Below are 245,243 nucleotides of genomic sequence, written 5' to 3' on the forward strand. Positions count from 1 at the left end.
CCATATCACTACGGATCTAATTACGTTAGAAATGCAGACCAAATTGTTAGGATCTGTAATAGAGATAAATAACATTTTATCACAAGAAGTTACAAAAAATATGAGTTAGAATGACCAGAAAATAATATTTTAGTTTTTCAAGCCAAAATGGACGCCATCTTGGATTTGATAGAAAATGCAATCAATCAATAAAATATTTACATGCTCCTATACCACGAAGGTTTCCAGCATGTCTATCCCAGGTTCGGCCACCGGATGCCAGTAGTCCAACCTGGGACAGAACAATTACTGGGGCAATTTTGATATTTAAACAAACAGGGAAAAAGGACTTTACAATAAATAATTTTGTGCGTTATTTTCCCAAACAATATTTAATATACAGCAAGCAACTAATAATTTGTAACGCAAATTTAGATCGGGTAGTCCTAAATATAAATATATTTTAAAATGATTTTTTAAATATATTAATTAGCCCTCAAAATAGGGGTGGCAGGTGACTAAGAGGTTAGGCTTCAGCCACAAAAAAGTTTTTTTAATAGGGAAATATGTTTTACTTAGGGGCACCCATCGTATTGGGGACTTCGGTGTGGCCGAAACCGGGGAAGGCTCCGGGTGGGGGGGGGGGGGAGGGGCAGTCCCCCGGACAAACCTAACACCCCTTACGGCCAAAACCGCCTACGCCTACCGCCCTAACCATCTTCTGGTGGAGTATCCCCCACCCACCCAGCACCCCCCCGGCCAACCCAACCGTCGTGCCCTCCAGTCTCGGTGCCCCCATCAAAAATTAGGCCCAAGGGCCAACGATTCTACCAGAGAAGGAAAAAAAAAAAAAAATAATAATAATAATAATAATAAAAAAAAAAAAAAAAAAAAAAAGTATTTAAACAGGGAAAGTTAAGCGTCTGGTGAGTCTGGCAATATAAAAACGTATCCTGGCGATTCCAAGTCCAGGGGCGCCTCTCCATAATCCTGGAGAAACAGAACGTTATGCCATTCATCAGACGCTGGCACCACTTTAATTTAGAAACCTAGCGCATACAAGTATGGTATAGAACCATGTTGCATACCCTAGGATAGGAGCAGCGCCCCGCCCTATTAAATTCCTATTTCCTATTATAAAAAGAGGTTAAAAACATAAATAACTTATCATAAAAAACACATATTTAAAAGAGCACGCTGGTAACCTATTTAATTTAAAAAATAAACACCAAAATAAAAATTGAAACGATTTATACAATATATTTGACCGGCGAGAAGGGGGGTTGTTACTGCCAGATAACGCACCCCCAACTATCAGCTCGAAGTAATAAAACATTCATCCATCACCAACCATACATAATAATATAGACATTATAAAAATAGTTATATATAAAGGTATATACAGTTTAAAATTCGGTACATGTTTAAAATAAAATGAAACGCCTACTCCAAAGCCTGCCAGGCGCGACAAAGACACGGAGGATTCCGAGAAGTGGAGAGAAGGGGCGGTCAACGTCCTTCCAAATCCCTAAGGGAGAAGAGGCAACTAAAGTTTAAAGAGCAGTACTGACACGCCCAAGAGCAACCATCGGAATGAAAAGAGCAGCACCATACACGTCCAGCATGGCGGCAGGCGGCCGTCTTCGCACCAATCTAACAATGCCTTAGCGGCGGCCGCCCCCCGCCCCTACCAACGATAGGCGCTGCCCAATCTATATTAAACATTTATATATATTTTTTAGTTTGATAAACAAAGGCGACCACTAACCTGTCGATTGTCATTTTATGTTCTTTAGATGGGTTTAATACATTAAATGCATTAAACTTTATATTGTTTACATTAAATAAATTTACCAATTTACTTCTGAATTTAGTATATTTAGTACATTCAAGAAGATAGTGGTTAACACTATCAACAACTTTACAATTAACACAGTTGGGTGAATTAATTTTCTTAATTTTAAATCTGATATCGTTTAATCCCGAAGAGACACCCATACGTAATCTTGCAATAATTTTAGTTGCCTTGACATTAAATGAAACCGGTCCAGGGGTGGTCGCCCTTGGTTTAATATAAGAATGCCACACTCTGGCTCTGTGGTTCCATTCGGTCTGCCACAGGTTACCAAAGTGTGGGTCAGCTATTGAGTTTATTTCATTAAAGTTATGTTCCACTGGTACACTGACTACTGGGTCCAGCAAACACCTTTTAGCCGTTGCATCGGCCAACTCATTACCAGTTATTCCAATATGAGCTGGGACCCATTCCATGGCTAGCTCAATTCCTTTATCCAACAATTTATTATAGCTTTTGACAATTTTAGAAATAATTTCGGGTCTGACACTATGGACGCCATTGATTGCCTGCAAGGAACTGAGACTGTCAGAGAAAAGAACATATCTGCTAGGGCCATTATAATTATGATATCTTTCAACCCACTTCAGGGAATACAGTATGGCCATGAGTTCGGTGGTATAAACTGATATATTATCCGACAGCCTAGCCCTAATAGCTATCGGATTTTTATTACTATTTTTAACAATAAAGGCCATCCCTGTTTTACAAGTGATTGGGTCCTTCGACCCGTCTGTGTATATCTGAACCACATCCGGGTAGAGTTCCCTAACCACTGCCTGAAAAATTATTTTCTTGAAATTGAGATTTTCTGTTTTAATAATATTTTCCCTGACGTGGTAATGAACCCTGGGGCAGCCCGCCTGCCACGGGAAAGTCAGGTTAATCCCCAAACTAACCAATGGAAGGCCGACTATCCCAAAGTCATTAGCAAACTTATTAAGATATGAAATAACAGATATGTCCCTATCTCTGTTAATATTTTTAATTAGTACAGGTTTAAGTTGGTTGACAGGAGAATCAGGCACCAGACTACGTATTTTGTTGATATATTTTAAACCTTGCCTGATCCTCCTAAGGGCTAATGGCATTATTCCCAGCTCAACAAGAACACTATCATATGGCGTACAGATAGCACCCCCAACTATAATTTTGAGAGCCCTACCATATACGCTATCAAGTTTCCTGAGCTGGGTCTGGCTAGCACAGCCAAAGGCCTGTGCGCCATATTGCAGTCTCGACACAATGAATGCTTCAAAGATCATAAGCAGAGTTTTTCGATCTGCGCCCCATCGTGTGCCTGATAGTACCCTTAATAAATTAAGGTATCATTAAGGATTTGAACCCATATCACTACGGATCTAATTACGTTAGAAATGCAGACCAAATTGTTAGGATCTGTAATAGAGATAAATAACATTTTATCACAAGAAGTTACAAAAAATATGAGTTAGAATGACCAGAAAATAATATTTTAGTTTTTCAAGCCAAAATGGACGCCATCTTGGATTTGATAGAAAATGCATCATCACATCAATTTTGTCCATAGACATCAGTAAAGGGTAATTACCTTCTTGCCAACTTTCATTATCACAGAAAGAACACAAGTGACTAAAACTTAAATTTGTTATCCATACCTCATATCTCAGTGAGTCTTGGCGGAGTCTGACAGATCTAATTTCATGGTACTTGGGAACAAAATTCGTCACACCCCACTTTTCTGAGACACAAAATATATCTTAGAATATTCAGAATGTAACACTGGACAGTATTCAGTACCAATTATGAAGAAGGTGCTGTCTTTTTATCCATTGCCTATAAAGCCATTTTAATTTGTTGGGTGCCCAGCCATGTTGGCACCAGTGGTCATGAAAAGGCAGACTCTGCTGTCAAGTCTGCTTTCGATTTGCCTCATGTTAGGTTTCGTGTACCTTATACTGATTTTAAACATAGCATTAACCAATTTATCTTTTCAACTTAGTAAGATGATTGGAACGGTGCGGTTGCGAACACGCTTTATTCTGTCAAGCCAGTCATTGGAGAATGGCAGTCTTCCTATAGGCGGTGCAGGAAGGATGAAATAGTATTGTGTCGTGCTTGCATCGGTCATACATACTTGATCCATTTATTTATTCTGAAGAAGGATCCTCCACCTCATTGTGAGCCACATTCCGATAGCGTGCAATCATTTTTAAGGTCAGTGCAATCATCTGAAAAGAGCTTTTGCTGAAATTTCTTCGTGATACTGAATTTTATTTTAAATTTTAATTTATTTTAATTTAATATGATATTTGTATTTTTTGCACAGTTCTTTACACTGTGTTGTAATTTACATTTAGAATTTTTATATTGATGTGGTTCATCACTTAATTTTTGCATTTACCTCAGTTTGACACCCGGTAGCCGATATATTGTTCGTGCTGGGGTGTCGTTAAACATTGAAATATTGCCAGATAACATGTTAAGAATCTATTTATATTTGTATTTGTATATTTGTATATCTGTACGATGATTGTTTTCTTTATGCAGATTTCGTCAGTTGTACCCTTGACGGTCGATGGTGTTGTTAACAGTTTGTTACAGCTTGGTCCACATACCTGGTATGTTGAATCATATTTAAAATGTGTTTTGTAATCTATTTAATGACCATGAACAATGAATGAATGAATGAATGAATGAATATTTAACGACACCCCAGCACGAAAAATACATCGGCTATTGGGTGTCAAACTATGGTAATGCAAATAAATAGTGATGATCAACATCAATATAAAAATTCAAGACTTAAACAAAAACAGTGTAAAGAACTGTGCAAAAACACAAATTTCACAGAATTTTACGGATGCTGAATTTTACTCAAAACTTCAATTTTGTGCTGTATTGGCCATTCTCTAAGAGAATGTTACACCCCTGCACCACGGTGAGGTTACAGCACACGCAGGGGACCATGAACAAGGGCTGATATTTAATATTTTGTATCTGATGTTTTGTACCTGTTACACGTATGTTTTATAAGATACGAGCCATTACAATATATATATATATATATATATATATATATATATATATATATATATATATATATATATATATATATATATATAATGATTATTACACGATATGGTGTTATTGTATGGGGCATTGTTTATATAAAATGCATTATGACTGCTGTATCTTGAATGATTGATGTGTGGTTATATGTAACGATTTACGACATATTTACTTGTGAAATGCCTTTTATTTTTGCATCCGACGCCATATAACCGTAAATAAAATGTGTTGAGTGCGTCGTTAAATAAACAATTTCCTTCCTTCTTTACTCTCGCAGGGCTCTTTTTGTTCACTGTTTATATTTCTGCATAAACTACGTCCAAATCTGCAAATAAGAGTTGTCATTTGTTCCAACCCTACAAATACTACTACTACATACAGATAGTCAGTCACAGATAGTCAGTCAGTCATTCAAATCATGTTAGTGGGGGTTGATTCTGCCACTATTTGAAGCCGGTACATGGGGCTAATGGACTGGTTACAAGCTAATTTCAAATGTTTTACGCGAATTAGAATGACATAGCAAACAACATTTTTGTTTTTCTTCTCAAAGTGGACACCATTTTATAATTAAGCCGGACATCATATCACATCAAACTGCCAGATACTTGTAATTCTCTGTAACTTTTCATTACTATAGGAAGACCAGAAGTGAAGAAAAATTAAAATGTGGTATCTCTTTATAAATGGTACATAAAAAGGTTGAAAACAATGTGAGAGCATATCGTCATCAAAAGGATTTATTTTATTACTAACATTGGTTAATGATAGAAACAGGATAATAGTGCTTTAATAGAGCATTTAAAAATAGAACACAGGGTGTTGAATTGTTATATCTTTCTTGCCAACAAGACAAAGGCTGAGTATTTATCCGTCCCTTGGTCGATATTCTTAGGTTCACATTCCCGATATTCCAGCAGTTCAAACATGGCATTACGTACGGCGTTTTTCACTGCATATCAATATGGTGGAACGTTTTGTCACCAACCATGTAAGACTTGACAAACAATTCATCGCGCATAACCAGATAGCCACCAGAAGGGAGAAGAGATGATGCGTTTTTCAGCAAACGTGTGTATTCTGTGAGACTTCTTGCAACACTGCAAAGACAAAAACTAACCAAGACGACATCGAATGCCTCTACGAAGTCTGCTCCTAAAGGGAATTCTTCACTGACGTCACAGGTGACAACTTTGTTCACCGATTTCTTGATGTGACTAATTTGTCTTTCTATCCACTCTGAGACATCTCTGAAAAACAAGACATTTCCGGTTACAAAATGTATACTCTTCCAAAAAAGTAGGGGAACTCTAATAAGAATTTACAGTTGTCAAAATTGTAAAGTAGCCTGTATTAGCTGTGGGGAATGGTTATATGATAATAGTGAATTAATTGGGCAACCATTACAACCGGTAGTTTAGTATTACAGTATCAGTAAATAGCAAATTCAAACAATACAAATGACTAAAAACAAAACAATAGCAACTGTATGATCAACAGAATGAAAAAGATTGACAGAAATAATGTTCACGGTGATTAATCGACCTTCCTGGAAATTGTCAAAATTGAGAATGACACCTCACGCATGTGTGCGGGGCAACTGCGTGCTGCACGTGCAAACTATGGAATGTGTTTCGATGTGTCGATAAACAGACTTGAAGGTTCTTTACTAGGATGTCTGTGGTCAAAATGTATGTTCTGTCTAATAGTTGATATCAACATTAATATCTCAGGTTCCCCTACTTTTTTTTTGAAGAGTATATAAACTAGCATATGCAGTTTTGTTCATCAGGTCGCTTTAGAATAACTGGATCATTCTCTGACAACTTTATTCTGACTTTAAAACTATAGGGCCTATGCAAGATACATACACGTTCCTAGGTGAACCAACTGACTTTGAAAGTTTAACTAATAATGAACTCACTTGGCATCAGCGGTTTCTGCTGCAAACCTAAACATATGCTCCCAGTTGAAATGGCCTTCATCTCCCTTGATCCAGCCTCTGATGACGTCTAGGTTTGGAGGGGCAAAGTCGGCCATCACAACACCTGTGAATCGTTCCGGTACGGTGATTAGGCCACAGATGGGCTCAGACCACAATTAATTTCGCTATATGTTTCTATATAGCCTTAGTGGCTATAACATTTTTATTAATATCAGCAGGCCCGTGGATTTTTGGGGTACACATACCCTGAAAAGGACAACCCCTGTTGTCCAGCTCTTTCTCCCAGTATATTGGTTTAAACAACAGGCCCGTACGCAGGATTTTTAATGGGTGGGTGCGAATTGTTCGTGATGGGACCAATCAACATAAAAATAACACCTCAAAACAACAACGATTACGTAACGTTATTTAAATTTAAGAGAAAAGTGGACCTTTAGTAATTTGGGGGGGGGCGTACACCCCCGTCGCACACCCCCCCCACCCCCCACCCCACCCCACCCCGCGTACGGGCCTGAACAAACACACCCTCTAAACCAGGCCAGAGTACTCCCATTTTACACAAAAAGCACTACTTTGGGTCGGAATTACCACAAACAAGTCTTCAATGTCAACAAGTTACACGTTTACAAACTACATGATCTCCCCTGTCACTTCAGTCAAATAGTTGCCACTTCATAGCTGTCTGCTATGAAATAATCACAGTCAAACAGCAGACTACTTGCGTGGTCAAATAACTGTAATCTGAGACCAGATGCTAGGTCCACAACCAAGGTCAAGGAACCGATGACCTTTCAGTCTTTCTGGAAACAAAGGACACGACACAATTAGAAGCTTGTGTAGTAGTGGTGTTGTAAAGTTCTCCTCCTGGCTGTCGTAACAGTAGGAGTTCTTTGTTAGCCTACTCGATAGAGCCTCGGTGGTGTCGTGGTTAACGCATTCGACATAATGGTGGTAGGTACTGGGTTCGCAGCCCGGTACCAGCTCCCACCCAGAGAGAGTTTTAACGACTCATTGGGTAGGTGTAAGGCCACTACACTGATTTATTATGTTCTTGGCTACTGGGTTCATTGCACATTACATTATCACTCTGGTTGGATGACTTTTTGAGAAATATGTGGAGAAGGGGAATTTTAGTAAAGAAAAGTTAGCATTTGATCTTAACTTGAGTAGAATTAGTTATTTATTTTAATGTAACTTAAGTTGATGACAATAACTGAGTCATTGTAAGTAATGTGCAGTACATACGTTTATCATTAAACACGTTGGATTGTTTAGACGTTTAGTATTTCTATGCAGTTTATTCTCAACTTATTTTGATTCCTCAGTCTGGCAGTTCAAATGTCCACAGTTCAGGAACACAGCTTCTCTTGACGAAAAGTAGTATTGGCATAAAGTGCTCCTGCTGGCGGTAGCAAGTGGGAATGTCCACTTAACTTGGTTGGCAGTTAGATCAGCGAACTCTTACGGTGTTTCAGTACAAATATTGTCTTAAACTATGTTAACCTCCCCCCCCCCCACCCCACCCAATATACATACACTCATATATGCATACATACATACATACATACATACATACATACACGCATAAATACATACATACATACATACATACATACATGTAGGCCCCGTGCATATGGTTGAGTTAAAGAGCTTCCTTTTTATGGAAGCTTCGATAGCTCAGAGCGTATCGTGGTTAGTTTTGCAATTTGCGGGCGAATCGGTGCCACAGGTTCGAGTCCCAGCAACGGCATGGGACAATTTGTGAGGCCAGAAAGGATTTAATTATCCCCTGCGCCAGTGCGTTAATATCTATGTATGTAATAGTCAACCTCGACATACATACAATATATAGATATTCATACATCAATACATACTAGCCAGTGACAGGTCTGCCCACTGTTTCATGCACGTAAGCGGGATCGACCGCGTAGACTGTAGGCCCCATGCATATGGTTGAGTTAAAGAGCTTCCTTTTTATGGAAGCTTCGATAGCTCAGAGCGTATCGTGGTTAGTCTTGCAATTTGCGGGCGAATCGGTGCCACAGGTTCGAGTCCCAGCAACGGCATGGGACAATTTGTGAGGCCAGAAAGGATTTAATTATCCCCTGCGCCAGTGCGTTAATATCTATGTATGTAATAGTCAACCTCGACATACATACAATATATAGATATTCATACATCAATGCATACATACGATGACTCAACAATGGCGACAGCTGAGAACGTGTCGTGACAAGTCTACAAGTTGCGGGCGATTCGGTGCCTCAGATTTGAGTCCCAGCAACGGTATGAGACAATTTGTGAGGCCAGACACGATTAATTATTCCCTGTGCCAGTGCGTTAATATCTATGTATTTAATAGTCAACTACAATACATGTATATAGATATTCATACATTAATATATACATATATACATTTAATACTCAACATCGTTCATCATGTGGTACGTAGTAGACACAAGAAATCAAACGTGTTCGTTAAGTGATCCCCACAAATCCTTTAGGTAGACGTCTACTGCAAAATTGTTACAGTAATCAACTCCGTACATCAGCTTCTCTCCTTCGTCCATGGCCGACTGCATTGTAAATGAGCAGTATGTCTTGTCAGAATTATTATATAGCGCAGCTCCAACACCGCCCATATACAGCGGCACGCATGTGCGTTGTCACGATGAATTAACCAGGGGCATATTATTTATGGGTGGAATATGGAATTTATTAATCACCAAGTATATTATTAAATACTTGCTACATTAACATCTACATTTGGAATACTTTTTATATATACACCAGGACATTACACAATGTCGTAAAATCTCCATGTCGATCAACCGTTTGCTCATGATTATTCAGTAGACACTCGGTAGTTGATGACTCTGGATGTCTACGATCTAGACTCTTCCAAGGGAAAAGGAAAAAGGGTATATGAATCAACTCGTGAAAAGGGCAACCTAATAAAATTTTGTAAAAAGAAGCACTCGGAAAAAATTTAAGAGGGGCGGGTACCCTGGTCGTGCCCTTCCCCCTCCGCTTGTGGATATGCCTCTGGTAACGATATTATGTTTGAATGTAATAGTTTCGAAATGAGGAAACCATAATGAAGAAAAACTAATTTTTAGTTTTCAAAACAAATTTACCCCATCAATTGGAAGGTAGCGATGTTCAGTAATTCTTAAAGGCACTGTCCTGAGTTTGTTGCCATTGCAAAATGTTTCTGACAAACCGAGTCTTTTTAACAACTATAAGTACATGTTTTATGGTGAATTTAAAACAAATTGACATGAGCAGGCTTCCATACTTGTCGTTATGATACCTGGTGGTATTGCATGTGCTAAAAGCATGTGCATACCAGCATACATTCCAGGTGAGATCCGTGCCTCGAACCGTCAGATGAAATGGGTGACATGTTCGAGAGTTCAAAGAAATGGCAGACTATTGGCATGCATAACTCTGGTATGTCTCGCAGAGATATTGGCAGACATTAGAACATTAACCATACTGTCGTCAGTCGTTTGATTCATGAGCATGTCCAAACTTATGATGTCAAGAACAGGCCAAGATCTGGAACACTGAGGAAGACCGATGAAGATGGGGTCCTAGTACGTCTTGCACGACGACCCCCACTGATAATCATCAGAGTGCTAAGAACCCAATGGGGAACACACAACAGGGTGTCCACGTCCACTGTCTGGAGGAGGCTGCATGCTGCTGGGATGAGAGCTCGGAGACCAGTCCGCTACTCATTCCACATCACAAACAGGAACACGTCTGAGCTGGTGCGACGCAAGATCCCAATGGATTCCTACTCCACACAACGGACAGTCGAACTCAAATATGGAGATCTAGAGGCATGGCTAATGACCAAGAGAACATCCTGGAAGAGGTTCGTTTTGGTGGAGGTTAAGTTATGGTCTGGAGGTGCATCTCCTTTGACTGTAAACTGATCTGGCGACTGTACCCGGAACACACAATGGGCAGAGATACCAGAATGTCATCTTGGACAGAGTTATCGTTCCTCATTTTGACAATCATGCACTTGCAAGTCGCCCGGTCTTCACGGATGACAGTGCCCGACCTCATCGTGTCATAACAGTACATGCAGTGGCATGTAATTGAAACTGTACCATGGTCTGCAAGGAGCCCTGACCTGGATCCTACAGAGCATATCTGAGATGTTTAGAATAAGATTGTCATCCCCATCAATCTCTAGTCCGTTTGTTATAGTTTCTTTTCTTTAAAGACACCATTAGAGCACATTGATTAATTAACGATCATCAGAGGAAACCCGCTACATTTTTCCTAATGCAACAAGGGACTGGGTGGAACGAGAAAAAACCCCAGTTGAATGGATCCACCAAGGTGGTTCGATCCTGTGACGCAAGCACTTCAAACGAGCATTCAACATACTAAGCTAAATCCCACCCCTAGTACTTTTGTGTCAAAAAGTTAGTTTGTTTTATTTAACGAGACCACTAGAGTACATTGATTTATTACTCATCGCCTATTGGGTGTCAGACATTTGGTAATTTTGACATATAGTATTAGATAGGAAACCCGCAAGTGCTCTTTTATATGCACCATCCGACAGACAAGATAGTACAGACCACGGCCTTTGGTATACCAGTCGTGGTACACTGGCTGGAACGAGAAATAGTACAATGGCCTCACCGGCGGGGATTGATCCCAGACCGATCGCTTTACCACTGGACGTCCCGCCCCCGTTTGTGTCAAAAGGCATGTTATAACTCACCAATGAATAATAACAACAGAAAATATGAAACATATTAAGTTTTAAATCTCTACTAACCCTCATAATCTTTTTTACAGTAAATAATTAATTATACTCAAAGGTAAAAGTTATTGTGACACACAAAAAACAAAGATAATTGATTATAAGTTTTTACTGCCTGTATGAAACGTTATAATATGGAAAGAGAAATTTCCGAAGGTATAGAAACGAGCAATAGTCGATGAAAAGGGCGCACCTGCCATATGCAAATGAGCCACGTCACTAGAGGAGGTCCAGAGCGAAGTTCACACAGTCAGTAGCGAGTGTGTCCACCTTGAACATTGATACAGGTCTGGCACCGTTGTCACATTGAGGCCACTAAACGCTGGAGAAAGTTCCTGGGAATGCCCGTTTCGCAGATGTGTGGTTAGGATCCATGTGTCTTGGCGAGGGGTTGTCACGGGTGGTCGGCCGCTACGGGGACGGCCTTGACCTCGTTGTTTTGTTAGAATCGATGCCATAAGTACCATATGGTGTTGAATTGACGTGCCACGTAACGCTGCGAGGTCCCAGATTCAAACATCCCTGTGACTCGCCATCTGTCATTTTCACTGAGGTGTGGCATGACGAAATTGTATCAAAATGGCGTTTTTCTGACTTCTGGACTTCTGAAGGCTGCACCGAGTGGCAATGATTTGCGACTGAATGTCTGGCCTTTTATGGTGAACACTAGACAGGATTTCTCCCGAATATGCCATGTTTCTTGAACAAAGCATGCACTCGCTGCAACAACTGCTTGGTTGCATTTCTTCGAGCTGTTTCATACACATTTTCTCTGGTTTACATCCATAAATCCATTCACAAATGTATTACTCCAAACAATCCATGTCACAATAACGTTTGCCTCTGAGTACATATAGGACAAAAATAAGTATAAATGAATGAATATAGAATCGCACAAAATCTGTGGTGCTTGAAAATAAAGAGATGGCCGCAATGCAGAAACATTCATGACGAGTGACTATGACGTTCTATATACTTTACCAAACAGAAATTAGCCACGTATGTAAGCCACGTATGCGGCTATTTTATTATGTGAGTGAAGTACTGTTTACCATGTAGGCTAAGTTGTTATTGGTTTCTGTAGCCTTTATCGTTTTGTATCATATAAAAAGCTTGTGCAAAAATAAGGGTACCTTACAGGTTTCATGATTAAATTACCGATATTCCCTCCGACCCCTCTTCCCCTATGTGTAAATGGCATCCAGTTATATTCAACAAATTACAGAAAAAGCAATTTAATGGCATGTGGATATTTTACATATACATGTGTATCTATTTGTGTCTCACTTCACCGAGTCATTATGCTAACTCAAAGTTTGAATTTCTCCAGACAGTGACGCACACTGCCTGTTAATTGAGCACAACTGTGTGCATAATAAGTTAAATTTATAGCAGTTACATCTGCTAGGGCAGTTAATAATTTTGCAGGCACATTTCACAAGTTTATCATCATACTGGGTATCTATGACAGCAGGCCACAATTATTTACGCTGTATGTTTTTATATAGCGTTAGTAACTAGTATTTTTATTAATATCATGGATTGTGTTATGCACCTTTGCCTGCCTGAGGGCAACATACCCTGAAAATGATAACCCTGTTGTCCAATGTACCAGTCGACCATTTGACTCGTGCAGGATAGAACGGTACCTGAATGTCTTTCAATGATAAATTCATACATCCATCGTGTAGCACTGAAAGGATTACAAAGCATGGGCCCTGTCATCACTCAAAACCGCAGTGGATAGAACGGTACCTGAATGTCTTTCAATGATAAACGTTTACTCGGATAACATTTATGTTCATGAAGAAAACATGCTATGCTCATGGTCAGAATGTCTATGCCTTTACCTTGAAAAGGGATTCTGTGGTAACTTGCATGTAATAGCATGTTCAGCAACACATTGAGCACCATGATATCTTTTACACATTTTTGATTCATTATTTACCATTTTTACCATACTTGCCATAAAGCGATATCTGTCATAATTAGCTTGACCATGTATGGGTCAGTATACCTACAGTTGTGGTCGTAAGGGCTCCTCGAGTGGTACCTCAGATTCCCTACATCCACACATAGAGAATAATACATGAGTGGCCGTTAGATACCATTTATCTTACAACGAGTTGTTTTAAAATGTATCTGACGAGCGAAAGCGAGTTTGATACTTTTTTAAACGAATTGTGAGATAAATGGTATCTAATGGACACGAATGTATTATTCTATTTCTTACATATCCTCAAAAACCAGGTTTTAAGCAAATGTTAACATCTTTTTCGACTAAAAGTTATTTACAGCCGTTGCACTTGTAGCTAACTTACGCGTCACAGACTCATAATTGTCAGGTTAACTATACGTCACAGTGTAATCGATTTCCATCGTGTAGGTTTTCATTGGATCTATGGCAGTGGTGACCTGGTCATCACCTAGGAACAGCCAGTCGTATGTTTTGAAATTGATAACACACGTACAGGTGTAAACAACCATGTGTTATCAAAAATAACACATGGTGTTCTCACCAACGGGTGTGTAAGAAATATGGTTATTCTTGGTTAGTATGTTAGAAAATATTATGGAATTTGATTTAAAATATATAGAAGAAAAATCTTTTACCAAAAATAAAAAATAATGTTTGAAGAGATACTCTTTTATCTTGGTACATCTATCTTAAAAAATGTAAAATTAAAATTGTTAGTGATAATGATGTCCAGTCTCAACATATATGGTTTAACGATGACATTAAAGTAAATAACTAATCTGTTTTTATGATAGTTGGTACAAGGTGGGTATTAGCTTTAAAAATTATTTAATAGATTACAATGGTTTATTTATTACATACCTATACAATATAAAAACATGTAACGAAATTTTGTGAAATAGTTTGTTAATGAAATCTGGTTTATACGGAAACGTATTAGTGCCAGTCCTAATTAGGACAAATAAGTCCTAATTAGAAGACTATACTAAAGAATAATAAAGAAATAATGTTTTTAAATAACAGCAAAAACGGATGTGAACTTACACAGGATGTTCGTGAAATTTAAAATATTAACAATTGAATTAAATATGTATTAAAACAAAATAAAAGTCCATAAATAAAAAGAAGCAAATATATAATTCAAAACTGTGGACTCGTCAAAAGCATAAAAACAAACTTTAACAAAATACAATTCCATAAATGTATTTGGAGTCAGTACATTTATTAAAAAGTAGTTAGTGCCTCGAAAAAAAAAAAAGGATTACGTTGATCTTAATCAGAGGCCTCAGGGGCATAGCGTTTAACGACACCCACAAAGTTACATCAATGAAAGAACCAAAGATAATTGACCAAAAAAAAAAGAGAAAGAAATATTTTTTTTCAACAAAAACATATATGGTCAAATCTTAGAAAGAGTTTATAGAGCTGCCGTGTTCAAACAATTAAGCAACGATCGAACTAAGAAAAACACAGTAGAAATATTACAGATCAGGGCTCACAGAACCCATTTAAAATTTCAACAATAATCTAGGGATTGTGTGCTGTATTCGTGACTTTCATGTGGAAAACAACCTTACACAGTGGGGCATTTAACACTCAACAAGGACTGATTTATTATATACTTTTGGTTACAAGCATGAAACTTGGCACATAGATACTTTGAACAATTTTCAGATATGGACCCAAGTCAGAAGTGCCATCTACCCCCTTTCCAAATAAGAAATTCTTAATAGGTTACAAGTATCTGCATTCAAATACATAGTTCTCACAATGTTAATGCTACATCAAATTTAATTTTGAAGAGCTAAGCTACAGACACAGATTCTGGTGATGCAGTAGTGAGCAATATTTATGTGGAGAGAATTTGTATTTTGATGCTATAAAGCAATCATTGGTAATAACATGCGTTGCATACTTAATAATAAATTACCAACTTGATACATAAATATCGTGATGCATTAACAGTGGTCATGGGAGGACGTTTTAAAATGCCCACCCCATGGAAGAAGTTCTTATTATAAAATGTGTACTAGTTTATACATGATCCTAAAGAGAGCAAGCGTGTAAGACCAATGATAAACAAAACAGGAGACAGTCGGATTGTAAATGAAAAGGCCGTTTATTCAAAACGACAGAGTTAGTTACATGACATGTAAATATGTAACACAGAGTATACAAAACGTAAATAATGGTCTTATGTGGGGTTCAGAACAAACGCCTACCCACAACTAAATTGCATATACATATTATTACATTCAGACATAATATAACATGGTTAAAACAATATTGCATACATATACATGTGTAGTTACATTCATACATAGATTAACATGTTTAAAAACAATGCATAAATGACCATCACTGTACATGTACATTACAAACTTACATCATATAAACTGCCATAGGTTAAAGGTGGTGAAGTGAGGGAAGGTGGTGGGTCAAAAATAAGAATGGTTTGAAAAATAACCAAATATACCTCGTGTAGCTTGGCTTTTCCACAGATGGTACCAGCGGGATTAATGTGCCTTAGAGGCTTTTCACCTCACAACCCCATGTCCTCTTGCGCAATAACCAGGAACATTCTTTTGTGGAAATAGTTCCCTTCTGGCCAAATTATTAAATTGCAACAAAATCGTACCTGTATAAAAGGCATTAAAACAAGTTTTAATTTAAATTTATATATAGTACCTGCATTCAAATTACTGTTGTTCAATGAGTGTTAATGCTACATCAACTCTAAATCACTGTGTAGGTTCGGCTGAGGGGTAGGTGACCATTAACTGTGGCGATACTCTGTGTTTCCATGCCACCAGACACGCATTGGTAATATTGACATCAAATCTGAACGATCAAGACCGTATCTCTACACACTGCAGAGTCGAATGGGCAATTGGCAAAATAGTGGTCGCTTCCAACAATATCTTATCTAGTGCCTCGTCTATAGGAAAACAACCACTCCCGAGGTAATCCATTACTGGACAATACATCCTTCCTACACCGCTCAAAATAAGGCTGCCACTACCAGACTAGTTTTCCAACAATGGAACTTCTTAATAGTCTTTGAAGATAAGTAAGCATGACAGTCAACGTTCCCCCACCCCATCCACGTGCTGCTTTTTGCCTTAGCTTTCAAGTAACTGAAATCTCGGTATCGGATGTAACAATGCTCACTAATTATATTAAAAGAACACGAATGCCATGAAATACCTGGATGACCCGGAGACATCGCAACAAAGGATATAAAAACTGAGTTATATGTCTTTGGTGGTTTACATGTTTGTTTTTTTCAAGTAAATGCCATGTATGTCTACATGCTGTTTAAGCTGTATTAAGGTAGTCAAGGTTTTGTTGCATTCCAAGCAGTGATAATGGTTCTGATTTTTCAAATTACAGTTGGGCATACGACAATCTAAATTGATGTGATGGAACATTTTTCTCTTCAAAGTTTTCCATCGCACATTGGGACCTTCTAGTTGAATCACCTCATACAATGGCACAGTGTTTCGTACTACCTTATGACTGAACCGTTGCTCCTTTAACCTCGACGTGTTCACTTGTCTTGCATCTATTGGCATTTGAGTAAGACCAGATTTGAAACAATGATCATTGTTAACTGATCGGTCTGAAGGCTTCATTGATACTGTAGATATCGGCTTAGTGTTTTCATTGGGTTGATCTTTGGATTTACTCAAACGACGATCTACTGAGATAGTTGCAGAATCACGTGGCCGTTTTGCTAGTTTCGATAAATACAGACTCTGGGAAGTTAGAAGTGCGTTGTTCTGCTCTTTAGAATGGCGATCCATTAGTTCATGATGTGCAGCAACTTTAGCTGCTTTTACTGTCGTGGATCCAGACTGTGAAACAATACTTGTTTGGATATGTTGACTGCCACCAGTTGATTCTGTACTAAAGGACTGGGATGAATCACTCTGTAAATACACGTATTACTAATTAGCAATGAGTATATTTAAGGACACCAAGTCTTCAGTGTAATCACCAAAACACATTGTCTCTAATCACCACGCTTCTAGAAAATACAAATTCCCCATCAACTTCACCCCAATTATCCACAACATTAAAATAACTACGAACAGAATTTTGCAAATAAAATATAATCTTGCTGCATATATAACATAGAAAGACAGAGAACATATAACACGACTTTTGACATCATTTAGTTTCATTTATAATGAAATAAATAAAAGTTACCTTCCTAAACCCTAATAGAGTAAACTGTGTTAACTAAAGTTATCGTAAAATTAGCTGTGTGGGTGGGGGAACCGTAATAGAAGCCCTTGACCAATAAATAAGAAAAATGCTCTGAGTTCTATAACGGTGGCCTTTTTCTAGGTGGAGAAGGAAGACCGTATATTACTGTGTTTTGATTTGTTTTACTGCCCCCCCCCCCCCCCCCCCAGTTACTTTTAGGTAACATGAAACATTTTGGTTTCTCGTCCCTTAATATGTAATATGTTTTTAATATCCGCTTCCTTATAGATCACCACAAAACATTAATGATTCTTGGTAAAGCTATTCCAGACATGGTGATACAAATGCAAGCAGCACTAAAATCAGTTATTGACAGGTGTATTCAATACGTGATTACATGGAGGAATATAGTATGGTAAGTGTTGAGAATTGCCAGCATCAGTACATAATTGTGATCATATAATGGTAATTAACATTTAAATAACATCATTTGAAGCCGATTTTAAAATAATATGTGTATATATAACATCCACAGTGTTTGACTGACGGAAAACTTAGAAAATAACGAATTTACAACTATTCTACAATCAACACATCCTTTGTTGTTTGTCTGGGATTATAAACCACCCAGGTGCTTACAGACACTCTCAGACATTACATGTTGCAACAACGATCCCAGATACAATGTTACATATGATTTTTTCTTTTCTTTCAGTGAAAAATTGATTTACTTGTTGTGAAATTTCCATTGTACTTATCATTTACTTATGATTATGTTTTCATTGAAATCACCTGAAACATACTTACAATTGAGCGTTTTAAGTTTGATGAAGGTGGGTTTTTTTCTGTGACAGGTTTAGCTGCAGGCTGAGCTGAAGGAAGATTTCCTTCTTTGAAGTTATCTTTAGGATGGGATGAAGACACATTTCTGTCTGTTGGTTTTTCAACTGACGGATGATGCGATATCAGATTTCTTTGTGTGGATATTTTGGTTGTTGAAGTATGTAAATGCAGATTTCCATCTCTGGATATTTTATCTGTAGCCAAATGTGAAGACATATTTTTGGTGGGTTTCATATCTGCATGCTGACCTGAATACTGATGTCCTGTAGGCGTTTTGATTGCAAGATGTGAGGGCAAATTTACGTCTGTACAGATTTTAATGGTTGAATGATGTCCTAACTTATTTCTTTCGGTGAGCATTTTAGTTGTTGAATGTGATGGCAGATTTCCTTCTGTGCAGATTTTAGTTGTTGAATGTGATGGCAGATTTCCTTCTGTGCAGATTTTAGTTGTTGAATGTGATGGCAGATTTCCTTCTGTACAGATGTTAGTTGATGAATGTGATGGTAGATTTCCTTCTATACAGATGTTAGTTGTTGAATGTGATGGCAGATTTCCTTCTGTACAGATGTTAGTTGATGAATGTGATGGTAGATTTCCTTCTGTACAGATGTTAGTTGTTGAATGTGATGGCGGATTTTCCACTGTACAGATTTTAGTTATTGAATGATGTGATGGTAGATTTCCTTCTGTACAGATGTTAGTTATTGAATGTGATGGCAGATTTCCTTCTGTACAGATGTTAGTTGCTGAATGTGAATGTGAGGGCAGATTTCCTTCTGTATAGATGTTAGTTATTGAATGTGATGGCAGATTTCCTTCTGTACAGATGTTAGTTGTTGAATGTGAGGGAAGATTTCTTTCTGTACAGATGTTAGTTATTGAACGTGACAGCAGATTTCCTTCTGTACAGATGTTAGTTATTGAATGTGACGGCAGATTTCCTTCTGTACAGATTTTAGTTATTGAATGTGACGGCAGATTTCCTTCTGTACAGATTTTAGTTATTGAATGTGACGGCAGATTTCCTTCTGTACAGATTTTAGTTATTGAATGTGATGGCAGATTTCCTTCTGTACAGATTTTAGTTATTGAATGATGTGATGGTAGATTTCCTTCTGTACTGATTTTAGTTGTTGATTGATGTGAGGACATATTTCCCTCTGTAGGCATTTTAGTTGCTGAATGGTGTGAGGGGAGACTCCCTTTTGTAGGCATTTTAGTTGTGGAAGAAAGATGTGAGGGAATATTTCCATTTGTGGGCATTTTAGTTGTTGATTGATGTGAGGACATATTTCCTTCTGTAGGCATTTTAGTTGCTGAATGGTGTGAGGGGAGAATCCCTTTTGTAGGCATTTTAGTTGTGGAAGAAAGATGTGAGGGCAGATTTCCTTCTGTACACATTTTAGTTGTTGAATGTGAGGGCAGATTTCCTTTTGTACAGATTTCAGTTGTTGAATGTGAGGGCATATTTCCTTTTGTACAGATTTCAGTTGTTGGATGTAAGGGCAGATTTCCTTCTGTACACATTTTAGTGGTTGAATGGCGTGAAAACTGATTTCCTTCTGTACTTATTTTAGTGGTTGAACTTGAAGACAGATTTCCTTCTGTACACATTTTAGTTGTTGAATGGTGTGAGGGGAGAATCCCTTTTGTAGGCATTTCAGTTGTGGAAGAAAGATGTGAGGGCATATTTCCTTTTGTGGGCATTTTAGTTGCTGATTGATGTGAGGACATATTTCCTTCTGTAGGCATTGCAGTTGTTGAATGTGAGGGCATATTTCCATTTGTACTGATTTTAGTGGTTGAATGACGTGAAAACTGATTTCCTTCTGTGGGCATTTTAGTTGTTGAACTTGAAGACAGATTTCCTTCTGTACACATTTTAGTTGTTGAATGGTGTGAGGGGAGAATCCCTTTTGTAGGCATTTCAGTTGTGGAAGAAAGATGTGAGGGCATATTTCCTTTTGTGGGCATTTTAGTTGCTGATTGATGTGAGGACATATTTCCTTCTGTAGGCATTGCAGTTGTTGAATGTGAGGGCATATTTCCATTTGTACTGATTTTAGTGGTTGAATGACGTGAAAACTGATTTCCTTCTGTGGGCATTTTAGTTGTTGAACTTGAAGACAGATTTCCTTCTGTACACATTTTAGTTGTTGAATGGTGTGAGGGGAGAATCCCTTTTGTAGGCATTTTAGTTATGGAAGAAAGATGTGAGGGCAGATTTACTTTTGTGGGCATTTTAGTTGTTGAACTTGAAGACAGATTTCCTTCTGTACACATTTTAGTGGTTGAATGGTGTGAGGGGAGAATCCCTTTTGTAGGCATTTTAGTTGTGGAAGAAAGATGTGAGGGCATATTTCCTTTTGTGGGCATTTTAGTTGCTGATTGATGTGAGGACATATTTCCTTCTGTAGGCATTGCAGTTGTTGAATGTGAGGGCATATTTCCATTTGTACTGATTTTAGTTGTTGAACTTGAAGACAGATTTCCTTTTGTACAGATTTTAGTTGTTGAATAACGTGAAAACTTATTTCCTTCCGTAGGAATTTTAGTTGTTGAACGTGAAGACAGACTTCCTTCTGTACACATTTTAGTTGCTGAATGCTGTGAGGGAAGAATCCCTTTTGTAGGCATTTTAGTTGTGGAAGAAAGATGTGAGGGCAGATTTCCTTTTGTGGGCATTTTAGTTGTTGATTGATGTGATGGCAGATTTCCTTCTGTAGGCATTGTAGTTGTTGATTGATGTGACGGCAGATTTCCTTCTGTAGGCATTTTAGTTGTTGATTGGTGTGAGGACATATTTCCTTCTGTAGGCATTTTAGTTGTTGAATGGTGTGAGGGGAGAATCCCTTTTGTAGGCATTTTAGTTGTGGAAGAAAGATGTGAGGGCAGATTTCCTTTTATGTGCATTTTAGGATGTGAACGTCGATGCCCTCTGGAGTTTGTAGATTTTGGCAGATGTGTACGTGGATTTCCGTGTCTTGGCTTTTTAGCATGATGACATGACAGTATATTTTCTACAATAAGTCTTTTAGTTGTAAGTCCAAAAGTATATTTTACACTTGGTGATGGTAGACTTCCCACTGTCTGTTTAATAGTTGAATGCAGGTTCATTGTTGATGATTGTTTAAATATGGACTCAATGTTTCTTGGGGCAATCACCTGTCCACTATTGTATTTGCATCTTGCGACATTGTCAGCGCACGTTTCTTTTCCTTTTGGTATCCGAGTTGAGTTTGTAATCTGTGTCAAGGTAGTATTAGTGACTGACTCACATGAAATATTTGTTCGCATCAGATGTTTGGGGACTTTAATCCAGCGTTTGATATCAACAGGATTTCTATCCCTTCCTTGTCCTTCTTGAAAGCAAACTGGCATTTTTGTTGCAATACACACCCTTGGTGCAGATGTGTTTACAGATACGTTTCTACTAGTCGTAAAGCCTACAGACGAATCCTCACACGAGGTTCGCGGTTCACCGGTATGTTTCTCCGGGAACGTCTGCTGCAGTGAAAACTTTACAATCAATTGCTCTCCAGGTGCTGGCTTTGGAGATGATACTTTTTGATATTTATCTTTAACAGTCGCACGCAATTTCATTTCTGTATCAATCCTCTTCCGTTTTAATGGTTTTCTACTTGAATTTCCAAACAATGCTGAATCACTCTCAATTTGCAAATTTTCACTTTCATCAAGCTCACTATGAACATTATTAGTTTCAACACCAGAAACCATGCTTCTAGAATTCCTTACTTTCAGCACAGAATGACTTGTTGTTGCAATCTGTAGTCTGTCAGTACAGATATTATTTACTTCACCATCAGTCAACATGTCACTAAAATTGGTTTTCTCCTGCATCTCGTTTTTGTTCTTGCCATGGGTGATATTGTTTGTTTTACCATCGATCACCTTGTTACCAGCACTGGTTTCTTCCTGTGTGGGTGTATCTGTTACAGGTTCCAGGGCCTCCCGCAACACCTTCTCGTGGTAGCAATAGCCGCCATCTTTAGGGTCACAGTCGCTATTCTTTGAGTCGCTATTTCCCATCTGTGTTGTTTTACTAAGGAATCATATGGTGACGGCTGCAATAAAATAAAAACAGGATACCATGAAACGTTTGATTTTCCACAGATAGCCAGGAGCGAGATGTAGCTCAGTGGTAGAGTGCTCGCTCGAGGTGTGATGGGTCGCAGGATCGATCGCTCTCTATAGCTATCCTGTCTTTGGTAATGTGGATATAAAAGATTTCTTGCTCCAGAAACTAAACAGCTCTAAACTGTGCTGATGTATCATTCAACAAATATTAATTTCATTTCCTTTCTCAGAGCACACCCTCTCCGTGTGCATGTGCTTAATAATGTTGTTGCTGCTGTAGCAACAACAAACAAGTTTTAAAGTTTTGTTTAACGACACCACTAGAGCATATTGGTATATTAATCGTAGGCTATTGGATGTCAAACATTTGATAATTCTGACAGACTTAGTGAGGTAACCCGATACATTTCATTAGTAGCAAGGGATTTTTATATGCACCATCCCACAAACAGGAGAGCACATACCACTGCCTTTGATATACCAGTTGTGGTATACTGGCTGGGACCAGAAATAGCCCAATGGCCAATTGGCCTACCTACGGGGATCGATCCTAGACCAGCCGCTCATCAAGCGTTTTACCACCGGGCTACGTCCCGCCCCTGGAGCAACGACAGCAACATTAGTTAATTTTACACTCAGTTTAATACATATCGCTGGCCAAAATGGCTTGTTTTATATACTGTGCAATGTTACATGCACAATGGTTATCTCAAAATTTAATTAATTCCCCTTATATAGTTTATATAAACTTGGTATATAGTACATTAATAATTGCTTGTGCTTTGGGGTATTTGCTATCAAAGTACTTCTAAATTCACTTCACGTATCCCCGATTACCGATATCCACAAGCGTACAAGCGTACAAGACACCCCCCCCCCCCCCCCCCCCCCCCCCCAATGCTGGAGCAAACCTCAAATTAGGGCACAAATGATACAGATATTCGAGGAAAATGTACTAACCCGAGACCTTTTTACGATGTATTTCCATCATTCTTACCTCAAAATCTAGAAATGCGTAGTGATTCGTTTCCATCCCTATATAGCCACTTGGTACCAATTATAATATGAATAAACGTTGTTATGCAGATTCAGGCTCTTGTTTTTTTAACTCGGGCAAAAATCAGCCTGCCCCATTACAAAACTGGGAGCCCGCACGCATATGCCGATATCACATACCCATATATAGGAAACAGTCCTTTGGGTGTTACATTAGACCTTTATCTATAAATAGGTGTACTAAAAAATCTAGAGCGTGACATTGAAATGTAAGCAGAACCGTATGTGAGGACAACCAAGACCCGGGCAACAAACTGAATAAGAGCCATTCAATTGGGCCTCGCAAATTTTCTAAATTTATTTGCTACTCACTTCTGTACATAAGACTGACAACAGAAGAGAGCCGTGAATAATCGGAGGCCCCTTTGAGCCAGTGCATTGGTACCAGCTCCCTAGGTATTCCTATTTGAATATCAAATATTCTAAGATGTTTTTGTGTATATTCATTCAATGGCGTAGGAAGCGGGGGGGGGGGGGGGGGGGGGGGGGCAACGGGGTATGTGCCCCCACGTTTCAAATATTTTGCTTTATATTTGCTTTGTAATAGTGTAAATATAAAAGTTTACATTACCTCACGCCCCCATTTCCAAATACAATAACTATTCAGTCAACTATGATAGTGCCTGCCTACCCAACCGCCCATCTCCCCACACATTTCACAAGTTTTAATTGGCTCTACAAATTACCACATAAACAGTTCACAAAACCTGCATTAGACATTTTAATATTTACCTTCTTTGTGTAGTGGACAAAGTGAAAGCAGACTGTGCTTCCTAGTAAAGGTCACGTGAATCCTAATCAGTGGCTTCCGGAACATTCGATACCACGAATACGAAACTGCATTTGTGTTCAAGTAGGGGCGGGTCGTAGCCCGGTGGTAAAGTGCACGCCTGATGCGCGATCGGTCTAGGATCGATCCCCGTCGATGGGCCCATTAAGCTATTTCTCGTTCCAACCTGTGCACCACGACTGGTATATCAAAGCCCGTGGTATGTGCTATCCTGTCTGTGGGATGGTGCATTGCTACTAATGGGAAAATGTAGCGGGTTTCCTCTCTATGATTGTGTCAAAATGACCATATGTTTGACATCCAATAGCCGATGATTAATAAATCAATGTGCTCTAGTGGTGTCGTTAAACAAAACAAAAACAATTGTGTTCAAGTAATAATTTGAGGATGGGGTGGAGTGTTTCGTTCAATGGGACTTGAATACAAACAGTCAATGGACGTATTCACCAAAGACCAGATAATTATACAACTGTAATAAAATGAGAACAGATGTAGTTGGGATTGGTGGGGGTAGCCGAAGAGTACAAAAATAACAGTATCCGGGGGAAACCTTCTTACAAGACCCCTACCTCAACCGTTTCTTTATTCGTTTAAACAGAACGACAACGAGCACTAGCATGGGCGAGTCAGACAGGCAAGTAAGTATACCGACGAAAAAAACAAACGCAAGTTGTTGTTTTTTCGGTGGTAAATATTTCAAATGTTTTATTGATGGTTATTTCATTGTTTGATTTTTAGGTTATGTTTCCATTACTGAATAAATTTGGACAAGTTTTGTTGTGTTATCACAGACGGCGTTTGCGTTCATGGCGTTGACGTCGCCTGGGTATAAGTTGCGAACCAAAGTAGAAACGTCGTGGCCTTAAGTTGAACTCCCACAACCGATTCCTAAGCGTTTGTGGACACATTGGGCGATCATGAGTGCCTACAACCTGTCTCGCCGTCTGAAATCGGTTACGGAGGTGTGTGAGACGCATGCCTACTTGGTGTGGCAACGTAACGCACGATGTCCGTTCCTGAGACGGTCAGCTAATCTTCCTGTGGCTCCGAGACTCCCAACTAAACGAGCTATCGTGTACCCCAAATTGCTTGGCGACGCGACGTTGCAATTGAAAAAAGATTTTTTTTTTTATTTAACGACGCACTCGAACACGTTTTATTTACGGTTATATGGCGTCGGACATATTGTTACGGACCACACGGATATTGAGAGAGAAAACCCGCTGTCGCCACTTCATGGGCTACTCTTTCGATTAGCAGCAAGGGATCTTTTATATGCACCATCCCACAGACAGAATAGTACATGCCACGGCCTTTTATATACCAGTCGTGGTGCACTGGCTGGAACGAGAAACAGTACAATGGGCCCACCGACAGGGATCGATCCCACACCGACCGCGCATCGAGCGAGCGCTGTACCACTGGGCTACGTCCCACCCCACGTTGCAATTGCCCCTGCATAATTAGAGCAATATAGCCCAACCCCTATCAACTTGTAACATTCGCGGCATTTTGCTTTTCAATCCTGTTGCAATGAAATGTGCACTCGGTGTGTACTGGATGTGCACTGTTAAAAACTTTGATTTGGTATGGCGTTCAAATCCATAGCACGTGGTAGTGGCCCGGATGTACGCTTTCTTGACAAATCGGTAAAAAGCATGCACCTTCGCACATTCTCACGGTTGACTCAATTTTAACCAAATATTCTTTCGACAGTACAATGAGGTAGCTATGTGTCAAATGTCACTACATTTGGTATACGGATAAAGATTATATATATATATATATATATATATATATATATATATATATATATATATATTACTGAAACTGATTTTGCGTTTCTTTTTTCCGTCAGTATATATTTTAAAATCGTGTATAAAAAATATTAAAATGTTTCAAACAGAAAATGCTACTCGAGTGTGCACGTGCGTGTCTTCAAAGAGGAACTCATGTGGAAATGGCACTAAGCTTAAGTCATTGTCTAAATTGACATTTTTTTCTACAGTAGGTAAAAAGCACTAAAACTATTGGCTGCTTTGATGAATGACAGTTGTACGTTTTGTGTATATGGGGTATTATACAGGCAGCCCACCCTCCTCGCACAATAGACACCAAGCACATCTAAAAAAAACCCACGATCTTTAATCATTTACTTCCATTTAAAGTAGCTTTATTACATAATTATCAATCTCGCACATTCACATCCATACACAAAATAAAAGTAAAATTAAATTAAAGCCCCTGATTAAAGTTTCTGCAGTACGTATCTTTAAAAAAAAAAACTCTGCCTCTGTCAAAAGGCCAGTTAAATTATTGATGCCTTGACCCCCCTCTTCCCCCCCCCCCCCCCCCCCCCCCCCAATGCATCTTCCGACGCCTATGCTGGATGACAAGAAATGCATCACAATAGCCTAAATTGATCATTTCAGCAAAATGTCACAAGTAATGTGTAAGCTGAAGGTGAAAAAACTGTTGTTGTAGATGAAAGTATTTAACTAGGGGCAGCTGCTAGAAGCTGCCCAAAATATTTCCGCCTATCACAGATGTTTTGCCGTTAATTTGCACATTAATAAATCCAATGTGTTTCTAGTCCTTTTATTGCTATAATTAGCTAGTATTGCGACGACCCAGGAAAACTAGGTGTCTGGTAAATGGTCAATTTACTAATGAAGGTTCTAATAGACCATATCAATTCCTATTGCCGATAATGTTAACGTTTACTAATAAAACTGATATAAGCAGCGTTTCAACACACCCAGGAAGTACAGCAATAGAAAGTGTGGCACCTCACATCTAATCTACCTGCAAGAAAATGGGGGGTCACGTATCATTTAAGATATTTAATTAATGTTTTTAATAGCAACAGTCATTTTTGCTGAAAATTGCTGCTCCATTTTTTGGAGGACCCTGCATTAGTTTCAACCTCAGGTATATGCTGCATAACAACTGTATAACAAATAAAAGTGTATTTATTTATTGTCAATGGACAATAGTATTTGCACAAATAATCAATGTCACATATTACTACCAATCACACCCACAGCTGCTTTTACTCCATAAATATTTGACGGTGCACATCAAACTTTGACACGGAACTCTCTTCTTTGGTACTATGCAACCTATTAACAAAATGTTTTTATTTTTTAAAAAGTGTCCAATTGGGTGTTTTCATGACTATCAGGATCTTCTGTGTTCTGATCTGACGTGACAACATAATTGAAAGTGTTGTTCCTACAGTGCAACCCGATTTAATTTTGTACACCTCAGAGCATCAGTGTTATGCAAAGTTGTATACAAATGCAATATATCATATTTAAAACAAATAATAAATGAAAATACTACTCTTGAAGATACATATATGGGTTGGTTGTGTATGCTTAGTTGTATATGTAGTGTGTGCATGCATAGTCAGAGTCTCTCATTTCCAATAAATAATTACCTTAAAACTCATTTATTGCAGTGACCCTGTGTTTTGAAAGACTTTAATGGGCATATTAGAACTTCACTAAAAGAAAAGCATATTACATGTGGCATCTGAAATGAACACCACTGCATCCACAAAAGTAGTAGTGAGGCCTGCATGGAGTCATGACCTACTGACCTACTAACCCGACCTACTGACCTACTAACCTGACCTACTGACCCGACCTACTGACCTACTTAGACCAGACCTGAGAGTATAAAAACACTGGGTATTTCGTTAGTAACTCCATTCACTCTCTATGAACGTGAACTGAATTCATTTGACATGGCCTGTTCGACAAGTGGAAGCAATACCGATACGAGATGCAAGACAGAACTTGGAAGTAACGTATACGTTGTGGCCAAACTGTGGAAAGGGGGCATTGCCATTCACATTAGGAAATTTGACGACGAAAATGACACTTTACCCACGAAGCGAGGTATTGCACTAACCCTTAAACACTGGGTCGAACTGTGTACGAGTAAGAGCCAGATAGACGACATCATTGCAGTCTTAAAGGAAAGGAAAGAGGACAAGTTGTTTCGTCATATTGGGTCCAACGTGTACGTGAGCTTGGACAACAACATTGTCGGTGTAGACATTCGATAGTGGTGGTGGTGCGTTGACGCGATCAAGCCATCGAAGACCAATGGGAGAAACTCAAAGACAGTTTCGCAGTCATGTGTGACTTTGTACCAGATCTGAACTCGATCGTGCCCTGCGCCATGCAAGACGACCATCAAAGTCAGATGGGATTCCTACAGTGTAACTTCTGCAACCCGAACGAGTGCCATCAGTGATAACAGGCATTTTTTGGCTATAAAAAGTGGTTTGTGGTATAAACGTCATTTGTTTTACGACTGTCCTAGGGAGCAGACGTGTTTTATGATTCTAACATTTTTGTGTCTTGTTGCACTCTATCTGGAACGAAGAAAATGGCATCGGGATATTCGAGCAGTGTTAGTAGCAGCAGCAGTAGCGACGATGACGACGTCTTGGTCTGCAAATGTTCAGAAAGATATACGATCAAAAGAGTGACTACCAAACAAGATGAAAATCTCACGGATCAAACAGATGCTGCCTGTGAAATCAGGAATGGAAATGAAGATGACGAATTGATGGATGAACCTACAGATAAAAGGATGCTGTCCATGAATACGATGATGATGATGAAGACTTATCGAGACGTTACTTGTTCTGTCATCATCCCGAAATGAGACATTTCTATGCCCGGATGCTGACGTATGCTCGATGGCTGCTACAATTACTTCCAAAACCAAAAGAACTCGCCAAGGCGGGTTTTTATTACACGGGAGACTACGATGCCGTCATGTGCTTCTGTTGTGGACTACGAGCCTACCAATGGAAGAAGACGAACGATCTGGTGATGGAACATTACAGACTCTCTCCGAGATGTCCCTATGTGAACAATGTGTTCAGACGCATTTGAAACACCTGTATGTTTTTGCTATGTTTTGTCATATATTTTGTGTATTTCTGCTGTTTAGTTATAAATTTTGTGCTGTATATTGCGAATCTGTTGTTTATAAATAGCATGTCTTTATGATCTATTGGTCAGTCGAGAATCATGTCTCCATGGGAACAGTACCTGGAATCTGTTTACTACGATGCGAAACATCCTGGTAGTTATGCAGGTCCTGTTAAACTGTACCAAGCCGTTAAAGCAGAGGATAAATTTAAAATTCCTCTAACGCAGATTAAGAAATGGTTGAAAGGTCAAGAGACCTATACCATGACACATCAAGTGAGGCAAAAGATTCTGCATAATACATATACGGTGGAAGGCTTAGACAGCCACTGGCAATCCGACCTGGTGGACATGGTCAGTTTGGCTAAATATAATGATGGGGTGAAATATCTCATGGTGATAATTGACCTGTTCTCCAGATACTTGTGGGTTCTGCCGCTCAAATCGAAAACGGGCAAACACGTGACAGACGTTTTGACAGATCTATGGAAGTCAGAGTTCAGAAAACCCAAACTGTTTCAGTCTGATTCGGGGTCGGAGTACAAGAACCATATAGTCAAAGCATTATTAAAGTCACACGGTATAACGCAGTTGTTTTCGCTCAATGAAACCAAAGCCAGTTACGCAGAACGGGTCATTAAAACCATTAAAATGCGCCTGTATCGCTATATGTTAAAAAACTTTACTTACAAGTACATGGATGTGTTAGAGAAAGTTGTCCATAGTTATAATCATACCATACATAGGATGATAGGTCAAACACCAATCAGTGTAAACAAAACGAATGAAGAAGAGGTCTGTCTGTCGCAGTATCTGATCAAATCTAAAAAGAAAATCCAGAAAAAGAAGAAAACGTTTACTTTTGACATAGGTGAAAAAGTACGAGTCAGTCATCTTTGTGGTACCTTCGATCGGGAATACCAAGAGAAATGGTCTGGGGAAATATTTACCGTCGATAAAAGATACTGGTCTCAAGGTAAAGACATGTACAAATTAAAGGATTGGAGTGGTGATGCCATCGAAGGGACATTCTATGCTGCCGAACTTCAAGAGGTGACAGAGCATCCAGAACAGTTATACCGCATCCAAGACATCGTGAAAAAGAGAACTCGTAACAAGAAAAGAGAAGTGATGGTGAAATGGCTTCACTGGCGTAAGGAGTACAATACGTGGATTCCAGAAGCAGACGTTGTTCGATATCAGATGGTATAAAAGACCTCAACACCTGTTTGACTTTCATTAGTATGGAAGAAACTGCAGAGACGCAACCTCTTTCTCGAAGTCATTCGGGTGATAATTCTGTGGAAAAAATCTATTATAAGGACACGAGACCCACATCCCAGATCACCACAGAAAACAGTCCTGTGGAGTTTAACGTTTATGGACAGGGCATCGATTACATCGACCTGAAACGCACCAAACTACATGTCAGAGCTAAAATCACCAAAGCTGATGGTAGCATCTTGACAAAAGATGAAAAGGTGGGACCCATCAATCTATGGCTCCAGAGTTTGTGGACTCAAGTGGATCTGACACTCAATGGAAAACTTATCACCACCTCGACCAATCTGTATCCTTACAAGAGTTATCTCAAAGTGTTGCTGAATGGCACGTCCACAGCCAAGGAATCGTCTCTGCAATCCCAACTGTACTACAAAGGCACGACTGATGATATAGACAGTTCAGATCCTGTAACAAGCATCAATTCGGGACTTATTAACAGAGGTGTTTTATGTGAAACCAGTCACACCTTGGATATGGAAGGACCGCTATACGAAGACTTTTTAGACATCAAACGTTATCTCATCAATGGCGTCAATCTATAGATCAAACTGTTCCGGACCAGACCTTCCTTCCATCTGATGTCAGGAGAAGATAATCCAGATTACAAAGTCAAGATCGAAGACATATACCTCAGAGTCTGCAAAGTGCGACCCAATACGGCCATCATCACGGCCCACGCCAAGACGTTGCAGGACAAGGAAGCCAAATATCCTTTCACGAGGAGTGACATCAAAGTGGCCTCCATACCCAAGGGAAAACTGAGTTTCACCTGGGATCACCTGTTTCAAAATAAATGTTCCAACAAAGTTGTGGTGTCACTGGTCTCTGCCGAAGCAGTCAATGGCAGTTATACTAAAAATCCATTCCATTTTGCCATCTGGACACGATTGCCTTGTACGTGAATGGAGAATCACTACCAGCTCAACCTCTACACGTGGGCAGCAACCAGTACATCTCGGCCTACAACAGTCTGTTCGAAGGAAGAGAATCCATAGGACTGGACGTGTCTAGAGAGGATTTCTCTAGTGGTTATGCTCTGTATCAATTCACTTTGGAACCTTACCACTTGAAGGACGGATACCTGGATCTTATAAAAAGGGGTAATCTACGATTGGACTTACAGTTTAAAAAAGCCTTACCAGAAACGGTCAACTGTTTGATCTACTCGGAAGACAACCTTCTGCTTCAAATCGACGGAGCCAGAAACATCTTGTATGCAGAACCATGAACACTTTACAGTTGGAATGTGCTCTGAACGCCGATCCGGTCACGAGACACGTCAGAGTGTATGCTGCAGATGAACTTTCACAGTACCGACTGCATAGTTTTCCACGAGGATTCATCGTGAACACAGAACCCTCGACAATGAAAGGACGACACTGGGTGGTCATATGGTTAGACAGTGCTAACCATGGAGAATTCTTTGACAGTTTTGGGAAGCCTCCAGAATATTACCAGAGACAATTTCGAGCCTTTCTGCAGAGAAACAGTGTATGCACCTATTACGACAGGGTGTTTCAAGACGCCGACAGCAACTCGTGTGGACTTTTTGCTTTGTTTTATGTGATGATGAAATCGATGGGATCCTCTCTCAGAGACATTCAAAATTATTTTTGTTCAGATACTAGAGTCAACGAAACCAACGTGTATCAGTTTGCCGTAACTTATTTTAATCATTGTGTATTATAGGTTTTGCCCTTAAGGCCTCTCGATGTAACCTAATGTGTGTCCATTTTATATATGTGTAGTTGTCTCTACAGAGACCAGAGATTGTAATTAGAAATAAATGAAAAACACACCCAAATTTCGCTAGCCCACACAAGTCCCGCTCGAATCGATGGACGGTTGGGAGGTATGGCACTGCGTTCTGTTTTTACTACAACATCAACACAACATAACAAATACATTTTTCAAATCATTTATTTGCTCCCGTTTCAAGCCAGTGGAGATAAGGGTTAAGGAGCAGACCTCTATTCCACTTTACAATGACTTCCATTTAAATCGTTTTTTGTTCTTCCGTTGTGGTATTGCCGGTGGCCGCTTCTGTCTCTGTATGGTTGGTTCCATCTTTATTGAATTATCTGGGTTCAGCATCTTGTCTGGCTTCTTTGGGTCCATTGTCTTCTTTTGCACATCAGCCACGGGTTTGGACACAATGGGAGGTGTTTTCCCTTTTCCATCTTGAATTTGTTCAGGTTGTGTGGCATCCATCACTTGTCCTTTTAATAGTCGTATATATTTTTCTTCAGCACCAGAATGTTTTATGTCACGTGTTGCATTATACTGTTTTTAATAAGGGTGCTATACTCTGTAACACGAGCACGATGATTTCAGCTCGTAACACCTTTTTCTTCTTCTTGACAGAAACCGTCTTGTCACCCAACACACGTAATACTTTTTTGTGTTTATTCAACTTTTCAAATGTCTGTTTGGAGAGTGGAACATCACCATACAATATATTGGCAATAATGAAGGTCACGGTTTTCAACTGATCCGTGGTAATGTGTTTCAAGAGTAGATTTGTCTGCTTCGTTGATTTTCCATACAACAGGAACCGAAGAAAAGACAAGTTCTCCTTGATGACTTGAGACATTTTGACGTGGCTTTGAAAATGGACTGCTATTTATACTCTTGGGACGTAAACGATGGAGTCTTCATTGGGAAATATCCGAGTTATCAGTCTCAGCTTATCATCACCAGGGGGTGACATGTCCACCACCAAATAGTTAAAAGGGGTCTTCATGGCATCCTTATAAGCTTCCACCAAAACACCTGCACATCCTGGAAACAACTGACAGCCCAGCGTCATGATCTGCGACGTATCTCTCACGTTTTTAAACAGAACGAGATACCACGTGTTGAGAGCAATGGTTCTTGCAGACTTTCCCTGTCCATAAATGTTTTGGGTAATGAATATGATGCTCAGTCTTCTGTGATGACATCCTTGTGTAAACAGCAGCTCTATGTCTTTGTGTGCCAGTACTTGGTGCATGAGATCATCCAAAATGATGAGTCCATGTTGTCCATCAGCAAAGTCTTCTATGTCCACCTGTGTAGGTAACCCCGAATGAAACGTAAGGTTAGCTACAGTCTTTTCCATATCGTCGTAAAGTGGCTGGTACACGCCATAACAATACATCATTTTCTTTGGAGGGTCTTTGACGTACATACCATTCAGGTTTTTCAGAAGTCTGTATACCCACGGAGTCTTTCCAGCACCCATGGGGCCTGATACACACATGCTCGAACAAAGTTCAAATGGCGCCAAACGCTGTTTCCCACCAAGGACGTGTGGGATCCACCACTGCTTCTGGACTCCACGAAATAGCACTTTTAGGCAACATGGGTTTCACTGATTCAAATGTTTTATTGTTCAACCACGGTACTCTGTTTTCCAAATTGTGTACTTGAGACAGATGGTTAGGAAGTCTCAACAAATTCTTGACCTGACATCCTGGAAACGGACAATCTTTTCTGACACGACCCATAGCGACAAATGTATCTGTCAAACTAAACTACTGTGCAAATCACAACTATTTTATAGTGTGGCCCTGAGTGTGGCCCTGTGTGTGTGTGTGTGTGTGTGTGTGTGTGTGTGTGTGTGTGTGTGTGTATGTGGCCCTGAATGTGTCCCCGTGTGTGGCTCCGTGTTTGGCTCCGTGTGTGGCCCTGAGAATGGTCATCTAACATATAAATGTGTTCTATGATGTTTCTCTTCTGTTTGCCAGAAATATAAAAGTCCCTGTTGCCCCTTGTTCACCACGTGGAGGTCAGAGAGATTCGAACAAGATATACCAAATTTGATGCTTTTATGGAGAATGTAGTGGAGGGAAAATACCAAGTTTGATGTTTCATACCGATTTTGATTTTAGGAGATAAATACCAAGTTTGATGTTTCATACCGAGTTTGATTTAACAGTTGTAACTGACATTAGTAGCCATAAGGAAGAGTGTCCAAGTTATCTTGAATGACACGTTTGGTGTACACGATCTTGTACTTTTTCTCTTCCACTTTGTTATAAATCTTTCTCTTTCTTTTCTCTCTTGAAATTTTAGACGGATTCGTCACGGTCAGGGTACCATCTCTACTCGGTGACAAGACCATCTCGCAGATAGCTTCAAAGTGGATAAGCTGTGCATTGGCATAGTTCAAAGAGAAACCTCGTACCTTGCACACTTCTGAACCACTACATGTTCTGTATCCGTAATTTTTTGGAGCTCCACTGACAAATTCTGTGATATACTGGCCATCCAGTTCGTCGGTCAGTTCTCCACGATAATCTCCCAGAGAGGGTTGATAGTTTCCGGGTCTGGCCACAAAGATGACAGAGTCTGTGTCGTAGTACAACACATTTTCATCCAGCTTCTCCAACACACAGTACAATTTCAATCTCGCCCAGGAGGTAGTGAACGTTGCCAGAAAAATGTTGGTTTTCAGGTCTTCTGGGATAAAGGCTACTTTGTGTTGGTATTCAAGCTGCAAAATGGACTGTCAACACGTGAAAATCGGCGATGTCTTTGGTGGGATCTGCCAACATATGGAAAAACGTTTCTGCGTTGTTTTCGTGAATGAAGGCAGACTGCTTCATATTCAGACGTTGACCGTATTTCCCCCAGAAACTGTTCAGACACAGTTTAGCCAGAGACCGAAGTCCAGGGTTCTTTACGATATTTTCTTTGTCAAGCTGTACACCCTCTTTGTCTCGATATTGTCTGATGTATTTGTCTTTGTCTTCCTCTGCGATACACCATTCAGGCCATCCACTTGCTTCTTGTTTTAATTTGAGGAAGGTATTGATATAGTTGGCAAAAAGACCACCTTCGCGTGTTGCTGGGTCGTACTGTGTTGTTTCAGGATAATGATGACCTCATAGACTCTGGTGACTCGATACCCTTGATCCGTGGCTTTAAGGATTTCGGGAATGCACCATGTTCCAATGATGTTTCTCTCTTCCTCTGAATGCCGACATGGTGTTTGTAATTCTTCGTCAGCACAGGTTCTGCACAGGGGGAACTTGAGTTTTCCCTTAGATTTATAGGGTAGCACAGGATAATAAAGTCCAAGTGGTGGTAGTATTTTTACCTTGGCGATACCAAAGTATTCATCTAATGGCTTGAAATCTGTGTGTATGATTTGAGGATGCCCCACTGGATATTTACAATACTTATTCACCCAAAGATACAGAGACGTGAAATCCACGTATTTGATTTCTTCTCCTTCTTTTGCTTTGTAATGTAGCTTGCTTGCATTGGTTCTTCCTCCAAAGAAAGAATCTCTGGGATTTAGTCGGTCTTGTAGATCCAACGAATTCACGAACTGTGACAGTTCTGGTTTGGATTTCAGAAGGTAGTGGAATTGATGTTCCCAGATCTCAGTGACACTGTATCCTTTGGCTTTGAGTATTTCTCGTTTTCTGCAGGTCAAGGCATACAGGTCTTCAATCGATTGATTGGTTCTTGGGTGGATGGTGGTAGAACGCTCGTGTGGAAAACATTGCCGACATCCATGCCATAAGCAGCCATTAAACTCGAAAGCCGTATTTGTTTTAGGACAGTACCCATCCAGTCTGTAGTGGGTTCCTGGTACCAGATGTTCCCCTCCATTGAGCGCATGCTGTATCTGGTATTTGTTTCGATTTTTATGTTGAAACCATTCTAACCACTGGATGGACACTTTGCTGAATTGGTCTTTTCTGATATAACCCTCGCTTGGTACTTGAGCAATGGGACTGGGCACGACTTCAGATTCAGCTATGGTCATCCCTCGATCTCTCAATTCTTGTTCCGTCAACCATAAATCGGGTTTCACCTTGATAGACCCGTCGTCTCTGACTGTCATCCAGTCCATGATCTTTTGTCCATCTGTGAGTTTGGCGTGCTGATGTTCTTTAAGAAATTTGCTTTGAAAGATGCCCATACATACTGAGGCGATGGTGATGTACTGAGCAAATGGGTCGATACCATTGATGTAGCTGACAGCTTTGGTGTCGATGTATATCTGCTTTTCACCTGTGGCTTCCAGCATCAGAGCTTGAAACTTAACGCAGGCTTCTCGGAGAACAGTGACATCGGAAATACAATAATCTTTCATTTCTCTCTGAAAGTCGAACATACCCTGTTGTTCAGCATGCCACTTCAGAAATTCTGTTCTCTCCTTGGACGACATGTAGTTAACACCATACATCTCAGGGTCTGGAAACGGTCTGTGGTAGTTTTGATTTCCCCTGGTGTTAAAGTAATGCGGAAAATATCCTTTCTTGAGCTCTGTTAAACCAAAGGCCTTGGGGAAAGCAGCCAGCTTCATGGGAAGAAAATTTAAAATGTCGATGATTCTGATGTTAAGTCCCCTCTCCACTTGCAAGTACATGATTTTGGAGCCATTATAGATTATTTTCTGCGGATACATGGATTGGTCGATCATGTACTCGAGGATAAAGTAGGCATCATATGCCTTGTTGTTGTGGGCGACAGCTGTAAAACCTTTGTGGTTGTCTCAAAACAACCATTGGCAAAATTGGATGTGGGCACCGTCCCCTTGAAAGATAACTTGACGGAATCCACAAGTATCGTCACATGGTTGTTTCAAGTACTGTTTCTTCTTGTCACGTTTGTTACAAGAGGGACATCTTGACCCGCATACGTGGCATTTGGATGTTTCTGAGGTAGATTGGTTTTTACACGCTTCACATGACGTCTGCGCCACCAAGTAGTTCGGTACGTGTTGATGTTTGCCACACCACGATTGCTGGCAATGCTGACACCGGGACTGATGACGGCAGTTATTTCCGGGGCAAGTGGGACACACTCCAATTGGTGAGTAACCTTCATTGCATTGCAACAGTTCATTCGAAATCATAGAAGATGAACTTGGTACGGGCGTCGTTGATTTCTTTTGGAGGCTGATAACAGAGATGGCCTTGATCCACGTAGCTGATACAGCAAGGACATTTCCATTCTTCACAAGTGTGAAGTCGAGGATCCCTCTCACTTCTGTTGATCATTTTCTTGCATGTTGTACACTTCCATAAACTCTCACATTTGGAAGGGATGGTATGTCCCTTTTTGTCTCGCTTCTGTTCCTTGTGACGTCGAAAGCATGCCCGTGATCGACAGGTCACGTGGCAATGGAGGCACGTCATCTGAGCACACGATGCAGGTTAAAGCACAGGAATGACGTAACTTGTTATTGTATGGTTTTAGACAATGGTGACAAAAATATGATGCCGAAAAGAAGCCTGTGATGTTGACAATGGCGTGGAAATGTGGTCTTGGCTGCTCCACAAAGTACAAGAACAGTTTAGGCAATTGGTCGCCAACTCTCAGAAATTTGTTTCCTAATTCAGCGCTCACGACAAGGATCTGTCACTCCAGGACTTTCTCGAAGGCAGTGATGTCATTCAGGATGGCTGGACGATCAGTGGGGATTCTTGCCAACTCACACAGTTTCAGAGCCAGGTTTTTTTTCTGTTCTCGACGTTTCTTCTGTGTATCATTTTTGTAAAATGCCTGGGCGCATTTCTTGTGTTGGGGAATCAACTCGATGCAGAGGGTCTTTGGGTAGGGACCTCCCACGAGCTCCTGCCAGTCCTTGTTTGATATACAGATGACTTTGGCCCATGCCACGCCGATCGCACGGGCCATGCATAAATCGTCGTCGTTCACGATTTCCACAAGAGACCTTTTTAGGTGGATTGAATTGTCCAGACCAGTGAGATCTGTTAGTGTGGTACCAGATCTTCCTCCTTGAGGGATTTGAATGGTGCCGATCTGAATGTTGAAAGATGTGTCTGTAGTGCTCTGTAGTACTTTTTCAATGTACCCTAGGATGATGTCAGCATTCAGTTCGGCCAAGGGTTGCAAGGGCACGACGATCGGCGAATTCAGGGTATCATGGTGGAGAATCACTCGTCCAATGTCTCTGCCTTCCAAACCGAGAGTAGCTTCTTCCAAAACGTCTTCAAACATGTCATGTAGATCGTTGTGTAAATGTTTGAGTTGTTTCCCTTTCCACTGATCGTTAAATTTAATTTCGTATGTCGTGTCGACTGCCTTTGTTTTCTTGTGAGTCCTCATACTTTTCTTTGTAAACACGTAGGGGGTGGATGAAGTAGTCGCGGTAGCAGCAGCAGCAGCAGGGCCGATCCCCCCCCCCCCCTGCCTGATTGATCGTACGCTGACGCTTGACGGGTGGTTCTGATGATGTCGATGGTGGTGACGATGGTCTGTGTTCACAATGTATTTTATGCCTCATCAGATCGGGCATTCTTCTGAACGTGGCATTGCAAAAGGCGCACGGTAGCCCTTTCCCCTTTTTAACGTCTTCTTCTTTGGAGGTAATCACAGGTTCTTCTGGTTGCCATTCCCCGTCGTTAATACAGATTTTGGCCAGATCGATTTGGGATGGATTCCAATGGTCGTCACAAAGTTTTACCATTTCTTCGTATTCATCGGGTGTTAAGGGAGACCATAAGTCTTCAATCTCGGGACCAGGAAGAGTCTGTATCCCCGTGGCTTCTTCCAATTGCTCCATCACAGATTCAGACTGCTCAATTTCCTGACACATCAGTTCTATGATTTTTAAATTCACGTATTCGTTATCCTCCAAACCATGTTGTTTGGCCCACGCAAGCAAGTCGTCACTGCTCGTGAAGGAGTCCAGCTTCGTATTCAAGACGAATCGATCCATCTAATAAAAATAAACGTTCAACCCAATAGATTTTTCTCACAACATAATACCTCATATTTTTACAGTTTTCAAAATACAATAGCTAACGACTATGTTTGGTGTATAAAAGAATTCTTATAGACACACCCACGAACGTACACCCACGCACACTCACGCACACACACACATTCCTTTCTTCGAGACAAATATATCTTTCTTTCCCTATGACTAAAATAAAATAAAATATTTGTATTCAATTAATCTTTATTTTACGAGGAAGGAAATGTTTTATTTACTCAATATATTTTATTTTACGGTTATACGGACATATGGTTAAGGACCACACACACACACACACACACACACACTGATTGAGGAAATCCGCTGTCGCCACTTCACGGGCTACTTTTTTTTTATTAGCAGCAAGGGGTTCCTACACCATCCCTCAGACAGGATAGTACATACCCGTTGTCCCTTTGTGGGGCACTGGCTAGATATAACCCAATGTGCCCCCCTCGACGGGAATCGATCCCAGACCGACCTCACATCAAGGGAACACGGAGCTACGTCCCGCCCCCACAGGGTTATTAGAGGCTGCTTGAAAAACAAACCTCGTACCATAATAAATAAATAAATAAACAAATAAATAAAAACTATAAATTATTTTTAAAAATTAAAAATAAGTGAAAACATTTAATTTCCCCACTCCAAATACGAATGGCGTACCTTCCGCGCTGGAGTCGAACTCGCTAACAAGTCACCTACTCGACACATGTAACCAAAGCCTGTCATTTAAACCACATATACATATATGCGAGACGGGCCGGGCCGGGCCGGGCTAAGTAGGTTAGGACTACCCTATGTTAGTTGTCGTCTCGATACAGAGAGGCATGTCTCCGTCAAAACGTTCAATTATTAATCTGTAACTCCTTGGCTGTCGACATTACGCTAACATCAGTTAATTAATATTTTATTAATTTACTTCTGACACGGAGAGAGATCTCCTCATAGATATTCGCGACATCTGCTGTGCCTTAGGCGTTCTAAGAGATCCAGTATGTTAAATAGTTTCAAAATGGCGGTCTCCCCCCCCCCCCCCCCCCCCCCCCGTCTATTTACTTCTTTTTTTCGGAGAACGTACTTTATGCGTTTACAATAAAACATTTAGACAGTCAACATACATTCACTTTTTTTTTTTTGGTATGCATTTACACTCCCCCCCCCCCCCCCCCCCGTATTACTGTTTGTGCGATTTATGTATTAAAATGTCGAAATATAGCGCCGTAAACATTTAATTAGTATTATCTGCATGCACAGAGATCTTCGCGACATCTTCTGGGACCCTGAGAGGTGTCTACGTCAATTATGTTCTAGAGGCCTGTCTGTTAACAAATTTATTATTAAAGTCATTATCTATATATATATATATATATATATATATATATATATATATATATATATATATATATATATACATATAGTGGACAGTGTTACAGCGTTGATAGATCAAAATCTGGCCAGTGGCGGCTTATACATTCATTGCTAAAACACCCCCTCCTAACTTTGACCACAGACATGGACGCCGTTGACACGTAAGTTTTCCATTTACGTAAATATTTAAATTGCATTCAGCTATATTGCAACGATTTTCAAATCAGTACAACTTCGGATAAGAAAACCTCAGTTGCGTTAAATGCCATTCTTTTTTTCTTAGAATCGATAAATTTGACTATTCGAGGAGTTTAGATTAGATTTTTATTTATCCAATATCCAAATAAATTGGACCGTTCGAGGAGTTTTGATTAGATTTTTATTTAGCCAATATCCATTTTCGGATTGTTATGTTCAACAGACTTTGAACAATGTTTGTTCTATTCACCGTCTACGAAATAAGTCTCTGTTGTTTCGTAGATTGTCCAAACTTTGCAACAACCAATATGTCGAGCAATTGTTTGTCAATGATTAAGTGAACAAACATGCTATTGATTGAATACGTATAGCAAACAACAACAATTAGCAATATGTAGATACCAAAAGGAGGAAAAGTACGTTTATCACTACGGAGGTCATTTAAAGTAACCAGGCAGCCGACTGGATAGAATTGGTAATGTGGTGCGCAGCAGCTGCTTCGCCGATATGTTTGAGACAACCGGAGACAGTGCGCATTGCATAACGTCAAATACATGTACATTGACATTTCTTTTCATTAGTAATAAACTGCATTGTATCTTAACAAATAAACTCTTTTTTTTTTTTTAAATGTTGGATATATGCTGATTTCGCTAAAGTTTTATGTCGCTAATATGTCCTTGGTATGTACGTCGCTAAATTTTTAAGGTCGTTAATATTTTACAGTATCACTTGTACATTTCCAGTGATGAATTTTACTATCCTCCCCCCTCACTCCCTCAATCGTCACTGCCCAAACTTTAAATAAAATAATAGTGTGTTATGATGTTTGGCCAATAATAACCTGAGACACATATATAGCTAAATCGACCGTCAGCAGATTAGGAAAAGTAGTCTGTTATAATAACCGTTTCATTCTCTCCAGTATACAGCAATTATTTTGTAGCCGTGTCGAGTGCAACAAAGCATTCCTGTGATATGCGAAAAATGGTGTTCGGTCTCCAAATAACGTACGTTTTTCGCTGGTAAAACTTTTATTTATATTAAAATGTGTTTCGGATATTTAGGGGCACATTTCTGAGTTTCATAATAAACGCATCACCTTTGCATCGTTAAATACAAATTTGTTGTATCACGTATAATTATGTAAAGAAATTTTATTTTTCTACCACCAATTCTTACTCATCTCTATAGTAGTTAAATTTATAAAAATACAATACATACTTACTTTTTTCTTTCTCGGTGAATCTTCCTCACAATCAAATAATGACAAGACGAAGTCGCAATCCGATGCAGTTATCCAACAGCTGCAATGTTTGTGTTGCAATGGTTCATGTTATGACTATGACTAAGAGATTTACGTGCATTCAGAGCAAGCTGTTGTAGCACACGCCTATCCTGGCCACAGGGACCGGCCTTGGCCGGTTCCCTCTGTCCAGGACAAGAAAGGGTTGGGGGAGGGTTGTAAAGAGGGAACGCCTGCACTGGCAAGTGCAAGGGAGCACCAGCAGTCCAATGTTGGTGACAGGCGGGAGGTATTTGGTGCTATGGAATTTTGAAAAGTCCCGTAGGATTATGCCAGAGGAAGAGGTGCGCGTTTTACATGAAGGAAATTTGGCGCAATTTTGATGGTCGTTCTAATTGAAATAGTGAAGAGAGCCAATAGGTTTTGCTTTTAGTATTCCGAATATGGCTCTTTATTATGACCGTCTTGGTGCTGTAGGGCGTCTCCCTAGGTTGCCCATAGTAAAGTAAAGTTTGTTTTATTTAACGACGCCGCTAGAGCACATTGATTTTTTATCTTATCATCGGCTATTGGACGTCAAACATATGGTCATTCTGACACTGTTTTTAGAGGAAACCCGCTGTCGCCACATGGGCTACTCTTTTTACGACAGGCAGCAAGGGATCTTTTATTTGCGCTTCCCACAGGCAGGATAGCACAAACCATGGCCTTTGTTGAACCAGTCATGGATCACTGGTCGGTGCAAGTGGTTTATACCTACCCATTGAGCCTTGCGGAGCACTCACTCAGGGTTTGGAGTCGGCATCTCGATTAAAAATCCCATGCCTCGACTGGGATCCGAACCCAGTACCTACCAGCCTGTAGACCGATGGCCTGCCACGACGCCACCGAGGCCGGTCAGGTTGCCCATAGGGCCCTTAGAAGAGGCCTGATCTCTTCTGATCGTGGCATGACAACCCATGTTAGAATGGTGCTACTTTTTATACACTCGGAGGTCTGGTCTAAGTGGGTCAGTAGGTCGGGTTAGTAGGTCAGTAGGTTATGACTCCATACAGGCCTCACTACTACTCACAACAGTAGTAAATTAATGTGGTACACACCATGGTGGGGAAAACACCCAAGGTATGGAATATGCTTAGATGTCAAGTCACTGAAAACAATATTTTCAAACCCATCAGGCTAGTTTTTTTTTATATATGCATTATTAAATCCACTGACAGCTACCAATATATCTGCTGATATTTTATTAGCAATCTCCAGTGATTGGTGTTTACAGACATGTATCATATTTAGAGTTATCACTAGGTTTACATTTTTATTTTTTATTTGTCATAAGAAAAGCGCATTCAAAGCATCAAAAGTGTGCGAAAAATCATTTTTCTTTAATTATTTTCTGTTTTAACTGAATACAATATTTATATTGCATGCATTACTACAATCTGTAATGTAACAAATCATTTACATAGTAATATGGAAAAATATAGCTTTACAAGTGTGGTAATAATGGAATATAATATACTAACACACTCCGTAGATTAGCAAATGTGTCAAAATTGCTCTTGTACTATTTATACCCCCGCCACATTCTACGTTTGCTGTAATTCTGCTATTGCTGGATTTCCAGCCGCTTGCGGAATTTACACTGTACAATTCCGCCGATCCCGCCAATGGTTGGAACGGCAGAATTATTCTGCCCTTTATTGAATAAATTGCCAATAACGCTACAATTAACTCTTTAAAGTAATAAATATATTATTTTAGCTATACTTAATATTACATATTTTATAACTTTTATAAGACATTTCTCGTTCTTTAAAAACACATAAATACATAATCAGCTAAAAATAGCACTTTACCTTTGCAAGGTGAATGTCGTCTGCAAAACAGCTGTTTATGACAGGAAGTATTTCAGAACGAGGCTCTGGCGCCATTTTCGTATAACATACATGTTATGGTTGGACTATACCAATTCAAATCCCATAGGCGACCATGTTAACGTTTGTGTTTAAAAACACTATATGCAATATATCAACCAAACTATGACCCATAAATATCAGTACTACAACCCCTACCTCGAAGTATTAACTGCAGAAAATGGTACATTTCATGGCTCATTTTCGGTATAACCAGATGTTTTTACAACACCCCTAGTTTCGCACAAAATTTTAGTACTTTTTTTTTTACATGTACCCCATACATGTTCCAAACACAAGGCTACTTGACACAGTGGTACTAGATTAATTAAAATTGTATACATTTTTAGCCGAGATGAAACTAATTTTTTTTACAACCAACACACTCACATTTATAACCAATCACAGGACTTGTGGTGTTAACTTCTCTATCAAAAGTTACGGTGCACCTTGAACTTCGACCCAGCCGGATATTAATTGGTATAGTGCTACCTTATGAACTAATCTTCAATCTTATTTCCACTTGGAAACTGATAACATCTGTCATACGGTAATAAATACCTCCATTAATGCTAAACAAATCTAATGATATGTCGTATGAATTGTGAATAATTCAACTTGCCATTAAAATAAGTGTAAACAAGAATGTAAACAAACGTTCTTCTTTGATTCTATTAAAGGTGCATCATCTATCAAGATGAACGTCAACAATAATGCAGATATTATTTATAAAATACACCACTGATAATGTCACACATTACCAAATCCTTACAGTATTAGTTGTATGTGAAATAAAAAAGGTTCGTGTGCTGTTTGAATCTGGTTACAGTCATACATTTAACAGGAAGGAAAGAAAGAAAGAAATGTTTTATTTAACGACGCACTCAACACATTTTATTTACGGTTACATGGCGCCACACAGATTTTGAGAGGAAACCCGCTGTCGCCACTTCATGGGCTACTCTTTCCGATTAGCAGCAAGGGATCTTTTATTTGCACTTCCCACAGGCAGGATAGCACAAACCATATCTGGATTAAAAATCCCATGCCTCGACTGGGATCCGAACCTAGTACCTACCAGCCTAATGACCGATGGCCTAACCACGACACCACCGAGGCCAGTTAACAGGAAGGAAGTAAACCTATATAATTTGACACAATGTATAAAATTTCTTCTTTTTTTTTAGCTTAAAAAACATATTTTAAAAGTAAACAATTCTGAAAAAGTTAAAAAAATCAGGTCTTTGGACATAACCAGTTCTGACTGACTATATATCAACTAGTAACAACAAAACAATCATTTATGTGGGGGGTTTTTGGTAACAAATACATATTATAAATATAATATACAAACAATATTATATGTACATCATATACAAGTAATAAAAAGGTTTTCTTCGTATGTACACTCACTTTGCTACAACAAAATATGAACATCAGGTGTTAAAACTTAACATTAAACTTGTCTTGACATACATTTTTAAAATTTAAAAAACTTGACAGTCATGTTTCACCAATCGTTTTCAGACATACCCCAGTTCCCAGTCCCTTGCCAATACAATGTTAACAAGCCTTTATATGTCACCTGTTAGTATATCATCTGTACTGATCGACAGGTGTCATTTCAACTGTTATAGCAGTTGGGATAGGAAAGAGAGAGAGAGAGAGATTGACAGGCGAGACAGAAATAAGGAGGGGGTGAAAGAGAGATGGGGGGTGGGGGAGAGAGACAGAGACACACACCTACATATACTCTGGAATCCAGTCTGGATGTGTGTGTGTAGGTTTGTGTGTGTTGTAATCAGGGGTTACATTGTCAGGAAAGAACTTGAATCTTGGTAGTCTTTAAGTGCATTATTTGGCATCGGCTGTTCTTTTCACAATGCCTAATTAATGTGTAGATCATTTTCAAACTGCTTGAAATGACACCAACAAGATACATTTCATTATAAAACCTTTAAACTGTTCCTGAGAGAAACTGCAGGGTTTTTTTTCACAGAACTTCCTAAGGTTATGAGATCTCTATTTGAGAAAGATGATGTCATTTAAACAGACCCATCATGGACACAACCTCTAACAAAGGTTTATGTTTCAAACAGCCATAATTTCATATTTATGTCACTGGTTTATATCAACCAAACACATATAGTCAATTTTGAGACAACCACTGTGCTTGTAACCCTGAGTTTGTAACACCATTTTTCAGTTATTCTCTTGTGAGCCGGTGTTTATCTTCTGGGCAGACTTGGTCTCAAAACCGGGTGGGTGCATCTGAGTGGCAGCGTCAGTGATAGCTTTCTGAGCATTCAGCACTTTGTCTATGAGTGCGATTTCCTCGCTGCGGGAATCAATGTCTTGCAGAGGAGTCCACGACTGGTCACACTCCAGCCGAAAGCCTCCAATGAACTCATGTGGACACGACGGACCCCATTCCTAGGATGAAAAGACATTGCTATGTTTTTTTGCATAAATATAACATACAGTGTTCTCGCTGGGTGAATATTAAAGGAGGGCGGCCGCTCAGCACCACACCCTTAACCCCCCCCCCCAAAAAAGCCACACAAAAAAAGGTGGGGCGGGGAGGAGTTTGGTTACCATATTGTTGCGTGTTGGTAGACTTGTGAAAAGACATACTCCTTATTTTGGCTACAAAAAAGTGCAAAAAGTAAATACGAAATTCAAGCAGACTCGTCTTTTAACTGAACCGAAGATGATATCGGTTTGACATTCACGGACAGTTCCAGTTTTGCTGAACTGATCAGTTTTAATATTATTATTTTTAATAAAGATTTCAAGATATACGAAAAACAATAAAGATGTTTGTAAAGTGATCCCCTAATGTTGGATACATTTTTTGTTATTTCCATCTTCATCGAATGAATCGATCGCTGTGATAAAATATTATCGCCAGCTGATAAAAAGTGTCGTTTTTGTAAAGGCGGTGTATATATTATTTGGCACTCAAGATAAATGATTTTAATGATAAACACTACCACTTCCGTTATTTTGATAAGCGTTCATATCCCCCCAAAATGAAGTTTATAATATTTTATAAAGAACTGCTGAATAAACAGAATGACAGAAATGACAAAGTAAAAATCATCAGTTACAACCAATTTACATCTGCAACAGAGGACAAAATATCAGACGATAGTTAGTGGAAACAAAAGACAGAATGACCGTTCTGATTACGTGACAAATTTGGTGCCAAATAAGTGAGGGTTTTTTCAATCAAAGATTGCCGAATCCATACAAAAAATTTCATTGCTCAATTAAAATATAACTTTTATTGTGTCTATTAAACATACAAATGGATACAGATATGGGACAAAATAGAGGCTGTTAAAAATACTGTTAAATAACGTTACGTTAACTGTCGTAAATGTTTCGTCAATTGCTTTTTCGTACACAACGCGGCTTGTTTCCTTTGATGTTCAGTGTGCAGACTGATCGTTGTTTTTTTTTTGTGTGGAAAAAAGTGTGCATTTGGAAATAGCAAAGATAGGTGCTGGAAAATAAAGAGGGGCGCACAAAAATAAAGGAGGGCGGAGAACGTGAAAGGAGGGCAGCAAAATGGAATAGCGGGACGGGGCGCCCCGCTTAAATGAAGCAGCGAGAACAATGACATAGTTACAAGTGCTGTATTTCGCTATTCTTACAGAATTACCTTCAGAACTAGATTGCAGTCTTATCATGTCATAAAAAATCCTGTGAAGTTGATGAACCCACAAAATATGGTAAAAGTGTATGTTTTCGTTGATCAAATTAAAATTGAATTTGATTATTTATGGGTAAATAATAATAAAAATCTTTCAGAACTCCATGATGTACATTCAGGGTTGTGTAATATTAGCAGCTAAATCAGGCCATCAGATAGATATGTCGCACGAAGACAACATAGCTTGGCATGTTTGTCTCAGCCCAATGAACCCAATTCTGTCAGTCATACACAAAAAATTCATCCAATAAAAAAACAATTCTACTAATAAATTAAATTATTTGTTTGTAATTTTTATGGACATATCATTAAAGGTGTAGGACCGAATTTCCGAAGCCTGTTTTTCTTAATCACAGGTGATTAAGCATTGTAAATGTATGTAGTTACACTTGTGTAAGTCTAAAACAGGCTTTGTAAATTCGACCTGTAATGTTTACATTTCAAACAATTTTAAGCCAATAAATAATTTTGGTTGGAAGATTATTATGCCACTTTTATATAGAACCTTAATATTAATAGCAATCAAGTTTTTAAACAAGGATTCTAAAAGCAATACACATTCTCTATTGGGCCCCACTAATGGTCATAACCTCCTAAGCATAAAAACCATTTTTCTGCAATTATGTCCCTGGAATAAATTCCCATGAAAACTTGATATGGCCAAAGCTCTGTGGAAAATGGGTAAATTGCCATGAAAGTCAAACTCAACAGTATACGTTAAAGTTATACACAAAAGTATAGCTTAATATCTTGAGACATTTCGAAACAAAGTTTAGAGAACCCAAAATATGTCAGTTTAGTTTGCAGTTTTGAAAGAAATTCACGGTTACACTATTGTCATTAAATGGCTCTCTCACCTAACAGTTAATCATAATCCTCACGAATTGTAATTGGATACAAGTATTACAATGAACTTGAATGAATAAACGAACATTTCATGTATTTTTGACCACCAACGTTCGTCTCACAGCAGAATTTAATGTAGTACTGTAAGTAAGTTCTTTTAAAAATTAAAAGATCCAGTATTAGCCTCGTTTCAAAACACATTCTCTGTTACAAATACTATCCGGTCTTGATCATTAATCATTTAAAATATTGCATGTGAAATATTAATTGAAAATAAAATGTACATACTTGTGGGGACAGAATAGAGAAATATTTTTGTCCCGAATCTCTTTCATATAAGTAGTAGATCTGCCCGAGTTTCTTTACCAGATTGCAAGCGGTGTGGTGGAGCATCGCATTTCTTTTAGCCTCTTCTAGAACCTACAACAATAACAGAACATGTAAAGCACACTTCCAGTATTTTCAACACTACCAATAGCTCTTCTAATTGATTAACATGAACAAATAATGAGAAATTACAACAGGATCCCGGTCAAAGATTTGATTGAGGAATATTTCAGATCTATGAAAAGCTAGGAAATTTTAAAATATTGACCAAAGTGTCACATCAGATGTTTATCAGAAATAATTGTAGACATAAAATTATATTTTATAAATTGGCCATTACATTTAAAAGCATACTAGCATGGTAGTGAAATGTTTGAAACTTATTTCATTTCACAAGGGATAGATAGTTGGTAAAATGGCCTCCCTCTTGCATCGTTACTTTGGTGTACAGCCATCTGTGAAAAAGGTTATATTATTCTACCTTCCATTAGAGTTTAAACTATTTTAATTTCAGTTATTATTTGTTACTATACAATTCTCCTGTAGTCACCTTCCTGGCCTGTTCCTGCAAGTATCGGATCTGATCGGCAATCACAGTCAGCTTGCTCCCAGCATTAGCTCGAGTGAATTCATCAGCCTATCGCAACAAAAACAAACGTGAAACTAAACATCAAAGCTGTACCATAATTTCCTGCACGTTGCCCACATGCTATATTTTTTAAACCACCTAAAAACATCTCCTGTGGACTATGTGATGCCACGGGTTATGTGAGCAGTTCTTTTTCTCAGGGCTAAACACATGCAGGAAATAAGAATTGCTTGCTTTAAACAGACTGTATAATATTAATAAAACAAAATCAAGTAAATAATGGTATGTCAACATATTTTATTTTAAAATTTTAGGTGAAAATTACAATAAAAGCAACTCATTAGCAATCAACTCACCTGGTACAGGTATGCAAACACTGTTAATGGTAGTCACATAATCAACTGTGTTTCATGCTGATAGTCTGACGACTATCCAAGTGCCAAAACATAGTTATACTTATAGCTAGTTTTGGTCTATCTAGTGAGATGGGCAATGCACATTACATTAAGGTATATAGTGTTAGTATAAAGTATTCCTTCTGACACAGCATAGAGGCAAATTCCCTATCACCTGAAATATAATCCCTTCAGTGTATGTTGATTGATTTATTACATAAATTAGAAACAGGTACAAAGTTTTAGACTTAGTAGGTATTTTCTGTTAAACCTTTCAAGATTTTAATACATGAAAGAGTTTATCCAAAATACTACAAAAATCTCAACAGCAATTTGTTGCAACACAATAAAAACCTGATGAAAATCATAAATACCTTCTGGACTTGTCGAGCCAGTTCGACTAGATCCATGGGATCAGACGTCTTATTGGTCTGATACGAGTTCACTAGCTGCACCCCCATTGGACGATGTGAACCCTCCACCAGGGAGACTGCAATCAAACATTACATGGCTGTTATTCACATATATGTCAGTTGCTATTTTTTGGGGGTTAAAATCCCCTGCTCAAAGCACATTTTTTAATTAATTTTTTTTAAATATATTTTCCTTGGGAGCATGACGTAAATACCCTAGAAACTTTTACTCACCAGTCTAGAACCCCTCCCCTCCCTGAATAATTCCCTACACTTGTGCCTATCATTCATGGTGTTTTAGGACCAAATAATTACAGCATTTACAAAATGTCTGCCAGGTTACACAAATCATTATTTTTAAGACCGTATCTAGATGTTATTACAGGTACTTGTAACCTCTTAATATAGTCCAAGTTACAAGTAGGTTTACCTTTGTTGTATTTAATTAAAGGAGGAGACAATTATGGCATTTGGCCTGGTATGCATATTCAACAATATATAATGCACATTATTGCTTAATATCAAGTATAATCATATAGTTAATTAATAAAATGGTTAAATGTGACTTGGAAATGGGTACACATCACACGTAATTGTATTAACATATATATATACTCTTCAAAAAAAGAAACGCAAAAGGGTACAAATGGGTTATAACTCCGATTTTATGTTTCCTACCGGTTCATGCTTTGTGAATATAAGGTCATTGCATGTCCCAAACACATTCCCACGGTTACATTCGATAAAACGCAGCTACTGTACAATAAAGTTCCAAAATGTGAATATTCGCAAAAACGCAGCCACGTGCAAACCATGTCACCACTGCACGTGCGTTGTCTGCACGTGCAACATGAACACCGACAGTATAAAAGTGCAGGGTGTTCGCTTGCCTGGCCTCTGTATCTGGCCGACAGTTGACAATCCAGGACATGCCACGTCTCAGTGAACCGCAGAGAAACAATGCCATCGGCCGACTAGACGCAGGCGAATCCAGAACGGCCGTTGCCAGGGCATTCCATGTGTCCCCAAGCACCATCTCCAGACTGTGGGACCATTACCAGCAACATGGATCAACACGTGACCTCCCTAGATCCGGTCGACCATGGGTCACTACCCCCGGGCAGGACCGCTACATCCGGGTACGCCACCTTCGGGAACGATTGACTACTGCCACCTCCACAGCCGCAGCAATACCAGGTTTGCTCAGGATATCCGACCAGACCGTACGGAACCGCCTACGTGAGGTAGGAATTTGTGCCAGACGTCCAGTTTGAGGTGTCATCTTAACACCACAACACCGTCGACTCCGACTGCAGTGGTGCCAGATTCATCGACAATGGCCTCAACTGCGATGGAGACAGGTGTGGTTCAGTGACGAGTCCCGATTTCTGCTCCGACGTCATGATGGAAGATGTCGCGTGTATAGGCGTCGTGGTGAACATTATGCGGCAAACTGCGTGCAGGAAGTGGACAGATTCGGCGGGGGTAGTGTCATGGTGTGGGCAGCCATCTCACACACTGGCAGAACTGACCTGGTCCACGTGCAGGGCAACCTGAATGCACAGGGCTACATTGACCAGATCCTCCGGCCACACATCGTTCCAGTTATGGCCAACGCCAACGCAGTGTTCCAACATGACAACGCCAGGCCTCACACAGCACATCTCACAACGGCTTTCCTACAGAACAACTACATTAATGTCCTTCCTTGGCCATCGATATCACCGGATTTGAACCCAATTGAGCATCTATGGGACGAGTTGGACCGACGCCTCCGACAGCGACAACCACAGCCCCAGACCCTGCCCGAGCTGGCAGCAGCCTTGCAGGCCGAGTGGGCCACCATCCCCCGGGACGTCATCCGTACTCTGGTTGCTTCAATGGGCAGGCGGTGCCAGGCAGTTGTCAACACACGCGGAGGCCACACCCGGTATTGACTCCAGATGACCTTGACCTTGGTGGTGTGTCCTATCACTTACTCACAATGGACTAGAGTGAATTGTGAACAATCCTGCAACATTTGGTAATTATCGGACTCACCATTCAATAATTAAATCAATTCTCCAAATGTTTTGCGTTTCTTCTTTTGAAGAGTATATATATCTTTCTTTACTGATTTTTTTTAAACATTGGTTTTCAAGTAATTACACTTTACTAAAAACAAATACCAGTGATATATTTCTCTAAATGTTATCAACATTTTTTGTATCTCATGACTCAGTCAGTGTAGACTAATTTACAACACCTATATTATTACACATATTTCAGTATCTCACCCTGGATGTATGCAGCAGAACAAGTAGTAAACTCTAATACAGTAATTATTTAAAGATTGTTTACTTTATGTTCTGTGGCAGCTTTGCTTTCTTTTAACTGACCAACAAACACAAACATTAAAATAATTATTTGAAGTAAAAATTATATTGGATTATACCAAGCAGACACAATTATATTATTCATAATCTCAAAGGCTTACGTAGCTCGGTTAAGCCACTAGTAAGTACTAGGTTTGAATCCTGGTACCAGCTCATACCCAGAGTGAGTTTTAACAACTCGGTGGATAGGGGTAAGTCCACTTCACCTACTTCCCTCTCACTAACCACTAACCCACTGTCCTGGACAGAGACCAAACAGCTGAGGTGTCTGCCCAGAACAGCATGCTTGAACCTTAATTGGATATAAGCACACACTATATAACACCACCACTATAGCACATTGATGTATTAATCATCGGCTATTGGATGTCAAACAATTGGCAATTTTGACAGTCTTAGTAGCAAGGGGTCTTTTATATGCACCATACCAGACAGGATAGCACATACCACGACTTTGATATACCAGTCATGGTGCACTGGCTGAAATGAGAAATAGCCCAGTGAGCCCACCAACGGGAATCAATCCAAAATTGACTGTGCATTATGTAAGCGATTTACCACTGGGCTACGTCTATAGTGGTGTAGTCAGTGCTGGATTTATAAGGGGGAAAAGGACTTCCTTTATAAAAATAATAATAATAATTATAAATTTAGTGCATTTTTTTAATTTGTTGTGTAATTTACTTTCTATGTTGAGGGGACCCCGAACCTGAAATGCCCTGGGTCCCTGCCCCCTCGTGGTCTAAATCCGGCTCTGGGTGTAAAATTACGTTTTTTGCCCAAATGCGATCTCAGCTAAGTCGATATAGGTGACATCGTTATCATCTAGTATGTGGAATCTGCGTCATTGTAAATTAATGGTTTTTTTCAAGATTTCTGTCTGGACAAAATGTGGGTAAAATCTAACAAAAAATAAAGGTAGGAGAGCACTTTATTGTAGTAACATTTTGGTTCGGACTTTATAGTTAAAACTAAAATATTTGTATTGAACTCTTTAAGTTGAAGTTTGTTTAACTATCAATTGTGACTAATCGGCTGTCATTCTCTATTTATTACATCAACCTTTGATCATCAATTACTGACATTACCTGCTGTCCGTGTTGGATCCATTGAAGGATCCATTTCTACTCGACGGTAACAGCAATGAGGTTGATAAACATTGCGAAAAAGACTTTTATACTGCAACTACGTCACAAAAGGAGCAGTTATGACTTCAGTCTTGAGATAGATCGGGGAAAAAAATCAACATGTTCACTTAAAAAGTACATTAAGATTGAAGTTAAATTATTTAATTACCATATATTCAAATATCACAAACTACAGGAATTATGTTACTGGATAACATTAATATATTTGATAAATATGACAAAAGTACGAATCGCGCATAAAGTCTCCCTACTTCCTTATTAGCGAATCACCATTACACAACCAGTTAAGTCAGTAACTCGGTAGAGGGGCGTTGATTTAAAACTGAATCAGTCTTACTTTTAAAGCTGACAATACGGATGTGTAAGACTACACCGAATTTTCAAAGCATCAGTCCACCAAGCGGAATCAACTCTGCGACCTGTCACACCTCATGTGAGATCTCTATTACTTAGTTACTGCCTGACAAAAATCGTGTGTAATATAATTTGGATTAGTTTATTTGCTTCAGTGTCACCTGCATGAACTAGACTGGTTCATTACTAATAAGGACGTGTTCAGCCAACAGCGAGTGACGTTGACGTTCGTGAACAATTTGACTGGTGACCGATGTGCTCATTTGGTTTAACGTAAAGCGCATAAACCAGTCTTGCGAACGTTTTTTTCTGATTTGTCTAGCTGAACTTGGCCCAAGATTCGTATAAGGAAACGAGAAGGGAAGTGTACGAGCCACTGATTTAAGAATGGGAAAACGTTATTATTGCGAGTTTTGTGACAAGCAGTTTGGTGATAATCCATCAAGCAGGAAAAATCATTTGACTGGCGTTTATCACCAACGAATGAGGAGGCTTTATTATGATTCATTCAAAGGTTTTAAGTCCCCTCTCTCTCTCTCTCTCTCTCTCTCTCTCTCTCTCTCTCTCTCTCTCTCTCTCTCTCTCATGATAATACAAAAAAGCAACAGCCCAACAAATTTAAGGGTTTTTTTTTAAATCAAGACAAAATATGCCAAACAAATAACTACACATATCTATGATGAAGTCTAAACTTAATAGGAAATTTTACTGAAAAAAAAAGAAAAAAGAGGTTCCTAAGCTCTTTTTTAAACTGCACATGGCTTTTAGTGGAATAAAGCCATTAAAATGTCTTTACAATAAGCTATTCCATGCCCTCATTAAACCTATCATCCTTTATAATTCTGAGGTTTGGGGTACTGAACAGCACTACTATAAAAAACCAACATGACCAACACAAATATTTTGATATACTGGAATCGGAACCATTCGAAAAACAACATACCAAATTCTGTAAGCTAAACCTTCAAGTTGGGAGAAACCATGTCAATGTTGCATGTAAAAGTGAACTCGGGCGTTACACACTTGTCAATAAATTATTATAATATACACACAAATATTTATAAATACAGGGCATACTTAGAAAATGTGCAATTAACAAGAACTGTTCTCCATGATGCAATACTGTGTAGCAAAGCACTACACATGCAACACAACATAGGGGTGGCATGCCTTGTGTGATGCATGTTTGATAAAAATGACATTGATCCACTTATTCACAAAAACGTATAAAATCAAATGCTAACAGTTTAAAGACAACCATTAACAATAATCGCAACAAATACCTAATAACCAAACTGAAAGAATCGGGGAAAACTTTAACTGTACAAACACATTAAGGACAAACGTGTAAAATTTGCATATTACCTAACATATATTACAAACGCAAATTTTGGACATGCGATTACAAAATTAAGGATTTGTGCTCACAGACTAGAAATAGAAATGGGACAATATAGAAAAGTTGAGAGAAAAGATAGATTATGCCGTCTGTGTAATCAGGGTGTAGAGGACGAAATACATTTCTTAACCTAATGCCCTTCAAACTTAGGAATATATTATACTCAAAAATAGAAATACACTGTCCAGATTTTACCAGCCTAACTGACTTGGAAAAGTGTTTTTGTCCTCCTAGATTGCCCAGCTCACATATCACCAATAGTTGGGCAGACATGTTATGAAAGGTTTTTACACGGACAAACAGAACTTTCCAGATCCTCTACCTCAATTTAAGCAGCAGCATTTTATTAATTATTATTAAACCATCTAAATTATATACATTATGTGCCATTGTTCACTTAAAATCCATCCATGACTGTATATATATATATATTTATGTTTTTACTAAATATTCTTAGTTATGTTTTAAAATGTGCCATGTTCTTTGTATTATTCATATATATAAAGAAATAAAGATTTATTGTATTGTATTGTATTGTATTGTATTGTATATTATATATATATATATATATATATATATATATATATATATATATATATATATATATATATATATATATATGCTGTGGGAAAGTGTATACAAGATTTCACTTCTGAAAGGAAGTTTTGAGATTCTCTCGTTAGTTTTGACTTTGATAATCTCTGCGAGATCTGGCTCAGTTCGTAGGTACCGGTAGCTCACTTGAGATGTGCATGTTGTAGAATCTGGACAACCTTGTAATCAGTGGCCTACGACCTGTATATACTATATAAGGCCATGGGAAAGTGTATATAAAAATAAAACAAGTTCTGTTAATTCACGCCTTTCATTGCTGTCTGGTTTCAAACTGAAATTACCTTTCTGTTGCAGATCCAGAGGTAATTCTTGCTGATGTTGAAAAGGGAATATGTCGAGCATTCCAGAACACAGGTATTCGAAATTATTACCATCGTACATAAATGTATTTACAGAAATTAGAGCTTGGGTTCAGCTTTTAGACAGACTGTGTGTGTGTTTATTTGTTAAAGTAACTGTTTTAAAACTGCCTGTGACAGAATGAAGATTATCTAGATGTCGAAAACATTTCAAAATTGGCGTAGGTAACAAATTTTTAAATTTGAGCCATGAGTTCATACAGTGTGTTGACATCAAATGGCTATAGTTTGTTTGTTTATACTTATTTTCGTGCTTATATCTTAGCTATCTGGTCTGCTTGTCCAGGACAGTGGGTTAGTGGTTAGTGAGAGGTAATGGCCATTTCACCCACCCACTGAGTTGTTAAATTCGCTATGTGTGGGAGCTGGTACTGAAATAAGAACCGAGTACCTACCAGCCTTAAGTCTAGTAGTTTAACCACTACACCACCACCAAGGCTGGTTGGTGGCTGCCATGCTGTGGTGAGATTGTCATTTAGTAAACTTTCTTTCCTCTGCTGAAGTATCCTTTCTTGTTGCAGGTGAATGTAACTATGGCGACCGGTGTCATTACACTCACATGACCAATGAGCATAGAGCTCAGTTACAGCAACAGAGTAAGTAGTCAGACTGGGAACCGGTCTAAAGTGTCTATTCCTGTGTAATATGTGTAACATTAATGTACTGTAATTATTACATCATAACTTGTAGTGGTTTTAATCATTTACAATAGCAGTTCTAGACACACATATTTCACCCTGTTTTTCATTGGCATCAAGTGTCATTTACAGCAGTAAATTATGTCATGCCAATATCTCAAAACTATTAATCTTTACAATTATATATGAGCAACAAAATGCATAACTATAATTATTATTAAAACTTTGTAGAAGCAATCTATAATTAAATATATGTAAAAAAAAAAAAAATCTCAATTTGTGTTTAAACCATGTTTATTATTTACACTATTGATGTACATATGTATCTTTTCTTCATTTTCTTTGTGGTTTCAGTTCAAAAAAAGAGAGAAGCAGAAAATGCCAAGAAGAAAAGTAAAAGTGAATTGAATCCATCGCTGGAGGCGTGGCTGTCGAAGCGTGTGAAGAAGATGAAGTCCGAGGATCCCCGACACTGCAGCCAGTCTGACGGAGACGATTCCCCGCAGTACAGCCTTCCTCCGAGCCTACTTGGTATGACCAACATCCCACCCTCCCTCCTACCCCCACCAGCCAACACGTTCAGTAGTCTGGACATTCAAGAGTGGGGGTGATGTTTGAACGATGGTGTTCCGTTACCCATCTCAGCCTTGAGAGTGAGAAGTGTGGGGGAATTGATGTTTGACTAGTACTGCCCGTCACAGCCTTGGTGAGCAGTGGAAAGCATGGAGATGACGTCTCACCATTGTCATCTGTAACAACTAGAAGTGGGGAGAATGGAGTTGACGTTTCACTGTTGTCATCTGTAACAACTAGAAGTGGGGAGAATGGGCTTCGAGTGTTCAAACAAATTTGGTTGATGTCTCGCAATTGCTGTCCTTGACATTTATAGAGATAGACAGAGTTTATTTGTGATGAAACTCTGACCGATGGCTCAGAGGTGAAACATTAATATATCGATTGTGTTGAACATGTCACAATAAGCAGTGATCACCTGTGTTTAACAGTGAGGGGACGTAATGGTGACCAATCAAGCTTAAAAATATATTTAACACTGCAGTCTTATACTGATGAAGTTAATACATGAAGCACTGAACACTTTCTGATGCCAGACATTAAAGGGGTAGCTTGGATCAAAGTGGAGAAATGCTACAGAATATGGTCAACATTAATCAAATGCCACACATTTTTTTAATACAATCACATATTTTGTGATATATAAATACATGTATTCCACAATTAATGTTTTTTCTGTTCATTAAAATTACTGTTACACTAGCTGTTCTTTTGTTTTATTAAAAGTACTACCAACTGAGAAAACATTACATTATATATTAAATAATAGTTTCCTAAAAAGATAAATACATTGTTTTCATCCAATAATTTCAGTTTCAATAATTTGGCTGTAAATGTTTTCATCTACTATTGTCTGAAATAGTTGAGTGGTTTTGTTTAAAAACATCACTAGAGCACATAGATTAATTAATCAACTATTGGATATCAAACTTTTGGTAATTTTGAGAGGAAACCTACATTTTTCGATTAGCAGCAAGGAATATTTTATATCTAATTTTTCAAACCGGACCGCAAATTCCACAGCCTTTGATATGTCATGGTGCATCGACAAGGGCTGGGTGTGTGTGTAGAAAACAGCCAGAGAATGGGTCCACTGAGGAGGTTCGATCTTTGGTCCCAAGCACTTCCAGCTAGCTCTCCAACTGAGCTGAATCTCACCCATCAAAAATAGTGTGGAGTAGGGTAGTGTGGGTGTGCAGGTTTACTGTACCGAGGACACTACACCGCTCTCCTAGCAGTCCACTTGTGACAGCTTGTTCATACAACCAGAAATGCAGTGAACTTGATAGGTTAGGCTAACAATATGGATAATCAACATTTTGTGAAAAACTGCTGACTGAATATTGGTGTGATACATGTACAATTGGAAACCGTTGTTGCAATATAAAGTTTCTCACAGGAACTCTAGTATAGTTTATCCTGTAACCACCGTTTCTATTGACAGAATATGATGGCTGGTATAAAGCTACTAGCAGGATAGGACTTTTGATGTCACTCGTGACGTTTTATTACATACCCATTAAATCTTACTATATAAATACAGCTCTGAATACAAGAATTGAATACAACTTTCCGTATTCAACTCAACTGCCGGAACTATACCGTATTCAACGCTACTATTTATAGCACATGGTTACCGGGAATGCCCTTCGCGATATGTAAACAAAGTTTGTGCTTGGTTTGTTTAAAATGTTATTTTGTGGAAAATTTGAACTGAAAACAGACGAAAACGGTGACAAATATTTACAATTTAATGAGCGCGATACCAAAACTTGAGACGGGAACACTACTAACAAACGAGCTTTTAATCCACGATGGTTAAGGTCGATGACGGTCACTATTTGGACCCTTGTTTTGGCTTCGTTACATCGTACACAATTCTTATTCTTTTTTAATAAATAAAACATCTCCAACCGTAATTTTATGATATGATATATTTGACAAAAGGTATGTTTTATTTCTTTCATCTTTCAAAACTTCAAATTAATATTTTGTCCAGAATTATGAAAAAAAGATAAAAAAGTACCGACCTGTAAACAGCGTTGTCTGCTTGTTATAGGAATTTGACAGGGGTCAAGGTTAGTAGACTAGTTTTTATTTTAATGTGGCGCAGCATTGTAATAATACAGCTAATTTTGAATTTAAATGACCTCAGTATTCCAATGATGTCACTTTGCATCTCCTTACAATAACCATAAACTGGGTACATGACGTTTCCTTTTTAGAAAACTTCCAATGTAAAATTGCTATTGAATTTTTTTTCCCTTAACATTACTAATGCACCTGGATGTCTTTGAACAAAATCTTGTGATTAAAAAATTGCACCTTTTACGAAATATGGATTTCTAGTGAAACTACGGTAAGATATGCTATATTTATTGTGTATGAAGCCAAAACAAGGGTGCGAAAAGTGACTCGTCGACTTTAGCAACAATGCCGTCTCCTCACGTAGAAAACTTGAATGAACCGTCAACCGGATTATTCAGTGGAGCGATGATTTATGGAGGCACATTTAATATAAACTTGAACTTTTCAGCAACGAATAATTCCATGAACATCAATAAAAGAAAACACACCGATGACGACTCAGACACTGAGTGAACAATTCTGGACATTTTTCTTCCAAGATAAAACTGGCACGCTGAAGGTTTTCTGACATATTACGAGCAAATTGAATATTATATTGTTCGTGAATTTTAGCTATTACATTGTCTTTAAAGGGCATTTCAAACAATATCATTAAAATTATAGGTAACTTTTCACTCGTTCTTTCTTATTTCTGTTTATTGTTTAAATAGAACTATAAACAATAGAACTATATTCCTATGTGTAATAATTGGTGGTTCTTCAGTCCGCGTAGTAACACAGCTGACCTAGTTGTGTAAATTTAGAAATCCCCGTCATTAGCGTGCAGTGTTACAATTTCTAAATTATTATTTGGAAAAAAAATTTCCAATTTAGGGTATGTAATAAATACAAAACTACATATATGTGGTTTTCTGATTTCTGTATTCCACTTGTGTATTTCCTGCCGGAAACCCCTCTGCCTACGGCATCGGGGTTTCCTGCAGGAAATACACTCATGGAATACAGAAATAGAAAACCACATATATGTAGTTTTGTTTATATACGCATAGCCTACATTACAAAATTGCTTATTTGACTAGGTCATCGTACAATGTGACTGAAATAACAGAAATAACAGCTTTCTCCTTAATATTTATGGTATGCAGGATAAAGATAATAACTATTTCTAACTTAATGATGTTAGAAATATGCTTTGATAAAGCAGATATCTGACGTCATTAACTAATTATTCTCTCTATATAAAATAAACCACCTACTCGCCAGTTTTGGTATAAATGTATTTTTAATATACAAGTGTATATATTACAATCATTGCATGATACATCTATGTTTAAATCTATGTACAATTTTAACAATGCTGTGTGTACATATTTCAAATACTTGATATAAAATATCAATACAGTAAAACAGATGAGTGTATATATAACAATGAAAACTTAAACAGAAATCTTTTAAAATTATAATACTATTGAGTAAGGATGAACACATGAGCCAGATATTGCTGTTTTGGTATGAATAGAACAAAATATTAAATAACCTCTCCACATCAGTCAAACTAAATATAACACTCCATTTGCTGTCTGTAGGACAAGATGAAAAAGCAATTGCTCAGAAAATATGTGCCATTTATATTACTTCGATTAAAACACACAAGAACTGTTTGTGCATTAGTAGTTGTTGAACATATCGGTGGTAACGGGAGACATTTTTGATTTATGAACATATTTTTCCTCATTTAATTAGTGATACATGTATTTTGTTTTCTCAAATTTAACATTACTCCATGAAAAAGTAATCGGTAATAATAAAGATATCAAATGACAAAACCTACGGTTTTATAAGTTTTTAAAATAACTGCCTATAAAAAGACATTTAGAAAGGTCATAGTCAGCATGCACACCACCATTCACTTTTGTGTGCATTGCAGTACAATTTTTCTGTCAGAATATATTCTGGAGGAAAATATAACAATATTGACAGGGCTTTGTGACTGCTATTTTTCATATGTACAGTGACTTGGTAACTACCATGAATAAAATCAATATAGGATGACCACAACCACTTTCAGTTATTCACCCTTTAGCTAGAACACCGTCTCATTTTGATGTTATGTAAGTAGTAGCATACCACATGCACAGTTGTTATCATCTAGTAATAAAATTAACAAGTAACTTCAAACCAATGTTTTATTTAAATACTACAGAGGCCAACCTACTTGTAATCGTCAAATAAAAATCTGAATAGGCAGCATTTCTTTCTTTTTTAAATTAAGACTTATTTCCTAAACTGGACTATATTAAGGTGCTAGAGAAAGTATGGCATGGTGAATGGTGGTGTCGTGACAATTACTGACCACAAACATTTAAATTAATAATTTTCAAGGTTAATATAGTTTTATTTTAATTTTAATTTTATTTCAAACTAATACAAGTTTTAGAAACTTCTTTTAAGTAACAATGGAGGCATGGCTGAATCAATCAACGTGTTCAATATTCACTGAAGCATTATTTACCAACATAAAATATGTTTTCAGTTTCAAATAAAAGGTGTAAAAAGAAAAAGAAATCTTGAAAATAATGATACAAAATTACCGTAAGAACAAAAGTTATAAAGAGAAATTGTATCAAAAATAATAGAATCCAAATATTGGAAGCTAATGATGAGCTCTAAGTGATTTTGAAAGCAGAAATGTGGGGTTTTTTTGTGTTTTTTTAAAGATAGTTTAACATTAATATGCACAAGAATGTATACATTTAGAAAAATCCACATGAAATCATGATTAAATATATAAGATTATTTATCAATAGAAGCAAACATGCACAAGTTAAGGCTATGTTAATCCGGAAAAGATTTCAAAGAAACATGCAGTATCACGGTCAGGTGCCTATCAATGTTTACTGGCAATAGTTGTATACATTGGCATGGATTAAGCAATTTTGTTATAATACATGATGACAAAATATACTACTTCAAACATGAATATTCTGTGAAATATGGCTTTTGTCCAGGCTACTAATGTCCTTTCATATACATGTAATTTAATTTGTGCCCAAACTGATGCAACCTTTGCAATGTTTCATTATCAACACTATCATGGGCGTACGACCACCTACAGTTTGGTACTGGTGTTCTCAATAAAATATGATGATGTCAGTGCTGGTTGTTTTCTTTTAAATGTACCACGATATAGCAGGTCATTTGAAAGTACTTTGTGTAGACATGTTCAGTGGGGACAAATTATTCCATCATTGTTTAGTTTTCCATGCACGATTTTTATACAACTTTTTATACACTAGGAACTAATTGTGTTTTTTCCAACTTGTCAGCAAATGTTATCCTTCATGGGCATCATGTAATACATACAATTGCTTTCCAAAGTGTATACTAAATCTTGATATAACCATTTTCTTTAACCATTCCGTATCAAGACATGGTTCGTTGTCAGTTTAATTATGTTGTGGATGCAACCTGTTAGTTTGACATCACAAAACTGCTCAGTCCATGATGTCATTCATGCACAGACATGAAAAGGTTAACACTTGTTTCATCCAATCAGCCTCTGACTTCCAGTTACATAGATCACGATGGAATAGGTTGGCTTTATTCTCCTAGTCTGACACCATCTGCATTCATAATTCAGTAAGTAGATATTCATAACATTGTGTACATTCATATTTATATAGAGAGATATTCATGTCCTTTAAGGGAGTTTTCTAAACTGTCCGTCACACAATGACAAATACAGTTTGTCACTTGTATGTGTTAGTATCCTCTTTGCAGGTTTTGTTTTAATTAGCTATCCGCTATAAAGTGGATTTAACATTAAATGGCTATATCACTTACAGTCCTTTACATATTATTGACCCTTTATGATCTGAATTAACATTTCAACCCCTGCAATTGCAATCGGCAATGCCGTGGAGTTTTTCATTCTCCCCGGGATTTGTTTTGTTGTGGACTATATTAGAATTTTTTTCCCACTGCTTGTTTTTTGCTGTGAACGTTTTCTTAACTGCAGGGGTTGCATTTTACATATGTTATTATAATATATATTATAATACTAAATAATTATATCTTATTGTAAGCATTTGAAATATATAGTAGCTATTAAGAGAATGTGCCTGGCAATGCACACATTTTGGTTTTCCATATTCATCAGGAGGTCTGTGTATAATAATTACAGTCAATTAGTGCATCTTGTTAATGAGCATCAAGACTGCGTTTGTCAATAATTTATATATCTGATTATAAAGATATTATATACCTATATAGATATTTAGTATAAACAGAAACTGAGCTATCATTATCAAATGAAGAACGAATCAATGAGCAATTTAGCACATAATTATTGTTTATAACAATGTATGTTAAAATAGTATTCATGATAATAATTGATATATGATATAAACCTCAAATTCAGATTTAACCTTTCTGACTAATTATGGTAAAATAATCATAAATTTTCTTCTTAGGAGTGACAAATAATTTGTGTTATGTCCATGTTACTACTGGTACTATTTCATGATCTTTATTTTTTCTAACCATATTGCACCCTTTTGTTGCGGTTATCATTAATAAAATGCCCTTTTTCTTTCTTTCTAAGAACGGTAATTAAAGTTGAACATTTCTGTCAGTGTCGTGTATGGATGTATACCTGTTACAGTCTTGTAATGACACAAGTCTCCATTACAAGATAAATTTACACCAATCAGATGTCATTGTTTGCACACACAGTTAAAGAACAGCTAGTCACTGTCATCAGATAAATACTGATTTTTGTGGTAAGATCAGCATTTGAAAAAACAACAATAAATGCTTAACAATTACAATTTGAAAATGCTGAAGTGAAGAACTGGCTGTTCATGTTGCACTCGGCCCATTCAGGTTTGTAGAAAATTGTTCTAAGCTTCACCTGTGAAAAAAAAAGAGTATATATATATATATTATATATATACATACTGGTTTAATATATACACACAAATAATAATCAAGAAGAAATTAAGTTTTTAATACATGTAAGCTGTAGTATTCATACAGCACATTCATGAACTAGTTATTTGTTGTCAAACATGGTTACTGTGACATGGTCTAGATAAAAAGTGAAGAAACCTACTGCCACTCACTGGTTATTCTACTGAATAGCAGCAAGCAATCTTTTATATGCACTTTTAAACAGAAAGAACATTCCTGCCCAATGGACTGTATTAGCCAGCTTTTGTACAGGCTATATTAATCTGCTAGATGATTTCTAAATAAGCTGGGTATGGGCGACTAACATCATAACTCATGTTTTACGATGACTGACGTCATAACACGTTTTAAATTTTGATTGATGGTTACATGTTTTATCTCATCTGTTAACATTTTTACTGGCATCTGGAGAGTGGACAAGTACTTTCAACAGTCCTTGGTAAAGGTAATACCTACTTGATGTGTTGTGTAGAATGCCGTCAACCTTGCCACTGGACGTTGACAATGACCGGGGACTGCTCACACTGGTCCGACCGAGAGGAGCCTGGTGATGGCTCTGAAGGAATGCGTCAATGTCGGAATCTCCATCGGATAAATCATCTAGATCATCACTATAATGATAAACATGATAAATCAATGTCGGAATCTCACCTAGATCATCACTACAATGATAAATCAATGTCAGAAACTCATCTAGATCATCACTACAATGATAAATCAATGTCGGAATCTCATCTAGATCATCACTACAATGATAAACATAATGAATTAATGTCGAAATTTCCATCAGACAAATCATCTATAGTCGTCCCACAAAGAACCTTTTTCATACTATAAAATTTACTACAAGTTTATTTTTGAGCCAACCGATTTGTAAATTTCACAACTTTGTTGTTATTTTTTTGTTATTTCCAAAACACTTATTTTTATTTTTATGTCAAACCAAACTGAAACTATTTACCCAAAAAAACATTTTCATAGAATGATGGGACAGACTACAGATCATAATTACAATGATAAATCAATGTCGGAATCTCATCTAGGTCATCACTACAATGATAAACATGATAAATGAGTAAATTTAAGGGTCATCAAGGGTGTGTGTGTATATATGTGTGTGTGTGTGGGGAGGGTCTGCTAGAAACAGCATGAACTACTTGCCTGTCCTCCAACAGACTATCATCACTGTCTATGTCGGCTTCTAATGCTGCCTGAAGGTCGGCAATCCTCTTGAAGGCTATCTTTAAGTCCGACTGCCGTTGTGAACATTCCGTTTCGAAATCCTCCACCTGCTTTTCCTGAAGTACACAACAGCTCAGTTCAAAACATTTAAAGTAAAAATAAATTCCTTCTTACTGGATGCCTAAAATATTTATATTCAACCTTCCCTACAAACCAACACAGGACCTTGCAATAAACATCTCTGTCAATTTGTTCATTATTATACTAGTATTATTGAAAACAACATTTGTAAATAACATTTTATTTAAGTTATGCATTATTTACCAATGTTTGCCCTTGGTGGTAAATATATAATTTAAACCAATTCACCTAAATGTCACTTATAACAAACAGAAATTTATGAAGTCCCCTTTGCATGTATATTATGTATCTGATAATAAATATCGGAAAGTTTTACCTTTGCCAGTGTTTCTACCAGAAAGAAATGTTTGGGTATGGCGCTATGGAATTCACTGTAACCCCAGAAAAAAATGGTTTAAGTGTAGGGTTAGGGTTAAGAAAATCATACAGTAATGATAAGAGTAATTAATTTTGTCAAAAGGTTAACTTAAACAAAAATCTGCAAAACATTTGGGTGTGGTGCAATAACCATTTTACCCTCTGGCAGAAACTCTGTTTGCCCCTATATTATATATCTGATGATAAATATCAGAAAGTTTTACCTTTGTCTGTATATTACGTATCTGATAATAAATATTAGAAAGTTTTACCAGTTCTGTATATTACGTATCTGATAATAAATATCAGAAAGTTTTACCTTTGCCTGTATATTACGTATCTGATAATAAATATGAGAAAGTTTTACCTTTGCCTGTATATTATGTATCTGAAAATAAATATCAGAAAGTTTTACCTTTGCCTGTATATTATGTATCTAATAATAAATATCAGAAAGTTTTACCAGTTCTGTTTTTTTATGGCTTGCTTCCGCCTCTTTCTTCTGCATCTCGACAAACTCTTCACGGAACTCACGCAGCTGTTTCTGAGACCTGCGGAGAGCTTCTTCGGCAGACAGTTTTGATGTATTTAGTTCTTCTTTCTCTGAATTGACTTTCTCCAACTGATCTTTAACTCTGCATGCCTGTGTCTGTACAGAAGAAATTATCAGTGATAAAGACAGAGGGCCGAATTTACAAAGTCTGTTTCTCTTAAACACAGGTGTTTAAGCACTGTAAATGTCTGTAGTTACACGTGTGTAAGACATAAACAGGTGTTTAAGCATTGTAAATGTATGTAGTTACACGTGTGTAAGACATAAACAGGTGTTTAAGCATTGTAAATGTCTGTAGTTACACGTGTGTAAGACATAAACAGGTGTTTAAGCATTGTAAATGTCTGTAGTTACACGTGTGTAAGACATAAACAGGCTTCGTAAATTCGGCCCATTGCCGTAGCTAAACCATATATGATTTACAAACTGCAATGGGATATTTTTGTAAAGGTTTTGCATCTCCTAAGGTCATCTTGAAAGTGTAGTCTGAAAACCCTTTATCTTAATGTGCAGTTTAGCAAGTATAGTAAGGTAATTAGTGTGGACTGGCATCAATCTCTTATAAATAAGCCATGCCGAGAAGAGCCCAATCTCAAAACTTTATTTAAGTCTGCAGACTTTAGCAGTTTATTCTCTGCAGACTTTAGCAGTTTATTGTCTGCAGACTTTAGCAGTTTATTGTCTGCAGACTTTAGCAGTTTATTGTCTGCATTAGAAAGACCATTAAAAGTGCAGACCCTAGTTTCAACCTAAGTTTGGTTAATTTATGAACCTGTAACACATTTGGATAACGTTACAAGAGAGTGAAACAAAGTCTGTGACATTAAAATGGTGAAATACCCTTTAAAATAGACTAAAACTCGAATCCATAACCGCTACTTCTCATGTGAGTTTTAAAAATACATTTTGTGGTATTAGAAACACCAGGATGATCAGAAACACATCGGTTGTACAGAAATGTTATCTAAACAATAAAATATAAGTAATATTTGATTTTAGTGATCATAAACTGCTCTAATAGTGAAAAATATGCCTTAGTGTTTAAAAACTAGGGTCTGTCCTTTTAAGTTTCTCAACTTAACTCTATGCTACCTGTATCTGTACAGGAATTTTTTTATTAAAGTTTTAAAACTTTAACTGTATGCTATCCGTATGGGAAAGACTCTTAAGTTCCCAACTTTAACTCTATGCTATCTGTATTGGAAAAAATGTATTTATGTTTTCAGACTTAACTGTACGCTATCTGTATGGAAAGACTGTTAAGTTTGCCAACGTTGGGAAAGACTGTTTAGTGTCCGAACTCTATGCTATCTGTGTGAAAGACTACTGAAGCCCCCAGTCAAGATACTATAATTACACGGGGCCATAACAAAACAAAACGCTCACCTCTGCCCGTTGCCGCATGGTCTGCTCAAGTTCGAGCTTGGCCTCGAGTTCCCGCACCTTGACCTCCAGTCTGCTGACCGAGTGTTTGTCAACCGAGTTCTCCTCATATGTGGCCACCTTCGACGTCAAGTCGTCCACCTACAGACACAACAACACAATAAGACCAGTCTTCTGATAATATACTCTTCAAAAAAAGAAACGCAAAAGGGTACAAATGGGTTATAACTCCGATTTTATGTTTCCTACCGGTTCATGCTTTGTGAATATAAGGTCATTGCATATCCCAAACACATTCCCACGGTTACATTCGATAAAACGCAGCTACTGTAAAATAAAGTTTCAAAATGTGAATATTCGCAAAAACGCAGCCACGTGCAAACCATGTCACCACTGCACGTGCGTTGTCTGCACGTGCAACATGAACACCGACAGTATAAAAGTGCAGGGTGTTCGCTTGCCTGGCCTCTGTATCTGGCCGACAGTTGACAATCCAGGACATGCCACGTCTCAGTGAACCGCAGAGAAACAATGCCATCGGCCGACTAGACGCAGGCGAATCCAGAACGGCCGTTGCCAGGGCATTCCATGTGTCCCCAAGCACCATCTCCAGACTGTGGGACCGTTACCAGCAACATGGATCAACACGTGACCTCCCTAGATTCGGTCGACCACAGGTCACTACCCCCGGGCAGGACCGCTACATCCGGGTACGCCACCTTCGGGAACGATTGACTACTGCCACCTCCACAGCCGCAGCAATACCAGGTTTGCGCAGGATATCCGACCAGACCGTACGGAACCGCCTACGTGAGGTAGGAATTCGTGCCAGACGTCCAGTTCGAGGTGTCATCTTAACACCACAACACCGTCGACCATCCGACTGCAGTGGTGCCAGATTCATCGACAATGGCCTCAACTGCGATGGAGACAGGTGTGGTTCAGTGACGAGTCCCGATTTCTGCTCCGACGTCATGATGGAAGATGTCGCGTGTATAGGCGTCGTGGTGAACGTTATGCGGCAAACTGCGTGCAGGAAGTGGACAGATTCGGCGGGGGTAGTGTCATGGTGTGGGCAGCCATCTCACACACTGGCAGAACTGACCTGGTCCACGTGCAGGGCAACCTGAATGCACAGGGCTACATTGACCAGATCCTCTGGCCACACATCGTTCCAGTTATGGCCAACGCCAACGCAGTGTTCCAACATGACAACGCCAGGCCTCACACAGCACGTCTCACAACGGCTTTCCTACAGAACAACAACATTAATGTCCTTCCTTGGCCATCGATATCACCGGATTTGAACCCAATTGAGCATCTATGGGACGAGTTGGACCGACGCCTCCGACAGCGACAACCACAGCCCCAGACCCTGCCCGAGCTGGCAGCAGCCTTGCAGGCCGAGTGGGCCACCATCCCCCGGGACGTCATCCGTACTCTGGTTGCTTCAATGGGCAGGCGGTGCCAGGCAGTTGTCAACACACGCGGAGGCCACACCCGGTATTGACTCCAGATGACCTTGACCTTGGTGGTGTGTCCTATCACTTACTCACAATGGACTAGAGTGAATTGTGAACAATCCTGCAACATTTGGTAATTATCGGACTCACCATTCAATAATTAAATCAATTCTCCAAATGTTACGACAATGTGGTTTTGCGTTTCTTCTTTTGAAGAGTATACTTCAATATGTACACACCCATGTATATTCCAAATTTAATCACTTTTGATCAAGTTAACTTTGAGATAAAATTGATAAATTTTTTTGCAATAATAACAAGAGAATAATAGGGCTCTGCTACTTATGCAGCTTGGAGTCCTTACAAAAACAAACCAATTAGCTATAGAAGTCTTTAAAATTGCAAAATATCTAGTTACTTCCCTTGCCATGCAATTATACTTATAAAATAAACAACAAAAACCCCCAACTAAGTTATAATAAAGACTAAACACATATGTCCAAATGTAAACAATAATGCTTTATTTTATTGTTGAAATGACTACTCTTCCATATTTCTTAATGGCAAAACAAGAATGAAATTGTTCTAGTCATATGTTCTGTATGAACATTTCTCTTGTATATTTTCAAAATAAATTAACATAATTTGTTTTAAATTTTTAAAAATTGATATGTATTTCATACTTTGAAACAAGGCAATGTTATCCAATGGAATATTTGCCATATTTTATTCTGCATCAAGTTTTTGAATCAAGTTTGCATACAAGGAATTTGAGTACATTATGAGTACATTACCGTTTGTCTGAGTTGATCTTTCTGCAAGGACAGTTCTTGAATATTCTGTATTTGATCAGAGAGGGTGATCTGGTCAACAGATTGCTGCAATATCAAACATGCTTGTTAAAGTTATAACAAAAAAACCTTCCGATTTTTGTCTAATGACACCCAGAATACCTCTCCTCAATTGCTAGTGTCAAGCATATGGTAATGACAAGTCACGGACTAGATTACTGAACATAAACACACTGGCACCACATAAGGCTAATTTATCCCCACCCCCACCCCTCCAAACAAAAAAAAGAAAAAAAAAGAAAGAAAGAAATGTTTTATTTAACGACGCACTCAACACATTTTATTTAAGTTTATATGGCGTCAGACATATGGTTAAGAACCACACAGATTTTGAGAGGAAACCTGCTGTCACCACTTCATGGGCTACTCTTTCCAATTAGCAGCAAGGGATCTTTTATTTGTGCTTCCCACAGGCAGGATAGCACAAACCATGGCCTTTGTTGAACCAGTTATGGATCACTGGTCAGTGCAAGTGGTTTACACCTACCCATTGAGCCTTGCGGAGCACTCACTCGGGGTTTGGAGTCGTTATCTGGATTAAAAATCCCATGCCTCGACTGGGATCCGAACCCAGTACCTACCAGCCCGTTGACCGATGGCCTAACCACGATGCCACCGAGGCCGGTACAAAAAAAAGAAGAAAAGATTCAACCTTTTAGTAAGTATTTTGTCCCCCGAAAGCCTGTAATATACCAGTTGTAGAACACTGGCTGTAATATACCAGTTGTAGAACACTGGCTGTAATATACCAGTTGTAGAACACTGGCTGTGATACACCAGTTTAGAACACTGGCTGTGATACACCAGTTTAGAACACTGGCTGTGATACACCAGTTTAGAACACTGGCTGTGATGTACCAGTTGTAGAACACTGGCTGTGATACACCAGTTTAGAACACTGGCTGTGATACACCAGTTTAGAACACTGGCTGTGATACACCAGTTTAGAACACTGGCTGTGATACACCAGTTTAGAACACTGGCTGTAATGTACCAGTTGTAGAACACTGGCTGTAATGTACCAGTTGTAGGACACTGGCTGTAATGTACCAGTTGTAGGACACTGGCTGTAATACACCAGTTATAGAACACTGGCTGTAATGTACCAGTTGTAGAACACTGGCTGTAATGCTGTAATATACCAGTTGTAGGACACTGGCTGTAATGTACCAGTTGTAGAACACTGGCTGTAATGTACCAGTTGTAGAACACTGGCTGTAATGCTGTAATATACCAGTTGTAGAACACTGGCTGTAATGCTGTAATATACCAGTCGTAGGACACTGGCTGTAATGTACAAGTTGTAGAACACTGGCTGTAATGCTGTAATGTACCAGTTGTAGGACACTGGCTGTAATGTACCAGTTGTAGAACACTGGCTGTAATGCTGTAATATACCAGTCGTAGGACACTGGCTGTAATATACCAGTTGTAGGACACTGGCTGTAATGTACCAGTTGTAGAACACTGGCTGTAATGCTGTAATATACCAGTCGTAGAACACTGGCTGTAATGTACCAGTTGTAGAACACTGGCTGTAATGTACCAGTTGTAGAACACTGGCTGTAATGCTGTAATATACCAGATGTAGAACACTGGCTGTAATGCTGTAATATACCAGTCGTAGGACACTGGCTGTAATGTACAAGTTGTAGAACACTGGCTGTAATGCTGTAATATACCAGTCGTAGGACACTGGCTGTAATGTACCAGTTGTAGAACACTGGCTGTAATGTACCAGTTGTAGAACACTGGCTGTAATGTACCAGTTGTAGGACACTGGCTGTAATGTACCAGTTGTAGAACACTGGCTGTAATATACCAGTTGTAGGACACTGGCTGTAATGTACCAGTTGTAGAACACTGGCTGTAATGCTGTAATATACCAGTTGTAGGACACTGGCTGTAATGTACCAGTTGTAGGACACTGGCTGTAATACACCAGTTGTAGAACACTGGCTGTAATGAGAGACTAATCCAAGGTATCCATTGAGGGAGCCTGATCCCACAAACTCCTGCATCTCAGGCAGATGTCTGGCCATGTGTCAATAGTATTTCGCAATCTAGATTTAAAATAGAAAAAGTACAGGCAAAAATAGAGGTTCTAACATGTATCGTGATATCTATTTACCTGCTGTACAACTGCCTTGTATTTCTTCATTATGTCATTGAGGACTTCTTTGTTCTAACATGTATCGTGATATCTATTTACCTGCTGTACAACTGCCTTGTATTTCTTCATTATGTCATTGAGGTCTTCTTTGTTCTAACATGTATCGTGTTATCTATTTACCTGCTGTACAACTGCCTTGTATTTCTTCATTATGTCATTGAGGACTTCTTTGTTCTAACATGTATCGTGATATCTATTTACCTGCTGTACAACTGCCTTGTATTTCTTCATTATGTCATTGAGGACTTCTTTGTTCTAACATGTATCGTGATATCTATTTACCTGCTGTACAACTGCCTTTTATTTCTTCATTATGTCATTGAGGTCTTCTTTGTTCTAACATGTATCGTGATATCTATTTACCTGCTGTACAACTGCCTTGTATTTCTTCATTATGTCATCAAGGTCTTCTTTGTTCTAACATGTATCGTGATATCTATTTACCTGCTGTACAACTGCCTTGTATTTCTTCATTATGTCATCGAGGTCTTCTTTGTTCTAACATGTATCGTGATATCTATTTACCTGCTGTACAACTGCCTTGTATTTCTTCATTATGTCATCGAGGTCTTCTTTGTTCTAACATGTATCGTGATATCTATTTACCTGCTGTACAACTGCCTTGTATTTCTTCATTATGTCATTGAGGACTTCTTTGTTCTAACATGTATCGTGATATCTATTTACCTGCTGTACAACTGCCTTGTATTTCTTCATTATGTCATTGAGGACTTCTTTGTTCTAACATGTATCGTGATATCTATTTACCTGCTGTACAACTGCCTTGTATTTCTTCATTATGTCATTGAGGTCTTCTTTGTTCTAACATGTATCGTGATATCTATTTACCTGCTGTACAACTGCCTTGTATTTCTTCATTATGTCATTGAGGACTTCTTTGTTCTAACATGTATCGTGATATCTATTTACCTGCTGTACAACTGCCTTGTATTTCTTCATTATGTCATCGAGGTCTTCTTTGTTCTAACATGTATCGTGATATCTATTTACCTGCTGTACAACTGCCTTGTATTTCTTCATTATGTCATCGAGGTCTTCTTTGTTCTAACATGTATCGTGATATCTATTTACCTGCTGTACAACTGCCTTGTATTTCTTCATTATGTCATTGAGGACTTCTTTGTTCTAACATGTATCGTGATATCTATTTACCTGCTGTACAACTGCCTTGTATTTCTTCATTATGTCATTGAGGACTTCTTTGTTCTAACATGTATCGTGATATCTATTTACCTGCTGTACAACTGCCTTGTATTTCTTCATTATTTCATTGAGGTCTTCTTCGTTCTCCTCTAGTTTTGTCTGCAGATCACTCTTCTCTCTTAGCAGGTCCATTGCCTTCTTCTCACTCTACAAAACACAGCCAAGTTTAATATAGCTTTATTTCCGTATCATTCTAGTTTAATACTTCTCTCTACTCATGTCATCAACCAAGTTTAGTACTTCTCTAAACAAACATCATCCAAGTTTAATAGTTCTCTATACTCATATCATCATCCAAGTTTAGTACACTCTCAATACAAAACACATCCAAGTTTAATACTTCTCTATACAAAACACATCCAAGTTTAATACTTCTCTATACAAAACACATACAAGTTTAATATTTCTCTATACAAAACACATCCAAGTTTAATACATCTCTATACAAAACACATTCAAGTTTAATACTTCTCTATACAAAACATATCCAAGTTTAATAAGTCTCTATATAAAACACATCCAAGGTTAATACATACACAGAACTTCACATACGTTGTTTTCGCTTCCTATTTATTGCATGAGTTTATTTTGCGAAAGAACATATACCACGAGACCGCGTAGCAATAAATAGGAAGCGATAACAACGTATGTGAAGTTCTGTATTTATTACATACCTTCTTTTATGTTTTATAATTTAACGTCATAACACTACTTTGTAAAATCTATTATCAAAACTCATTTCATGGATTTACTTAATGCTAAGAATCATACTCTGCGGCAGCCTTGTGTAATGTTTCAAATATGATATGATGTCATTTGTAAATCATATATGACGTCAGTAAATAAAAGGCGCTAACTGCAATAAAAAGTTCCGGTGCATATTGCACATATGTGTGATACAAAATAAATTTATTACACGGTTCCAAAATGTCTTTATCACTATAGTAAGATTGAATAGGTATGTAATAAATGTACTTCTTTATACTAACATCATCTAACTGTCATATTTCTCTATGCACTTATCATTCAAGTTTAATACCTTTGAAATTATTATATGTTGCTTTTCTAGAAATATCAGTACCCTTTCAATATATAAGTTTTGTGTTAGACCCATCCACCTGGTTATATCATGAATAATAACATCGGCAAGGTTACCTCTTGTTTTGACCGTGACAGGTCTTCATTTTGTTGTTGCAAATCCTCAATTTCCAGCTCCATTCTCTTTTTAGCTTTAACTGCAGCAACTAATGAAAACTGAGCATCTTCAAGCTGAATAAAAACATATACCGTATACATTAGCTGAGTTTAAAAGAAGTCAATCTGAAATATTAAAATACCTCTAACAAACACCATAGATTCTAAACTATGTGGAATTTACAAAGCCTATTTATGTTTTACACGCATGTAACTACGTACATTTACAATGCTTAAACACAAGTGTTTAATAAAAAAAGGCTTCGTAATTTGGCCCAATAATACATACAGATGTGAATTAGTGTTTTGGGGAATGCTTAGAAGACATCATGACTTTCAAAGATTATTTAATACAGGTCCACCAACAATGAATTTCAAATAATTATTAGTAACAGAATTTGTCAAGTTATACAGTTAAACAAGCTTAAAAAGAGACTAATGTTATGTATAATATGATTGATCGAGCAGAAATACCTGATTTTTCAGATTATTAATTTGTGACTTTGTTCCCTCCATTGTTTTCTGCTTATGCAAACTGTTGCCTGTATCCTTCAGTAAAGCCCTTGTTTTCCTCAAATTGTGCCGCAAGCGTCTTTCTGTATCTGTAATTGAGAGTAATCTTAAATAACACACTGGCCTACGGTTTCAAACAAAATTGCATTAATACAAAACTTGAACAACATGCGACTTACAAGACACACGGTTAATTTCATAATAAAGTAAAGTTAAAACCAGACCTCCAAAATAATGTTTTGTCAAGTTGTAGTCACATATCAAGAGAAGACTTTATGTATGTTTTAATATCCAAAAGTCTATTTCATGTTTATAAAATTCCTAAAATAAAATTACTTTTTGACTCTAAAACAGCAATGTAATTTGCATGGTTTCTCCCTCTGCAGCTGTTTAACGTACTGAAAATGCTCATGAATGATATAACTTATGAATAACAATGACATCCTTGTTTTCAAATAAAGTTTGAAATGTTTAGCATAGTTATTTTGGAAGACGATTTGTGATGCATACTAGTGAAAGGAAAAACAAGATATTGTGAATCCAAAATAATACAGGTTTCATAAACCCAGGGATAGGTATCTGTTTAATTCTGGACATTTTGTCTTGTTAAATCTTGAGGGATGGAGGCGCAGAGGTACTGTATTAAGTTACCTAGTCTCTGGTGGATACGCGTGTACTAGCTGTAGAGGTCTACGAGGGGTGCGTGGGTACTAGTTACCTACACAAATGTAGTCACTGAGGGGTGTGCATGTACTAATTAACTAGATCTGGGGGGGGGGGGCACGGGTACTGGTTATCTAGATCTCTGGGGGGCGTGCGGGTACTATTTACCTAGATCTCGGGGGCACATGCATGTACTAGTTACCTAGATCTCGGGGGGGGGGGGGGGGGAGCACAGGTTACCTGGATCTCTGGGGTGTGTGCGGGTACTATTTACCTAGATCTCGGGGGGGGGGGGGGGGTGCATGTACTAGTTACCTAGATCTCTGGGGGTCATGCGGCTACTAGTTACCTAGATTTCTGGGGGGGCACGCGCTACTAATTACTTATATCTCTGGGGGGGGCATGCATGTACTAGTTACCTAGATCTCGGGGGGGGGGGGGATGCAGGGATCAGTTACCTAAATCTCTGGGGGGCACACGGCTACTAGTTACCTAGATCTCTGCAGGGCGCGGGTACTAGTTACCTAGATCTCGTTGGGGGGGGGGGGGGGGGGGCGCTCAGGTACTAGTTACCTAGATCTCTGGAGTGGTGCATGCGTACTAGGCACGGGTACTAGTTACCTAGATCTCTGGGGGGGTACTAATTACCTAGATCTCTGGGGGGCGCGTGGGTACTGACGTCCTGCAGCTGTCTCTCCAGCTGGTTCTTCTCGTCCATCAATCTCCGCTTGTCCTCGTACTCCTCCTCCACCTGCGACTCCAGCTGCCGAACCTAGAACATCAAAAATATACATCAACAAGGTTATCCAGCTGCCGAACCTAGAACATCAAAAATATACATCAACGAGGTTATCCAGCTGTCGAACCTAGAACATCAAAAATATACATCAACGAGGTTAACTAGCTGTCGAGCCTAGAACATCAAAAATATACATCAACGAGGTTATCCAGCTGCTGAACCTAGGACATCAAAAATATACATCAATGAGGTTATCCAGCTGGCGAACCTAGGACATCAAAAAATATACATCAACGAGGTTATCCAGCTGCCGAAACTAGAACATCAAAAATATACATCAACGAGGTTATCCAGCTGCCGAACCTAGGACATCAAAAATATACATCAACGAGGTTATCCAGCTGCCGAACCTAGGACATCAAAAATATACATCAACAAGGTTATCCAGCTGTCAAACCTAGAACATCAAAAATATACATCAACGAGGTTAACTAGCTGTCGAGCCTAGAACATCAAAAATATACATCAATGAGATTATCCAACTGTTGAAACTAGAAAAAACTAAAATATACATCAGAGAGGTTATCCAGCTGTTGAACCTAGAACATCAAAAATATACATCAACGAGGTTATCCAGCTGCTGAACCTAGAACATCAAAAATATACATCAACGAGGTTATCCAGCTGCCGAACCTAAAACATCAAAAATATAAATCAACAAGGTTATCCAGCTGTTGAATCTGGAGAAAACTTGGAGTGTTTTCTCTTTTATAGATACATTACCTGTCCTCAAACAAGGGCACCTCCCCCCCACGCAAGTGGTCTGGTCCGAACATCCCAACAGCCAATGGGATGGCCTAAATTCTTCTACTGCATACTGCTCTCTAGTTCCGGTCACATGACTGTAACTTCCTTCTTTTTCCCTGAGCGCATCGCACAGAGAACAGGAAGTGGGGAGGCCCGGGCGGGATAAAATCTTGAGGACAGGTAATGTATCTATAAAAGAGAAAACACTCCAAGTTTTCTCCATTTCTATAGACATTACCTGTCCTCAAACAAGGGCAGCATTCAACAGATGGTGGTGGGTGCCGAGATCTGTAGATGCTTGTGATAACTCCCCAAACCGGAAAGAGGCTGACTAGTGGAAGAATGAGGCCAACCCTGGTAAGCCCTCCTCCTAGGGATGCCCGTCACAGACCAATGCAGGTGATGTTAGTAACAACAACCAGAATGGTGGCATCCGTCAGCAGTGGCAGGTACGGCTCCCAGAACAAAGGACCAGGAGGCGGCTGCCACATCTCATGCTGGTTCTGACAGGGTGGGAAGTCGTAGCCACCAGGGATGCAGGTGTTAGGTAACCCTCACGTATTGAAGTGTTATTTTTGTAATAACAAGCGACAACCTAATGAGGTGCATCCGTCAGAACATTGAACAGAACAAGACCCCCGAGTGTTTTCTGTCTAGTACACCAAAGAACTGTTAGTTCAATAACGACAACAAATAACCACATGCAGTGCAGGGTAAAGGTTATCGAGACAAAAGTTCCGGCACCAGTACGTGAACTGTGCAAAAGAACAAAAGTCTAAGCAATCCTCACCTGTCGATTCGATGGACATCTCGGTATGCAGCCCAGAATCAGACAGACATCAACGGCGACGAGGACGGCTTGTATTCAACAGAGTCTGTGCAGCAACAACCGGACCCAGATGATGGAACCCCTCAACGTCTTCTGTGGAGATATCCCTCAGATAATAGTTGGCGAAGAAACAACCAGTGATAATGTGCTGAATGGGTGTGTTGCAGTGCAGGGACATTGTGGCAGCCAAGGCACGGAGTTCATACGGATTAGAAGCAGATGGAGCATGTAAACCCTCCTTCTGATAGGCGGTCAGGATAGAAGACCGGATCCAGGTGGCCACCGTGTTTTTGGTAATATCCCTCAACCGACTCTGGTTACAGGAAAGGAAAAGTCTTTTGCGATGTTGTCGAAAAGATCTGGTCCTCTCGATGTACTGGTGCAGGGCTCTGACAGGGCACAACGCCAAGTCCTCAACGTCCGCTGGACCAACAATAGAGGAGAGGGCCTGCACAACGTACGAACGAGGCGCTTGGTCTGGTAACTGATTCTTTGCAACAAAGTTCATGAGTAACCCCAAGTTGACTGCACGCCGATCTCGGTGAAAACATACCAAGTCTACATCAAGAGCATGGAGTTCTGAGACACAGGCAGCCGTGGCAAAACCGAGTAAAAACACCGTCTTCCGCGTCAAGTCTTGCAGGGAAGAGGATTCGATTGGCTCATAAGGTGCGGTCGATAACGCTCGTAACACCAGATTCAGGTCCCATCTTGGTGGCCGAAACCGGTATACTTGATCATCAAGGCGAAACCCTTTGATCATCTTATGGATCTCAGGAATACCCGATAACTTCGTTCCAGTAGCGACATCACGAACAGTAGCGATGACCGAAACGTACCCAGCGATGATAGACCCCTTTAATCGTAAAGTGGTCCGCAGATACAGCAAAAAAACCCCAGCAAAACGAAGTATCTGGATCGTCTGAGGTTTGAGTTTTTGCCGGACACACCATCGGTGAAAGCAAAGCCATCTGACGTTGTAAGCCGCAGTAGTAGATGATCTGTGCGCTTTCAAAATGGCCGCCGTAGACTGTGAAGAAAAACCTTTCTTTCTCAAACTCTTGGAGATAAAGTCCACGCGTGCAGTTGGAACAACTGCGGATGTGGATGGTATAGTCTTGACGTGGGATGCAGCAACAGATGATCCCAATCTGGCAGCGGTAAAGGATGTGGATCGGCAAGATGTATTAGATCTGGATACCACATCCTGGATGGCCACATTGGAGCAATGAGTAACAGGCGACAATGGTACAGCTGAAACCTCTGAAGCACCCTTGGAAGGAGGATTGGTGGAGGAAAAGCGTACGCGTCCATCTGTTCCCAGCTGATGGCCAAGGCGTCGAGATCCAGCACCGGAGACACACGTAAACCCTCAGCTGATGGTTGAATCGTGTGGCGAAGAGATCGATGTTTGTTGTCCAAAGTCTGTCGCACACCCATCGAAACGCTTCAGGATGGAGCATCCATTCCGTCGGCTGTGGAGACGACGGCCGAGACAGTGTGTCGACTAGTACATTGGAAACCCCTGGAATATGGCGAGCCCGAAGTTGCAACGGAATCTCGTCAACCAGCTTGTAGAGACGATAAGTCAACTGCAGCAGACTGCTGGAGTGGGTTCCGCCCTGACGGTTGATATAAGCCACCGCGGTGGTACTGTCTGTGGCTACCATGAGATAGGCGCCTAACAGCATCTCTCGCCAATGAAGGATGACGTAACTGCCAACATCTCCAACAGGTTGATGTGTAGATCGGCTTCATCTGGAAACCACAGCCACCAACAGGGACTGGACTGCAAGGCGACTGGTAACCGGATCAGCAAATCTGCGTTATTGTACTGAATGCATGGATTCAGAAACAAACTGGATACCGCGACCTCTAAGCATAAAATGTTGCGCCGACGTCAAAATTACTCTTGCAATGATACTTCATGAAACAGTAATAGAGTGATTCAGGAATCAAGACATCGGAAACAGCGACCCTGTGATACAGGCAAGAGCCAAGACAGCGTAGCAACTCGCTACGCTACATGCCCGATATACCTGGAAGTGAAGCAACGCAAAACAGCAACCGGCTAAAATCCATGGCCGTCACACCACCCGGTGCGAAACAGCAGCAGAGACCATCTAGACAGCATCGGTCACGAACTCTGGCGGTAACAACAGTGAACGTCAGTGAGTTGATAAGCCGCAATGAACCATAGGAAAACGGTGACGGTAAAACCCCCATACCACGTGATGGCAACTGGATAACTTCCGGAACCAGCGGAAGTAGCGACTGTCTTGCATCGCCACCGGATATAGAGAATGATCTGCCGAATGTCGCTGAACCTTCCTCGAACAAGAGAATATCGGTGCACGGGATCTCAACACAAGTGACCAGACCAGTAGACTGTCTTTGTCACCAACCCGGAACGCTTGTAACGTCGAACCCCTTCACAGCAAAGAGCCGTATGTAGACCACAGGTCTGCCAAGATTACCGGCTTGTGCTGAAAGTCGAGAATGGATCGCTTCAGGCAAGTCGGTTGACGATAGTGTGCAATCGTAGTGCACATCGACGTCACGGAAGATATAAGGTAGACCAACATCAAAGTCGACGGCTAGAACAAGGCATATCCTCTGGCATATGGTCGCCAGGAAAACATCAAATAGGACAGCATGTACAAACATGTACGCTGAACTGAAGCCATCGACAGGACGTGCCAATCTGTAAGTTCTAGGAAGATGTCTGGTTCCGCCGGAAACAGCGTCATCCAAGGCCGGCGCCACACCGTTGAAGGATAGGTTGAAGACGGGATACGTTCGTTGTGACGAATGGGGAACGGCACAAACGAAGTCTACTCAAGTAAACCTCAACATCAGATCAGTCCTCAAACGGAAACCTTGTAGAATGGTGCCAGTGGACTGTGCAGTGACGAAAGCATATACACTGCAGCGAGACAATCAGTCACAGCTATGTGGGTCACTGCATCTGGATCTTCTATAACGGAAGGTGCCGACGCATCATCTGGAAAATCAGTCAGTAACCTGGCACAGGCACTTCAATCCAATGTACTGGCTGCAATCGGAAACACGAACGGTGAGCCGATGACGCAATTTTCCAGTTCGTTACAGGGCTCCGTCTGCTTGCTGGAACAACGATCCGCACGGGCCGGTTACTGGTAGCCGTGTAAACCGACGGGGGCCTGTGGCAGCCAACGATCGAATGCTGACATCTGCCGGTGGAACCTCCGTGGCGATCATCAAAACCGGACCCTTCTTGGCTGAAACCGGTGGATGGGCCAGCAGCGGTAGCATATCAGATATGACAGCCAGACAATCCCTCAGTGACAGGTGGTCCACCGCATCCAAATCTTCCAGCACCGCAAGAACCGATACATCATCAGAAAGTCATGTAGCACCCGTGAACAGGCCAGTCGCTCTGGTCATGGCCCGATGGAGATACCGGAGAACCGGACCGTGGGCGGTCCCGTGTGGATACCAAGGAACGGATGACCACATCGTCGTTGGATGTGGCAAGGACGGCAACATGTCGTAGACGGCCGCCAAGCAATCCCTCATAGTCATATGGTCCGTAGAGTCGGGCTCTTCAATGACAGATGCCGCAGGCGCTTCATCACCAAAGTCTCGTAGAACTTGAGCATAGGCCAATCGATGTACTGTAATGGAAGCCGCCGGTTAAACCGGACCGTGGATGGTCCCATCTAGCCCTCAGAGGCCTTGGAAGCCACATCAACTGAAGGTTGGCACTGACGATCTGTGGAACCCGTAGGGAGCCATACAGGGCATGTGGAACGGCTACGGAGAGGACTTCCCCGCCGAAGATCGGTGAGCCTTGGAATCCGTGGAGCGTCTATCTGAATGAGCCGGCTTCTTAGAGGGCTGCGTAGAGACTGCAGGCCTGTCATCCGAAGTCTTAGGTATCGGTGGAGCTGAAGAAGCCGCACCCCCTGAAGAGGGGACTGGAACCGGACCTGACGCCACTGTTTCTTCCAGCATGGTCGGTAGAATTGAACGTAACACTTCCGCCACGGAGTCAGCAATCGAAGGCGAAGATTCCACCTTCTTGGTCCTCGCTGACACCACCTTCAGGTAAGCCGCGAACTCGACATCAGACAAGCCCAAACAAAGGTCGCATCTAGAAGTGAGTGGACATAAGTCGTGTGGGTCGCCGCCGGCACTAACTTCTTGCAGCATAAACACGCTCGAACTAGTCGCTGAAGATTATCAGATATGATAATAGTAATTTTTCAATCTGTGAAAAGAAAGAAAAACCAACCATAACACAAATACAAAGCCGGTAAATAATGGCGTCCGACACGACAACCAGCGATATAACAACATTTCATGTAATTAACACTTGGCAAGTCAAGCGAAATACGCGAAAGACATACGAAAGGTAACGAAAGCTAACGAAAATTAAGGTGAAAAACATTTCACCCAAACACAAAGCCAGTCAACAAAGACGCCATTTTGCAAATGGCGTCCGACATGACAACCGGCAATATAAACAACATTTAATGTAATTAAACGCTTGGAAAGTCAAGCGAAATACGCGAAAAAAACATACGAAAGCTAACGAAAACGAGGTGAAAAACATTTCACCCAAACATGAATACAAAACCAAAGGTCTTATAAAAGTTGACTCCAAACAGAGCCAAGCAAAAGGATGTCCAGACCCTTTAGCGAAGAGAAAAAGAAGGAAGTTACAGTCATGTGACCGGAACTAGAGAGCAGTATGCAGCAGAAGAATTCAGGCCATCCCATTGGCTGTTGGGATGTTCAGACCAGACCACTTGCATGGGGGGGGGGGGTGCCCTTGTTTGAGGACAGGTAATGTCTATAGAAATAGAAAAAACTAAAATATACATCAGTGAGGTTATCCAGCTGAAAAAAACAAGAAACATCTAAAACAACCTAGAAACAACAAAAATATACATCTGAAACTGACGAACCTACAACATCAAAAATACACCTCAGTGGGCTTGTCCAGCAGACGAGTGTAAAAACTAAAATATATTAATATTTTTTAATGTTCTGGATGACTGATATTTACAAAATTAAATGCTACTCATGAATTACTTACAAAATTTTTGTGAAACTGACAATGAGATGATACAATTTGTAATTTGTGAAGTATCCAGTTTGTACAGAGCAATAACGGACGAAAAGTTAATTCAGTTTGTCCTGAAAATCAAACTTGTTTGTAATAGTACATGATAAAGCTATACACAAAATGTCAGCTCAATGGCTCTACACTTTGTGAGAAAAACATCCAGAAAACTATGTGGGACAGGCGGATGGACGGACAGACAGAGATGGATGGACAGACAGACATGAACAGAAGGATGGAGATAAAACAGACAGTCAGAAGGATGGTGATGAAACCTACAGTTTCCTGACTGGCAGGGGACTAATAAGTAACAACAGACATTACTTTTTTCTGCATCTTGAACCTGAGCTCCTCCAGCTCCTCCTCCTTCTCCTCCAGCTCCTTGGAGTGCTGCTGTTTACTCTTCTCCACATTCATCTCCAGACGCAGTTTCGCCTGCAAGTCAAAACATCAATGTGAACATCAAAACACTTACACACGATTAGTCTTTGACAAACATCAATGTGAACATTAAAACACTTTATACATGACCAGTCTTTAACAACATCAATGTCAATATCAAACCACTTTACACATGACCAGTCTTTGACAAACATCAATGTGAACATCAAAACACTTTACACATGACCAGTCTTTAACCATATCAATGTCAATATCAAACCACTTTACACATGACCAGTCTTTGACAAACATCAATGTCAACATTAAAACACTTTCCACATTACCAGTCTTTAACAACATCAATGTCAATATCAAACCACTTTACACATGACCAGTCTTTAACAACATCAATGTCAACATCAAACCACTTTACACATGACCAGTCTTTGACAAACATCAATGTGAACATTAAAACACTTTACACATGACCAGTCTTTAACAACATCAATGTCAATATCAAACCACTTTACACATGACCAGTCTTTGACAAACATCAATGTGAACATCAAAACACTTTACACATGACCAGTCTTTAACAACATCAATGTCAATATCAAACCACTTTACACATTACCAGTCTTTAACAACATCAATGTCAACATCAAAACACTTTACACATGACCAGTCTTTAACAACATCAATGTCAATATCAAACCACTTTACACATGACCAGTCTTTAACAACATCAATGTCAATATCAAACCACTTTACACATTACCAGTCTTTGACAAACATCAATGTCAACATTAAAACACTTTACACATGACCAGTCTTTAACAACATCAATGTCAATATCAAACCACTTTACACATGACCAGTCTTTAACAACATCAATGTCAACATCAAACCACTTTACACATGACCAGTCTTTAACAACATCAATGTCAATATCAAACCACTTTACACATGACCAGTCTTTAACAACATCAATGTCAATATCAAACCACTTTACACATTACCAGTCTTTGACAAACATCAATGTCAACATTAAAACACTTTACACATGACCAGTCTTTAACAACATCAATGTCAATATCAAACCACTTTACACATGACCAGTCTTTAACAACATCAATGTCAACATCAAAACACTTTACACATGACCAGTCTTTACCAATATCAATGTGAACATCAAAACACTTTCCACATGACCAGTCTTTAACAACATCAATGTCAATATCAAACCACTTTACACATGACCAGTCTTTGACAAACATCAATGTGAACATCAAAACACTTTACACATGACCAGTCTTTAACAACATCAATGTCAATATCAAACCACTTTACACATTACCAGTCTTTAACAACATCAATGTCAACATCAAAACACTTTACACATGACCAGTCTTTAACAACATCAATGTCAATATCAAACCACTTTACACATGACCAGTCTTTAACAACATCAATGTCAATATCAAACCACTTTACACATTACCAGTCTTTGACAAACATCAATGTCAACATTAAAACACTTTACACATGACCAGTCTTTAACAACATCAATGTCAATATCAAACCACTTTACACATGACCAGTCTTTAACAACATCAATGTCAACATCAAACCACTTTACACATGACCAGTCTTTAACAACATCAATGTCAATATCAAACCACTTTACACATGACCAGTCTTTAACAACATCATGACCAGTCTTTGACAAACATCAATGTCAACATTAAAACACTTTACACATGACCAGTCTTTAACAACATCAATGTTATCAAAACACTTTACACATGACCAGTCTTTAACAACATCAATGTCAACATCAAACCACTTTACACATGACCAGTCTTTAACAACATCAATGTGAACATCAAAACACTTTACACATGACCAGTCTTTAACAACATCAATGTCAATATCAAACCACTTTACACATGACCAGTCTTTGACAAACATCAATGTGAACATCAAAACACTTTACACATGACCAGTCTTTAACAACATCAATGTCAATATCAAACCACTTTACACATGACCAGTCTTTGACAAACATCAATGTCAACATTAAAACACTTTACACATGACCAGTCTTTAACAACATCAATGTCAATATCAAACCACTTTACACATGACCAGTCTTTAACAACATCAATGTCAATATCAAACCACTTTACACATGACCAGTCTTTAACAACATCAATGTCAATATCAAACCACTTTACACATGACCAGTCTTTAACAACATCAATGTGAACATCAAAACACTTTCCACATGACCAGTCTTTAACAACATCAATGTCAATATCAAACCACTTTACACATGACCAGTCTAATGAATGGCTTAGAGTTGCTGAATCAGCCACTACTAGGTGGAATATCAATAACTGTAATGCACGGTCTAGAGTTGCTGAATCAGCCACTACTAGGTGGAATATCAATAACTGTAATGCACGGCCTAGAGTTGCTGAATCAGCCACTACTAGGTGGAATATCAATAACTGTAATGCACGGTCTAGAGTTGCTGAATCAGCCACCACTAGGTGGAATATCAATAACTGTAATGCACGGTCTAGAGTTGCTGAATCAGCCACTACTACGTGGAATATCTATAACTGTAATGCACGTTCTAGAGTTGCTGAATCAGCCACTACTAGGTGGAATATCAATAACTGTAATGCACCGCCTAGAGTTGCTGAATCAGCCACTACTAGGTGGAATATCTATAATGCATTTTCGGGAGCATAAGAAAAGAAATCTGTTCCAACCAATCTCTTAACAAAAAGGGCTATAATTTTGTCTGCCATTTATTAGATACTCATTTAATTTTGCAGTAATAATGACCTAATTAAAGGTAATGTAATGTCTTCGTACCTGTTCCAGGTGTTGAATTTGCCCAGCCTGGTCATCCAATTCCTCCTCCTGTTCACGAAGCTTTGAATCCAGCTCATGCTTTGCACGTTTTAGTGTTACAACCTGTTACACAAACAAACAAATCCTTTAGCGGACCTATTGAACATAATAAACCTAGAGAGGTTACTGTCTGAATATCTCAAGTATAGATCAATAGAAAGACGCCCTAAGAATTTAATTAAATTTGTAAAGTTTTATCTTTCATCTTTGGGATATTACCAAGCCTCACGCTATCGTTTGTCAAAGTCGCCAATTGCAGGGGAAAAAAAGCAACTGCGAAATAATTTTCGGTTTGGCAAAACAATTTGGGAAAGGTTTTTTTTCATCTCGATTATAATTAATAATTGGTAATAATAATTACAAATTCCTTTATCTTTCATAACATATTGATAACAACGGCAAAATTGCATGTGATGTTTGTGGCAATTATCAATATTATCTCACCTCATTGTTATCTTTCTCAGTTGCTAGGAGATCGTTTAGTTCTTTCTCCAGCCGCTCGGTCTTATCAATCTGAGACTGAAGATCCATTCGATACCTCTGAAAGTTAAACACAATGAAAGCATTTAACAGATCAATGAAATTATAAAATGACAGAGCTATCTAACAACATTCTATACTAATAAAGTGGAACACATATTTTATGTTTCAAACATTACAACTAAAAAGGAAAATCAGTGCTGATACCTTTAAATCATTTCGAGTGTGTATTTTTCTGGAGTTTCTGTCTCAGTTGATCTTACTATTAACAAAAAAATGTTGCCTATACCTCTAGATTGTTTTTGAGGATGTATTTCTTGGACACGAGCTGGTCTCCCTCTTTCTGGAGTATCTCTCTCAGTCAACTTGTTTATAAAACCAGCATGATTAATAAAGAAAACCGTTGCCAATACCTCTAGATTGTTTTCTAGTGTGTATTTCTCCGACACGAGCTGGTCCCTCTCTTTCTGTAATTTCTCTCTCAGTCGACTTGTTTATAAAAACTTACGATTAAAAAAAAAAAAATGTCAATACCTCTAGATTGTTTTCAAGTGTGTATTTCTCCGACACGAGCTGGTCCCTCTCCTTCTGTAGTTTTTCCCTGAGGCTGTGCTCATCGCGGACGTCCTCGTGGGCCATGTTGAGCTCGGCGTCAAAGCGTCGCTGCTTGCGCTCCAGCTCATTGTTGCGCGCCATCTGCTCCTCCAGGTGGAGTCGCATGTCTTGCATCTCCTGGGTGAGGCGCTGCACCTTCTTCTTCGACAGCTGCACCAGGCGGCGCTGCTCCTCAGCCTCCTCAACCGCGTCATGCAGCTGCAAATACAGTGAAACCTCTCAAAACCAAACCAGACCATTTGTAAACCGGAATTCCTTCAAAATCAAACCAGACCATTTGTAAACCTGAATTCCCTCAATACCAGACCAGACGATTTGTAAACCTGAATTCCCTCAATACCAAACCAGACCATTTGTAAACCGGAATTCCCTCAAAACCAAACCAGACCATTTGTAAACCTGAATTCCCTCAATACCAAACCAGACCATTTGTAAACCTGAATTCCCTCAATACCAGACCAGACCATTTGTAAACCTGAATTCCCTCAATACCAAACCAGACCATTTGTAAACATGAATTCCCTCAATACCAGACCAGACCATTTGTAAACCTGAATTCCCTCAAAACCAAACCAGACCATTTGTAAACCTGAATTCCCTCAATACCAAACCAGACCATTTGTAAACCTGAATTCCCTCAATACCAAACCAGACCATTTGTAAACCTGAATTCCCTCAAAACCAAACCAGACCATTTGTAAACTGGAATTCCCTCAAAACCAAACCAGACCATTTGTAAACCTGAATTCCCTCAAAACCAAACCAGACCATTTGTAAACCTGAATTCCCTCAAAACCAAACCAGACCATTTGTAAACCTGAATTCCCTCAAAACCAGATGTTATTCATGGTCCCTTTTTAAATATCTGTGCAGAAAAGAACCTCTCTAAACTGGATACCTCTTAAAACGAGACTATTTACTTGGTCCTGAGTGTGTCCGTTTTAGAGGGGTTTCACTGTACGTGCAAGTCAATATCAGATTGAAAGTTTATTTTAAAGTTGTTGTTTTTTATTATCATCCACAAAATCAAGTTAAAAGTATGAGGGCTTGTACCGAGCCTTGTGAATATCAGGCCCAGTGCTTATAAAAGTTATTTAGAGTCTAGACTTAAATTCTCTAATAGAGTCTGAGATTTAAACGTTAACATAATCACCTACTCTGAATAAGTAGCATTCTACTTTAATACATGAACTCCATCTTGGCTAGCCTCTTTGGAAAGGTATGATAATGGTCAAAGTTTATTTTGTTTAACGACAACATAGAGCACATTGATTAATCATAGGCTACTGGATGTCGAAGATTTGGTCTTCGAGAGGAAACCTGTTAATTTTTTTTATTAGTAGCAAGGGATCTTTTATATGCACCACCCCACAGACAGTATAGCACATACCACGGCCTTTGATATACCAGTCATGGTGCACTGGCTGGAGTGATAAATAGCCCAAAGGGCCCACTGATAGGGATAGATCCTAGACTGACCAGGCATAAGTTAACGTCATGGTAATGTCATACAAAATGCATGCCTGTGAATTCATTAAAGATTAGAATTCAGACTCTAAAAGTTCATAAGCATGGGCTCAGATTGAATGTTTTTATTAAAGTTTGTTTTTCCTTATTCACAAAATGAAGTTACAAGTATGAAAGAAAGAAGAAAGAAGTGTTTTATTTAACAACGCACTCAACACATTTTATTTACGGTTATATGGCGTCAGACATATGGTTCAGGACCACACAGATTTTGAGAGGAAACCCGCTGTCGCCACTACATGGGCTACTCTTCCAATTGGCAGCAAGGGATCTTTTATTTGCGCTTCCCACAGGCAGGATAGCACAAACCATGGCCTTTGTTGAACCAGTTATGGATCACTGGTCGGTGCAAGTGGTTTACACCTACCCATTGAGCCTTGCGGAGAACTCACTCAGGGTTTAGAGTCGGTATCTGGATTAAAAATCCCATGCCTCGACTGGGATCCGAACCCAGTACCTACCAGCCTGTAGACCGATGGCCTGCCACGACACCATCGAGGCCGGTTTACAAGTATGAGGGCTTGTAACAAATTTCATCAGCTACTGTAACATCCTCACCAGCTATACATTACATTGTTTAGGACAGTGCTTGTCAAATGAAGCCGATAACCATAAAATTTTATCAGCCATTACAACTTCTGCACAGACTACATATTAACTGACATCTAATATTTAGAAATTACTTAAAGAATAAGAACGAGAACCGTTTGTGGTCAGCACTAAAATCAATATTAATCCTGATTTTTTTCTTTTTTCTCTCTCTGTACCATCCGTTTCTCTAAGATTTTATTTAAAAACTCTTCCTTTGACAGCATACACCTTACTGATTTCTCCATGACATTATTTACTCTTTTCACAGCATAAACCTTACCCATTTGTCAACAAATATTTACCTTATGGATTTCTCTATGGTATAATTTACAAACTCTATAGTTCCTAGCATGCACCTTACCTGTTTCTCAATGATTTTATTTAACGTATGGATTTCTCTGGTATTATTTACAAACTATTTCATTCTCAGCATGCACCTTACCTGTTTCTCAATTATTTTATTTAACGTATGGATTTCTCTGGTATTATTTACAAACTATTTCATTCTCAGCATGCACCTTACCTGTTTCTCAATTATTTTATTTAACGTATGGATTTCTCTGGTTTTATTTACAAACTATTTAATTTTCAGCATGCACCTTACCTGTTTCTCAATGATTTTATTTAGAAACTCTTTTACTCCCAGCATGCACCATATCCGTTTCTCAATATTATTTACAAACTCTTTGGTTTCCAGCATGTACCTTACCCATTTATTAATATTATTTACAAACTCTTTGGATCCCAGCATGCACCTTACCCGTTTCTCAATATTATTTACAAACTCTTTTATTCCCAGCATGCAGCATACCCATTTCTTGATGATTTTATTTACAAACTCTTTTGTTCCCAGCATGCACCTTACCCATTTCTCTATGATTTTATTTACAAACTCTTGTTCCCAGCATGCACCTTACCCCTTTCTCTCTGATTTTATTTAGAAACTCTTTTATTCCCAGCATGCACCTTACCCATTTTTCATTATTATTTCAAAACTCTTTGGATCCCAGCATGCATCTTACTCATTCATCAATATTACTTAGAAACTCTTTTGTTCTCAGCATGCACCTTATCCGTTTCTCTATGATTTTATTTAGAAACTCTTTAGTTCCCAGCATGCACCTTACCCCTTTCTCTTCAATTTTATTTAGAAATTCTTTTGTTCCCAGCATGCCTCTTACCCGTTTCTCATTATTATTTCAAAACTCTTTGGATCTCAGTATGCACCTTACCCATTCATCAATATTATTTAGAAACTCTTTAGTTCCCAGCATGCACCATACCCTTTTCTCTATGATTTTATTTAGAAATTCTTTTGTTCCCAGCATGCACCTTACCCGTTTCTCGATGATTTTCCTCGACTGCAGTTCCATGTCCATCTCCTCTTCGTGCTGCTGTGCCATCCGCTTCCTGGTGATCTGCAGCTCCTTGACGATTCGCTCGTACCGCTCTTTGTACACAGAGTCATTTCCTGTGATGTTTATTACACTCTGTTAATGTCTTCAATAGCAGTTCACAATGTTACCCATTATCATTAACATCTCTCTCAATGCAATCTGTATTAGTATTTTATTTTAAATTTATATTTGAAATTATATTGGCATTAAGATTCAAAGATGACCTCCTTGGCACACCCCACACTTATCTGGGCTGTCTGATATGGACAGTGGCTAGTATGAGGTAAGTCAGTACAGTGGCTCGAAACATCTCTACTGAAACTTTGGGTAAAAGCCAATATTGGGATGCTAATATAGCCCTTATCAGCTTTAACACTGATGGCTTAACCACTAAACAGACAGGGTTTTAAAAAAAACAAAAAAACTTCAGATCTCGGAACAGGAAGTAAAATATGGTCTGCATGTTATGTTTTCAAAATAGCAGGCCAACAGAAATATGTCCTGCTAAGAAAAAATATGGCCTGCTGTAAATAATACAGCATGTGGTTTGGGATAGTGCGTGAAAAATTAGGACCTTTGAGATACATTTTAGAACATTATAGAATTAAAATATATCAAAATCTTGAGCAAAATAACAGATGAGATCATCGTACGTAAATCTGTCTCATGAAAAATGACCACAGATTTAAAAAAATTGTTTTAGCAAGCTGCTATTTCGAGCTCTGGACTTGTATTTCAATGTGAAAACTCTAGCATTTTGACAGAAAATAACCTGTGTTTTAACATGCAATAGCTTATATTTTAATAGGGAACAACCTGTATACATATAGAAGAATACAGCTTGTGTTTAACGGGGATTAAACCCATGTTTCACAAGTAAACAGTCCAAGTCTCAACAGGAATATCCCAAGTTTCAATATAGTGTTTCAACTTAGAAAAAACACCCACAAAAAGAAAATCCTGTTTTAACATAGAACAACCCACATTTCAAAACAGAATAGTTCACATTGCAACATGAACGAACCCATCTTTCAACCCAGTGTACTAGCCAAAAGAAAGATCCACATAAACTGGGACTGACCGTCATCGTCATCAAGTTCTCCGTCGATGGCCTGCGAGTACCACAGCCGCGACTCCATCACCTCCATCTCCATCTTCTCATGCTGGCGCTTCAACGCACTGTACCTGGCCTGAAATATCACATTGGAAAGGTAGGTAAAAACAAGCATTGTGTGAGTGCCGTTAAAGCAAGACATGTCCACTACTGGGCCAAACATATTTTCATTTGTCAAAAGTTAAAAATAGGCAAATCCCCATGAAAGTTAAACTTGATCTGTAACAGGATAAAGCTATACACCAAATTTCAGCTCAATATATTGAGGCATTGCAAATTAAAAACAACAAGAGTCTGGCAACATAAATGTGGGATAGACAGAAGAGAGGACTTTTAAAATTTAATGTTCAGATCCTCAAATACAAGTTTCTCTAGAACAACCTGATAGCACTTAGGTATCTGCTGTACCAATGACTTTATGATTAAAACAACAAATGAACTGCTTAATGACATCCCAGTACAAATAATTAAAGTGACTCATATCTTTTCTCATCACAATACCTTCTATTCTGGTCTACCAACAGTTTGCACTAACAAGTTTTACACATTACAAATGTTGCTGGTTGTTATAAACTTTAAAATAGCTGAGAAACACTTTATATAGCTGACTAAATGTACGTTAGTACTTAGTCAATATTAGATAGTACTAACGCATGCACCACAGGATGAACCTCAGATTCGTTAACACTCCACATGGAAACAAATTTCTTTACATTTAACGCCCATCTGTAAATACTCTGTTATAAATGTTTTACACACATATGTCTAACAGCTCACACAAATACATTATGCCATTCATAGTGTGTAAAGCAGTTGTGTAGTCCATACTATTATGAACATCACAAATGATCCCATTCAGTGGTTAAATGTGTTTACCTGAATGTCTTTATTCTCCTTCTCCAGCCGCATCCTCTCCGCCGATTCGGCCTCGAGAAGTTCGGACGCATTCTGCGATGTCGTGTTCTCCTCTGCCAGGTCAGCAGTGATCTCCGAAAGCTGAGAACAGAAACAGAACACACACATATAAGGGTGAACTTAACATGATACAGGACATTTCTCTAAGAACATACTATATAACGTCATTGTGTTCTCCACATATTATTATGTCACAATTTGTATTTTGTTTATGTCGGCTATTGTGATGAGTCATCTTCTGTATAGCTCAGTACTCATCATCTTAGTAGTGTATTTGTGGATATATGTCTTGTAAAACTTTGTCTTGATAAACTTGTCACACCAGTTGTATTCTAGGACTAACCTACTCTGTTCTCCAACTTGTCACACCAGTTTGTATTGTAGGAACAACTTCTCTGTTCTCAACTTGTCACACCGCTGTCTGTATTCTGGGAACAACTTACTCTGTTCTCCAACTTGCCACACTGCTGTCTGAATTCTAGGAACAACTTACTCTGTTCTCCAACTTGTCACACTGCTGTCTGTATTCTAGGAACAACTTACTCTGTTCTCCAACTTGTCACACCAGTTTGTATTGTAGGAACAACTTACTCTGTTCTCAACTTGTCACACCGCTGTCTGTATTCTGGGAACAACTTACTCTGTTCTCCAACTTGTCACACTGCTGTCTGAATTCTAGGAACAACTTACTCTGTTCTCCAACTTGTCACACCACTGTCTGTATTCTAGGAACAACTTACTCTGTTCTCCAACTTGTCACACTGCTGTCTGTATTCTAGGAACAACTTACTCTGTTCTCCAACTTGTCACACCACCTGCTGTCTGTTCTCAACTTGTCACATTCTAGGAACAACTTACTCTGTTCTCCAACTTGTCACACTGCTGTCTGAATTCTAGGAACAACTTACTCTGTTTCCAACTCACAGGAACAACTTACTCTGTTCTCCAACTTGTCACACCACTGTCTGTATTCTAGGAACAACTTACTCTGTCCAACTTGTCACACCACAACTTACTCTGTCTTGTCACACCGCTTCTGTATTCTGGGAACAACTTACTCTGTTCTCCAACTGCCATACTGTCTGAATTCTAGGAACAACTTACTCTGTTCTCCAACTTGTCACACTGCTGTCTGTATTCTAGGAACAACTTACTCTGTTCTCCAACTTGTCACACTGCTGTCTGTATTCTAGGAACAACTTACTCTGTTCTCCAACTTGTCACACTGCTGTCTGTATTCTAGGAACAACTTACTCTGTTCTCCAACTTGTCACACCCCAGTCTGTATTCTAGGAATAACTTACTCTGTTCTCCAACTTATCACACTGCTGTTTGTACTCGTTTCTCTCCTTCTCTAGTTTCTCCACTTTGGTCTTCATTTGTTCCAGCTCAACCTGACACAGAAAAAGAAACACGGTCAGTTAAACTGTCAATTCTCACTGAAATGCATGTCATAAAAACACAGCATGTATATTGGTAAGATACAAACCTCTTGCACTGTTCATATAGTATTTGACACACTGCAAGTATAACATCATGGCCAACAATGACAACCATAAAGATGAATGTTCAGTTAATTGTTGTGAATCATAAGAAAAGATGAGGTACCAATGATCCTAACATGATCTGGTAATTATAAAAGTGAGAAAAATCAATTTATTCTAAATGAATACTTTCTACGACATTTCAATTATCTGACTTCCATATAATCTATCTTGAAGACACTGTAAAGCTAGCATTTTAGGAATTAAACACTTCTGCAATTTTCTATAAACCAGGAATGCAATTTTGTTTTCAAGTAACCCATTTCATTCTGAATAACCAGCTGCAAAATACATAGTGTGAGTACCATGTGAGCGCTGCCTCACCTCGAGATTGTGTAGTTCCTCCTCCGAGCGGTGAGACTGAAAACTGATTAAAACCTAGATTAGTGTGAGTACCATGTGAGCGCTGCCTCACCTCGAGATTGTGTAGTTCCTCCTCTGTGCGGTGAGACTGAAAACTGTGATTAAAATCTAGACTAGTGTGAGTACTATGTGTGCGCTGCCTAACCTCGAGATAGTGTAGTTCCTCCTCTGTGCGGTGAGACTGAAAACTGTGATTAAAATCTAGACTAGTGTGAGTACCATGTGAGCGCTGACTCACCCCGAGATTGTGTAGTTCCTCCTCTATGTGGGGAGACTGAAAACTGTGATTAAAATCTAGACTAGTTTGAGTACTATGTGTGTGCTGCCTCACCCCAAGATTGTGTAGTTCCTCCTCTGTGCGGTGAGACTGAAAACTGTGATTAAACTAGTGTGAGTACTATGTGTGCGCTGCCTCACCCCGAGATTGTGTAGTTCCTCCTCTGTGCGGTGAGACTGAAAACTGTGATTAAAATCTAGATTAGTGTGAGTACCATGTGTGTGCTGCCTCACCTCGAGATTGTGTAGTTCCTCCTCTGTGCAGTGAGACTGAAAACTGTGATTAAAATCTAGACTAGTGTGAGTACTATGTGTGCGCTGCCTCACCTTGAGATTGTGTAGTTCCTCCTCTGTGCGGTGAGACTGAAAACTGTGATTAAAATCTAGACTAGTGTGAGTACCATGTGAGCGCTGACTCACCCCGAGATTGTGTAGTTCCTCCTCTATGCGGGGAGACTGAAAACTGTGATTAAAATCTAGACTAGTGTGAGTACTATGTGTGCGCTGCCTCACCCCGAGATTGTGTAGTTCCTCCTCTATGTGGGGAGACTGAAAACTGTGATTAAAATCTAGACTAGTTTGAGTACTATGTGTGTGCTGCCTCACCCCAAGATTGTGTAGTTCCTCCTCTGTGCGGTGAGACTGAAAACTGTGATTAAACTAGTGTGAGTACTATGTGTGCGCTGCCTCACCCCGAGATTGTGTAGTTCCTCCTCTGTGCGGTGAGACTGAAAACTGTGATTAAAATCTAGATTAGTGTGAGTACCATGTGTGTGCTGCCTCACCTCGAGATTGTGTAGTTCCTCCTCTGTGCAGTGAGACTGAAAACTGTGATTAAAATCTAGACTAGTGTGAGTACTATGTGTGCGCTGCCTCACCTTGAGATTGTGTAGTTCCTCCTCTGTGCGGTGAGACTGAAAACTGTGATTAAAATCTAGACTAGTGTGAGTACCATGTGAGCGCTGACTCACCCCGAGATTGTGTAGTTCCTCCTCTATGCGGGGAGACTGAAAACTGTGATTAAAATCTAGACTAGTGTGAGTACTATGTGTGCGCTGCCTCACCCCGAGATTGTGTAGTTCCTCCTCTGTGCGGTGAGACTGAAAACTGTGATTAAACTAGTGTGAGTACTATGTGTGCGCTGCCTCACCCCGAGATTGTGTAGTTCCTCTTCTGTGCGGTGAGACTGAAAACTGTGATTAAAATCTAGACTAGTGTGAGTACTATGTGTGCGCGGCCTCACCTCGAGATTGTGTAGTTCCTCCTCTGTGCGGTGTACGTTGAGTAGAGGCTGAACCTTGGTGTAGAGTCGCCACCACTCCCAGTCCCGGATCGACATGTACTTCCTCACATTCTTCTGGATGCAGTTCACCGCCAGGTGCTGGACCTGTAGCAGAGACATGACAGGTATAAAACAACAGATAAATAATGATAAACAATAGGTAACAATAATAAAACAACAGATAAATAATGATAAACAACAAGTGACAATAATAAAACAAGAGATAAATAATGATAAACAACAGGTGACACAGAGTTTAAGCTGGACCCAAATAATTAATGGTAATTTGGCTGACTTGGTCAGAATATCAGTATCAAAATTAAAGTTCCATTTAACCAAGCAATCAGAATGCTAAAGGAGCACATGAATTTCAAATTAGACTTTGTCAAATTTGAATTAAATTTGGATCTGGTGAATTTAGTTTATTATCAGTTCCCCATACCAAACTTTCATTTGTATATTGACAATTTTGCGAACGACAGCTTAAACCATTGTAACAATTATAAAAGAACAGATAAACAATGATCACAACAGGTGACATTGAATAAACTACATATCTTTTATGTGCTTTTGTCCAAATTGACATATATTTAGTGGTGTTCCAATGATCAATTATAATAAACAAATCTACTGATGTAATGTTCAATTATAAAAATTCACCATGTCATGAAAACTGTTAACTCTAATCAATCCTGTAGTTTAGATGAATGAATTGATGTATATAGGATGGAGTTTTGTTTTGTTTTCATGTATACAAAAAGAAAATAACTAACTAAAGGGAAAATCAGTGGGTTTATCCTGGTGAGTACACCAATAGGTATTTTATTCTAACAATTCAAATTCTTCTCAAGTTCATATATTCTGAATATGTAATCAAACGTTGAACTGTTGGTACAAGCTGATGATAATCGTTGATGAAATTCCCAACTTTACACACACACACACACACACACACACATTACAGCCTTTAAGTTAAATCATATTAAACGGAATGGGAAAGCCAGTGGATCTACTGATGGAGCTTGATCCTATGACTTTGAGGTAGGTTTACTCAACTTAAACATAAAAGTAAATTCTAGAGCAAATACATACTATAACAATTGGAAGAGGATTTCTATTTAACAAATATCAAAATGTAACAACCACATGTAAATAATATGTGTCAACACTGTAACCAACGACAAGAAAAATAAGATGGTGAATGTATAACAGGATGTACCCGTATCTTGTCGAGAAGTTTGCGCCCCAGGTATCCTCGACAGTACGCCTGGAAGTCTGTGAAGGTTCCAGTTATCTTCTCGTCTCTCAACACCTCCAACTGCGCAAGAGCACCAGAGCGAAAGAAAACCTGAAAACAATACAACAGATTTAACACACTTTTCATAATATTAAAAAAATAGAACTTTTCTGACTGACATACCACACCATGCAATAGTCCTGAAAATGAAAACAATACAGTGAATTATCCAGGCGTTCTGCAGGTCCGAACATTGGATCCTTCTCAGAAGAAAGTGGCGCTAAAAATTCCCAATGTCTGTACTAAAAATGGTAATCTCAGACATCCAAATACAGTGTGTTCATTAACAGGTAGTCGGTGGTGATTATCTCAGACATCCAGATACAGTGTGTTCATTAACAGGTAGTCGGTGGTGATTATCTCAGACATCCAGATACAGTGTGTTCATTAACAGGTAGCCAGTGGTGATTATCTCAGACATCCAAATACAGTGTGTTCATTAACAGGTAGCCAGTGGTGATTATCTCAGACATCCAAATACAGTGTGTTCATTAACAGGTAGCCAGTGGTGATTATCTCAGACATCCAAATACAGTGTGTTCATTAACAGGTAGCCAGTGGTGATTATCTCAGACATCCAAATACAGTGTGTTCATTAACAAGTAGCCAGTGGTGATTATCTCAGACATCCAAATCCAGTGTGTTCATTAACAGGTAGCCAGTGGTGATTATCTCAGACATCCAAATCCAGTGTGTTCATTAACAGGTAGCCAGTGGTGATTATCTCAGACATCAAAATACAGTGTGTTCATTAACAAGTAGCCAGTGGTGATTATCTCAGACATCCAAATCCAGTGTGTTCATTAACAGGTAGCCAGTGGTGATTTTGGCACCCACTGCCACCATCACAGTTACCTTCTCAGCATGTTTACAATTACAAACCATGTAGCTGCTTATTTTACTCAGTCTCCTACTTTCAAAGACAATAAATACCAAGCAAATAGTATGCTTATGATAATGACAGCAGTTTATTTATCAATAAAAAGAAAATAAAAAACCCAAAATGCATTAAAATTACATCTCACAGCGCACAAAATAGAAATCAAGTACATGTGTATCCAAACTGCAGCTGTAAAATGTCTTTAATGATAAATGTATACATGCACCTCCTATAAAATGCTTACATTTAGAATTGACTACAGTAAATAAAATGACTTAATCTGCATCAACGTAACAAAAATATAACACAACTAAAACAACAGTTTACCTTCTTTCAAATATTTTAAATAAGTGAAGAAAAAATTAAACCAAACATCAACACGTGTTTTCAATACTTGTTAATGTGGAAATTACTCAAATTAAACAACATACGTCATTTACCAACAGTTCATAGAGCTACAATCCCAACACACTGGCTAAGACTGAGCCTTGAAAAACCACTCTTAACAAAGAGGACGGGCAAATTGTAGCAGACAGGTATTATTGGGAGAATTATGGGAAGTAGTGGAGACTTGGACCGCAGAAAAAAGGAATTAGCAGCAGGAAATGCCAGTAAACAGCACATGCTTTTTGTAATAAAAAATTGCAGGGAAATTACATGCTGGCCAGCTATGTTAATGTTGTATTGTACAAGGTTGGACAAGGGAATTTGGTATCTCTGTGATAAGAGGTGTTATTGTTGAAGAAAACACTCATGCTTGTAATAAAAGACAGCACATGACATATGTATCCACAGGCTAGCTAGCCAAGTGATGCTAATACTGACGTGATGATGGAAGAGTCTGGCGACTGTGCATGTGTATGACAAGAAAAAATATATACCCTGCAGCCTGTCCAAAAATGGAGTGATGGAGTGATGTAAATATACACTGAATAAGAAACCTAAGGCTGAGAGATGTAACAATGTAATCACTGTCTTGACAACAAAAACTAAATCTACTGCTGACACTTAACCCATTCATTTGCCATCAACAGGACAGCAAATACCACAACCTTTTATACATGAGTTGTAGAACTAGATAGTATGGGAAATAAATGAATGAAAAAAGCTCTACTACTGAGCTATATCAAACTGTGTAAATGAATAAACTCTACCGCTGAGACCTACCATTAAGATACATACTCCACAACATACATAGATAAAGATGATTAACTGCTTTGTAGGTGAGCTTGTCTTCTGCAATGCTTTATCTATCTTGACGAAGAAATACATGTAACCAAATAAATGAACGTAAAACCACCCTTCACGGTAGTATTGTTTGGCAGAAACAGACCACAAGACTGAGATTATCAATGAACGTAAACCCACCCTTCACGGTACTATTGTTTGGCAGAAACAGACCACAAGACTGAGATTATCAATGAACGTAAACCCACCCTTCACGGTACTATTGTTTGGCAGAAACAGACCACAAGACTGAGATTATCAGTGAACGTAAACCCACCCTTCACGGTACTATTGTTTGGCAGAAACAGACCACAAGACTGAGATTATCAGTGAACGTAAACCCACCCTTCACGGTACTATTGTTTGGCAGAAACAGACCACAAGACTGAGATTATCAGTGAACGTAAACCCACCCTTCACGGTACTATTGTTTGGCAGAAACAGACCACAAGACTGAGATTATCAGTGAACGTAAACCCACCCTTCACGGTACTATTGTTTGGCAGAAACAGACCACAAGACTGAGATTATCAGTGAACGTAAACCCACCCTTCACGGTACTATTGTTTGGCAGAAACAGACCACAAGACTGAGATTATCAGTGAACGTAAACCCACCCTTCACGGTACTATTGTTTGGCAGAAACAGACCACAAGACTGAGATTATCAGTGAACGTAAACCCACCCTTCACGGTACTATTGTTTGGCAGAAACAGACCACAAGACTGAGATTATCAGTGAACGTAAACCCACCCTTCACGGTACTATTGTTTGGCAGAAACAGACCACAAGACTGAGATTATCAGTGAACGTAAACCCACCCTTCACGGTACTATTGTTTGGCAGAAACAGACCACAAGACTGAGATTATCAGTGAACGTAAACCCACCCTTCACGGTACTATTGTTTGGCAGAAACAGACCACAAGACTGAGATTATCAGTGAACGTAAACCCACCCTTCACGGTACTATTGTTTGGCAGAAACAGACCACAAGACTGAGATTATCAGTGAACGTAAACCCACCCTTTACGGTACTATTGTTTGGCAGAAACAGACCACAAGACTGAGATTATCAGTGAACGTAAACCCACCCTTTACGGTACTATTGTTTGGCAGAAACAGACCACAAGACTGAGATTATCAGTGAACGTAAACCCACCCTTTACGGTACTATTGTTTGGCAGAAACAGACCACAAGACTGAGATTATCAGTGAACGTAAACCCACCCTTTACGGTACTATTGTTTGGCAGAAACAGACCACAAGACTGAGATTATCAATGAACGTAAACCCACCCTTTACGGTACTATTGTTTGGCAGAAACAGACCACAAGACTGAGATTATCAGTGAACGTAAACCCACCCTTTACGGTACTATTGTTTGGCAGAAACAGACCACAAGACTGAGATTATCAATGAACGTAAACCCACCCTTTACGGTACTATTGTTTGGCAGAAACAGACCACAAGACTGAGATTCTTCCCAAACTTCATCTGACTACAAGGGTCATCCTGACATAAATCTAACAACACTAACTGTATGATGCTTTAATTGCATTTTTAAACCTCCTTGGTTGTGTTTTTCCAGTCCCAACCAGTGACTAATATTTCAAAGGCTGTGGTATGTGCTATCCTGTCCGTAGGAAAGTGCATATAAAAAACATACTTGCTGCTAATGGAAAAAAGTAGCAGGTTTCCTCTGAAAGATTATGAGTCAAAATTACCAAAAGTTTGACGTCCAATAATAAATGATTAACAAATCAATGTGCTCTATACCAAAAAAGTAACCAGCAATGGCAAGATGGCAATATTAAATATGCAATATAAAAAGGTAAAGTTATTGGTCGGACATATGGTTAAGGACCACACAGATATTGAAAAAGAAAACCCGCTGTCACCACTTCGTGGACTACTCTTTTCGATTAGCAGCAAGGGATCTTTTATATGCACCATCCCACACATACACATAACACATACCACAGCCTATGATATACAAGTCATGCTGCACTGGCTGGAGCGAGAAATAGACCAATGGGCCCACCCAGACCAACCACACATCAAGAGGACGCCTTCAGGCCAGAAGAATTATGATTTCCAAAACAAATTTCTTTTTAATTTGGCCTTATTATTATATTAGTGTTTTTGCACCAAATCGGTTTAGAAAAAATCCTGGAAATGGGCTGAATTCCAAGCAAAGACTGCAGACAATCTTTTAGCTGATTACAAGTATGAACATATCTAATGGATTAGATAGGCTGGCATTTAGGTGAAAAGCTGACATTCTAAATCAGACCTGCGTGTGTGTCAGTGAAATAATTTGTGGGTGCCGTAAATCACAGCCTCGTCATGACAAGTGTTATTTTCAGTAAGACGATTATGGTGTCCACAATCAATTACCGTAGTTATTTCTGCATAAGCTGACATTTCCATCACAAAATTTCAAATAATGTCGGGTTTTTTTTTAATCATACTATATGACATTGCACAAAAATATTATTGGAGTTAATAACAATATTAAATATTGTACTATAGTTTAGAGACAATAAATTTAAAAACATGTATTCAATTATGTCTTATAAATTAAGATGGCTCTTGACAGTTTTAAAGAAGGGTCTTATACAAAAAAAAAAAAAAAGGAAGTAAAAGCCAATTGAATTAAGTGCAGGTTTGGGGATTTTTAATTATTCAATATTTTATTTATTTTGTTTAGTTCTTTTTTCATTTTTTTTCCTGTCAGTGTTCAATATTTGGTTTGGCTACTATAGTGCAAAATGTGATGACTTTATTTTAAAATATACCAATACAAAGCAGTCAAAGACAATCTACATGTCCATCTTTGTTCTTTGTTCTATGATACAGCTCCTGTGAGAGTGCATTACACCATCTGCTTGGTACATCCCGCTGGTTTGGTGCCACAGATCTGAAAGAATTCCTCCCACAGAGAGGCACTAACGAGCAGGGCAGGTATTTGTTCTGTTTTCCAAGTGTTGCAACAAACATGCAGTATTGTGTGTGAGTGCATATCTATGACGCCAGATGTCCTCTCTGCTTTACCAAAGACGCCAGATGGTTTTAACGGTCTACTGACACCCATTGCCAGTCCATCACACTGCCAAACTGGTTTCAACCAGCTGTCTTGTAAGAGAGACTCTGTATGGGCAATGTTCTGTAAGGGATACTGATGTACACATAATCATATAAACATAACAGGGAGTGGGAAGTACATCAACGATAAAAAAAAGCTTCCAACATCTTCCAACTTGAGGCATGGTAGGTTACAGGATCAATTCCAAACAGTGGATTCGAGTACAGTCAGTGCTCTGGTTGCGTGTGTGTGTATGTGTATATAACACACACACACACACACACACACACACACACACACACACATGCTGTCTTATCTATGTGAAAATGCATAATTTAAAAGAGACCTTACTAACAAGTGTTATTTCCAGTCATATAAAAGAGACCTTACTGACAGTGTTATTTCCAGTCATATAAAAGAGACCTTACTGACAGTGTTATTTCCAGTCATATAAAAGAGACCTTACTGACAGTGTTATTTCCAGTCATATAAAAGAGACCTTACTGACAGTGTTATTTCCAGTCATATAAAAGAAACCTTACTGACAGTGTTATTTCCAGTCATATAAAAGAGACCTTACTGCTTATCAGGTTCTCGTATCTGTAACTCTTTACTACTGAAATTGTCACATATGTTAGATACCTAGTGACCACTTATTAAGCATGAAGTTGAGGTGTTGCTGGGCTCACACTGGAAATAATTTTTTGTTTTAGCCAATTTTCAGATGTGTAGAATATTGTCTGAAAAATTATTTTAAAGTTTCTAATTGAAACAAAATTGTATTAGCTAAATCCTAAATGTTGTAGCCTCTTTAGATAAAAATTAGCAATTGGCTAATTTGGCAGTGGGCAAAATATTGTTTTTTTTTTTATCCTGAAGTAACACCAACCATCCATGAATCATTTTGAGTGTCTGAATGATTTTATAACAAACTGAGTCTGAAGAAACCAGTGAAGCTAATTCCAAACAACAATATCATTCCCAGATACTGGGGACAATGGTAAGAAGGGTCTGAAGTCATACTGACATCTGAATTCAGAATACAGTAGTAGTCACTGAAGGAAGGATACTTGCTACCAGAACAGATGGGTTAAACTTACAACATAATGATTAGGAGTAACTGAATTAACTGTTAACAACCCCTCCCCCCACCCCACCCCAACCCTCCAAACTTGCATGACTTCCTAAAAAAACCCATTAAAAATTCAAACTAGTTGTAAAATATCCCAACTAGTTCAAGAATTAATTATGATACAGATGCTTAAAATGCTAACATGCTTAAATGTAATAGATTCCACCCATTCTTTTCTAGAAAAGTTATCACATCCATCCCCATCTCCTTTCTTTTTCAATCCTTCCTTCCCTGCCTGCCACTCACTCACTCACTCACTCACTCACTCACTCACTCACTCACTCACTCACTCACTCACTCACTCACTCACTCACTCACTCACTCACTCTCTCTCTCTCTCTCTCTCACACAAACCCCCCACCCCACACACACCCACACCCATACCCAACCACACACCCAACACACACACACACACCCAACACACACACACGCACACACACACACACACACACACACACACACACACAATACATGTATTATGAGATTTAAAAAACAAATACAAAATTAACTTGACAGCATACTATGTATTTTTAAAAAATCACAAACCTCGTAATAGTTCTTGCTGGAACACAATCCTGTTAAATGACTCTACTGAGCAATTCAGTCTTAAAAAGAACGCTACATGTGTTTCTAGAGGCCAGAGCTTGAAATGAGGAACATTACCACAAAGGCTAACTTGATGAGATGGAGGAAATGTAATGCTCGGATTGTCTGTGGGTACCTGCATGCAGTTGTCAAATGAGCGGCTATACCGCTATACCACAGAGAACAGCTCAGATAAGTAATCCTATATCTTAGCAGCATGCATATGTTTTATTATAATGATATATATATATATCTGTATCTGGAGTAAAAGTTCAGTAATACATCTTAGAAGTTATTTTATACTAACTCGTAATATTAGAGAATTACAGTTTGAAATAATTATAATTGTTCATTTGTATTTACTTACCATTGTTTAACACTCAGTAGCTGCTGTATTTTTTGTGCTGGTGTCTCATTAAACATTCATTCATTCATTCATTCATTATTTACAAATAATTAAATTTTCAAGGACTTGTATTTTTTAATTTTACCATCTTAAAAAAACCTGTAAATAATCTTGATGGCTCACATTAGAATTAGCTACCTCAAGGTACTGCTTGATGTTAATTGTAGAACTTACTGACATACATGATAACAAATGTATTGAAAGATTTGATACTTCAATTCTGTTTTACAAACCTGTCATGTAACATCTTTCTTCACCCATACGGAATTCACATCAATTTGATGATAAAATATCCATTCTTATTACCAATATGGTTAAAAATATTTTGGTACGTATCAAAGTGATACGTCGCACTAGAACGCCAAGTGGGACGTAATACTTTTGACGTCACATGATGACGTCATTGTTTGGCGTACTACAACCTTACAGGAACGTTGATGAAACAAGATGAGTGATATAAATTAAGATTGATTATGGGTAATAAATAGGATATTAAACTTGCTACCATTTCGTATCATATTTATGTCCCTCGAGAAATAAATTTCATTGTCACTCGCTAAAGTTCGTGACAATTGAAAATTATTTCACTCGGGACATAAACATGATACGAAATGACAGTTTGTTTAATATCCTATAAATACAAAACAGAAACATATAAGCAAAGACCCCCTACACTCCCTCCCCAAATGGCAGTTATTGTTTTTACATTGATGTCAATATAAGATTTATAATTATTTTTTATATTAACTATATACAGCTAAAAAAATTTTTTTAATTCAAGACAATATTGTTATGACAAACAGAATGTATGCAGATAAGAAAAGTGAGACATGATAGGTATTGAAAAACCCCCACGTTCTGAAATATCTTATGCACAAGCTGAACTTACATGAGCAACACTGAAGATAGATAGTATCCAACTGATATATCCTTAGAAAAACAAATGAATCTAGAACTGGCACACAATGAGGAAAAAAACAGTCTTGAAAAGTCTGTAAATTTTTACCAAACCACCTTACGCAGGTAGCAAAAGACAAAGGTACCACACAGGTGTTAGTTGTTCTGCGTGAAGAATATTACGGTAAGAGGTTTGGTGCCTTTGTTCACAAAAGATGATTAATGAATTTTCACATTCCCATCCATCATGGATGAATTCCAAAATGCTTTTGTCAATAAATTCCAATCATTTGAATCAGAGCACACTAAAGACCACAAAATAAGAGAAACTTATCAGGTTACAATAGGTAAATTTTTAATCAGTCTTTGCGTTCCTGGAGCAGTGTCGGTCCTGGAAACGGCCTCAGAATCAATAAAGCTCATAGAGTTAATGGCCCAATGCATACTAGCACCCAGAGGTGTTGAGAGAGGGACAGCTCAGAGTATTAACCTCTGTCACTTGATTACGATCAACCAGATTTAAAACTCTTTGAAAATATCTTACATGACCAACAGGTCATACATGTGGATTTAAGTATTTCTGCAAATAGCAAGAAAAACTCAAATATATTTAAACTTTTACAACATCCATTCAAAAATACATTTCTAGGCCAAAATAAATTTACAGCACTTTAACAAGGGATGGGGATGGGAAAATGTGTAATTTTGGATGATAAGGTAAATATTTATTAATTTATTTTTATTTTAACATTTTAAGAAGATGAATATACATGTTATTTAAAAAAAAACCCACACTTACCCAGGGGCGGCACAGTGTATAAAATAATGGTACGGCTCGTGGTTGCCCGACTCGCCTTTCAAATTACTTGTAAGGGCATTTTCACAGATATAACAAATATAACACACACAGACACACAAAGTGGTACGGCCATGTCATACCTCTGTGAAAAGTGGTACGGCCATGGCTATACCGGTTGTACCGTCTGCACTGCCCCACCCCCCACCCCCAAAAAAAACTAATCATGGAACACTATAAAATGTGTTCTCGTATTTCAAGTTCAATATAATCTAACTTAATTCTAAGAAAGATAAGTGTGAACAAGCTTCCCACTCTCCAAAAGCAATGAAAAAAAGAAAGAAATGTTTTATTTAATGACGCACTCGACACATTTTATTTACGGTGATATGGCGTCAGACATATGGTTAAGGACCATACAGAGTTTGAGAGGAAACCCGCTGTCGCCACTACATGGGCTACTCTTTCCGATTAGCAGCAAGGGATCTTTTATTTGTGCTTCCCACAGGCAGGATAGCACAAACCATGGCCTTTGTTGAACCAGTTATGGATTACTGGTCAGTGCAAGTGGTTTACACCTACCCACTGAGCCTTGCGGAGCACTCACTCAGGGTTTGGAGTCAGTATCTGGATTAAAAATCCCATGTCTCGACTGGGATCCGAACCCAGTACCTACCAGCCTGTAGGCCGATGGCTTAACCACTGTGCCACCGAGGCCGGTCCAAAAGCAATGAAATCATTTAATTTATTATGGTCTGGAATGGCTACGAAGTTTCTTGTTTGGATGAGATAAGTTCCATATACAATGTAAACCACAAGACAGCTGGCATGTTATGCTACTACATTAGTGTTGAGTGTACGTTTATTTGTTCTGTCTGTTACTAACGATGGGCACCATGTGAGAACAGGCTACCTGCTTCCTGACCAGTGCTGCCTGTCTACTGCTAACGATGTGTGTCATGTAAATCAGGCCAACCATTACCTTGTTAGATCGGAGGTGATAGGGGAGAAAACAGGTCAGTGTTTAACTCTCACCCAGAACACTCACTGGAATGTTTCTTTTAACTCGGTTATGTAGCCTTTCAGAAACACCTCAAAACTTTCACATGACATTTTTTAAAAGTTATAAAATGAAAAAAGAAAAGAAGGAATAACAAATTACCAAAATATATTACCAAAATATATCAGGGGCAGTTCACTATGACCATGATAGAAGAGGGTAGAAGGGTAGGAGAGAGAGAGAGAGAGACAGAGACAGAGAGACAGACAAATTGAGAGAGAGAGAGAGAGAGAGAGAGAGAGAGAGAGAGAGAGAGAGAGAGAGAGAGAGAGAGACAGAGACAGAGGCAGAGACAGAGACAGAGAGAGAGAGAGAGAGAGAGAGAGAGAGAGAGAGAGACAGACAGACAGACAGACAGACAGACAGACAGACAGACAGACAGAAAGACAGACAGAGATTGAGAGAGAGAGAGAGAGAGAGAGAGAGAGAGAGAGAGAGAGAGAGAGAGAGAGAGAGAGAGAGAGAGAGAGAGAGAGAGAGAGAGAGAGAGAGAGAAAGAAAGAAAGAGAGAGAGAGAGAGACAGAGAGAGAGAGAGACAGACATACAAAGAGAGAGAGAGAGAGAGAGAGAGAGAGAGAGAGAGAGAGAGAGAGAGAGAGATAAAGAGAAACAGAGACAGAGAGGAGAATACTTTGTACACTTGAGAAACATTGATAATTGTAAATGATCCCTAAAATTTTTAAAATAATATTAAAGTGTTTTTATCTACAGCTAAGTGCATTAATTTGTTTTATTGATATGAGCAATCTGGCTACCGTTGTAACTAAATCCAACATATCAGTATTGCACTGTAGTGCAGTGAAGTGCTTCATATTTATTTTAAGTGCATGGAATCAAAGATCAAGCAAATCCTGATACAATTTTAATATTTTTTTCCATGACTGGGCTGTTGATAGCAGGAAATTTTATATCCACAAGTTATTTTTGCTGTGGAAAATATGTTCAGCTTCAGGAGGGAGGGAAGGGAAGGGGTGGGGTGGGGGGCTGTAATGGTTTATTATGCTGACTTGGGATGTAAAACAGACCAAACATATAGGGCCTGTTTGTCTTAAATGCAGGTGTTTATAAGCATTGAAAATAAGTAGTAAGTCAAAAAGACTTTGCAAATTTGTTATAGGGTAATAAAATAAACAAAATTCTTTTTATGCTTTGATACTATAAATAAAGAAGTCTTTAACAGACAAAGACAGAAGCCATGCTGTTAACTGTGCTACCATGATTAATTCATGGAAGAATGATTTTGTAATTTACAGTTTGAATCAATACAGACTTTTGGTTTCAAAAGCTGGAATCGATTCCATTTCCATAGAATCAATAGTGTGATAACCTTTCTGTCTGTTATTAGCCTTAAGATCAATAGCTGTTAGAAATGTTGATGCAATTAGTTTTTTAAAATCAGTTATTTATAAATAAAATAACATTTAAATTTTTAATTTGTCTTGTATTAACCCCCCCCCCCAAAAAAAAAAAAAAAAAAAAAAAAAACAAGAAAAAGACCCTGATTATTTATAGATAATAAAAATTTTACATTAAAAATTCTTTATGCTGAGTTTAATCCAAGTCTATTGGGGTGACTAATACATTTAAGTCTTAACACTTAAAACTGAAAAAAAAGCAACCCACAAACCCCATACCGTCTACTCCTGGGCCCGCGCTTATAAAACTTTTAGAGTCCAGACTCAATCTCAAATGATGTCACACGCATGTAATTTGTATGGGGTTGTCATGACATTACTGTCTCAGACTCTATTAGAGTCTCAGGTCTGGACTCTAAAAGTTTTATAAGCACTAGACCTGGTGTCTTTCATTTGAACTTTCTAAAACTTTAAGACAACATATACCACAGCTTGCAACGTGAAATAACCCACTGAGTATGTCCACTGATGGAATCGATCCTACAACCCATTACACTGTAACCACCTATTTCATTGTTAATTCATTTGTGTGCCTAACTTATACACCTAATTGAGGTTAAAGCATGTCTGTCCTGGGCATACACCTCAGTTATCTGGGCTGTTTGTCCAGGACAGAGGGTTAATAGCTAGCTATTAGAGAGACATAAGTTTATGCCTAACACCTTCCCACCTGCCCTGGATCAAGCCATTGGTCATACCAGAGACAGTTAAAACTTAAATTTTGTTTGGATGTCAAACATTTGGTACTTCTGACATTTAGTCTTAGAGAAGAAACCCGCTACATTTTTCCATTAGTAGAAAGGGATCTTTTATATACATCATCCCACAGACAGGATATCGCATACCACAGCCTTTGATATATCAAACGTGGTGCACTGGCTGGAATGAGAAATACATGTAGCTCAATATGTGTACCGAGGACCCAGGGTGGATATACCTGAACCTAATGAATGTGGGGATGTAACAAATGTTTCGATTTCGATACCCCTCTCCCTATTGAGCTGTTAAAACTCTCTTGATTTAGAGCTATTACTGTATCAAAAGACATACTAAATAGACCGGGAGCGGGACGTATACCAGTGGTACAGTGCTCGCTTGATGTGTGGCCAGTTTAGGATCGATCCCTGTCGGTGAGCCCATTAGGCTATTTCTCGTTCCAGCCGGTGCACCACAACTGATACATCTAAGGCCGTAGTATGTGCTATCCTGTCTGTGGGATGGTGCATATAAAAGATCCCTTGCTACTAATGAAAAAATGTAGCGGGTTTCGTCTCTAAGACTATATGTAAAAATTACCAAATGTTTGACATCCAGTAACTGATGATTAATAAATGAATGTGCTCTAGTGGTGTTGTTAAACAAAACAAACTTCTTAAATGTTTTCTTCAATAGACCGGAAATATAACCAGTGAGCCAACATGCACATCCATCATCTTTTCAGAGCCGTGACAAATCACTGCCTCTAATTCCACTTATCACAGACTGAACCAAAATAAACACTATCAGCTATCTACCATTAACAGAGTACTAATGGGCCGGGACACAAAGTTTTAAACGTGAACACACAACACTTGGAAGTCATTAAGCTGAACAAGTCCACACATGTTCTGATTCATTACTTTTAATGAGCGGGCCGTTAAGAGCAGTTTGAAAATGAATGACTCAAAGATGAAGCTGGCTGGCTGAGATCCAGATACGTGATGATACACACACCTCCTGGTTTACTCCAGGTCCCGCTCACGTATCACTGATAATTCAACAACGTGTTGATACCCTGCACCAGTAGTTACCATCATTTATCAAATCATCGTTCTCATAGTGGTCGCTTTCAAATTTACCAAATACTTATGCCTGTAGTGGTAAGTTCAAACTTTACTGTAATTTACCAAATACTTATTCCTGTAGTGGTAAGTTAAAACTTTACTGTAATTTACCAAATACTTATTCCTGTAGTGGTAAGTTAAAACTTTACTGTAATTTACCAAATACTTATTCCTGTAGTGGAAGTTAAAACTTTACTGTAATTTACCAAATACTTATTCCTGTAGCAGTAGCTTCTTCAATCTTCAGACTTTCTTTGCATAGCAGTTTTGATAGAATTTACAAAATTACTGCACTGATATTTTCCTGTCTAGCATTAATGTCTATACCTCTAATTTTATCTTCTAAATATGGTGATCCTATCAATACATACCTGTCTCTCCAATATGTTACTAAGGTGTATGACCTGCAATCTATACTGTCACTTTCCATGTTTCCAGTGTGTTCATTAGTATGCAGTGACTTTAGCTAGCTACATATATATATATATATATATCAACTTTAAATATACACATCGGATTAATCCAAATATATGCAGATCCACTCCCAGCCTGCATGTATCTGTAATTAAGTATACAATTCAGATTGATGCAAATATATGCAGATTTATTCCCGGCCTATCTCTAATTTAGTCACAACATGTTATAACTGACAAAAAGCAACATGTCTCGTCGTCTTCTTTTTTAACAGTCTGAATATCAATTTATGTCTTGAATGACATATTTACTCAGCAAAATCTGATCAAGGAAGGCACTGATGGTCTGACACAGGTATTTTTTTTATATTATCTATCAAGTGTTACAATGTATAATTACATTCAAAAGCAGAAGTAGATGAAAATGGTTATATAATTGTTTTTATCCTTAATAATAGAAGCACATATCAAAAACATGACTTCCTAACAAATAATGTTTCACATACTATAAATGTATTCATGCTCTCACAGTTGCATCCGTAAATGTTCCCAACGCTATATAACCGTAAATAAAATGTGTTGACTTGTGTCGTTAAATAAAACATTTCCTTTCTTCCTTCCATAAATGTTTATCTCAATGCATGTTTAAAAATAATTAAATTAACACTATTTTTGAACAGTTTCATAATAGAAGTAATTTGTGATGTAAAATTCATGATTGACTGAATTTTTTAAAACAGTATATAAAACTATATATATTTAAATAATAATAATAATAAATATACACATAATTTTTTTAATAATTGTTTTTTTGTTTTTTTAAAATAAATTCCTAACATGAATTGTGATGAATATTCATGGATGCAACTATAATCCAAAATCCCTTGATCTAGGACTTAATGTCGAGTTGAATGTAAATAGTAAGTGAAGTAATATTTATATCTTATAATTAACAACAAAACTTGGAAAGAACTTTTAAAAATTACAAAAATAAAACCAACTGAAAGTAAAAGGTCAACATTAAACAAATAATACATACAATAGGGGTGTAAAGATCCAGATCGGTTTGGGAGTCCTGTCAAAATTAACACACATACACATGTAGTAACTTTTAATGGTGGGAAATGAAAGGAACACCTTAGTACATGTATTTTAAACTTCGGCTATTTGTTAATGATGATTGGATGAAAGGTCAAATTTGTTTTTTAACAGCACCACTAGAACACTCTTTTTTTTTAATTAATCATCCGCTATCGGATGTCAAACATTTGGTCATTTTGACATATAATCTTAGAGAGGAAACCTATTATATATTTCCATCAGTAGCAAGGGATCGTTTATATACACCATCCCAGACAGGATAGCACTTACCACAGCCTTTGATAAACCAGTCGTGATACACCTGCTGGAATGAGAAATAGCCCAATGGCCCACTGACAAGGATCAATCCTAGACCAACCATGCATCAAGTGAATGCTTTACCACTGGGTGGTGTTGGATGATCAGTGAACAAATTAAACAAGAATTCCACAGAACTAAATGTCTTCTATAAATTGATTTTTGTGTCATAGTTGCATCCATTGATGTTCACTTCAATATGTTGAACAAAATATTTTTATTAATTTTATAAAAGAAATAATTATTTTGATATCCACCGATCTTGAACTTAGTTTGTGAGAAGTGGAGTTAAACATGAAAAACAATATCCCGCCAATACAAATAAAAGTAAACATTAATAGATTTTAAAATGTCTTTTTCCATTACTTTATTATTTTAAAACATTTATAAAAATGTGTTTGCGTTTTACTGACTTTAGCATTCAAATGAACAATAAACCAGATTTCATTGGTCTAGGTCTTATAGTTTGTGAAAAAAATCTAATTCAAAAACTTATCGATGAGCTAAACACAAAATCTAATGCCGCCGCCACCACTAGCTCTGCTGCCTGACGTGTCGCAGGATCGATCAACCTCTATGAACTCAGGGTTTTTTCACCTCCCAATCTGAGACCCAAAATTGGCACATCATAGATCGTGGCATGTACTATCCTGTCTAGGGGAAATTGCATATAAAAGGTCCCTACCCACTTTATCATTAGGAATAGCCCATGTGGTGCTTTCCTCTGTCTTTTTCTCTTGATCAAGTATGGAAATAAGCATATGTCAGACACCAAATAGCTGAAGTTTAAAATGTGCTGAGGTGTCATTAAACAAACATTTCTTTCTTTCACTACCACTGCCTCCATTGCTGTCAGGGTTAAACTTAAGGAAATGTGATGGCTTTAAAAAAAAAAAAAAGAGAGAGATTTATTAACCTTATAAAAACAAACATATACTGATGGAAAGAAATAAAGGATCAACAAGAAATAATGACTGCATCAAAAATCAATTCATATTGTCAGAAATAGACTGGGAACATATAGGCAGCACATTCAACACTACAGGCATTCAATCCCACATTACAACTTGGTATGAAATACAGACATTACTACGCTAGTTGTGATTTAAATTTAGTCTGCAATTTGATGTATTCCCTTATTTCTTTCTATCAGTATATTTCACTGAAAACTTTGTCACATTGGTTGTATCAAACATAACATGGAGACAGCAGAATCCAAAGTAGTTAGAAAAAAAACACCAAATCAATCCAAACCCCGTGTACCAAATACTGAGCTGTCAAAGTGATCTGAAACTGCTCCAAGCAATTAAACTAATGTGAAATCGGGAAGCTACTAGCTAGATGCAAGTTACGGTGCTTACTGCTATACAAATGAACTTACCAGACTGAGTCCCACTCTATAGTTAAGTTTATCGATGTCCAGGTTGTCGAGGACTTGCAGAACGGCCTGAAATGGAACAAGCACAGCTGTTATAGCCAAAGCGACATGCAAACAAAGAAACGAGATGGCAGTCTGTGGAGAGAATGTCGTTCATGCTGCAGCTGAAGCGTCTGAAACGGAATCCGACCCAGGCCCAGCAGGCAACGTCTCATGCCAGAAAATAAAAAACTAGAATTATTTGTCAAGCAATCGGTGGCATCGTTATCAGTCGCTGTATGATGTCAGTTTGGAACAAACTGAACAAGTTTAGATGGCAGAAAAAAACACTATAATTGGGACCAATCATCTGGAATAACTCGGAGTTTCTACCCCCTAAGACAGAACATTTTAGAGAAAACTTCTAAAATTGAATTTATTTGTGACATCATTTATAAAGCATGACAGGTCAAAAATGGTCTGTTAATATTGTTATTCAAATCCTGTTTTCATTGGGTAGATTGTTGCAAACAAACAATCTACTAAGATTACCTGTAAATACAAAATATACTGAATAATACTGAAAAGTCAAAAGGAAATTCACAGAGAACCACTTATAACGTTAAAATGCTTTGAAGAATTAACATTAGCACTGCTTACTTTAGGTAAAATCACTAATAAAAAGGATAATTTGAATTGTTAATTGAACTCACTTGCTTCTCATCGAGACCCTTGCCAGGTCGTGCACTTGGTGGAATTAGCACTTCAAATTTGTGACGGAACTCAGAGAAAGGCATGTAGTCGGGGAATCCTGAAGAGAAATAGCAACTAGCAACTATAGGTCTGTTCTTTCTAATGTGACTAGGCAAGCAAATCATAAAATTAAAAAAACAAAGTTAAATAGCCAAGGAATGTCTAATGATATGAATTCTATAACAAGACCAGAAAACTGTTGTATAAGAAGACTGTAAATATTCAAACATTGAATTTAAACAGGTAAAGTAATAAAATTAACTGAATTATGTAAGCTGTTCCAGAATTAATATCATTGAAAAAATGGCAAGAAGCATTTTTTAATACACCCAACTTACTGTGCATAGAGAAAAAGCTTGTTTTGTTTAACAACACCACTAGAGCACACTGATTTATTAATCATTGGCTATTGAATGTCAAACATTCAGTAATTCTGGCACAGTCTTAGAGAGAAAACCTGCTACATTTTTCCATTAGTAGCAAGGGATTTTTTTATATGCTCTATCCCACAGACAGAGTAGCACATACCCAGGCCTTTGATTTACCAGTCACGGTGCACTGGCTGGAATGAGAAATAGCCCAAAAATTATGGAGGCTCCATCTCCTGCATGTGATTAGTTCTGAAATAGCCTTCTCACGCTGGCTACAAAGGTTGGATTAAAAAAAGAAAATCTTGTTTTTGTAATAATAAACCTGAAAATAGCACTAAGCAATAAGGATCTACTGGGTTCATTTCCAAAACAATATACACCAATTTTCAGGTTTTAGAGGTAGTAGTAAAGGTATACTGACAATAAAATTTATGGCAAAACACAATCTATACCCACTGGACAGGATGTTAAATCTGTGCTTTATGTGATATAAATTACATCATGTTGCAGCAAAACGCGATCTATACCCATTAGACAGGATGTTAAATCTGTGCTTTATGTGATATACACTACATCATGTTGCAGCAAAACGCGATCTATACCCATTGGACAGGATGTTAAATCTGTGCTTTATGTGATATACACTACATCATGTTGCAGCAAAACGCGATCTATACCCATTAGACAGGATGTTAAATCTGTGCTTTATGTGATATACACTACATCATGTTGCAGCAAAACACAATCTATACCCATTGGACAGGATGTTAAATCTGTGCTTTATGTGATATACACTACATCATGTTGCAGCAAAACACAATCTATACCCATTGGACAGGATGTTAAATCTGTGCTTTATGTGATATACACTACATCATGTTGCAGCAAAACGCGATCTATACCCATTAGACAGGATGTTAAATCTGTGCTTTATGTGATATACACTACATCATGTTGCAGCAAAACGCGATCTATACCCATTAGACAGGATGTTAAATCTGTGCTTTATGTGATATACACTACATCATGTTGCAGCAAAACGCGATCTATACCCATTGGACAGGATGTTAAATCTGTGCTTTATGTGATATACACTACATCATGTTGCAGCAAAACGCGATCTATACCCATTGGACAGGATGTTAAATCTGTGCTTTATGTGATATACACTACATCATGTTGCAGCAAAACCACTTTTTTCTCAAAATAATGCAAATGGATGTAACACATTTTGGAAATGAACTGGTCATATGGTACAATGAAGGGGAAGAACAGGAAAGAGTTTATTAAACACTATTGGTTAAAACAGGGCAGGGAGTATTAAGACACATGACACCACTACTTATTTTAAGACACTTTATCTTGTCTGAAGGGGAATGAAGGGAAATGTAGGGGTAGTACAGGGCAGGGCGTATTAAAGACACCAAACACCACTACTTAGTTAAACACACCTTGTCTGAAGATCCTGACTGCATCGAGGATCTCGAAGCCACGCAGCTGTGTGCGCATGAGAGGGACGTTCATAATAACCTCCTCGGGCGACTCTGGTTTCACCGTGTGTGACTTCAGCTCACATAGACCTGTGTTGTGCTGGGGAAGCATGCAGTGAACAAAGTGGCTCTTCGTCTTGCGGATTATGTCGATTAGTGTGTCCTGAAAATAACACATGTTCAGAATATAGTTACCTCAAAGGAAGCATGAAGTTTGGTTTGTCGGAGGTCTATTTTCAAGATTCAAAAATACACATCAAGTCACAATGAAAATGACAACTCAATTTAAATCTATACTAGATGGGTCTAAATAAGCTTAACTTGATGAATTAGATTAATATGTTTAAAGTCAAAAAATCAAAAATCAAGTTATTTCTGAAAAAGATAAAAACTCAGCTTTCAATAAATTTAATATTTCAGAATAAAAGTCATTGTTACATACTGGATCAGTGTTCAGAATAAATACAGACATGTAAATTGACTTCAACTAAAAACATTGATAGACGTAAACAAAAGACTTACAACTTGGAACTTGATCTGTAAACAAATGGACTTTTTTTTAAGGCCGGCCGTCCCTGACATGAATGTGCGTCTCATACTGCCGACTCGACGCAGCGAGGCCGTACCCTCCATTCCAACAATAGAACCGCTGACCATACCCCCGACTGGAGCTTTCACAGTCGTAAACAAGGTACTGATGTTGTGTCTGAAACAAATAAATAACTATCAGGTCACATCATAAAGATATTAGGATGACAAAAATACTTGATTCAGCCATTATATCATAAAGATATTAGGATGGCAAAAATACTTGATTCAGCCATTATAGCGTAAAGATATTAGGATGGCAAAAATACTTGATTCAGCCATTATAGCGTAAAGATATTAGGATGGCAAAAATACTTGATTCAGCCATTATAGTGTAAAGATATTAGGATGGCAAAAATACTTGATTCAGCCATTATAGCATAAAGATATTAGGATGGCAAAAATACTTGATTCAGCCATTATAACCTATATTATTAAAAACATTTATTAAGTTTGTGACTGCTGCATATTGTAAGAAATCAAGCAAATTTTTTATTGTGTTAGCAGTTCAAAAGTTTCTTATTATGAAAGACAGCAATATTTTTTTTCTTCAAAGATGCCACTAACATGTACCACTGAGACAAAAACACATTTTGTTAGGAAATGACATACAAAATACTATACAGATAACGATAATGAGATGAATGGTGAAGCCACAGTATTTCCCTTTCACTATGGTACTACTTGACAGAGCTGTGCTCTATGCATGCTATCAGTCGAGATATCTCAGTATCACTTGAGCCTGGGGTACACAGAACCTGCAGTGTCTACAAGGTACCTCATTTAGGGTCATACACTTGCTGGACAAACCCATGTTTACTCTATGTATGGGGCTTTACACCTAACCATTAAGCTATAAAAAGATCAGAGTTACATCTGCATGAAACCAGCTTTTTCAGAATAATACTGAAAAGTCAAAAGGAAATTCACACAGCATCTAAACCTTGAACCAATTCACTGTGGGTGGAAGCTGATAATAGAATAGAACTTCCATCAATGCCTCAAGCGGAACACGAACCCAGTACCAGCTGGCCTTAAGTCTGATAGCTTCAGTGACTTACTTTTTTGAGTCCTGCAGGACGACAGTTGCGTTGCGCGAGATGGGACTCTCTCGACACGCCTTCAGCCAGCCGACCGCGTTATACTGCACGGGGTTTGTGCCCTGGAAGTGGTTCAGAATAAACGTGTGGCCCAGAGATCCTTTCTTCAACAGACTATCCCCTGAAACACACAAACATGAAAATATTACAGTGAGACATACACAACACTTCTGAACACCACTATTAAAATGTCTAGATAGATGCTTGAAAATTAGTCTGCAAAATTAATTTGTTTTAAATAATTTATTACTGTCATCAAAACAAACAATTAAGGGATAACCAGCAGGCTAGTCTACATTAAGATCTCTTCAAACATTTTACAATATAAATATATTCACAAACTAAATAGAATAAGTAACTTGTTCTATATTTACTAACAAAGATAGGAAACAGAAGAAAATGTAAAGAAAAAAGTATTTAAAAAAAGCTAAATTAATTTCTAAAATTGAGTGCAACTGACAGTAAAACTATGACTTATTAACATAAAAGCTTTACCAAACAATGCACATTTATCAGATGGAAAGAATTTGGTTTACTGGTAATGAAAGATAGTTTGGGCAAAAACAACAAATTAAATTGCAGACAAAATACAGAGGTACTAACATCAACAAAACCATACAACGGTATTTTTATTTTACCAATCAAGAAGAAAAATAAAAGATAAAATGTTAAGAGATTAATTACTTCTGACAGGATGCTCTCCATGATTAGAGAAAAAACGATCCATGAAAGAATCCTCGGTTGCTCCTGGAAATATGGCTTCCTCGTCCAGTATCCATAATAACCCTTTCTTCTCCAAATCTCGGAGATCTGTATTGGAAGCTCTTAACTATTGGAAGAAAACATTTATACTTCCAGTGACCACAGGTTAAACAATACCATACTAATGTCAACACTAAAAAACAAAACAAATGTAACAAAGCAGATCAATAACTGAATACAGATTTAACTGGTAACACATTTGGAAGTATTGTTATGTTCTTCTACATCATTATATTTCTTTTTTCTAACATCATAAGATTTTGTGTCCATGTGAGAAAACAAGTATGTAGGAGCTCTGTACCATCTGAACAGTTAAAAATTGTTAACAGAAATCTCACCTCATGTTGCAAGTGGGAATTCTGTCTAAATAATAAATGGATAAGGCGAAAAAACCTAAAGAATTTTATCTTTGTTTCCTAAATATTAATCTTAAACAAAACCTAAAATCCATTACAAAGACAAATGTTTTGTCATTGGTGTTTTCGAGTAATGTGCTGACATTAGACTTACCAGACCCTGCTGAGTCGGTTTATCCAGAAGGGCGACCATAGCTGCTGGGCTGTTTGTTACAAAGTCGAAATCACATTCTATATTTTCCTAAAACAAACAATAAAATACAAAACTAAAATTAACATTAAACAGTATTAAAAATGATGCAAAATACTTTTTAAAATTGCATAAATATACCCTTCATACCCAATCCATAATACACACAGACAGAGACATACAGACAGACACACACAAACACACACACACACACACGTGCATACACTGACACACACACACAAACAACACAGAGACAGAGAGAGAGAAAGAGAGAGAGACACGCACACACACTACATTATACATATAACAGAATTACATGTTACGTAAAAGTCAACAAAATTTAACATGTTGAAAGGGAAATAACTCTGTTAACCTTGATTTGAGACATTTCTTCATAGACTAAAGAGATTTTAAAAACAATGTTTGAGCTGATGTTAAATGAACAATTATGTATTTGATCTACATGCAATTAGAATGTAGTCAGACTATGAGGTAAACAATGTAAACTGAAAACAGATGTTTTAGTCTGCTCACAACCAATACTGAAAAAGGTAACTGGTTGAAAACATTCCAACTTCCAATATTTTTAACAATTATTACTTGTTGACAAATCTAGTGCTCTACATCTGTTACATCGAAGGCCATGGTATACACTGTCCTGCTATGGGAAAGTGCATTTAAAACATCCCCTGCCTCTCCCTCTCTCTATCTATCTCACTCTCTCTCTCTCTCTTAGTGTCACAACAACCACATGTTAGACTCTAAACAACCCCAATAGCTGTGCATTTTTGTGCTGGGGTGTTGCTAAACATTCATTCATTCATTCATTCATGGATTCATTCATTCATTCCTAACAACTGTGGTTTAATATGTGCAGAGGTGCCATTAAATTAACAGTCCTTTTCCTTTCCTTTGTTGACAAAATTACGATTGTGAACTATTGATAAACTGTGCAAATCCTTTCATTTTATGACTAAGTTAATGATGTGCGAAGCTGTGTGACGAACCTGGGCGTATCTGTCCTGCTGCTGTGTGAAGGTGAGGTCGTGGAAGTAGAGCTGTAGCCGCTCCTGGGTGTAGTTGTTACACAGGTCGTCAAACGATGCTCCAGACTGGCGGCCGCACGTCGACGGGTTCTGAAAGCCGGGAGTGTCCACCACCACGATGGACCGTCCAGCTCGGACATTAGATGACAGAGATCTGAGATATAATGACTAAACTTGTGAACATTGTTACATACTCAAAGTAAAACATGTTTTTTAAAAAAGAGAGAGAGAGAAAAACATGAATGCAGTGTATGTTTGACAACAAACTACTCTCTTCCACAAATAATTACCTACTACTTGTTACCGACATATTCTCCTGACAGATGTATCAGTAACGAGAAATCATACATCTACAGTTAAACTGATATATTGTCCATAACTGCATAAAATATTACAAATAAACATATAAAATGTATACAAATACAACTTATTACTCATATTACATTCTAATTTAAAATGTGCCATCTCTTTTTTCAAATGTCAGATGATTAACCTGTTAATGAGGGAGACGATCGCGTTGAAACAGTCCGAGTACAAGCCAACAATGAATCCCTCCAGATGTTCCAGGGCTGAAGCACCAGCGTCAACTCCGTAACCTTTGTCACCAGCACTTGACACTCTGAAAATAACAAACAATAATTATCCTGAAATAAGCTCTACTTGAAATATTTCAAAATATACTTGGGTTTTTTTAAAAATAAATATTAGTAACAACCGACTAGGTATTGTACTGATTTCAAGCATACAATAGTGTATGAGAGTTCTAACTACACAGTCAATTCCTATAACTTAAGATGCATCCTAACCGGCCGTGAGTGACGCAAGCGATGCGAGAGATTATTTTAGAAATCATTGATTTCAATTGCCGTATCCTAACCACACGCGTACGGCACGATGGATAAATGTGTCGAATCGGATGCGTCCAGTTAGGATACGACAATTGAAATCAATGATTTCTAAAATAATCGCTGACATCCCTCGCAGCCGGTTAGGATACAGCTTTAGTCTAATGCTTATAATCAAGAATTCTGTTCTGAGCACATACTTTAACTATGTGCCAGTTAGTGATAGACAAAATGATGTAGTGTTTTGTGCTAACTCTGGGATGCAAGCTCGGAAATTGTCATGATTACAACCAATGGCTTTACCACTGCAACATTCAACTTTATTCATTAACCAGTTCTATAGCAATATGTCAATAACCTATTTATTCTTCTACACCTGGCACAGTAAACAGTGTAAAACTGTTAACTTACTCATTATCTTAAAATAACTCTAAAATCACAATGTTAAAGAAGTAACTTCAGTATCAGAACTACATTTTAATAATATTTCTGAATGACAAAAACATATTACATTCCAATTATTTTATGTATGGTTATGTCAAATTAAAGATTCATGCACAATGTCACCTTAGGAGATATATTGTCAAACATTTCACAGATATTCATATTTCTCTTACATATGCTCGTAAAAACCACATCAATCATAATATGCATGTTTTTGATGTACATCATCAATCAATGTCAGAAACACTGACAATGCACTGAAATGCAGCATAAAATACTGTATAAAACAATCCTTCTATATACTTTGTGACCTTTTGGTAATAAAGAAAAAGAAAATGTCCCGGTGCAAAATAATTAATTTTTACAGAAGATATTTTAATCCAGGATTTGGTAATCTTCACCTATCAGCACTGAAAAGTAACCTACTATTACTCACTATTAGATGTAATATATGTCATAAATACAACACACTTTTCTGAAGATGTAAAGCACAATAAGCCTGCTTCTCTTCAGCCAGTACAGAATATATGTATGTACTTTTTCACAAAGCAAATAGCATCTAGTTCTTTCATCGCCATTCCACTTGTGACAATCTATTATACAGTGTAACCTGTCTAACTGGATCACGCTGGGGACCTAATATTTATTTCATTTAGACAGGATCTGGTCTTTAGAGGGTTGCATTTTATCATTTTAAAAATTTGGGACCATAAAACTTGGGATGTTTTGACAGGATTCCGGATTGTTCACTTCATAGTATTGGACACCATAGCTGAATATCAAATTTTCTTTGAAACATTATACATAACATTATTTTAGTTCACCAGTTATCTTCTGAACAGTATTAGGTGGTCAAGACTGCCTTAATATATATTTGTTTTTAGTCTATGATATATGTAATATCGAAATGTCTCAAAATATCAGACATTTAGATTTGTCTTTGATTGCTGTACTCTATCCTGAAGGAGAATTAAGGTACAGACCCTAGTTTCAACACTTGAAAATTAACACTAAGTTTAGTTAATCTACAAACCTGTAACACATTTGGAAAGAGTTACAACTGAGTGAAACTTGAGTCTGTGACTTTGAAATGGTGAAATACCCTCTAAAACTAGACTAAACCATGACTCCATAACTGTTACTTCTCAGACACACATGCGTTTTTAAAAATGTGAGAAATGCATTTTGTGATATTAAAAACACCAGGATGACCAAAATCACTTCAAATGTATGGAAATGGATAATCTAAACATTAAAGTATGATTTCAGTTATCAAAAATGGCTCTAATAGTAAAAAATATGCCTTAGTGGTTAAAACCCCTGCGCGTGCTGTAATCTCACCGTGGTGCAGGGGTGTAACATTCTCTTTGACAATGGCCAATACAGCACAAATTAAAATTTTGAGTAAAAGTCAGTATCTATTTGTGATGTTTGTGTTTTTGCACAGTTCTTTACACTGGTTTTATTTAAATCTTGAATTTTTATATTGATGTTGATCATCACCTTATTTGTTTGCATTACCATAGTTTGACACCCAATGGCCGATGTGTTTTTTGTGCTGGGGTGTCGTTAAACATTCATTCATTCATTCATTCATTCATTCATTCATTTAGTGGTTAAAAACTAGGGCATGTCCCTTTACTGTTTGTATTGTCATGATTATAATACAGTTAGAAACTATAGTTAGTTATGATTATAATACAGTTAGACACTATAGTTAGTTATGATTATAATACAGTTAGACACTATAGTTAGTCATGATTATAATACAGTTAGACACTATAGTTAGTCATGATTATAATGCAGTTAGAAACTATAGTTAGTCATGATTATAATACAGTTACACACTATAGTTAGTTATGATTATAATACAGTTATACACTATAGTTAGTTATGATTATAATACAGTTACACACTATAGTTAGTTATGATTATAATACAGTTAGACACTATAGTTAGTCATGATTATAATAGTTAGACACTATAGTTAGTCATGATTATAATGCAGTTAGAAACTATAGTTAGTCATGATTATAATACAGTTAGACACTATAGTTAGTTATGATTATAATACAGTTAGACACTATAGTTAGTCATGATTATAATACAGTTAGACACTATAGTTAGTTATGATTATAATGCAGTTAGAAACTATAGTTAGTCATGATTATAATACAGTTATACACTATAGTTAGTTATGATTATACTACAGTTACACACTATAGTTAGTGATGATTATACTACAGTTACACACTATAGTTAGTTATGATTATAATACAGTTAGACACTATAGTTAGTCATGATTATAATACAGTTAGACACTATAGTTAGTTATGATTATAATGCAGTTAGACACTATAGTTAGTCATGATTATAATACAGTTACACACTATAGTTAGTTATGATTATAATGCAGTTAGACACTATAGTTAGTCATGATTATAATACAGTTACACACTATAGTTAGTTATGATTATAATGCAGTTAGACACTATAGTTAGTCATGATTATAATACAGTTACACACTATAGTTAGTTATGATTATAATGCAGTTAGACACTATAGTTAGTCATGATTATAATACAGTTACACACTATAGTTAATTATGATTATTGTACAGTTATACACTATAGTTAGTTATGATTATAATGCAGTTAGACACTATAGTTAGTTATGATTATAATGCTGTTAGACACTATAGTTCTTCATGATTATAATACAGTTACACACTATAGGTATTCACAAAGGAGACAACAAACCTCATGGATGTGCTGCGAGTAAGAGTTGAGGTTCCTGACACAGTGAAAATGGACCTTGCTAGTTCCTCGATGGTTGTGCCAAGCAGACCTGCAGCTTTCTGAGCAGCTGTCGGGTTAGCAAACTGGGACTTGTTGTTAGTTCCTGAATGCAGAAAGTGAAGCAGTGAGTGTCAGGTAAGTGAGTAAGCAAGCTAATTGATGAACAAATTAATTAATTGAAAAAATGCACACATAAATAAATAAATCCACAATGGAATGAGCAAACACCAAATGAATCAATGATAAAATCTATAATAAAGTATTTTAACTTTCGAGATTTTAGTTTATTTACCACACTGTGAAAGACTACATATCTTAATTATACTGACTTTTACTTGTAGTTGATGAACATAATACTTTATTTTCAAACTATATTTCAAAACTATTCACCCATAATACATGTTGTTTTCCTCAGTTTAAATATGAAAAGACAGTGCATGGTACCTTTGACAGCCTTGGCGACTCCAAGGTGATATATAGCGGCTAGGACACTACAGATGGCCTTCACCTCCTCCTGTTTGATGGACAGAACTTCCATAGAATGCAGGATTCGTCCCCAGCTCAAGGTGGCTCTCTGACGGTCTTCTTGCTGAAATAGTATCACACTTAACTCAGTAACAAATTCAGTTCAAGTTTAATTATTACAGAATGCAGTACAAGAGTCTTTACTTTCATAACACATTACCAGTCAATGAAAACTATCAAGCTATGTGAAAAAAGGTGCAAAACTTAACATGGCTAAAGATGTGGACAAAACAATGAGATAATTTCTTGTGATACAAGGTGGATATATTATAGAAAATAAGCTTACAAAACAATTCCAAAAAATAATAACACATGTTTTTTTAATTGTGTTTCAGACATATCTTTAAATATTTAATAATCTTCATTTGATAACTATTAATAACAACTCTTTTAACAATCTATCACATGAAAATAAATGAAATAGACATTTTAAAAACAATGAAACTTGTCAAAAGTTTTAACTGTTCCAAGCAAGTAATATGAAATAAGAGAGATAATGAATAATTATGTGCCTACCTTTTGTAGAGGTGTCAACAACATGTTGGGCTCATTCAAAACTTGTAGTTGCAGTTCATTTCTAGATAAAACCAAAATAAATGATATAACAAATAATGTCATCTGAATTACCATCAGTACTATTAAAGGAAACACTTGTTCACAACACACCTCCCCACCCTTAGACCTGTTAACACCCTACGTTACTAAGATAACGAGCAGTTGCTTACCTGAGTGTCGAGTCGACACCGGCCAACATGTGATACAAGATGTGGAATGTTGGTTCACCTTCTGGTCTTCGGATGATCCGCGTTTTCTCAAACATCAAAATCTGTTACAAATAAACAAAATATTCTGTTTGAAAAAAAAAAAAAATTGCTTTGTTCAAATAGAGTTGCCACCATTAAGTTCACTAACATTTCTATTACAGGCACAAATAAATAAATAAAATTTTTGTTTTAAAATTTATAAATATTATCTTTGTTCAAATAGTTGATGAGATTACATTTACTAATATTTCTACAATAAAATAATTAATCACAAGCACAAATTATTTTATCTTAGTTCTTAATCATCAGAAAAAGTGTTTACTTGGGAACATATTTTTAATAATGAACCCACCTGCAAGATTAGATAAATCAGACATATAAATTACAATACTAACAAACTTTTACTCCACATGTTGAACAATCAGTTCCTTTGCCTGCAACTATGACCTTCATGCCAACACAGACATCAGTGTTTTTACACAATACCAGGGATGTGATATCCATTTAAAAATAAACGGTAAAATTATTTTTAAACACTGAAATGTGTATATCATGGTTAAATACATAGAAAATAATATATGAGTGGCCATTAGATACCATTTATCTCACAAGTTGTTTTAAAATGTTTCTAACAAGAGAAAGCAAGTTTGATACATTCTTAAACGAGTTGTGAGATAAATGGTATCTAACAGACACAAATATTTTATTCTATTTCTTACATATCCTCAAAAAACAGGTTTTAAGTAAATTTTAACATCTTTTTCAACTAAAAGTTATTTATAGCCATTGCACTTGTAGCTGATTGTCACATGATTGTCAGGTTAACTATATGTCACAGTGTAATCGATTTCCATTATGTAGTTTTTCATTGGATGTATGGCATTGGTGGCCTGGTCATTACCTAGGAGCAGTCAGTCGTATGTCTTGAAATTGTTAACACACGTATGTGTGTAAACAACTATGTGTAACCAAAAATAACGCATGGTGTTCTCACCAACGGGTGTAGAAAAGTTATTTATCAACATGTCAAAAAAGCTAAAAATCGTATCTCTAAACTATTTTAACACTGCAGTTGTAAGAGATGGAGAGTTCAGACGCCCCACCTGTATGGATGCTGAGGCTATCTGTCCCGAGTGGTCGAAATCCACGGTGGTGATGCGAGTGAAGTGGCTCGCGTTGGTGTTCAACAGAGTGCGGCTGTTTCCAAACGACTCGAGAAGTGTGTTCACTGCATTCAGCTTCTCCACTGGAAACAAACAATGGTGTGTTTAAAATAACAGTCGGCAGATTTAGATTTCTTTTCAAGCTGAACAATTATTTAACTTTATTAATGTTTATTCATTAACCCATCCCAGACAGATCACTTGGGTCAAGTATATGCTTGAATCTTATTGGATAAAAACACAAAATAATCTATTTGTCAAACAACTCAATTGTCTAATTTGATATTATAATCCGATAAATATTGACATATTAATTATTATACCAAATTCATTTATTACTTAGTAGTGCGACTAGAAGTTGAACATATCCTTACATGACAAGAAGTGGTATATTATACTGTGTCAATTAATAACTCACTTGTACAATTTAAATAGGATATATCCTTCCAGGTCAGATGATATATTATAGGGAATCCATGAATAACTTGAACATAGAAAGGATATATCCTAACATCCCAAGAAGTGGAATATTATGCTAAATCCATTTGTTTTAGGATGTATCATAACATATCAAGAAGTATATTATATTGACACCACTGATAACTCAGTTATAGTAGGATATATGAAATGGAATATTATACCAAATCCACTGACAACTCACTGGTAGTACGATATATCCTTACATGACAAGATGTGGGGATATTATACCATATCCACTGATAACTCCGATCTAGTAGCATGCATATAAGCTTACCTGACATGATGTGGTAAACTATACTGAATCAATAGTAGTGCAATTAAACGTATGATATATGCTTACTTGACAACAAGTGGTACATTATAATGCATCCATCGATGACTCAGCTGTATTAGCCTGATATAGTAAACTATACACAATAGATGGTAGTTTAACTACAAGTATGATATAATCTTACTGGACAGGATGTTGTTGACACACCCGGCTGCTGCCGTCAGGTACTGCAGCACGTGGTTGGCACACATGGTCTTGCCCCCACCACTGCGCCCCATCGTGATGATTGACTGGTCTCGGCGAGTGCTCAGCATCTCGCGGTACGCTATCTGAGCCATTGAGAAGATGTGAGGGGGCATGTCCTCCTGCTTACAGCCCTTGAACATCTGAATAACCTGGAGAGAAAGTTAAACTTTGTTTAACTACACCACTAGAGCACAATGATGTCCTCCTGCTTACAGCCCTTGAACATCTGAATAACCTGGAGAGAAAGTTAAACTTTGTTTAACTACACCACTAGAGCACAATGATGTCCTCCTGCTTACAGCCCTTGAACATCTGAATAACCTGGAGAGAAAGTTAAACTTTGTTTAACTACACCACTAGAGCACAATGATGTCCTCCTGCTTACAGCCCTTGAACATCTGAATAACCTGGAGAGAAAGTTAAACTTTGTTTAACTACACCACTAGAGCATATTCATGTTCTGCTTGCAGCCCTTGAACATCTGGATAACCTGGAGAAAAATATAAACTTTGTTTAACTACACCACTAGAGCACATTGATGTCCTGCTTACAGCCCTTGAACATCTGAATAACCTGGAGAGAAAGTTAAACTTTGTTTAACTACACCACTAGAGCACAATGATGTCCTCCTGCTTACAGCCCTTGAACATCTGAATAACCTGGAGAGAAAGTTAAACTTTGTTTAACTACACCACTAGAGCACATTCATGTTCTGCTTGCAGCCCTTGAACATCTGAATAACCTGGAGAAAAATATAAACTTTGTTTAACTACATCACTAGAGCACATGCATGTTCTGCTTGCAGCCCTTGAACATCTGGATAACCTGGAGAGAAAGTTATAAAGTTTCACTTTGTTTTGTTTAACTACACCACTAGTGCACATTCATGTCCTCATGCTTGCAGCCCTTAAACATCTGAATAACCTGGAGAAAATGTTATAAAAGTTAAACTTTATTTAACGACACCACTAGAGCATATTGATGTCCTCCTGACATGGATCTCTAGAAAGAGAACACACAGGTACATGCATCTTGCTACATGATCATTCAAGCAGCATGTTTCAATAACCATCTGGATATGACCCGAGAAAGAAAAAGAATGTCAAAATGTCACTACAAATATGATACACTTTAAATAACTGCTTGATGTATGAATGATTTGTTTATACAATATGTACGACAAAACAGTTTTCACATTCCAGATAATACAGATGAGTAGTTCACACAACCACAGTGATTATCTAAACAGCATTTACAACAAGGTAATGAAAAATGTTGAATAACTCCTCAACACATTCTAACACAATGTCCATGTTGGTGTTTAAATTTATGATGATTGTGTCACTTGTTCTATATTGTGAGAGTTAAAATTAAAGTTTGTTTAGTTTAACGACACCACCAGAGCACACTGATTTATTAATCATTGGCTATTGGATGTCAAACATTTGACAATTTGGACATAAAGTCTTAGAGAGGAAACCCGCTACATTTTTCCATTAGTAGCAAGGGATCTTTTATATGCACCTTCCCCAGACAGGATAGCACATATCACAGCCTTTGATATACTAGTCACTGTGCACTGGCTGGAACGAGAAATAGCCCAGTGTGCTCACAGATGGGGATCGATCCCAAACCGACCGCGCGTCAAGTGAGTGTTTCACCACTGGGCTACGTCCCACCCCTATATTTTGAAAGGAGGTGCAGGATTTAGCTCAGTTGGTTGAGTGCTCGCTTAAGGTGCTTGCGTCGCAGGATCAAACCACCTTCGTTTCAACCAGTGCACCACAACCTGACAAAGGCCTTGGTATGTGTTTTTCTGTCTGTGGAAAAGTGCATATAAAAGATCCCTTGCTGCATTAGAAAAAATATAGCGAGTTTCCTCTGATGACTACGAGTCAGAATTACCAAATGTTTGACATCCAATAGCTGATGATTAATTAATCAATGTGCTCTAGTGGTGTCATTAAACAAAACAAACCTATATTGTAAGAGAGGCAACCCACTCTCACAACATAAGCTACTCCCACAAAATAATAGCAAGGGATCTTTTACAAACCTTACTAGACTGGACAGTACATACCAGTCGTTGATATACCACTTGTAAGGTACTGTTTTGGATCATTGAAGGTTAGGACTCTTTCAATCATTAAACCTTAGACAAACACTTTACCACTGAGATATATATGCTCCTTTTTAATCCAGATACCAACTCCAAACCCTGAGTGAGTGCTCCGCAAGGCTCAATGGGTAGGTGTAAACCACTTACACGAACCAGTGATCCATAACTGGTTCAACAAAGGCCATGGTTTGTGCTATCCTGCCTGTGGGAAGCACAAATAAAAGATCCCTTGCTGCTAATCGGAAAGAGTAGCCCATGTAGTGGCGACAGCGGGTTTCCTCTCAAAAATCTGTGTGGTCTGACGCCATATAAAATGTGTTGAGTGCATCGTTAAATAAAACATTTCTTTCTTTCATAAAGATCTGTTTAACAACATGCATCACAATCATTTAACCATCACATGATAATTCAGTACTTAATTTAGCTGAAGGTGTGGATTAATATATAAAAAGAGTATTCTGAATTTTGGATCACTGCATATATTAATGTATCTTTATTAAAGGGATATTCCTGAGTTTGCTGCACTTTTTAAGATGTTATCGACTAAAAGAGACTTTTTAATGATTGTAATTAAATACAAATAATATTTTTCTGCATACAATATTAGTGGATGTATATTAAACGTGTTTCTGGTCGTTGTAATATTTGTACTAGGTTAAATTTCATTGTAGATCCTTAAAAAAATATTTTTTCGTACATACAAAATTATTTGAAGACAAAATCCAGTTTGGGCTTCTAAAAAATATTAAGACGACTAGAAACACATTGAATATACAGACACTGATATTCTAAACAAGAAAATAAATTTAATATGTAAGTTTGATCGTAGAAATAGTTTATTAGTCGGAAACATCTTACAATGCAGCAAACTCAGGAATGTCCCTTTAAATTCATGATACTAAAATGAAAGGAAAACTGTTACATTACCTTGTCCGAGTACAGCGGTAAATGCTGCGCTGGGTTCACCAAGATGAGAGAGGGGCCAGCGTAGGTGTGGATCAGATTGACGGCATACCGCTGTCGGATCGTATGCAGCGCACTCGATTCATTCAAGTACCGCAAAGATGACAGATCTTCAGCTCGATCAAACTGGGGTGGATTGGCCTAAAATACAACATTCATCGTGTCATTTACATACAAATATTCAACACTGTAACATCCCCCTACTTTAAGCTATTTCAATGTACAGACTTTATACAAAATTAAATAAACCTATCTCAGTACCGGATGTCAGCATGTTGTTTAACACTACAATTAGCAACAACTATTTAAGCATTTAAACATGTATTATTTATTACTGTTTCATTCTGCCAACTGATACTAGGAGTACTTTATACCAACGCTACTACAGAAAACACTTTTTACAACTTCTAGATCAAACTCACCAACTTTCTATTCAGCTTTGAATTCACATGTCTTCAATCATGTGAAAAGAAAGCAATTTTATTTATTTCAATTTATACAGCTTTTAATCATTCCAAATAAAATACATTTTAAAAACAAAGAAGTAATAGTAGGCTACTCTCACTATCACAAAAAATGGAACATGTAATCAATTCTGGTTGCCAGCCCTTGATATCACACTCCTCCATCTGTGTCTGGGATGTTCATCAAGTAGTAAGTGATATTAACTCAATTCCTAATTCCACACATAGTTACCTTTTCAATATCGTCTTCATCCACTTCCAGGACATCCCCCTGACTTTCCAGTTTGATCTTGATCTTTCCTTCAGGCAGGGATTCATTTGACTTGAGTAGGTGAGCGGCAGCAAACCCTCCCTTGTGAATAAGCCAGACCTGCTCCGCATCCATCCACGCCTTCTCCGTCTGCACCTCATCCTCAGACTTAGCCTGCAAGAAAACAGATGGATATCCTTTATCATGATGAAATGCAATAAATACAAGAAGCTTAAATTAACTTTCAAAAGAAATGGATCGTCCTTGTCATGAAGAAAACAAAATATAAGAACAATGTTCGTCAACAATGGAGCAATGAACTCCACTATGGAGTTGAACAATGTATTGGTGGATACTGAAATACATGACATGGAGAACTTGTGAACTGACTCCAGATCAAGATTTTTCAGAAGTGTTTCAAATACTCAGAATGACTTTCTTTTGAAGAGGACAAAACACGGTCTCCTGGACATTGTTTTACAAACTTTTTTGTGGGGTCACTTCTTCACCACAATTTTGATCCATGTTTACTTTCTCACATGTGTCAAATGTTTAATTCTGATCAGTGTTCATTATCTTTGAAAGGAGGAGGTTTGAGGAAAGTAGACAGCTATATCTACCAAGCACTGTAAGATGCAGGTCATGTCCCAACAGCAATTTAATACAAATACATGTAAAAAGAAAATGCTCAATAATGTTCCAAATGTTCTTGCAGATCAGTTTTTTGGCAACAGCTTTCTGCAGCAGCACTGCTGTCACAATTTTCAAGGACTGAAGATGTAAACATAAAAAGTAGGCAGTAGCCACCTATAATTAATTAATACTCTGGTGATGTAGATGAATTTGTGCATAATGACGAAAACTAACATGTTTCTTCAAGGCAATAGCATGATATAATATATATATATATATATATATATATATATATATATCCCATCCCTAGCCATGCAAGACAGACCCATTCCATGACGTCAGCTCATATGGAATAAATCTGTCTTGCATGGGCTATGAAGTCATTGAATTTAATATGGGGAGTATTACGGCATCGGTAATATGATGTCATATCAATGCAAGTTGGTTAGTGTTCATTATAAAAGCTATCTTGTTAATTTGTCATGTTAAGTTATATTTAACACATGAAACAGATGCGGAAAATATGATAGCGTAGTTTATTCATGATAAAACGGTCAAATAAAGAAGTTACCTTTTCAGTCATATTTGTTTTTAATGTAAAATAATGGTTTATTTATCGAATGGATGGGAGGAAAAGACTCCCATCATATGCAGTCATGTACACCCTCGGTGGTGGACTCGGCAAGTCTCGTCCTGGGTCAAAATTTCCACCACCTCGTGTATACTTTTTCTATCCCACATGACCGCATATAATATACATCAGGCTACACCGTCACTTTAAATAAGTAGTGAACAATAGGTCAAGTCTCACATCAGTTGTCTTGGTGTTTTCACTTAACTGATACTTCATTTGGTCAAGTTTTTGTTCACAATGCATGGTTTTCTTGATTTTCTAAGGTGATAGGGCTTACTGTAACAAATAATAGCCAAATGAAATAACATATTTCTAATTATGTTTCTTTATAATGCTAAATTTTTTACCGACACCTTTTTAATTGCTTTAACATCTGACAGGATTTCACTGTATGGCAATTAAATGGATCCAACTAAACATCCAAACACACATACATTTACTGACAGAAAATCTCTGAAGTTTCGAAACTAAAGACTATGGCAGTAACCAAATTGGTTATGACAGAAAAATACCATGTAACCTACTAATCGGTTACCTTGACTACAACTTATTTTTATGGCTGCTACCGTCCAGCCAGATTTATGTTTCGAGCCATTTGTAATTTCATTCCAGGCTCATATTAAAAAGAAGGATGCTATATTTCTCTAGAGGATCAAAGAATCTTCAAACAGAATGCAAGCCTTTTGAGTTATAACATCTATGCCGGAGCACATCTATGCCAGACACACTAAATATCCCTTTAACAAGAGCAGAGACTAGGTTTTCTAATAGCATCTACAAACCTAAGACTAGACAATCAATCTGGTTTGTAAAGATGTTTGTACAGGTATTAGATAGATGCTGGCTTAAACAGAGTTGACATTACTCAAAAGAGACACCCCAGTTCTTACTGTAAAGCATTAAAAAGCAACCACAGAAACTTACCAACTCCTGTAACATCTTGAGGTCCATAATGTTACAAAAAAATATATAAATTCTGTTTGAGTACAAATATCTAGGTATACAGTACGAGTAATTTAGCACAAAATATATAACATGCTGAAGAAGTTTTTAAGAATGGGACAGTTGTCCAATGTTTGTTTTTTAGGATCTTGCCATTTTGTAGTTCAATTTACTTCAGTTACCCAGTATATTCTGACCATATCAGGTCATGATATGGAAAATATCTCAGAAGTCCACCACACCAGTACAACCAGCCTCGGTGTTGTCGTTAAGCCATTGGACATAAGATTGGTAGGTACTGGGTTCGCAGCCCGATACCGGCTCCTCCCAATGTAAGACTATTACACTGACGTCTCTCTCACTAACCATTAACAACTAACCAATAACCACTTTTCTAGACAGACAGCCTAGATAGCTGAAGTGTGTGCCGAGGACAGTGTGTTTGAATCGTAATTGGATAAAAGCACGGAAATAAGTTAACATGAATAAATTAATGACCAGTACCAACCAAAATTTACTAGTCCATCAGAATTTCTATTAGTCCATCAGTCAAGCGCAATATTGTTATAATGCAAACTTCACTGCAAATTATTATCCAGTGAAGTCTAGTTTAGACTTCTTTTTTATTATTCCAACCTTTGATACTAATTTTAAAATGTGTGAAATAAGATCAGTAGAGTATAAAAATAAAATAAATAAATTGGAAATAAAACTAGACAGAACAATAATTCTGAGTACTGCGAAGCAATACATGTTCCCTACCAGGCCCAAACATTTTTTGTATCTCCTAAATTCATACCTCTGTGAAAAGTGGGTAAATCGTCATAAAAGTTAAACTTGATCTATAATAGTATATAATAAAGAGACACGGTACATACAAAATTTCACTTTAATATCTTTAGGCATTGCAAAGTCTGGAAATCAAATTTTAATATATCCTAAGTTCAAGTGCTATAACTCTGTCAAAAATGGGTAAATTGCCATGAAAGTTAAACTTGATTTGTAACAGTACATGATAAAGCTATACACAAAATTTCACAAGGCATTCTAAAAAAAAACATCCGGAAAACTACATGTGGGACAGACGGACAGGCAGAGGGACACACAGATGGACAGACACTAGTAACATACAGACAAGCAGACAGACAGGCAGACAGACAGACAGACAGAAGGACGGAAATGAAACAATTAGTCCCCTCCAGTTGGACCGGTAGGGGACTGAAAATATGGACTTTTTTAATATTTATTTAACTCATTCATCTAAAGTACTGTCGGAAAAAGAATAAAAATGATTTTCGTCTATTATTTCTTTCATATTAAACTGACATGTAAATACCTTTTTAATGATACTCTACCTAATTTAGCATTTACTTGTTTGGGCTCTCATTGATGTATACTACTCAAAAGAATTTAAGGGTCAAAAATTTATAACCAAATAAGTTTCAGAGTGTATTAGATTGATGATGTAAACTACACCAAAATTTTTATTTATTGTTCCATATTTACAAAAAAAACATAAATAAACGTCACTGTATACAAGAAAGTCACATGACATGCTGTCAAAGTTGAAGGTTGTCAAACATGGATTTTACACATTAGAACATTCGTTTAATAGTGTGTGAATCCACCCCTGGCGCCTCATTGCCTCATGCTGTTGATCAGACGTCTGAAGAACTCTTGGGGAATGGCCTGCCACTCTGCCATAAGAAGTTGACCCAGATCATGAAGGTTGGCCGGAGGGGCATGGTTATCCCGAACTCTCCTGCCTAATTCGTCCCAGGCGTCTCTATTGGAGCCAAGTCAGGCGAATATGCTGGCCAATCCATCCTGGTGATACCTTGTTGTCTGAGAAAGTCCGTTACCACCCTGGCGCGGTGGGGTCTGGCATTGTCATCCTGCAGAACTGCCCCACCGCCAATCTGCTGAAGGCCTGGGAGAACTAACGACCGGATAATCTCATTCAGATAGCGGATTCCATTCAGATTGCCATCCACCACATAGAGGGGGGGTCCTGTGGTGGATAGAGATGCCGCCCCACACCATGACGCTGCCACCACCGAACCGGTGACGTTGTCTAACGTTAACGTCAGCGAAGCGCTCCCCAGGACATCTGTAGACATGAACCCGACCGTCGTTGAACTGGAGACTAAACCTGGACTCATCAGTGAACATCACTAGACCCCACTGAACACGTTGCCACCGCAGATGAAGCGTGCACCAGTGACGTCTGGCCGTTCTGTGACGAATTTGGAGTGTGCACCGTACACGAACGCAAGCTCCAATTATACAGAAATTCAGCATTGGGAACATGGAATACACGTGCAAAGCGTGCAAATGAAGCGCTTTGTGAAAAAGCAAGTTATGGGCACTTAGCAGACCTTTCGCTTTCACCCTAATTTACGTGCAAATGTAAGCATGTTTTCACCATTAGAACTAGTCGACAGTGTCAATGACAGTGGATTTTAATTCATTTATGGGTTGCTTAGACCCACTTTCGTCAAAATGGAACAATACCATGCGTGACATTATGGTCTAGCTAATATAATTGACATTCAGAAAATAATGTCGAAAATATCGTCTGACCCTTAAATTCTTTTGAGTAGTATACAAGGTAGTGTTTACTCTTGAAATTAAAATAAAGATGTCGGTAAACAGGTGATTTGTGACCTTTATTGGAACAGACTATAACACATTTTGATGATATGTGTCAATTTTATTTACCCTTAAACAAACTTTTAATTTAAAACTGCAAGTTAACTGATTATTTTGAATTGCAGCATAAATTATTAATTATGACAAGCATATTTATTGAATATAAATTCAATATAAGTATATTAGAAATTTACACAGTCTTGCAACCATTTAAAGGTGCTATATCATAGTTATATGCGAGCATTTGTTTGTGATAAAGATTCTCCAATAAAAATGTATTTTCTACCAGTAGATAAAATTATTTCCTATAATCATTGATGGGCATATTGTTAAAGGTATCTTCTTTAAATGTTAAATCAAAATTTTATATATATATAAAAAAAAAAAATTGCAATAGCTGTCATTGTGCAACATTGAGATGGCACCTTTAATACTGGTATAATGGATCACTCAGAATGGTTCTTGACAGTTGTGCTCGTAAGTTACTTATAAATGACTACACATATTTTGTTTTGGAGAGGGATAGGGGTAAAACATCATCAGAAACAGTCCATCACATATTGTAACAGCAATGAAATTGACACATGTTGACCAAAATTTATTATAGTCTGTTCCAATAAAGTGCACAAATCACCTGTTTACTGACATTTTTCTTTTAATTTCAAGAGTAAACACCACCTTGAACATCAATGAGAGCCCAAACAAGTAAATGCTAAATTAGGTAGACTATCATTAAATAGATATTTATAAAATATTTACTTGTCAGTTTAATATGTAAGAAATAATCAACGAAAACCATTTTTATTCTATTTCCGACAGTACTATAGTACTTCCTTCCGCCACTACACAACCACAACACCTTATTTCACCAAAATAAAACTCAATCTTTCTGGCAAGACTAGTACACATGTACTGGATGTTGCTTCTTTGTATAGGTCTGTAAAGGCAACCCCAACATTTTATTTACGTGTAAATTATAAAGATAATTTATTTACACAAATACTAGTTCTGACATTTCACGTATGTTTGTACACACCTGTGAAGATTGGTTTTTGGACAGCGAACTTAACGCCTGATCCAGATCAAGTAGACTGCGGTGAGGTGAGACTTCGTAATCCCTGGCCGACATCTCGTACACCGACACTGACTTCCTGCCAACTCGGTGTGATCTCTGTCTCAACCTCGACTTGCCAGCCCTGCTACTTCCATGTTGACCCGCCTCACAGGTATCAGTACTACCGAGTCTTCCCTTCCCACGGTGACTAGAATGAACACTACGCTTACCTTCTGCTGAAGATTCACTTCCCAATTTACCCAAGCTATTCCGTTTTACAGTTCGGTCACTTTCACAGCCATATTTTCTATCACTTTTTGAAGAAAATGGAATATTATTACGTCCATCTTCACCACATGCCTGTTGAGAAATTCCAGGCTTCCGTTTCCCTGAATCAGGTCCCACATCACTTTGACTGTGTCTAACTTTAGACCTTGTTTTATCACTTAACTTATTACTTTCATTACCCTGAGGAAGTTTATCGGTGGAAACAGTATTGTTTCCAATATGACTATTGCTACGCAATACACCTGATCGCCTTCTGGGAGTGGCACCATCACCAACATCTGAAGCAATGCTACTGTGACTACCAGTCCTGGTGACACCTGTCTGTTTTCTGGGGGATTTAGAATTGACATCAGTGTAACTATTACACCTAGAAACCTGTCTGTCTGAGTTAACTGAATTGACATTACTGTGACTACTACTTCTACTAACACCAAAACTATTTCTCTTCGAGCTACAGGCATCACTGGGGTTCAAACCAAGATGGCTGCTGCGTCTATGCACACTGGAAGGTGGTCTGTCTGTATTTACCCCATTCTGGACACTACGCCTGCCACTCCCTGAGCTTCTCCTATGTGCTGAGGATGAAATGTCAGAATTAACACTACAGGAGCTTCCACTCTCACTGCGACGCAACGACCGAGATTTCCCGGAAGCTGAAAGATCTGACTCGATGCTTCCACTTCTTTGTACAGGTCGGATCCGCTGAGGTGGAGTGTATGGGTGGAGGACTTCAACATGGCTGACGCGATGTCGAGAGCAGTACTCACAGCCCAGTTTCTTGTCTGGTGTACTGGTATTATGTGCTAAATTTGAACAGGGATTTGTTGGAGACCTTGGAGAAGGAAGTGGTTTTGGATGAACTTCATTATTATGGTTACAAGACTTGTGATTATGGTTGTCTTCAGACAAACCATTAGAGGATACACGTGAAGTTGAAGGTAGAGCTTTTGTCCTTCTGTCATCAACATGATCCTTTCCATTTTCTTTGAAATCTTGAGATAAACTGCTGTTCTGACTGCCATCTCTTTTAACTTCATTGTGGTGTGGCTGGTGGTGTCCATTGCTATATGAAGCATCCAAACTGCCACTAGCTGAGACCTCCATATCGCCACTAGAGGAAGCTTGGGGTGTCTTTTCAATACTTTGCTTTGCCAACTGCAGATCCTCCAGGCGAGGGGGACCTGTTCTGTTGACTGCACGTTCAAACCGTCTCCGTCTAGAACAGGCCACATCACTGCTTGGTGCTGAACACACACTGGGTGCCTTCTGCAACCCCGGAGCTGCATCAACAGGGTCTATAAACACGTCGTTGTTAACACTCATCTCAAATATTTTCCGCAAATCACTCGTCATTATTACATGTATTCAAGTAAGTTTACACTTTTAATTTGGTCTTTGTGTGAAGTATATGTTACATAAATCACAACATGTCAGAACTCTACACCTAACCTAAAAATACTGTTGGTTTAACAAAGACTTTTTTAACACGTAGAAGGCAACTAAGGTAACGATAAACCTTTCATGATGATTAATTTCTGTCACAGTGAAACACTAGATTCTGGGTCATATTTTATTATACCTTCACAAGTATATGACAGAAGTTTCGTGTTTTTTTGTTTCAAATAATTAAATCACGGTCACCACCACCTGAATGTCAAACACCACAAACAAGTTTCTCCATGTAGAATAAATCTTCATTACCTCACTTCAGCTAATTACATGGTATAATGTACGGCCTGCCAAAAAACAGCAGGATAATATTAAATCCTTCAAGGCAGAATGCTGAACACAATACATCCGTGAATAAGTCCTCCATTAATATCCTCAATGCACATCGTTATATCACTTTTTAAGAGCGACTGTACACACTGTTCAACCACTGGAACCCAGGCTATTGCTATCTTAAACACATCACTGCTTGCTTCACAGCTTCCATTGATAAAACACTACATTAATCCACATGACACAATACACGATCAAACACAGTATTCAGTTACAGGTGGGAACATGACATCACTAAATCCACAAGGAACGTTCTTCAAGAATAACTCTTGTTGATAACTTACAACAGGCTTTCTTAGCATGGAATACTCTTTGGTTTAATGAATGAATGATTAACGACACTCCAGTACAAAAATACACCTCAGCTATTGGGTGTCAGTGTTTATTGTGTGATGAAAAATGCATCATGATTATATTTTCATCAACACACTGATATGACAATATACTGCACATACTTATTGCATTGTTACAACAGAAGATTTTACGAGATGTCCAGATCAATGAAAAATCAAACACTGTGGCTGGAAGTCATATTTCACTGCACACAGTAGTAGTTGTTTTCCTTCAAAAACTAAGTCAAACACTGCTCTCTCTAGTTATTCTCTTCAATACCCAAATGTTCAAAATAACTGACATTAAAGTACATTTTGAATCTCATCAAGTTTCAGAAAATGTTCTTTCCTCATTAAACCTTAACCAAGACATGTACAATCTCAGAAACATGCAGCTTTGATGTGGGAAAAATTGTTGTTTACCAACAGATGTAAACTGCCATACCTGTAGATGACAAAGGTAAAAAGTCTGCACGGAGGGCCCGGTGGAATGTTATCCGGTAATCAGATCAGGCCAGTCCTGGCACAAATAAACACCCTCCAACACGGAGCCCAGACGTACACTGTGCTAATCTACCATCACACAGTCTTTGATAGACTGTGACACTTAATAAATGTGTGTCCGTCACGTCACACTTCACCTTAAAGTTGGGGCGGCAAAGCCAAGTGGGGGAGACGGCTGTGCCGTTAAAGAGATCACTCTTTGTCAGGTCTTGCAACAAGCCGAAGGTACACAGAATTAATCCCAACACAAGTTCGGATGATGAGAAAACTGTTTGCGAGAAATGTGTCAGTAAATATAATGTGGGACGTCGTTTCCACTGTCGGTGATAAAACTCCCGAGTGGAATCTAGCTGTGTTCACATGCCTCCAAACAGTGAAATTTAAAGTTCACTTTTCTTTTACTCAAAAGTCAAGTCTGTTTGTTTCTCAAATGGCAGAAATAGACCAATAAACAAACTTTTAACGTCAATTCTTTTACATAAATAAATATGCATTCACTTTGTTTTAAAAACTAGATGATATTACAAAAAATATTTTATGAAAGTCTACTATTTTTTCTAATGCCAGAAATATAGCTTTAAATAAACTCTAAATGGTATTTATTGCACAGAAATAAATATGCATCCATTTGTTCCTTTTTCAAAAATGTTGTGTCATCCCTAGAAATACCTTTTGTAATGAACAGTAACCTTTTCAACAAAAATATAATCCTTTTATCAGAAATTGGCCAATAAATGTCGTGATGACTTTCAAACTGTGATTTACTTAAATCCAAGCTATCGCTTTTCACCACTGACTGACCAAATCGAGGTCAACTCGAGCTGAACATTGAAATATGTTTAAAGTGACACAAAGGTAATAAATTCATTGTGGGTGTGAGAGAAAAGTGGTCTATAAATAATTCCATCTTTCAACTGGTTTTTAAGTGTCCAGTGACAGTTTTGAGAACCATTATGTACAGATATGCTGGTGAATTGTGTCCATGAGGATATCACTTTATAAGACTGTGTTCAGCACAGTGAAAAACACAGTTTCCAAAATACTTGTGTTTGAAGTTACATATACAAAACAACACCTGTTATTACAAGACACTGTATGTTATATAAATGTATCATTACAAGACAAGAGTATGTTAATCGTGCATTATCTGAGAATAAATTTGTGAGCAAATAAAACATCAGGGTATCTGGAGATAATCGGTATGCAGGTGAAGAAATAATCAGGGGTTTTTTTAAAGAAAGAAGCACACAATCTGTAATCCTGTTTGTGTCCAGTCACACACCTGTTCTATTCTGATTTGTTTTTCAATCCTGTATTAAATAGAAACACTAGAAAAACCTTGTGTAATCCATCACTTGTGTTTAAACCATCATATCCCATCAATCTTGTATCCATCTCATCTAAAAACTCCACTGTATCAAACAATTAACAACCAAACATTTTAAAATGAATCCAGCACTGAACACTCTCATGTGTAGGATGGTTTTCTCCTGTCATGTATATTACAAGATAATATAACTTCTGTTACATATATCCATAGAGAAAGCTTGTACATTCAATCATTTGATATCGGCTGCAGAAATAAGCCTGACTGAAATCAAGAAGATGCTGTCACTGTGTAAAGTGTAACTTTGCAGTGTTGTTTGGCCAGCTCCCTAGGTCAGTCAGTGCAGGTATCGGTTTCAGACCAAGTCTCACAGCCAGGTAATAACGACAGGTAAAAATTACACGTCTGTCACAAATAAATCTAACCACAGGTACATGGGCACAGGGGAGGCGGGAACAATGCTTGTTTCTTTTAGCATGCGAAGTTGTCTCCACCTGATTGATTATGATGTGTGCACTAATCAGGTCCGTGCTGAGATTAGGGGGAATGTCCACAACTTTTGGATGACACTGAAATAATTAACATTTGTTTCTTCAAAACACAACCCATTTAACTTATCGTCGCACTTGCTGATGATCTGCCAGTTAGCCACTAGCTACAACACAAACAAGTACTGGTAAGAATCATTTTCATCTTTACATTTGTTTCAATGTCTTGTTTGAGGGGGTGTGTCTTTTTTTCAAGCAAGGTATATTGGATGGAAAAAAAATTGAATGTAAAAACTGCTTTAAATTATTTAACTTCTGCAGTTTTCCTATAGCAAGAAAAAAGAAGAAGTAAAAACTGTTTTAAATTATTTAAATTCTGCAGTTTTCCTTAAGCAACAAATCTAACCCTTGTTTTCTGAAGTTAGAGATATTTCTGTAGCTCAAATGCTGCTAAGCCAGAATCAGTGTAATTGTACAGCCCATAAGTTATATGAGCAATAAAGAGTGGAGAACAATGACCCTTGATGACTCAACATGATGGATCATCTATATTGGCTTAACCAGTGACATGCACAGATTACATCTAGGTGGTGGACACATTCTGTTGAGACCTGCCAGACGGGTCTTGGATTGGTCTTGGATGCAGACTGGTCTTTATCAAAGACTGGTGTTGGATGCAGACTGGTCTTGGTTGGATTAGTCTTTGTCAAGGACTGGTCTTGGATGCAGACTGGTCTTGGATGGACTGGTCTTGGTTAGACTGGTCTTGGATGGATTGGTCTTGGTTGGATTGGTCTTGGTTGGACTGGTCTTGGATTGGTCTTGGATGCAGATTGGTCTTGGTTGGACTAATCTTTGTCAAGGACTGGTCTTGATTGTGGACTGATCTTGGTTGCGGAATGGTCTTGGTTGGATTGTCTTGGTTGTGGACTGATCTTAGTTTTGGACTGCACTTGGTGGGAGATAAGTCTTGGTTGGAGACTAGTCTTAGTTGTGAACATGTCTTGGTTGTGACCATGTCTTGGCTGTGCAGTTGTTGAGTGATTGGCCTTAAGACAATAGTAGTTGCAGAGTTTACATCTCAGTACTAGTACTACCTCCAAACCAAAATGACTTAGTTTTAACAACTCACTCGAAAGGCCACAACACCAACTAAACCATTAACCCCCTTCTTAAACAGCTAAGTGAGTCGAGGTATGTGTAAAGGAGAGAGAGCATGCATGAAGCTTAAGTGGAAATGAGCATGAAAATATGAAGTAACAGAAATGTTGAGACCACTTCAAAACACATTAAATGTTATGCTCAGTCAATCATACAGTGATAAAGAAAACAGTATGTAAATTTGATATCTAAGTCAGATGGATTTCAAATAGAATGTTTTGTTTTGCCTGTGTACACTCTGTCTCAATAGTGCCAGTCATTAATGCCTATATATATATTCATTTTAAATAAATAATGAGGCTGATACATCAATATTTCACAACTGTCAGGGAGCAACAAGTAAATATAAATATATGTAGGTAAACAAACCTGTGTGGGAACTCAAGATACATGTAGAAAATGACAGCAGATGAAAAACACAAGCATGTTTCACAGCATATCAAACTGTCCATGGAGTCATTTCGATAAAAAACATTTTCTTCAAATCCACTAACTCCGGAGTTTGACATTTTTGGTACATCAATTCTACATGTAATGTTAACACCTCGAGAAGTTCAGTAAGGTAGGTTTATTGGGTTATAATAAAATAAAATACTCTGTCTCAAAAGAAATACACATTTTTTAGACATATATAAAATATTCAAGTTGAAAATAATTAAATTTTAATTACAACTTTTACAGTATAAAGACATTTCTGCATGAACGTAATAATTATGTCATCAGGCAGTGATCCATCTAAGGACATTATTTTACATTGGCAATTTATATTATCGTTATCGTTAACATGGTAAACGTTTGTGTCAATGGGTTTGTCACTTCACACAGCTTGTACATTTGTTTCTTATTCATACTGTACCCCGATGAACCTGAACAAATCCACCAAACCAAAGTGTACATTTGTTCAGTTTATTAACCTGAAGCATTATGGTGGATTATTAAGCAATGACAGGAATTAATCCCACACACAAGTCATACCAATTACACCACACATTTCTGCCTAATCTTAAATCACTGCATAAATGCTTTGTAATAAATACATATGTTGCAAAAGCTATGTATTTAGTACATAATCAGTATTAAATCCAATTTATATTCCAATAATTTGTATCTGGAAAATATCTCAAAGCCAAATTTTTACTTTAAGTCAGTACAAGTGGAAATACATACAATTCATAATCTTTTCATAGATTTTAAATTATTTGTGTAAGTTTTCTAATTAATAAAAAAATAAAAAATTAACATGGTGTATACAATATATCTATCTGATTTTGGAATATACTCTCACCCCACCCCCCAACAAACACAAACATGTCTTCAGTACTTTGAAATAATTATCTTCCATGTTACTCTGTGTAAGAACAATTTAGACAAGTGGCAAATATTATACATGTATGTGGGAGGGTAGGGGGATCAGTGGCTGGGTGGATGGATGGATGGATGGATGGATGGATGGGTATATATGGATGAATAAAGTATGCATGGATGGATGGATGTATGGATGGAATGGATGGATGGATGGATGGAATGGATGGATGGATGGATGGAATGGATGGATGGATGGATGAATGGGCAATTATGCATGGATGGATGGATGGATGGATGGATGAATGGGCAATTATGCATGGATGGATGGATGGATGAATGGGCAATTATGCATGGATGGATGGATGGATGGATGAATGGGCAATTATGCATAGATGGATGAATGGGCAATTATGCATGGATGGATGAATGGATGGATGAATGGGCAATTATGCATGGATGGATGGATGGATGGATGGATGAATGGGCAATTATGCATGGATGGATGAATGGATGGATGAATGAGCAATTATGCATGGATGGATGGATGGATGGATGGATGGATGGATGGATGGATGAATGGGCAATTATGCATGGATGGATGGATGGATGGATGGATGAGCAATTATGCATGGATGGATGGATGGATGGATGGATGAATGGGCAATTATGCATGGATGGATGGATGGATGGATGAATGGGCAATTATGCATGGATGGATGGATGGATGAATGGGCAATTATGCATGGATGGATGAATGAGCAATTATGCATGGATGGATGGATGGATGGATGGATGGATGAATGAATGGGCAATTATGCATGGATGCATGGATGGATGGATGGATGGATGAATGGGCAATTATGCATGGATGGATGGATGGATGGATGGATGGATGGATGAATGGGCAATTATGCATGGATGGATGGATGGATGGATGAACGGGCAATTATGCATGGATGGATGGATGGATAGATGGATGAATGGGCAATTATGCATGGATGGATGGATGGATGGATGAATGGATAGATGGATGGATGTGTTGGTAGATGGATGGATGGACGTGTTGGTAGATGGATGGATGAATAGATGGGGATGGATGGATGGATGGTTAAAGTTTTGTTTAACGACAGCACTAGAGCACATCAATTAATTAATCATTAGCTATTGGATGTCAAACATTTGGTAATTCTCACTCGTAGTCATCAGAGGAAACCTGCTATGTTTTCCCACAGACAGAAAAGCACATACCATGGCCTTTGACCAGTTGTGGTGCACTTGTTGGAATGAGAAAAACCCAATCAGTTGAATGGATCCACTGAGGTGAGTACTCAACCGACTGAGAGAAAATCCCGCCCGTGAATAATTCAATTTAATGGATAGGTGGGTGGGTATGGATGGATGGATAGATGGATGGATATAACAAATTCAACACGTATATTATAATTAATGAGAATAAATTCAACCTGTATATATATATTATAATTAATGAGAAAGTCAGACCTGCCTGATTGGTAAGTGGCCGATATCACAGATCATTAGCTAGACGTGTCCCTACAGTCTGTACATAATGCAGCAAGAAAACTCAGTACTTATCAGAAACAACAGTATGAAGATCTATTGTGGAGAAGATGGACCAGCTGCACATCTGACATAGCTAGGTGCACTTTGATGCTAATGAAGGACACAGGCCCAAGTGACACGCACGGCGCTGCACAAAGAGCCAGTTAGTTACGTGTTGACATTCTACATCTTCTAATATTTAGTTGTTTGCCACAAACCGCTGCAGGTCTCTACCAGGAATTTTAGCTTACAGTAATCACACGCATTTTACAACTTCAAACACATTTCAAACATACTGCCAGAGACATTAATGGGAAAACAAATCTCATATATTATTTTACCTATTGTACATCTGTACAACTTATATTTATGAAATACTTTAGACGTTAGCCAGTTCTATGAAATTTTAATATTTTCTGTTTAAAAATATTGAAATGTAGGTAATATATGCAAATTGTATTGGCCAGTAACTGTTTTTAAGACATTCAACAAGATACAACAGTGTTAACCAATTATCTGAAAATGTTGAAAAGAGGGAAATGCATAACAAAAGCCATGAATTTTAACACATAAAATCCTTGATGGAGACCATTTTTAAATTAGTGTCATATGAAGGGCATAATAATTTGGACTCTGATTTAAATGAGCAAGCTATGAAGAACATAATAACTAGGAAGTCTGTCTGTAAATAATGAAGACCCAAAACATAAAAACTAGGGAGTCTGTCTGTAAATAATGATGACTCAAAGGACATAATAACTAGGGAGTCTGTCTGTAAATAATGAAGACTCAAAGGACATAATAACTAGGGAGTCTGTCTTTAAATGAGCAAGCTATGAAGAACATAATAACTAGGGAGTCTGTCTTTAAATAATGAACACCCAAATGACATAATAACTAGGGTGGTCTGTCTTTAAATAATGAAGACCCAAAGGACATAATAACTTCTCCAGGTGAAAGGAGCTGCCAGTCATGACGACCTGCCTGCATGTCACCTACTCCAGATTACGTACAAACACAAACACCCCAGTAAACCAGCTCTCTCACTCTCATATATACCCAACCGAAGTAATTAACATCCAGTAGACACACACACACAGAATGAATGAATAAATGTTTAGCGACACCCCAGCACAAAAATACACATCGGCTATTGGGTGTCACAAATTGCAAGTATATGAAAATATTATTTATATATATTTATGTAAAACCAGTGTAAGGAGCTGTGGGGGAAAAGTATAATACAATACATAAAATCAAGGTAAGTACATTTTAAAACTTTGTATAGAAATCAAAGTGTTTTAAAAACTTTACAATTAATTCTGGATGGAATTTAAAAGATTCCAAAACATTTCTGTTACCAAATATCATAAACACACACACACACACACACACACACACATACACACACACAGACAGACACACATATACACACACAGAGAGACACAGACACACACACCATAGTAAACCAGCTCTCTCTCATATATACTCAACAACATTAATTATGGGCCAATAAACACACACACACACACACACACACAGACACACATACACACACACACACAGAGACACACACACACACACCATAGTAAACCAGCTCTCTCACATATATACTCAACAACATTAATTATGGGCCAATAAACACACACACACACACACACACCTACCATGGTAAACCAGCTCTCTCATTCTCTCAGATATACTCAACAACATTAATTATGGGCCAATAAACACACACACAGAGACACACAGACACACATATCATAGTAAACCAGCTCTCTCACTCTCTCATATATACTCAACATTAATTATGGGCCAATAAACACACACACACACACACACACACACACACACACACACACACACACACACACACACACACACACACACCATGGTAAACCAGCTCTCTCATTCTCTCAGATATACTCAACAACATTAATTATGGGCCAACACACACACACACCATGGTAAACCAGCTCTCTCATTCTCTCAGATATACTCAACAACATTAATTATGGGCCACACACACACACACACACACACCATGGTAAACCAGCTCTCTCATTCTCTCAGATATACTCAACAACATTAATTATGGGCCAATAAACACACACACACACACACACCATGGTAAACCAGCTCTCTCATTCTCTCAGATATACTCAACAACATTAATTATGGGCCAATAAACACACACACACACACACACACACACACACACACACACACACACCATGGTAAACCAGCTCTCATTCTCTCATATATACTCAACAACATTAATTATGGGCCAATAAACATACACACACACACACCATGGTAAACCAGCTCTCTCATTCTCTCAGATATACTCAACAACATTAATTATGGGCCAATAAACACACACACACACACACACACACACACACCATGGTAAACCAGCTCTCTCATTCTCTCAGATATACTCAACATTAATTATGGGCCAATAAACACACACACACACACACACACACACACACACACACACACACACACACACACACACACACACTCCATGGTAAACCAGCTCTCTCATTCTCTCAGATATACTCAACAACATTAATTATGGGCCAACACACACACACACACACACACACACACACACACACACACACACTCCATGGTAAACCAGCTCTCTCATTCTCTCAGATATACTCAACAACATTAATTATGGGCCAATAAACACACACACACACACACACACACACACACACACACACACACACACACACACACACACACACACTCCATGGTAAACCAGCTCTCTCATTCTCTCAGATATACTCAACATTAATTATGGGCCAATAAACACACACACACACACACACACACACACACACACACACACACACACCATGGTAAACCAGCTCTCTCATTCTCTCAGATATACTCAACAACATTAATTATGGGCCAATAAACACACACACACACACACACACACACACACACACACACACACACACACACACACACACACACACACACACACACACACCATGGTAAACCAGCTCTCTCATTCTCTCAGATATACTCAACAACATTAATTATGGGCCAGTAGACCTTTGGTAATTCTTTGCTAGTGACATTATTTCAGCAAGTTTTGATCATATGTTTTCTAAAAAAAACATTTTCCAGTAAACTTTGACCCATAATACATGTACATTTTTTGCAAAACTGTGCATTTAGCAAGAATTTGCTACATGTTGGTTTGAAACAATACTTGTCATATTGTTGTTAAAATCATTAAGTTTTAGAACATGCCACAATGTCAACACCTTACAACAGAAGAAGCTGTACTCTTTTTTTACAATATCTAAAGAAAAACTTTAAATTTCATTTTCATTTAAATTTTTGTTGGTGCTTATATCCAATTAAGATTCAAGCATGCTGTCCTGGGCACACACCTCAGCTATCTGGACAGTCGTTAGTTGTTAGTGCCTAGTGAAAGCCAAGTCGGTGTACTGGTCTTACACCTATCCATAAGAGTTGTTAAAATGAGCTCTGGATGGGAGCCAGTACCGGGATGAGAAACCCAGTATATATCAGCCTTATGTCTGATGGCTTAACCACAACACCACCGAGGCTGGTACATCAAAAATACGTACTAGCTCTTAATTAATTGTGTTGAGTATATGTCAGTGTACAGACTGACTGCTGGCTTTAAAGTGACAGCACATTCTTACAGACTGAGAAAGTTACACAACCGATGCAACATTCCTGTCTAAACAGACTGACCTGTATTTGTCAGTCATGACAACTGCCTCATGACAGCAGGCAAAACTATGACCCACATACAGAACTATATGAGCCATAAATCTTGACAAGGCTCACACAGAATGACACAATATGGAAATGACAGACAAGATTTTCATATCTCTTAAAACATCTGCAAGTGCTTTTGTCCGTCCTCATATCCACTTCGGTCAGACATAAAATATAAATCCACAATGCTGGCTGTGTAATGAATAGTGCCTTACTGTTGATATGGACAGGGTTACAGGTATGCATATGGCTTAAATTTGGTTAAAGCTTATTTCTGAAGTCAGATAAACATTTTAACCCTTGAGAACCAATGGAATGATGTTGTAAGGTACAACATGAAGATTGATTGTTTTTTCAGAAGTAAGGTGTGCCTCAGTAAATAGGTTTTTTTCTTTCTGATTCCTTCCAAGATTGCTTATTTAAAACTGTGAAAACCTGTCCTGAAGTGTAACAAGCAATGGCAAATAGTGATGAGGTAAGTTTGTGAAGGCAATTGTTATAGGGCGGGATAAAAACACGTCTTTCACAATATTAGCTGGACACCCAATAGCTATTGTTTTTCTTTGGGAAGTGAATTTAGTAATAAGTAGAAGGTATCCATCCCCCCCCCCCCCCCCCCCCACCAATGCCAAACATGATTTTATTATTTTGTGGGCACCATTTAAAGATTTAAAGATGCTTTGTTCAATTTATACAAAATCATATTCTTAAATGCAACACTATTATTTGGTGATCCAAATCTTAGGGTCCAAGCCAGGACTTCATTATTAAATAGACAACATTGTGAGATTAACCACTTACCATATGACGTTGCCCTATTCTATTCATGTTCTTTGTAACTAATATAATAATTTCACCCTCTTAACTTTTCTATTTCTTCTGATAAAAATATGGAATAATTTAGGTTAAGTTCTGTTATACTGATCAAAGGCCATGATATGTGTGTTCTAGTGTTTTCCCTAGCTTGTTTTAGCATGGTGCAGCACCATGCCTCAATAGTCTAGGGCCATCTTGCCTTAATCAGCACCATGCTGCCCTGAGATTAAATAAAGCCTTTTTCAATAATTAATTCTAAAATTGCCTTTATAAAACACCCAAAAAGGTATTATTAATTAATAAAATATGCCTTTTATATCTTTTGCTATTCATTTATTAAAGCAAGCACATAAATTGCATTAATGTTTATTTCAATTAATTTTTGTGTATTTTTAATGAAAAACAAGTGCCCCAAAAATGGTGAAAATGTTCCAAAAGTAATTGGTCTGCCATGCTTTGCCAAATTTCTAGGGAAATCACTAGTGTTCTATATGTGGGAAAGACACTTTAGTTCCTGCTAATGGAAAAATGTAACGGGTTTCCTCTGAAGACTATGAAGACAGAATTATCAAATGTTTGAAATCCAATAGCCGATTATTAATTAATCAATGTGCTCTAGTGGTCTTGTTAAATGAAATAAACTTTACCTTTTTAACTGTCATATCGTTTTGGGGGTTTTTAATATGTATTTGTAAAATGTAGGGTGCAGGATTCATATCGTTTTGGGGGGTTTTAATATGTATTTGTAAAATGTAGGGTGCAGGAGTCATATAGTTTTGGGGGTTTTTAATATGTATTTGTAAAATGTAGGGTGCAGGAGTCATATAGTTTTGGGGTTTTTTAATATGTATTTGTAAAATGTAGGGTGCAGGAGTCATTTGTAAAATGTAGGGTGCAGGAGTCATATAGTTTTGGGGGTTTTTAATATGTATTTGTAAAATGTAGGGTGCAGGAGTCATATAGTTTTTTTTTAATATGTATTTGTAAAATGTAGGGTGCAGGAGTCATATAGTTTTGGGGTTTTTTAATATGTATTTGTAAAATGTAGGGTGCAGGAGTCATATCGTTTTGGGGGTTTTTAATATGTATTTGTAAAATGTAGGGTGCAGGAGTCATATCGTTTTGGGGGTTTTTAATATGTATTTGTAAAATGTAGGGTGCAGGAGTCATATCGTTTTGGGGTTTTTTAATATGTATTTGTAAAATGTAGGGTGCAGGAGTCATATCGTTTTGGGGTTTTTTTAATATGTATCTGTAAAATGTAGGGTGCAGGAGTCATATCGTTTTGGGGGTTTTAATATGTATTTTTGTAGGGGGTCATATTTTTAATTTTAATATGTATCTGTAAAATGTAGGGTGCAGGAGTCATATCGTTTTGGGTTTTAATATTTTTGTAAAATAGGGTATTTGTAAAATGTAGGGTAGGGTGCAGGAGTCATATCGTTTTGGGGTTTTTTAATATGTATCTGTAAAATGTAGGGTGCAGGAGTCATTTTGGGGGTCATATCATTTGGGGGTTTTAATATGTATTTGTAAAATGTAGGGTGCAGGAGTCATATAGTTTTGGGGTTTTTTAATATGTATTTGTAAAATGTAGGGTGCAGGATTCATATAGTTTTGGGGTTTTTTTAATATGTATTTGTAAAATGTAGGGTGCAGGATTCATATAGTTTTGGGGGTTTTTTAATATGTATTTGTAAAATGTAGGGTGCAGGAGTCATATAGTTTTGGGTTTTTTTTAATATGTATTTGTAAAATGTAGGGTGCAGGATTTAGCAGTCGGTTCAGTGCTCGCTTGAAGTGCTTGCGTCGCAGGACTGAACCACATCGGTGGATCCATTCAACTGATTGGGATTTTTTCTCATTCCAACCAGTGCACTACAACTGGTCAAAGGCCGTGGTATGTGCTTTCCCTTGCTGTATTAGGAAAAATGTAGTGGGTTTCCTGTGATGACTACGAGTCAGAATTACCAAATGTTTGACATCCAATAACCGATGTGATCTGGTGGTGTGATTAAACAAAACAAACTTTGTCAAATGTAGGTTGAGGTCTTGTAAAGAGATGTCTTGTAAGGAGAGCTCTTGTCTGTTGGCCAATCCCAAAACAGTTCAGTCTGTATGACTGTAATAAATATTTAGTCTTGCTTGACTCTGATTGACTACAAACCTAGAAAAGGGCAACAGAGTTCGCAATATCAGATGGCAATTTAGCGGATTGCTGATTGAAAGTAAAAAGTTTGATTAATTATCTAATTTAAAATAACATAGTCTAAAGGCATGATTAACAGAGTCACATAACACTTCATCATGCATAAAACGAATAATTTGTCCGTATTTGCCAGATGACTGCCAATTGACACAGCTCATTTGTGACCTGTCTACCTGCAGTTCGATTAGTGCATACAGGTAAGTTATTAGTCCCATTCTCCATGCATACTTTATATTACATTACATTACATTCATATTACCAGACGTCAGACCTTTACACCATTACATGTGTGTGTGCAGGTAAGTGTGTAAATTGGTATCCCAGCTTTCCTTACACTTGAAGTAAATACTTTATGGCATTACATAATGCTAGGAAACAATTGACACTGAACAAAAGGTTTATGGCATACAGTTATGTTTGTTGGCATGTGCAAGCAATTTAAAAGGGTAACTTTTCAAGTGACACCGATGTCATAACTGGAATTTTTATGGGTTTTTGCTTTCATGGGTTTCGATGTTAAAGGTGGGGTCAACTCAAACAAGAGCCTTATGTGTTGGAAAGATGCATACCCGGACCACCAACACATACTGACACTTTAACAAATTAAAAACGCCCAATTTTAGAGTTAATAAAAAAACATGATTATTCCTGCTAACTGGGGGCAGCCATTTTGTTTTGTTTTTGTGATGTCCGGTGGTATAGCTTGGGGCGAAGTGACGTCAGCTCCGTCCATCTCCTCTAAGCACAGTGTAAACAAACACTCTAATTTACGACAAGGCGCTTCGCTTTCATCAACCTGACTTGTAAAACAACATAAATGACATGATAGTATAATAAACTATTTAACTAAATATATTTCAATTTGCATCAATAGAACAAAATGGAGTTATAGTATTTTTCTTTTTTAAAAAACCAAAGAAAAAAATGCATATTATTAGGCCTATTTGTATGCTACGTTCGAGCAAAAACGACCACTCATGATACCCAAGTGATCATTTTCTTTTCTTTGGGACTACGTAATTGGTCAGTTTTGTGATTTTAGATGGGAAAGTCTACTTAATCAAAGGTTTTACAGAATTACTTACAATAATAAAGCAGGAAGACTTATAAGTCCATTACGATTTGAGGGATATCCATGCGGTTATTACACAATACCCTGTGATCTTAATAAAAGAGGCACGTCTTTTTAGTGTGTCTAGACACAGTGTCTGGGGACTGTCTAAATATACACCTGCCAATCAGGAACCACAGGTCCAGGCCATGGAAAGAAAAGAACAATTAACCAAGAAAACACTCTGATTATTATTTCAGAACGTGGGTTAATTTATGTACAAACCATAATACAGTTATTTCAACACTTTGACAATGGTGGTTTATTTTGTATTAAAAATAATATATAATTGTTGCTGGCTTACTGGGATGACTATTATTACAGAATATTGCGATGCATCCGCAAAAACCAGGTATGTTTTGTTTCTTCAATTTGAAGACTAATTCCTGATGTGACACGTTAGATATTAAGTAACCACCAACTCGCCAGACGGTACAAACTGGCTGCGCCCGTTATATATAATAGCTGTCACATTTACCCGTTTTATTAATTAACTATACGATTATACTTGTTGATATTAAGCAATAATGTGCATTATATATCGTTGAATATGCATACTAGGCCAAATGCCTTAATTGTCCCCTCCTTTAAAGGAAGGGACAATCAAGGCATTTTATTAATTAACTATACGATTATACTTGTTGATATTAAGCAATAATGTGCATTATATATCGTTGAATATGCATACCAGGCCAAATGCCTTAATTGTCCCCTCCATTTTGTATCATCGCAGTTAATACGCCCTCTGGCGAGCTGGTGGCTACGTAATACCTAACGTGTCACGTCCAGAATTAGTCTTCGAACTGAAGAAACAAAACATACCTGATTTTTGCGGATACATCGCAATATTCTGTAATAATAGTCATCCCAGTAAGCCAGCAACAATTATATGTTATTTTTAATACAAAATAAACCACCATTGTCAAAGTGTTGAAATAACTGTATTATGGTTTGTACATAAATTAACACACGTACTGAAATAATAATCAGTATTTTCTTAGTTAATTGGTCTTTTCTTTCCATGGCCTGTACCTGTGGTTCCTGATTGGCAGGTGTATATTTAGATGGTCCCCATACACTGTGTCTAGACACACTAAAAAGACTCTTTTATTAAGATCACAGGGTATTGTGTGTTAACCGCACGGATACCCCTCTAATCATAATTGTAGGCCCATTACATCATTTGATTTCTTTGGTTACATTTACAAATAAAAACTCATGACGGTAAAGCCACATATTGTATTAGGGGAGGGAGTATGATTATGCTGCAATCGTAAAATTTATTTTGGGATTCCATATCAGTCTTATGGAAGCACAGAATCTTTCTAAATTTGTAGCCTGGAGGCATGTACATACATGTATATTTATACATGCTGCATTACTGAGAAGAAAAAATATTGTTAATAAAATAATTTTAATTTAAAAAATAATAATAATAATAATAATAATAATATATATATATATATATATATATATATCCCTACACAATCAGTGTCAATCTATTAGAAATTTGTTTTTGCTTGGAATTTTGTTTTGTTTGTTATGAGTACTAGTCATCTGAATTTTGAAACTGAAATTTAATCTAAGTTTTTCATTGTGTTTTAATATTATACAAGAAATATCAACTCTTTATAGAGACTATCCTGAGTGTGTAGCTGTTTTAAAAGGTTTTTGGCAAATAAAATATGTTTACATCATTATACAATGTAATTACAATTTACTTCTATTTTTTTGCTTAGAATATGAGTATCTCTATAACCAATGCATCTGAACATCATACCGGCCTTGGTGGCGTTGTGATTAGGCCATCGGTCTAGAGGCTGGTAGGTACTGGGTTCAGATCCCAGTTGAGGCATGGGATTTTTAATCCAGATACAACTCCAAACCCTGAGTGAGTGTTCCGCAAGGCTCAATAGGTAGGTGTAAACCACTTGCACCGACCAGTGATCCATAACTGGTTCAACAAAGGCCATGTTTTGTGCTATCCTGCCTGTGGGAAGCGCAAATAAAAGATCCCTTGCTGCCTGTTGTAAAAGAGTAGCCTATATGGCGACAGCAGGTTTTCTCTAAAAAACAATGTCAGAATGACCATATGTTTGACGTCCAATAGCCAATGATAAGTTAAAAAATCAATGTGCTCTAGTGGCTTTGTTAAATAAAACAAACTTTACTTTTTTACTGAACATCATAATGTTTTTTAATATCTATTTCTATATTCATTTTTAAAATTTTATTTAGTATGTACTAATTTATTATTTCTTCCAATAGTAAACAAATTTTAAATAATTTTGGCCAAAGGTAATTCTAAATGTATTTATCAGTAAAATGTTTTATATTTAAAATATGTTAAAGTAAGATAGCATTTACAATGAAATATGAAAAAAACCCACCAGGAAATAGCAAGGTATGTGTTTATTTTTGTTGGTCGAAAAAAGATGGAAGTCTTGCTTTGGCTTTAAAAATTATAATGAAAATACATGTATTCAAATATAATTGTATAACAAATAGTAAATAATATCAGTTCATGGGCATCACCAGACTTTTAAAAAGTTTTTTCTCTGTTATAAACTATTTTAGTACTAAAATATATTACTAATACATGTACTTTTTTTCTTTTTTTTAAAGTAAAAAAAAACAATGCAAAAAAGAAAACACTTTGCACCTCAATCCCTCTCACCCAGTAACACACCAGCAGGTCATGTGTAAAATATATTGTCTCATTATATATAAAACAATATTCTTATTTACTTCAAACAAAGCCAGTGTCATGGAAAAGAAGAAAAAAAAACCCAACACCGTAGAGCAGCCAACAACTCAGTCTTAATAGATTTATTGCACCACTATAGTTTGAAAAAAATCTTTGAACTAAGTCTAGATACATAATGCTTGACCTTGCTTTCCAGTGGAGCCCCACGAGCATAGCACCAGCTGTTAGTGTCTAATACCGCTCTGACGTGACATACCACAACTACTGAGCATACACTGGATCACAGACCCGGTACCTGCTGGAATTGTTTTAAAATGTCACAATACGCAACCTTAAAACACGGCCCCACTTACAACAAACGAGACAGACAGACACAAGATACAGAAACAAGACGTGACTAATATTTTTATATATTCCAACAAAATGACTACTGCCAGCATAAACTTATGAGGTAAGACAGAATTATAGATATATTTATAGAAATGGACATGTTATTTGCCAAATAATTATTAAGAGGAAGGGAATATTCTCTTACTGTACATCTCTGTATAGGTTTTTCGGTGTTTTATTGGTTGTTTGTTTGGGGGTTTTGGGGGGTGGAACATACATCTAATATGAGTTATGCAGAACTATATAATAAAAAAAAGATAGAGCGAGAGACACAAACAGAGAGACACGGGAGACAGGGAGAGAGACAGGGGAGACAGAGAGAGAGACGGGGGAGAGACACAGAGAGAGAGAGAGAGAGAGAGAGAGAGAGAGAGAGAGAGAGAGAGAGAGAGAGAGAGAGAGAGAGAGAGAGAGAGAGAGAGAGAGGGAGGGAGGGAGGGAGGGAGGGAGGGAGAGAGAGGGAGAGAGAGAGAGGAGGGGAGAGAGAAACTTGTGTGCTCAGTATCGTCAATATCATATACATGTATTAGGAATAAAAATTGTATTATGCAAGCCTCTGGCAAACAATTATAATACATATGTTGACATAATTTCACTTGAGATCCATTTCTTTATGTGGTTGAATTTATTGTACAGTTTATTATTATTGTTTATTAAACTTGTATTAAAGTGATATTTTTCACATTTTTGTAATCACATTTGATTTAGATTATGAAATATACATTTATTTATCTTACTTTTACTCTGACAAAACTGTTAGTTCCATATAGAACTGATGTTAATTTTTTTTTTTTTTTTCATAAATGATGAGACAAAAAAGAAGTTGAAGTTTAAAAAGATGTTAATCAACTGTTTTACCATCGATCACATTTAACATATCAGAAAACTTACAATTAGACAAGTTGGTGTCCCATGTCCGGCGATTAATCTTAGTACATATCAGCCTCAAGGCTGGGGTCGAATATTACCAGACACAACATGGTGTGACCGTACCAGTGGTGCAGCACTGGCTGGAACACAAGAACATAAAATGGATCTATGTCCACCAAGAAGGTCAATCCTAAACTCATCACACCTAAAGGTAGAACTTAATTGCATCCCACTTCAATGCAACAGATAAACATCCTAACGGTAAATTAATAAACTGCCCTTTATCAAGGTAATTATTAAATATATGCATGGTCTATCAAACTCAATTATTTCACCTTTTACACAAAGAAAATAAGATTAGGGACCTAATTCCTAAACTTTGCATCTCGTAGTGCAATGTAAAAATATATAAAAGATGGGTGTGATGTTGATAAAACAGTTTTGTGAATCAGGCCCCTGTTTATCACAATCCACAACAGTGTTTATTTTGTCTCAAGAAAATCATTCTGCCAATTATATTGCACCTTGGGTGGAAACGTTAATACCAAGCTACATCCTGTACTATCAACATTTTAATGCAACTAAAAGCAGAATCAGTTAACATCCGACACTGAGAAATATCATTCCTATGATTAAAAATACCTTACTATACACACCACAGAAGATCCCAGTAATAATCAGTTAAGAAAATGTCTATTTTACGATAGCCAGCTTCTTTATCCACTCATATAGATCAACTACATTTTCACAATGTTAGTGTTAGTCTCATGGGTATTGTATACTCTATTCAGACTACATTGTATTCACATGTGGTTGGAAAACTTTAAAATTACACACAGATCTAAAGGCCAAAGAGGTAATTCAAAATGTGTTGTCAGTCCCTTGCGAAAACATTAATCTGAATTCTGATGTTAGTCACAGTTACAAGTTATTGTAAATGTCTACAAGCCTTGCAAGGAAAGAATCATTATTCCATCATTGTAATAGCAATTAAAAATAGAATAACACTTTAAATGCAGAAATTTGTTTATTATTAAGAAAGAAATGTTTTATTTAACGATGCACTCAACACATTTTAATTACGGTTATATGGTGTCAGACATATGGTTAAAAGAAAGAAAGAAATGTTTTATTTAACGACGCACTCAACACATTTTATTTACGGTTATATGGCGTCAGACATATGGTTAAGGACCACACAGATTTTGAGAGGAAACCCGCTGTCACCACTACATGGGCTACTCTTCCAATTGGCAGCAAGGGATCTTTTATATGCACCATCCCACAGACAGGATAGCACATACCACGGCCTTTGATATACCAGTCGTGGTGTACTGGCTGTGACGAGAAATAGCCCAATGGGCCCACCGACAGGGATCGATCCCAGACGACCGCGCATCGAGCAAGCACTGTAACACTGAGCTACGTCCCGCCCTTGTTTATTATTAATACACAGTCACTATTTTAAAATGTGTTTTATAGATTAAAAGTCAACATTTCAGTACTGCTACAGATCTAGTTTTAAAATTTGGGGCAAGATCTAGCTCGGGCACTCGCCAAATTCATCAACTGCAAATTTTAAAAACAATCAGTGCATTTTATTTTAATTTGGCTGAATAATTTTATGTAATAATTAATATATTATTATAAAATTATAGGGTTTATGCAATTTTTTTAATTTAGTAGATAACTTGGTGACATTTTCTGCTTACACAGAGCTAGCCCTGATCAGGACTTTTCTGACCAACCAGTGACCAGTGATGGTTATATCAAAGGTCTTGGTATGAACTGTCCTGTCTAAGAGAAAGTTTATAATTTGCATTTTGGTAGAAGAAGCAGAGGTTTCTCCTCTCTGAACCAAGTATCAAAATACTCTTAGCCTTCCAAATAATTACGGTCGGAAATGTGCTGAGGTGTCCTTAAACATTTCTTTCCTTTTTCTTTCCAGTTCATTGTGGTCTGTTTACATCATTGTTTGGTTAATATGAACAGCTTTCTGTTGTAATTACTAGTAGTGTTACACCTCCTCTAACAACATGCAAGCGGATCACTCCATGATGTCACTACCTCCCACTCACCACCATAACCATCCCATGTTATAGAGAGGGACGTAGCCCAGTAGTAAAGCTTTCACTTGATGTGCAGTCAGTCTAGGATCGATTCCTGTTGGTGGCTCAATGGACTATTTCTCGTTCCAGCCAGTGCAACATGACTGTTATATCAAAAGCCATGGTATGTGCTATCATGTCAGTAGGATGGTGCATATAAAAGATTCCTTACTACTAATAGAAAAATGTAGCAGGTTTCCTCTCTAAGACTATATGTCAGAATTACCAAATGTTTGACATCCAGTATCCAGATGATTAATAAATCAATGTGCTCTAGTGGTGTCATTAAAAAAAAAAAAAAAACTTTATTCCATGTTATATAACTTGTCACATAACTATTAAAAATACACATTTAAAAATATGCATTATAACAAACATACTAAAGCAAAATGATGAAAGATGAGTGCAAAAACACTGACCAGTCTCCATCTTTTGAATGAGGCAAGTGCAAGCAACTGCTTGCTTCTCATGGAGAGTCCGGAATATCAGTACTATGGGATTCAGACCTGATCATCGCCATGATGGTGGCAAAATCAACTCTTCCTTAGACAGCAATCATTCCCTGAGTACATGAGTTAACATGACCAACATTAGGACGGCCATACTTCAAAGGTCGTGATGTACAGGTTGTGTCAAATCTCTCTTGACTGGTTAAAACCATTGTTCCTAGTTGGTTTATGTGACAATATACCAGTCCACATCCAGGTGCATCAGGTACAGGTGTCATCCTTAGCCTGGCTGTTGGTGGTTGATGGCTGGCAGCAAGCTAAAGGTGCAGGCCAAGTTAAACTATTGTTTTATTGAGCATAGCAGCTGAATCACCAGCTGGGTCATTTGCATTGTTGTCCGGCCAGCATTCAGTAACCTACAGATGACAGTTTCAGGATGGGGAAAAAAAGGTTAAAAGTTTGGTTTGTTTAACGACACTTTTCAGGATGGATGCAGGATGTTCATGACATTATAAAGTAAGAGGCTGTTTGAGAAAAGTAGGAAACTATATTTACTGTATAAGGTGTGTAATTGTAAGCATGAAAGGTAGGCAGTGATGGTGGCAGTTCTACCTGCTAAAAATCCTTATCTTCCGCCTATTAATGCACACTAGGATGTTTAATGTTGTGATAGTTGCATGAATCAAGTGAGCTATGCTTTTAGAAAGACATCTTTCACACCTGGGGATGACAAATTGCACTTAAAGATGGCAGGTGATGTTAATTTATTTCATGATCAACCGTGATAATGCACATTTAATGCAGCTTGCATGTGCAAGTATCTGAATGTATTACAACAGCTATTGATGTTTTATTTTATAATATACACAAGTATATATGTTATTAACATTTTATAAGACAGCTAGAACACCTTAACTCAACCATCACTTTTGGATCAAAGGAAAGCTGAAAAACCACACAGCCACAAATTCCACACAGCTCCCTGGCTATGTTTTGATCACCTTATTTTTATGTTTATATGCTCACGGTTACGTTCACCCTTCACATGGACACTACATGTGCTTACTGTAATTAATCACATGATTCTAGTCTAAGCTCCATCCATTTTTCTGCTCATTTATAGAGAGCTTCTTGTGCTAGTGGGTTTTAGGATGCTGCTTTGGGATCGATCCCCGTCGGTGGGCCCATTGGGCTATTTCTCGTTTCAGCCAGAGTGCCAAGACTGGTATATCAAAGGTTGTGATATGTGCTATCCTGTCTGTGGGATGGTGCATATAAAACATCCCTTGCTACTAATGGAAAAAATGTAACAGGTTTCCTCTCTAAGACTGTCAAAATTACCAAATGTTTGACATTCAATAGCCAATGATTAATAAATCAATGTGCTCTAGTGGTGTCGTTAAACAAAACAAACTTTATACGGTGATACATTTCAAATGTTTTTCAGAATAAATTCACATCTACATATGCCAACTCCCAATATTTTCCATCTACTGGTAGAAAACTACATTTTTGCACTCATTCATAAACATAATACATATATACATGTATGTCCTGAAATCTACATCATTAGTAACAACATTCTTCAGACCATAATATCTCTAATTAGACACACCTGAATTGTAATTTTCTTACTCCTCCTCACATGCAGGTCGGACGAGTTCACTCTACGACGGTGCTGTAACCTGGGACTACAGGTATTCTTAATAGCTGTGGCCATTTTGTAATCCACTTTGAACAGGTTATTTTATTACAGGTCCATCAAGTCTGATTGGCAGCAGCGTCTGACAGACACTAGTGACAGTGAACAGGACTGGGTTAGACGCCCCACTGTGCAGCATTAATGATGGACCTTCTTGGTGGCAAGTCCTTGAACCGTTTGATCAAGCACAGACTCTCATTATTCAGCGGCTACCAGTCATGTATCATCCGATAAAATGACTTCTTATAATTGGCACACAGATTCGGGTACAATAACACGCTTCAGCACACAAGGTAACACTAATGCATTCATACATGTCCATTTAGTTTACAGGCACATATTGTATATATGTATGTAGATTTTGTTTGCAAGCCATTTTATTACAGGTAACCTTCACTTATATTGATACAGGTATTATGAGTAGACAGTATGTATGTGTTAAACAGCTAATGTTAAGCTTTAAAAATTAGCTTCTTTGTTTCTGGTTACTTAATAATGATCAGTTTATGTGATGTTATATGATTCTGAATATTAAGATGGTCACTCAAGACAGGCAATCACTTAAAAAGTTTTACTACTCAGCATTTTAATAAAACTTATTTTAAATTATAATTTAGTTTTATTATATAAATACAAGACTATTACTGGTCTACACGTATTTACATAAATGCCAGTCTATTAAGAGATTAGTAAGAGATTTTAAATCTTAAAACATAATAACATGACACTGACTGATACCACTGTATGACACACCACACCACTAAGGCCTGGTAACTACGTGTACACATATACAGGTAGCTACACATGTATTCAGTCAAGTGCATTAACAGATACTTGTGCAGCTATGCAATCGGGTACCTGTATTTTGGACACGTTGAACATGTAAGTATAATAACATTTACTGGTAGTCAAGATTATGAATGGTGATAATACATGTACATGTATGCACTTTCAATCTGTCACAGTGGAAACTCAAAGCATTAAACTGATTACTGATTAAACAAATTACCATCTAAAGGGGCATAATTAGTATTGTTCCACACAGGACAGTACTTTCATTTCATTTCAACTTATTTCCGTGCTTATATCCAATTAAGGTTCAAGCATGTTGTCTTGGGCACACACCTCAGCTATCTGGGCTGTCTGTCCAGGACAGAGGGTTAGTTGTTAGTGGTTTAAGAGAGAAGAGTGTGTAGTTGTCTTACTTTAAGGAGGTGGACCTCACCTCTCAAGCTGAAATATCAGCTTTTGAAAGATAAAGAATAAGATATTTTAATTTGGCCAAAAATATTTTTTGAATTTCATGGAATATGCCAAAACAAATTAGGTAGGGTATGTTTGTTTCAATCACTACTACTGCTACTACTGCCACCACTACAACTACCAGTACTACTACCACTACTACTACTACTACTACTACCACTACTACTACCGCTGATACTACCACTACTACTACTACCACTACTACTACTGCTACTACCACTACTGCCACCACTACAACTACTACTACTACTACTACTACCACTACTGCTACTACTACTACTACTACCGCTACTACTGCTACTACTGCCACCACTACAACTACCAGTACTACTACCGCTACTACAACTACTACTACTACTACTACCGCTACTACTACTACTACCACTACTACTACCGCTACTACTACTACTACCGCTACTACTACTACTGCTACTACCACTACTACTACTACCACTACTACTACCACTACTACTACTACTGCTACTACCACTACTGCCACCACTACAACTACTACTACTACTACTACTACCACTACTACTACTACCACTACTACTACCTGCTACTACTACTACTACTACTACCACTACTACTACTACCACTATTACTGCTACGACTACTACTACTACTACTACTACTACTACTACTACTGCCACCACTACAACTACCAGTACTACTACCACTACTACCGCTACTACTACTACTACCACTACTACTAACGCTACTACTACTACTGCTACTACCACTACTACTACTACTACTGCTACTACCACTACTACTACTACTACTACTACTACTACTACTGCTACTACCACTACTACTATTACCACTACTGCTACTACCACTACTGCCACCACTACAACTACTACTACTACCACTACTACTACTACCGCTGCTACTACTACTACTACTACTGCTACTACCACTACTACTACCTCTACTACTACTACTGCTACTACTACTATCACCACTACGTATGACATTCACTCCCATACAGGTCCAAATAAATATTAAAATGTATACATGTACTTTTACCACCTAAATATTAATTTTTAAAAAGTAATAAAAATTAGGGTTTGACCTTTTTTCTATGGAGTGTCAGGTTCCCATGAAGACACAATTTCTGGGTTTCTTTATTCCATACTGTCACTAATACTGATTATATGTTTGATAATAACATATTATGTGATTATACGCTCTGATTCACATCTTAAGTCTGTACAAAGCTGATTGAGTGCATGACAAGGTACATGACAAACCACAAGCCAAGAGCCCTCAATACATTCATTGTACACGTATGCAATGTACAATGTAAGTTCACGTATGTAGGACTATTAAAGTCAAAATGTATTGTGGGATAACATCTTATCTTTCTAACTGAATGTTGTCAACAGTTTGATGTGTAGTTGTGTAACGAAATGTAGTATATACATCCTGGTAAGTATTTTCTTTGTAAAATTACTTTTAAAACAATGAGTTCAAGTATTCAAGTGTAACTAAATTTTAAAAGAAATTACCATTTGACATTTAATTAAAATTGGTCTTTTATTTCTCTAATGATCAAAATACACTTATAAGTCATATAACTGTATCCTATTTCAAGTACCTCAGTGTTAAATTCTTCATATGATTGTTAAAACAATTTAATATTACGTATAAACTTGTGTAGCGAATCATGACACGATACTGAACTAAATGTTCCCTGAAAATGAAATGGCCTGAAACTTTTTCCACCAGGCATGTATTTCCATAATTCTACTCACAATTTTAGTTGTAATCTATGTAAATGTGGAGAGATTTATTTGGAACCCTATGTAGCGATTTGGTAGTGATGTCAATATAAATAAAGTGTTGTTATCCTCTTCAGATATTTTTGTTTAATTCAGACAAAAATCTGCCTCCCTCACCCCTACAAAAATGGAAGCCTGGAAGCCTATGCATAACAACAAGGTACTTGTAACAATGTACAACAGAACATATTTCTCAAACTCAGCCGTTGCATAATACACAATTGTTCTTACCAGATGCATTCTGCTTGATGTGGGGCTCTTCCTGGATATTTGGTTTACGTAATGTAGTTAAATCAGTTTAAAGAGATCAACCGTCCGTATATCATACATGTGCAGAGAGTATGGATCATACTGCACGTATGTGAAACTTTATCAAGTCCTATTTTCAACCACAACAGACAAGAACAAGATTCTGCTCCATACATCTGCTAAATGTTGAACTTCCTGCAAATATCAATTTCACTGTGCTCCATGGTTGATAATGCACACAATCACCAGAGAATACGCTTCAATTCAAAGACAGAGGTTTACACCAGGAGCCCAAGTACAGTACATCTGCTTCGTTTCCTACAGATACTTGGAGCTGTGTAGCCCAGAGTAATGATAATATCCAGCTAATATTTCCGCTAATTTCAGACAAATTCATTTTCATCTGGCTCTTTTCCCTGTCTGACCGACCATCATTGATTTCTTACATTAACAATGGAAAGAGCTCATGTACAGTCAAACCTGTGTAAAGCAGCTACCTAAACGGCTTATTAGAAGGTGGTCTCCTAACACAAGTGGATGCTCAATGCAGATCATATATACCTGTAAGTGATTGTTTTGGACAATTTAGTACTGTGGCCTCTGAGACAGGTGGCTATTCAATACAGGTCAGTGTACTGTATTTGGATTATTTAGGACAATTTAGTCATACAGTCTCTTAAGACAGGTGGCTTCTTAATACAGGTCAGTATACCATATGATACCATATTACTAAATTATCTAAAATAATCAGTTACAGGTATATACCTGTAACTGATTATTTTAGACAATTAAGTAATATGGTATCTTAAGACAAGTGGCTGCTTAATACAGGTCAGTGTACTGTAAATTTATTATTTTGACAATACAGTAATATGGTCTTGTAAAACAAGTGGCTGCTTAGTGCATCAAGGGAAACAAAATAAAATTTTAGGAAACAGGAATTATGTTAACACAATTTATAAATACTTGTTGTTCGGCCATTTACTTTTATTTGAATAACCAGTAAATCATCTAATCCTAATTAGCATGTGCAGTAGGGAAATTAAAAAATAATCTTCATTGCTAAATTACTTTGTTTACTAGACACATGGCTCTGTACATGAAGCAAAGGATCATAGCAAACAAAAACTAAAATGTGTCACAAACATGAATGGAAAACATTAATTTTATGAAATGTGGTTTGTAAAGTTTTGGAATACATAAATAAAGTTCCAGTGATCCAGAAGTTTGCAAGTTTTTACTTTAGAATGTAACAGTTCATGTAAATTTAAAGTTGCATAACCGACATGTTAATGGAATGATGGTTCACATGAAATATTGTACCCTGAATTTGGACACGACAACACAATGTTTTCCCAAGACAGTTGATTGCTTATTATACGTGTAGGTTGTTGTACTAAATAACTACTCGGTACATTACATTGTAATTATCAATTTGGTGACGTTTACATTTTAACAATTAAGTTATGTTAAGTTCTGAGGAAAGCAATGACTCGTAAAAACAATTCAGGAGAGTTTTTTTCAGCTCATTATGAACTGGCATATTATATTGTAGATTCACTAAAAGTTCCACATATAATCACATGTACATGTACATTTTCTGCTGGGTACAAACTGTTTTCTATGGTAGTTGACTGGACCTAGCTGAGCACAAACAAATCATTGCAAAAAACAAAGAAGGCAGTCATCAGTACAAATTAAAAGAAAAGCGGTAAGAAGAATGGAAAATTGTTAAAACGGCCTTGCATATTATAATGTAGATTATACATTTTCTGCTAGGTACAATTTGTTTTTCTAATGTCAAATTAAAATCTAAGTGTATTAATTATTAATGTATACATGTACTGTCTCTGTTTGTGCAACATTAATGTAATATTGTCTGTAAAAAGAGAAGAATGTCCCTTTAAATGAGCAATAGGCTGGGACCACCATATTGTTTACATTTCACAAGTCTTGTTGACACCTGGCCAGCACACATTCAAGCTGAGTTTGTATTCCACACCATTCCCAACAACAAAGTGTTATCAAGTCAACCTGTTATATTCCACCATTTTCAGCACTAAGATTTTGTTGTTTACAATTGTAGTAGAACTAGAGGAGTAGAACCATCTTCCCAACATCAACTAAATTTTTAATGTGCAATGTTGCATGATGAGTATTTTTACTACATTGTGTATATACACACTGTCTGGGAATTAGAGGAAGGGAGGCAACCACTGAAAAAGTGTTGAATTAATATTGTATCTTTATCCAGTAAAACTACATGTATGGAACACATGGAAAATTACTAATTTTGTAAACATTTTTGTTCTCTCTTCTCTTTTTTTTCAGTCTTTTAAAATTAAGGTCTAAGCTTAATGTAACCATGGTAATTACATGTAGACTCACTAGGATGTCCACAAAAAATATTACATCAGGGCTCGAAATGCAGTGTTAGTACATGCACCGGTGCATGCTAATTTTTGCGTGTGCATGTAACTTTTAAAACTGGGTGCACGCGGTGCATGCTAATATTTTTCAAGTACTGTGTATTGCGTATACTAGTATCCTGTTGTCTAGCAGATTCAGACTCAAGTTGTTGAATTTTGCGTATGCATTTCGTAATCTGTTCGCCACATGAAAACGATAACTTTTATCTTATGGGCGCATCCATTTTGTATCCCATAATCCTACTTACAACAATGGCGCCCTTTCGGTCATTTCCGTGAAATATATTTGCGGAAATTGCCGGCAATATTTCGGTTATATCCGTGAACGGTATTAGGGAAGGTGGTCGAGACCGACTTTGGGGTATCCACGCGCATAACACAGTTGTTGTCGTCACTGACAAATTGAACTCCGCCAGATCTGTGATCAATACAAAGTACCGTAACTGCCTTGAACATTTTCTACCTCAGATATGGACACTTGATCAGATGATTGCGAACGTGCAGGTGCGTTACTCGCGTAGTTGACTCGAAGTCAGCCAGTGATTATTTCAATCGCAACTTCTCGTCGAATTCCGTAGGCTAATTTATATTATACCAACAGATATTATCGAGTTAAAAAAGTTGATAACTTGCTTAATACAAAACACAAATATTCGTACGTTTTTGTAATAGGCCTATTATAGATTTCTGTAAGGCGTTTACGTTGGGTGAAATTATCAAATTTGATCAAGAATCAGTAATAAACGCAGTTGTATAACGTTCCGGTACTGTTAACAAATAAATATAGGTATTGCCGAATAATTCCGAATAGCTTCGTATAAAAAAAAAATCAACACTGTAATCAAGGTAATTAAAATAGTATTTTCCTCATTGTTAACAGGATTTACCTTATTTTTGGTACATGCAGACTTTTAATGGTGCATGTAACTTTTTTTTCAGCATGCACCTGGTGCATGTAGATTTTTTTTTTCATTTCTAGCCCTGTACATGTATACATGTATATAAAACAGTTTTTCCTTTGGAAACCTAATTTTGTGATAAAAGTTTTCTAATTGTAAAGTTGGATGCAAAAGAATTATGTGCTATTAAATACCAAAAACATGAATATCAAATTTTAATAAAATTCAAATCATAGAACTTTCAAGATTAAATTTTGATATTCATATTAAAGGGACATTCCTGAGTTTGCTGCAATTTTTAAGATATTACTGACTAACAGAGACTTTTTAACAATTGTAATATTTCTGCATAAAATGTTAGTGGGTTAGTGTACTAAAGTACTGTCGGAAATAGAATAAAAATTATTTTCGTCAATTATGTCTTTCATATTAAACTGACAAGTAAATATATTGTAAATATCTATTTAATGATACTCTACCTAATTTAGCATTGACTTGTTTGGGCTCTCACTGATGTACAAGGTAGTGTTTACTCTTGAATTAAACTAAAGAAGTCAGTAAACAGGTGATTTGTTACCTTTATTGGAACAGACTCTATAACACATTTTGATCGATATGTGTCAATTTCATTTACCCTTAAAAAAACGTTTAATTTAAAACTGCAAGTTAACTGATTATTTTGAATTGCAGCATAAATTATTAATTATGACAAGCATATTTATTGAATATAAAATCAATATAAGTACATTTGCAACAATTTAAAGGTGCTATATCAGTTATATGCGAGCTGTGATAAAGATCTCCAATAAAAATGTATTTTCTACCAGTAGATAAAATTATTTCCTATAATAATTTATGGACATCTTGTTAAAGGTGTCTTCTTTAAATGTTAAATCGAAATTTTATTTTTAAAAACAATAAAAAAATAAAATGATTTGCAATAGCTGTCATTGTGCAACACTGAGACAGCACCTTTAATACTGGTATAATGGATCACTCATAATGGTTATTGACAGTTTTGCTAAAACGTTACTTATAAATGACTACAAATATTTTGTTTTGGAGAGGGATAGGAATAAACCATCATCAGAAATAGTCTCTCATATATTGTAACAGCAATGAAATTGACACAAGTTGACTAAAATTTGTTATAGTCTGTTCCAATAAAGTGCACAAATCACCTGTTTACTGACATTTTTCTTTTAATTTCAAGAGTAAACACCACCTTGAACATCAATGAGTGCCCAAACAAGTAAATGTTAAATTAGGTAGACTATCATTAAATAGATATTTACCAAATATTTTCTTGTCAGTTTAATAAGTAAGAAATAATCCTACGAAAATCATTTTTATTCTATTTCCAACAGTACTATAGTATAATACTTGTACTAGGTTAAATTTCATTTTATTTCATAAACTATAATTTTTTTGTACATATGAAATTATTTGAAGACAAAATCCAGTTTGGGCTTCTTACAAATATTAAGACGACCAGAAACACATTGAATATACAAACATTGATAGAAAATATATTTAATATGTAATATTAAAAATCACAGAAATATTTTATTAGTCAGAAACATCTTACAATGCAGCAAACTCAGGAAAGTCCCTTTAATATTATACATATGGTTGTTTGTCTTTTTAACAGATCAAAACTGATGAATGTAACTTTCTTTTCTAGTGACACTTTTCCTGCATTTGGGGTCACAGTTATGGTGAGAGCAGCTGAAGACTCACTTGGTGAACAAGTATACAATAATACTCAATATTATTATAAAAGCTTACCTCATTGGGCACAGTAATAGCAAACCTGATCAGGCTTGACTGCATCATGCAACTTAACGAACAAGCGTGGTACAAATGACACTGGTGTAGGAAGTGTGTGTGTGGGGGGGGGGGGGGGGGGGGGGGGGGGGGGGGGGCTTTTCAGATAGTGTGCTTTATATTTGCTTTATAATAGTGTAAAAGTGTATAAATATGAAAGTGTGCCCCCTACGCATTTTTTGGCACCTTCCTACGCCACTGATGTTCTACATTTTTTGTTATAAATTAATTAAATGATTATAAATTAGTTTTACTTTTGTTGCAGGGTTGATAAACAAGTACAGGTATCCACACTACAAATTCATACTTCAGGCCTCTGAAAAGTGTGAGAACAATCCATTGTTTGCATTTTGCTCTAACAAATCTAATATTGCACAACATATTTCTGTTAGTTAACACAAAATTTAGGGCACATTAACATACATACATAAATACACACATGTATTAAAAAGTAAATAGGTTACGTGAATTAAAAAAAAAAAATTCAGAGACCTGTATTTTCACATAATAAAAAAATTATCATGTTCAATTTTTTACAATTCCAAGTTAATTATAACTCTTTCAGAATTCTTACAGCAGGGTTTCTGCCAGAGGGTAAAACGGGTATGGCACCATACCCAAATATTTTGACACGTTTTATTTTTTTTTAAGTTAACTTTTTGACAAAATTAATTATTCTAATCATTACTGTATGATTTTGTTAACCCTAACCCTAAACTTAACTCATTTTTGTTCTGAGATTTATAGATTAGAAATATGAGTTTTAGCATTATTCATTAGCTATATGCATCACTGTACATGCCAATTCATCAGAACTTCCATTTTGATGTTTACAGACTATAGTTCACTAAATACTTAATTTCTATAGGCAGCAAACTCATTTCTTGATTAAAACGAAAGTGTCAAATATATTACAGCATTTTAAATTCACTAATTACCATTTTGTCAATACTTTGAACTTTTTAGCTCACTTGTTCAGGCGCATGTGCAGTAATTTTAGCAGGGTAGGTCTAGATTGTGGCAAGCGATGTTTATAGGGGTCGAGTCATGCTAACATGGAAAATATATATTTTAAAAAACCCTCAAATATGCTTCAGCAGGGAGGGGTTTCGACCTGTTGTTGGAACAATTTTCTTGTCCTACATGTATATCCAAGATTACTTTTCCATGGTAAGTGAAACATTTTTAATACGGGTTCAATTTTGGGGACTGGAGAAGGCATGGCAAGTATTTCATTCAGGTTAATGACACTTTGCAAACTGTTTGGCTATTAAACCATCAAGTCTTTTGCAAATTTGTGCAATTAAGGAGGTATATGCAGTCGAAATGGCCCCAGTATGAAACGGCCCTGAACATGCAAGTTAAAATGGCCAAAGGAAATAGTTATTGTACCATAACACTAAATTAATTCTCATTACTAATAATGTTAACCGATATAAGCAACAGGCCTATATATCACAGGCAGTCCAAAACATATGTATAAAAACAAAAGTATCACTGATAACACTTTATTACATGTTTCTAACAGAAACTGTATCACAATAATATTTTATTAGGCCAAAAAAAAAAATAGGTGTGTTTCCAGTCGACCGACCGTCCCTAGTTTTACCCCCCCCCAACCCTAATTTTTTTCTCTCTTAAACTGAAAAAAAAATATTAATAATAATAATAATTTAAAAAAAAGAAAGAAAAAAACAAGTAAAAATAAAAGAGGACAACATCACCAAACAAGAGTATTTCCTTCCTTGCACATTGTTTACGTACTATTATACGATACATTTTGCACATGTAATTCCCTTCCAAAAAACACGGAGAAATTATGGAAAAGCTTTTGTAATAGAGTTCCTTCCCCTGATTAGCTACCACCGAACAGCTTGGTCAGTCACGGAAGTAACCGAATGTATGAACATAGCCTTGGTACAGGTTATTTCGATTAAATATAATCGTATCAATTCAGCTTAATTATCGTCTTCACTTAAATCAACAGGTCTTAATCTTATTATTAATGCATCTCAAATGTTTGCATAAAGTATTTAAATTAAGAACAACGAAATTAATACAAATGTCCCATTAATTTAAGGAAATACACAAACAGTGCATACCAATACTACTACTACTACAACAACGACAACAACAATAATGATAATGATGATAAATAATAATAATAATAATAATTATTATTATTATCACAAAAAACCTACCTACCTACCTTAATTTTTTGGGGGATGCAATCGGAAACACACCTTTTTGGGGGGGGGGGGGCCTTACACTAATTTACCACATAAATAATAATAATAATATTATAAATATACACACACTCATTATAAAGACATTTTGCCTATAACTGTGAACAACTTAAAATTTAAAATCCCCCCCCCCCCCCCATTTGAAATAAATACTAGTAATCAAAATTTACCCCATAACATTAACTCTATCCAAGGACAGGCCACTGGTCATACCACCTCAATGAGCTACGAGGCAATACCGTTTATTTTGCATGAGTGAACTGATGTCCTTCTCGAGCCTTTGGATTTTACACTTTGGCTGTTTTTACTTTTTTTAAGGGTTGTTTTGACTTTTACACTTTGGCCGTTTTGACTTTTTGGGGGCCGTTTCGACCAATTATTGTTAGGGCCGTTTTTTATCGGGGCCTTTATGACTACGATTCATTACGATACATATGGATATTTATCAAAACATGGGATGTTTGAAAAGGGCACATTTTTTATTATTAAATTTTCTGACCACAGTGGTAAGTAAGGAGTGCAACTAAAAATAAGCACAGTAACTCAAACTTTAATACAAGTTTGTATTCACACTTCTACTTTCATTTTTTGTTTTAAATAACTATATGTACATGTATGTAATTTGTAAACTTGATTTTGTTAATGATTGGGTTTTTTAAATTGTGAATAAAGATAAATATACAATGTATGAACCTTTGTTATGATTGTATTTTGACCACTGTACACAAATGTTTTGAAAGATCAAACAAAAAAATTTAAGATCTTACCCCTTTCTTGTATCGAATGCTGCCACTTCGCTTCAGTGTCCCACCCTTGACAACGTCGTCCTGAACATCAACTGTCCCACCATCTTTACCTGGCCGTACACTCAACTCTATCAACTCTGGAATAGGCTGAACCCTTAATGTCACAGCATCACCACAATTTTTAATTATTTCAACAATTTCTTCCCGACTTTTTGTTTCAACATTAATTTCATTTACTTCTATTAATCGGTCTCCTGGAATGAGTCCTGTATTTAAACTCTTCGGACCACTTCCTGGTTCTGCAAATGTACATGTTGCAACAGGCATATTGCAGTCCCCTCCAGCACCAATATCTGGCAAAATCCCCTTTCTGAGGCTGAATCCAAAGTCGCCCGCTGGTGTGCGCTTGATAACTAATTGACGAGTGCGAGGAGGTTTGGGAGGTTTAATCATCGGCAATTTCAGATTTTGGTTGAATGATTTCTCTGAAAAATCTGAAAATTCATCTTCAATTAACAATTCTTCCTTTTCAGACGTTACATGATTATTTTCAACAACCCTTCGAGGTTTTGGTTGTGGTTTTAGTGGTGAAGCTTGGAGCTGTTGAATTTTCATTACCTCAGATGTTTCCATGAGTCCTGACATTTCCTGATTCATGCGTGTATTCTGCTGCAAAACTTTTGTATCATCAATATTATGAGCTACTGCACTGGAACTATCAGAAAATTTTGACTTTTCCTTGAGGATACTTTTCGGTTTGGGAAGAATTGGTGGCGGGTTTCCACCAACATTCTTAGAACTATGTGCATCACTGATACTGGATGGTGCTTCTCTTGTGGGGCTTGGCCGGCCTGAGGACCCACTAAGGTTACTTTCACTACTGTCACTTTTTCCAATACTATCCTTAGAATTAGATTTATGAGGAGACTTGTGATGTTTATCACGGTCGCTAAATCGACGAAACACTCCTCTCTTTACTTCCTCCAAACGTGACATTTCTTCTGGGGTCGTTTGTGGTTTTGTTTTTTCCTTTTTCTCTTTCTTTTCCTTTTTCTCCTTTTCTTTCTTCTCTTTTTTGTCCTTATCTTTTTCCTTATCTTTCTTTCTAAAGGCAAACATGTTGTATTAAAGACAATAACAATACGGCTGGTATCAAATGCGAACTGGACAGTAAACTGTCACAAAAGGATTGCCTCTGTAAACAACAACTTGTCAACAAGCAGACGCTTTACTAATCACCCTCGGAAATCGCTGTCGGGTTCTTTTTATAAACATGTATTATTTTTCTAAAGTAGGTACGTAAGACACTTATACATTTTTTAGATTATTGTAAACTGTGAAACTACATATATAAACACTGATGTTAGCTACGACAATATGTCGATGAAACTTTTTTTCTTAAAATAGGACATTAATAGTCGCACCTTTAGCCAAGATGGCGGTGTTTGCGGTGTTCTGCTAGTTTTATTCCTCAGTATAAAATAATTACTTAAGTTACTAACACTATGTATCACAATAACTTATTACGTTAACATGTAATTCACAAATTATTTATTATAAGCAAATATTTTTATTTAAAAATTGTACGCAATTGCATAAATAATAACAAACGATCGCGTATAATAGGTTCTTTTATTACAGATTACTAATAACATTTACACCAAAACGATGACCATCAGAGTTATCTGATCTTACACAAAAGAGGCCTGTCATAGGATTAGTTATATTTAAAATAAGCTACCATCAGCTCCCATGATTTGCATAGGCTGATAGGTACTGGGTTCGTACCCCAGTACCGTTTCCTACACAGAGCGTGTTTTAATGACTAAATGGGAAGGTGTAAGATCACTACACTGACTTCTCTCTCACTAACTACTCAGTCGGTTGGGTGCTCGCCTGAGGTGGTTGCGTCGCAGGATCGAACCACCTCGGTGGATCCATTCAGCTGAGTGGGTTTATTCCTCGTTCCAACCAGTGCACCATAACTGGTTAGAGGCCGCAATGTGTGCTTTCCTGTCTTTGGGAAAGTGCATATAAAAGATTACTTACTACTAAAGGAAAAAAATGTAGTGTATACAGCTTTGTGTTAAATGCATAGCTACCTTATGCACTAACTTGACTAAGGTGATCTTAGTGCTAAGATCGCTTTGTGGAATGGGGCCCAGGCCTGTACGTAGTGTGTCTGCATGTGTGTGTATGTGCGCGTGTGCGATGAGTGCATACTCCACCCACCCCCAAATTACCAAAGGTCCACTTTTTTTTTTTATCAAATTTAGATAACATCACGTAAACGTGTGCTGTTTGTTTTTTGGGTTTTTTTATCCATTGTTGGACCTATCACAAGGAATTCGTGCAAGCATACACACAGTCACACACACACACACACACACACACACACACATGTAGGCTACGGGCCTTTATATACCAAATATTAAACTGACACTCCTATCCAAAACAGCCTGGGAATCTGGGATGTCAGGTTTTTTCTTCTTGTAGCATTTGTGCTAGTCAGTAAAATATAACTTATAAGTTTAATGATATGAGTATTAAAACTCATAAATTATCAGTCTAAAGGTGTGTGGCTTCAAACTTGGAAACATGCTTGTATTTTAGACACAGTACTTGGCAACTGTTTGATTATTGGAAATTGACCATTTGTTACAGTGTGCTCTCTTAGGGACGGTCCATAAATATCGATGTGCTTCACAATCCGAACAATGTTCAGAAGGTGGGGGAGGGGGTAAAAGCCATGTTCGGATTGCTTTTCAGGTAAAACATCGGTCCATCGAAGGTCAATGTTTCGTACACATTATATCAATGTTTTTATGTTAGGATTAGGGGAGTGGGGGAAGGGGTCAAACCTAATCCTAACATTGTTAGAATTATGAAAACCATTGACATTTATGGACCGTCCCTTGGCCATATTCACTCATATTTAAACAGCTTCTCCTACCAAACTCTCAATAAAATTACAACTCACATGGCTGTCTACCATCTCTGTATCTCACAATATGGTAGACCGCTCAAATAATTAAACTAGCTGTTTTGTTTTGAACTAAGCCTTGGTGGTTTTCATATTTCATATATTCAGTTTGGATAAGCATTGGAATAATGCCATCAGATTGTGGGGAGAGGGCCAATTATTACTGATTTGTGTTTAAACTTGAGGGGGTAATGTATAACCTTCATAGCAGTGCCACAGTTTCCAACAGCTATATAAGTGCAACAAACTTCAAGGTGTGAACAAAATTTTACCTTTGAACAAATGCAGGGTTAGTTGCAGTCTTTAAATTCCTTGAAAGTCTGTGAATTTAAACAAATACTTTTTAGGTCTTTGAAAGTGTTTGAATTGTAATAAGTCTTTAAATTCTCACAAATCGTAGCCAAAGCGATAATATCTTTTACAGCTGCATGTACTTGATATTTTCCAGTTACAAAGTTTTATCTGTCATGATGCATGTAAAAAAACTAAATGTTTTGCCATGGACAGCAACGTAAACAAATTGATTTGGTATTTTTATCGCATTCTATTGTCTTTGACCAGTGTAAAAGTCTTTGAAAATAGCAGGTAAAAGTCTTTGAATTTGTTTGGTTTTTAAGGCTATGAACCCTGAAATGGTCGATTAGTACTGTACTGGTAGGATAACAGTTGTCTAATTCTCATTTGGTTATGGAGGCCATCCACAAACATGCAGTGTCGAAAGGATCTTTTAAAAGCTGAACATTTTCTATCCTCTATCCAGGTATGTGTGCAGGAAATTATTCAAGTGGAGATTTTAAGGGTGGTGTTTCGTACTCCCCCGAAAATATATATTAAAAAAAAAACTTTTGCCTTGAGCAGCCAGGAGTTCGACTCCAGAAAGCCTCCTCTGCACAGCTAAATTCAGAAAATTGTTCAATTATTCATGAAAATTATTTTATGAAAAAAAATAAGAAGGAAAGCTGATATCTGATAAAAAGCTTATAATTACATCCCTGATTTTTAAAAAAAGGAAAGAAATGTAAAGGACATATGCTAAAAACTTTTTTTTTTTAAAACCTGCCAACTATAATAATATGTCTTTTATACATTTCATTACTAACATACTCATCTATCCTGTGTATGTTCATCAACTACATTGAACAGTTTAATGGATATAGTTAGGATATGGAAATGTGTACATTGTTAATTTCAAACTGGTAGAAATTTAAGATATACAAGAATGAAATGAATTTAAATTTCTTGATAAAACATTTAGACAAATTTCATTTTAAAACTATGATTCAATAGGCCTTCTTTTATAACACTGGTACATGTTTTATTGAAATCGTACATGCACTTTATCTGCAAACTCATTTTCCCTGCACATACATGTACATACTTTACAAACAACCCCCTTTCAATTTTTGGTACCAGATTAATAGGCCTATGGTAAGCTTTTATGTATATGCAATAAAAAGTGGTGCCATTAATATGCTTTTATGCATATCAAAAAGCCAATGAAACAAGCATTCTGAGAGTACTGCTAAAGCAATACCAGTCCAACATATTTTCATATCTCCTGAGTTAAAGGGCCATAATTGTCAAAAAGGGGCCAATCCCCAAGAAATTCAAACTTGATGTGCAACTCTGCGATACATATTCAGTTCAATATCTTGAGGCCCTGTGAATAATAAAGTTCCCTCAATTTCAACTAGCAGGGGACTAATAAAACAAAACAAATTTTGTCTATTTTTACTAAAGTAACTGCAGTGAAGAATCCTATTTATCAATGCCACCAAACTATTTTACAGGGACTATCCCAAGTTTTCAGCTCTGACAAGACTTCCTTTGTTCCATCTAACAAAATACCCCCCCCCCCCCCCCCCCCCCCCCCCCCCGAGTTTTTTAAAACACTAACATGGTTTAAATATAATGCATTACATGGATTTGGAATGACATTTGGACAAATTATTTCTAATTTTGTTTAGCTTTTGGAAGAAATAATAAATTTGTTCAAAGGAAATTATTTTAGACAAAAATGAGATACTACAAAACATTAAGATGTCCAGAAATACATTGCTTATAGAGATATTCATATTGTAGCAAGAAAATGCAAGTAAATTGTAATTTTAAAATGGTTACAAACTCAGGAACGTCCCTTTAAATATTACACAAAAGTCCCCTCCTCCCTATTAACATGCCCTATAGACTGAATATCAGTGACCCGTTTCAGATAATTGTGAAGGCCACTTAGTAGGACAACTAAAATGCAATCCGTGCCTTAAAGCAAGTTTATGGAGGCTAATTAAATTTTAAAATACAACAAACTCAGTCTGAATCATTTACTGTTTACTGATAAACGAGTATACTGGTACAGGACTAGTACATGACATACAATATTAATATTCCACTAATTAAATATACAGGCAGGTCTATGTACATAATAGCTGTATACAATGACTTTTCATACATTTGATAATAATTATGCTTCCAAGATTGAATAATCATATATTTAATATTCTATCAGACTGTAGTCTAGGATTATTCTTGTTTTTTAAAACAAAACAAAGAAAACCATTTGTTCACCTGACTCAAGATTTAACCTAGAGGCGGATCCAGGGAGGGGGGACAAGGAACCCATCCTGCCTAAATAAATTCAAGTGCCTTTTTTTCCCCTGGCTTTTTAAAACAAATTACATTGTGCTGCCCTTTTTCCATTAGCCCATACCCCAAAATAATATTTCCTGGATCTGCCCCTAGAACACCTGGAAGTTATTCCTAGAAGAGAGTTTTAAAACATGAGACACGTCCAAGGATTGACACGGGGTCGTCCTCTTACTCTGTAGGTCCGCTACTTCAGAACTTTATGAGTAATGTATAAATGTTACATCATTTATAATAAACTGTTCAGTTGTTATTTCCTGTGTTTTTGTGTATGTCACTGCAACATTCGATACATATACTGTGTATTAAACAAATGATCTGATGCAGGGAATATATTCCTAAATATTTCGATGAGGCAACAACATGTTGCTGTTCTCAAATCACACACTATTCATGAACACAGTTTCGAATACAGTGACAGTAGGGTCTGGGTCAGGGTTTAGGTCATAGTCAGGGTTAGGATAAGCAGACCTTCTGAGAAGTAGAACTTTAACAGACCTTCTGAAAATAGACACCAGCTGACCCAGATATATGGATAATCCTGAAGGGATAAAAAACAGATAAGTCACACATCTGCACATGTCACATGATATCACAAACAAGTCCATTTTAGTTTAATGGTAATATTACAGTATTTGAGCATCATCCAGTAGAAAGCTTTATACAAATGCATAAATATGTACAAAACACAACTTCAGTTCTCTTTTTAAAAGATCCTATTTTCAACCAAAAGTCTTATGCCAGGAAGGTTGATATCACTAAAATGATTGCCTTATTATCTGCCTTGTCCCCTATTAAGCCCGCTTTCCATTAACACGATTCTGTATGTGTTTTATCTTGCGCGTTTCCGCGAACAGAAATAAGCTTTTCCACTATACAAAATTTTACGTTGTCGGAGTGTACTCTAAGCCGAAAGTTAATGCTTCACATTACGACTCCACCACGCTGAAAAATTTGTTTTCGGAAAAATCGCTCATAGATCTTTTTTTTCAGAGCACTGAATTCCCGCACACGGAATCACGTATATGGAACAGGTACTATGCAATGTATCAATAACTCGCGTGCAAAATAGTGCTAATGGAAAGTGGGCCAGTTTGTTTTTTAAATCTTTTTTTCTTAAATATATAAAAAGTTTTAATTAATTTACATCTAACATTATAAAATGTAAAAATGTGTTTATTGTTAGTCAAATACCACTGTAAAACATGGCTATCAATAAACTTTATGTAAGAATCACAAATTAGGAACATTATTTTTTATAAGTTGATATTTAGTTAATTGAAAACATTAAATTCAATCTTTCAGAAAATATCCAACATTCGTGTATATAAAGATATTTTCACTGTCACTTGTGAAGTAGTGGCTTTAATATTGATACATGTATTTTGTATTATTTTACCATCATGTTCTATTTCTCAGTGTTTAGCATTTCAGAAAGACATAATGCAAGGCTTCTATAAAAACATTATTATTTTAGTAAGAGCTGATGATTTCAAAGAAAAAAAAAACATACACTATTAAGACATGTACGGATATGCAATTTACATTTTTTTTCCATTTATTAAAAAACAAACCAAATAATAATCACATGCAGATTGGCATTAATATAAAATACAAGAGCAGAAATATTGTACATAATAAACACATTTTCATTTCTACTGATGAGCCATACTAAATTTTGTAAACAATTGTATGCAATTACAATTCCAACCAGATATTTCTGCCAAGTCATTAATTTCATCTTTGTACAAAGAGCGGAGTTTTATTTATCAACCCCTCCAAACAACATTATTGTTATGGACCCCTCTATTATAAAATCCTAGATCGCATCTCCTAACATACAAACTAACTTGTAGGTCACATGAAGGGTTGAATTTACGAAGCCTTTTTTTCTTAAACGAAGGTTTATAAGCATTCTAAATGTAATTAGATACAAGCGTGTAAGACAAAAACAGGCTTTGTACATTTGGCCTGTAGTTTTTATATCAAATTGCACAAGATGCCAGTACATATATACAGGTAAAAACTAACAATATTACAGCAATAGTATAATACCAGATTCATCGCCAGGTAATTTGTATGCCCTCCACTTTCCTATATAAAAATACTGATATTGCAAGGAATATTTGTTAAAATTTAAAAGTGCATGCTGAGATTAACACCCTCCCCCTGCATACAGTTTGTACAATGTGAAAATTGTAATTGTGAATGACCCCCAATACATGTACAATTACTACATTATGCTGTAACAAGTTGTATTATATTTCCTGTCTAAACAAGAAACATCTTAAAATAAAATTATAATCACTTTGGGGTTGGGTGATTACTGCTCACAAAAGTGTACATAATTAAATTATATACATGTCCTTGTTTTTGCCATAAGAGTTTGATCAATACAATGTATTTTATCTTAAATTGATATATACATGTGCACTGTTTTTTGTGTGTTGAAACTGATAATACAATTGTTGATTGAAGACATTGTACTAGGGCACATGCAGCCCTCTGGATGAAGGGGGAGGATGAGTATACTCTCTCCGAGTCTTCCCTCTTGATCCACCCGTTTAATAAAGTAGGCCTACAAAAGGCATGTACACTTGTATACATTAAGAAATTCCTGTGTATAGCATTAGGGAAAAAAGAAATCTTAAAGACAGCTGCATATTTTCATCAACATTATTTAATGATGAAACTTAATCATGCTAGCCATGGTTGCTGGTCCACAAGATGACATTTAGACAAGACTTGACAGATGACAAACAAGTCTGTTTCCTTAGAATGCAATTGGCAGCATGCATGACATCATGCAATGTATATAGGGTAATTTTGTCAGCCAACAGAACATAAAAACGTCTGAGTAACATTATAATAATATGTAGTACAGTGAAACCTCTCAAAACCAGACCCTCTGTAAACCAGAATTCTCTCAAAACCGAACATTTTTCATGGCATAAAAAAGAACCTCTTTAAACTGGACATTTTACTTGGTGCTGAGGGTGTCCGGTTTAGGGGGGTTTCACTGTATATACACCATCAGTAGGATATAACTTTTTGTGGCTGTTGCAATAAAATAACTTAATAATTTTGAAAACTATTCTCTGGCAATTTGATGTTTATAGTAAGTACAATGTATTTAGAAAAGAAATGAAGATTAATATAAGACAGAGGTAAACTGAATACTTGAAAGAAACATGGCATTACTGAATGAAAAAAAAAGTTTGAAGTCTTTTTTTGAGAAGGCTGAAAAGACAAAAAAACATTCCCTAATTATGGAAAATACTGAAAATAAAAGTAAAGGTTGGCACCTCCAGTATCATACCTGAAGGTAATATAAAAATACCATTTGAATAAACCCCCATTATAGACAAAGAAACAATATCCATATTTCCAAACCCGTTATAATCCCATCTGGAGACCATATTGGATTTCATCTGTATCCCAGTAGGTTTTTTTTTAATGGAGATGTCTTTGATGAACTGGTCCATGAATAATGGCAGCTAGTTCAACCATAATACTGTGGGGGTGGGAAGACAAAACAACACCAAAATATGGCTAGTGTACATCTTCAGGGTTTTCCCCTAATTTCAGCTCACCAAACCAAGGTTATTTGCTTAATTTGCTGTTAAAATGGCATTCAATTACGACTCAAGTTGGGAGATCGCCCAAGAAAATTAAATTATAAAACAACTCAAGCCTGCATGTATTAGTTGTATCTTGATATGAGGGATTCTGTGATTTTCACTAGTGGAGCAAACTAAAACCAATTTTGGTGTTGACTTCTCTGTATGGGGTCATCTTTGACCCTTGTGTATGTAGGACTTAGGGTTATTTCACATGTAGGTGCAATTTAAGATTTAAAATGGAAAATATTTTATAAGATTAAAATAATTTTAGGGGCTTCATTTAAACCTCCAACCCCCCTCACACTACTGACATGCAATTACTTTAGTTAATATTACACAATTATGGTACTGTGATACCAATTACAAACATTAACCATAAAATATGTTAGCACATATTCAAGTTAGTTCAGTCCAAGTTTCCAAATCTTCCCTTATTTTTCCTCTTTTTTTTATTTTAAATTCCCTGATATTACCATGACTAGAAAGGTATCAAACTATACCATAAGATCAACTGTTTGCAGCAGGAAATGACACCTTGTTCATCAACAAGGTTAATTATGTGTGTACTTTTGAACACATTCCACTTAATAGAACCCAAATGACTTGCATTGCTGTCCTTGGATACACACACTACTGTGCACCCACATCTTAATCAAATAAAAAGTTTCACAAAGATGTAATTAGGCCCATTGGTTATTGTAGAGTTCATATTTGGGGTACTAAGACACTATAAATTTTACATTGCAAATAAAACAAATTCAAATGGTATAATGCCAGAGAATAAGCAAGAGTTCAACAAAAGATATATATCACCAGGCATGTGTGTGTGTGTGTGTGTGGGGGGGGGGGGGGGGGGGGGGGAGAGAGGATTGAGCATTAAAATGCCCTCTTCTCCAGCAATTTTCTTTTTCTTTAATGTATAAAAATGTATTTTCTTGGGAAAAACGACTCAGTACCCCCTATAACCTTCGCTCACCACATTTTGGAATCCAACCCCCCAAGACACACATAAATTCCTATACATACACCTGATTGTGGGCTGACAAACAGAAACATTCATGTCCACTCTTTGCAAAAATTACTATTTCACATTTTTCTAAAAAAAAATTATAAAGGCTTTTGAGGGACCATAGGAGTTGAGAAAAGCCACATAATTTTAAAAATATAAATTGCTTTCGTTTGCGACTTTTCTGAATGATAAAACATTAAAACATGTTTTTCTAAAACTCATGACTTTGGACATAACCAGTTTTGGTTCAAGGTTGTCAGTTCTCGATGTATAGATTCACTTAAATGTGATCAATAATACTAATAGGAATTAAACTACAGATGCATGTAGTAATTGGCCATAAAAACTTTGAAAGGTTTTCCAATTTCTGCTTAAAGGAGCTATCCTGAATTGGCTGCCATTGTAAAATATTTCCAACTAACCGTCTTTCTGACGACAAAAATTATATATTAAAAACATTTCCTCTCTAGAAAACCAGTTTCTAAATCCAATGTGTTTGTGGTTGTGTGCTAATATTTGTAGCAGTCATTTTTCATTTTACTGCCTTATAGAAATTAACCAGATCACGCCGGGGACCTAATATTTATTCACTGTAGACAGATCCGGTGTTTAGAAATTAACCAGATCACGCCGGGGACCTAATATTTATTCACTGTAGACAAGATCCGGTGTTTAGAAATTAACCAGATAACACCGGGGACCTAATATTCATTCAATGTAGACAGGATCTGGTATTTAGAGGGTCGCATTTTAGAATTAAAAAATTTGGGACTGTGAAACTTGGCCGGTTTTGACAGGATTCCAGTTTGTTCAGGGTCTACATGATACAATGACAGCAAACTCCAACAGTCCCTTCAAACACTACCTCAACCAATTATCACCTGTTACCCTACCTGACTAATCAAAGTATTAGCTACATATAAAGTTGCAAGCAATGGACCATGTCCAGTCATCAAATAATGTGTTAGAAGGATCAGCCCTGAATAAATAAAATAAATCCAATCTCTGCCCTGAAAAATACTAATCAGCTAGTCATGGAACTCACAGACCCCCATCCACCCCACTCATCCATCTTGTATTCAAATACATATCTATGCCAGACTTAAATAGGTTGGAACCAATACAGACAGTCTATATTACAGGGCTAACAAGTTCCGATGCAGGAAACATCTGGCCAAAGGCAGGGTCAGAGGTTTCCACAACTGGCAGTCATGCCAACAACAGCCACACAATGAAGACTATTGCTACCCAGAGAAACACACGAGACAAAAACTGTTCTTCCGCTTGCTGAGGAGAATTCTGTGGAGCTGTAAATAAAAAATTAAAAAATTAAATCTTGTTATAAAATGTAACATACTATCAATAAATAAACTATTGTACTATTTTTGTAACTTTATAAATTTGAAAATTTGCAACCATTAATTTAATGGGAAGGGAAAGGAACTTTATTAACGTGCCCATGTCCCGAAGGTTCAGGCACGCCCACCCCAGATTTAGTCTCTGACCTCGCCAGTCGCCAATTCCGGGGCAGTTAATTAAATTAAAATGGTCCTAGTGCAACAGTAACAAACATGTAATAAGGCAAGGTTATGACTACTGAAAAACTTTTTAGTGACCAATGATAATGGGAGAAATGCATAATATCAGTGTGAGGTCAGGTAATAGTAAGAAAAGAAATTACTTTGTTGGATAAAAATATGCTTAAAGCCGCACACCCTAGTTCTATCCAGCGAAAATAAATTATAATTTGGTTAATCTACAAACCTGTAACACACTTAGATCACGTTTTTATCAAATGGAGTGAAAAGCAGGTTTTACATCGATAAATACAATGGGAATCCCCATGTCCCAATTGCTTGAAATAATTTTGAAAGTTAGTATTCTGATGTCACCGGTAGATGTGGCTCGAAGCACAACAATGCCTACGTCACGACAAATTTCACAGACTTGGGGTGCATTCCTTTCACCTCTCCTGGACATGTTCCAACTGTTCTGTCCTGGTTGTATCCCCTCTCCAGATATCATAAGACGTAGCAAAATTAGTGGTTTTAAGGGTTTGTAATGTTTTGTATTGAGACACTTACTTGTCTGAACTTTATTGTTACTGAAAATGTTCACGAACTGTGAAGAAATATCTCACAAATGAACAACAAGCAAACGACAACAATCGGATGTTGACTGCGCGAACCATGCATGAGAAAACAAACCAAACCAAAATGATAATGGTCATGTGGTATACCAACATCTGTGACGTTTACACAGAAAGATTCCCTCTAAAAATAGATTGGACCTTGCTTGCTTAACGTTTTTTTTCTCGAGTGCGCGCAGCATTTTAAGAAATACAAAAAATGCATTTCGTGGTTTTACAAACATCAGGATTACCAGGATTACCAAAAAGCACTTCAGGTGAATGGAAATGTGTATTCTAAATAATAAAATGTAAGTAAAGTGCAATTTTATTTGTGAAAAAATTGGTTTAATAGCGAAAAACAACGCCGTAATGGTTAACAACTAGCCGTAACTAGGGTGTGTCCCTTTAAAATCTGAATTAATGTGTATTTTTCATATACTGAAACAAATTAGCTTATACAGAATGGATGCCAAAAAAAAGAAAAACTAATAAGAATGAATACCCAAAATTTTAAAAGTATTAAAAACTATTTTAAGAATGAATTTTTCAGGACTTCTTTAAAATATAACCATGTGATTCTACAACTGCCCCACGATCCCAATATGCATCAATCTTATATCAATAACATTTATAAAATTTTAATTAAGGAATATGTAAGAATGAAAGACAAGCATAAACAGAGCATGAAATCAATAAATTTGGCTTTGTATTTATAAAACTTTTAAAGGTCTAGACTCAGTTCTTTAATTATATAACATCTTGAAACTATTAACATTATGTCATCCAAATTGCATCTGTGTAATGGCATTAACATTGGACTCTACATTCTAAAAATATATATGGTCCCAACACTTGCACCTTCGAAAGGCCAAATTAACTAAATGCTAAAATCTTAAAGAGACCAACTGATTTAATAATCTGCATTAATTAACCAGTGTCTTAAAATAATAGTATGCATTAAAAAAAACCTTTAAAATTAAAAAACCTGACAGAAACTATAGTTGTCCAATATCACCCCTGCCATGTTAAATATGTTACCTATTTCATAAACAAATATTATTTTCTTTTCCAGGGAATAATTAAATTTCCATTACATTCACTGCAATATAACATCATAACATAGCAACGGGAGTTTGTTAATTTCTTGATAAACATAAAAATTACATCGTCAGGGAAAGTCATATCTGATGACATCATTTTGTATGAGCAAGTTGTGTTATTGAGTGTTATTGTTTATGGATACAAAATAATTCTAACTAAAGTATGAACTTTTAGTGTTATTATTAGCAAGTATGATTCAAATTTAATTATAAGTATTGTCTGTTATTTCTTTTACGTTCATCTGGGTATGAACAAAAAAAAAAATCATCTGCAAACTTCTGTAAGAACGGCTTTGCCAATTCAGTTTGTGGATGATTTGTTTTTCATACCCAGATGAACGTAAAAAAAATAACAGACAATACTTATAATTAAATTTGAACTGATTTTGCACTATAAAAATCTTGACAAAGGTGCTTAAAGGAAACATGTCACGTAAACCATATTTGGCACCAACCATGTACAATTAATTATAAATTGAATCACCTAAAAAAATAAATTATAAAAAATAAATTACTTAAAATATCTCCATAAAAGAACCCCAGATACGAGCTCTTAGCGGAAATTGCCGATCTTTAATGAGCAGGGCAATCACGAGGTCCGTGACGTCAGAGATGCGTCGCTTGATCTGAAGCCTTACACTTAAAAGCATTAGTCCGTACCACTCATAAAGAATCTAAGACTTGCACAGCTTACCAAAACAATGAGTGTTCGTTCGCAAAACGTTTTGCCGTATCAATATGAGCTGTTAGTAAATGAAGAAAGACACACATTTACTTACAACAGTGATACTGAAGACAAAACGGATAGCGAGTCGGAGGGTGGAGAAACTGGTGGTGCCAGACCAGACCGGTCGACCAATTTACAGCCCGGAGCCCGAAAGTAACCCGGAGACAAAACCAAAACTCTGATGCTAATGCCGAGGTGTATACTGTTCATATTTAGTATAAAGATACACCTCGATATGATGTATTTAAATATGTAAAAAATATAAATGTAGGACAAAAAAAATTTGGTTTTTTTTTTTTATAGAAAATATCGCATTTTTTTATGTTCGGGCTGTACATAATAAAATCTGTATGCACAGTGTAAACAAACGCTCTAATTTACGACAAGGCGCTTCACTTTCATTAACCTGGCTTGTAAAACAACATAAATGACTTGAGAGTATAATCAACTTTTAAACTAAATATATTTCTATGCATCAATAGAACGAAATGGGGTTATAGTATTTTTCTCTCATAAAAAAACCAGTAGCATATTATTAGGCCTATTGGTAGGGTGCGTTAGAGTAAAAACGACCACTCACGATACCCAAGTGATAATTTTCTTTTCTTTGGTACTACGTAATTGGTCAGTTTTGTAATTTTAGATGGGGAAAGTCTACTTAATCAAGGGTTTTACAGCATTATTTACAGTAATGAAGCAGGGCGGCTGATAATGTCCATTAACATTGTACTATAGTCGCGACAGGTTACGCCACAATACCCTGTGATCTTAAAAAAACTGGCACGTATTTTGTACGTATGTCTAGACCGTGGTAATCACTTACCTGGTCGATACCCTGCAATATACACCTGCCAATCAGGAATCACATGTGCAGGCCACGGAAAGAAAGGACCAATTAACTAAAACAACACTCCGATTCTCAAGTCAGCCCGTGGATGAAACATAATAGTTATTTCGACACCGACAGTAGTGGTTTATTTTGTATTGAACTTCGTGTTGCTTTGGGGCTTCGGGCGATGAGGAACGTTTTTGTGACGTATTCCGCCCGAAGATTAAAAACATTATTTAAAATTATTATTGTTTTCTACACGTTTTTTAAAAACATATTTAAATACATCGTACTGAGATGTATCCTCATTGCAAATCCCATGTTTGTATATGCCATATTTAATTACTTATTGACGTTTCCTTCTTCGGACGGTGAATACAGATTTTGTTATGTAGGCCTACAGCCCTAACATGAAAAATCTTTTTTTTTCCAAAAAAATAAATAAATAAAAAATTCTACATTTTTGTTTTAACATATATAAATACATCATGCTGAGGTGTATCTTTGTGCCAAATATGTACAATGTACACCTCGGCATTCGCAACCGAGTACTGTTTTTGTCTCCGGGTAACGTTCGGGCTCCGGGCTGTAAATCGGCCGACACCAAAGTACTATGCGGTGTTGGTGTCCAATCTTTTCTTTTGCGATAAAATACACGCGTCTTTCTTCGGATACAATCCTTTGGAAAACCATAAAAAGACAATCCCGATCGTTTAAACTGTTTATTTTTACACCCAAAGGCCGCGCAGTACGGCACTGCTGGACTGAAAAGATCGTAAGCCCCTTACTCCATATATAAACAGTTAACAACAATGGAAGAGTACAGCGGCTCTGACGTCACTTCCCTTTTTTTTCCGAATGCTCACGAAGAAATATGCATAAATCGTACTTTGATACTGATGAGCGTAATTTAAGTTAACTACACGTATTTTATTGTTATAAAGTTATTTGTATATTATTTTTATATCATTTTTCTTTTAAAATGAGCTATAATATGGTCTCGTGTCATGTTTCCTTTAAACATTTCATTAAGCATGTTTAAGAAACCTTCATTTAAAACTGTATGACAAATGAGAATGCTTACGAGGACTAGGCCTGCCATCATTGAAGTTGAACGTCTGAGCAAACAAACCAAAAGGAAAGGCACCAATACCAAAGGAAAACTGGAATCCACCATCACCAAATCCAAACCCATTGAAACCCTGAAATAAATCAAATAAAACAAAAGTTAAAAAGTTTGTTTTGTTTAATGACACCACTAGAGAACATTGATTTACTCATTATCGGCTATTGGATGTCAAACATTTGGTTATTCTGACATATACCAATAGTCTTAGACAGGAAACCCACTACTTTTTCCACTAGTAGCAAGGGACCCATAGACGGGATGGCACATACAACAGCTTTTGATATACCAGTCATGATGTACTGGCTGGAATGAGAAAAAAACTACCGGGATTGATACTAGACCGATTGCGCATTAAGCAAATGCTTTACCACTGGGCTATATCCCCCCCCCCCCCCCCCAATAAAACAACTCTGGATAATAAAAGTAAACCATGTAAAATTAATCAAAACCAGTATGTCTCACGTTGAAATAGTGTTTATGTAAAGTTTATCACAAGATGCCAGTGTCAGCAATTCGATACTGCATGTTCTGTATAAGATGTCCTAGAAAATATCTGAACAAATACCATTTACTAAAAACAATAGCAGGACCCATTAATATATACTTATATTATTGGTTGTAAAAGTTTGTGTTTAACCCTCATATCACCTAATAAATGACTTCCAATTTTTTTAATGACTTCTTTATACACACAAACCACATGCAGATTTATTTGTTGGGGATTTAGGGTTTTTTGGGGGGGGGGGGGGGGGGGGGGGGTGTGTTCAAAATTTTATTATCCCCAGCTCAATGACAATGTGATGGTTGGGTATCCTTGAATTCAGTGCCTAACAATATAGTTATATTAATATTATATATACAGTACATATGATGTGGAGAAATTAAACAATGCTCAAAACTAGGAGGGAATGAAAAAGAAGAGAGAAAAAAAGAAAAGAAAGATAGAGTGGAGACCAGCAGACTGTTCACCTGTTGGAACTGCTGAATTGGATCTGGGGTATGTCAGCAGGGTTTTATCAGCTATGTTTCTAGACTCTGATAATTGGCACCATTCCCCACCATTCCCAACAGGTTATGTTGTTTTCTAGTCTCAATTTTGGAGTAAAACATTCCCAGTCTAAATGTAAATAATTCCCATTTTTATTATTATATAAAGATACATTTTGAAAACAATATGTAACACTTGGCAAACATACCTTTCCTCCCCTATAACATTTCATAATGCAAAATAGATATGTTAATTTCAATAAATTCAAGTATATGAATAGTATTACTCTTTTAAATTCTAACTTAGCTTGTTTTAAAATGAAAGTGAAAATTCAAAAAAGAAAGAAAAAAGAAGCTAAAATTGACAAAGTCAAAGCCATGGGTGTCAAGTTAAATTTGAGAAATAAACCCTGGGCCCATATTTTCAAAGCTATCTTAGCCCTATAAAATTGTAAATCCATTGTACGCTATGATGTCACTATTCTCCTGAAACAACTACACGTGGTTGTCAAAATGAGAAAAGAAAAAAAAGAAAAGAACATCTAATTTGTATTACCCCGGGGGCATCTGGTTCTGTCCTTTGTCCTGCAGGTCTGGGCGGAAGCTTTTCTCTGCAATAAAACATACAGGAGAATGATGAAATCAGAGCAACATCACATCTTATACATAAGAATGATGAAATCAGAACAACATCACAACTTAATAATTATACAGGAGAAAGATGAAATTGCAACAACATCATATCTTATACAGGAGAATGATGAAAGCAGAACATCACATCGCATACAGGAGAATAATGAAATCAGAACATCACATCTTATATAAGAGAATGATGAAACCAGAATATCTTATACAGGAGAATGACGAAAGCAGAACATTACAACATTACATCGTATACAGGAGAATGATGAAATCAGAACATCACATCTTATATAAGAGAATGATGAAATCAGAACATCTTATACAGGAGAATGACAAAAGCAGAACATCACATCATCACATCGTATACAAGAGAATGATGAAATCAGAACATCACATCTTATATAAGAAAATGATGAAATCAGAACATCACATCTTATTTAAGAGAATGATGAAATCAGAACATCACATATTTATATAAGAGAATGATGAAATCAGAACAACATCACATCTTATACAAGAGAATGATGAAATCAGAACATCACATCTTTTACAGGAGAATGATGAAATCAGAACAACATCACATCTTATACAGGAGAATGATGAAATCAGAACATCACATCTTATTTAAGAGAATGATGAAATCAGAACAACATCACATTGTATACAGGAGAATGATGAAATCAGAACATCACATCTTATATAAGAGAATGATGAAACAGAACAACATCACATCTTATATAAGAGAATGATGAACTCGGAACAACATCACATCTTATCCAGGAGAATGATGAAATCAGAACATCACATCTTATATAAGAGAATGATGAAATCAGAGCATCACATATTTATATGAGAATGATGAAATCAGAACATACATGCATTAGTATGCATGTATATAAAGTGCATCATGATATATTATATACATATACAAATGTATATGTAAACAGTTTACATATATAATATATTATGTATGCACTAACATACTATACATACCGGGGTACTAATATTATGTTAACTTTTCCTTCAAGAATGAATAATAAGAACACTTTAAACATCAACCAAATTCAAACATTAATCATTAAAAAATATTTAATGAACAATGTACCTTGGATCTTCTGCTTTTGCATTTCCTCTACCGTATATGGGAATGACTTTGTCTTTGCCCGTGCCAGCCTTGCATACTGGACATGTCTGTCGGTTGGGTCTTGTTTCTAGCCACTGGTGTAAACATGGCCAGCTGAAATTAACAAAACAACTTATGATAACTAATCAAAATAAGTGTATCTACATGTATATATAATAGATGTAGTGGCTGATATTGGTATTGTCATAATATTTGTACTTGGCAAAGGACTTTGTATGTCTGATAACTTGCGCCTAATCCTTTTATATCTGAAATACAATATTTTTATAATATGTTTCAATCAACTAGTAAAAATGTCTTCTTTAACGATACCACTAAAGCACATTAATTAATTAATCATGAGCTACTGGAAAATTCAAACATGTCTTGGAGAAAAATCTGTTAAAGTTTCCCATTAACAGCAAGAGATCTTTTTATATATATATATATATATATATATATATATATATATATATATGTGTGTGTGTGTGTACTTTTCCACAGAAAGGAGAGCACATACCAAAGTCTTTGATATATACCAGTTGTGGGGCCTCAGTTGGGACGGGGGGGGGGGGGGGGATGTGTCTGCTGAATGGGTTCAATCTTAGGACCCAAACACCTCAGCCAACCTGGTTAACCAACTGTGCTAAATCCTGCCCCATGTACTTTGGGGTCATCAATATAACAGTATTAGTATGTTTACAAAAACAAATATTATATTTTGTTTCCTTTCCACCCCCAACCACCATAATAATGGCATATGCAATGGGCCAAAACCCACCTCCCCTCTGTACACATACACATCTAACAGCAATGAAATCGTGAACACACATTTCTATATACAGTCAGACCTCGTTACAATGACCATGTTTGTCCCTGGGTCACTTTGTCGTCATATGGAAATTGCCGGTGTATCGAATTGTCATGAGTTATCTCCAATGCCAAAATAACGTAACAAAAAATACTAATTAATATTAACTGAAGACTGAATAGCATTTAAATAATTAATGCAATGCAATTATTATTAAAAACAACAAATACATGTACGGTATATATATATTAAATATGTTTTAAAAAAACATCATTAAATATATTAAACAAGGCGCATTCACCATTGCTTGGTTAAAGACATCTCCGACTGGTACCTGTTTCGTTTACAAAATATCATGAAAATAGAAGATATTATTGTTTAAAGTTAATCCTTTAATTGGTTAACTAAAGGTTTATTTGCAAAAGCAATACATGTCTACAGATTTTGCAAATATCAGTAGCTTGGACAGCATGTGACACCGTCGGCTCACTATGAGATCAAGTGGCTGTGTGTGTACTGCCAACGTGCTACGGTATCTGTGATTATGTAATGTCGTTGTAAAGAGGTGTTTTTAGATGTCAGATGTACGTCTGATCCTAATTTGCTCCATCGGTGTCGGCAGGTGTGAATTCCGGTGTAATGAACAGAATAATGTTCAATGATGTACGTTTGTTCCCGACAATTTGTGGTCGGATGGTGTAAATGTCATAGTAACAACGGTCGTTGTAACGAGGTCTGACTGTACTGTGATTCGGTCGTTTGTGGCACATTTTGTCATGTAAATCTTTGTACAAATATTGACAAAATTGACGGCTGCAAATCATTCATCAGGCACTAAATATTTTTAAAACATGCACAAAAAGGTAACCTTTTACTATATATGTACTAAATTTAGAATCTTTTTGTTGTTTTTGTTTATCAACAAAAGCACATTTATTTATTTATAACTGACTAATGGATGCCAAACATTTGGTAATTTTAACACATGGTCTTCGAGGAAACACATTCCATTTTTCCATTAGCTGCAAGGGATCTTTTATATGCACTTTCAAAGTTTCTCACATGTGTACCAAAATTTGTAGCATGGATCAGCCATAGATATTATTAACTACAATGTATGTCACCTGACTCAGTGAGTGAAACATTAAGTGGTATACATGTAGCTTACACTGGCAGAACTTTCATTAAAACAAAAATGTTTAGTGTTTTATCAACGATTCAAGACATGTTCAGACATACACAGATCAATGTTTTCGGTGTGTGTTTTGGGAAGGGGGTGTCAGGATAGAAACGGTTGTTTAACAACTTACTGTACTTTAAAAAAGTGCTACACCGATCGTTTATTCAGTTAAATGGTACAATTTATTCTGTCAGTTGGCCTTTGACAGCCTTGAACCTTGATTGATCAGCACAGGAATCCTGTTACACTTAAGCGCCTTCCTGGCAGATTAGCAGTCCCAGTAGATGTCTGGTAAAATTAGCAAACACCAATTAACACGAGAATGTGAGCTAAAGACTCAGACTGGTCTATTGTTAGGTATTGAAGATGTGTTTTACCAATCATAGTAATTAGTAGCTCGAGTACTCTGACTGTAAGAGACCTAGACGGACATTTGGACAGTTATACACTCTCATTACAGTCAGAGACCAACCTATGTATTTTTTTGGCAATTCCTGACAACCAAAAAGTTGGCAAAGATTCCCGCTCTAATACCACACCAATCCTATGTTTGACGTCAAATACCTTTACATCGATAATTTTTGAGTTAACTGATAAAAAAAAATCCACATATTAATCACTAATACACATACTACAGAAAGAAATCCGACAGCACCCACATTCAGCTATGCTTCGTGACACTCCGTCGCCATAATTACAAAGCTCGGCGATCTATTTCGAGATGTAGATCACGTGATCGCCCACTGGGCAATTCCGCCTTGTGCAGCAGTTACAGGGGCTGTCTCATACCAAGCGACGTTACAACATGGATTAGTTTCGTTTTGTGTTTCTGCGATGGAATGTGCATGCTGTAAAGAACGTTTCGAGAATAAAAGTGGACGGTTGCGTAGAACAGGAATTTGTACACAATTCAAAGGTGGGCCCAGTGCTGCACAGACATTAAGTGATGTTTTTGATGTAACTGTTACTCCCGAAAAAGAATTATTCGTCTGTCTCCAATGTAGTTTGACGATTCGTTCCTTGGACACAAAAAAACCCCACAATTGTCAACTGTGGAGATCAAATTTAGAAAAGTTAAAAAACCCAGGCTCATACATAGCCACAAAACTGCCAGCCACCCCAAGTGCCCGACAAACACCAAAGCGACAGAGTGGTACACATGCCAAGCAGGCATACTAGTCTTAGATCAAAGACTTTTTCACCTGGAGAAAAGGTGAATATAATATTGTTTCTGTGTGTGTGTGTTACTTTTACGAGTTTTAGATTAGTGTAACTTCATTGTAACGTTGCTTGGTATGAGACGGCACCTGTAACCGCTGCACAAGGCGGAATCACCCTGTGGGCGATCACGTGATCTACATCTCGAAATAGATCGCCGAGCTTTGTAATTCTTGCGACGGAGTGTCACGAAGCGGAGCTTAATGTGTGTGCTGTCGGATTTCTTTCTGTAGTATGTGTATTAGTGATTAATATGTGGATTTTTTTTTTATTAGTTAACTCGAAAATGATCGATGTAAAGGTATTTGACGTCAAACATAGGATTGGTGTGGTATTAGAGCGGGAATCTTTGCCAACTTTTTGGTTGTCAGGAATTGCCAAAAAAATACATAGGTTGGTCTCTGACTGTAATGAGAGCGTATAACTGTCCAAATGTCTGTCTAGCTCTCTTACAGTCAGAGTACTCGGGCTAAGTAATTAGGTGTGCTCGAGATACTGTTACACGTTATTTGCAAGAGGTAATTGACTGCCACGCTCGTACTCATGTTAATTGTTTTTTTAAAGCACTTGAAATCAAGGGCGTAGCAGCAATTGATTTAAAGCGCTTACAAGCCATCAAATCGCTTACTTTATGGACCAAGGCTAGTTCATAAAAATAAACTCGAATGTGCATTTACATTCGAGTTTATCTTTATGAACTAGGACCAAGGCTCACTAAGCCTTGCAGCCCTGGAGAAACTCCTGAATACTAATTATGCACCTGGATATGTTTGAAGAGCATCTTGTGATTAAAAAATTATAAGATATGTTATATTTATTGTGTATGAAGCCAAAACATGGGTGCGAAGAGTAACTGTCGTCGACAGAATGGAGTGGGGGGAGGCCATTTATTTAGAGAGAAGAGGAGGGCTTAGGATACTTAACCAAGGTGTTACCTATCAGTATTACATTCTATATTAGCGAAGCCTCACCAAAACAAATGTCCACACATGCTGACAACTGGGTCTTTCGCTGTATCCAGACAAATGTTACATTCATATAACCCTTCTGTTTCATCAGGAGGTGTCTGTTTGGGATCCCCTTCCCCATCAGGAGGCGTTGAACTTGAAGTACTCATTGATTTGTTATCAAAACTTCAAATATTTGTTTAAAACAACAAAATAACGTAGTTGTTACACGTAAAACATATTGACGGTAAAACAGGATGTCGAAACAATCGTCATTTTGACAAGAGCCTCGGATGACCAAGACTACTATCTAAATTGATTGTGGTATTAAATACGAAAATATTTAACATTTATGATTCTATATTGTTTTTGTGTGGGATTTTTTAATGATATAGAGACAGACAAAACAAAGACCCATATTTTATTTGCATTTTTTAATTTTAAAATAAATATAACTGTAATGTTATTGAAGATAGACGTGTCGAATATTTAATAAATTTCGGAAGTTTGACTCAATCTACATTTTAAATACATTATCAAGATGACCGAGCGGATTCTAGCAGCCAATTCCTAGCAGCCAATTACGCTAGCAGACAATTTCAGCAGACACACATTGCGACGTTCTAAACACCGGACTTATACGCCTTTCGATCGTTACCTATATTTCCCACACTTTTTTAAAGGGACATTCCTGAGTTTGCTGCAATGTTTAAGATGTTATCGACTAACAGAGACTTTTTGACGATTGTAATTACATACCAAATATATTTTTTTTGCATAAAATATTAGTGGCTGTATTAGTGACAAAATCGAGGTTTGTGTTTTTTTACAAATATTAAGACGACATCAAATACATTGAATATACAGACACTGATATTGTAAACAAGAAAATATATTTAATATGTAACTTTAATCGTAGAAATATTGTATTAGTCGGAAACATTTTACAATGCAGCAAACTCGGGAATGTCCCTTTAAGCACACTGTTATCCTAATTATTAGTATTCACTATAACTTAAGAATTTTAGAGTTTTAAAGAGTATCTTTATAAAAAATACACATATTTCTCGGCCGCTCTCTAATAAGAATCAAGTAGCGTTTTAAAAGCCTGTTTGTTCCATACTAAGATGGGTATACCTACTACATACCCATATAGCCCAAACACCGTCAAATTCTTTATAACTGCTAGTAGACACAGGGTGAAATTTTGAATATCGCAATTTCTATACAAAATACACACATTTCTCGGCCGCTCTGTAATAAGAATCAAGTAGTCCTATCATTTTAAAAGCCTGTATGTTGTATACTACGAGGGGTATACCTACTACATACACATATAGGCCACACACCGTCAAATTCTTTATAACTGCTACCAGACACAGGGTGAAATTTCGAATATCACAATTTCTATACAAAATACACATATTTCTCGGCCGCTCTGTAATAAGAATTAAGTAGCGTTTTAAAAGCCTGTATGTTCCATACTAAGATGGGTATCTCTTCTACATACCCATATAGGCCACACCCCGTCAAATTCTTTATAACGGCTAGCAGACACAGGGCGAAATTTCGAATATCGCAATTTCTATACAAAATACACATTTCTCGGCCGTTCTGGAATAAGAATCAAGTAGCATTTTAAAAGCCTGTATGTTCTGTACTAAGGTGGATATCTCTACTACATACCCATATAGGCCACACCCCGTCAAATTCTTTATAACGGCTAGCAGACACAGGGTGAAATTTCGAATATCACAATTTCTATACAAAATACACACATTTCTCGGCCGCTCTGTAATAAGAATCAAGTAGAATTTTCAAAAAAGCCTGTATGGTCTATACTAAGATGGGTATCTCTACTACATACCCATATAGGCCACACCCTGTCAAATTCTTTATAACGGCTAGCAGACATAGGGTGAAATTTTGAATATCGCAATTTCTATACAAAATACACACATTTCTCGGCCGCTCTGTAACAAGAATCAAGTAGAATTTTCAAAAAAGCCTGTATGGTCTATACTAAGATGGGTATCACTACTACATACCTATATAGGCCACACCCCGTCAAATTCTTTATAACGGCTAGCAGACACAGGGTGAAATTTCGAATATCGCAATTTCTATACAAAATACACATATTTCTCGGCCGCTCTATAATAAGAATGAAGTAGTATTTTAAAAGCCTGTATGTTCCATACTAAGATGGGTATCTCTTCTACATACCCATATAGGCCACACCCCGTCAAATTCTTTATAACGGCTAGCAGACACAGGGTGAAATTTCGAATATCGCAATTTCTATACAAAATACACATATTTCTCGTCCGTTCTGGAATAAGAATCAAGTAGCATTTTAAAAGCCTGTATGTTCTATACTACGAGGGGTATACCTACTACATACACATATAGGACACACACCGTCAAATTCTTTATAACTGCTAGCAGACACAGGATGAAATTTCGAATATCACAATTTCTATACAAAATACACATATTTCTCGGCCGCGCTGTAATAAGAATTAAGTAGCGTTTTAAAAGCCTGTATGTTCCATACTAAGATGGGTATCTCTTCTACATACCCATATAGGCCACACCCCGTCAAATTCTTTATAACGGCTAGCAGACACAGGGTGAAATTTCGAATATTGCAATTTCTATACAAAATACACATATTTCTCGGCCGTTCTGGAATAAGAATCAAGTAGCATTTTAAAAGCCTGTATGTTCTGTACTGAGGTGATATCTCTACTACATACCCATATAGGCCACACCCCGTCAAATTCTTTATAACGGCTAGCAGACACAGGGTGAAATTTTGAATATTGCAATTTCTATGCAAAATACACATATTTCTCGGCCGCTCTGTAATAAGAATCAAGTAGCATTTTAAAAGCCTGTATATTGTATACTACGAGGGGTATACCTACTACATACACATATAGGCCACACACCGTCAAATTCTTTATAACTGCTACCAGACACAGGGTGAAATATCGAATACCGCAATTTCTATACAAAATACACATATTTCTCGGCCGCTCTGTAATAAGAATTAAGTAGCATTTTAAAAGCCTGTATGTTCTATACTAAGATGGGTATCCCTACTACATACCCATACAGACCAAACCCCGTAAAATTCTTTATAACTGCTAGCAGACACAGGGTGAAATTTCGAATATCACAATTTTTATACAAAATACACATATTTCTCGGCCGCTCTGTAATAAGAATTAAGTAGCGTTTTAAAAGCCTGTATGTTCCATACTAAGGATGGGTATCCCTACTTCAAACCCCGTGAAATTCTTTATAACGGCTAGCAGAAACATTATATTCGGCATTTTTCCTTTAACGTTTCCTTCGTTGTAAAGTTTCTACTATTTTACATGTTCTAAAGTATGTTGTACAACTTAATGTTTTAAAAGCAATTTAGAGAGAATAAAATGACAAATATATTTAGAAATCAACGTGTAATGATTCCCAGCAGAATGCGCAGTTTCGTAGTTTTTACAAAAATGCACAAAAACTCACCGTGTGCAAGATGTCTGCATGTAACATGTACCAGTTATCAGTGATCAAAACTTACTAAAATAATATGACCTTAGCAAATAATTACCACAAGTCTACTGACCCTTAACTAATTTTGTTGAATATATTTTAAATATGCAAGGACCTTGCCTTCTCAAATATATCTCTTTTTTTTCACCATACCAACCTTTATAATGACTGTCGCCCCATAAATTGTGTTAAAGCAGTGCCATCCACCCCATTCAACACCACCAATATAAAATCGTGGTTACCCTAATACATATATGCGCCGTTACGGTTTGTTGACTAGCTGGATACTGGCATAGAAGGGAAAGAAATATTTAATGGAACTTCAGCACATGACATTTTAAAACCACGGTTAGCATATGTTCACTTTATGAGGTATTTCGAAACTTTGTCTGTAAAATGCAAAAGGAAAATTGCTACCATCACAGAGGCTGCTCCAACTAAACAGCGACAAGGTATTATTTATATATACTCCCACACTGACAGGATAGTACATACCACAATTTTAATGTACCAGTCTTGGGCACTGGTTGGGGTAAGATAAAAGCAGACGTGTCCACTAAGAGCAATCAATCCTATATCCCATCGCATCTACCTGTACCACGGAACGATGCTGACATGGGTGATAGACTGCATGCATGTACAAGAATGAATGAGTCTACTACTCTTATCATGTATAAATTGCAAATACATTGCGATAACTGTAGATTAACAATATAACACATTGTCATGTATAGTTTCATGTTATGATGGTCAATGTTTTGAAAACATTTTAGTCTGTTCATTGAATAAAGAGCCATGTTATAATAATCATAACAGTGAATGCTATTAAGTACATGGAGACCAGGTGTAAACTGCATCTAAATACATTTCAATTTACATTCGTTATCAGCATTGATCTGACGCGTGATTAAATATAACGTTCGTCTAATGCGATCATAAAATGACATACACACAAGTATTTTATTTACACAAACTATAACAGTAACCACTTATGTTATAATTATCATTCACCATTAGAACATCTGAAATGTTACAATTATTCCAGTTAGTGTAGTAATATCTAGATATTTTAGCCCAAAAAATATGAATGTGCATACATTTCAACTATTACAATGAACAATATTTATATATGAATTTGCATATATAGTTTATGTCATTTACATGAAGGGGTCGCTTCTTCTAACCAAGTAGTTATAATAATATATGAACTACCATGAATGGACTCTGATTTTTAAAAAAATGCTTGGGCTTTATCAAATAAATCATTTTCAACTATATATCAACTATTCTATAATGTCTATAAAATATACAATCACAATAAAAGTTACAATTCTGTGATGATTATTCATGCCTACGAAATAATATAAAATAATTTCCCTCTATACTTAGCACCAGTTGTGAAGCACTGGCTGTAACGAGAAATAGTCCAATGATTCCACTAACAGGGATCGATCCTAGACTGACCGCACATCAGGCGAGCACTTTACTACTAGGCAATCAATCCTATACACTTTACAATTTAGTTATATTATTTTTCCTCTAGTACACATAGTCACTGTTCTAACTAAAATAAGGGAAAATAACTTTCCTTTTTTAAACTAGTTTCTCTGTGTCTCTGTTCGGTTAATATTTTTATAATTGTGTGTTTCTTCTATAAAACTAAATGAACTCTACAAATACACTCAGTGTAATCACTTCTGATTAAACTATTTACATCACCGACATTTATTCAGCAACTAATTAACAACACATACACACATTATACCACATTCAAGATGTCTAAGCACTACAAACGTCCAGCCCCCCATTGTCAGCAGTCCATCTCAGATTATTACCAGCGGACTGGTCATTGTGATGTGTAAACAATTAATTCTATCGACCTCTGCCAGAGTTGTTATTTCTTTGTAAGCCAAAACATCCAGCCAGAGATAGATTACATAAAACACCATTTCTGGATGTAAACACTTAGAGCTAGCACGTGTTATTAGCGTGTCGTGCATTATGGCACCTAGGATTCAATCTTCTCAGATAGTTTACAGCCCACCACAATCCAGTGTTGTAAGCTAAGGTGTTATGCCTGTCACCTATGGGTGATACTATAAAATTCTAGAGAGACAGAACAAGGTAGTGTTGAAAACATAGTATTGGCCTTTTGTGAAAATGGACATAAAAGATACTTGGTTTGGGTTCTGATGTATAAAAGCATAAATAAATGATTGATTTGAATGTGACATGATGAATAGATAGTACACATTCCCTTGGTGATGACAAGGTGATTAACTCGTTTTTGTATAATTCATCATATAATGGGTTTTGGCACTAATCCCTCGATACATACACACACGCACACGCACACGCACACGCACACAAACATCCAAAAGACTGCAGTTACATGAACAGGTAATTAATTAAACATATACTTAAATATTGTCGTGTTATGGAGAAGCTTTAGATGTAATGCTTTAAAACAACACAGAGCTAAATTTCTTAATACCTGAGCATTATTGTTGTTATACAAATCAATGAATTTGAACATACTAGAGTATTTTCTAAAATATTGTGGAATATACCTTTTTGTATGTTATTATATAATGGACAGACATGTACAAAATGATATCCATCCTCTATATCATTACATATATGACACGTTCTGTCTTCTAATACAATAGGGTTAGGCTTGTTCCAATAGTATAGTTCGTTAGATCATTTTTATTTTCCCCGTTATGAGTGCCTGCTGGCTTTTAAAACGCTGCTTGATACTTATTACAGAGCGGCCGAGAAATACGTATATTTTGTATAAAAATTACCGTAGTAGAAACTTCACCCTGTGTCTGCAATCCGTTATAAAGAATTTGACGTTTTATGGCCTATATGGGTATTTGGTAGGGATACCCATTTCAGTATACAACATACAGGCTTTTAAAACGCAATTTGATTCATATTACAGAGCGGCCCAAAAATATGTTTTGTTTTTGTTTTTTTTATACACCCTACGATATTCGAAATTTTACCCTGTGTCTGCTAGCCGTTATAAAGAATTTGACGGGGTGTGGCCTATATGGGTATGTAGTAGAGATACCCATGTTAGTATGGACCAAACTGGCTTTTAAAACGATACTTGATTTTTATTACAGAGCGGCCGAGAAATATGTGTATTTTGTATAGAAATTAGCGATATTCGAAATTTCACCCTGTGTCTGGTAGCCGTTATAAAGAATTTGACGGGGTGTGGCTTATATGGGTATGTAGTAGAGATGCCCATCTTAGTATGGACCATACAGGCTTTTAAAACAGTACTTGATTTTTATTACAGAGCGGCCGAGAAATATGTGTATTTTGTATAGAAATTAACGATATTCGAAATTTCACCCTGTGTCTGCTAGCCGTTATAAAGAATTTGACGGGGTGTGCCTTATATGGGTATGTAGTAGAGATGCCCATCTTAGTATGGACCATACAGGCTTTTAAAACAGTACTTGATTTTTATTACAGAGCGGCCGAGAAATATGTGTATTTTGTATAGAAATTAGCGATATTCGAAATTTCACCCTGTGTCTGCTATCCGTTATAAAGAATTTGACGGGGTGTGGCTTATATGGGTATGTAGTAGAGATGCCCATCTTAGTATGGACCATACAGGCTTTTAAAACAGTACTTGATTTTTATTACAGAGCGGCCGAGAAATATGTGTATTTTGTATAGAAATTAGCGATATTCGAAATTTCACCCTGTGTCTGCTAGCCGTTATAAAGAATTTGACGGGGTGTGGCTTATATGGGTGTGTAGTAGAGATGCCCATCTTAGTATGGACCATACAGGCTTTTAAAACAGTACTTGATTTTTTATTACAGAGGGGCCGAGAAATATGTGTATTTTGTATAGAAATTAGCGATATTCGAAATTTCACCCTGTGTCTGCTAGCCGTTATAAAGAATTCGACGGGGTGTGGCTTATATGGGTATGTAGCAGAGATGCCCATCTTAGTATGGACTATACAGGCTTTTAAAACAGTACTTGATTTTTATTACAGAGCGGCCGAGAAATAAAAAATTATGTGTATTTTGTATAGAAATTAGCGATATTCGAAATTTCACCCTGTGTCTGCTAGCCGTTATAAAGAATTTGACGGGGTGTGGCTTATATGGGTATATAGTAGAGATACCCATCTTAGTATGGACCATACAGGCTTTTAAAACAGTACTTGATTTTTATTACAGAGCGGCCGAGAAATATGTGTATTTTGTATAGAAATTAGCGATATTCGAAATTTCACCATGTGTCTGCTAGCCGTTATAAAGAATTTGACGGGGTGTGGCTTATATGGGTATGTAGTAGAGATACCCATCTTAGTATGGACCATACAGGCTTTTAAAACAGTACTTGATTTTTATTACAGAGCGGCCGAGAAATATGTGTATTTTGTATAGAAATTAGCGATATTCGAAATTTCACCCTGTGTCTGCTAGCCGTTATAAAGAATTTGACGGGGTGTGGCTTATATGGGTGTGTAGTAGAGATGCCCATCTTAGTATGGACCATACAGGCTTTTAAAACAGTACTTGATTTTTTATTACAGAGCGGCCGAGCCGTTATAAAGAATATGTGTATGGGTTGTATAGAAATTAGCGATAGGCTTTTCGAAATTTCACCCTGTATTTTGTAGAAATTGCTAGCCGTTATAAAGAATTTGACGGGGTGTGGCTTATATGGGTATGTAGTAGAGATGCCCATCTTAGTATGGACCATACAGGCTTTTAAAACAGTACTTGATTTTTATTACAGAGCGGCCGAGAAATATGTGTATTTTGTATAGAAATTAGCGATATTCGAAATTTCACCCTGTGCCTGCTAGCCGTTATAAAGAATTTGACGGGGTGTGGCCTATATGGGTGTGTAGTAGAGATGCCCATCTTAGTATGGACCATACAGGCTTTTAAATTTTGTATAGAAATTACGAAATTTCACCCTGTTGAGCCGTTATAAAGAATTTTTTTATTAGCAGAGAGCGGACTATACGAAAAATATGTGCCGAGAAATTTTGTATAGAAATTAGCGATATTCGAAATTTCACCCTGTGAAATTTCACCCTCTGCTAGCCGTAATAAAGAATTTGACGGGGTGTGGCTTATATGGGTATGTAGTAGAGATGCCCATCTTAGTATGGACCATACAGGCTTTTAAAACAGTACTTGATTTTTATTACAGAGCGGCCGAGAAATATGTGTATTTTGTATAGAAATTAGCGATATTCGAAATTTCACCCTGTGTCTGCTAGCCGTTATAAAGAATTTGACGGGGTGTGGCTTATATGGGTATGTAGTAGAGATGCCCATCTTAGTATGGACTATACAGGCTTTTAAAACAGTACTTGATTTTTATTACAGAGCGGCTGAGAAATACGTGTATTTTGTATAGAAATTAGCGATATTCGAAATTTCACCCTCTGTCTGCTAGCCGTTATAAAGAATTTGACGGGTTGTGGCTTATATGAGTATGTAGTATGTAGCTTTTAAAACGCTACTTGATTCTTAGTACAGAGCGGCCGAGAAGTATGTGTAATTTGTATAGAAGGGGTGATAGTAGAAACTTCAATAAAACTATGAAAATGAGTCTTGGTTTGTTTTGTTTTTTTTGTTTTTTTAGAAAGATACTCTTTAAAACTCTAAACTCTGAAATTCTTAAGTTATAGTGAATACTAATAATTAGGATAACAGTGTGCTTAAAAAAAGTGTGGGAAATACAGGTAACAATCGAAGGGCGTATAAGTCCGGTGTTTAGAACGTTGCCATGCGTAATTGGCTGCTAGGAATTGGCTGCTAGAATCCGCTCGGTATCAAGATGTCAGCTCCCACGGTCGTAGTGGGCACATAAAAATGAATTTCCATTTCATCACCTTTAATTAATTTTAGGTAAACTATAATTAGTGTAGAACATAATGCATGTCATGGGTATATTTTTGAATGATGTTCACATCCAATGTCACTGAGGAGTGAACTGCAGCAATCAGACAGGTACCAAACGTTTCCTTACCCAAGGCAGTTCGTCCCCACTTTGCAAAGTTCGCCCCAAATGTCCGTTTGTGCCCAACGAATTGTCAGTTCGCCCCCAAATATCTGTAAGTTCGCCTCAAACTATTTAATAAAGTATTGTCACCCAATGTTATGGTTTTATTATTATTATTTATTTTTATTATTATTATTATTATTTATTTATTTTTGCGCTAAGTATCAATAAAAGTTCATGTTTGTTCTGTTTAATGACACAACTATAGCACATTCTGACATTGATTAATTAATCATCGACTATTGGATGTCAAACATCTGGTAATTTTGACATATAGTCTTAGAGTGAAAACCTGCTACATTTTCCCATTAGTAGCAAGGGATCTTTTATATGCACCAACCCATAGATACATACCACAATCTTTGATGTACCAATAGCCCAATTTGGCCCACTGACGGGGATCGATCTCAGACCAACCGCACATCAAGCGAGCACTTTACCACTGGGCTACGTCCCGCCTATAAATGTATTTTTTTTTCATAATTTTAATTTTGTGTTATTGTTATTCAAGAACAGAAACACCAAACCCTAAGTGTGTGTGGGGGGGGGGGGGGGGCAACAGGACTTTTGTGAACAGACATTTTTGGGGGTGAACTGGTGTGGGCTGAACTGACAGAAGAACAGCCTTGGAGGTGAAATATCAGGCATTCTATTATGATCTGTCTTTGTTCATCGTCATGCATTGTTCCTTGTGCGTCAGGTGTAAACTTTTCACAGTTTGGACTTCTTCTCCAAAACTACCTTTGTACTTGACCAATTCTAACCAAATATTGCGGGAAGCTTTCATAACACACAGAAATAAATTTGTGAATTTAGTCATTCTGACCCCACAGGGACCTAAGCATAAGTGTATGAGAAAATGGGGCAAGGGGCAAGTGCACGTCCAGTGTTCAAGATTAAACTTTTGGGATCAGTATCCCAGTTGGATACTAACATTTCAAAATCTGGTATCCTACCTAAAAATTTAGTATTATATGGTATCCCGGTGGGATACTGAGTTCTTGAAGTCTGGTATCCAAAATTAAATTCTGGTATCCCCGGGATATCAGGATACTGTTAATCTCAAACACTGCCGTCCAGAGCAGGAGCAAATCCTTAAATTTGGGCAAAAAAGATAGAGATATTCACCAAAATTAACTTGCCTGAAACCTTTTGACGAGGTACATGTATTTCCTTAATTCTACCCACAATATTACATGTAGTTGTAATTCATGGATGTAAACTGGGTAGTCATTCATAGGAATTTGTAACCCAATATAAACATTTGGAAGTAATGTTGTTATCCAGATTCAGGCATTCTCATTTAATTCATGCAAAAGTCATTCTGGCCCTCTAAAAAAAGCTTCCCACCACACATTAAGCAGACATGAATTTTTAAACTTGATTTTTGGTTGTTTTCTTTTTAATATAAATGTTGAGATATAGAGGATTCATCACAAGTATTTTTTAATATGGAAAATATCCACTGAGTCTATGTTAATTGGTATTTGTCGAGGCTCTACCGAGACAAATACCAATTAACTAGACATGGTTGATATTTTACATATTAAAAAACACAAGTAGCAAATTCTATTTATCCTATAATACTTCTAAAATAACATTTGAATTAATTGTTTTAGTAAATCACAGTACTAAAGTCGCCGCCGTCAATAATATGACCGTCACCATGATTAGCACAGATTAGTTTGACGTCACGCATTTTAAACAAGTCTTTGAAAACAGTACGCTCAGGTACACGGGTCTTGTTGGCTTGTAAGCAAATGACCCATCCACAGCAACACATTACCTAGAGACCTTGCAAATTTGCATACCATTATTAACTGGGTTAATAAAGTAAATTAGCACATTGGTTTATGACATGGATGTCATGGGTAAGTTATAGGATAAAAACAGTTATTGTATTTATTTTTATACTTTATTTTTCAGATTTATGTTCCAGAGTTTTAATCTTGAAGAATGAACAAGATAGTGCTCCTCCTTCCTTCTAAATGTTGCAGACATTTGTTATCTGACACTGTCAGTCAGTGCCAGTATACCGCTGTCCGACAATATCGGTCCATGTTTGTCAAGTCTTATACAGCAGGTGCACAATCAGGCAGCAGACCTTCAATATGGCACAAGCATTGTCCAGATCATGGGATAGTTTACCGTGGAGGACTTCTCTTAAACAGAATACTGTCAGGTGTTCATGCTGGTTCCAAATTTAGTGATTTCTTTGTTAAAGGAGCTCAACCAAGTAGGAATTCTGCCTGCCAGTTGTTACATGACAAGCTTGCCATTAGTCAACAGCAATCGTGTTTGTATGGCACATCTGGATTTACGAAGCACATACCCACTCTGTCTGTGAAACGACCTGCTAGGAAGAAAACACTCGATGACAAGCCAGAATTGGTTTGTAAATAAGTTTATTGTTTATTATGCATGAAAAACTTGTTTTTATTTTACATTGCTCTTTTATTCCTGCATTGTCCTTCTTATGTTAACTATTAGCTCAAGTGTCCTTTAGTCCTAACTTGTTTATATGTGGTTATAGCCTGTTAGGGCTAAAGCCTACCTTGTTAAATGAGATGCCATGTTCTGGTACATATCTGTAGATGGCAGGAAATATTAAAGCAAATTAATTTTGTGGCTTGAATGGACCCAAACTCAAAAACTAGCTAGTCAGCTTAATGTTGACATTCAGCAGGTTATTTCATCATATGCATAGCAAATTTGCTGTACCTGGTAATGTAAGTCTTATTATTAGTTCTGAATAGAACCTATTTGTCATTTATGCAGATTTGTAACATACATGTACATGATCAAACAATAAATATTTTGTGCTTCTAAAATCAAAAATGTTAAATTGACTTTTTTTAATTATAAATTTCTTTTTTGTTTGCTTGTTTGTTTTGTTTTTTGATGTTAAAAACAACATAAAAAATTTATTTTTATTTACTGATACATTTTTTAAATATAGTTTTATTTTGTCAGATCTGAAGAAAATGCAACAAAATGGAACAGACTGTTGTAAAATGTAAATGTATGTTTTTTGAAAATATTTGGTTTAAATTGATCCATTTTAAATAATTTTGCTTGCTTTTTTTTAAATTAACTTATTTTTATTAAATTATTATATATATGTTTGGGTTTTTTCTTCTTTAAAAAAAAAATGTTTTTCATTTTCTCGACCAAGTTTCTTGTTTGTCATTTTGGTTTTTAATAGTTCTGTTTCTTGTTATCAAGTCTATAAAATTATTAAGGGTCAGGTCCTAAATTATTTGGAGAGAGGTGATGTGAAACAGATGGATAAATTGTTCTTGGTGGACCATAGAAATAACACTTACCCGGTAGTCCACAATTATTATGCCGTAACATATCTAAATTGTGATTAGAACCATCACTTAAAATATATGTACAAGCATGAAAAAATGCTTCATTTGGAACTTGGCACACATGTATGTGATGGGTAACCCAAGTCTGATTCTGGGCGGGACGTAGCCCAATGGTAAAGCGCTCACTTGATGCGCAGTCGGTTTGGGATCGATCCCCATCGGTAGGCCCATTGGGCTATTTCTCGTTCCAGCTAGTGTACCACGACTAGTATATCAAAGGCCGTGGTATGTGCTATCCTGTCTGCATCTAAAAGATCCCTTGCTGCTAATTGAAAAGAGTAGCCCATGAAGTGGCAACAGTGGGTTTCTTCTCTCAATATCTGTGTGGTCCTTAACCAGGGTTCAAAATTAGCAGTGACCCGGTCGCCCATGGCAGCCTTTATTGGCTAAGGGAGACTAAGAATTTTACAAAGGTAGTCCGTTGGGCGACCATCGATTTTAGTGTCTGGTGAGTATGGTACTAGTTAAAAATGAAACACACTGATACTGAATCGAATGTGACAAAACACACTGCGTCTATATTGGTGCGAACTACAGCAGCAGCAGAAGACCTAGTATAGGTTCTATATTTTGACAGGGCCAACAAATTAAATAAAGATAAAATTCATAAAAAAAACCCATTAATTTATTAAGTTTTAAACCCATACCGTCTCAAAGAACATTTTATTGTGGGTAAAAGTGTAGTGTAAATTAAAACAAAAATTCTTTACAAATTACCATCAAACTGTATAGGTTAAATCTTTTTTTGTGATACAAGTTTGAAGGCAATTGATGGAACATCCAAGGTAATCTGAATGACACAACCGTAATACATGATCAGGGCCGTATCTCTGCACAAAGCAGAGTCAAATGGGCATTTGGCAAAACAGTGGATGATTCCATGAATCTCTATCTAGGAGAACAGCCACTCCCGAGGAAATCATTTGTTGGGAATTTCACCCCTCTTGTATCACCACAGTTTATTCCATCCCTCTTGCATCGCCACAAAGAGGACTGCCACTCCCAGACTAGTTTACTAAAGCACATGCAGTTCTACATTTAGTCTATTTCTACTGCATTATCTTTTACCCTGTATTGAAAATGAAATTTAAAATATATTTAATTTAATGGTACTTTGTAAAGAAACATGTTTATTTATACTGGATATCTTTTTCAATTTTTATTTTTATTTTAGTTGGTTTGAGTTTAAAACTTAACATGTTTTTATATTAATTTTTACTTTATTCATTATGAAGTTAAATGTCAATTCATTGGTTTTCTTTTAACGCAAACGGTTATTATTCAACAAAAAACCACTATAGTTTTAATTTTACCTGTACAGTTAAATTTCAGTGTGATAATTGGAGGGCTAGATGAATTTGAGACGGGCCAATAAGATTTTTCTTCAACTGGCCCTGCTGGCAACCTTGGTTTTCATGTTAATTTTCAACCCTGCTTAACCATATGTCTGATGCCATATAACCGTAAATAAAATGTGTTGAGTGCGTTGTTAAATAAAACAGTTCCATATCTGATTCAGACTCAAGTTGACAAATCATTGAAAATTCTAGCTACCTTGTACTTGGGTTATTTGAGAAATACATAATTTGGCTCTTTTGGGCGAATCACTGCAAATGTTAGTTATATTAAGGTGTTTTCTTGTGATTTCCAGAATGACAAGTTGAATGTGACTGCGTATGCTGTCGCTGAGGAAATCTTCCTGCAAGACTTCCAGAAAGCCATAGAGAAGCAGGGACTGTATGAGGTGCAGGATCTCCCTGTAGGTTCGTTCAAAAGAAACACCTTCACATAGTGAACATTACAAATGTATGGCTAGTGTATTTCTGTGTTCTAGTCAGCTGGGCTAAACCAGATCAAAGATGTTCTGCTCCTGGGGTCAGTTTTAGTGCAACCGTTAAGGGATCGTAAAGATTTTTACCAAAATATATCTAGACAGAAAAACAACCAGCTAGCTATATTTTGTTGTATCGTTTAGTATTTAATTGTCTTATTAATATCACCGTTCCAGTCAGCTAATATCATTGTGTATTACCAGTCGTCTAATACCATTGTGTATTTCTTACAGTCAGCTAATATCATTGTGTATTTCTTACCAGTCAGCTAATATCATTGTGTATTACCAGTCATCTAATACCATTGTGTATTACCAGTCAGCTAATATCACTGTGTATTTCTTACCAGTCAGCTAATACCATTGTGTATTACCAGTTGTCTAATACCATTGTGTATTACCAGTCAGCTAATATCATTGTGTATTACAAGTCGTCTAATACCATTGTGTATTACCAGTCAGCTAATACCATTGTGTATTACCAGTCGGCTAATACCATTGTGTATTTCTTACCAGTCAGCTAATACCATTGTGTATTACCAGTCGTCTAATAACATTGTGTATTACCAGTCAGCTAATACCATTGTGTATTACCAGTCGTCTAATACCATTGTGTATTACCAGTCAGCTAATACCATTGTGTATTACCAGTCAGCTAATACCATTGTGTATTACCAATCAGCTAATATCACTGTGTATTTCTTACCAGTCAGCTAATACCATTGTGTCTTTCTTACCAGTCAGCTAATACCATTGTGTATTACCAGTCGTCTAATACCATTGTGTATTACCAGTCAGCTAATATGACTGTGTATTTCTTACCAGTCAGCTAATACCATTGTATATTACCAGTCATCTAATACCATTGTGTATTACCAGTCAGCTAATATCATTGTGTATTTTTTACCAGTCAGTTAATAACAGTGTATTTCTTACCAGTCAGTTAATATCATTGTGTATTTCTTACCAATCAGCTAATATCATTGTGTATTTCTTATCAGTCAGCTAATACCATTGTGTATTACCAGTCGGCTAATGCCATTGTGTATTTCTTACCAGTCAGCTAATATCATTGTGTATTACCAGTCGTCTAATACCACTGTGTATTACCAGTCAGCTAATATCACTGTGTATTTCTTACCAGTCAGCTAATACCATTGTTTATTACCAGTCGTCTAATACCATTGTGTATTACCAGTCAGCTAATACCATTGTGTATAACCAGTCGGCTAATACCATTGTGTATTATCAATTGGCTAATACCATTGTATATTTCTTACCAGTCGTCTAATACCATTGTGTATTACCAGTCAGCTAATACCACTGTATATTTCTTACCAGTCGGCTAATACCATTGTGTATTTCTTACCAGTCGGCTAATATCACAGTGTGTTTGTTATCTAATGTATTTTATTTATGCACTGCTACTGTTTTTGTTCTAACTGGCTGTTTGTTGGGGTTTTCAGATGTAACTGATGCTTTGTTTGTGCGAGCCAGATATGAAGTCGCTGCGCAACCCAGAGAAATATTCTTCTTTAGGTTAGTAGACTTTTTAAGGTATATGTTGCTTGGTTACATGCTGTTGTCCAGCAGCTCTCGGTTGCAAATTCCTTAATATCCACTTAAAAGTTAATAGTCATGTTGAAGTTAGCTATTAGGGATTTTTTCATTCACAAATGAAAAATACCTGTTTCAAGAGTCCTTTGCTCTTTTCTATCAAAAACAGACTAATGCCTAATACAAGATACAAAAAACGCTACACTCAGTTTCATGAGATATTACTTTTACAAAATGATACCAGACTAAATGAAAGTGAACTCAGATATAAGGACAATTCATGACTTGCTTTAAAATTATATTTAAAGAAAACAAATGTGATATTTTATTTATTACTCACCTCCAAAGAATATAATAATTATTTATTTGTCAGAAAATCTGCATATTTCAGCATTTTGAGTAGGTAAGCATTTTGGACTGAGGCAGAGTGATATATCACAAATCTCTGCTCTACAGTTCAACCCAGTGTTGCTACTTTGTAAAATGCTAGTAGTTTGTTATACTAATGTCACAGTGCCAATACAAAACTCAACTTACCAACCTAATGATATTTATTTTGTCAGTCTATAATCCAAATAATAATAAAACTGAAAATTACCAATATAATCAATGTTTTACTGCTTTGGAGTAAGTTGAGTAACAGCGTGTCTGTGTCTGTGTGTATGTCTGTGTGTGTCTTGTCTGTGTGTGTGTATGTGTCTTGTCTGTCTGTGTGTGTGTGCCTTGTCTGTGTGTGTGTGTGTGTCTGCGTGTGTCTGTGTGTGTCTGTGTGTCTTGTCTGTGTGTGTGTGTGTGTATGTGTGTCTGTGTGTGTGTGTATGTGTGTGTGTCTTGTCTGTGTGTGTGTGTGTGTCTGTGTGTGTCTGTCTGTGTATGTGTATGTGTCTGCGTGTGTGAGTGTGTCTGTGTGTGTGTCTCTGTGTCTGTGAGTGTGTGTTTGTGTCTCTGTATGTGTGTGTTCACTGTTCATTCCCTAACACTAAAATTTAATAATAATTCTGTAAATAAAACATTCATGAAGTTTTTGCTGCTTTTGAGCAGACAAGACACTGTATGTGTTCGTTACACATAGTATCGATGCAGAGAACATTGCACCTATATAATCGCAGCCAGATTTGTGACATTGTGTTGACATGAAATTGACAATTTGTGTTGCATATGATATTGTTAGATATTCACCAAGTGGGTAATAATATTAAATTTAATTAAATGGTAGGTGTAATGAGTGTAGATAATATGCTGTGTTCTTTTTGTAGATTAATTAGTTTTTTACTTTCAGAGAGGGGTCTGCCATATTTTGGAATGTCCCAGGTGTTGAGGTAGTTATTGAACTCACATATCCCACACACCCTCACACCAACACACCCATACACCCATACACCCACATACCCATACACCCACATACCCTCACACCCACACACCCACACACCCTTTAACTTGGAGACAGTGACACCATTTCTAATACTGTCGTATTATCACTAAAGACACATAGTGGCACCATTTCTTGTACCGTAATATTTCACTAGAACATTTGATGTAGTTTAGTGCTTAAAACACTCACCTCTGGTCATGGGATCAGTTGCCCTCAGTTGACCCATATGTCCCCACCACAACTAGTGGTTCCCAATTGATATTCTTTGTAACACGGACTTGTCTCACATTTAATCTACCTAAGGTGAAAATGATTGCGTTGAACACCTGGTAGTCACTGATAAAACAATGTGCTGGGGTGTTATTATACTTATATTCCTTTTTTTATCAATAGCAGAATTGTAGATTATTCATTCTGTTAGTATGTACATACATACCGTATAACTGGAAATGTTAGTGGGTTTTTATTTTCATGGGTTTTGAGGGTAAGTGGTAAACCATGAAAATTTAAAACCTTGAAAATATCAACAAATTGCATCAAAAATATTTATTGTGACCGTGCAGCGCTATGCTTGGTTGATAGTACATTCCTCCGCTGTCATTTTCGGAGCACCGCAGAAACTAACAATTGACCAGACTACATTATATACTGTTATGTGCAGACCACAGGAAACTACAAGACAATAGAGTATTCAAGACAAAAAGTTATTATATTACATGTAAATACTAAATAGACACTATTTATCTGAAAACATATTTATTGGTGAACAACAATAACGGGAAAAAAAATAAGAAAAAAATGGTATGGGTACAGGTATGTGTGCTGAGCCAGCTTACTATTTGAGTATGAATGAAACATGTCAAGCTCAAATTATATATTAAACACAATACCGTCTGCCTTCAAAAACTCACACAAATCGTCTATGATCAGTTGTCTTGTTAACAGTGTAATGTATTAGCCAATTGCAGTTGAGTGTTCTATTGTTCGACTTAAAGCTCCGGCAATATCAGCCAAATGGAAGCTGACATTAAACTTTCAATCAACACTAACAATATTCTCACAAACCATATTTGCTAAACCACAAAATTAAAACTACTCGCATTTCAGGTTTGTAAAACCTCAAAATGTTTTTAGTCCCCAAAGCACGAAAATTTTAGACCACAAAAATGTCCAGTTATACAGTATTCAGTACTGTTATATTTTCACAATTACGGGTGTCTGAAAGTTCATAATGTTTGACATTCAATAGCCAGTGATTCATTAATCAATGTGCTCCAGTGGTGTCATTAAACAAAACAAAACTTTTAAACTGATAGTTCATATGTAACTATACCATCCTATGGACTATCACATTCTGTATATATTGCATTTCCGTCTTCTTCTTGGTCAAACACATTCACTTGCAGACTGCCTCACAAAATTTGGTCTTTTAATGTTCATTAATGATTAACCACAAATACAAAGTTGTTTCTGATTTTGTTTTCTGCATGCTATTAACTTTGATTTTTTTAAATTTGATCTCAAGGCAAGGTATATGTTAACTGTTATTAATTTAATTTTTTTCACATTTATCAATGTGGCCTTGAATCATTGCTTTACATTATATATACATGAACATAATATATCATATGTATAGCTATAACTGTATATTCAAATATCTAGTATATTTAATTATATACTAAATTTAAATGTATACACTATACATACATGTGTGTGTATGAGAGAGGGAAATTGGGATAGACGGGGGAGGGGGGGGGGGGGTGAGAGAGACAGACAAAGTCACTATTAATATAAATTGTGTTTATAAATTAATTACTAATATAATGTCTAGTAATCACTGTATAAAGTTTTATTTGGCACCATGATAAAGACTATGGTCGTTTTATTCCTTGTCCTTGAAATGTCAAATCAGGTGCAAGTTATTTGAAAAATTGTATAAGATAGTTAAATGATATAAAGGTTTTGTTTTGTTATTTTGAAGAGGAGAGAGGTTTTGAAGTTCATTCTGAAGAAATCTACAAGTCCATATGACATGGAGCTTGTCATTCAAGAACATGAACAAATGGGATTCAAGTATGATAGGTAAGTATGAAAACTGATACTCTAACACACAGGAACCAGCTGGCCAGAGGAGCCTGTGTACCCCCCTGGACCCTACCCCTTTTCAGGTTCAAAACATTTAGGTTTTGGCTTACTATATAAATATATACATATATATAGTGTGTGCACCATTATAACATATCTCCACTGGCCAGATTATAAATACTGTCTTCAAGTACGAAAACTAGGTACATAGATTTAATTTCCCTGTTAGAGATTTTGTATACATTTTTTTTCACTCACACTAAAATGTTCAGCAGTGTTCTACAAAAAAAAACCAAGAAAAAAAAACGTTGTAGATATTAGTATTTGTCTGACGTTTAATGATGTGTTGTGAATTTTAATTTTCTAGTTCAGAAACTACTCTGTATGGCGACACCATTATGCTATCTGAAACCGAAATGGATCAGGTGCAGACAACTTTAGAAAAATATGCTTTTTCCAATGCCTTGTCCCAATCAGGTGAGACTGACTGACGTTAACACCAAAAATAAGATGGACAAAACCAATACACCAAGTTATTTTTTTTGGAGCAGTATAATACTGTTGATATTAAATATTAATGTGTGTCCTGTGCAAAAATTATGAAAAAACGTGTTCTGTGAGTAAGAGAGAGTTTCATACATGTCATACAGCCAGTGGTCAAATCACTGACGTCACAACTGGTTTTTGCTGGTCAACATCACCACAGGCCAGGAGATCTCTTTGCCTGCCATCCTATCAGACCGGCAATTGCTTTATATTTTTACTTTATGATCATGTTGGGTCTGGCAGGTTTTGATTCGGTCGGGCAAAATTTGTAACTGAATGTCCGACAGGAATTTTAGCTCATTTCGACCCCCGACAGTATATATTCAAACTTCATGTTAAACATTTATTGTGCCTTACATATTTAAATGATTTTGTAATTTAACAGTTTTGTTTTTTTACTATAATTGCCTATTTGTGTTTTGCAGTCAAACTTGCTATGTGGGAAGCGTCTCTGGAAAAAATAGCAGATTTGCTGGAGCCAGTTACTCAGGTAACCCAAGATTTATTATCTCATTTTGTTATTCTGTTACATTAAAGGAAGGGACAATTATAATGCACTTTATTGCTTAATATCAACAAGTATAATCATATAGTTAATTAATAAAACGGTTAGTAGTGACGGCTATTATATATAACAGGCTCAGCAATTTTGTACCATCTCAGTGAGTACGCCCTCTGGCGAGCTGGTGGTTACTTAATAGTTAACGCGTAACGTCAGGAATGAGCCTTAGAACTGGAGAAACACAATTTACCTGGTTTTTGCGGGATGATAAATAGTCATACATTGCGATGTTCTGTAATAATACACATCCCAGTAAGCCAACAATAAGTATATCCAGCAATATATACTCTTCAAAAAAAGAAACGCAAAAGGGTACAAATGGGTTATAACTCCGATTTTATGTTTCCTACCGGTTCATGCTTTGTGAATATAAGGTCATTGCACGTCCCAAACACATTCCCACGGTTACATTCGATAAAACGCAGCTACTGTACAATAAAGTTCCAAAATGTGAATATTCGCAAAAACACAGCCACGTGCAAACCATGTCACCACTGCACGTGCGTTGTCTTCACATGCAACATGAACACCGACAGTATAAAAGTGCAGGGTGTTCGCTTGCCTGGCCTCTGTATCTGGCCGACAGTTGACAATCCAGGACATGCCACGTCTCAGTGAACCGCAGAGAAACAATGCCATCGGCCGACTCGACGCAGGCGAATCCAGAACGGCCGTTGCCAGGGCATTCCATGTGTCCCCAAGCACCATCTCCAGACTGTGGGACCGTTACCAGCAACATGGATCAACACGTGACCTCCCTAAATCCGGTCGACCACGGGTCACTACCCCCGGGCAGGACCACTACATCCGGGTACGCCACCTTCGGGAACGATTGACTACTGCCACCTCCACAGCCGCAGCAATACCAGGTTTGCGCAGGATATCCGACCAGACCGTACGGAACCGCCTACGTGAGGTAGGAATTCGTGCCAGACGTCCAGTTCGAGGTGTCATCTTAACACCACAACACCGTCGACTTCGACTGCAGTGGTGCCAGATTCATCGACAATGGCCTCAACTGCGATGGAGACAGGTGTGGTTCAGTGACGAGTCCCGATTTCTGCTCCGACGTCATGATGGAAGATGTCGCGTGTATAGGCGTCGTGGTGAACATTATGCGGCAAACTGCATGCAGGAAGTGGACAGATTCGGCGGGGGTAGTGTCATGGTGTGGGCAGCCATCTCACACACTGGCAGAACTGACCTGGTCCACGTGCAGGGCAACCTGAATGCACAGGGCTACATTGACCAGATCCTCTGGCCACACATCGTTCCAGTTATGGCCAACGCCAACACAGTGTTCCAACATGACAACGCCAGGCCTCACACAGCACGTCTCACAACGGCTTTACTACAGAACAACAACATTAATGTCCTTCCTTGGCCATCGATATCACCGGATTTGAACCCAATTGAGCATCTATGGGACGAGTTGGACCGACGCCTCCGACAGCGACAACCACAGCCCCAGACCCTGCCCGAGCTGGCAGCAGCCTTGCAGGCCGAGTGGGCCACCATCCCCCGGGATGTCATCCGTACTCTGGTTGCTTCAATGGGCAGGCGGTGCCAGGCAGTTGTCAACACACGCGGAGGCCACACCCGGTATTGACTCCAGATGACCTTGACCTTGGTGGTGTGTCCTATCACTTACTCACAATGGACTAGAGTGAATTGTGAACAATCCTGCAACATTTGGTAATTATCGGACTCACCATTCAATAATTAAATCAATTCTCCAAATGTTACGACAATGTGGTTTTGCGTTTCTTCTTTTGAAGATTATATATATTATTTTTCAATACAAAATAAAATACAATTGTCAAAGTGGCTACACAACAAGTCGAAATAATTAACAATGTGTTGTCCATGTACTGTACTAAAATGATACACGGAGTGTTTTCTTAGTTAATTGGTCTATGCTGTTAGTTGCTTCTACCTGTGATTCCTGATTGGCAGGTGTGTATTTTATTGGTAACCAGTCGAGCCAATTAATTGACGCTGTCTAGACACAAAAATACATACCATTATTGTGGAATATTACCTGTCGCCCCTAAAATGGTAATGGACATGGTTTATTACTGTAACTAGTTCTGTAAAACTATTGATTAAGTAGACTTTTCTATCTAAAACCATAGAACTGACCAATTATGTAGTCCCAAAGAAAAGAAAATTATCACTTGGGTATCGTGGGTTGTCATTTTTGCTCCAACATAGCATATCAATAGGCCTAATAGTGTACATTTTTCCTTTGGATTATTTAACAGAGAAAAATACTATAACCCCATTTTGTTCCATTAATGCAACTTGAAATATATTTAGTTAAATAGTTTATTATATTATTACGTCATTTATGCTGTTTTACAAGTCAGGTTGATCAAAGAGAAGCGCCATGTCGAAAATTACTGCTTTTGTTTACATTATACATACAGGAGATGGTCAGGAGCTGACGTCACTTCGCCCCAAGCTATCCCACCGGACGTCACAAAAATAAAACAAAATGGCTGCCCCCAGTTAGCAGGAATAATCATGTTTTTTTATTAACTCAAAAATTACGTGTTTTTCATTTGCTAAAGTGTCAGTATGTGTTGGTGGTCCGGGTATGCATCTTTCCAACACATAAGGCTCTTGTTTGAGTTGACCCTACCTTTAAGCAGCCTGGTGTATAATGCAAGATAACCAAAGATTTATTATCTCATTTTGTCATTCTGTTACATTAAGCAGCTTGGTGTATAATGCAAGATAACCCAAGATTTGTTATCTCATTTTGTCATTCTATTACATTAAGCAGCCTGGTGTATAATGCAAGATAACCCAAGATTTGTTATTATTTTGTCATTCTATTACATTAAGCAGCCTGGTGTATAATGCAAGATAACCCAAGATTTGTTATCTCATTTTGTCATTCTATTACATTAAGCAGCCTGGTGTATAATGCAAGATAACCCAAGATTTGTTATCTCATTTTGTCATTCTATTACATTAAGCAGCCTGGTGTATAATGCAAGATAACCCAAGATTTGTTATCTCATTTTGTCATTCTATTACATTAAGCAGCCTGGTGTATAATGCAAGATAACCCAAGATTTGTTATCTCATTTTGTCATTCTATTACATTAAGCAGCCTGGTGTATAATGCAAGATAACCCAAGATTTGTTATCTCATTTTGTCATTCTGTTACATTAAGCAGCCTGGTGTATAATGCAAGATAACCCAAGATTTGTTTCATGTTATCACTTGTTGCAAGACTGCATTGTTTACTACGTTACATTCAACCTTTAAGATTGCTTGTAACTATTAAACACTTTATCTTTAGCCAACTTCACACACATTTTTTACTAAAATATAGTGTTGGTATATTTTTTCAAGGAACTTGAAAGTGAATAAGTAATAAATTTGTGGTAATTTTTTGCTATATTTTTAGGAACTGCGTGATGGATTGAAAATTCGTATGAGCCGTCGAGATGTACTACAAAGAACAGGAGAACTATTTGCTCTACGGTAGTTTTATTTTTATCCTTGTATCCAAGTAAGATTTAAGCACACTGTCCTGTGCATACACATCAGTTCTGTGGCCTAATTCACATAGCTCTCTTAAGTAACATCACATTGCCTTTGCAAGTCTTTTAACATCGGACTGCAAGATCGCAAAGTTGTGAGTGTTGAGTGAATGAGGCTGTATGTCCAAAACAGTGGATTAATCATTAGGTTTTAGTGACAGAGAAGTTAGTTTAGTGGTTGGGTACCCAGTACCTGCCTATCTTAATCATTATACCACCACCATTTTTAATATATCAAACAAGAATCAACTTGCATTAATACAGAGAAAATGCTTTCATTATTTACAAATATCTTTTGCTTACACACACTCTCTCTCTCTCTCTCTGTCTAATTCTTATGCAAGTATATATTTATATACTATTTATTTTATTTTATCTATATTTTATTTATTTATTCTGTTGAAAATAATTTTGTCTTTTCTCCTCTTCTTCTTTTTGTTGTTGTTTTTGTTTTTCTGGAATTCCAATGGTATATTATAAATCCTACTTTATTATTTGCTCTCAATATACATCTCACAATATATTTACAAAAATTGAGCTTAATATCTAATGACATAATTGTACATGAATGTGTGTTTTTATACTAACAATTATTGTTTTTAAATTGTTGTGCAAAATATTGTGTTTTCAACATGTCTTTGTTAGTTAAATGTATCAATATAGCTCTTCACTATTTTATACGGTGGTGAATTAGGAGTCCCCAATCCTAACACTACCAATGTAATTTGGGGCAATAAAAAAATATATAAAAATTATACCACCACATGCAGTTCCCAGATAGCTGAACTCTCTGTGTAGAAATGTCAGGCTGGGTTTGAAAGGGCACTAAAATGACTCGTCAATAACAGATTTAGCATGGTCAGTTCCAAAACAAGTATTACATGTAAAATATTGATGATTGGCTTTTACACCATACATTATATATTGAAATCATTTCTTCTGCAGACATTCCATCAATCTCAGTTCGGATCTACTAGATACTCCAGATTTTTACTGGGACCGGGCGGTACTTGAACCCCTGTACCAGAAGTTGTGTAACCACCTCAATATTCAGAGACGGACGAAGGTAAGTCGACACTTGGAGACATGTCTTGAGTTTGCTGCCATTCTAAGTTGTTTACCACTACTAAAGCCATGTCAATGACAGGAATATTTGTGTGACTAAATTCATTGTTATGGTTTCAGGTGATGAATGAGAAGCTGAGCCACTGCTGTGAGCCGACTAGACTGCTCAGTAGTCAGTAAACTAAACTAGTTGTCATGGTTTCAGGTGATGAATGAGAAATTGAGCCACTGCTGTGAGCTGACTGGACTGCTCAGTAGTCAGCTGAACGATGTGCACCACACGCGACTTGAGTGGATGATCATCATACTCATCCTGGTCGAGGTATTGTCTTGTTAAACGCAGCATCACGTCACATTGTATGGGAACACCTGTGTTAAACAGTTAAACCGATACGTAAAAGAGTATGGTCACTTAAAACAGGTGGCTGCTTAATACAGTGACATTCTCGTCGAGGTATTCTCTTGTTAAACAACATCGCTTCACAATATACAGACACATCAGTGTCAAGAGTTAAGCTTTTAAGAGGTGAAGGAAATATATATATATATATTCAAAAGCAAAACCATAATTAATTTGTTTGAGAAATATTTTACTTTTCAGGTTGCCATTTACAATTATCATTAATCAATGATAAATATTTTGATCATTTGTAGTGCATTATTGTCGACTAAAATACATGAACCTTCTTTAGAATTCTCATACTTTGCCAAGAAGACTTCTAGGATAATATGATTGCATTAATCATGATCAGCATTTAATATTCTTTACTGAATTATATATTTTTCTTTACCGTTTCTCTTTATCAATTAGCAATCATGTCAAGTTAAAAAGAAAAAATATGTTATTTAGTCCTGATTTATAAATAATGAACTTGCACATCATGGGTCTTTTTGCAGGTTATATTTGAAATTGTTCATTATGCTGAACGGTACTTACTTGCACACCAGCATCAAGCATGTGTGGACGAGGCACGTACTTCTGAGGAGGAGGAATAATTTTACCAGCATACGAGTTATATTCTACCAGTCACTTGGTAAAACAAGATTGACAATTCTACCAGTCATGAGAGTTATATTCTACCAGTCACTTGGTAAACCAAGATTGACAATTCTACCAATCATGAGTTATATTCTATCAGTCACTTGGTAAAAGAAGATTGATAATTCTACCAGCCATGTGTTAAAGGAAGATAGATAATTCTACCAATTACGTGTTAAAGGAAGTGTTATAATTCTACCATTTGTGTTGAAGAGTTCTAATTCCACCAGTCCTGTGTTAAAACGAGTTCCGTCAGTGTGTGTCAACATCCTTTGTTAGAGGAGTCGTATTTCTACACATAACATGGTATTAACGTTCAGCGAGCTGGAAATCTTTGAAACTATTTTAAAAGTATCTTAAGAGCAGACGGGTCCCATAGTTATAAAAAGAGATGAAATGGGCTTTTTGTAGACTAATGCTTGAAAGATTTCATCTCATTAATGTTGGAGAATTTTGTTATTATTTTTTTTAAAGCAAAGTAGATTTATTAAAGTGTTCTTCTTTGGAAATAAATCATATTGTACTCAAACAGAGACTTTTTTCGTTCTGCTTAGTTTAAAACATACTCCCAAGTTATATGCAGACATGTTTTTTCATAATTTTTTCAAATACTATTTGAAAAACTGAATAAATTATGGTTGATGTGTTATATGCATTTGGAATTATATGTATACTGGCATGTAGTAGTAGATGCCTTTGAAAGATTCATAACTGATTTGAGAAAGTTTAACCAGTTCTTTTGAAGTTTAAAAAAAAAGTAAATATTCTCTACACTGGAACAATACTTTTATTTTCCTCACACCCTCAAACAAAAAGAAATTAAAATGTATTAGATATTAAATATTAAATCCTGAGCCAAACGCTATTAATCAAATGTCAGGATTGGGAATGAAGAGAAAGAACCAAAAAGCTCACCCTGTCACCAAAGTTAATGTCTTGTATAAGTAAAATAACAAACAAGAACGTTTTCTAATATTTTATGCACTTTGGTTTTATTTATATAAATTCTTGAATGGACAGATTTGAATGCGATTGATGTGATCATTCAAGTTTACAGAACACGAATAAAAAAAATCAACACAGATTACCATATATCTTCATCTATAAGTCCCTTTTTTTCAGAAAAATATTTCACAAACTTTGGGATCAACTTACAAGAGGGTCAGAAAATTACACATTAAAAAAATGACCATTGTGGAGAAGATACTGTAGGTATTTTTATTATGACCATTGCATAATTTAATTTCTTATAATTTTTTATTTTTTGGGGGGGGGGGGGGGGGGGGTGCATTATGTGTAGATCAGTTTTGGTTGGAAAAGGCATACGATTTCACATGCCAAGACAACAGCTCATTTAGTTAAAATCAAAACAATTACTAACTGCAGACAATGTTGCCCATGTTTATGCTGAATTATGGTCAATGGCATTAATCGTTGTTCAAACATCTTTTGTACAAAATATACATACATTATATAAGTGCCAAGTTGGCAACATATGCACATTCAGCTTGCACTGAAACAGTTTAGACTGATCTCTACTGGCATTACTGTCAAAGAATCACATGTGGCGTGAAAACTAGTTTTAGTTTCTACAACGGAGTATCCTTTACATTGCAAAAATGGTGGATGAATTCAGCTTTCAGATATACACTGGTATCCATAGTGATCTGTTACCTGTGCCCAATGCCATTCTGTACAGGTAACAGTGTAACAGCCTTCACCATCTTCCAATGACACATTCTCTTTTGATGCTAGATTTGATTTGAATGGAAATAAGAATACAACGTGAAAAGCCAAAGTTCTTGAAATAATTATCTTTAGGTCAAATATTGCAAGTGTTGGCCATTCATGATTATCATTTACTGAAAATAAAAAATATGTTATTATTAAGCTGCTTTTCATGGATCAATGTATAAAGGTGTCAATAAAAAAAATTAAAATGTTCAGGGCTTGAAATTAAGGACCCGACTTAAAGCAGAGATCTACTGAGACGAAGATATACAGTATTATATTGTCATCTAATAAAATAATACATTACTGTGAAAGACTTCATAAAAAAAAACAGTGGTCAATTTCCTTAGCCAATTGATTACTTACATACAGTACAACTTGGCAATAAATAAAGGACATTTAATAAATAAAACTATGCTTATTTACCGAGAAGACCACAGAATGCTGAAATGAGACATTAGTGGTAAACATTTTAATGTTTCCATCAGCCTTCTCAACCAACAAAACAAGAGGAAGGAATCACAAAATGTCTCATTAAATTGAAAAATTTGATGCGTTGGAAAAACAAATTGCAAATTATTTGAGTAGTAAATAACAGCAATGTATCGACTAAATTGGAAAAAAAGAGGATTTAATGTGCTCTACAAACTGATGACTTTATAAATAAAATGAAAATAATTAGTTGTAAAAATGTGCTGAAATAGCTGGAGTTGGTTTCAGTGGGTGCAAACTAACAGCTTAGATATCCGTGTATATATATATATATATATACATACATATACAATACAGCTGGTTTATGGTGGTGGAGTATATATATATATATATCTATATATATATATATATATATATATATATATATATATATAATAAAAATATAAATAAAATTACTCCACCATAAACCAGCTGTATTGTCCAGCAGTTTAATACAGTCCATCTGGGAAATAGTTCAGTCTTTTGATTAATATAGTGGAGAATGTGGCACACACCTAATGTTACTGTACTATGTACATATATTTCAGAAGAGTAGCTTTTCCTCTACCCTAGTCACCTGGAATCTATCATTAGTTTCTTCAAATCACCATCAAATGATAAAATCTGGCATGTGGGAGTGTGTTTGAAAATAAAATCAATATTCAATAAAATAAAAAGAGGCATTTTAATGTGATCTAGCACCAACAAACAGAAATAAAATATTTGGAGATCCATATCACGAAAATGCTAATTTTTGTCTTTTCAAAAAACCCACAAAAAAACAAAACATTATTCAGATAAACTTATCATAAGCAAGTTCATTCTTAAGACTATATTCCATGAAGTCATCAAGTAATGTGCCTATCAATATCACTTTATCTAAATACATCCAAACATTTTAAATCGGTATGTCCGTTATAAAATAATTTTTGTTTGTCACTAAAGTGGGGGTGGGACTTAGTTCAGTTAGTAGAGCACTTGCCTGAGATTCTTTCAATAAGTTTATTCAGATAAACTTGTCATAAGCAAGTTCATTCTTAGACTATATTCCATGAACTCATCAAGCAATGTGCCTATCAATATCACTTTATCCAAATACATCCAAACATTTTAAATCGGTATGTCCTTAATAAAATAATTTTTGTTTGTCACTAAAGTGGGGGTGGGACTTAGTTCAGTTAGTAGAGCACTTGCCTGAGATTCTTTGGTAGTAAGATCGAACCTCAGTGGACCCATTCTCTGACTGTTTTTTTCTTTTTACCATCCCATAACTGGTATATCAAAGGTCATTGTATGTGCTGCCCTGTTTATGGAAAAGTGCACATCTAATAGCCAATGATTAACAAACATTCTGAGAGTACTGCTAAAGCAATGCATGTCCCCTACCAGGCCCAACACATTTTTGTATCTCCAAAGTTCAAGGACCATAACTCACCATAAAAGTTAAACTTGATCTGTAACAGTACATGATAAATACATTTTTTTTTTTTCAATATCTTAAAGGGACATACCCTAGTTTTTAAACACTAAGTTATATTCTTTACTATTGTAGCCGTTTTTGATAACTGAAATCATACTTTACTTAGATGTTATGGTTTAGATTATCAATTTCCATACATTCGAAGTGTTTTTGGACTTCCTGGTGTTTTTAATATCACAAAATGTATTTCTCATATTTTTTTAAACGCACGTGCGTTTGAGAAGTAACAGTTATGGAGTCGAGTTTTAGAGGGTATTTCACCATTTCAAAGTCACAAAGTCATGTTTTTCTCAATTGTAACTTTATCCAAATGTGTTACAGGTTTGTAGATTAACTAAACTTAGTGTTAATGTTCACGGGTTGAAACTAGGGTATGTCTCTTTAATGCATTGCAAAATAATTTTGGAAAACAAATTTTCATTATCTCCTAATTTCGGGCCATAACAGTGAAAAATGGGTACATTACCATGAAAGTCAATTGTTATATGTAACAGTGCACCATAAAGCTGTACACAAAATGTCAGCTCCACATCTTGAGGCATTGTGAAAAAAAAAACATTCATAAAACTATATGTGGGACAGACAAGACAAAACCCCAGACAGATCGACCAAAGGAAGGATAGTGACAAAACCTAAATCACCTGTGGTTGGACAGGTATGGGATTAATAAATCAAAGTGTTGTTAAAAAAAAAATTCAACTTTTTATCACCAAAGCTGATAACAATTGAAAATTATTTAACTCTGGACATAACTTTGATGCAAATGGAAAGGTTATTTAATAATCTATAAATATCACATGGAACATGGTTAACGGGTGTTTGGGTTACTTGTTTTTATTGGCAACAAAAGCAAGAATATTTCATAAGATAATACAGTTATACCAGTTTTTATACCCGTAAACATAGGTCTATCATAATATGAAATACACCACTTTGTTTGAAAAAACTAATCAAAATATGTTTAAAATATTCATAAAGCACTAGTGATTTTTAAAATGGACACATTACAAATATACACACTGAATTCATTCATTCTATATATATAATTTGTTTACATGATAAAACTATTGTTCAGTTAATCCAACTTGATTATAAAATATTTTATCCTAAACACACTAATTTTATTCACCATTCAAAGCCTGTTAGCACAATTTGTTGACACAGCATTTAATATATTAAAAATATTGTACAATTTTCTAAAGAAAAAAACAAAAATGTCATAATGAAGGCTTGCGATCACTTATAAAAAATATATATGTATATACAAACTGATTACAGTCTAACAGGAATTTGTGAATGAAATGATCATGTTAACATTGGGTCATAAAATATATGCCAGTGTTTCAGCTCCAGACATCACAAGAGTAGCGTCCCTTTGACTGTAACTTTTTTATGTAATCTGCCGCCTTGGCAGAGTCCATGTTGCCCTTTTCCTTCACGATCTCCTCCAGTAAAGCATGTACTTCCCGCGCCATGTTTCTCGCATCACTGAAACACACAATGGAAAATATAGTTTTCATGTGAAATATATGTACCCATTTGGCTCAAATGATTACATGCAATAAAACAATCAACTGATATGCCACAAAAACATCATAAAAACTCAAATTAAATATACACTAGATAAATGATTTGTGCTAAATGGAATTGTGAATATATTTAAGACACTAAACATTTAGAAAAAAGCCATATAAATTAATAGAGATGGGGGGGGGGGGGGGGGGGGGGGGGGGTGTCATTCAACTTGTTGCTTGATCACAAAAAGGTGTGAAACCTTTAAACTGCAGCCATTTTGGTGTCAATTACTTAACTGGTCTTGGCAGGTCACGGTAAGTGTGCACAGAGTAAGTTACTTTTTGGTTTATATTAAAGGATTTATTGTTTTAGCGGCATCCGGTTAAATGAAGCAAATTGCCTTAATTTTCAACACATTGTTTTGGATTATGACTGTCGAGATATGGAAGCTGAATCAACTGAATACATTTACAGAGTGGCTCTTTCGTTTTATCATATGACTGTCCATTAATGTGGGTTTCCAGATATCGGTACAAACTAAATTACAGTCAAGACATAAAATTATCACAAATTCTAAATTGAAAATATTATATTACATCATACACCTAAAAACATTTTAAACCAAAATTATAAATGCCTTTTGAAAAGATATTCACTTAGCTTAATGTTCACATTTGGGGGGGGGGGGGGGAGGGGGGGGGTGGTGGTGGTGGTGGTGGAAAGTAAATATAAAATAAACAGTATCAGTTAACATGGCATAATAATATTAAAAGTGAAGAATACACTACAAAATTCAACAAAGCACAAATTCAATTCATAAAATGTTTACTAGATGGAAAATGCCACTTTTTCACATGTGATATATAGGACCATATATTTATTGAATTCTGGATATATAGAGGGTCACAGTGTTGTCTAGTAATGAGCCAATGTATAATGTAATCAGTAATGAGCACACTGCCTCTCTAATTTCTGCCGCCATAAAAAGGCTAAATAATGGCACTTTGAAACAAAGACAAATATTTGGAAAAAATTTCCATGTCAGTTTTGTGAACATGACCAATCCTACATGACCTAAACTGGTTTTGCTCCACTTACCCACAAACATACACATGGCCACCATTTTCCAACAAGTCCCATAACTCTTGCTTGTTCTGTTTCATAAGGGTTTGTACGTAAATCTTCTGAGGCTGGTCCCGTGAGAACGCTGTGTGCATCTTGGTGAGGCTTCCCTTGCCAAGGTAGTCCTCCAGTTCCTCATTGTACAGAAAATCTTCAGCTTTGTGACGACAGCCGCAATACAGGATCGTATTGCCTATCGGTTTACCTGTAAATAAATGTCAAGCCTTTATTTTTATTTGTAAAATCTTCCAAAATTCATCCCTTGAATTATATAAATAGGGAAACAGTCTTCACCATCTACAAAGGACATATTTTCTTTTGTTGTGAGGAGATCTCATTTGAAATGGGATACTAATGTTCAAAGCTGAAGTTCCTAAATAATTATCTTTTGTTCAAATATTGTTCTCATTTGCTGAAAATACAAAATTATTTAGAGATTTCGAAGCTGTTTTTCATGGGTTAATTTATAAATGGGTCAATAAATAAAAAATTTTATGTTTTACAGCTTGAAATTAGGGACTTGATGTATGGCAAAAATATACCATATAAAAAATACTCCTCAATTAAACTGCTCCCATGTTGAATGTCTGAATAAAGAAATCACGTCTGTAAACTACACAACACTTAAAAGATATAAGACATGGAGAAGTATATTAACCTGTAATGCTAGAAACATACGATAGTGTAGAAGAGGCACAATCATCTGTCAGTAGCACATAGTCTGACAGTAAATAGACACTTTGTTAAGTCTTGAGTTATAAAAATGGGCTCAAGTCAGCATACTCGGACAAATCACATAAGTAATGGTCTGTGACTCACATTAAACGGAATGGAGACCTCTTTAGGGATTAAAAAACAAACAAATTACAGATTTTTCAGGAAGTCAGGAATTTAGCACAAGATAAACTGTTCCTGTCCTTGTTGTTGGAGAAACGGTTACCATAACCTCAACTTGTCAAGACACTACAAAGTTTTATAGATATTTTGTCCAAGAAATTTTCATCTCGGTGTTTCAAGACCAAAGAAAACACACAAACCCTCTGACATCGCGAAATCTCTCTCCTGAATGAATCCTCTGAATGGCGCGAACCCGGTTCCTGGACCGATCATAACGACTGGGGTACTCGCTTTGAAGGGCAGACGGAACTGCGACTTCCTCACAAATATGGGAACAGTCGCTTTCACCTCATTTGTCAATTGCTTCTCCTTCAGCCAGTTGGTGGCAACTCCTTTGAGTGGCCGACCTGTCTTGGTGGTGTAGTCTATCACAACAGCTGTGATATGAATACTGTGTGGGTAGACCTGAAAACAAAATGGCAGCATTTTATCATTCATCTATTAAATTCTTCCAGTTAGTTGTGAGTTTACTAATGAAAGATTAGATGTAGATGGGCCAACACCATATTAGGTTCAGTAATTGTGCACTGTTTTTAGAAGCTAAAATCAATCATAGTAAAAAACAAACAAAAGAAAGTCCAGTTAAAAAATCAAAAGAGAATAAATGCAAAGAATCATTACATCTGATGTAATGGAAGACTGATTATACTTGATACGAAAAGGATTGTTTCTTACATAACAGCTCTGCATATTTTAAACAAAACCATTAGCTGACTGATGTATGGCAAGTGTAACAAGGTTTGGAGAGAAAAGAAAGTCTAGAGCAGAAAATAAGTTATTCATATTTCTTACAGTTACAGACTGGTATTAAATCCCAGTCTGATATGCCAATCATGGAGAGTGGGATGGAATGGGAAAAGCCCAAATGAATATAGCCAATGAAGGTGGATCAATCCTGTGATCCACCGCATCACAAGGAAATGATCTACCACTGAATTATATTCCCAAAGACTTACACGATTATAAACATTAAACCAACCAATCACTTAATGATTTCAAACCTACTCAAATGTCAAACCTCTTCACTATTGTAGAAATAACGACTAGATTATTTAACATACCTTCGGAGATGATGAAATGGAGTAGTATCTACATTGTAACCGTGGTAACAACTCGCATATATGATCCAGTGGAGGATTCAATGAGGGCAGATCCTCCAAAATTGCCAGGATGTTTCTCTGACATCTTACAACCCACTCTAAATATAAACTCTGGCAAAACAAAAACAGAAAAGAAAAATACATAGGTAAGACAATAGGTAATGAAACATTCACGAATAGCTACTGCACTATATTAACATAGCAGCATATGATAATCATAACCACGGTACTCGTTATGTCCATAGCAAATCTAGAAGATCATCTCTTGAGGCTAAAAACTAAATAATTATTAAATCATTAAAATGTTGGGGGATATTATGGTCTTTGTAAACATAAATCTGTGACCTATTTACCTGTTGTGAAAGAAGCACAAGAATGCAGTTAAACATTGTTCTATACTTCTTGATAATGAATTAAAAAAACCTACAATTTCAGGAAACTTGAAGGCTACTTAAAAATTAACCAGGGATGAATCACTACGATCCGGAAGTTTGTTATCTGAAGATACCTTTCCTTCTTCTTTGGAAGATGTCATCAGCATAAGGAAGTCTTTATCCTTCTGATCAGTGGTGTATTCGGAGAGTTCTCTCAGGATGTGGGTGCGTGGTGGACTTGTTATGTCCAGGTAATGTGACAACGCAGTGCGGTAACTACATGAGTTTGGAAAAGGATGCCTTTTGCTGGCTTCTTCTGCCAAAAAAAAAAAAAGTTCAAAATTTGCATTGTTTTCTCTTTTCATGAATACTTAACCTGACTGTAAACTAATGGCATTTCCCCCCCTGGAACAATGGACTGGTCCGAACATCCCAACAGCCAATAGGATGGCTAAAATTCTTCGAATGAGGCCTCTATTCATGTCACACGATTGACCCGATTGACCATGTTGACCATGTTCCAGTGGAAAAAATAGCATTTTTGAGTCAAGTAGAAAAGAAATGACTGACTAATGTTGTGAATGTGTAAATGTTTCACGAGAATCTAAGTACATAAAAACACATTCCATTGTGGCTTGGGGTGGGATCTAGTCCAGTGGTAAAGCGCTAGCTCGATGTGCAGTCGGGCTGGGATCAATCTCCGTCGGTGGGCCCATAGGCTATTTCTTGTTCCAGCCTGTGCACCACAAAAAGGCTGTGGAATGTACTACCCTGTCTGTGGTATGGTGCATATAAAAGATCCTTTGCTGCTAATGGAAAAAGAGTAGCACATAAAGTAGCAACAGCAGGTTTCCTGTCTCAATATCTGGGTGGTCCTTAACTAGATGTCTGATGCCATATAACCATAAATAAAATGAGTTGAGTGCGTCATTAAATAAATCATTTCCTTCCTGTTGTGGCTGGAGAAACAAAGATTGTGATGTGTAGGTGGACAGCAAAGAAGTTGTTTTTAATAAGCGGTCCTATCCCTAACAAAATGAAGTTTCAAATCTTTTATTATGAACTGCGGAATAAACAAATGACAGCAAGTAAAAATCACTGTTATGTCCAATTAAATTTGCGATTGAGGACAAAATATCAGAAGACAGTCAATGGTCACAAATGATCTAATTACCATTCTATTTCATTTCTCAAATACAGAGTAACTTTTAATATATTATGATGAAAATGATTGTTAAAAAAGGTTGAGTTGGGACATATGTTTATGAGTTGGTCAAGTTTTTAATCAAAATATTGTCCAAATAAAATGTTCTCATTTGTCCAATGATGTTGGTACCAAGAAACATTTCAGTGTATTATGTTTAAAATACCATCAACGTTTGTGAGCGTTATGACAGTGTCCAGGTCCACACCGAGTCGTTTCCCAATGGCATCAACAAGAGCTGAGTCATTCACTGGGTACACAGCCACGTGGTCACCAGCCTCGTATCTGAAAATAACATACAAGATAATATACACATTTCAACAAGAAAGTTTACACATCCAGTTAAGATTTAGCTGCAAATAACATATACACATTCAACAAGCAGGTTTATTCTTTTAGTCTGATTTAGCTGCAAATAACATAATCTTAAACAGACTTTATAAGATATAGTGAAACCCCTCAAAAAGTGGGCCCTCAGTAAAGCAGAATTCCATCAGAACTGGCATGTTTCATGGTCCCTTTTGAAATAGTGATACAGAACAGAAACTTTTCAAACAGGATATCCCTTAAAAACAGACTTTTTACTGTCCTTTGAGTGTCCGGTTTAGAAGGCAATTTACTGTATCTACAGTGGACTCTGTCCATAGCAGATTCAAGGGAGCCTCGACTAAATGTACCTGATTTTATAGGTTTGACCCAAGCTATTGTCACTGAACGAGACTCTCTGACCATGCTGGTTTACACAGAAATCTGGGTTCCAGTGATGCCGGTTTGTCTTGTATACCAACAAAAGCAAACACAAGATACAAAAAAGAAGCTTATCTGAAATAGTGATTTCAGTTTTGTTATTGAAGTCACCATTACTCGGGCACGGGCCTAGTCTAGTAAGACTCAAGTCCGTTCACACGATTCAAGTACCCATGCAAGGAAGACAACTTTCATTTAATTATATTTTTTAATGTAATTTTATCATTATGCTTGCCGCTGGTTACATTAATGGGCTATGAGACATGAAGGGAAACAAAAGTGGAATGTGTGGAATACAGTATTATCAATGGCATGATTTGGCATCCATGTTCAGCACTGGAATTAAGATGCATAATGCTATTTTACTTTATTCCTTAGTCTCATTATCGTCTAGTGTCGGGTACTCGGGTCCGGGTCGAGTTTGACCCTTGAGTACTAGAGTCCAATATTTTGGACTCGTGGAGGCCCTAGTATCAAACTGCAAAAAAATTCTTGAATAAATAAGACCTCACAAAACATTTAACCCCCATCTTCTGGACTGATCTAAAAATGCCAACAGCCTATCAAATTGCTGTAATCTTCCGATATGTCAATGGTACCTATTTTGGTTACACGACTTCTATTTCCTTCTTTCCCTCACAGTAACTGCCAGAATACAGGAGAAAGAAGGCAAGGTGAAGATTGTGAACCTTGTTTTACACTGTCAGTTTGTGTTTTCAAACTACACTGCACACCTTAGCTTGGACCCCGTGATATCGAGCTCGATGTGCATACAGGAGCGGTCGCCTCCCTTGTGTAGCTCTCTTCTGACTGTCATAGGAGCCAGGAATGGGTTCTTTGCATCAAACGGTCTGAAAAACACACCAGAAACATTATTTTAAATTATTTAGAGCTTCTGCTCGCATAAGTCAATTACAAAGTGATACTCTGAAAAACCATTAAAACATTTCCACATAAATTTCAAACTTTTAAAAACATTATTAAGCCAAGATTGTTACCACCATGTTACATTATGCTCGAACAACAAATCAACCTATTTTTCTTATTTTTTGTATGTATCAGAACTCATCCAATAGCTGATGATTAATAAATCAATATGCTCTAATGGTGTCGTTAAACAAAAGAAACTTTGTATCAGAATTAGGATAAAGAAACTGGCTTTGTTCAGCCGACTCTTCAAAACATAATGATAATGAGAAAACACAAAGATATTATCAAAGACAAATTTTGAACAAACACTATAAAGTGGAAATCTGGAATGCTCACGGTTTTTGATTTTTGAAAGACCCAAATCTTGCAATTTCGCCAGTGAACACCTTCAAGCCCTGAAGATCTTCATGAACTGTCAAATGATACTGCCTGATACTGAAACATGTCGATTGGAAACATTATCAAACCTACAGTACACACGTATATCGGTACAGCTATAGTGTAAATAGATCCATTTATTATATAACATTCAGTGAATGAAATATCTGAAAATATCAGTGAAATGCTAGTGTTATCAATCACCTAACTAATGAAAATAACAGGTGGACATTTTCTCTCAAGCAGTATAATGTTTCTAGAAACAGTTGCTTTGCCATAACTAGTATCACTTACAAAACAACATCATTGGTCAATTACACCAATTACAATTGATTTATGGAGTGTTTTTTTAAGAATAAAAGTAAAATGATCAAAGTTATAATAAACAGAAAATTTTATGCGGATTTTAAGCAACTATTACTTATATACATCAATCATCTTGAGAAGTCTGCAATTACACCTTCTCACTTGCTCATGGTCCATTACCCTACAGTATCTTGAGATAACAAAACAATCATTTCACAGAGATCTAGTTGAGTAATAAAATGTATTACATACCTATTCAATCTTACTATAGTGATAAAGGCCTTTTGAAACCGTGTAATAAATTTATCCTGTATCGCACATATGTGCAATCTGGACCGGAACTTTTAAATGGGGAATTTCCTTCTTTTTTTTTACTGCAGTTAGTGCCTTTTATTTACTTACGTCATATATGATTTACAAATGACGTCATATCGAATTTGAAACATTACACAAGGCTACCACAGAATATGATTCTTAACGTTAAATGAATCCATAAAAGGAGTTTTGATCATAGATTTAACAAAGTGTTCTTATGACGTTAAATTAAAAACAGTTTTTGTAAAACATAAAAGAAGGTATGTAACAAATACAGAACTTCACATACGTTGTTTTCGCTTCCTATTTATTGCACTCATTTATTTTGCGAAAGAACATACCACTCGACTGCTATGCGGTCTCGTAGTATATATTCTTGCGCAAAATAAACTTGTGCAATAAATACGAAGCGAAAACAACATATGTGAAGTTCTGTATATAGGTCCCGCCATAATGCTTTTCACAAGCTAGCAATACCTGACATCATCTCCAGTGGCCTCAACTCCAAACTTCTCACATACAACCGGCCAGAACTTTTCTCTCCAGGAGACAAAGTCTTCCTCAATACTACCAAAGAAAGGAATGTTAAATTTATGAAGTCTCAGACACACTAATGCAGGGTTTAACTTGTCCTTAATCAAACCGGTCTCAACAAGAATTCTGCAGAATTAATTTCTCTCCTATCATAAACATTTTTGGTGCACTGTGATGACATCCATTATAAGTTTCACTTATCTGGGTCTTATAGTTTGTGAGAAACTGATATAAACACAAAACTTTAAGGCTGACGCCATCTTCGAGATAGAAACGTTTATCAAGACCAATAAGCTTTTAGATAGGAACGGGTTACTAATAAAAACTCATAAAAATGTAAGCTCATAAAAATGTGGAAGATTGTAAATGGCCTTCAATGTGAATGTACCGATCTCAGAAAATATAAAATCTTACTTGGCGTCATCATCACCTTCGCCTAGCTCCGTAAGGCGTGTTCCTCCCAGTTCCTCCAGCCTCTTGTCAACGTACTTCCCCATAGCATTGAAATGCTCATATGTCTTGTTTCCCAGACCAAATACCTGCATAAACGACAAACATCAATAAAAGAAAGGAACAAGGCAGACAGGAATGTTTTTATTTCATGATGCACTCAACACATTTTATTTATAGTTATATACCACAGGGCTTCTAGATTATGGTAGCCCTACTCCAATGGCTAGTGATATTCAGTGTTGGGCTAGTAAAAACTAATATTGTCATGCCTGATGGCTAGTGAAAAACAAAAAGTCAATTCTTGCAATTAAGTTTATTTTGTAAATATAAATATCCTGCCCCAACTCCAACCCCCAATATTAGTGTTTTTAAGCTTTATCTCCCTTTTTAGGTGACATATCCGATTATTACTATTATTTAGTCAAAATTGTATTAACTTAAGTAAAGTAGGGCTAGTGAATTTTTAATTGTGGCTGGTCAAATTTTTTAAATCACTGATCCCATGGCTAGTGGATTTTATAAAAAAATCTAGAAGCCCTGTATGCCATCAAAACTATGATTAAGGACCACACAGATAATGAAAGAGAAAACCTGCTGCCACCACACAATGGGCTACTTTGTTTCTTGTATATGCACTATCCCACTGATAAGATAAAACAAATGTTTAATGACACCCCAGCACAAAAATGCATATCGGCTATTGGGTGTCAGAAAGGTAAGGATATGAAAATATTATTTATACAATTATGTCAGACCACAGTGTAAAGAGTTGTGGGAAAAATATCATTCAATACAGATATGAAGTTAGGTATATTTTAAAACTTTGTATAGAAATTAAAGTGCTTTAAAAACTTCAAAATCAATTCTGGGTGGAATTTAAATGATTCCAAAGTATCTCTGCTGCCAAATATATCATCTCTCGTCAGCTTCAAATGATTACACTCCACCAAAATGTGGTGCACAGTCAGCGTACACTGACAATGTAAAACATACATCAGCTATACCAGTTGTGGAGCACTGGCTGTAAGGAGAAATAAACCAATAATCCCACCAAGTGGGATTGATCCTAGACAGATCGGGTATCAGACTAGTACTTTACCATTGGGCTGCACCTCCTCCCTCCCCACCCCCAATAATAGAAATAAGATAAATTACTTACATTTTTGGCAAATAATTAAACTATTTCAAATCATTGTTATACTATTATTACTGATTAACATAACAATTTAAGTTTACGGGTATGGCAAGCACCTGAAGCATGCCAATGGAATATCTCATGGGTGAAAGAATGCTAAGCACCTTCTTCATGATTAACCTTCCATTATGGCAGTTAGCAAATTACTGAAAAGTATGGTCCCAATGTGGAATAAAATATCCTTAATTTATTTTTATGTACCTGTGTATGTCACTGTGGAATTAAAACTACATATAATGTGTACAATAAATATGCAAGTATTCAAATATGTATTATGTCATTAATCTATCTGAAGTATAGCAGTGTTTCATGGTCAATGAAGTGTGACACAAAGGATGAACAGGTGTTATCGTTAACTCGCCAACAGGTGTTATTTCTACATACATGTGCTTTCGTGTGCTCGACTTGGGGGTCCTTCATTTCGTTGTTTTTGTCAGCGAAATGAAGTTTTCTACTGGGATGTATGCGGCAATGGAAGATTGACCGCCCCACTCTAAGAAGAAATAGGAAGCGGGCCCCTACTACTCTTTTTCTAGACTTTACCTTGCTTTATAGTGATACCATCTCGTATTTTTTACCGGAGTCGGGCCCATCCGCACCACTATACCAACCCACGACGACTGGACTATACCCTAGTCTGATACTCTCTCTCTCGTTCAGACGGATCTGGCTTCTCAAGATCTGCATTTCCGCACAGCACTACACCTTCAACGTCTATCGACTGTCATTCTAGGGGTTTTCTTGACGGGATGCAACCCATCTCGTCCCTTTAAGCTGTGCACCCAAACGGCCTTAACGAGGCCACTCACGTGGACATATCGATCGGACTTTAAACTTTTAGATCTGTGTTCAAAATTTTATGTCGAAATTACTTCTTTTTTTTTTAAATATTATTAAATAGTCCGATCCTCTCTTCTTTCTCTTATTTAATTTTGGACTGTCCTTCTAAAATGCTCCAAATTATATAAATATTCGGCCGAGCAGTCAATTCTTTTTTATTTTTGGCTTGTAACCTTTTTTTTATTTTTTATTTAATCTATTAACTTCTTTACTAATTGCTATTTTCAAAATTCTGCCCATTTTCACCCCCCCCCCCCCCTTTCCATCCCGAGTCAGGCCACCGATCTTATCGGAGGTCGGACTCGGGATGGACGTGTTCGAAACCCTAGTTGTATATGGGCACGTTAAACTAGTTATCATCATCATCATCAATGGGTTTCATATTTTACATACTTGTAAGTGTCAGTTCTACATACTTGATATAGGTTTAATTTCTACATACATATATTTGTCAACAGATGCTATTTCTACAAAGTTATTAAAATGTGTCAGTTCAACATGTTATGTTTGTCATCAAGTGTCAATTCAACATGCTTGTTGACAAGTATCAATTCAACATGCTTGTCAGCAAGAGTCAATTCAACATGCTTGTCAGCAGGTGTCATTTCAACATGCTTGTTGGCAAGAATCAATTCAACATGCCTGTCAGCAAGAGTCAATACAACATGGCTGTCAGGAAGTGTCAATTCAACATGCCTGTCAACTCAACATGCTTGTCGGAAAGTGTCAATTTAACATGCTTGTCTGCAAGTGTCATTCAACATGCTTGCTGGCAAGAGTCAATTCAACATGCTTGTCAGCAAGTGTCAATTCAACATGCTTGCCGACAAGTGTCAACTCAACATGCTTGTCAGCAGGTGTCATTTCAACATGCTTGTTGGCAAGAATCAATTCAACATGCCTGTCAGTAAGAGTCAATTCAACATGGCTGTCAGGAAGTGTCAATTCAACATGCCTGTCAACTCAACATGCTTGTCGGAAAGTGTCAATTTAACATGCTTGTCTGCAAGTGTCATTCAACATGCTTGCTGGCAAGAGTCAATTCAACATGCTTGTCAGCAAGTGTCAATTCAACATGCTTGCTGACAAGTGTCAATTCAACATGCTTGTCAGCAAGAGTCAATTCAACATGCTTGCCGACAAGTGTCAATTCAACATGCTTGTCAGCAAGCATCAATTCAACATGCCTGCCGACAAGTGTCAATTCAACATGCTTGTCAGCAAGAGTCAATTCAACATGCTTGTCAGCAAGAGTCAATTCAACATGCTTGCCGACAAGTGTCAATTCAACATGATTGTCAGCAAGCATCAATTCAACATGCCTGTCAACAAGTGTCAATTCAACATGCTTGTCAACAAGTGTCAATTCAACATGCTTGCCGACAAGTGTCAATTCAACATGCCTGTCTGCAAGCATCAATTCAACATGGCTGTCAACAAGTGTTAATTCAACATGCTTGTCAACAAGTGTCAATTCAACCTTCTTGTCAACAAGTGTCAATTCAACAACTGGTCAGCAAGTGACATTTCTCCATGTTTTTAGCAAGGGTCAATTCAGCATGTTTGCCAACACCAACAGTTGTCATTCCTGTTTGGTACTCACAGCATACTTCATTCCACCCAGTTCTCCATCACCAGCTTGCAGCCATTCATAGAACTCCTGAGCATTGTCTGTGGGGTCCCCTTCTCCATATGTCGCCATGCAGAAGATTGCAATGGAGTTTTCAATCTCATTTAATTGTCCTAAATCCTCCTACAAGAAAACAAATATGTCTAGGATTTATATTTATAAATATCAATGATACATTTTCCTCTATAATAAAAATATAGGATAAATTTCAGTACACAATAAACTTGTAAAATAAATTTCAGTATAACATAAATATGCATAATATATATCAATATACAAATTACAATTAACATATATGTAATACATTTCTTTATGTAAAACAAACATGCATGCAAGTTTTAGTCATTAATTTTTTCCAATTCATATACACAATAAATATATATGATAAATTTCAGCACAAAATAAACATAGATACTAAATTGCAGCATATAATATAACCATGTATACTACTCAAAAGAATTTAAGGGTCAGACGATATTTTCGACATTATTTTCTGAATGTCAATTATATTAGGTAGACCATAATGTCACGCATGGTATTGTTCCATTTTGACGAAAGTGGGTCTAAGCAACCCATAAATGAATTAAAATCCACTGTCATTGACACTGTCAACTAGTTCTAATGGCGAAAACATGCTTACATTTGCACGTAAATTAGGGCGAAAGCGAAAGGTCTGCTAAGTGCCCATAACTTGCTTTTTCACAAAGCGCTTCATTTGCACGCTTTGCATGTGTATTCCATGTTCCCAATGCTGAATTTCTGTATAATTGGAGCTTGCGTTCGTGTACGGTGCACACTCCAAATTCGACAATGGTACGACGTCAACTGACTATCGAAGATCGAGGAAGGGCTATTGCTTGGCTTCAGGATGGCAATACGCAAAGAAATGTTGCTCTGAAATTGGTGTCAGTCGGAGTGTCGTTGGCCGACTGTGGCAACGGTACCAAGCAACGAATTCTGTTCGAAATCGTCCATGTTCGGGAAGACCCCGAAGCACTACAAATAGAGAGGACCGCTACATCACCAATATGGCTCTACGTCAACGCACAACCACTGCACGCTGATTACGTGACAATCTGCGGACTGCGACTGGAACTCGAGTATCTGATCAAACCATACGCAATCGTCTGAGAGCCAATAATCTACGCTGCCGTCGCCAGGCTGTTCGACCACCACTCCTACCACGTCACAGAACGGCCAGACGTCACTGGTGCACACTTCATCTGCGGTGGCAACGTGTTCAGTGGGGTCGAGTGATGTTCACTGATGAGTCCAGGTTTAGTCTCCAGTTCAACGACGGTCGGGTTTGTGTCTACAGACGTCCTGGGGAGCGCTTCGCTGACGTTAACGTTAGACAACGTCACCGGTTCGGTGGTGGCAGCGTCATGGTGTGGGGCGGCATCTCTATCCACCACAGGACCCCCCTCTTTGTGGTGGATGGCAATCTGAATGGAATCCGCTATCTGAACGAGATTATCCGGCCGTTGGTTCTCCCAGGCCTTCAGCAGATTGGCGGCGGGGCAGTTCTGCAGGATGACAATGCCAGACCCCACCGCACCAGGATGGTAACGGACTTTCTCAGACAACAAGGTATCGCCAGGATGGATTGGCCAGCATATTCGCCTGACTTGGCCCCAATAGAGCACACCTGGGACGAATTAGGCAGGAGAGTTCGGGATAACCATGCCCCTCCGGCCAACCTTCATGATCTGGGTCAACTTCTTATGGCAGAGTGGCAGGCCATTCCCCAAGAGTTCTTCAGACGTCTGATCAACAGCATGAGGCAACGATGTGTTGAGTGTATTCACGCCAGGGGTGGATTCACACACTATTAAACAAATGTTCTAATGTGTAAAATCCATGTTTGACAACCTTCAACTTTGACAGCATGTCATGTGACTTTCTTGTATACAGTGACGTTTATTTGTGGGTTTTTGTAAAATATGGAACAATAAATTAAATTTTTGGTGTAGTTTACATCATCAATCTAATACACTCTAAAACTTTATTGGTTGTAAATTTTTGACCCTTAAATTCTTTTGAGTAGTATATAATAAATTTTAGAACATAAATATATGCAATAAATATCAGTACACAATATACATGTATAATAAATGTCAGGATGTGATAAACATACTTGTAATGCATCTCCATACATTATAAACAAGCAGGCTAAAGACCGGTGTCAAACAAACTTTACCATTTCACATTCCTCTGTGTCAGCGACCATTCCTTTCATGCCATACCGGCTGGCATCTTTAGCTAGGCGGTTAGCAAACTCTTCTGCTGTGCCCGTCTGAGACCCATAGAACACAACAACATTCCTGCCCTGTTGTGAAAACAGTTATCATGCTCTAGTCAAAAATGCAACACACATTTTATCTCAGTGCTAAAGCGTGATTAACATAGCAGTGTTTTTATGATAATTGTTTATAGAATATCGTAACTAATTCATACTGTATTAGGTAATGTCATGGGAAGGTATATATATATATATATATATATATATATATATATATATATATATATATATATATATATATATTAGAAAATTTGTTTCTAATTTTCATTATTATTCATACTTACCTAGTGCTAGCACAACAAATATGCTATTCAACCTGAGTCA

The 245,243-nt window shown here is 37.0% G+C and overlaps 9 protein-coding genes and 1 long non-coding RNA gene across 20 annotated transcripts; 4 read left to right on the forward strand and 6 right to left on the reverse strand.

Annotated features, from left to right (window-relative positions):
* Window positions 1-5,599: 5,599 nt before the first annotated feature.
* LOC121366855 (nicotinamide N-methyltransferase-like) lies at window positions 5,600-6,957 on the reverse strand. The gene is made up of 2 exons (XM_041491133.1): window positions 6,810-6,957; window positions 5,600-6,135 (listed from the first exon to the last, which is right to left on the reverse strand). The coding sequence occupies exons 1-2, from the start codon at window positions 6,923-6,925 to the stop codon at window positions 5,835-5,837; spliced, it is 417 nt and encodes a 138-aa protein (XP_041347067.1). The 5' UTR covers window positions 6,926-6,957; the 3' UTR covers window positions 5,600-5,834.
* An 8,751-nt stretch (window positions 6,958-15,708) lies between these two features.
* LOC121369331 (mucin-6-like) lies at window positions 15,709-23,880 on the reverse strand. The gene is made up of 3 exons (XM_041494320.1): window positions 23,754-23,880; window positions 18,620-22,743; window positions 15,709-17,532 (listed from the first exon to the last, which is right to left on the reverse strand). The coding sequence occupies exons 2-3, from the start codon at window positions 22,706-22,708 to the stop codon at window positions 16,870-16,872; spliced, it is 4,752 nt and encodes a 1,583-aa protein (XP_041350254.1). The 5' UTR covers window positions 22,709-22,743; window positions 23,754-23,880; the 3' UTR covers window positions 15,709-16,869.
* Window positions 23,881-29,656: 5,776 nt separating this feature from the next.
* On the forward strand, window positions 29,657-30,769 carry LOC121368934. The gene has a single exon (XM_041493698.1). It carries the CDS (start codon window positions 29,657-29,659, stop codon window positions 30,767-30,769), a length of 1,113 nt encoding a protein of 370 aa, XP_041349632.1.
* Window positions 30,770-45,594: 14,825 nt separating this feature from the next.
* Window positions 45,595-54,129, reverse strand: LOC121369332 (uncharacterized protein C1orf50 homolog). Its single transcript, XM_041494321.1, has 5 exons — window positions 54,046-54,129; window positions 50,544-50,659; window positions 49,736-49,822; window positions 49,147-49,278; window positions 45,595-46,727 (listed from the first exon to the last, which is right to left on the reverse strand). Exons 1-5 carry the CDS (start codon window positions 54,077-54,079, stop codon window positions 46,497-46,499), a joined length of 600 nt encoding a protein of 199 aa, XP_041350255.1. The 5' UTR covers window positions 54,080-54,129; the 3' UTR covers window positions 45,595-46,496.
* Window positions 54,130-54,398: 269 nt separating this feature from the next.
* LOC121369333 (zinc finger matrin-type protein 5-like) lies at window positions 54,399-58,743 on the forward strand. Of its 2 annotated transcripts, none has more exons than XM_041494323.1 (4): window positions 54,399-54,538; window positions 56,768-56,827; window positions 57,354-57,428; window positions 57,825-58,743. In XM_041494323.1, exons 1-4 carry the CDS (start codon window positions 54,463-54,465, stop codon window positions 58,079-58,081), a joined length of 468 nt encoding a protein of 155 aa, XP_041350257.1. In that variant the 5' UTR covers window positions 54,399-54,462; the 3' UTR covers window positions 58,082-58,743. The 2 variants fall into 2 exon arrangements, with proteins under 2 accessions (XP_041350257.1, XP_041350256.1); XM_041494322.1 differs by lacking the exon at window positions 54,399-54,538 and adding an exon at window positions 54,678-54,973.
* Window positions 58,744-61,394: 2,651 nt separating this feature from the next.
* On the reverse strand, window positions 61,395-177,138 carry LOC121369334 (unconventional myosin-XVIIIa-like). Of its 3 annotated transcripts, none has more exons than XM_041494326.1 (38): window positions 175,725-177,138; window positions 133,439-133,630; window positions 132,707-132,883; window positions 129,599-129,809; window positions 128,604-128,746; window positions 127,462-127,562; window positions 127,253-127,313; window positions 126,656-126,800; window positions 126,173-126,314; window positions 122,618-122,743; window positions 122,086-122,278; window positions 121,043-121,129; window positions 120,455-120,599; window positions 119,732-119,891; window positions 118,605-118,788; window positions 118,044-118,245; window positions 116,182-116,279; window positions 115,493-115,558; window positions 98,914-99,042; window positions 97,656-97,799; window positions 95,534-95,623; window positions 94,191-94,310; window positions 93,282-93,390; window positions 92,141-92,274; window positions 88,605-88,883; window positions 88,035-88,130; window positions 87,552-87,653; window positions 84,609-84,719; window positions 77,448-77,571; window positions 76,098-76,225; window positions 75,585-75,698; window positions 74,460-74,576; window positions 70,976-71,059; window positions 68,722-68,859; window positions 67,246-67,431; window positions 66,264-66,400; window positions 65,559-65,713; window positions 61,395-65,043 (listed from the first exon to the last, which is right to left on the reverse strand). In XM_041494326.1, the coding sequence occupies exons 1-38, from the start codon at window positions 176,820-176,822 to the stop codon at window positions 65,033-65,035; spliced, it is 6,039 nt and encodes a 2,012-aa protein (XP_041350260.1). In that variant the 5' UTR covers window positions 176,823-177,138; the 3' UTR covers window positions 61,395-65,032. The 3 variants fall into 3 exon arrangements, with proteins under 3 accessions (XP_041350260.1, XP_041350261.1, XP_041350259.1); XM_041494327.1 differs by lacking the exon at window positions 175,725-177,138 and adding an exon at window positions 164,171-164,295; XM_041494325.1 differs by lacking the exon at window positions 175,725-177,138 and adding an exon at window positions 139,354-142,633.
* LOC121369335 lies at window positions 144,150-172,797 on the forward strand. Of its 5 annotated transcripts, XR_005957605.1 has the most exons (5): window positions 151,898-152,133; window positions 158,935-159,189; window positions 164,312-164,550; window positions 167,404-167,467; window positions 172,569-172,797. It is a non-coding gene; the product is annotated as an uncharacterized LOC121369335 (long non-coding RNA). The 5 variants fall into 5 exon arrangements; XR_005957604.1 differs by lacking the exon at window positions 167,404-167,467; XR_005957607.1 differs by lacking the exons at window positions 151,898-152,133; window positions 158,935-159,189; window positions 167,404-167,467 and adding an exon at window positions 144,150-144,280.
* Window positions 177,139-180,999: 3,861 nt separating the features above from the next.
* Window positions 181,000-199,070, reverse strand: LOC121369336 (E3 ubiquitin-protein ligase RNF185-like). Its single transcript, XM_041494328.1, has 5 exons — window positions 198,810-199,070; window positions 194,612-194,743; window positions 193,421-193,475; window positions 191,833-191,950; window positions 181,000-187,268 (listed from the first exon to the last, which is right to left on the reverse strand). Exons 1-5 carry the CDS (start codon window positions 198,953-198,955, stop codon window positions 187,171-187,173), a joined length of 549 nt encoding a protein of 182 aa, XP_041350262.1. The 5' UTR covers window positions 198,956-199,070; the 3' UTR covers window positions 181,000-187,170.
* Window positions 199,071-208,145: 9,075 nt separating this feature from the next.
* LOC121369337 (required for meiotic nuclear division protein 1 homolog) lies at window positions 208,146-225,924 on the forward strand. 4 transcript variants are annotated; one of them, XM_041494329.1, is made up of 12 exons: window positions 208,146-208,252; window positions 210,333-210,797; window positions 213,432-213,543; window positions 215,078-215,150; window positions 216,448-216,487; window positions 218,522-218,622; window positions 218,993-219,102; window positions 219,597-219,661; window positions 223,156-223,232; window positions 224,237-224,357; window positions 224,562-224,678; window positions 225,254-225,924. In XM_041494329.1, the coding sequence occupies exons 2-12, from the start codon at window positions 210,363-210,365 to the stop codon at window positions 225,350-225,352; spliced, it is 1,350 nt and encodes a 449-aa protein (XP_041350263.1). In that variant the 5' UTR covers window positions 208,146-208,252; window positions 210,333-210,362; the 3' UTR covers window positions 225,353-225,924. The 4 variants fall into 4 exon arrangements, with proteins under 4 accessions (XP_041350263.1, XP_041350267.1, XP_041350266.1 ...); XM_041494332.1 differs by lacking the exon at window positions 208,146-208,252 and adding an exon at window positions 208,266-208,354; XM_041494331.1 differs by lacking the exon at window positions 208,146-208,252 and adding an exon at window positions 208,348-208,458.
* Window positions 225,925-229,885: 3,961 nt separating this feature from the next.
* LOC121369338 (NADPH--cytochrome P450 reductase-like) lies at window positions 229,886-244,948 on the reverse strand. Its single transcript, XM_041494334.1, has 12 exons — window positions 244,818-244,948; window positions 242,591-242,740; window positions 238,914-239,038; window positions 238,443-238,532; window positions 237,303-237,401; window positions 236,771-236,887; window positions 235,456-235,574; window positions 234,220-234,401; window positions 233,673-233,822; window positions 232,752-233,016; window positions 231,691-231,919; window positions 229,886-230,565 (listed from the first exon to the last, which is right to left on the reverse strand). The coding sequence occupies exons 1-12, from the start codon at window positions 244,854-244,856 to the stop codon at window positions 230,421-230,423; spliced, it is 1,710 nt and encodes a 569-aa protein (XP_041350268.1). The 5' UTR covers window positions 244,857-244,948; the 3' UTR covers window positions 229,886-230,420.
* Window positions 244,949-245,243: the final 295 nt, after the last annotated feature.

The sequence above is a fragment of the Gigantopelta aegis genome, chromosome 3 (assembly GCF_016097555.1).
Source record: "Gigantopelta aegis isolate Gae_Host chromosome 3, Gae_host_genome, whole genome shotgun sequence".
Classification (NCBI taxonomy): Eukaryota; Metazoa; Mollusca; class Gastropoda; order Neomphalida; family Peltospiridae; genus Gigantopelta; species Gigantopelta aegis.

Bases quoted from the DNA above. Each gene is read 5' to 3' on its own strand.
- LOC121366855 (XM_041491133.1), bottom strand. From the start codon at position 6,925: ATGGCCGACTTTGCCCCTCCAAACCTAGACGTCATCAGAGGCTGGATC. The intron at 6,136-6,809 runs GTGAGTTCATTA...CTTGTTTTTCAG, and splicing joins GCAGAAACCGCTGATGCCAA to AGATGTCTCAGAGTGGATAG.
- LOC121369331 (XM_041494320.1), bottom strand. From the start codon at position 22,708: ATGGGAAATAGCGACTCAAAGAATAGCGACTGTGACCCTAAAGATGGC. The intron at 17,533-18,619 runs GTAAGTATGTTT...GTGTATTTACAG, and splicing joins CAAACTTAAAACGCTCAATT to AGTGATTCATCCCAGTCCTT.
- LOC121368934 (XM_041493698.1), top strand. From the start codon at position 29,657: ATGTCTCCATGGGAACAGTACCTGGAATCTGTTTACTACGATGCGAAA.
- LOC121369332 (XM_041494321.1), bottom strand. From the start codon at position 54,079: ATGGATCCTTCAATGGATCCAACACGGACAGCAG. The intron at 49,823-50,543 runs GTATTTATGATT...TTGTTGCGATAG, and splicing joins TGGCTCGACAAGTCCAGAAG to GCTGATGAATTCACTCGAGC. The intron at 46,728-49,146 runs GTATGTACATTT...TTTTCATCCTAG, and splicing joins TCTCTATTCTGTCCCCACAA to GAATGGGGTCCGTCGTGTCC.
- LOC121369333 (XM_041494322.1), top strand. From the start codon at position 54,847: ATGGGAAAACGTTATTATTGCGAGTTTTGTGACAAGCAGTTTGGTGAT. The intron at 54,974-56,767 runs GTTTTAAGTCCC...TTTCTGTTGCAG, and splicing joins TTATTATGATTCATTCAAAG to ATCCAGAGGTAATTCTTGCT. The intron at 57,429-57,824 runs GTAAGTAGTCAG...TTGTGGTTTCAG, and splicing joins AGCTCAGTTACAGCAACAGA to TTCAAAAAAAGAGAGAAGCA.
- LOC121369334 (XM_041494325.1), bottom strand. From the start codon at position 141,012: ATGACGAGTGATTTGCGGAAAATATTTGAGATGAGTGTTAACAACGAC. The intron at 127,314-127,461 runs GTAAGCAACTGC...GGTTTTATCTAG, and splicing joins GGTGTCGACTCGACACTCAG to AAATGAACTGCAACTACAAG. The intron at 120,600-121,042 runs GTAAGTCTAATG...TTCTTCCAATAG, and splicing joins AACCGACTCAGCAGGGTCTG to TTAAGAGCTTCCAATACAGA.
- LOC121369336 (XM_041494328.1), bottom strand. From the start codon at position 198,955: ATGAGTACTTCAAGTTCAACGCCTCCTGATGGGGAAGGGGATCCCAAA. The intron at 193,476-194,611 runs GTACATTGTTCA...GTTTTATTGCAG, and splicing joins GCAAAAGCAGAAGATCCAAG to AGAAAAGCTTCCGCCCAGAC. The intron at 187,269-191,832 runs GTAAGCATTCTC...TTTTATTTACAG, and splicing joins TGATGGCAGGCCTAGTCCTC to CTCCACAGAATTCTCCTCAG.
- LOC121369337 (XM_041494329.1), top strand. From the start codon at position 210,363: ATGAACAAGATAGTGCTCCTCCTTCCTTCTAAATGTTGCAGACATTTG. The intron at 219,662-223,155 runs GTAACCCAAGAT...CTATATTTTTAG, and splicing joins TGCTGGAGCCAGTTACTCAG to GAACTGCGTGATGGATTGAA. The intron at 224,679-225,253 runs GTATTGTCTTGT...GTCTTTTTGCAG, and splicing joins TCATACTCATCCTGGTCGAG to GTTATATTTGAAATTGTTCA.
- LOC121369338 (XM_041494334.1), bottom strand. From the start codon at position 244,856: ATGAAAGGAATGGTCGCTGACACAGAGGAATGTGAAATG. The intron at 242,741-244,817 runs GTAAAGTTTGTT...GTTTTCTTGTAG, and splicing joins ACACAGAGGAATGTGAAATG to GAGGATTTAGGACAATTAAA. The intron at 236,888-237,302 runs GTGAGCATTCCA...TGTGTTTTTCAG, and splicing joins TCTTTCAAAAATCAAAAACC to ACCGTTTGATGCAAAGAACC.